This window comes from Papio anubis, chromosome 20 (genome assembly GCF_008728515.1).
Source record: "Papio anubis isolate 15944 chromosome 20, Panubis1.0, whole genome shotgun sequence".
In the NCBI taxonomy this organism is placed as follows: Eukaryota; Metazoa; Chordata; class Mammalia; order Primates; family Cercopithecidae; genus Papio; species Papio anubis.
This window is the reverse complement of record NC_044995.1, coordinates 47,581,288-47,789,718: the sequence shown is the minus strand read 5'-3', so window position 1 is coordinate 47,789,718 and position 208,431 is coordinate 47,581,288. Positions and strand designations below refer to the sequence as shown.

The 208,431-nt window shown below is 53.7% G+C and overlaps 5 protein-coding genes, 1 long non-coding RNA gene, 1 other non-coding gene and 2 pseudogenes across 14 annotated transcripts; 4 read left to right on the top strand and 5 right to left on the bottom strand.

Annotated features, from left to right (window-relative positions):
- Positions 1-9,545: 9,545 nt before the first annotated feature.
- ZFR2 (zinc finger RNA binding protein 2) lies at positions 9,546-76,761 on the bottom strand. 6 transcript variants are annotated; one of them, XM_031660117.1, is made up of 19 exons: positions 76,669-76,761; positions 39,385-39,595; positions 38,319-38,433; positions 36,331-36,549; positions 35,990-36,243; positions 32,558-32,740; positions 30,272-30,449; positions 28,408-28,565; positions 26,942-27,061; positions 26,212-26,351; positions 24,809-24,917; positions 23,679-23,869; positions 22,283-22,454; positions 20,094-20,232; positions 16,597-16,691; positions 16,097-16,192; positions 14,145-14,256; positions 12,993-13,090; positions 9,546-11,623 (listed from the first exon to the last, which is right to left on the bottom strand). In XM_031660117.1, the coding sequence occupies exons 1-19, from the start codon at positions 76,719-76,721 to the stop codon at positions 11,447-11,449; spliced, it is 2,820 nt and encodes a 939-aa protein (XP_031515977.1). In that variant the 5' UTR covers positions 76,722-76,761; the 3' UTR covers positions 9,546-11,446. The 6 variants fall into 6 exon arrangements, 5 of the variants coding, with proteins under 5 accessions (XP_031515977.1, XP_031515976.1, XP_031515972.1 ...); XM_031660116.1 differs by having other exon boundaries at positions 11,197-11,623; positions 16,597-16,694; XR_004180417.1 differs by having other exon boundaries at positions 11,597-11,623; positions 12,993-14,256; positions 16,597-16,694.
- Positions 74,290-75,788, bottom strand: LOC108583224. The gene is made up of 2 exons (XR_001897586.1): positions 75,710-75,788; positions 74,290-75,108 (listed from the first exon to the last, which is right to left on the bottom strand). It is a non-coding gene; the product is annotated as an uncharacterized LOC108583224 (long non-coding RNA).
- Positions 76,762-79,021: 2,260 nt separating the features above from the next.
- Positions 79,022-79,717, top strand: LOC108583165 (annotated as a pseudogene). Its single transcript, XR_004180211.1, has one exon. The product of XR_004180211.1 is annotated as a ferritin light chain pseudogene (transcript).
- Positions 79,718-82,951: 3,234 nt separating this feature from the next.
- On the top strand, positions 82,952-83,573 carry LOC108583166 (annotated as a pseudogene). The gene is made up of 2 exons (XR_004180217.1): positions 82,952-82,961; positions 83,201-83,573. The product of XR_004180217.1 is annotated as a 60S ribosomal protein L35a pseudogene (transcript).
- A 4,423-nt stretch (positions 83,574-87,996) lies between these two features.
- ATCAY (ATCAY kinesin light chain interacting caytaxin) lies at positions 87,997-128,407 on the top strand. Its single transcript, XM_031660111.1, has 13 exons — positions 87,997-88,571; positions 93,334-93,451; positions 108,281-108,339; positions 109,440-109,661; positions 110,748-110,933; positions 111,302-111,404; positions 112,838-112,969; positions 114,152-114,238; positions 117,963-118,061; positions 120,496-120,531; positions 121,552-121,623; positions 123,199-123,231; positions 127,843-128,407. The coding sequence occupies exons 2-13, from the start codon at positions 93,375-93,377 to the stop codon at positions 127,850-127,852; spliced, it is 1,116 nt and encodes a 371-aa protein (XP_031515971.1). The 5' UTR covers positions 87,997-88,571; positions 93,334-93,374; the 3' UTR covers positions 127,853-128,407.
- Positions 128,408-138,362: 9,955 nt separating this feature from the next.
- On the top strand, positions 138,363-147,096 carry NMRK2 (nicotinamide riboside kinase 2). The gene is made up of 7 exons (XM_009193163.3): positions 138,363-138,602; positions 142,801-142,891; positions 143,473-143,521; positions 143,786-143,942; positions 145,078-145,149; positions 146,158-146,264; positions 146,762-147,096. The coding sequence occupies exons 1-7, from the start codon at positions 138,577-138,579 to the stop codon at positions 146,950-146,952; spliced, it is 693 nt and encodes a 230-aa protein (XP_009191427.1). The 5' UTR covers positions 138,363-138,576; the 3' UTR covers positions 146,953-147,096.
- Positions 147,097-164,278: 17,182 nt separating this feature from the next.
- Positions 164,279-182,819, bottom strand: DAPK3 (death associated protein kinase 3). Its single transcript, XM_031660110.1, is given in 10 exon segments — positions 164,279-165,448; positions 165,871-165,916; positions 166,816-166,968; positions 168,279-168,305; positions 168,531-168,579; positions 168,900-169,079; positions 169,853-169,922; positions 169,924-170,173; positions 181,349-181,504; positions 182,691-182,819. Coding segments are annotated over 9 exon segments (1,374 nt in total). The 5' UTR covers positions 181,411-181,504; positions 182,691-182,819; the 3' UTR covers positions 164,279-164,911.
- Positions 182,820-186,663: 3,844 nt separating this feature from the next.
- EEF2 (eukaryotic translation elongation factor 2) lies at positions 186,664-196,199 on the bottom strand. Its single transcript, XM_003914670.3, has 15 exons — positions 196,071-196,199; positions 194,793-195,007; positions 193,742-193,923; positions 193,439-193,650; positions 192,884-193,062; positions 192,568-192,673; positions 191,968-192,081; positions 191,475-191,613; positions 191,155-191,350; positions 190,446-190,704; positions 189,913-190,020; positions 188,395-188,748; positions 188,004-188,186; positions 187,791-187,923; positions 186,664-187,337 (listed from the first exon to the last, which is right to left on the bottom strand). Exons 1-15 carry the CDS (start codon positions 196,071-196,073, stop codon positions 187,144-187,146), a joined length of 2,577 nt encoding a protein of 858 aa, XP_003914719.1. The 5' UTR covers positions 196,074-196,199; the 3' UTR covers positions 186,664-187,143.
- On the bottom strand, positions 193,148-193,213 carry LOC116271779. Its single transcript, XR_004180529.1, has one exon. It is a non-coding gene; the product is annotated as a small nucleolar RNA SNORD37 (small nucleolar RNA).
- Positions 196,200-208,431: the final 12,232 nt, after the last annotated feature.

Sequence of the window (208,431 nt, the reverse complement as noted above, 5' to 3'; positions counted from 1 at the left end):
GACGGGGTTTCACCGTGTTAGCCAGGATGGTCTCGATCTCCTGACCTCGTGATCCGCCCGTCTCGGCCTCCCAAAGTGCTGGGATTACAGGCTTGAGCCACCGCGCCCGGCCACAGTCTTTATTTTCTTATAAGTAGGTGCTTTTCTTTTTCTTTGAGATGGAGTCTTGCTCTGTCACACAGGCTGGAGTGCAGTGGCGCGATCTCGGCTCACTGCAACCTCCGCCTCCCGGGTTCACGCCATTCTCCTGCCTCAGCCTCCCGAGTAGCTGGGACTACAGGTGCCCGCCACCGCGCCTGGCTAATTTTTTGTATTTTTAGTAGAGACGGGGTTTCACCGTGGTCTCGATCTCCTGACCTTGTGATCCGCCCGCCTCGGCCTCCCAAAGTGCTGGGATTACAGGCGTGAGCCACCGCGCCCGGCCCTGGTGCTTTTATTTTTTAATGGAGCCTCCCTGTGTCGCCCAGGCTGGAGTGCACAGGCGTGATCTTGGCTCACTGCATCCTCTGCCTCCCGGGTTCAAGCTATTCTCCTGCCTCAGCCTCTTGAGTAGCTGGGATTACAGGCACGTGCCATCACACCCGGCTAATTTTTGTATTTTTAGTAGAGACAAGGTTTCACCATGTTGGCCAGGCTGGTCTTGAACTCCTGACCTCAAGTGATCTGCTCGTCTTGGCCTCCCAAAGTGCTGAGATTACACGCGTGAGCCACTGGCTGTATTTTTCAATCTGTTAAATTAAACCTGCTGATACTCATGGCCTGTAATAAGCTCTCAAGAAGTGTTTAAAAAAATAAAACTCTACCGCTTCTCGGCCTTTTGCCTAAGATCAAGTGTAAAAATAAAACCCAAAATATATAAATAAAGCTCCTCAACTCAGCGATGAGTCCCTCAAGGGTAAGTATATTCTTGTTGGTATGAATAGCAGCTGATATTTACAGGGTGTTTTACTGTGTGCTGAAGACAAAGCAATACAATGTGCCACTCCTCAGGGGTTGCTGTTGCTGTTTTCAAGCATTTGCCTCCATATTTCAAAATAATGTGTTTTTTTGTTTTTTTTTTTTTGAGACGGAGTCTTGCTCTGTCGCCCAGGCGGGAGTGCAGTGGCTGGATCTCAGCTCACTGCAAGCTCCGCCTCCCGGGTTTACGCCATTCTCCTGCCTCAGCCTCCCGACTAGCCGGGCGAGGTGGCGGGCGCCTGTAGTCCCAGCTACTCGGGAGGCTAGTTTTTTGTATTTTTTAGTAGAGACGGGGTTTCACCGTGTTAGCCAGGATGGTCTCGATCTCCTGACCTCGTGATCCGCCCGTCTCGGCCTCCCAAAGTGCTGGGATTACAGGCTTGAGCCACCGCGCCCGGCCAAAATAATGTGTTTTACACATCCCTTGATTTATCAGTTGGATGTTGTCCATTGACTTCCTATTCCTGAAGGTCAAAATTTAGCTCTCTTAGGCATTCTGCGCCCCCAATAGTTAAATCACAATTTTTGCTTAAATGAAAATTCAGTGCTTATACTATATATTAATATAAATATTATTGACAGTGGAGCAATGTATACTAAGAACATTATTTTCTGGGACCTGCTTTTTTATTTCCCTGGAGTTAGTCATCACCTTGGTTTTATGTGTCTGTGACACTTTCCTTCCCCCAGCCTCTCCACCAGAACTGGCGTCTCCACTCAGGACTGGTTGCTCCTACTGCCCAGCTGTGATCCTGGCCCCTCTCTTCTTCAGCACAAGGGGATTCTTGGGATGTAGCTCCTGTTTCTTGGGCGTGGGTCTTCCTGTTTCTTGGTTTGGTCCCTTGTTTTAGGAATGGGCACCTCCTAGGGTTTCCAGAGAAAGTGTTTTCCTCCTACTCTCCTGGGTAATTAGTGGTTTGGCTGACAGTATTGTGGGTGGATAATTTTCTTTTGCCCCATGTTTTCCAGCTTCTAGTCTCGGGCAGCTGAATGATCAGAAGTTGTCCTGTTTCCTCATCCTTTGCCTGTCCCATGGCTATTCTCTCTCTCTTTCTCTCTCTCTCTCTGGAAGCTTGTAGAATCTTCTTGTTCCCTACATCCTGCACTTTCACAGTGGTGGGTTTGGTGTGGGTCTATTTTCAACTATTGTGCTGAGTACTTTGTGGGCTTTTCATGTGTTCTCTTCCTGGGAAACTTTCTTGAATGATATCATTGGTGATTTCTTCCACTTTGGTTTCTCTGGTGTCTTTGTGAAACATGTTATTGTCATAGGGTGGACTTCTTGGACTGATCTTCTCATTTTCTTGCCTACCTTCCTCCCATCCCCCGACTTTCTACTTTTTCTTCCAACCCCTTCTATTGACATTTTAATTTTGACTATTACCTTTTTTTTTTTTTTTTGAGACAGGGTCTCACTCTGTTGCTCAGGCTGGAGTGCAGTGGTGCAATCACAGCCCACTGTAGCCTTGACCTCCAGGGCTCAAGCGATCCTCCTGCCTCAGCCTCCCAAGTAGCTGGGACTACACATGCCTGCCACCATGCTGGCTAATATTTTTTTTTTTTTTTTTTGAGACGGAGTCTCGCTCTGTCGCCCAGGCTGGAGTGCAGTGGCCGGATCTCAGCTCACTACAAGCTCCGCCTCCCGGGTTCACGCCATTCTCCTGCCTCAGCCTCCCGAGTAGCTGGGACTACAGGCGCCCGCCACCTTGCCCGGCTAGTTTTTTTTTTTTTTGTATTTTATAGTAGAGACGGGGTTTCACCAGGTTAGCCAGGATGGTCTCGATCTCATGACCTTGTGATCCACCCGTCTCGGCCTCCCAAAGTGCTGGGATTACAGGTGTGAGCCACCACGCCCGGCCTAATATTTTTTATTTTTAGTTTCAATGTGTTTCCCAGGCTGGTCTCAGACTCCTGAACTCAAGCAATCTGCCTGCCTTAACCTCTCAGAGTGTTGGGATTACAGGCATGCACCACCATACCCAGTGACTATCAGAGTTTTCATTTCCAAGAGCTCTTTCTGGTCCTTTTATCATTCCTCTTGAAAAGACAAACTTGGCCGGGTGTGGTGGCTCATGGAGATCAGGAGTTTGAGACCAGCCTGGGCAACATAGTGAGACACCCGCCCCCAATCTCCAAATAATATGTAAATAAATAAAATAATTTCTCAGCCACATGTGGTGTCTCACGCCTGTAATCCCAGCTACTCGGGAGGCTAAGGCAGGAGAATAGCTTGAACTTGGGAGGTGGAGGTTGCAGTGAGCCACGATCACATCACGGTACTCCAGCCTGGGCGACAGAGGGAGACTCCATCTCAAAAATAAAAATAATAATAAATAAATAAATAAATAAATACAGGCAAACTTATACTTGTTTCCTGGCTGTTATATCCTCTATGATCTCTCTGAGGATAAGATGCATATAGGTTTTGTTTTTTTCTGTTCTGTGTTTTTTTTTTTTTTTTTTTTTTGAGACTCAGTGTCTCTCTGTCTCCCCCGGTGTAGTGCAGTGGCCAGATCTCTGCCCACTGCAAGCTCTGCCTCCCGGGTTTACGCCATTCTCCTGCCTCGGCCTCCCGAGTAGCTGGGACTACAGGCACCCGCCACCTCGCCCGGCTGGTTTTTCGTATTTTTTAGTAGAGACGGGGTTTCACCGTGTTAGCCAGGATGGTCTCGATCTCCTGACCTCGTGATCCGCCCGTCTCGGCCTCCCAAAGTGCTGGGATTACAGGCTTGAGCCACCGCGCCCGGCCTCTGTTCTGTGTTTTAATCAGGAACGTAAGGATTTTTCTAGAACTGTTTTCTTCTACCCTCTTTGTCTCTCCTTCAAGTTACTTTTACTTTTCTTTTCTCTTTGTGGGTTTTGTTCTCTCTGTTGACTAACAATTATGACAGAGGGCTACAGAGCTCACGGAAGCCTCCTCACCACGGGGCGGCTTCACTGTGGGGTGGTTGGCGGGTTGGGGGTGGTCACTGGGCGGGAATCCCAAAATGTTAGCAGCATCTGGAAGGCTTTTCTCATAGCCTGGCATCCAGCGTTCTAGAAGCCACAAGAGGGTACGCATCTGGGGTCACTATTTTATGTGTGACTTTAATGGCCTGGGTTTTTTGTTTGTTTTTGTTTTTTTGCAATGGCACGGTGTTGGTTCACTGCAATCTCTGCTTCCCAGGTTCAAGTGATTCTCCCGCCTCAGCCTCTCAAGTGGCTGGGATTACAGGCATGTGCCACCAAGCCCGGCTAAGGTTTTTTTTTTTTGGTGGAGATGGAATTTCACCATGTTGGTCAGGCTGGTCTTGAACTCCTGACCTCAGGTGATGCCCCTGCCTCAGCCTCCCAAAGTGCTGGGATTACAGGCGTGAGCCACTGTGCCCGGCCTGGTTTTTTTTAAAGACAGGGTCTCACTCTGTCGTACAGGATGGAGTGCAGTGGCATGATCATGGCTCACTGCAGCCTCGACCTCCAGGGCTCAAGTGATCCTCCTGCCTCAGCCTCTCAAGCAGCTGGGACTACAGGCATGCATTGTCATATCTGGCTTTTTTTTTGTTTTGTTTTGTTTTTTGTTTTTTAGAGATGGTGTCTTGCTGTGTTGCCCAGGCTGGTCTCAAACTCCTGGGCTCAAGTGATCCTCCCGCCTCAGTCTCCCGAAGTGCTGGGATTACAGGCATGAGCCACTGCACTTTGCCTTAATGGCCCATTTGCACAGCCCCTCATCCCTTCCCTCCATGGAGCCTGGGTCCCTGTGCCTGAACCTTTCTGTGCAGCCTGCATTTTAAAATGCATTTTCTTACTGAATTCTCACAGCTCCCTGCACGGTTGGTGCTACCAGTTTGTCCCCAGTTTTATGGAAGCTTAAGACGGTAACATGAGCTGTCCCCGCGCTCCATAGCTGATAAGTTAAAGGACCACGCTGTGACTAAAGCCCGGAGCCCAGAGTCCCCCTCACTGCGTGAAGTGACGGCTTCTGGCTCATCCTTGGCTTCCCCAAGGAAGGCGGTGAGTGTTTGTTGATTGTCTACGGAATAAATGTCAACATCCTCAACGGGAGAAATGGAGAAACCACATGAATGGTGGCCCAGCACACATCACAGGCGTTCAACTCACATACGGAATGAATGAGCAGCTGAAAGAACAGGAGTTGAGGCCAGGCGCGGCGGCTCATGCCTGTAATCTCAGCACTTTGGGAGGCTGAGGCAGGCAGATCACCTGGGGTCAGGAGTTGAGGACAGCCTGGGCAACACAGTGAAACCCCGTCTCTACTAAAATACAAAAAAATTAGGTGGGCGTGGTGGCAGATGCCTGTGGTCCCAGCTACTTGGGAGGCTGAGACAGGAGAATCACTTGAACCCAGGAGGCGGAGGTTGCAGTGAGCTGAGATCATACCATTGCACTTGAGCCTGGGTGACAGAGCGAGACCTTGTCTCAAAGAAAAATAAAATGTGTCTTGTAAGGTCATGAGAAGAATTAAGTTAGATCATAAGCACACAGTAAACAGGTGATGAATCAATGTCGTTATGATACCCAGTGAAGAAAAGCAGGAAGCAAGATGGTATAAATGATCCACCCATAAACAACCAGGCATTAAAGAATAGAAAGCGGGATGGCTGGGCGCGGTGGCTCAGGCCTGTAATCCCAGCATTTTGGGAGGCCGACGCGGGTGAATCGCCTGAGGTCAGGAGTTCGAGACCAGCCTGACCAATTTGGTGAAACCCCATCTCTACTAAAAATGCAAAAATTAGCCGGGCGTGGTTGCACACGTCTGTAATCCCAGCTACTCAGGAGACTGAGTCCAGGAGACTCACCTGAACCCGGGAGGCAGAGGTTGTGGTGAGCCGAGATTGCACCATTGCACTCCAGCCTGGGCAACAGGAGCAAAACTCCGTCTCCAGGGAAAAAAAAAAAAAAAAAAAAAAAGGAAAGCGGAAGGGAAATGGAGTGTTCACAGTGGCTGATTGTTTTGTGATGGTTTTGTTTTCCTTCTTCCATTTGTCTGGATTGTCCAAGTTTTTCATAATGGGAAAAACCCAATTCACAGTAAAAACATTTATGTGGAAAAAATACATGTAACATTAAATTTGCCATCATCATTTTTTATTTCATTATTATTATTATTATTATTATTTTTTTTTTTTTTTTTTTTTTTTTTTTTGAGACGGAGTCTCATGTCGCCAGGCTGGAGTGCAGTGGCAGGATCTCAGCTGCAGCTCAAGCGCCTCCCGGGTTCTGCCCATTCTCGGCCTCAGCCTCTCCCGAGGAAGTAGCTGGGACTACAGGCTGCCACCTACCTTCAGTTGTACTGTGTGCTGGTAGAGGCGGCGGGGTTTCACCGTGTTAGCCAGGATGGACTCGATCTTTCCTGACCTGGTGATCCGCCCATCACTGAAGCCTCCCAAGTCTAGGATTACAGGCTTGAGCTACAGCCCGGCCCTATTTTATTATTTTTTATTTATTTTAAGCTGGAGTCTTGCTCTCATCCAGGCTGGAGTGCAGTGGCACCATCTCGGCTCACTGCAACCTTGGTCTCTGGGTTCAAGCGATTCTCCTGCCTCAGCCTCCCGAGTAGTTGGGATTATAGGCGTGCGCCACCACACCCAGCTAATTTTTGTATTTTTAGTAGAGACGGGGTTTCAAACTCCTGACCTCAGGTGATCCGCCTGCCTCAGCCTCTCAAAGTGCTGCGATGACAGGCGTAAGCCATCGCACCTGGCTGATGCTACCTAATGCATTTCATGTGCAAAACTTGGGAGGGACCATTTTCCACCCAGGGTGGCTTCTCCACCTTAATTAAGACCTTAAGTGGGTCTTAATCCGATCACCCGAAACATCTTCTCTGTCCCAGAAGCTAAACCAGGGAGGCATCCCGGGACAAGACGGGCACCAATCTTTTCCCAAACGCCCCCTGAGCCTGGCCAGGGAGATGCTGCCTGCAAGGCTGAGTGTGACTGGGCCGGGGGACTCAGGGCATCTTAGCGGCCGCCTCTCCGTCCTGTCCTGTCCCTGACCTTGCAGATGCAGGTGACAGCCTGCCCTTCCGTTTTTGTCTCTCCAGCCCCGCCTGCCGGATTGGGTTCCAGCCCTGCCCACACGCCCGGTATCATCCCGCCCACACTCACCGATGTCGCCTAGCAACCCGGCTCGCCGCCAGCATCCGCAGCCCAGGTCCCCGCGCTCCAGTGCTCTGGCGGGGAGGGAGGGAGGGGTTGCCTCTCCAGCCCCCTGCAGCCCGGTGTCTTCCCGCCACCCGCAGGCCTGCTCCGGGGACCGCGGCCCAGTGGGACGAGGGCTGGGCAGGACGGGTCAGGAGCGACTGCTTTTCAGGCCCGTGGGCTCCGTAGCCCAGACGGTCCCTCCATCTGCACCCAATCCTTTTGCTAACCAACTGCTTGATTTTGCTGTCGCGCCGCCTAAACTTGGTTTTTTGGAGTTGCTAGGAGGGCCGACTTAACTCTTTGTCAGCGGGGCTGGTTTTCAACCACCTGGTGGTGGGAATCCTGTTTGGCTTTCCTGGGAGCCGGGGATGGGAACGGGAACTGTGGGTGGGAGGCTTCTGAGAGCCGCCTCTCCCCGGGCGTAAGGGAGGAAGCAGGCTGCAGGTAAGGCCTGGGGTTCACAGCAGGGGACGAGATGCCTCCCACCAGGGGCTACTGTGACCGCCAGGCCTGCCAGGGCGTGCCCCTTCCCCTGTCCCTTCCCTCTGTCCCCACAGCCTTAGCTGGAGTCTCTCTCCGGTAATGAGATGGAGACAAATTTGAGACAGAGTCTCACTGTGTTGCCCAGGCTGGAGTGCAGCGGTGCGATCTCAGCTCACCACAACTTCTGCCTCCCGGGTTCAAGCGATTCTCCTGCCTCAGCTTCCAAGTAGCTGGAATTACAGGCGCCCACCACCATGCCCAGCTAATTTTTGATATTTTTAGTAGAGACAGGGTTTCACCATGTTGGCCAGGCTGGTCTCAAACTCCTGACCTCAAGTGATCCTCCCGCCTCGTCCTCCCAAAGTGCTGGGATTACAGGCACAAGCCACTGCTCCCGGCTGACAAATGGTGTTCTCTTAACCACCAGAAAGAGACACGTCTTTTGGTGTCAGAGCGTGGCTCTAAGCACTGAGGTTGACTCAGTTGCTAGTGTCCACCTGGCCTGCCCGAGATCTGGGAATACAATGACGATCCAAGATCTGGGAATACAATGACGATCCAATTGGTGGTAACAGGCTTCCTGACAGGCAGAGAGTTCACATTCTAAAGGGGAAGACACATACCAAATCGTTTCAAAGATGCATGGTTTAAACTCAAGGAATAGGCCAGGCACGGTGGCTCACGCCCTGTAATCCCAGCACTTTGGGAGGCTGAGGCAGGCAGATCACCTGAGGTCAGGAGTTTGAGACCAGTCTGGCCAACATAGTGAAACTCTGTCTCTACTAAAAATACAAAAAATTAGCTGGGCGTGGTGATGCAGGCCTGTAGTCCCAGCTACTCGGGAGGCTGAGGTGGGAGGATTGCTGGAACTCAGGAGGCGGAGGTTGCAGTGAGCTGAGATCGAGCTGCTGCACTCCAGCCTGGGTGACAGAGTGAGACCCTGTCTCAAAAAAAAAAAAAAAAAAAAAAAAGTGGAACTGGAATTGACAAGATATCCTCCTCATGGATTGGCCGGGAGCACAGAGGAATCCGGGAGGGCTCCCTGGTGGTGGTGCCTGTCATCTTGGGCCCTGAGTAAATGGCCATGCTGCTGCCGCGATGCTGATGAAGAGAGGGGCTGTGTGTGGACGGAGTGTGTAGGAAGGGAGGTGAAGTTCCCAAGAAATTTGGAATAGAGTGGAAAGCAGGAGAGAGGGTGTGAGGTGGAAGAGGCCAGTGGCCGAGAGGCAGCCTGCCCTCCGGGGAGGCTAAACCAGCAATTCCTGTTGCTGACAGATAATCCCTACTGGAAGGGGACCCCTCGGTGGCTCCCCACCCCCTTCCTTTGGTCTAGGCATGAAACAGCAGTCCCTCCACACCCAGCCCCTGCCACTCCCATCCCGCCGCCCCCACCCTGCATCTGCCTCCTCCCCACTCTGCTCCCCACCTGCCCCGACAAACACTGCCAGGGAAGTCCTGTGGGCCGGAAGCTGTCACGAAACTCTTCCACTGTGACCAGGCCTTAGCATCTGAACACCCTCCGCCTGCCTTCTGAGGGTTTGGGAACGTGGCGGGGGAAGTACTCTGTGGGCAGAGACATCTCTTCCAAACTCAGCGTAGTTACCTCCTCCTCCAGGAAGCCCTCGGGGAGCCTCCGGAGCATCTCACTGTGTGTCTCTAGGATGGGGCCAGGGGAACCCTCAAGGACCGAGGCAGAGAGCTGGGTTATGGGAGACGTTGGGACGGGTGATTCTCAGCCGGTGTGTCTGTGTTCCCAGGGGACCCTTGTGAGGGGACAGCCTGAGGATGCCCATGCCTTGGGGAGCAGCCACTGAGCAGTGCCAGCCCCTTGGGCCCCTCCCAGTCCACATTCAGGCTGCAGTTTCTGGGAGACCCCCACCCAGGACCCTGAGAAGGAGGTGAAGAGGCCAGCATTTGGGGTCACCTACATCCCACGGGAAGGACGGCATGGCTCACACGGAAGACAAATGATTTCCTTTATTTCCCCCGCCTCCCAGTTTCCAGGTAGCTCTACAAAGACATTGAGACAGAGCCACACGCAGGCTGTCCTTCAAACACGGAGAAACAAAACCAAGCCAGTGGCTGGAGCCCACATATGCCCAAAGGTGGACTCTTCTCATTCAATGCCACTGGGCAGCTGGCCATAAAAACTGACCAAGCGGGAGGTTTGAACAGGTTGGGGTGGGGGCTCAGAAGGGGGTGCCCTCACATCCGTCAGTGCCAGGAGGCGCCTGCCCACCATGGCCAGCATCCATAGGACGGCGGCACCTCCCCGGGTCCCCCAGGCACGGGTCCTGGGCCCTGCTCCCACAAGGGGGTATTTGGGGACCCCCTGCCTCAGGGCCAGCCGAGGCGTACATCAGGGAGGGAGGGAGGAAGGATGAAAGCTAAACTCCAGGCCTCAGCGACACATGGCAGAGCAGGTTTTCTCTGTGAAAGGCACTCAGTGGTACAGGGCTCAGGGCAGGTGGGGGTGCCTCTGGGCTCCAGGTCTGACTGTCGGGCACAGCTGTTCCGGGGGGAGGCCCAGCCAGGATCCTCATCGCCCGTTGGCTGTGTCCACCTGGCCCTGTGGCCCTCCCAACAGGGGACAAGCCTGGTTCAGGCCCTGCTGACACCCCGGTTGTGGAAGTGTCTGTTTGGAGCAGGCTGGGCTGGGGACGCGGGGATGCCAGCTGGGTGCTCCCCTGGGCTTGTCCTGCACACGTGGTAGGGCCCCAGAACAGGGCCTGATTTCAAATCCATGCCGCAGAGGCATCCAAAGAAAGTTTGTTTGTTTGTTTGAGACAGGGTCTCGCTCTGTAACCCAGGCTGGAGTTCAGTAGTGCAATCTCGACCCACTGCAACCTCGACCTCCTGGGCTCAAGGGATCCTACAGCCTCAGCCTCCTGAGTAGCTGGGACTACAGGCTTGGGCCACCACATCTGGCTAATTGTTTGTAAAGATGGGGTGTCACCATATTGCCCAGACTGATCTCAAACTCCTCGGCTCAAGCGATCCACCAAGCTTGGCCTCCCGAAGTGCTGGGATTGTAGGCATGTGCCACCACGCCCGGCCCAAAGGAGGTATTTTAAATTCACCCCTTCCTAAACCAGGTGAGGTTAGAGTCAGCAAGAAACTCCCCAGGTTAGAATCTGCTTGCTGTACTGCTGGCCCACCTGGCCGTGGGGGACCAGGCCCTCCAGGACGGGGTGCTGCTCCCGGGGCTGGATGGGCTCATTTCTCTAACAATTTAAGCACAAATGTTAAAAAAAATTTCTTTTAAGTGACAAGGTCTTCTTCTGTTCCCCAGGCTGGAGTGCCATGGCGCAATCACAGCTCACTGCCCTCCTGGCCTCAAGGAATCCTCCAGACTCAGCCTCCCTACTAAGTAGCTGGGACTACAGGTACACACCAACACTCCAGGCTAATCTGTGTGTGTTTTTTTTTTTTTTTTTTTTTTTTTACTAGAGACAGGGTTTCGCCATGTTGGCCAGGCTGGTCTTGAACTCCTGACCTCAGGTGATCTGCCCACCTCGGCCTCTCAAAGTGCTGGGATTACAGGCATGAATCACTGCGCCTGGCCACCAACCACGCCAAGCTGATTTTTAAAAATATTTTGGAGACATGGGGGTCTCACTCTGTCATCTAGGCTGGCCTTGAACTCTCAGGCTCAAGCAACTCAGCCTCCCAAAGTGCTAGGATTAAAGGCATGAGCCATGGTGCCCGGCCTGAAGCACAAGTGTTTTAAAAGAAACCTACAGAGCGTTACTCAAAAGGAAAAGACCGTCGTCCAACGTCAGGGATGATGCTGCCATTGGTCAGTGGGCACACGTCCAGCAGTGCAGGGATGCGAAGGCCCGCAGGCTGGGGAGGCAGGTGGCTCACACGAGCCCCTCTCCATCCCGCTGGCCCCGCTTCTTCTCCCCTGGGCCCTCCTCGGCCTCGCCAGGTCCCCGCTGCCTCTTCCGGAAGCGGGCCCCAAGCCGGTGTCTGGGTGGCAGGAGATCCATGCCCAGGACCTTGTGGGTCTGCCGGAAGGCCAGCATTCTCAGGGCGTGCTGCGGGGCACATACAGCCCATCAGGACCCCCGCCCACCCTGCTCCCCGAGTGCTGAGGACACAGAGGGGCTGGCATCTGTAGCCACTAGCAGATGGGCCAGGCCTATCCTGTGTCCCTCGAGACACTCCCCCTACCTTTTTTTTTGGAGACAGAGTTTGCTCTGTTACCCAGGCTGGAGTTCAGTGGCGCAATCTCAGCTCACTGCAACCTCCGCCTCCCGGGTTCAAGTGATTCTCCTGCCTCAGCCTCCCAAGTAGGTGGGATTACAGGCATGTGCCACCACATCTGGCTAATTTTGTATTTTTAGTAGAGACAGGGTTTCACTATGTTGGCCAGGCTGGTCTCGAACTCCTGACCTTGTGATCCGCCCGCCTCGGCCTCCCAAAGTGCTAGGATGACAGGTGCGAGCCACCCGGTCTGGCCGACACGGCTTCTTACGACTGCTGAGCTTGGGCCACCGCAGGGCCTGAGGAATTTTCACTTGGTGCTAGCTGACTGCAAGAACTGTCCCAGGAGGCCCCCCACTCCACTGACCGCCAGCTCTTTCCACCTCACTGCAGGACCCCACATCCCGCACCGCGAGTCATTTCACTGATCCCTTTAAAAGCAAAATTCAGAAACGTCAGACCCGCTGTGGTTGGGTTTTCGTGCTGCTGGGAGATTTTTCTTTTTTTTTTTTTTTTTTTTTTTTTTTTTTTTTTTTTTTTTGAGACGGAGTCTTGCGCTGTGTCACCCAGGCTGGAGTGCAGTGGCACGATCTCGGCTCACTGCAAGCTCCGCCTCCCAGGTTCACGCCATTCTCCTGCCTCAGCCTCCGAGTAGCTGGGACTACAGGCGCCCGCCACCACGCCCGGCTAGTTTTTTGTATTTTTAGTAGAGACGGGGTTTCACCATGTTAGCCAGGATGGTCTCGATCTCCTGACCTCGTGATCCACCCGCCTCGGCCTCCCAAAGTGCTGGGATTACAGGCTTGAGCCACCGCGCCCGGCCGAGATTTTTCTTATAAACAAATTTGCAAACAAGGAAACCACAGGTGAGGGCTGGACAGGCCGAGCCGCTGGCTACAGCTGGGCTTCTAGGACCATGGTCAGCGATGTGGAGGGAGGACAGTCCCTGCCCGTGAGACTTGAGGTCTGGGCCTCGTTGCAGTGGTGGCTTTGGCTCTGAGCTGCCAGCCCCATGCCACCATGCCAGGCTGGCCCTGTCCCCATGCACGGTCCTGCCACCTACAGGCCACCCTCCTGTTCCTGTACATCTCAGTGGGAGGGAGAGAAGGTGGAACCTGGGCCATTTCGGGGAACACTGCACAGCTGCAAGCTGGAGCTGGGACCTGGGTGTCACCCCTGCCGTGGACTTGGCCCTCCTACCTGGGCGCTGGCGGTCACGTCTTCCCGCTCTTGGAGGGTCATGGGCTCGAGGGCGTCTGTCTGGTCTCTCTCGCAGGGATCCTGGAGTCCGGGCCCATCTTTGTGAGGGGGAGTGGGAACAGCAAAGGCGGCGAGAATGCCCTCGTGAAAGACGGTGACAGGGCCGTCCCTCGACACCATGGGGCCCCAGGGGCCCGTGCAGAGGGCTATACTTGCAGCCTCTGACCCTCAGGCCTCTCTCAGCAGGTCAGGGTTTCACCCGGGCTCATGGGGGAGTCCTCCCAGCCCCTCAAAGCCCGTTGGGCTGCCAGCACCTCCTGGGCTTTGTGTGTGTGTGTGTGTGCACCCGTGCATATGCACATGTATCCTGATGTGTGTGTCCATGTGGGCCCATGTGCGCCCATGTGCCCATGCGTGTCCATCTGTGCACGTGTGTGCCCATGGGTGTATGTGCATGTGTGCCCGTGTGTGCACTCATCTGTGTGCATGCATGTCCGTGTGTCTGTGCATGCATTCATGTCTGTGTGTGCCCGTGTGTGCAAGTATGTCCATGCATGCCTGTATGTGCACTCATGTCCGTGCGTGTGCGTGTGTGTGTGCGTACCCACACGTGTGCTTTACATAATGGCTCAGGCAACGGGCCCAAAGCTTTAGGCTCCCTTTTCACTTGATATCCTATGTCACTAAAAATGACTCAAAAACACCCTTTTCCGTATCTGACCGCCACCTCTCACACGAGTGTGTCCTGCCGCGTTCTCTTCCCTCTGCTGGTGTAGAATGCACTGTGCTGGGCAACTCTGCGCCCCCTGTCATCTGAGCTCCTGGCTGTTCCCTCTGGATAATCTTTGGAGGACAGGCGCCGGGGTGGCTCTGTGCCGCCGCCGGCGGGCGTGGCCACTAGATAACATAACCGTTGTCTCCTGGGTGGAGGCTGAGACCTCCCTTCGGGGACCTGTGTGTCTGTGCCCTGCGTGCAGGGTGGTGTCCTCCATGGCCGTGGCCCTGTCTGCCTTCCTGCTGGGAGCATGTGTGTGTCGTGGGCCGCTCTCGTGCCTGGGCTGGACACTTCCTCTGTGTCTGTGACCCCAGCTGTTTGTACCACGGCCATGGGTTTGCTGCCCACCTTCTGGGCCCTCTGGCCCGGCGACTGACCTGTCAGGAGCGTCCCGGTGGCCACGCACTCCAGGACTCGCCTGACCGCGTCCCCAGGGCCCAGGGGCCCCGCCGCACTGCTCACAGCCTTCTCCACCAGCAGCTCCATGGCCTGGTGGGGACAGAAGTGGCTGCTGTGCTTTTGGGGGGTGCTGCAGCCCCTGTCTGCCCGGGAGGTCCTGGGGTCCCTGGGATAGGAGGCCCCCTCAGCTCTTTCTCTAACTCCCACCACCCACTGAACTTCCTTGAGGAGACTGGCCATTAAGTGTCTGCCACCTCCTGGCCTCCCAGCCCACCGGGCTGGTTTCTTTCTTTTTTTTTTTTTTTTGAGAGCAGAGTCTTGCTCTGTCGCCCAGGCTGGAGTGCAGTGGCGCAGTCTCGGCTCACTGCAAGCTCCAGCCTCCCAGGTTCAGGTGATTCTCCTGCCTCAGCCTCCCATATGGGCTGGTTTCTCCATCCCTCCAAGTTTCAGTTTCTCCAGTTGGTCCACAGTAACATCACACACACCAGTGTCACGTGCACTGTCTGCCGCGTGGAGCCCGCCTCAGCTGAGGGGAAGGAGCCGCCCTACCCCACCAGCTCCCGTGTAGCCCAGCTCCCAGGCAGGAGGGATGGGGAGCCAATGCTGGCCTCCCGCGGCACTGTGTGGCGCCTCTTCCAGCCACAGCGAGCAGGTCAGGAACACAGGTTTTCTCCACGTCGGGACAGCCGCCCGCTGGTCACCCAGCACGGAGCTGGCTGCTGTGACCTCCTCCCAGCAGTGGAGAAGACGTTTCCCCCAAACAATGGGTGTGAAAGGCCGGGTGTGGTGGCTCACACCTGTCATCCCAGCACTTTGGGAGGCCGGTGGTGGATCCGAGGTCAGGAGATCGAGACCATCACAGCTAACCACGGTGGTCAGAAACCCGTCTCTACTAAAATACAAAAATTAGCGGTAGTGGGCGGGCACCTGTAGTCCCAGCTACTGGGAGGCTGAGTAGGAGGAATGGCATGAACCCAGGAGGCGGAGCTTACAGTGAGCGAGATCCATCCTGCACTCCAGCCTGGGCGGCAGAACCAGACTCTGTCTCAAAAATGACTACAAAATAAAAATTAAAAGAGACTTAATCTCTGCCGACAAACCACAGCCTCTGCACCCGCTGCATTCTGGGCGCTGGGCGGGGTGGAGTGTGGATAAGAAGAACCGCGGGCAGTGCGGGGACCTGACAAGACATCACTCCAGTGTGGCATGGGGGGACACCACTGCAGCGTGGCATGGGGGACACCACTCAGTGTGGGGATGGGGACACCACTCCAGCGTGGGATGGGGGCACCACTGCAGCACAGGATGGGGGACACCACTGCAGGTGGGATGGGGGACACCCACAGGGCAGGGGAGGAGGCTGGGTGTGGCTGGCTGGCTTGTGGCTGGTGGAGAAGGTCTGGGGACTGGATGGGTTCCTGGGAACCTCTGTGGGGGCATGGGCTTGGGGCCTGCTCCGCAGACCTTGTGTGTGGGGGGTTCTGCTGCTTCTTCTCCCTCCTCTTTCTACCAGGATAGGCGGGGGGTGGTGTTAGAGCCACAGGGGGTCTCCTCTCCAAAGCAGGTGGGTCTGGGCTGGGTCACCCAGAGGCTGGTGTGCAGCCAGGATGGGGAGTCCAGCTTCCGCCCCTCTGCCTGGGCCCCTCTGCCCTGGTGCCACGAAGTCGGGCAGACACCGCACATTTCCCTGGCCGGTGCCGCATTTTCATGCGAGGTTCTGGGTTTTGAATAATGGTAGTCAAATGAGGCTGTGGAGAGGGCCGTCTCCCCCGCCCAGGGGACCTCAGGGACTCCCACGGCCTCTCTTGAGTGCTACGTCTCCCGCCGGCTCCCTCACGGGAAAGGGTTTGTCTCTCGACCTGGGCCTGTCACGGCCACGGAGCCCCTCGGGGGTCCCAGTGGAGGGCTGGGCTGCCAGGCACTGCCTTACCCAGGCTGGCAGGGCTGCCCAGGTGGGCACACGCCGGCAGAGGTCCCTCAGGACCCTGATGACGATCACGCATGGCTGCAGGCTGCTGGCTCGAGCCTTCGGGGGAGAAGCACACGGTTCACTTTCGGGGGCTCACACGGCCACATGGTGTGGCGTCGTGAGCATGAACCCCGGGGAGGACAATGGGGAGCCCTGGCGACCTCTAAGGTGGCAAGTGGAAGCAGAGTCCACTTCCAGATGAGTCCGGTGCCACCAGGCCATTGAGTGGCCACGGGACGGCAGCGTCCCCACCCCCAGGACAGCACCCACTCCTTCCACGTTTCCTGACCTCATCAGCCAGGAGCCAGCGTTGGTTGTCAGCCAGGAAGCTGATGGAGGGCGTCCTGGTCTGCGCTGGGAGCCCATGAAGCTGAGGCGGCCACGCCGGCTCAGGCTGGTGCCTCTGAGACACGTTCCTCAAAGTCACCCCTCTCCCCCTGCTCCACCCCTGCCCCCCTGACCTGAAACCACCGGGCATGACGGAGGGCGGCCAGGGACTCGAGGCACTTCTCGGAGCTCAGGACATCACCTGGGTCAGCCTGAGGCTTCTCCACGCCTTCTAGAAGAAAAACCTCAAGGTGTGCGGGGAAGGCACCTTATCCCGCTCTGCTGCCGACGGGGTGAGGGGCTTGGTTTGGGTCCCTCAATCCTTTCTTTTTTGAGACAGAGTCTCACTCTGTCACCCAGGCTGGAGTGCAGTGGCACGATCTTGGCTCACTGCAACCTCCATTTCCTGGGTTCAAGTGATTCTCCTGCCTCAGCCTCCCAAGTAGCTGAGATTACAGGTGCCCGCCACCACATCTGGCTAATTGTTACATTTTTAGTAGAAACGGGGTTTCACCATGTTGGCCAGGCTGGTCTTGAACTCTTGACCTCAGGTGATCCTCCCACCTCGGCCTTCCAGAGTGCTGGGATTACAGGCGTGAGCCACCACGCCTGGTCTCAATCCTTTAGGCCTCGTTTTATCCATCTGGGGAATGAGGGTTCCTCCCAGATTGTCCTGCTAAGACACAGTGAGGACCAGACAAACCGTTCCTGGAAAAGTCATCATCTGGGAAGTTCTGAGCTTACCTACTGCTACTGAGGGATTTCAGCCCTGACGCTCTCGCTTAGCCGATGAGGGTGAAGATGGGAAACTAGGAATTAAGCCAGATTTCTAGAAACTTCCACATGCATCATGAAAAGGGAGAAAGTGGGTCAGATTTCAACACGTCCTGTTGTTGACGACAATGGCCCCAGAGTCTGGGAGAGATGTGGGTCCCTTTTCCGTCCCGGGTTATTATTTTCCTTCAAGAATATTTTTCTCGGTTGGGCGCGGTGGCTCACACCTGTAATCCCAGCACTTTGGGTGGCCAAGGTGGGCGGATCATGAGGTCAGGAGTTCAAGACCAGCCTGGTCAACATATCGAAACCCTGTCTCTACTAAAAATACAAAGATTAGCTGGGCATGGTGGTGCACGCCTGTAATCCCAGCTCCTCGGGAGGCTGAGGCAGGAGAATTGCTTGGTCTCGGGAGGTGGAAGTTGCAGTGAGCCAATATCGTGCCACTGCACTCCAGCCTGTGCGACAGAGTGAGACTGTATCTCAAAAAAGATAAAAAAAGAAAAAAAAAGAATATTTTTCTCAACTGGAAAACAGTGGTTCATTCCTGGAATCCCAAGCACTTTGGGAGGCTGAGGCAAGAGGATTGTTTGAGCCCAGGAGTTTGAGATCAGCCTGGGCGACATGGCGAGACCCTGTCTCCACAAAAAATAAAATTAGCCGGGCATGATGGCACACACCTGTGGTCCCAGCCAATGGGGAGGCTGAGGCGGGAGGACTGCTGGAGCCCGGGAGGTCGAGGCTGCAGTGAGCTATGACTGCACCACTGCGCTCCAGCCTGGACTACAGTGACACACCAAAAACCAAAACAGGATATTTTTCTTATTTCATTACATACAACACTGTGGGAGGGCCTGGTTCATTTAGGTTAGGGGATGGTGCCCAGGTTTCCCACTGGTTCACAACCATCCCCGCTGATCTGTCAGGGAAATGACTCCTTTGGGGCAGAGAGGGAAATGGCAGAGGTATATATGAGGAACGGTTTTGTTTTTTTTTTTTTTTTTTGATGGAGTCTTGCTCTGTCTCCCAGGCTAGAGTGCAGTGGCGCAATCTTGGCTCACTGCAACCTCCGCCTCTTGGGTTCAAGCAATTCTGCCTCAACCTCCTGAGTAGCTGAGACTACAGGCATGTGCTACCATGCCCAGCTAATTTTTGTAATTTTAGTAGTGATAAGGTTTCACCATGTTGGTCAGGCTGGTCTCGAACCCCTGACCTCAGGTGATCTGCCAGCGTCGGCCTCCCAAAGTGCTGGGATTACAGGTGTGAGCCACTGAGCCTGGCCAAATTTTCTTTTTTTAGAGATGGGGTCTCACTACGTTGCCCAGGCTGGTCTCAAATTTCTGGGCTCAAGCGATCCTCCCACTTCGACCTCCAAAAGTGCTGGGATTAGAGAGGTGGGCTGCTGTGCCTGACCTAGAAAGGGAGTTTTAGAAGCTCACCTCCCACCCACCACGCTGGGCCTGGGGAGGGGAAGTGGGGGCAGGAAAAGGCCGACAGGAAGTGCAGTTTCCTGGGGGGTGGCTCACGGGTCTTCGGTCGCTGATCAGTCCTCACAGGATTTCCGCTCACTTCATCACCCACCCAAGCCAGGAAAGAGCCGCTGTCTAGTGGCCGCCAACCCTTAACCCGCCCCCACCACGGCGCCACTCCCCAGCCTCCTCCGCATTTGTGTCAGAGCCTTCGGCTAGCGCTGAAAGGCACTGTCTTCCCCACACTGTACGTTTTTAGATGACTATTTGCGAGGACCAATCGTGGCTTTCCATTTAATGATTCAAAGGCTCTTCTTAAAAAAAAAAAAACAAAAAAAAAAAACTGAAGCTTTAAAAAACAAATTGGGCCGGGCGTGGTGGCTGACGCCTGTAATCCCAGCACTTTAGGAGGCTGAGGTGGGCAGATCACCTGAGGTCAGGAGTTCGAGACCAACCTGGCCAACCTGGTGAAACCCCATCTCTACTAAAAATACAAAAAAATTAACTGGGTGTGGTGGCGCACACCGGTAGTCCTAGCTACTCGAGGGCTGAGGCAGGAGAGTCGCTGGAACCCAGGTGGCGGAGGTTGAAGTGAGCCGAGATCGCGCCACTGCACTCCAGCCTGGGCGACAGAGCAAGACTCTGTTTCAAAAAACAAACCAACAAAAAATACCAAATCGATGGGAAAGAGAAACCTCAGTAGGTCATGGCCCTCGGTTATGACCAAAAAAGATTATAAAGGGGGTGAAAGATGATAGAGTTTGGAAAACTGCCCTAGAGACTGTTCTGGAAGATTCCACAGCTGGCTGAGACTTCGGGAGCAAAGACGTGCAGTGTGTTACCAATGGCTGCCTCCGCTGTGGCTGCTGGCCAAGACCCTCGCTGCCCCCAGCCTGGCGAGCCCCTCACTCATCCTCCCAGGCCTGGCAGGTCTGGCTTTAAGCCCCCCGATCCCCCAGGTTCCTAATCAGTGGTACTGGGACCACGGTGACTGACGGACAGAGTCAAACTGAGCTTCTACTGTGACCCGGGGGAAATGGCTCAGACCTGTCTATTGCCGCTGGGGCTGGTGTCGCCAGGGCCGGAGAAGCAGGTGCCAGCCCTGGGTCAGGGCAAGAGAGGGGACACGGTGTCACTTGCCCGAGCACGGCCCCTGCAGCCAGGCTCTAAGCCCGTCTGACGCTGTCACCGACTCGCCTCCTCTGCTGCCCGGAGACCCAGCTCTTGTGTGACCCATGGAATCCTCGGGGGGACACCAGTGCTGGAGTGTGGCTGCTGTGGCATTTCCTGCTCAGCGCAGAGGCGGACACTGCCCCAGGCCTGGGTGTGGGGAGCGCCCTCGGGAAGCGTGTGGGGGACAGTGGTTGGAAGGAAGGGCTGGGCCGCACCTGGGTCTGTGGAGGGGTCCTCTCGCATCAGGGGTGAGGTGATGGATACGGTGACCTGCATCCTGGGCTCCTCGCAGGAGGAGATGACAATGTTGGCTTCAGGGTCAGAGGAGACCTCATACTCATCCTCGGTCACCATCTGGGAGGGATAAATACAACACAAGGCCACCTTACTGCAGCCCAGATTCATGTGTAAATCAGCCAGGACGTGGTTGGTGTGTGTAAGTTAATCCTGTCGGGTCTCCCACACTTGCTGCCTGGGTGCCAGGCCCTGTGCCCTGTGTCTGAAACCTCCAAGTGACCAAGACACAGCTGCAGACCTCCAGGAGCACACACATGTAGAGATATGTACAGACAACAGACCCTGTGATATAAGGAGCCTCCATATGTAAAGAACACCTATAATTCAATAACAAGAAGATCAGCAATCCAATAAAAAATTGGTGAGTGAAGGAACAGATACTTGGCAGAAAAAGAAACACAAATGGCCCTTTTTACACAATGACACACATTACCCCATAGTCAGGGAGGAGTAAATTAAAACTAATGAGATGCCACCATCTCCTGTCGGAAGGACATAGTTCAAGAGGTCTGTGTCACAGTCTGCTCTTCCTGTCCATGGTCATCACCCTCCATGCGGCCTGTGCTCACACCTGAGCCTGGCCTCCCACCTGAAACCCACCTCTCTCCCCTCTCTCCCTGATCTTCCATCCCTTCCCTTCTCAGGGCCTCCCTGCTGCAAGTCAGCCCCCAGGGGCTCTGTTGACATGACTGGGGTGGAGGCTGCCAGCTTCCCCATAGCCTTAGCCATTCTCATGGTACTCAGTTATTGTCTCTGCCACCGGGCTGCAAGTCTTCCAGAAAGCAGGGGCTGTATCTGTCACGCTGTAGCCACTGACATGTTGTAGGTGTGCAGGAAATGTGAGACGCCATCATGGAAGTCAGAGCATGTCACTCCCCTGCTCAAAACCCTCCCGCCTCCCCACTTCCCTGAGAATGCAATCCTAGCTCCTGGTATGGCCTTCAGGCCCAGCTTGATCCAGGCGCCCCCTCATTCCCTCATGCCCACCCCTCCTTGCTCTGGGCCTCCTGCTTTTGGCCTCTGCAGGTGCTGGTCCTTCTATGGGGAACACTGTCTCCCTGACCAGGCGCTGCCCATCCCCTGGGCATCCAGTGTCCACTGGAAAAGTCAAAGGAGTAAGGCTGAGTTATCCCAGGGATGGTGACAGACGCTCAGGAAGAAGGAATGACTCTGGGGACTAATTTTTCATTTTTCTTTCTTTTCTTTCTTTCTTTCTTTCTTTTTTTTTTTGAGACAGAGTCTTACTCTGTGGCCCAGGCTAGAGTGCAGTGGCACGATCTCTGCTCACTGCAACCTCTGCCTCCAGGGCTCAAATGGTTCCCCTGCCTCAGCCTCCTGAGTAGCTGGGATTACAGGTGCCCACTACCATGCCCGGCTAATTTTTCTATTTTCAGTAGAGACACGGTTTTACTATGATGGCCAGGTTGGTCTTGAACTCCTGACCTCAGGTGATCCAACCGCCTCAGCCTCCCAAAGTGTTGGGATTACAGGCATGAACCACCATTCCCAGCCCGATTTTTCTTTTTAAACCTAAGATGATCAATTTAAATCCTCCAGTGTGAGAAGAGTATATGAAAATTCTCTAGAGGAAAAAGTTCAGTTGACATCTCACAGCCCTAAAATTGAAATTGGGTTTTTGCCTTTTCTTACGGCTTCCTAGTCATCATCGCTGCAAATGTTTTCTGTGCAGCTTTAATCATCATTTACTTTTTTTTTTTTTGAGACGGAGTCTCGCTCTGTCGCCCAGGCTGCAGTGCAGCAGCGCAATCTCAACTCAGTACAACCTCCGCCTCCTGGGTTCAAGTGATTCTCTCACTTCAGCCTCCCACGTAGCTGGGATTACAGGCATGAGCCACCAGGCCTGGCTAATTTCTGTATTTTTAGTAGAGATGGGGTTTCACCATGTTGGGCAGGCTGGTTTCAAACTCCTGACTTCAAGTGATCCACCCCCCTCAGCCTCCCAAAGTGCTGGGATTCTGGATGTGAGCCGCTGTGCCTGGCTTAATGCTTCTTGTATCTTAAAGTCGTTTAGTAACAGAGGTTCACTGCGGGGAGAGGGCTGGCAGCCAGATGCCTGGAGCAGCGATGGGCGGGGTCCTGACCTTACCTGGAGCTGCCGGGGCAGCTGCTGGGCGATCCTCCGCAGCAGGCTGTGCGTGGGCTTCTTGGAACAGAGCAGAGCGAGGCGCACGTTCCTGTCCCCACGCAGGAGGAGGCCTTTCGCCAGGATGCCCACCCGCATGACGCCTTTCAGGACCCGAGCCGGGGGGGCAACGCTGCTGTGGGGACAAAGCCACAGACGTGAGCCGTCAGTGGAGAGACGCGGGGTACCCCAGCTGCCTCGCTCCTGAGCGACAGGGACCCTGCCATTTGCAGAGCCCCTCTGTGCCTCGGCATCCTCATCCATGAAATGGGACCAGGCGACTCTGTGGGAGGCGCTTGCGGGATGAAATGAGACACCGTGAGATCCATCTTGGTGGTGCTGTCACCGGGCATGCGTCGGAGTAGCCGGGACGAGTGGCCAAACCCACGTTTTCCTTCCCCATGAGCAAACGCTAAGCCCCAGGCCCGCCCTGTGAGGTCTGATGGCTCCAGCGTTCACGGACTCTGTCACCCTGTTGTTTCGGCTCCACATGGTTCAAGAGAGGACAGAAAGCAAGGCTGCATTCTGCCTTTGCTTCACGGGGGTTAAGAAAATTCACAAACCTAGACCGGGCGCGGTGGCTCAAGCCTGTAATCCCAGCACTTTGGGAGGCCGAGACGGGCAGATCACGAGGTCAGGAGATCGAGACCATCCTGGCTAACACGGTGAAACCCCATCTCTACTAAAAAATATTTTTAAAAAACTAGCCGGGCGTGGTGGCGGGCGCCTGTAGTCCCAGCTACTCAGGAGGCTGAGGCAGGAGAATGGCGTAAGCCTGGGAGGTGGAGGTTGCAGTGAGCTGAGATCCGGCCACTGCACTCCAGCCTGGGCGACAGAGCGAGACTCTGTCTCAAAAAAAAAAAAAAAAAAAAAAAAAAAAGCAACAACATGGCAATTACTTAGACGACGTAGGGACCTTCTCGCTTCCTAAGAGTCACAGGGGTTTGGAGCTGATTCACACGGGTGCTCAGTGACACAAACCACTCTGATTACTCAACTACTCCCCAAGGCGGAGAAGTCTGTTCAGAATCACGCTTAGCTTCCTTCTGCCGATGAGGAAACTGAGGTTTACAGAGACTGTCAGTCCCTCATGAACGACGTTTTTAGATGCGCCTTCAACAGCAAAAGGGAACGCAGAGGCATTAGAACCGCATGGACCACCCGCTGCAAACCAGCCTCGTTTGGTGCCAAGAAGCTCTGAGACCTGGGGAACTTCCCCCTCCCAGGGCTGGAAAGCTGCCGCGGGCCACCGAGGGCTGAGGGCCCATCAGAGCTGGGGGTTCCTGCAGGGTCTCGTCCCGAGGAGCTGACCTCTGTCCTGGCTGAGAGCTGGGCCCCGGGGAAGGGGATCTCCAATGACCTGCGCTTGCCGCCCTCTTCCTCTCCGCTGCCCTGGTCCTCCTCGGCCAGCGTGTCAGACACCAGCTTGAGGGCCCGCTCGGCGTGGGACACGGCCCTCTGCACGGCGAGGAGCTCCTGCTCCGTGGGGTAGATGGTGGCGTGCTTGCACATGACGTGCCGGTCGTCGCTGGATGCCGGCCGCCGCCCGGGCTGTGGGGAGAGGCCGCACGTGTCAAGGCTGGGCTGTGGGGTCCCTTGGGGAGTGCTGGACAGGCGGGCAGGTGGGGGCAGGTGGCCGTGGCCAGCCGGGTTACCAGGCAGCAGCACAGCCAGGTGAGAATCCAGTACACACAGAGAGCCCCGGGGTGGGGAACAGGGAAGTGCCTGGGGCTGCCCCTGATGGCTGCAGGAAGCTTGGGTCTGAGCGAAGGAATAGGGGGGAACCTCCGCCACCTTTGGCCATACTTTTAAATTTCCAGACCAGAGGCTTTTGAGTCAGCCTGGAAACCCCTTTCTCACAGCAAGGTGCAAATCTGAGGTTCTCATTGAGGCTGGGCGCGGTGGCTCATGCCTATAATCCTAGCACTTAGGGAGGCTGAGGATCACCTGAGGCCAGGAGTTCCAGACCAGCCTGGGCAACATGGTGAAACCCCATCTCTACTAAAAATACAAGAGAGCCCGGCATAGTGGCAGGCGCCCACAGTCCCAGTTACTTGGGAGGCTGAGGCATGAGAATTGCTTAAACCCAGGAGGCAGAGGTTGTAGTGAGCCAAGATTGCACCACTACACTCCAGCCTGGGTGACAAGTGAGACTCTGTCTCAAAAAAAGAGGTTCCCATTGAACCTGGACACTCGGGCCGCGGGGACAGGTTCCTCTGAGAAGAGACAGTAGTAGCCACAGAGGCACGAGGCTCCCCAAGGGAGGCGACCACCCGGGGCTCCAGGAAGCAGAAGGGTTCTCTGTGGCCCAACGGTAGGGGCTGGGGCGCTGGGGCTCCCATCTGTGGAGTGAGGGGGTCCGGGCCGTGGAGCCCCATCCCCTGAGTACTATATGGGAGTGTGGGGAGGTCAGGTCCTCCTAAGGAGGTGTCCGCTGCCCCGGGGGGTGTGAGGTTGCCCACATTTGCACACACAGGAAGCTGTACCTACCTGGAGTTGGGCGCTGGTAGGTGGCTCCGGCCTGCCCATGAGCAGAGAGTGGGCCCAGTCGGATGGTGCGTGGGGCGGCATGTCCTGGGAAGGCTCCTCCTCCAGCCGCCTGCAGGACCGAGACAGGACAGAGCATGGTCAGGCCAGCAGCGGCCCTGAGCTGGGGGCACATCAGAGACGCTGGGGCCTCATGCTCCCAGCAAGGAAGGCAGGGCCGAAGCTTTTGCTGGGGCTCCGCTGCACTGCATGGGCGCCTGCAGTATGCACAGAAGACTGAGGCTGGGAAGGCTGGTGTTGGGGGGAACGAAACACCCCTTAGGCAAAAGAGGCCCAGCCTGGGCAGCCGCAGCCTTCAGGAAGTCCTGGTCCCCTTCCCAATGCAGACCTGCTGCTGCTGGACACACCAGAATCAGATGTTACATCAGAAAATGCTCTGGGATGGACACAGGGGACTCCAGAGGTCAGGGACACTGGGACACCGGGGGTTAAGGGGACACAGGAGACACTGGGGATGAGGGGACACTAGGAGATCAGGGGGACACAGGGGACTCCAGGGATCAAGGGGACTCAGGGGATACCAAGGGTCAGGAGACACAGAGACACCAGGGGACACAGGGACACCAGAGTCAGGGGACACCAGGGTTCAGGGAACGCAGGGGCATCAGGGGTCAGGGGGTCACAGGGCACACCAGGGGTCAGGGGGACACCAGGGGTCAGGAAAACACAGGGGACTCCAGGGGTCAGGGGTCACAAGGCACACCAGAGGTCGGGGATACAGGGGACACAAAGGTCAGGGGACACAGAGGATGCCAGGGGGCAAGGGGACCCAGGGGACACTGGGGGTAAGGGGTCACAGAGGACACCAGGGGTCGGGGGACCCAGGGGACACCGGGGGTCAGGGAGACACAGGGGACACCGGGGGTAAGGAGTCACAGGGGACACTAGGGGTCAGGGTACACAGGGACACCAGGGGTCAGGGGACCCGGGGCCACCAGGGGTAAGGGGACACAGAGGACACCAGGGGTAAGGGGTCACAGAGGACACGAGGTGTCAGGGTACATAGGGACACTAGGAGTCAGGGGACACAGGGGTCGGGGGACACAGGTCACCAGGTGCCTCTAGAGCCGTGCGGTCCAGTGAGTTGGCAGGCAGTGTCCCTGCGTCTGCAGAGGCGCCTGGCACCCACATGTCAGGTCTGCACACCACTGTGCCTTTGCCTGTCTGCTCTGGAACCCTCTCTCGCTCCCACACCAGGACGTGCCCACTGCCTGGGCACCCGACTCCCCCCACTGCCTGAGAGCTCACACGGGGGATCCCCATAATCTGCAGCGGCGGGCGTCTGGTTCCACGCTGGACCTGCCCTCCCTCAGCAGGCCCCCTTGCCAAGACCCGCAGCCGGGCACCTCCTCTCCACGTGCCAGCGCCGCAGTTGCTCCAGCCGCTCCTCCGCCAGGTGCCGCTGCTTCCTCATCCGCTCCTCCAGGAGCTTCCGAGCCCGGCTGCTGGGCTCCGTGGCAATGGGAAGGTCTGGGTTCACTTTCTTCTGGAAAGGAGAGGCAAGGCTCTGAGAGTAGGGACCTTGCCTTAGACAGGGATGCCGGGAGGGTCTTGGGGTGCAGGGAGAGGCCCAGAGACTAGAACTGTTGGGCTGAAATCTCCCAAAGCCTTTTTTTTTTTTTTTTGGAGACGGAGTCTGGCTCTTGTCTCCCAGGCCCACGTGCCGTGGTGTGGTCTTGGCTCATTACAACCTCCGCCTCCCAGGTTCACGCCATTCTCCTGCCTCAGCCTCCTGAGTAGCTGGGATAACAGGTGCGTGCCACCACATCTGGCTAATGTTTGTATTTTTAGTAAAGATGTCACTATGTTGGCCAGGCTGATCTCTAACTCCTGACCTCAAATGATCCGCCCACCTTGGCCTCCCAAAGTTCTGGGATGACAGGTGTGCGCCACCGCACCCGACCCAAGATACACTGTTGAGACGTGGAGCAAGACTTTGAAAACACAGAAAATCACCCCACCCTCTTAAGTTCATGGGATCACACGGGCAGAAGAGGCCCGACCAGAGGCCTCCCAGCGCCGGCCAGGGCCGAGCACACCCCGGACGGGTGTCGGGGCTCCCCCTGCTGGACGCACCCGGTACTGCAGCCGGTGCCGCCGTCCCCTCACGTGCAGGTCCTTGGCGTTAAGGTCGTTGAAACTGCACTCACACAGCTTACACTGGAAGCGAAGCACTCGCCCTTCCTCGCTGCACACCTGAGACACAAAACAGCCGCACGCACACCAGGCACGAGGCCGGGGGGATGTGAGATGCTACCAACGCCAGGTCGCTGCGGAGCCTTCCTCCTTGCTGGTCATTTTATGTATGTATGTATTTTCAGAGACAGGGTCTTGCTGTGTTACCCAGGCTGGACGGTAGTGGCTCCATCTCGGCTCACTGCAGCCTCAAACTCCTGGGCTCAAGCGATCCTCCCACCTCAGCCTCCCGAGTAGCTGGGACCACAGGCATGCACCACCATGGGAGACGGGAGGATTGCTTGAGCCCAAGAGTTCAAGACCAGCCTGGTCAACATAGTGAGACCCCATCTCTACAAAAAAATAATAATAAAAATAAAAAAATTAGCTGGGAGTGGTGGCTCACGCCTGTAGTCCCAGCTACTCAGGAGACTGAGGTGGGAGGATTGATTGAGCTCAGAAGTTTGAGGTTGTAGTGAGCCATGATGGCACCACTGCACTCCAGCCTCAGTGACAGAGCAAGACCCTATCTCTTAAAGAATCCCAGGCCTTTGGCCGGGCGCGGTGGCTCAAGCCTGTAATCCCAGCACTTTGGGAGGCCGAGACGGGCGGATCATGAGGTCAGGAGATCGAGACCATCTTGGCTAACACAGTGAAACCCCGTCTCTACTAAAAAATACAAAAAACTAGCCGGGCGAGGTGGCGGGCGCCTGTAGTCCCAGCTACTCAGGAGGCTGAGGCAGGAGAATGGCGCAAACCCGGGAGGCGGAGCTTGCAGTGAGCAGAGATCCAGCCACTGCACTCCAGCCCGGGCGACAGCGCGAGACTCCGTCTCAAAAAAAAAAAAAAAAAAAAAAAAAAAAGAATCCCAGGCCTGCAGTCAAGGCAGAGGAAACCCAGCCCCGCCTCTTTGGCACGCGCAAGGCCAACCAGGGTCTGAACTGCCGCTGGCCCGGGAACTGGCAGACCTGGCCCGGGAGCTTGGCTCCACTGCTCACTAGCCTGGCTTTGGCAAGTCCCAAGATCCCCCAGGCCCAGGAAAGGAGCTGGATGGAAGGGCCTCCAACCTCCCGGGGAGCTTTCTACCGCCCGGAGCCCTTCCACCTTCCAGACAGATTCCCTGTTGGGAATGCCTCGGCCTGTCTCTGGCCCTCACGAGGCCATATTCATTTCCTGTTGGTATCCGAAATCTGGCACCCAAAGTGTCAAGCAGGTCTTGAACGGGGTTTGGTCTATGGAGGTCTGGCCTGTGCAGCTCGGGAACGGGGATGGGTCTGTAAATCCCACTGGGAGAAGCCGGGTGACGTCTCGAAGCCTGACCCATGGGAAAGTCCTTCCCTGACCAGGGCTTGACAGCCTCGGCTTACCTCCTCCACATATTCTGGGCCCACTGGCTGCGCATCAGAGCAGCCCAGGGGAGCTTCCTCCGAGCCTCCTTGGGCGGGTGCTCCAGGACCCTCTGATTTGGGTTGGGCTGTTCTCCCCCTCTGGGGTCGGCAGCCTGCTATCTGCAGCTCAGGAGGCCCTGAGGAGAAAAACCATGTCACTGACACCCTGTTCCAGGAGAAAGCACTGTGGCTGCGAACCAGCCAGGTGGCATGGGGTAGAGAGCCACCCAGACCCCAGGCGCTGCCTCCTGTGATGTCGGGGGGAATGGCCCCGGGCAGCGACCTCGCTCTCCCTTTCATGCCTGCGTGTGACCCAGCCAAGAAACCGAGGCCAGTTTCAATCCGTCAGTGGGGACGTCCTGGATTTAGGTCCTCGCTTGAGGAACCCACCGACAGCACAAAATCCACAGTTAATAGACGATGAAGTATCAGGCGGACCAAGGCTCATACTTAACCTACCCCCGTTAGGCAAAATTATGGAGCCTCGGGTGAGACAAGTATCTTTGTTATCAGAATGACTTGATGGTTTGATCTTCAAAATCATGTTGCTATTCAAGAACCAAGGCTGCTGAGGTTAAAAACAGAATGCGGCTCCCTCAGCCCCTGCCCACGCACAGCACGGTGGTCCAGGGCAGAGACTCTTAGACAGACCCGGGTTCCAACTCCACCTCCATCGTTTACGGCTTTTCCATCTACACATTGGGACTGGTGACAACATTGTCTTAAATGGGTTGTGGGCTGGGCACAGTGGCTCATGCCTGTAAACCCAGGGCTGTGGGAGGCCGAGGCGGGAGGATCGCTTAAGCCTAGGAGTTTCTGACCAGCCTGGGCAACATAGCAGAACTCCATCGCTACAAAACAAAACAAAACAAAACAAAAAAAAAATATATATATATATATATATATATATATACACACACACACAAAAAGTAGTGGGATGTGGTGGTGCACACCTGTAGTCCTAGCTACTCAGGAGGCTGAGCTGGGAGGATCGCTTGAGCCCAGGAGGTGGAGGCTGCAGTGAGCTATGATCGCACCTCTGCACTGCAGCCTGGGTGACCCAGTGAGACTGTCTCAGAAACAAAACAAACCACGGAAAAAAGAGTTGTCATGGAGGTAAAGTGAAGCAATGCACACAAAGCAGTGAGCGGATGCCTGGCATTTAATCCTGGTTAACGCGGGCCACCTCTGACAGCTGGGGCTTTGCACGCAGGGAAGGTAGGGTCACAGGCAGAGGGGCGCAAGGATTCCACCTTCATTTTGTGGTACCCACATAACTCTGGTTCTGAGCCCAGTTTGTTCACTGTGACCACCAGGGTGCACAGGGGAGCAGAGTCGAGGTGGCAGCCCAGGGAACCCGCTAGGTGCAGGGCGAGGGCTTCCAGTGAACCCCAGCACCCAGCACCAGCCCAAATTCTGCTGGAAGAGGCCGGGCACGGTGGCTTATGCCTGTGATCCCAGCACTTTGGGAGGCCGAGGATAGTGGATCACTTGAGATCAGGAGTTCGAGACCAGCCTGGCCAACATGGTGAGACCCTGTCTCTACGAAAAATACAAAAATTTGCCGGGTGTGGTGGGGGGCGCCTGTAGTCCCAGCTACTTGGGAGGCTGAGGCAGAAGAATCGCTTGAACCCGGGAGGCAGAGGTTGCAGCGAGCTGAGATGGCACCACCGCACTCCAGCCTGGATGACAGAGCGAGGCTCCATCTCAAACCAAACCCCACACCACCCCCCGGAGGACGTGACGAAAACCAACTGGATGGTCGATTTTCTCACGAAATGTTCACTGGGCAGGGTGGCCAGGGCTCCCGTGGGTACGCGAACACGCACGCAGACACACATACCCTGGCATGAGGCCTTCAAGGCCACGGGTCTCTTGGTCAGTGCTGGCCTGCTCGGGGCACACACGCTGGGGCCAGTGGCAGATGTGGGCTTGGCCTCCACCCCGGGGGTGCTCTCTGCGGCCGGTGCAGGCTCCAGGGTGGGAATGGGCTTCCCCAGTTTGGTGTGCAGCTTGAAGACCTGCAACAGACAGAGCCGGGCTCCTGTGTGAGGGCCGCTCCCAGCCTGATGGCCTTTTCAAGAGGCAGGAAGCGCCTCCACGGGCGGGCAGCGGGAGTGTGGGTGGGCAGCGGGAGTGCGGGCGGGCAGCGGGAGTGCGGGCGGGCAGCGGGAGTGTGGGTGGGCTGGTCCCGGGGACCCCGCCTCTTCTCTCCTCCTGCGCTCTGGATATCACCCACTCCAGAAGGCCCTTCCCAGGTGGCCTCCTGCCTTGCACACGTGCTTGTGAGTCCTCTAGCGCGGTGACACTCCTCTGACATGTGAGCACGTGGCTCACCGGCTCACGTGGACGCTCTTCCTCCTCTTCCACCACGTGGGCTGCCAGATGGGGCGTCTCAACCTCCCAAGCCCCATCCTAGTGCCCCCGACTGCCCGGGACTCAGCATGTGTGGACGGATGGTGGGTGTGCATGTGTCCCTGGACGGACACCCACGTTCTGCACGCGCGTGTGCACGTGGTCACGTCCGTATTCTGGCCATGCCCTATTCTCAGCCCCTCCGGATGCAAGGCGCTTCTGGCAAAGGTGTCGTGTGCACAGGGCCGCGGTGTGTGCTGGGGACCATCTCAGACACATTTGCCAGCTCCGAGTCTCTGACACGCGCTGCACAAGACCTGCCCTGTAACCCCCGACCCCACAATGGGGGCAGGGCCTGCCTAACCCCCAGACCAAGCCCCAGCCTGTGGGGGTGATGCCTGCAGCTCTGCCCCACCGGCCCCTAGCTCTCCGGTCCCCAGGCCAGTGAGTCTCCTTCCCCCGTTTCTCTGCCCCCCTCCTTCCCTCCTCCATGCCTCCCTGCGCATTCCTCTTTCCCCTGTGGGTTCACACAGGCCCTCAGCAAGCTGTCCTGAGCCGAGCCAGGGAATGAGGCCCTGGATGAGCCTTCAGGCAGCTGAGGGAAAGAAGCCAGGTCCTCGGCCAGGCCTCCCAGGGTGGCTCAGCCTGACAGCCCGGGCTACAGCACAAGCCAGCTGTTCCCCTCCCTGCCCTCAGGTGGGGACTCCGTCCCCTCCCAGCCGAATTTGACATAATCCAGGCCTTTTTTCTTTTTTTTTGAGACCGAGCCTTGCTCTGTCACACAGGCTGGAGTGCAGTGGTGAGATCTCAGCTCACTGCAACCTCCACCTACCGGGTTCAAGCAATTCTCCTGCCTCAGCCTCCTGAATAGCTGAGGTTACAGGCGTGCACCCCCATGCCCAGCTAATTTTTGTATTTTTTAGTAGAGACAGGGTTTCACCATGTTGGCCAGGCTGGTCTCAGACTCCCGACCTCACGTGACCCACTCGCCTCGGCCTCCCAAAGTGCTGGGATTACAGGCATGAGCCACCGTGCCCGGCCTAACCCAGGCCTTTTAAGGCCACAGGAGAACAGTGATTATTACAGCAGCGAGTGTGAAGAGCAAGACCCCAAAGGGAACACAGCGTCGGATCTCATCACAAGGCAAGCCCTGTCCGTCGCCACGCCTGAATGCCAAGCTTTCTTGGAAGTCTGGGTGTGAGTGTCTCGGCCACTTCATGTTTTTGTGCAATGAGGAGGAACCCCTTTTATAAGTCAAAAGGAGTCCAGGTGCAGTGGCTCACACCTGTAATCCCAGCACTTTGGGGGGCTGAGGCAGACGGATCACTTGAGCTCAAGAGTTCCAGACCAGCCTGGCCAACAAGGTAAAACCCCGTCTCTACTAAAAATACAAAAATTAGCCAGGTGCGGCGGTGGGTGCCTGTAATCCCAGCTACTCGAGGGGCTGAGGCATGAGAATTGCTTGAACCCAGGAAGCAGAGTTTGCAGTGAGCCGAGGTCACACCACTGCACTCCAGCCTGGGGGACAGAGTGAGATTTTGTCTCATTTAGAAAACACAATAAAATGAAAAATAAGATAAAATGACTGGAAAGGAGTTTGGATCCTTGAAGATGAGGACGCATGGGCCTGGGCAGCCGGCCCTTGGGCGCGCTCCACTTGGGGAAGCTTCTCCGGGCTCCCTCTGATCTCAACAGGCATCTCTGTGGGTCCTAAGTGCTGACCTGGGGGCCTCCTCCCCAGGGGTGGCAGAGCCTGGGATGGGTGGGGCCGTACCTTCTGGTGCTTGGCTCCCCGGATGTGGGCCGTGTAGGCGTCTGCCCCAGTGCAGGACACGGCGCACAGGTCACAATGTAGCTGCGCCTGCACCCCGCGCGGGCTCCCGTTGGGCTGCACGCCTGTCTTCTGGGCCGCCTCCTTCTTTCTGTGCTTCTGCCCTCCCAGATGTTCCCGGTAGGTCTGCAGCAAGGGGTGAGAGGCAGCGTGAGTGGGGGTTTGCACACTGGCCACGACCCCTCCCCTGCAGGCCCCCAGCTTAGCACGCAGGAACTCGGTGGTAACAGACGCCCACTGTCCCCAGCCCTCCATCCCCTGGTGCCACGGAGGTTCAAGTGTCCCTTTATTCTTCTTATTTTTATTTTTTATTTTTTGAGACAGTCTCGCTCTGTTGCCCAGGCTGGTGTGCAGTGGCGCAATCTCAGCTCACTGCAACCTCCGCCTCCTGGGTTCAAGTGATTCTCCGTCCTCAGCCTCCCAAGTAGGTGGGACTACAGGCGTGTGCCACCACACCCAGCTAATTTTTGTATTTTTAGTAGAGACGGGGTTTCACTATGTTGGCCAAGCTGGTCTTGAACTCCTGACCTCAAGTATCCACCTGCTTTGGCCCCCCAAAGTGCTGGGATGACAGGAGCACACCACCACGCCCAGCCTATCTTCTTACTATAGACTTCTCGAATTTTTTTTTTTTTTTTTTTTTTTTTTTGAGACAAGGTTATGCCCTGTCACCCAGGCTGGAGTGCAGTGGCGCTATCTCAGCTCAGTGCAACCTCTACCTCCTGGGTTCAAGCGGTTCTCCTGCCTCAGCCTCCCAAGTAGCTGGGACTACAGGTGCCCGCCACCACGCCTGGCTAATTCAAGCGTCCCTTCATGAAGCCCACGTAACAAACCCACAGGCTCAGACTGCTAGACATAAGGCTTCTCCCTTCTTCTGAAACTCAAGGAGTTTCTTAGGAAAGCATGCTCCACGCATCACGCGTTCCTTTCAGGGGCTGCTGTATACAGAAAATTCTGACTTTGCAGAATTCAACCTCGGAAACCAAGCAAGGGCACCTGCTGCCCGAAGGACAGTCATGTACACTTCCGTCTTAGGAAACTGCTAATAGACACAGGGGCTCCACCCGGGGGAAGCTACCGTGAGTCACAGGCCTACGCATCCAGTACTCCTGGGCCCAAAATAGCTGATTGCATCTGGGGAAGCGACAGCCAAGCCCTCAGGCGGAATCCTGGGTGTGCTGCTTAAAATCCGGAAACGAAGCCCACCACAGACAAGACGTGGCAGGTGGGCCACGAAACCCAGACGCCCTGACAATGCCAAGAATGAACGTTCTGCAGACTGAAAAGTGCCCCTGAAAATACTGGGGCACACTGGACACTGCCCCCTCCCCTGCAGGCCACCGGCTTAGCGCTTAGGAACTCAGTGACATCGTCTGGTTTTAGGGAAGAAAAATAGGATGTGGGAGAGGCACACATTTTACTGTATGTATGCTCTCTAGAACTTGGGAATCTTTTTTTTTTTTTTTTTTTTTTTTTTTTGAGCCAGTCTCGCTCTGTCACTTAAGGCTGGAGTACAGTGGCGGGATCTCAGCTCACTGCAAGCTCACGCCTTCGGGTTCCGCCATTCTCCTGCCTCAGCCTCCCGAGTAGCTGGGACTACAGGTGCCGCCACCTCGCCCGAGCTAGTTTTGGTATTTTTTAGTAGAGATGGGGTTTCACCGTGTTAGCCAGGATGGTCTGATCTCCCTGACCTCGTGATCCAGCCCATCGGCCTCCCAAAGATGCTGGGATTACAGGCTTGAGCCACCGCGCCCGGCCTAGGAATCTTTTTTTTTTAGATGGAATCTCACTGTCGCCCAGGTTGGAATGCAGTGGGGCAATCTCAGCTCACTGCAACCTCCGCCTCCCAGGTTCACGCCATTCTCCTGCCTCAGCCTCCCAAGTAGCTGGGACTACAGGCGCCCGCCACCGTGCCCGGCTAATTTTTGTATTTCAGTCGAGACGGGTTTTCACCATGTTGGCCAGGCTGGTGTCGAACTCCTGATCTCAGGCAATCCTCCTGCCTCAGCCTTGCAAAGTGCTGGGATTACAGGCACGAGCCGCCGCGTCCGGCCAATAGGCTGTCTGTGCGCACTTTTGGCGTATTCTGGAATAACTAGCCACATGGGCTTCAACACATCTTGGTTTGATTTCTGCCTGGGTCACTAAAACTGACTCTGAGTTCCTCAAAGTACTGACCCTTTCTGAACCTCTGGGATTTTGTCTGCCACACAGAGATGGTAGCCACAAGGCAGATATAAGGATTAAATAACCCACATGGGCCTGGTGCAGGGACTCAGCTTGTCATCCTGGCACTATGCGAGGCTGAGGCAGGAGGATTCCTTGAGGTTAGGAGTTCGAGACCAGCCTGGGCAACATAGTGAGACCCCATCTCTACTGAAAATAAAAATAATTAACTGGGCATGGTGGTTCGTACCTGTCTCAGCTACTTGGAAGGCTGAGAGGAGGACCTGAACTCAGGAGGTGGAGGCTGTAGTGAGCTCTGATTGCACCACTGCACTCTAGCCTCAGCAACAGAGCGAGACCCCCTGTCTCCAAAAAAAAAAAAAACCACACACACACACAAAAACAAACACCTCAAACTTGTATCCCAGCACTCTGCAAAGAAGGCCAGGGTCTCTCCTAGCATGAGATGCAGTGGAGAGCTGCCGGGGCAAAGCGCCTGAGACAGGGAAAGGGTGATCTGTGGCAGGAGGGGTCCCGAGCAGGGCCGGGCTCCCCATCCCCAGCTGGGTTGGGGGTCCTGATAGGGTGTCCTGAGCCATCTCACACCTCTCCAGAGACTCCGCGGTCTCTCGCGGTCCAGAGCTTGCTTTCAGAGCATTCAAAACAAAAGATCAGGGTGTGTGTTTTGCAAAGATAGAGCTCTAGGGTCTGATTATCTTTCCAGGAAACGAGCCCACGATCTCTGTGGGGTGATCTGCAAGCTTTAAAACCTCAAGCGCGTTTGTTTGGTAGAGTCTTTCACGTGTGTCCCAGACAAACACTGCCACACACAAGCACACGTGCACCCACACACAGGCGCAGGCACACACATACACACGCAGGCACACACGCGCACACATGCACGCACACATACACGCACACTCCCGTTTGCACACACATAGGCACACATATACACAAGCATAAACACACACACACTTGCACACACGCACACATACGCACCCTTGCACTCACAGACGCACACATACGCACCCTTGCACTCACACACGCACACACACACAAGCGCTTGCACACACAGGCACATGCATACACCATGCAAGTTTAACACTGGACCTTTTTTCAGCAGGCAGCGACCCTGACCCCCGGGCGCCCAAATTCGGGTTCAGACCTTAGGAACAGAGAGGTCCCGCCCACGGCGGGAGGGCGACTGACCTGGGGGCCCGCGCAGCTGATCTTGCAGATGTCGCAGTAGTGAAGCTGGAGCTGCCTGGGCCCGGCCTTGGGTCTCGGCAGTTTGCTGGGAAGCGGCGGCTTCGAGTCGGCCCTGGGGCTGCTTCCAGAGCCTGCGGGCGTGGGCGGCGGGGGCAGCTGCTGCAGGGGTCCCGGGGGAGGCGGGGGCTGCGCTGGAGGATAGAAAGGGCTGGCGGCGGAGTACACCGATGCGTCATAGCTCGGGTAGCTTGGTGCTAAGGAGGAGAGAAAACAGTGAGTCGGGGGGGAGATGAAGCGGAGGCCGACGGACCGACCGCCTGGGCAAGGAACGCTGGTCTTACCCGTATAGGCGGTGCAGGTGGGATCGTAGGAGGGCGCGGGGTAGGAGGTCACGATGGACACCGAGGACTCGGGCTGGACGCCTGTCGCCGTGGGGTAGGTGTATCCCGAGGACAGGGCGCTGGCTGGCTGTCCGGCCTCCACTCTGGGCGCCTGTTGTGGGGGCTGAGCGCAGCTGTGACCGCCATGGGGGCTGGGCTGCCTGCAGGCCTCTTGGGTCCCTAGGGGACAGGCACAGGCCCTCTGCAGAGCCAGCCCCCACCCCACTGCCCCTCACCTGCGGATGGACCCCGGGCTCAACTGGCTGGAAACGCTAGATGCTTAAGCCGGGACCAGAGGTCAGAGCCTAGGGCCAGGTCCGGGCAGGGACTAGCGGGTGACCTTGTTCCCACCTCTCCTTTCTAGAGCCCAGCTTCTCCCTCCTGCCGTGGGGGAGGAGGGCTCCTCCATGTCTCCGGCTCCTTCACCCACAGAGCTCACCTCCTGCCACCCGGGGAAAGCTTCCTTGGAAAAAATGTTAGCTGCATTTTAGGTTCTCACTTTCCCTCATTCATAGGCCCACACCTGGCAGAGATCCCAGGGCCCATCTGAGCAGCCAGCCCTGAGGCTCACCTGCAAATCTAGGATGTTTTTATTATTATTATTATTATTATTATTATTATTATTATTGAGACAGAGTCTCGCTGTCGCCCAGGCTGGAGTGCAGTGGCGCGATCTTGGCTTACTGCAACCTCTGCTTCCCAGGTTCAAGTAATTCTCCTGCCTCAGCCTCCCGAATAGCTGGGATTACAAGCATGCGCCACCACGCCCGGCTAATTTTTCTATTTTTAGTACAGACGGGGGTTTCACCATGTTGGCCAGGATGGTCTTGATCACTTGACCTTGTGATCTGCCCACCTCAGCCTCCCAAAGTGCTGGGATTACAGGTGTGAGCCACTAGCCTTTATTTTGTTTTTTTTTTTTTTAGAGACAGGGTCTCGCTCTGCTGTCCAGGCTGGAGTGCAGTGGTGCAATCACAGCTCACTGCAGCTTAGTTCCTGGGCTCAGGCGAACCTCCTATCTCAGCCTCCTGGGTAGCTGGGACTATATGTGCACACCACCATGCCTAGCTAACTGTTTTGCATTTTTTGTAGAGACAGGGTCTTACTATGTTGCCCAGGCTGGTCTCGAACTCCTAGGCTCAAGCAATTCTCGCACCTTGTTTGGGCCTCCTAAAGTGTTGGGATTACAGGCATGAACTACCTTGCGCCACCTCTAGGATGGTTGAGATGTAACTTTCACCAGTGCAGTGGCTCACACCTGTAATCCCAGCACTTTGGGAGGCTGAGGCAGGCAGATCACCTGAGGTCAGGAGTTCAATACCAGCCTAACATGGTGAAACCCTGTTTCTACTAAAAATACAAAAAATTAGCCAGGCATGGTGACGCGCACCTCTAGTCCCAGCTACTTGGGAGGCTGAGGCAGGAGGATCGTTTGAACCCGGGAGGCGGAGGGTGCAGTGAGCTGAGATCACACCCCTCTACTCCAGCCTGGGCAATAGACGACACTCCATCTCAAAAAAAAAAAAAAAAAAAAAAGAAAGAAAGAAAAGATATAACTTTCAGGCTGGGCATGGTGGCTCATGCCTGTAATCCCAGCACTTTGGGAGGCCAAGGCGGGGGGATCACGAGGTCAGGAGATCGAGACTATCCTGGCTAATACTGTGAAACCCCATCTCTACTAAAAATACAAAAAATTAGCCGGGCATGGTTGCGGGCACCTGTAGTCCCAGCTACTTGGGAGATTGAGGCAGGAGAATGACATGAACCCGATAGGCGGAGATTGCAGTGAGCCGAGATTGCGCCACTGCACTCCAGCCTGGGCAACAGAGCAAGACTCTGTCTCAAAAAAAAAAAAAAAAAAAAAAAAAAAAGATGTAACTTTCCCAAGGTTTTCCTGTGCTTCAGGGAATGTCTCCTCGTCCGCAGCCCCGACCCTGCAGATGGCTCACCTGGCTGGCAGGAGTCTGTGGCTGTCATGCGCCCAGGCTGGAGGGCAGGAGGCTGGAAGTACGGCCTGTCCTCGTAGCTCCTGGCAGCCACCGACTGTCCGTAGCTGTAACTGTCCTATGTGGGGGTTTCCGCAGGAGAGCAGCTCAGGTGGCAGGTGCAACGCGCCCTGGCCACACTGCACTCTGCATTTAGTCCTTCCCGCAGCGCTGGCTCCTAAGCATCTGCCCAAGACCAGGCCCTGGCCCAGGGGCAGGGGGCAGGGGATGTGGCTGACACAGCAGCTCTCATGGAGCTGACACTGATTTCCAAGAGTCCGACTGCGATTTACAAGAGGACGCTGGGTGTGGCAGGAGAGGGTGGGTTTGCAGGGAGAAGCCCCCGAGGCCTTAGCAAGGAAACGGAGAGGGAGGAAGAGGGTGGGGTCAGGTGGGTGCTGAGCTCGGGTGACAGGTGGCCTCTGATGCCGTTGACCGACACGACCTGGGGACGAGGTGCAGGCGGCAGGGCTGGGGAGTTGGAGCATGGTCATGGGGGACATCTTTGCGTCATCAAGTGGGAACACAGTGGCTGGGTCTGCAGCCTGAGTGCCTTGGTTGGGAAGGTGGGATTGTCACCACCCAGCTGTGCCCCACATGCCACAGACACCCTCTTAGAAAGGCAGGAACCCAGAGCGTGGGGAAGAGGGGGTGAGTCCTGGTCTCTCTGGGGCCAGGAGACTGAGGCCATCTGTCCTGGCCAGGGAGGGGTCCTCCAACCCAGGTGACCCTTGTCCTCCTTCATAGTCACTGCTGAGGCTGGGACAAAGCTCTGTGCTGTCACTGTCCCCACTGCCCTGATGTGGAGGTATGCATGCGGCCTGTCCCCGAGAGCAGTGGATTCTTTTGGAAGCGACTCTGCCCTGATTTCTCCCCACCGCAGGTCCATAATGCCAGCAGAAGGGTCCCGAAGGAAGGATCACGGTTAAGAGGCCTGGGAGAAGGAGTAGCTGCGGGGAGCCCACCGCTCTCACCCACGCAGGGCGATCTACGTTTCCCGGCAATGCTGGTCAAAGAAAGGACTGGATACCTGGTAGGTAGCCATGGTGGTGGTCGTGGGGACGGGCTCCTGGGGTCGGCTGCCGTAGGTGAACTCCTGGCTGGAGTGGGGCTGGTATCCACTGTACCCTGCTGGGGCAGCTGGGGGAAAGGCCGGGTTTGCGGCGGGGTCCATCCCAGGAGTGGGCTGTGCAGTATAGCTGGCCCCCGTGGTGAGCAGGGGAAGAGTTGGAGTCTGGGCGCTAGAACCACAAACACACACACAAGCCCCACGGGTTAGAGCGAGTTCTAACCCTACCGGACCTGAGCTGCCCTGCTTGGTGGAGACCCTCCTAGGAGCCCAGGCACAGCTGGAAGCACTTTCCACAAATTAACACCATCTCACAACAATGCTGTAATGCTGGGACTATCACTGCACCCAATTTACAGATGAAGAAACCGAGGCACTGTCAGTGGCAGAGGTGGGACTCAAACCCATCTGAGTTCCGCTTTGTAGATGATCTACTTATGTGGCAGGGCTTTTTCTCCATGTCAAGATTCTTCAAAGAAAACTGAACTTTTTTTTTTTGGAGACAGAGTCTTGCTCTGTCACCCAGGCTGGAGTGCAGTGGCGCGATCTTGGTTCACTGCAAGCTCCGCCTTCCGGGTTCAAGCGATTCTCCTGCCTCAGCCTCCTGAGTAGCTGGGGCTACAGGTACCCACCACCACACTCAGCTAATTTTTTTTTTTATATATTTTTAGTAGAGACAAGGTTTCACCATGTTAACCAGGATGGTCTCAATCTCCTGATCTTGTGATCTGCCCACCTCAGCATTCCAAAATGCTGAGATTACAGGAGTGAGCCACTGCGCCCAGCCAGAAAATTGAACTTTAACAGTATAGTGTCTGGCCGGGTGTGGTGGCTCACGCCTGTAATCCCAGTACCTTGGGAGGCTGAGGTGGGAGGATCGCTTGAGCTCAGGAGTTTGAGACCAGCCTGGATAACATAGCGAGATGTTGTCTCTTCTAAAATAAAAAAATAAATAAATAAAAAAATTAGCGAATGTGATGCTACATGCCTGTAGTGCCAGCTAGTCAGGAGGCTGAGGTGGGAGGATGGTTTGAGCCCAGGAAGTAGAGGCTGCAGTGAGCTATGATCTTTCTACTGCACTCCAGCCTGAGCAACAGAGTAACACTCTGTCTCAAAACATACCAAACAAAACACAGTACAGCTGTCCCTCGGTATCTGCAAGGGTTGAGTTTCAGGACCCCCTCAGATGTCATGGATGCTTGAGTCCCTGACATAAAATGATACAGTGTTTGCATATAACCTAAACATACCATCCCATATACTGTAGATCATCTCTGGATTACTTATAATCCCTAATACAACGTAAGCACTATGCTAATGGCTGTTACACTGCATTGTTTAGGGAACAATGAGAAGGAAAAACCCCATACAAGTTCAGTACAGATGCATTATTTTTCCAAATATTTTCCATCCTTGGCTGGTTGAATCCATGGATGCAGTGCCCATGAATGCGGAGGGTAAACTGTATTTTCTCTTAAAAAAAAAAATTTTTTTTGAGACAAGGTCTTGCTCTGTCACCCAGGCTGAAGTTCAGTGCTGCGATCGTAGCCCACTGCAGCCTCAACTTCCCAAGCTCAAGCAACCCTGCCTCAGCCTCTGAGTAGCTGGGAACACAAGTGTGCAACCATGCCCAGCTAATTCTTTAAAAAAGTGTTGGTAGAGGTGGGGGTCTCACTATGTTGCCCAGGCTCTGACTATATATATATATTTTAACAGAAGAAGTCAGTCCACCTGATTATTAAAATAATTAGCACTCAACTAAAAAGTCTTCGCTAAAAAGAATGAGTGTTTGTAGGGTTTGCACAGTGCCGAGGCCTTTGTCCACATGGCCTCATTCACGCTTCAGAGGAGGTGCGGCACCATTGCTCCCCACGATCTAGATGAGAAAACCTCCAAGGAAGATCAGGGGCTCACGTCAAGTGCAGGGGCGGGTTCAGAGCCAGATCTTTCTGACCCCAGTGCCCCTTGCTTGGCTAAATATCAGCCACCCAGTAGACAGTTCCGGAGTCTAAAAGCCCATTTGCCAGGGAAAAGTATCAGTAAAGATTTTAGCCCAATACCACTATGGATGTGTATTAAAAAGTGAACCTCCAACCCCATAGGGGAAGGAGCAAGGTGTGAGGGTCATTTTGGGGAAAATGGATTAGAGGGCAAAGAGGCTCCACACCACCCAGCCCCCAACCGGGCCCTGCCGTAGACTCCTGCCAGCCTCCATGCCACCATGACTGTGGACACTCATCCACAGCGTCAGGCCTGGGGACAAGGAGACATTCCCCGCAGCACAGGACAACCTCATGAAAGTTGCAGCTTTTTTTATTTTTTGAGACAGAGTCTCACTCTGTCGCCCAGGTTGGAGTATAGTGGCACAATTTAGACTCACTGCAACCTTTGCCTCCCGGGTTCAAGCATTCATTCCTCTAGCATTTTCACACACTTGTCCTGAGCCCCATGCTGGACACTCATGAACACCATGACTGTGGACACCTGATGGACACCATGACTATGACACCCGATGAACACCATGACCGTGACACTCGATGAACACTGTGACTGTGACACTCAATAAACACTGTGACTGTGACATTTGGTGAACACTGACTGTGGAACTTGATGAACTCCATGACTATGGGACACTCAATGGACACCTTGACTGTGACACTCAAACACCATTACTATGGACACTCATGAACACCATGACTGTGACACTTGATGAACACCATGACTGTGACATTTGAACGCTATGACTACAGACACCTGGTGAACACCATAACTGTGACACACAATGAACATGACTATGACACTTGATGAACACTATGACTGTGACACTCAATGGACACCATGACTGTGACACACGATGAATGTGACTGTGACACATGATGAACACCATGACTGTGACACTCGAACACGATGACTACACGATGAACTGTGTGAACACTCGATGAACACTGTGACTGTGATACTCGATGAACACCATGACTGTGATATGCAATGGACACCATGACTGTGACACTCAATGAACACGGTGACTACGGACACTCAAACACTGTGACTGTGACACTTGATGAACACCATGACTGTGACACACGATGAACACCATGACTGTGACACTTGAACACGATGACTATGGACACTCGATGAACACTGTGACTGTGATAATGAACACCATGACTGTGATATGCAATGGACACCATGACTGTGACACTCGATGGACACCGTTAACTGTTACAGTCGATGAACACCATGACTGTGACACTCGATGAACACAGTGACTGTGACACTTGATGAACACCATGACTATGGACACTCAATGATCATGACAATACATTAGATGAACACCATGACTACTGACATTCGATGAACACTGTGACTACAGACACCTGACGGACACTATGACAGTGGCAGTACTCCTGTCCCCACACTCCCATAGGTGGCAGTGAAAAAAACAGAACTACAGAGTGAGTGCTACCTAGGCTGCACTGAGCACCGATGGATGAGCCAAAGAGAGGAAGGTGGAAGTTTCCATGCAGGAGCTGGGGCAGAGTAGAGCAGGGCTGGCCTCAGTTGTACAGCCCTTGCTGGAGACCACCCCAGCCCCTCACCCTCCTCCCTCCTCACCAGCATCTCTTTGTCCTCCTGGCAGCCGGAGAGGGGTCCTCTCAAGGTACAGCCCTAACCATGCCATGTCCTCCTCAAAGCCCTCCCAAGGTCCTGCCACAGCCACACCCCACCGACCCCATCCCCCCCGTCTATGGCTCCCCTCCCCGCTGCCTGCAGGTGACTGCTCAGTGACAGCCTGGGGACGAACCCTCCTGGAGCCCCTGTGGCCTGATGCTGATCACCCTCCGTCCCCTGGTCCTGCTTTCTTCTTCTTCTTCCTCCACCACCCGGGATACACTGCATGTCTGCTCACAGGCCGTCTCCTCCCTGGCCCTGACGCCCGGGGATGCAGGACCAGCTGCAATTGCCCAGCTGTCTCCTGGGGCTGTGGCATGTGGCACGTAGCAGGGGCTCTGTGCACATCTAGGGAGGGCAGGTGCATGTGCCGAATGGTGCTTGTGTTCGGGAGGGCTCTGTCAACCACCTCAGCCTGTTTCTCCAGATTCTCCTGAAGGACCAGAAATCGGCAGCTCTACATAAGGATGGACACGTCCCCTGGGACCGCACACGCTCTGATCTGCACCATCGTGCAGTGTTTTCATCTCTCCCAGGAAAAGCAGAAGCCCCCTATCCATTGTGAAGAAACATTCAGATTCCGCAGATCGGCCATTGTGAGATTTGTGTTTCTCTTCTGGAAGTCTCAGAGACTTTACTGGCCAAAAAGTCGATTAGGAACGTGGTCCAGGCCGGGCACATGGCTCACGCCTGTCATCCCAGTACTTTGGGAGGCCAAAGCAGGCAGATTACCTGAGGTCAGGAGTTCCAGACCAGCCTGGCCAACATGGTGAAACGTCGTCTCTATTAAAAATACAAAAATTAGCCCAGCGTGGTGGCGGGTGCCTGTAGTCCCAGCTACTCGGGAGGCTGAGGCATGGGAATCGCTGGAACCCAGGAGGCGGAGGCTGCAGTGAGCTGAGATCACTCCATTCCACTCCAGCCTGGGTGACAGAGCAGGATTCCGTCTCAAAAAAAAAAAAAATGATCAGTAGCTCTCTTAACCTCCTTGGGGTTGAGACTTCTTTTTTATGACAAAATATTTCAAACATAGAACCACCGAACAAACGCACATCACTGAGATGGGTAAGTGTTAATGTTTGGCTGTATTTGTGTCAGAGCTTATTGCTTAAATAAATAGAACTGAAGCCCCACCTGGATCCTATTCCTCTCTCTTCCTTCCTAGGGTTGGCGGCTGTCTTTTGTCCAGTCATGATTCTTAGACTTTTACTACATATGTATGAAGGTTTTGTTTGTTTGTTTGTTTAAGGGACGGCAGGGCTCGCTTTGTTGCCCAGGCTGGATGGAGCGCAATGGTGCAATCATGATTTACTGCAGCCTCTAACTCCTGGGCTCCATTTGAATCTTTTTTTCTTTTTTTTTTTAGATGGAGTCTCGCTCTGTCACCCAGGCTGGAGTGCAGTGGCCGGATCTCAGCTCACTGCAAGTTCCGCCTCCTGGGTTTACGCCATTCTCCTGCCTCAGCCTCCCGAGTAGCTGGAATTACAGGCGTCCGCCACCACGCCCGGCTAATTTTTGTCTTTTTAGTAGAGACGGGGTTTCACCGAGTCAGCCAGGATGGTCTCGATCTCCTGACCTCGTGATCAACCCGTCTCGGCCTCCCAAAGTGCCGGGATTACAGGATTACAGTTGAGCCACCGCACCCAGCCCCGTGTGAATCTTTATACAACACGGTGTTGTGCTTTTCAGTAACGTGTGCAAAATTATGTTCTTATTGTGCATCTCACACTGCAACTTGCTTCTCCAATGCCCGGCAAACCTTGTCTGAAATGTACTGATACGAGTCCACACGGTTCACTCATTTTAACTCCTTCTTCCCTACGCTGTCCTCCTACCTGGACAAAGGGTCCTCTGCCCAGGCTCTGCATCTCAGAGTTTCATCACCCAGTACAGAAGCACCAGCCACATGTGGCTGAGCACTTTTGTTTGCTTGTTTTATTTTACTTTTTTTTTTTTTTCTTTTGAGCAGAGTCTTGCTCTGTCGCCCGGGCTGGAATGAAATGGTGCCATCTTGGCTCACTGCAACCTCTGCCCCTCAGGTTCAAGCAATTCTCCCACCTCAGCCTCCCAAGTAGCTGGGATTATAGTTACCTACCATCATGCCTGGCTAATTTTTGTATTTTTGTAGAGATGAGGTTTCACCATGTTGGCCAGGCTGGTCTTGAACTCCCAACCTCAGGTGATCCACCCATCTCAGCCTCCCAAAGTGTTGGGATTACAGGCATGAGCCACTGCACCTGGCCTGATTGTTTTAGATATGAGGTCTTGCTCTGTCACTCAGGCTGGAGTACAGTGACATGATCATAGCTCACTGCAGTCTTGAACTCCCGGGCTCAAGTGATCCTCCTGCCTCAGCCTCCCAAGAAGCTGGGACCACAGGCATGCACCATTACACAAGGCTAATCTAGAATCATCTCATGACCCAGCAATTCCACTCCAAGGTTCTTACTCAAAGGAAAAGAAAGCAGAGACTCAAGTAGGTATTTTACACCAATGTTCACAGCAGCACTATCTGCAGTGGCTAAAAGATGGGAGAAACCCAAGCATCCATCAGTGGATAAGTGGGCCGGGCGTGGCAGCTCACACCTGTGATCCCAGCACTTTGGGAGGCCAAGGCGGGCAGATCACAAGGTCAGGAGATCGAGACCATCCTGACTAACACGGTGAAACCCTGTCTCTACTAAAAATACAAAAAGAAATTAGCCGGGCATGGTGGCGGCTGCCTGTAGTCCCAGCTACTCAGGAGGCTAAGGCGGGAGAATGGCGTGAACCCGGGAGGCGGAGCTTGCAGTGAGCCAAGATCGCGCCACTGCACTCCGGCCTGGGCGACAGAGTGAGACTCCATCTCAAAAAAAGAGAAAAAGAAAAAAAAGAAAACAAGTCCTGACATAGGCTACAGGGTAGATGAACCGTAAGGACGTCATGCTCAGTGAGAGAAGCCAGGCACAGAAGGACAAATCCTGTGTGGTTACACTCCTAGGAGGTCCCTAGAGTTGTCAGATTCACAGAGACAGAAAGTAGGATGGGGGGTGCCCAGGGCTGGGGAGGGGAAGGGAAGGGAAGTGAATGTTTCATGGGGACCGAGCTTCAGTTTGGGAAGATGAGAAAGTTCTGGAGATGGATGGTGGTGACGGCTGCCCAACCATGTGAATGTGCTTAATGCCACTGAACTGTGCACTTATTAATAAAATGGTAAAACTCGTCAATTTTATGTTATCTAGATTTTATCATAATAAAAATCAAAGAAACCTCATATCCATTACCAATCACTTCCCCTCTTCACCCATCTATCTTGCCTTTGAATGTTAATGGAAATTTCTGAATATTATAGGAAAGTAACTTTTTAAAAAAACACACAAATGAAGTTAAATGTTCAATGTTTTACTTTTTTTTTTTTTTTAAATGGAGTCTCGCTCTGTCACCCACACTGGAGTGCAGTGGTGCAATCTCGGCTCACTGCAACCTCCGCCTCCCGGGTTCAAGTGATTCCCCTGTCTCAGCTTCCGGAGTAGCTGGGATGACAGGCACCCGCCACCACACCTGTCTAATTTTTGTATTTTTGGTGGAGATGGGGTTTCCACCATGTTGGCCAGGCTGGTCTCGAACTCCTGACCTCAAGTGATCCACCCGCCTTGGCCTCTCAAAGTGCTGGGATCACAGGTGTGAGCCGCCACGCCCGGCCCAATGTTTTATGTTTAAATTGCATTTATGATGGAGACATATGGAATTTTTGCACACTTGTGGTTGAATGGCATCTTGTGGTTGAATCCTTCAGATGAGTCTTTCTCAATTGGGGTTCCAGCAGAGAACGAGGCCCGGCACCCTGAGGCCTCCACGGAGGAAGGAATTCCCTGGAATGGAGCTCCCTGTGGTCCACCCGCCGGGAGACTCAGTCTTTACAGTCAGCGTCTGTGCTCTGCAGCTTCGAGGCAGAGCCCTGGTTGGGAGAGGGGGCTGCAGAGTTGGGCCAGGTGGCCATGGCCAAGTACCATGGGCTGGGCGGCTTCAGCAACAGAGACATTGATTCTCTCACAGTTCTGGAGCCTGGATGTCCTCGATCGAGGTGTCGGCAGGGCCAGTCCCTCTGTGGCTTGCAGACGGCGGTCTCTGCCCTGTGTCCGTATGTGGTTGTCCCTCTGTGCGTGTCTGTGTGCTAATCTTTTCTTACAGGGATCCCCGTCAGATTGGATTAGGGCCCATTCTGCATTAGGCTAAATTGATTAAGTTGAATTCATTTCAACTTAATTCCCTCTTCAAAGACCCTGGCTCTCCCACTGCACCCTAGACTGGGCAACATAGTGAGACCGTGTCTCTACAAGAGAAAGTTTTTTATTACAAAAGTATAAAGGGGGGCCAGTCATGGTGGCTCACACCTGTAATCCCAGCACTTTAGGAGGCCGAGGCAGGAAGATGGCTTGAGCCCAGGAGTTTGAGGCCAGCCTGGGCAATATAGTGCTACCCTATCTCTATTAAAGAAGAAAAGTTAAAAAAAAAAAGAAGGCCGGGCGCGGTGGCTCAAGCCTGTAATCCCAGCACTTTGGGAGGCCGAGACGGGCGGATCACGAGGTCAGGAGATCGAGACCATCCTGGCTAACACGGTGAAACTCCGTCTCTACTAAAAATACAAAAAACTAGCCGGGCGAGGTGGCGGGCGCCTGTAGTCCCAGCTACTCGGGAGGCTGAGGCAGGAGAATGGCGTAAACCCAGGAGGCGGAGCTTGCAGTGAGCTGAGATCCGGCCACTGCACTCCAGCCTGGGCGACAGAGCGAGACTCCGTCTCAAAAAAAAAGAAAAAAAAAAAAAAAAGAAAAAAGAAAAAAAAAAAAGTAAAACTGCAACATGGTCCCTACAAGGTCACACCTTTGTAATCCCAGCACTTTGGGAGGCTGACGCAGGAGGAGTGCTTGAGCCCAGGAGTTTGAGACCAGCCTGGGCAACATGACAAAACCCCATCTTTACAAAAAAAAAAAAAATTTAGCCAGGCGTGGTGGTGTGCACCTGTAGTTCCAGGTACTACAGGTACAGGAGGCTGAGGCAGGAGGACCACTTGAGCCCAGGAGGTCAAGGCTGTAGTAAGCCATGATCACACCACTGCACTCCAGCCCGGGAAACAGAGCGAGATCCTGTCTCAAAAAAAGAAAAGAAGAAAACTAAAAATAAGTCAAGACCCTGTCTCCAAATCCAGGCACATTCAGAGGTGCTGAGGGTTAGGACTTCAACACAGGAATGTGTGGGAGAAGGGAGTGGATTCAGCCCCTAATGGCTGCTTCAGGTCCTTTCCATAACACACTCAAATGATATGGAAATCTTTTTCTTTCTTTCTTTCTGAGATGGAGTCTTACTCTGTCGGCCAGGCTGGCGTGCATTGGCGTGATCTTGGCTCACCGCAACCTCCGTCTCCCGGCCAAGTTCAGGTGATTCTCCTGCCTCAGCCTCCCAAGTAGCTGGGACTAAAGGCATGTGCCACTATGCCTGGCTACTTTTTAGTAAAGACGGAGTTTTGCCATGTTGGCCAGGCTGGTCTTGAACTCCTGACCTCAGGTGATCCACCCAACTGGGAGGCCTCAGGTGAGCCTCCCAAAGTGCTGGTATTACAGGCGTGAGCCACCGCGCCTGGCCTATAAGGAAATCTTAATTACACAAACATCATTCATGCTGAAATTAAGGCACAGAAAATAAATGTTATGGAACATATAATCATTTACGGATGAGTTTGTTTTCATTTTGTTTAAGACATCCAAACATCACCAGCCCAAGGACAGAATGCCCAGATATGCACAAAAATACTGTCGCCCCTGAATGTCCGTGGGAGATGAGTTCCAGGACTCCCCAGTGGGTGCCAAAATCTTCAGATGCTCAAGACCCTGATATAGAAAGGTGTAGGCCGGGCGCGGTGGCTCAAGCCTGTAATCCCAGCACTTTGGGAGGCCGAGACGGGCGGATCACAAGGTCAGGAGATCGAGACCATCCTGGCTAACACAGTGAAACCCCGTCTCTACTAAAAAATGCAAAAAAACTAGCCGGGCGGATTGGCAGGCGCCTGTAGTCCCAGCTACTCGGGAGGCTGAGGTAGGAGAATGGCGTAAACCTGGGAGGCGGAGCTTGCAGTGAGCTGAGATCCGGCCACTGCACCCCAGCCTGGGCGACAGAGCAAGACTCCATCTCAAAAAAAAAAAAAAAAAAAGAAAGGTGTAGCGGCCGGGTGTGGTGGCTCGCACCTATAATCCCAGCACTTTGGGAGGCCAAGGCCGGTGGATCACCTGAGGTCGGGAGTTTGAGACCAGCCTGACCAACATGGTGAAGCCCCATCTCTACTAAAATAGATAAACACAAGATACAAAAAGGTGTAGAATTTGCACATAGCTTCCTGTATACATTAAATCATCTCTAGATTACTTGCCACCTAACGCAGTGCCTGCACATTACTTCATTTGTCTGGATTCAACATGGTACTTGGCATGTGGCAAATTCAAGTTTTGCTTTTTGAAACTTTGTGGAGTTTTTCCAAGTATTTTAGTTTATTTTATATTTCTAGAGACAGGTTCTCACCCCAGACACCCAGCTAGAGGGCAGCAGCATGATCATAGCTCACTGCAGCCTCAAATTGCTGGGCTCAAGCAATCCTCCCATCTGAGCCTCCTGAGTAGTTGAGGCTATAGGGACATGCGACCATGTCCGGCAGATTTTTAAAAAATTTTTAGTAGAGACAAAGTCTTGCTCTTTTGCCTAGGTTGGTCTCAAACTCCTGGGCTCAGGTGATCCTCCCACCTCCGCCTCTCCAGTAGCTGCAACTACAGGTGTGCACCCATACCTGACCATTTTTCCATATATATATATGAGACAGAGTCTCCCTCTGTCGCCCAGGCTGGAGTGCAATGGCATGATTTCGGCTCACTGCAACCTCCGCCTCCCGGGTTCAAGCGATTTTCCTTCCTCAAGTAGCTGGGATTACAGGTCCCCGCCACCATGCCCAGCCTAATTTTTGTATTTTTAGTAGAGATAGGGTTTCACCATGTTGGCCAGGTTGTTCTTGAACGCCTGACCTTAGTGATCCACCCGCCTCAGCCTCCCACAGTGCTGATTACAGGCGTGAGCCACCGCGCCCGGCCCGTTTTTCCAAATATTTTTGTTCGGCAGTTGGTTGAATCCACAGATGCGGAACCCATGGTCAGGGAGGGCTGGCTAATTAAATCCAGTCATCTTTGATGTTCTGCTGACTCGAAAAACCACAGCACCACAGTTTTTGTATATGTTGTTAGAAAGGTGTGTTTGTCATGGTGAGCGGGACAGAACATACTGTATTTAACTTTAGCCAGCTTGGTTGATAATGTTAAAATATGTAGACATATGGTAGGCAGGCTTCCAAATCTGTACTTCTGCCCTGGGCCTCCCAAATGTAAAGACTGATTAGTTACATACGCAGAACACGCATCTAAAAAAAAAAACAGTTTACTTGTTTGAAACTGTCACGATTCATTCACCTTTTTCCTATTTTCCTTACTACATAAGCGGAATGTGCTTCCAAAAGAAGAATAATTGTTTACTTGTTTGAAAATATCACAATTCATTCACCTGTTTTCCTTAATCATGTATGCAGAATATGCTTCTAAAAAAGACTCTTCACTTGTCTGAAAATATCACAATTCATTCACCTGTTTTCCTTAATTACATAAGCAGAATAGGCTTCTATAGAAAAGACTGTTTACTTTGAAAATATCATGATTCATTCACCTATTATCCTATTGGTGGACATTGATACTATGTATTATTTATCTCCTGCCTAGTGCTAGACTAACCCCACAGAACAACATGGCTTTAAACACTGTGTCTGTGGATCAGGAATTTGGGACTGGCTCCTCGGGGTTCTGGCTTGGGGTCTTTTATGAGGTTGCCAATAAGAAAGAGGTCAGCGGTGGGCAGCAGGATCTGCTTCCAAGATGCCTTCCTCCCAGGGTTGGCAAGTTGGTGCCGATTGTTGGTGGCAGTCCTTGTTCCTCCCATGCGGGCCTTTCCTCGCGTGGATTGAGTGTCCTCACAACATGGCGGCCGGCTTCCCCCAGAGCAAGGGATATGAGGGAGAGCAGGGGAGAGGGAGGCACACACACCAGGTGGAAGTTGTCCTTGTTAAGATGCAGCTTCAGGAATCATTTCATAGAGACGGGGGCAGGGGAGTGGCTCACACCTGTAATCCCAACTACTCGGGAGGTGGAGGCGGGAGGATCACTTAAGCCTAGGGGTTCTAGACTAGCCTGGCCAACACAGTGAAAGCCTATCTCTACTAAAAACACAAAAATTAGCCCAGTGTGGTGGCGCATGCCTGTAATCCCAGCTACTCGGGAGGCTGAGGCAGGAGAATCACTTGAACCCGGGAGGTGGAGGTTGCAGGGAGCTGAGATTGCACTACTGCACTCCAGCCTGGGCGACAGAGCGAGACTCCTTCTTAAAAAAAAAAAAAAAAAAAGTATTTTTCGAAAATAAAAAAAAATGTGTAAAAAGGAATCATCTAGCATAATTTCTGCCACATTCCATTAATTAGAAGCGAATCACTGGATCCAACCTGCACACATGGTGAGAGGCTCTGGCCACACCCTTTGAAGGAAGGCATAGGGAGCAATTTGCAGACGTATTTCTAGACCACCTCACATTGCTTCCAAACTTTCGCCATTAAAGCAATGCTCCAAGGTTTACTCTCAAGTGGCTTCTTGTCCTGCCTGAGCCCTACACCACCCACAAGCCACTAAGAGTCAATGGCAAAGAGGCCGGGAGAGCTGATTTAGAATCATCAGGATCTACTCCTGGAGCTGGGACCACCCTCTCCTGAGACACCCAGGAGAGGGGCGGAGTCCAAACCAAGCTGGCCAGGAGAAAGGATGGGATGGAGACTGGAAGGACACCCACAGGCCCTCTCTTTGGTTTCGTACGATATACAAGGCTCAACAAGAGGGTATGATCGGCCCAAGCTACAGTGCAGGGGCAGGGAAATCCAAGTACGATCGCGGCTCTAGAGCCCTTTGGGCTGAGACCTGCTGCCTCTTTTGTATAAAAAGCTTTCATGGCCGGGCACAGTGGCTCATGCCTGTAATCCCAGTATTCTGGGAGGCCGAGGCAGGCGAATCACCTGAGGTCAGGAGTTCGAGACCAGCCTGGCTAACATGGTGAAACCCCATCTCTACTAAAAATGCAAAAATTAGCCAGGCGTGGTGGCAGGCACCTGTAATCCCAGCTACTTGGGAGGCTGAGGCAGGAGGATCACTTGAATCGGGGAGGTGGAGGTTGCAGTGACCTGAGACTGTGCCATTGCACTCCAACCTGGGCAATAAGAGTAAAACTCTGTCTGAAAAAAAAGCTTTCATGGCCAGGTGTGTTGTCTCACGCCTGTAATCCCAGTATTTTTGGAGGCCAAGATGGGAGGATCGCTTGAGCCCAGGAGTTTGAGACCAGCCTGGGCAACACAGCAAGACCTCATCTCTACAAAATAGAAAAATTAGTCAGGCATGGTGGTGCATGCCTGCAGTCCCAGCTCTTCAGGAGGCTGAGGCAGGAGGATTTCTTGAGCCCAGTAGGTTGAGATCGCGCCACTGCACTCCAGCCTGGGCCACAGAGCAAGACCCCATCTCTTAAAAACACAAAAGCGTTAGGCCGGGCACGGTGGCTCACGCCTGTAATCCCACCACTTTGGGAGGCCAAGGCAGGCAGATCACGAGGTCACGAGGTCAGGAGATCGAGACCATCCTGGCTAACACAGTGAAACCTTGTCTCTACTAAAAATACAAAAAAATTAGCCAGGTGTGGTGGTGGGCGCCTGTAGTCCCAGCTACCCGGGAGACTGAGGCAGGAGAACGGCGTGAACCCGGGAGGCGGAGCTTGCAGTGAGCCGAGATCGTGCCACTGAACTCCAGCCTGGGTGACAGAGCGAGACTCCATCTCAAAAACAAAACAAAACAAAACAAAAACCCACAAAGCATTCAGTACTAGGTAGTAAATCGTGAGTAGCTTTCTGGGGAGGAAGCTCCATTCTTCTCTGGCTTCCCTGGGTCCTGAGACCTTGCCCCTCCAAGCCGGAGGCCCAGGCGTGCCAAGCAGCACCAGCAGAGGGCTGTGGGGGCAAGTGAACCTCAGGTGGAAGGCTGAGCGGAGTCCTTCAGCCCAGGACCGCAAGGAAGGAGCGGGAACCTGTGGAGCTTTCTCTGCCTGCTCCCGCTGTGCCTCCGCACACAGCTTTGTCTCCACCTGGTGGACGCCCCACGTAAGAGGACAGTGGAGGTGGCTGGTTGGCGAACTGGCTCCATGGCGGAGATCAGACAGCCCATGTAGCAGAAGGCAGAGTTTTCCAACTCAGGCACTGCAGACATTTGGGACAACATTGTTCTCTGGGGTGGGTCCTGCAGGGTGCTGAGCAGCGTCCCCAGCCTCCACCCACTTCATGCCAGGAGCTCCCCCAAGTCGTGACAATGACAAATGTTCCCAGACACTGCCCAGTTAAGAACCGATGGTCTAGGACAAGCTCGATGCCAGGGCGTAGCCTTGTGCAGGTGGACAGGGCCGAAGGCTGCTTCCTGCCTGGTCCAGCCCCTACCCTGGAAGGATCCCCAGGACGTTGTGGGCTGGCCTCTGACTTGGAGTCAGGCTTGAGTCAGCACCATGAAGACAGTGAATGAAAAAGAACACGCTCTTCTTGTAGACAACCCTGAACAGCAACGCTCAGGCCTGCTACAGTTTGGAATCCACTGAGCCAGGGTGCAGGGAGGACAGAAGCATGACCAGCGTGCAGATGGCTGGACATCCGCTGGCTGAGGGTGGGTCTCAGCATCCCTGCTGGCCTGCAGGGCAACTCCCACTGGATTCAGTGTTACACCCTGTGAACGTCACAGCTGTGAGCAGACTGAGGACCTGTGAGGGCTACAGGGTCAGGGTGACGTCAGCCGAGATACCCTTGACCTCGCTGGAGGTCACCGCCCTGTCCCACCACTCTGTCGTCTTACGCCGGGAATGGAGCGCCTCTCCTGCATAGACAGCAGAGATGCAGCGGGGAGAGGCAGGGAGACCCAGGCACTCTCTGGGAGAAGGAAGGGCATGCCAATCAAGCCTGAAGACCCAGGAGGCTCCCCCAGAGGCTGGAAAAAGGCCTCGGACCCTGGGAAGGGTACTTGGAATTTCAAAGAGGAGGGGCTCAATGGAGTGTGCTGAGAGGAGCCGCGGGGAGAAATGGGAGGGCGGTGGGCCACTCGTCCCGGGTGCTGAGGGACAGAGGCTATGGGAGTGAGGGGTGGCAGGAGGCAGCTCAGCGCTCTCCACTGCCAGGCAGAACCTGAGTTTTATCCTCAGCCACGAGGAGTCACCTGGACATCTCATGACAAACTTTGGCCTGACTTATCTCCCCACTCCCCCACTTTTTTTTTTTTGAGACGGAGTCTCGCTTGTACAGCCTAGCTGGAGTGCAGTGAGCTGTCTGCTCATCAAAGTCTCACTGGTTTGTTTCAGGCTCAGCCTCCTCGAGTAGCTGGGACTACGGGCGCCTGCCACCGGCCTCGCTAATTTTTTGTATCTTTAGTAGAGACGGGTTTCACGTGTTAGCCAGGATGGTCTCGATCTCCTGACCTCGTGATCCACCCACCTCGGCCTCCCAAAGTGCTGGGATTACAGGCTTGAGCCACCGCGCCCGGCCCCCCGACTCCCAATTCTTATGTTGAAGCCCTAACCCCCATTTGACTGTATCTGGAGATTAGGTCTTCAGGGAGGGAATGAAGGTTATATGACGTCATCAGGTGGGACTGATCTGAATAGAACCGGGGTCCTTACAAGAAAAGGAAGAGGCCAGGCACAGTGGCTCACGCCTCTAATCCCAGCACTTTGGGAGGCTGAGGCAGAAGGATCACTTGAGCCCAGGAGTTCGACACCAGCCTGGGCAACATACTGAGATCCCATCTCTACAGAAAAACAACAACAAAAACAAAGAGGCCGGGCGCGGTGGCTCAAGCCTGTAATCCCAGCACTTTGGGAGGCCGAGACGGGCGGATCACATGGTCAGGAGATCGAGACCATCCTGGCTAACACGGTGAAACCCCGTCTCTACTAAAAATACAAAAAACTAGCCGGGCGTGGTGGCGGGCGCCTGTAGTCCCAGTTACTTGGGAGGCTGAGGCAGGATAATGGTGTGAACCCGGGAGGTGGAGCTTGCAGTGAGCTGAGATCACGCCACTGCACTCCAGCCTGGGCAACAGAGCAAGACTCCATTTCAAAAAAAAAAAAAAAAATGTGCTCATGGATACTTGGGAGGCTGAGGTGGGAGGCTCGATTAAGCCCAGGAGATTGAGGCTGCAGTGAGCTGTGACCTCACCACTGCACTCCAACCTGCATGACAGGGCAGTCTCTTTAAAAAAACAAACAAAAAAAAAAAAAAAAAAGAAGGGAAAGAGACACCAGGGGTGCACATGGACAGAGAAGAAGCCACAGGAGGACACTGTGAGGAGGTGGCCATCTGCAAGCCAAGGAGAGAGGCCTCACCAGAAACCACCCCCTGCTTGCACCTTGATCTCACACTTCTGGCCTCCAGAACAGGGAGAAAATAAATCTTGTTTAAGTCCCAGTCTGTGGTATTGTTAGGGCAGCCCTAGCCAACCAAGACAGATGGTGATGGTTAGAGAGGGGAGCAGTTAGAGGGAAGGCTGGTTAAGGACACAAGACACACAGGGGCCAGAACTAGAGGGGCTAATGGACAGGAGGACAGAACACATGTGCCATCATGTCACCTGCAGGAAAGCACAGTCAAAGCCAGCTCTCAGCAGTGTAGGGCTTTACAAACACCTAAAACAGGGCCTAGGAACAGCCAAGGGTAATACGTGTCTGGTGACTGTGACCAACACAGTGACCATGACTCAGGAAGGGAACACTTGGCCTGCCTCAAGTCATTGCTTGTGACCCCAGAAGCCACCAACACATGTGCATGCACACACTGCTGGTTATATTCCACTAAGCACGCTTACACGAGGAAGTGGAGCATGGGGTTTGTCTCCAATGGGGCAGCCCGCATTTTCATGGGTCTCACACCCACTCTCAGGGGAGACCATGGCCTGGCAGAGCCCAGAATTTAAGGGAGGAAGGGAGGGACAGAAGAGTTTTTAAGATGGAGTCAGCCATGTGTGGCCAAATCTGGCCTGCCTGTTTTTGTACAGTGGCAAGCTAAGAATGGTTTTTATACTTTTAAGTGACTGGAAAAAGTTAAAGGGGTAATAATATTTCATGGCATGTGAAATATTACATGAAATTCACATTTCAGTATCCAAAAAAAATAAAGTTTTATTGGCACACAGCCAAGCCCATCGGATGACGCATTGTCCATGGCTCATCTTGCAATACAATGGCAGGGTTCACTAACGTGACAGACATGGTGTGGCTCACAAAGCCAAAGATATTCACTATGTGGCCCTTTACAGAAAAGGCCCGCTGACCTCTCACTCAAAGCAATGATCATTTATGTCACTTGTGATTCTGCAGGCGGGGCTCAGCTGGGCAGCTCTCCTGGCCAGGCACGGCTCAGCTGGGTGGCTCTTCTAGCCAGGCATGGCTCAGCCGGGTGACTCTCCTGGCTGAGGTGGGGCTCAGCTCGGTGACTCTCCTGGCTGAGGCGGGGCTCAGCTGGGTGGCTCTCCTGGCTGAGGCGGGGTTCAACTGGGTGGCAATCTTGGTGGAGGTGGGGCTCAGTTGGGTGGCTCTCCTGGCCAGCTGGGCGGCAATCCTGGTGGAGGTGGGCCTCAGCTGGGCAGCTCTCCTGACCATGGCTGGGCTTCTCTGCCCCTGGAGGGCAGCTACCTGTTGGATGGGGCACTGTGGTTCTTCTTCTCCTTGTATCTCCTCCTCCAGCAGGCCAGCCTTGGGTCCTTCACCACGCAGGGTCCCACAAGATGGAGCAGATGCAGGCAAGGTTTCTTCAGCTTGGGCTCAGGGCAGTCACAGCGTCACTTCCACTGCAGCCTGTCCAAGGCAGGGCACAAGGAAGCCCAGATGCAAGGGCCAGGGGAGCGGTCTCCACTTCTGGACTGGAAGAGTAGCAAGGACACAGTGGGAAGAGCATGGATATAAGGGGGGATGAAGGATGAGGGCATTTTGGCAACAATCTACCACATCGTGGTTTCAGGAGCAGAGCCAGCAAAAACACAGCTCCTGGGAAGAACACCCCACAGCATAACTCATACAGACACCAAAACCCAGGCAGCCCAGGGCAGCGGTTCTCAGAGAGGGTAGATTTTGCCCCCAGGAGACACTGAGTGATGTCTGAGGACATTCGTGGTTGTCACCATTTGGGGGAGCTCCTGGCATGGAGTGGGTGGAGGCCAGGGATACTGCTAAGCACCCTGCGGTGCCAAGAATGACTCCACTGCAGAGAATAATCCAGCCCCAAATGTCAAAAGTGCTGCTGTTGGCCAGGTGCAGTGGCTCGCACCTGTAATCCCAGCACTTTGGGAGGATCACTTGAGCCCAGGAGTTGGAGACCAGCCTGGGCAATACGGTGAGACCCCATCTCTTAAAAACTGCTGCTGTTGAGAAGCTCAGATCTGAGAAGGACAGGCTAGGGTCCCTGGGGCTGGGGACTAGGGATTAGAACCTAGCTCTGCAGATGGTCGGCAGCCAATACTGCTGCTTCTGCCAGGTCTCAGGTGTGACAGGGCGAGGCCCACAGCCCTCCCCAGGTTCCCAGGGTGGGTGGTCACGCTGATCCCCCCTTGCCTTCTCACAATTTAGAGTCAGAGGAAAGCTGTGGCCTCCCGCCCTGCCTTGATCCCCTGAAAATGACAGAAACAGATGTGCCTGTAGTTACCTTACGTTTCCCAGACCCCGGGTTAAGAATCCCTGCTGTCACAGGTGGATCAAAAGGCATTTGTTAAGGTTAAATGGAAAATTTTAGGTTATATATATTTTGCCATCAAAAGAAAAAAAAAAGACACTCCAGCACACGTTGCATGGATGAACCTTGAGGACATCACACTCCGTGAGAGAAGCTGGACACAGTATGTGATTCCATTTCTATAGAATGTCCAGGAGAGGCCAATCCACAGAGGCAGGAAAGGGATTTGTGGGTGCCAGACCCTGAAGGAGGGGGTGAAAGTAATGGTTAATGGAGATGGAATTTCCTTTTGGGCTGAAGAGAATGTTCTGGAATTTGAGGTAACGGTCACACAGTTCTGTTAATATACTAAAAACCAGGCTGGGTGCGGTGGCTCACGTCTGTTAACACCAGCACTTTGGGAGGCTGAGGCCGGAGGATAGCTTGAGCCCAGGAGCACAGTTCAAGACCAGCCTGGGCAACACAGTGAGACCCCGCTCCTACAAAGTCTCTACAAACTACAAAAATTGGCCAGGCACAGTGGTGTGCACCTGTAGTCCCAGTTACCTGGGAGGTGGAGGTGGGAGGATTGTTTAAGCCCTGGAGTTTCAGGCTGCAGTGAGCTTTGATTGTACCACTGCACTCCAGCCTGGGCAACAGAGTGAGACCCTGTTTCAAAAAAAAAAAAAAAAACACTGTGCTCTGAGGCACAGTAGCCCACACCTGTGATCCCAGCACTTTGGGAGGCCGAGGTGGGCGGATCACTTGAGGTCAGGGTTCAAGACCAGCCTGGCCAACATGGTGAAACCCCATCTCTACTAAAAATACAAAAAAATTAGCCAGGTGTGGTAGGTAGCAGGCTTGTACCCCCGGCTGCTCCGGAGGCTGAGGTAGGAGAATTGCTTGAACCTAGGAGGCGGAGGTTGCAGTGAGCTGAGATCGCACCACTGTACTCCAGGCTCGGTGACAGAGTGAGACTCTGTCTAAAAAAAAAAAAAAAAAAAAAAAGTCTCGTTCTTTCTAGCCTTTTCTAGCAACTACCACATAACGGGAGCTTCAAAGCCATCTGCAGAGTCTGATTCAGAGACACCTGTGGTAGCTGAGACCAGCGATCACGTGAACACACCAACTCCAGACCAAAACCTAAAGTCTATTATTCCAAAAATGGTCAGAGCTCAGATTCCTACATCCCAGAGAGAAACCACTCAGGGGCTGACATAGATGACACTAGACAGTTAGGGCAGGGGTCCTGATGTAGAGCCAGTGCCCGTAAACTCTGCAATAAACTCACAGTACAGGAAGCAGCCCTTTTAAATTCTTGCAGAGCAAAAGAGCTGGGCAGAAAACAAGAGCTCTGCTAAACTACATCATGAAGAGGGCTTTTGTTTTTGTTTCTGTTTTCAGGGTCTCGCTCTGTCCCCCTGGCTGGAGTGCAGTGATGCAACCACAGCTCACTGCAGCCTCCAACTCCTGGGCTCAAGTGATCCACCTCAGCCTCCCAAGTAGCTGGGACGACAGGTGTGCACCGCCACAACCAGATGATTTTTCAATTTTTTGTAAAGTCAGGGCCTTGCTTTGTTGCCCAGGTTGGTCTTGAACTCCTGGCCTCAAGCAATCTTCCTGCCTCAGCCTCCCAAAGTGCTGGGATTACAGGTGTGAGCCACTGCGCCTGGCTAATTTTTTAAATTTTTGGTAGAGATGGGGTCTCACTATGTTGCCCAGACTGGTCTCGAACTCCTGGGCTCAAGCCATCCTCCTGTCTTGACCTCCCAAAGTGCTGGGATTACCGGCATAAGCCAATGTGCCCAGCCAAGTTTTTTTTTTTTTTTTTAATGTGAATTTTTTACTTCTACTTGAAATTCCAACTTAGCATGAAAAATCATTTGCATTTTCAGAACAAAGGAGGCCATCTTCTGGCTAAGCTGAAAAAAAAAAAAAAGTCATTATAGGCCTGAGGCACCATTTTAAACATGATGTTGCTTTTTCGGGTTGCACTATGAGGAATTCTGTGTGTACAAAATACCTCAACAGAAAGTGAAAGCAGCCCTGGGCGGTCCGGGGGCAAATTCATTGAGTCACTGGATAAATACTTCCTGGGTGCTTCTGGGGGCCGGCTGCTGTCACGGGCGCTGTCACAGCAGCGGGGAATAACCAAAGTCCTGTCCTCCAGGAGGGCGCTGCGCGATAGTCCACGGAGACACGGGGTAAGCAAAATAACTCAACACGATCTGATGGTTCTCATGCCGTTGGGAAGAATACGGCAGGCGGTGAGAGCAGGGGATTGCACTTTCTCACGGGCTGGTCATGGCCAGCCTGGTGGGTGAGGAGGAGGGTGAGACACAAAGCTGGGGAAACAGGAAAGCGCATTTGAGCAGAGGGAACTGCATGGGAAGGGCCTGAGGGTAGAATGCCCAGAATCTGGAATGGTCCAGAAGGCAGTGCGACTACAGCGGAAGGAATGAAGGGAGATGGGGTCACAGAATAAAGGGGGTGGAACAGGGGGTAGAGGACACCATGATGGACGTCACAGGCCATCGCAGGGCAGAGAATAAAGGGGGTGGAACAGGGGACAGGGGACACCGTGATGGATGTCACAGGCCATCGCAGGGGCTCCGGCTTGTCCTGAGACCCCACGGGGGTTTCCAGCGGAGGAGGGACACGGGCTACGTTGTGATGGGGCCTCTTTGGCGCTGTGCGCGGATGGAAATGGGGGCGAGAGCAGAAGGAATCGTGCAGGTCCAAAATACAGACGAGGCAGGCTGGCGCGCAGTGGAGGTGGTGCGCGTGCAGGGGCGTGCGCTCAAGGTCAGAAGAAGGAGAGGAGACCGGGCTGGCTCCCCAGTTTGGGATCCGCACGAAGGACTGCAGGCAGCCCTGCCTGCCATGGGGAAGTCAGCAGGATGAAGGGGTTTTGGAGAAGCGCGCAGGTGTTTGGACTTGGATATCATCAATCTTTGAGATGCCAGTCAGACATCCACAGAGCGTGCTGCACGGGCCGCTGTATGCAGGGGACAAGACTAGAGCTCCAGGGAGAGGCCTGAGCCGGAGTCAGAAACTGGTTGTCATCGATAGATAATATTTTTTAAAGATTGAGATAAGTCCACACTGTAACATCCCCGCTTTAAAGTGCACCGTTCGGTGGAATCTAGCACATTTACAAGGCTGTGCAAACATCCCTTCTACCTAATTTCAGAACGTTTCCACCACCCCAAAAAGAAACCCATCCACTTCAGCATTCTCTCCATCCCTCCCCAGCCCCCAGAACCACTAATCCATGTCCTGTCTCTGTGGATTTGCCTGTTCTGGAAATTTCATAGGAAAGAATCATGCACTATACAGCCTTTTGTTTTATTTATATTTTAGAGGCAGGGTCTTGCATCTCAGGCCATCTGTGTGGCTGCAACAGAAGACCCCAGCCTGGGTGATGTACAGAGAGCAGTATTTCATTTTCTCATAGTTCCACAGGCTGGGAAGTCCAAGATCAAGGCGCTGGCACCTGGTGTCTGGTGAGGGCCTTCCTCCTGCATCCTCACATGACAAAAGAGCAAGTGAACCAGCCAGCCTCCCCCTGCCCTGCGTGATGCCCCTTCATGAGGGCCCAGATCCCATTCACAAGGAGCCCTCATGGCCTAACCACATCTCTTTTTTCAGGTAGTGTTTTGCTCTGTCTCCCAGGCTGGAATGCAGTGACATGATCATAGCTTACTGCAGCCTTGACCTCCTAGGCTCAAGTGATCCTCCTGCCTTGGCTTCTCAAAGCGCTAGGATTACAGGTGTGAGCCACTGGTCCAGCCCCAAGCACGCCTCTTAATGGCCACATCTCTTAATACTGAATTTTGGAGGGGACACAAACCACAGGTGCCAGGTGACCAGAGACCACTCCTGTAGCCTGAAGTCCCCTGGAATGAGCTAGCCAATCCCCAGGTGTGCCCTGCCCCACCATGCCTGGAAACTCCAATAAAGGCCATGGCCTCAGCCTGGCCTTACTACTGCTCCTGCCCAACCCGTGTTCCCCCCGTGTGGTGTGGCGAGGCCCTTCTCCCGCAGCAAGCATCGGTGATAAATTCCTCTTTCAACAGCACGGGCCTCCTGTGTCACCACTTAGTCACTCCATAAATGACAACCCCATGGTTACCAAATGAGCCATTCTCCAAGAACAAGAAGGTGAAGGAGAGAGGCTGAGGGTGTGAGGGATCATGGGCAGGGACTGGGAGGACACCCATAAAAACTGGCGCCGACTGGCTGGCTTCCAGACCTGGCTCTGCCCACTACAGGGCTCCGAGTCCTTTATTCTTTCTTAGACTCAGTTTACTCACCTGTAAAATGGGAACACCTAATTTGCTATGGGGATGGTGTGATGATTAAACAAGAAGTCATAGGCTACGGGGCCACCATGTGGCAGGAGCTTAGGATGTAGCCCAGGGTGGCCAGAATTTCCTTTTTTTTTTTTTTTTGGAGACAGAGTCTTGCTCTGTCGCCCAGGCTGGAGTGCAACGGCACCATCTCAGTTCACTGCAACCTCCACCTCCCCGGTTCAAGAGATTCTCCTGCCTCAGCCTCCCTAGTAGCTGGGAATACAGGCACCTGCCACTACACCCAGTTAATTTTGTATTTTTAGTGGAGACAGGGTTTCACCATGTTGGTCAGGCTGGGTCAAACTCCTCACCTCAGGTGATCTGTCCACCTCGGCCTTCCAAAATGCTGGGATTACAGGCAGGAGTCACTGTGCCTGGCCCCAGAGTTTCCAATTTTAAGTGATGCTAGGAACCAGAGGTTTTGTGAAATCTTTTTTTTTTTTTTTTTTTTTTCTTTTTTAAGACAGAGTCTCACTCTGTTGCCCAGGCTGGAGTGCAGTGGCATGATCTTGACTCACTGCAACCTCTGCTCCCGGGCTCAGGTGATTCTCCTGCCTCAGTCTCCCAAGTAGCTGGGACTATAGGTGCACCCCATCATGCCCAGCCGAAATCTCCCACTTTTAAATGCTGGCAACTAATTCAAATAAAGCAAGCAGAAAGCTGACTGCACAGGGGTGAGAACCAAACATGGCTTGCAGGCTGTCAATTTTCAAAGTCTGACCCAGACTGAGGAGGTGAGAGTGAGAGTTGAGAAACAGGTATAAAAAGTCACAACTTTGGGAGGCCGAGGTGGGCGGATCACAAGTCAGGAGATCGAGACCATCCTGGCTAACACGGTGAAACCCCATCTCTACCGAAAATACAAAAAATTAGGCCGGGCGCAGTGGCTCAAGCCTGTAATCCCAGCACTTTGGGAGGCCGAGACAGGTGGATCACGAGGTCAGGAGATTGAGACCATCCTGGCTAACACGGTGAAACCCCGTCTCTACTAAAAAAATACAAAAAACTAGCCAGGCGAGGTGGCGGGCACCTGTAGTCCCAGCTACTCGGGAGGCTGAGGCAAGAGAATGGCGTAAACTCGGGAGGCGGAGCTTGCAGTGAGCTGAGATCTGGCCACTGTACTCCAGCCTGGGCGACAGAGCAAGACTCCATCTCAAAAAAAAAAAAAAAAAAAGAAGTCACAAACCGGCCAGGCGCAGTGCCTCACACCTGTGATCCTAGCACTTTGGGAGGCTGAGGTGGGCGGATCACTTGAGGTCAGGAATTCGAGACCAATCTGGTCAACATAGCAAGCCCTCATCTCTACTGAAAATACAAAAATTAGCTGGGCACAGTGGCTCACACCTGTAATCCCAGCACTTTGGGAGGCCGAGGCAGGAGGATCATTGGAGATCAGTTCAAGACCAGCCTGGCCAACATGGCGTATACAAAAAAAAAAAAAAAAAAAAGCCAGGCATGGTGGTGCATGCCTGTAATCCCAGCTACTCAGGAGGCTGAGGTACGAGAATCGCTTGAACCCAGGAGGCACAGGTTGCAGTGAGCCAGGATTGCGCCACTGCACTCCAGCCTGGGCAACGAAGTGAGACCCTTTCTCAAAAAAAAAAAAAAAAAAAGTCATGAATTTACTCTCAGTAAAGCCTGCCCATAACCCATGAGCCCAGGCTGTCTGCTGCTGCTGCTGCTGTTCGGAGTCACCTTTTCCTGGAAGGAAGTGTGCCACTGTACCACGCCAGAGATGGCTGCCGTCTCCATGACAACAAGCACGCGCTGGTGCTGTCTGCCTGGGAGGGGAGAACAGCGCGGGCGGGAAATGGAGAGCCTGGGCTAACCTGGGCTTACAAACTATGGTGACAAACGTCTACAAGTCCTGCCTGGCACTCCCACCTTCAGGCCCCAGGCTAATGTCTTTTGATGGCTTTTTGGTCAGAGAGTTTGTTTTGGGAAGTCAAGCTTTTTCAGGTACATCCTTCTAAGCTGAATTTTGGGATGCAAAGCTGGCGAGCCCCACTGATCTCATTTTGTTCATGTGGCCGCCAAGCTCAAGGGGACGTCGAGGCCTAGGGGATGGAATGGACCCATCTGAGCCACCCACGTCCCCTGGCCTAGAGCTCTTTCCGTGGGGCCATGCTCTCGTTTGCTCCGAAGGAACGGAGTAGGCTTGGATGTGGTCCACACTTCAGACGGACACGGGTGGGATCTGCAGGTAGAGGCAGGTGGCGAAATGTCCTAGGGACAGCCAGGAAGATGGGTCATTCTCTCTCTGTGTATAATGATTTCTACTGAACACTGCATTGAATAACTCAATGGGAACACACACACACAAAACCCAAAAAACATTTAGAGTCCAAGGAAAAACTCAAGTGGAAATAAAGATTTTCCTAGAATCACAGGCTGAGAAATGTCATCGTTCGTTCTTTCTAAAAACAAGGACTTGGCCAGGCGCACCTATAATCCCAGTGTTCTGGGAGGCCAAGGCAAGAGGATCACCTGAGGTCAGGAGTTCAAGACCAGTCTGGCCAACATGGTGAAACACTGTCTCTACTAAAAATACAAAAATCAGCCAGGCACGGTGGTGGGTGCCTGTAATCCCAGCTACTCGGGAGGCTGAGGCATGGGAATCACTTGAACTCGGGAGGCGGAGGTTGCAGTGAGCCGAGATCACGCCACTGCACTCCAGCCTGGGCGACAGAGTGAGACTTCGTCTCAAAAAAAAAAAAAAGCCACATAATTAAAAATAAGGACTCTTTCTTCCCGAACACAGCTCATCACCTATTTCTCTATCACCCCCATGGCAGACGGAGATGAAGGCTGAGGTCACCCAGCTGGAAGCGGAAATATCATAGGCCCTGTGTTGGTTAATACTGAGTGTCAACTTGATTGGACTGAGGGATGCAAAGTATTGTCCTGGGTGTGTCTGTGAGGGGGCTGCCAAAGGAGAGTCACATTTGAGTCAGTGGACAGGGAGAGGCAGCCCCGCCCTCACTCTGGGTGGCCACCATCTAATCAGCTGCCAGTGCGGCCAGGATAAAAGCAGGCAGAGGAACGTGGAAGGACTGGACTGGCTGAGTCTTCTGGCCTTCCTCTTTCTCCCGTGCTGGGTGCTTCCTGCCCTCGAACATCAGACTCCAAGTTCCTCAGTTTTTGGACTCTTGGGCTTACACCAGCAGCTGGCCAGGGACTCTCGGGCCTCCGGTCACAGACTGAAGGCTGCTCTGTTGGCTTCCCGATTTTTGAGGTTTGGGGACTCGGACTGACCCACCCCTGGCGTCCTTGCTCCTCAGCCTGCAGACGGCCTAGCTGGGACTTTACCTTGTGACCGTGCGAATCACTTCTCCTGGATAAGCTCCCTTTCATGGAGACCTGTATCCTGTGATTCCTGTCCCTCTAGAGACCCTGACTCATCCAGCCACCGACTTCCGTGACCCTGGAGAACACCCGCACTCCAGCGTTCTGGCCTTGGCGCACCCAGGTGGAGGGCGCAGTGCCTCAGGGGCCAGAGCGACAACGTGCCCTGCCACACCAGATGCTGATGCGCCCAGTCAAGTCCTTCATCAGGGAGACTATTTTCAAGTCTGTTTTACTGGCAGTAAGATGATGTTTCAATTGCTGTGTGTACACACACCACACACACACCCCCCCCAGAATTTCATTTTTTGGCACTTCTGTTCACAAGGGTTTTATATTCAAAATGCATCTTACACATTCATACCCATAACAGTCCTGATTTTGTAACCAGTTTTTTTCTTTCTCTTTTTTCTGACCATGAAACCCTTAGGTGCAGTCTCCACGTAAAATACCCATTTCAGATCCAGAAACCCCCAAGATGTCCCAACGTGTCAGAAAGGAGTTCTGTTAACTCAATCCTTGGGAAGATACCAAAAGGACTTCTTTGCTTTTTGAGTCAGGGTCTTGCTCTGTCTCCCAGGCTGGAGAGCAGCAGCACAATCATAGCTCCCTGTGGCCTCAAACTCCTGGGTTCAAGTGACGCTCCCGCCTCATCCTCCCGAGCAGCTGGAACTACAGGTGTGCACCACCATGCTTGGCTGATTTTTTTTTTTTTTTTTTTTTTAAGAGATGAGGGTCTCACTATGTTGCTCAGGCTGGTCGCAAACTCCAGGGCTCAAGCAATCCTCCTGCCTTGGCCTCCCAAAATGCTGGGATAACAGGCGTGAGCCACTGCACCCAGTCCGAAAGGATTTTATTATCCCAGGCTCACTTTCAAACCGTCTTCTTTTGAATGGAGTCAAGAAGCCAGCTCCAAACCGGGACCCACCTGGTTCCTCAGGACGGAGCCACCATAGGGCGTCAGGTTCTTGAGGTGGGAACTGGATTCCAGAGCCTGGGCGTCGAGTTTCCCGAGCCTCAGGGGCGAGCCAGGCTGTGCAGCAGTGGGACTGATGGGCTTGTCCTCTGCTCTGAGAAGGAACATGGTCCCATGTGGAGGCGGCTGCGTGGTGAGCCCCACCAGGCAGGTGCTTGAGAACACCATCCTGACGATACCATGCCAATCACGCTAGAGAAAGCATTAGCTACGTGCCGTCCCAGAAGCAGCAGCGGCTCACTATAGCAACACCTTTTTACTCTTGTGCACCAAACTGGCCCACATCTCAGGAACAAGGAGGGGTCGTCTCCTGTTCCAGCCCTCTCCTGCTGCTTTAAGAAACCGAACGGCCTGCAGAGCCCCGTCTGTGCTGGCTCATGAGCCACTCATGTCAAGGGCAGGACAAGATGGCAAATCCCAGGTTCTCATGAGCAACTACAACCGGCCTCGAACCACCAACCTGGACTCAACCAACGACTCAAAACAACAGACACCACTGGCTCTTTATACATCCACGGCCAAACGACACTTAAAACAATAGACACTCCTGGCTCTTTAGACAACCACAGCCCAGCGACACTCAAAACAACAGACATCCCCAGCTCTTTATACATCCATGGCAAGGGCCTGGGGACATTACAGGTCACTCTGCTCCCGAGGGACAGAGCTCACCACAGACTTCACCTCCTGAAGCAGGACTGGCCTTCCCAGATCCACAGTGACGCAGAATCAGAGCCATGCCGCCTCTCCACTCTCCACCAACCGCGACAAGTAAATGACTTGCCGTAGGTCCATTTAAAAAGGCAAATGGAACTTACCTTAGGGGAGAAAAACCTGCCCAAAGCAACATATCCGCCAAAAAAAGAAGTGTCATTCCCCAAAATATTTACAAATTAACTTTCTAGCTAAAAGAAATCTGGCAACTTTAAAATTAAAGTTGAGCCGGGCACGGTGGCTCAAGCCTGTAATCCTAGCACTTTGGGAGGCCGAGACGGGCGGATCACGAGGTCAGGAGATCGAGACCATCCTGGCTAACACGGTGAAACCCCGTCTCTACTAAAAAATACAAAAAACTAGCCGGGCGAGGTGGCGGGTGCCTGTAGTCCCAGCTACTTGGGAGGCTGAGGCAGGAGAATGGCGTAAACCCGAAAGGCGGAGCTTGCAGTGAGCTGAGATCCGGCCACTGCACTCCAGCCTGGGCGACAGAGCAAGACTCCGTCTCAAAAAATAAATAAATAAATAAATAAATAAATAAATAAAATAAAATAAAATTAAATTAAATTAAAGTTGAACAGAGCACGGTGGCTCACCTGTAATCCCAGCACTTTGGGAGGCCGATGCAGGTGGATGACTTAAGCTCAGAAGTTTGAGACCAGCCTGGCCAATGGCAAAACCCCGTCTCTACAAAAAATTCATTTAGCCTGGTGTGGTGGTGTGTACCTGAAATCCCAACTACTTAGGAGGCCAAGGAGGGAGGACTGCTTGAGGCCAGGAGGTTGAGGCTGCATTAAGTTATGATCGCACCACTGTGCTCCAGCCTGGGTGACACAGTGAGACCCTACCTCAAAAAATAACTGAAATAGGGCTGGGCACGGTGGCTCACGCCTGTAAGCCCAGCACTTTGGGAGGCTGAGGCAGGCAGATCACCTGAGATCAGGGGTTTGAGACCAGCCTGGCCAACATCGTGAAACCTTCTCTCTACTAAAATACAAAAATTAGCCGGGTCTGGTGGCATGCGCCTGTAATCCCAGCTACTGGGGAGGCTGTTTGATTGCCTGAACTCGTGAGCCAAATGTTGCAGTGAGCCAAGATCGCGCCACTGCACTCCAGCCTGGGCAACAGAGTGAGACCCTGTCTAAATAATAATAATAATAAAATACAAAGAGTATGAACACAAGGTTTACAAGTCCCCTTTCTAAGTGTTTTCCTTATTTTTCTAGGGCTGCCTATTTATCTTGATCAGGGCCTTTGTCCCATGACCCCCAGAGCCCCAGGAAAGAACACCGATATTCATTACACTCACGTGAAAAGACTGTTTTCCAGGGCCATTCGAAAATGCTTTTAAATCTGATGTATTTGTTCTGATCATTCTAAATACACATGTTGGTAGACCCAGACAAGAGACAAATACAAAATAAAACTATTAAAAATCCAGAAACAGGCCGGGCGCGGTGGCTCAAGCCTGTAATCCCAGCACTTTGGGAGGCCGAGATGGGCGGATCACGAGGTCAGGAGTTCGAGACCATCCTGGCTAACACGGTGAAACCCCGTCTCTACTGAAAAATACAAAAAACTAGCCGGGCGAGGTGGTGGGCGCCTCCAGTCCCAGCTACTTGGGAGGCTGAGGCAGGGGAATGGAGTAAAAAGTCTCCTAGGAATTTACTTCTGCCCCAATGTGTATGAGCCAATTTTCGGTTCTTTTTTTTATTTTCTATTTTCTTTTTTGAGGCGGAGTCTCGCTCTGCCGCCCAGGCTGGAGTGCAGTGGCCAGATCTCAGCTCACTGCAAGCTCCGCCTCCTGGGTTCACGCCATTCTCCTGCCTCCGCCTCCTGAGTAGCTGGGACTACAGGCGCCGCCACCTCACCCGGCTAGTTTTTCGTATTTTTTACTAGAGACGGGGTTTCACCGTGTTAGCCAGGATGGTTTCGATCTCCTGACCTCGTGATCCGCCCGTCTCGGCCTCCCAAAGTGCTGGGATTACAGGCTTGAGCCACCGCGCCCGGCCTGGTTCTTTTTTTTATTTTGAGATGGAGTCTCACTCGGTTGTCCAGGCTGGAGTGCAATGGCACAATCTCAGCTCACTGCAACCTCCGCCTCCCAGGTTCAAGCGATTCTCTTGCCTCAGCCTCCCAAGTAGCTGGGATTACAGGTACCCACCACCACACCCAGGTAATTTTTGTATTTTCAGTAGAGATGGGGTTTCACCACGTTGGCCAGGCTGGTCTGGAACTCTTGAGCTCAGGTGATCTGCCTGCCTCAGCCTCCCCAAATGCTGGGATTACAAGTGTGAGCCACCACACCTGGCCTAACTTTTGGTTCTAAAACAAGATGAAAAAACAAAATCCACACTTCAAAAATATTCAATCTACCTAATTTCTTGTATAGGAGCTCAGACCCCAAGTCCTATTATTTGAAAAGGTTTCCAAAAAATATACTTCAATCCAAGTTTTTACCTGCAGCCAGCAGCTGCCTCTCCGATTCTCTTCTAAGGAGTTCAGCCTCTAACTCAGATTCTCTTCTGAGGAGTTCGGCATCTAACTCGTATCTCAGCCTTGCTGAGAAGGGCTTGAAAAAGACCACAGCGGCACTGGAAGGGGCAAGCCCCCCTCGCTCCTGCAGGGTCGTGCGCCCTGAAAGAACAGGTGCAGCGGAGGCGCAGTGACTGATTAGGATGTGCAAACAGCTTGAAGGGTCCACGGTCTCACTTTCCTGGGGCTTTCTGGACCTAGTGGTAGGAGTCCATTCAGGGGCATGCGCCCTGGCCCCCATGGTGGCGACATCGGATTCTCCAGGGCAGCCTGTGCTCCCTGGACCTAAGCTCAAAGGGACGGGGCTGGCCTTGGCGGGTGGGGTTTCCACTGGAAGGACCTGGAGGCCTGCAGGAGGGTGAACGTGGCGTCTGGGCTGGGTATGACCAGGTTGGCTTCCTTCTGAAGCCAGTCGCAGCCACACCTGGCAGACAGGGGCTCCCATCGGAGGTATCAGCAGGTTCTGTCACTGGCACTGGGCTGCCAAGCTGCTCCCACGGTCAGCATGGGCTCCGGGTCTTTCTCAAGCTACCTGCTGCCCGGGAGACATTTCTGAGAGAGATGGGTTGGGTCACCATTACTTTCCCAGTGACACGGGGCCATGTGCTATCTCAATGTCCCCACTGCGGGGAGGGGCTCTTGTTTTTTTGTTTTTTTTAGACAGGGTGTCGCACTGTCGCCCAGGCTGGAGTGCAGTGGTGCGATCATAGCTCAATGCAGCCTCAACTTCCTGGCCTCAAGCAATCCTCCCTCCTTAGCCTCCCAAAGTGCTGGGACTACAGGTGTGCACTGCCACGCCTGGCCATGTCTTTTTTAATGTTTGAAGGATGTAGCCCTAAACTACTATCTGACCGGGCCCGAACTAGCAGGGCAGGGTGCAGGTGACAGCGTAAAGGATGGCAATAACACAGTCTACCACAGGTGCCACTGCTAAGCTGACGTGGTCAGGGCTGGGTTCGACACCATGGCTGCCTCTCTAGGCTCCGGCAGCCCTGACTGTGAGTGAGGCACTGGCCTGGGCTGATTCCTAGCCGAGGCGACCACTGGGCCCCCACATCAGTCCAGTGACTTCCCCCAAGCCTCAGTTTCCTTATCAGCAAAATGGGCTTCACAACACCGATCCCAAGGATCACGGGAGGGCTCAGTCAGTATCAGGTGCCCGGGACTCACCTCACACGGAGAATCAATAACCAGCAGCGAGCATCCTGCCCATGACTAATAGAGTGTGATGGCATTCCAACCCTGCCTCCCACTTCCTGAAGTTCTCCAGGGGAAGGAGTCCAGCTTATAATGTATGCTAACAGTGTCAGAATTTAATTGCAGGGAGGAAGTGCCTGTAATCCCGGCACTTTAGGAGGGAAAGGCGGGAGGTCCCTTCAGGCCGGTTCAAGACCAGCCTGGGCAAAATAGCAAGACCCTATCTACAAAAATAAAAATCGCCAGGCATGGTGGTGTGCACCTGTAGTCCCAGCCACTCCAGGAAGCTGAGGTGGGAAAACTGCCTGAGCCCAGAAGTTACAGGCTGGAGTGAGCCGAGCCTGTGCTACTGCACTCCAGCCTGGGCAACAGAGTGAGACCCTGTCTCACAAACAAACAGACAAACAAACAGACAGACAGAGATTCTCTGGACAGGACATCAAGAATTACACCAAAAGCCAGTAGTCCTCTAACTTAGATTTAACAAGAATGCAAAGGCACAGCTAGCCGACTGTGTAATACTGGTGGAACTATGACAAAACCGCTAAACGAAGAGAAAGGTAACGGCAGAGGCCGCCGGCCGTCACCTCCCACCACTCTGCAATTCTTTTTTTTTTTTTTTTTTTTTTTTTTGACAGAGTCTCCCACTCTGTCACCCAGGCTGGAGTGCAGTGGTGCAATCTTGGCTCACGACGACCTCCGCCTCTCAGGTTCAAGCGATTCTCCTGCCTCAGCCTCCCGAGTAGCTGGGATTACAAGTGCCTACCACTACATCTGGCTAATTTTTTGTATTTTTAGTAGAAACGGGGTTTCAACATGTTGGTCAGGCTGGTCTCGAACTCCTGACCTCAGGTGATCCGCCCGCCTCAGGCTCCCCAAGTGCTGGGATTACAAGTGTGAGCCACCGCGCCCGGCCTGAGCTCAGTGCTAATTAAAAGCGCTGCTGCATTCAGTTTTCCACATGGGATTAATGTTTCATTCTGAATACTTGCAGCACTAATTCAACTTCTAAAAAAACTATGAGATTCATAAGATCATATAAAATAAAATAAAGATAATCAACTTCATCAACAGGTAACTGTAAACTTTTCTCATGCCTTCAAGAGTGAATGTGCATCCCATTCTCACTGACCAACAACTAAGCAGCTCAGATACCAACCCTATTTATGGATGAAAATGTCAAGGAAATTCCTACCCAGGGCTATGATTATCATTTTTTGTTCATTTGTTTTAGAGACAGTGTCTTGCTCTGTTGCCCAGGCTGAAGACCGGTGTCACAATCCCAACTCACTATAGCCTCAAACTCCTGAGCTCAGGTGATCCTCTTCCCTCTGCCTCCCAAGCAGCTGGGGACTATAGGTGCACACCACCACATCTAGCTAATTGTTAATTTTTTTATAGAGATGGGGGGAAAGGTCTCATCATTTTGCCCAGGCTAATCTCAAACTCCTGGGCTCAAGGTGGAGTGAGGTGGCGCAATCTCGGCTCACCGCAAGCTCCGCCTCCCGGGTTCACGCCATTCTCCTGCCTCAGCCTCCCGAGTAACTGGGACTACAGGCGCCCACCACCATGCCCAGCCAATTTTCTGTATTTTTAGTAGAGACGGGGTTTCACCATGCTGGCCGGGCTGGTCTTGAACTCCTGACCTCATGATTCGCCCGCCTCGGCCTCCCAAAGTGCTGGGATTACAGCATGAGCCACCGCACCCTGCCTGGTTATCAATTTTATAAGCTAAGAAAACCTACCCAGCCAGGCGCGGTGGCTCACGCCTGTAATCTCAACACTTTGGGAGGCCGAGGCGGGCAGATCACAAGGTCAGGAGATCAAGATCACGGTGAAACCCCATCTCTACTAAAAATCAAAAAATTAGCCGGGCACAGTGGCGGGTGCCTGTAGTCCCAGCTACGCAGGAGGCTGAGGCAGGAGAATGGCGTGAACCCGGGAGGCGGAGCTTCCAGTGAGCCGAGATCACACCACTGCATTCCAGCCTGGGCGACAGAGCAAGACTCCACCTCAAAAAAAAAAAAAAAAAAAAAAAAAGGAACACCTACCCAAAACTCCTAAAAAATAAATTGCCGTCTTTGTTTTGGCAATTCTTGAAACAGGCTTTTGTAAATACTGCTGTCCAAATGCTGCCATAAAATTGGTACACAAAATCTGTTATCTGATCAGTTTTCTCATGGCAGGTTATATAAAACATAGGTACTTTTTTGTTTGTTTGAGACAGTCTCACCCTGTCGCCCAGGCTGGAGTGCAGTGACGCAATGATCTCAGCTCACAGCAACCTCCACCTCCCAGGTTCAAGCGATTCTTCTGCCTTAGCCTCCCAAGTAGCTGGGATTACAGGCGTGCGACAACATGCCTGGCTAATTTTTGTATTTTTAGGAGAGACAGGGTTTCACCATGTTGGCCAGGCTGGTCTCGAATGCCTGACCTCAAGCGATCCGCCTGCCTCAGCCTCCCAAAGTGCTGGGTTTACAGTCATGAGTCACCACGCCCGGCCAAAACTTATATACTTTAAAAGCAGCCAATGTTTCTAAACAAAAGTCATTTCCTGCAAGAAAGAATGTCTAGTTAACCTAAAGTCATTCAAATAATGCATATCATCTTGTTTCAAGGTTTTATGAGACTGAAATGCATTTTGCTATGATTCCAGTGTTATTCTGAGTTTTAGTTCATAGCTTACTCTTTTCTTTTTTTTTTTTTTTTTTTTGAGACGGAGTCTCGCGCTGTGTCACCCAGGCTGGAGTGCAGTGGCGCGATCTCGGCTCACTGCAAGCTCCGCCTCCCAGGTTCACGCCATTCTCCTGCCTCAGCCTCCGAGTAGCTGGGACTACAGGCGCCCGCCACCACGCCCGGCTAGTTTTTTGTATTTTTAGTAGAGACGGGGTTTCACCATGTTAGCCAGGATGGTCTCGATCTCCTGACCTCATGATCCACCCGCCTCGGCCTCCCAAAGTGCTGGGATTACAGGCTTGAGCCACCGCGCCCGGCCAGCTTACTCTTTTCTTAAGGAAGAACACATTTTCCCTGGAGCAATTCAAGGAGGGACTAACTCAACAACTCAACACCGGGTTCGTGGCAGTTTCACACCCTTGGTTATGTGTGTACTATATCACCTAAGCCATCAGAACACAGAAGGCAGCTGCACTAAAACGCTAAAATGTATAAGCACATTAATTCAAATCAAGACAGAAGCGGCTACTGAAGTTTAGCAATTACCTATTTGAACAACATAAACATTCAGTTTCTCCTGTGGAAGGTAATTTTAATAGCAAGCATAATATTCAAGTGATTTTCCACGTCTGATGGAAGAATGCGATGGAGAAAGAAAGAAGAGGAAGAGAAAAGAAGGAAGAGCTAGCAGGCAGAGGGGTGGAATGTGTCCAGAAGTTTCTACCAGCCTGGAGTGCTAGCTGAGTCAAGCCGCTTTAACTGAGCACCGGCCAGCGAAACACCACTGAGGATGAAGAAAGCCAAAGAGAAGATCAAATAAAAATTAAACGTTCCGTTCTGGGAAATCAGCAGGTCATAGATTCTTTCCCTAATAGGAAATCCATTACTAGCCAAGTACTCCATCGGAGAAACCCCTCCAAGCGCAGGAAACAGGTGCACTCCTCATTCCCACAGCCCTAGTTTCCAAGCCCTGGGTGGTTTCTCTTTGTGAATCCACTGGAAAGGGCACAGCAATATCACAGCCACTGGTGGAAGGATGGGCACTGCCGCTCCACCGCGGGAGGCTGAAACACCAGCCTAGATCTCTCTTCCACGTGCTGAAATGGAGTAGGAACACCGCGGGGGAGCAAAGACCCCAGAGCTCAGCAGAGGCCCCTCTATGAGGTGCCCAAGGGGTGGTTTGTATCTGTGGGGGCTCAGCAGGGGCTGTGACCCACAAGGTTATAGCAAGCTAACAGCTGGAAACCAACACAAGGGTGACACGCGGAAATCATCAACTGTTGTGGGGGGATCTGCCCCCTCCAGAGATGCCAGCCCTGGCTTTCAGACTGGGACTCTAGTCTTGGGGGCAGACGGAAGAGCTGAAGATAGCAGAGATGTTCCGAGGAGCAGGCCTGGGAGAAGAGTGTAGAGTGTGTGTTTGTACATTCAGGGTACAAACTTACCCTGTGTCCCTACCCACTGAGCCCTCCTGCCCCTGGCCAGTTCCCAGTGTGTCCCCATCCCCTGCCATCTCTCCTCCAGGATCCTTTCTCTCTCTCCCCTCCCAAACAACTAGATATGTAAGACCTAGAAAAGGATCATAAATACCCAAACACTCAGTGCCCTTTCTCCCGCCTCACTGTCCCAGAAGGGTCCCAGTTCCCTGGAAACCCAGGTGCCCACCCTCTTATTTGACCTCAGGACCTCCTCCCACATCTTACTGGCTTCCCGCCAAGTCTCTGTCCCCCTTCCCCAATCAGGCCTCAGTTCCCCACACCAACCTCTGTTTCTGCCCCTGCCTGGGGTACCCTCCCAGGTCTCTGCCTTCTCCCCTACCCCCATCATCAGGGTCAGTGAACCCTACAATCGAATGTGGCTGCCCCCTGCCCAGCCGGGAACCCTCCCAGGTCTCTGCCTTCTCCTCCTCCAGCAATTGGGGGTTAACACCCCTCTGCCCTTCCCCTCCTCCTGCCCAGCCGGACACCCTCCCAGGTCTGTATTCTCTTTCCCTACCAGCAATCAGGGGTCAGCTCCGCTCTAGCCCTCCTCTGTTCAGTCAGGCACCCTCCCAGGTTTCTGTCTTCTCTCTTACCCCCATCAGCGGCCAGTTCACCCTCGACTGTGGCTTCCTCCTGCCCAGCTGGGAATCCTCGCTGATCTGTTTTCTCCTCCCCTACCAATAATCGGGGGTCAGCTCCCCTCTGTCCATCCCCCTGCCCCGCCAGGCACCCTCCCAGGTCTGTGTCTTCTCCTACCCCGGCAATCGGGGGTCAATGCCCCTCTGCCCTTCCCCTCCTCCTGCCCAGCCAGACACCCTCCTAGGTCTGTGTCTTCTCTTCCCCTACCAGCAATTAGGGGTCAGCTAAGCTCTTGCCCTCCTCCTGGCCCGGCCAGGCACAATCCCAGGTGTCTGTCTTCTCTTCCCCTACCAGCAATCAGGGGTCAGCTCCTCTCTGCCCATCCCCACCCCCTCCCCGGCCAGGCACCTCCCAGGTCTCCTCTCTGCATTGGGTCAATTCCCGTCCCCTCCCCCTCCTCTACTCTGTCCCCCCCCCCACGCCCCCCGGCCAGTCACCCTCCCGGGTCTGTTCCCCCTCGCTGCCCTCCTCGGGGCGTCCCCATCAGGAGCTGACCCCCCCACCCCGCAGAGGCCCAGGCCCAGGCCCCCTCCCACTTCAGAAGCCCCCCCCCCCCGCTCCCGCGGATAGACACCGTCGGCTGCAGAGACGTCTCAGCCGGAGCCCCGGAGCCCGCGTCCCGCCCGGTGCCGAACCTGAGGCAGCCCCGCCGGCTCCTCCCGGCGCCGCGGCTCTCCACAGGCCGGGGGTCCAGGTTGGGGCTGGGGCTGGGGCCGGGACTGGGGCTGGGGCCTGGCCCGGGCCAGGTGCGCGGGACGGGAGGAGGGGCAGGCGGGGTCCTGGCCAGGCTGCAGGAGCCGGGACTGGCAGGGGCCGGCGCGGCGGAGCTGTTACCTGTACTGCAGGTCGCTGCCCTGCGCGAAGCCGAAGTAGTGACTTGCCGCCATCTTGGCGTCTTCCCCGAGCCCAGCGTGCCCCCTGACGTCACCTGCCGCGCCCCCGAGCCGCGTGCCGCTCGCGCCCAGCCACGCGCCCCAAGCCCCGCCCCCTGCGCGAAGCCCGCACCTTCTCGCTTCCTTCTCTTAGGCTGGGGAGACACCGCCTCGTGACCGGCCCGGCCTCGAGGCCCCGCCTCCTACGCAGAGCCCCGCCCTCCTCTTAACTACCTAAAGGTGGAGGTCTCTGCTCAAGCCCCGCCCATGCTAGAAGCCCCTCTTCTTTCTTGGAGACCCACATTCCCTTTAACCACTCACATATGGAGGTATCTGATCAAGTCCTGCCCATGCTACAAGTCCTGCCTCTTACTCAAAGCCCTGCCTTCCGTTTACTCACTCATAGGTGGTCTCTGCTCAACCCCTACCCATGCCACAAGCCCCGCCTTTTTCTTGGAGCTCTGCCTTCCCTTTAACCACTCAGATGTGGAGGTCTCTGCTCCAGCCCCATCCCTGCCACAAGCTCCGCCTCTTTCTCGAAGCCCCGCCTTCCCTTTACCCACTCAATTATGGTCTCTGCACAAACCCTGCCTCTGTTTCTGAGCCCCACCTTCCCTTTAACCACTCAGATGTGGGCCGGGTGCGGTGGCTCAAGCCTATAATCCCAGCACTTTGGGAGGCCGAGATGGGCGGATCACGAGGTCAGGAGATCGAGACCATCCTGGCTAACACGGTGAAACCCCGTCTCTACTAAAAAAATACCAAAAAAACTAGCTGGGCGTGGTGGCGGGCGCCTGTAGTCCCAGCTACTCGGCAGGCTGAGGCAGGAGAATGGTGTAAACCCGGGAGGCGGAGCTTGCAGCGAGCTGAGATCCGGCCACTGCACTCCAGCCCGGGCGACAGAGCGAGACTCTGTCTCAAAAAAAAAAAACCACTCAGATGTAGAGGTCTCTGCTCCAGCCCCACCCATGCCACAAGCCCCACCACCACAGCCAGCTAGTTTTTTAATTTTTTGCATCTAGCCTCAGAATGATTCTTCAGGTGGCTCCCATGGTCTCTGCCTCCTGTGTTCACAACTGGATATAAATAAATGATAGGCCAGGCACCGTGGCTCACATCTGTAATCCCAACATTTTAAGAGGCTGAAGCAGGAGGATCTTGAGTCTTAGGAGTTTGAGACTAGCCTGGGCAACATAGCAAGATCCCATCTTTACAATTTTTTTTTTTTTAATTAGCTGGACATGATGGTACATGCCTGTGGTCCCAGCTATTCAGGAGGCTAAGGTAGGAGGATCACTTGAGCCTGGGCGGTCAAGGCTGCAGTGAGTTGTGACTGTACCACTGCACTCCAGAGTGAGACCTTGTCTCAAAAAAGAGAAAAGAAAGGGCTGGGCTTGGTGGCTCACGCCTGTAATCCCAGCACTTTGGGAAGCCAAGGTGGGCAGATCACCTGAGGTCAGGAATTCAAGACCAGCCTGGCCAACATGGTAAAACCCTGTGCCTACTAAAAATACAAAAAAAAAAAAAAGGCCGGGCGCGGTGGCTCACGCCTGTAATCCCAGCACTTTGGGAGGCCGAGGCGGGCGGATCACAAGGTCAGGAGATCGAGACCACGGTGAAACCCCGTCTCTACTAAAAATACAAAAAATTAGCCGGGCGCGGTTGTGGGCGCCTGTAGTCCCAGCTACTCGGGAGGCTGAGGCAGGAGAATGGCGTGAACCCGGGAGGCGGAGCTTGCAGTGAGCCGAGATCGCGCCACTGCACTCCAGCCTGGGCGACAGAGCGAGACTCTGTCTCAAAAACAAAAAAGACAAAAAAAGTTAGCCAGGCCTGGTGGTGCACACCTGTAATCCCAGCTACTTGGGAGGCCAAGGCAGGAGAATCACCTGAACCTGGGAGTCAGGATGCAGTGAGCCGAGATCACACCACTGTTCTCCAGCCTGGGCAACAGAGCAATACACTGTCTCCAAAAAAAAAAAAAAAAAGGAAAAGAGAGGAGAGGGGAAGGAAGGGAGAGGAGAGGGAAAGGACAGGAGGAGAGGAGAGGGAAGGGGAGGGGAGGGGCAGGGAGGGAGGGGAAAGAAAAGAAAAGAAAAAAGAGAGAAAGAATTGAATGAATAAATAAATAAATGGAGGCAAACAGACAAATGTCTTACGTAGAAGAATTCCTAATTTGTGTAGCTACACTGCCCTTAAGGAGATAGAGGGTAACTCTACACCTCTTGAGTGTGGGCTGTGCATAGTGACTTCCTTCCCAAGAGTGCAGCGTGGAAGGAGGGGGAGGGAGAGTCACTTGACAATATTGAAACCTGACAAGCAGCCGAGCGTTTGGCGGTCCCGCAGATCTGTCTCTTGCTTCAACAGTGTTTGGACGGAACAGATCCGGGAACTCTCTTCCAGCCTCCGACCACCCTCCGATTTCCTCTCTACTTCCAACCTCCAGGACCATCTTCTCAGTCCTCTCCTGCTTCTCGGACCAGTCAACACCGTTTCTGTGGTTAGCTCCTTCTTGCCGACCAACCGTGTGCTCCCAGATTCGTCAGAATTATTCCACCGCCTGGTCAATTTGCACCTGCGGGCCTCCTACACCTCCTCCCTCCGCACTTCTATTTCCACCACCATGATGTGGCTCCGGAAGGCAGGGGACACTTCTTCCATGAATTGGCCAAGGAGAAGCGCAAGGGCGTTGAGCGCCTCCTGAAGATGCAAAACCAGCGTGGTGGCCCTGCTCTCTTCCAGGACTTCCAGAAGCCAGGTCAAGATGAGTGGGGTAAAACCCTGGAAGCCATGGAAGCCGCCATGGCCCCGGGAATGGCATGGCAACCAGGGTCTTTTGGATCTTCATGCCCTGGGTTCTGCCCCCACAGACCCTCATCTCTGTGACGTCCTGGAGAGTCACTTCCTAGATGAGGAAGTGGGCCGCGCGCGGTGGCTCACACGTGTAATCCCCCCACTTTGGGAGGCCGAGGCGGGCGGATCACCCTAGGTCAGGAGTTTGAGACCAGCCTGGCCGACATGTCAAAACCCCAACTCTACTAAAAATACAAACATTAGCCAGGCGTCGTGGCGCACGCCTGTAATCCCGGCTACTCAGGAGGCTGAGGCATGAGAATCGCTTGAACCCTAGAGGCAGGGGTTGCAGTGAGCCGAGATCACGCTACTGCACTCCAGCCTGGGGAATAGAGTGGGGGGTCTTTGAACGCTAGACTCCAAAAAGCATCATAAAAAAATGAAGAAGAAGAAGGTGGGCGACCCCCTGACCAGCCTCCGCAGGCTGGCCGGCCCGGAGGCTGGGCTGCATATCTCTTCGAAAGGCTCACTCTCTTTTTTTTTTTTTTGAGACGGAGTCTTGCTCTGTTGCCCAGGCTGGGGTGCAGTGGCCGGATCTCAGCTCACTGCAAGCTCCGCCTCCCGGGTTTACGCCATTCTCCTACCTCAGCCTCCCGAGTAGCTGGGACTACAGGCGCCCGCCAACCCGCCCGGCTAGTTTTTTTGCATTTTTTAGTAGAGACGGGGTTTCACTGTGTTAGCCAGGATGGTCTTGATCTCCTGACATTGTGATCCGCCCGTCTCGGCCTCCCAAAGTGCTGGGATTACAGGCTTGAGCCACCGCGCCCGGCCAAGGCTCACTCTCAAACACGACTAGGAACCTACTGAGCCCAGCAACTTCTGAAGGGCCCCTCGTAAAGTAACAGGGCTTCTGCCTAAGCCTTTCCCTCAAGCCACTAGGCAGTTTTTTTGTTTATTTGTTTGTTTGTTTGTTTTGTTTTGTTTTGAGATGGAATCTTGCTCTGTCGCCCAGGCTGGAGTGCAATAGCACAATCTCAGCTCACTGCAACCTCCGCCTCCCAGGCTTTGGCGATCCTCCGACCTCAGCCTCCCGAGTAGCTGGGATTATAAACGCACGCCAGCACACCCGGCTAATTTTTGCATTTTTAGTAGAGACGGGGTTTCACCATGTTGGCCAGGCTGGTGTCAAACTCCTGAGCTCAGGTGATCCACCCGCCTCCATCTTCCAAAGTGCTGAGATTATAGGCGTGAGCCACCGCGCCCGGCCCAGTCTATGGTACTTTGTTGTAGCACCCTGAACAGACTAAGATGCCCACTTTGAACACTAGACTCCAAAAAGTATCATCGTGGGCTTCTGTTAGATGGGCGTGGTAGCAGGTGCCTCAGGAAGTTGAGGCGGGAGGATCACTTGAACCCAGGAGGCAGAGGTTGCAGTGAGCCAAGATCACACCATTGCACTCCAGCCTGGGTGACAGAGCCAAACCCCCTGTCTCCAAAAACAAAAACAAAAACAAAACAAACAAACAATAAAAAACACATAAAAGGGGTCGGGCGCCTGCCTGTAATCCCAGCACTTTGGGAGGCTGAGGTGGGTGGATCACCTGAGGTCACGAGTTCAAGACCAGCCTGGTCAGCATGGTGAAACCCTGTCTCTATTAAAAAATACAAAAATTAGCCAGGCGAGGTGGTGGGTGACTGTAGTTCCAGCTACTCAGGAGGCCAAGGCAGGAGAATTGCTTGAACCTGGGAGGCAGATGTTGCAGTGAGCTGAGATCGTGCCATTGCACTCCAGCCCAGGTGAGAGAGTGAGACTCGGTCTCAAAACAAAACGAAACAAACAAAAAGGAAGTCTTGGGTCTTGGGCATCTATGAACTTTTGCTTTGTTGAAGTCTTTCAAATCAGTTGGCTTTTTGACAATGGAGTATTACGAGAGCATTAAAGTAAGAAGAGCATTCAGCAGGTACAGGACTACTAATTCTTGGACAGGCTCCATGGAGAGCCCAGGGTGCTGCGGGAAGCCACATTTGGTGATTTAGCGGATGGCACTCTTCCATCTGTATCTCCATGACCATGTGTGGCCACCAGGAATGGTCTGGTGGGTCTGGCCAATGCAGCTCCCCCTGCCATGCCCTGGCTAAAGTTCAACAAGGTAATTAATTGCACATGGCCTCTCTCCAAGTCCCTGCCATTCTAATTAGGTAACGAAGGCTGCATCTCTTTACAAAGGATCTGTTGTAGTGTTTTCTCGGGCTTGCATTTTTTCTCTTATGTACTACAAGGATTGTGCTAAATGCTTTCCATGCAAAATGTAATCTAGTTCCCATAATAGCCTTCAGAAGGCAGTGGCTCATACCTGTAATCCCAGCACTTTGGGAGGCCGAGGTCGGGAGTTCGAGACCAGCCTGGCTAACATGGTGAAACCCATCTCTACTAAAAATACAAAAAAATTAGCTGGGCATGGTGGTAGGTGCCTATAATCCCAGCTGCTCAGGAGGCTGAGGCAGGCGAACCGCTTCAATCCAGAGGGCGGAGGTTGCAGTGAGCTGAGATCAAGCCACTGCACTCCAACCTGGGTGAAAGAGTGAAACTCTGTCTCAAAAAACAAAACAAAACAAAAGAAACAAAAAAACAGCTTTCAGAAGTAGAAACGGGCCAGGCATAGTGGCTCACAGCAGTAACCCCAGCTACTTCGGAGGCCAAGGCAGGAGGATCGCTTGAGCCCAGGAGTTTGAGACCAGTCTGGGCAACACAGGGAGACCCCATCTCTACAAAAAATACAAAAGTTAGCCAGGTGTGGTGGCGTGTGCCTGTAGTCCCAGCCACTTAGGAGTTTTTTTTTTTGAGATGGAGTCTCACTCTGTCGTCCAGGCTGGAGTGCAGTGGCGCGATCTCAGCTCACTCCCAGGCGCAAGTGATTCTCCTGCCTCAGCTTCCCAAGTAGCTGGGACCACAGGCGCGTGCCAGCATACCCAGCTAATTTTTGTATTTTTAGTAGAGATGGGGTTTCACCATGTTGACCAGGCTGGTCTCGAACTTCTGACCTCCTGACCACCCACTTTGGCCTCCCAAAGTGCTGAGATTATAGGCGTGAGCCACCCCGCCCGGCCTGTATCAGGCATTCTTTGAGGGCAGAATTTTTCCTGCTCAGTACTGTGGACATTGGGACCAGATTGTTCTGTGGATTGGGGCCTTCCTGGGCACTGCAGGGTGCTGAGCAGCGTCCCTGGCCTCCACCCACTCCATAACAGCAGTATCCCCCAGTCGCAACAATCACAAATGTCCCCAGAAATCGCCCGGTGTCTGCTGGGGGCAGGATCAATCCCCCCGCTCCCGCCAGGTGAGAGCCACAGGTCTAGAGGTTAAAGATACAAAATTGTGGATCTCTCATCTCACATGAAGCTTACATTACAGGTGACAAAGGGACAGATAAACAAAAACATATGCAAAGCAACACATGGTGCCAAGTACTGTATATGTTTGCTATAATTTTATTGAAGATTTTTGTGGCTAGGCACTGTGGCTCACACCTGCAATCACAGAACTTTGGGAGGCCAAGATAGGAGGCTTAGTTGGGCCTGGGAGTTTAAGAGTAGCATAAGCAACATAGGGAGAATCCATCTCGAAACAAGGAAGGAAGGAAGGAAGGAAGGAAGGAAGGAAGGAAGGAAGGAAGGAGACCTGTTGGGAACGGGACTTCCAAAAGGAACTATATCTGGAAGCCTGTGGTCCAAGGCCATTTTTGCCGGCTATAAGCGAGGTCTCCAAAACCAAAGGGACACACAGCTCTTCTTAAAATTGAAGGTGTTTATGCCCGAGATGAAACAGAATTCTATTTGGGCAAGAGATGCGCTTATGGATACAAAGCAAAGAACAACACAGTGACTCCTGGCGGCAAACCAAATAAAACCAGAGTCATCTGGGGAAAGGTAACTCGGGCCCATGGAAACAGTGGCATGGTTCGTGCCAAATTCCGAAGCAATCTTCCTGCTAAGGCCATTGGACACAGAGTCCGAGTGATGCTGTACCCCTCAAGGATTTAAACTAATGAAAAATCAATAAATAAACGTGGATTTGTGCTCTTGTAAAAAGAAAGAAAGAAAGAAAGAAAGAAAGAAAGAAAGAAAGAAAGAAAGAAAGAAAGAGGGAGGGAGGGAGGGAGGGAGAGAGAGAGAAAGAAAGAAAGAAGAAAGAAAGAAAGAAGAAAAGAAAGAAGAAAAGAAAAGAAAGAAAAGAAAAGAAAATTAGCTGGGTATGGTGGTGTGCGCCTGTGGTCCCAGCTACATGGGAGGCTGAGGTGGGAGGATCACTTAAACCCCAGAGGTTGAGGCTCCAGTGAGCTGGGATTGTACCACTGCACTCCAGTCTGGGCAACAAAGCAAGACCTTGTCTCAAACAAACAAACAGACAAACAAAAACAAAAACAAAAATGAAAACTAAGGCCAGCTTCAGTGGTTCATGCTTGTAATCACAGCATTTTGGGAGGCCAAGGTGGGAGGATTGCTTGAGGCCAAGAGTTTTGAGACCAGCCTGGGCAACATCGTGAGACCCTATCTTAAAAACAAAGTAAAAAACAAGTCTGGAAACATCACAAACTCCACCCATAAGATGGGCTGGTTGAAGAAACTGTAGAATTTAGTATATGCAGCTGTAAAACAGAATCAAGATTAGCTTTAGATGCTGGTTGAAGTGATCTCCAGGATGTATTAATAACTAGGTAAAGAAAAGTGTGTAGCGTGTGAGTATGCGCAGGTGGGTGGCTGTGGGGCTATATGTGGGCATTGTTATAAAAGTATTATTTATATAGTATATATATAGTTATGTTAAAAGAATGAAAAGAAAGAGCCAAGACTGCAGATTTTATATATATATAAATGTTTGTGGGTTTTTTTGTTCTTTTGTTTTTTGTTTTTTTTAGATTGAGACAGAGTCTTGCTTTGTCACCCAGACTGGAGTGCAGTAGCACAATCTCGGCTCACTGCAACCTCTGCCTCCTGGGTTTAAGTGATTCTCCTGCCTCAGCCTCCCAAGTAGCTGGGATTACAGGGACCACCACCCCGCCTAGCTAATTTTTGTATTTTTAGTAGAGACGCGGTTTCGCCGTGTTGGCCAGGCTGGTCTCAAACTGCCGGCCTCAAGCGATCCACCCGCCTCAGCTTCCGAAAGTGCTGGGATTACAGGTGTGAGTCACTGCACCCAGCCCACAAGAACATTTTCTACGTGCTCACCTTCAGAAAAGTTTCGAGATCTTACAAAATCTAGCCCTTTTGTGCCTTTCCAAACTAGTTCCTCAGGGATGGCCAGCACAATAATGGCTCCTAAAGATATCCACACCCACTGGGTGTGGTACGTATGCCTGGGCAAAATATCAAGACCCATCTCTACAAAAATTTTAAAAATTAACCAGGCGTGATGGCATACACCTGTAGTCCCAACTACCAGGGAGGCTGAGATAGGAGGATCGCTTGAGCCCAGGAGGTTGAGGCTGCAGTAAGCCATGATTACACTCCTGTATTCCAGCCTGGGCTACAGAGCAAGACCCTGTCTCAAAACAATTAAACTAAATTAAAATTTTTCCATTTTTAAATTAAATGAAAACAGACAGGGTCAGGTGCAGTGGCTCACACCTGTAATCCTAGCACTTTGGGAGACCAAGGTAGGCATATCACCTGAGGTCAGGAGTTCGAGACCAGGCTGGCCAACATGGTGAAACCCCATTTCTACTAAAAATACAAAAATTAGCCTGGCGTAGTGGTGGGTGCCTGTAATCCCAGCTACTCGGGAGACTGAGGCGGAAGAATCGCTTGAACCCGGGAGGCGAAGGTTGCAGTGAGCCGAGATTGCACCACTGTACTCCAGCCTGGGTGATAGAGCCAGACTCTGTCTCAAAGGGAAAAAAAAAAAAAAAAACAGACAGGGAACCGAGCTCAGGTCACACGCTGTGGCTTCTTGGTGTTGGCTCTAGCACCATGGACAGCTCCCATGGCCTTGGTGGACTAGGGAGGAGCTGTGGCTCTTTAAATGCCAGTCTGGGCAGGCCTGTCTGTCCAGAAAACGCCTCCCTCCCTCTTTTTTATTCCTCTAACTCCACTCACTCCTCAGCGGTCTCACTCATACAGTCACCTTCCCTGTGCCCCACCAGGAAACCTCCCCAAGGGTCCCCCAACCTGCACCACTCCAAAGATGTCTCTAGATGGGCCCAGACTCTTGTCCACCTGTTTCTCTCAACTGAATGGGAATTCTTTTGTTTTGTTTTGTTTTTTGAGATGGAGTCTCACTCTGTCACCCCACCTGGAGTGCTGTGGCTTGATCTGGGCTCACTGCAACCTCCACCTACCGGGTTCAAGCGATTCTCCTGCCTCAGTCTCTCAAGTAGCTGGAATTACAGGTGCCCACCACCACGTCCAACCAAGTTTTGTATTTTTAGTAGAGACAGGGTTTCAGCAGGTTGTCCAGGCTGGTCTCAAACTCCCAATGTCAAGTTATCCGCCCACCTTGGCCTCCCAAAATGCTGGGATTACAGGTGTGAGTGGCCTCCCAAAGTGCTGGGATTACCTGCCTGGCCTCAACTGAATGGGCATTCTAAGAGAATTCCCAATCCTGCACACAAAAACAGCATGAATTAACTGTCTTAGGGAAGCTGCGCCTTTGCCGGCCGTGAGCTGAGAAGAAGCAGATACCTCAGAGGGAAGGCGCACAGGCGGGTGATGACAAGAGGGGCCACAGCCGCAGCCCCGCGCAGGGGAGCCCATCACTAACTCCGCACCCCACCCATGCACAAAAGAGGTAGCAGGCACTTGCAACCTTCCTCAGAGGCAGAATCCACCCCTACCAGCATCCTCTTCCACCGATGCTCTGGAGGCCTGGGGAGCCTGAGAGATGCCCGCTGCACCCGGGCAGGGCTTGCCTTTGTTTGCCAGTAAGGAGAGGACCATGAGTAATGGGAATTACTCACATCTTGTGCCCAGTGCCCAGCACAGGGACTAACCGAATCCACCCCTCAGTTAACACAAGTGTCTCTTACAAGACCTCCGCTTTCTCCAGCCAGGAGATGTGAAGCCCAGCTGTGTGCCAAAGTCTCTGGGGTCTCTGTTTCCCCATCTGGGCTTTCTGCCTCTGCTGTGGGCAGGTTGCCTTCATGCCTTGGAGGGGTGCAGACCCCCATGCAGTGGGTGAGGCTGACAGCCTAGGTGGGGTGTCATTGAATGTCATGAAGGGAGCCAGCCTTCATGCACTCTGCCTGTGTTTCCTGAACAGCTTTGCACCAGGAGTTGCTACTTTGTGCGGAGTATGTGCGGTGAATAAGACCAACTGAGCCTCTGCTCTTCGAAAATGTATATTCTGGCCAGGCGCGGTGGCTCACGCCTGTAATCCCAACCGTTTGGGAGGCCGAGGTGGGCAGATCACCTGAGGTCAGGAGTTCAAGACCAGCCTGGCCAACATGGTGAAACCCCATCTCTGCTAAAAATACAAAAATTAGCCAGGCGTGGTGGTGTGCACCTGTAATCCCAGCTACTTTGGAGGCTGAGGCAGGAGAATCACTTGAACCTGGGAGTCAGAGGTTGCCGTGACCCGAGGTCATACCACTGTACTCCAGCCTGGGCAACAGAGCAAAACAAACACATAGAGAGCTTTTCTTGTGCCCCAGCACTGTGTTTAGTGCTGTCTATGCATTATCTCATAATGTGAAAAAGCCATAGCGGCTCCATTTCACAGATGAGGAAAACTGAGACCCGCAGGTAAGATCACTCACGTCCACTGGTCCACCAGCTGGAGAGTGGCTGGGCTAGAGTTCAAACTCACTTTCAGTCTGACTGCAGGGCCTGCACTCTCCACCCTACCATCTTCACTGTCTCCTTGAATTCCTCCAGGGCGAGGTCACACCGGTGCACAACTGCAGGGGGCGCCGTTCCCACAGCAGCCCTGCAGAGCGAGTGTGCCTGATAAACTTCTGCCTCCCCTGCACCCAGCCCTGTTTAGGGCATGAGGCTCCATCAACTGTAAATGACCATCTAATAGACCCACAACATGGTGACCTGGGCACAGTCATTTCTTTCTTTCTTTCTTTCTTTTTTTCTTTCTTTCTTTTTTTTTTTTTTGAGACAGAGTCTCCCTCTGCCTCCCAGGCTGGAGTGCAGTGGCGCCATCTCGGCTCACTGCAACCTCCGCCTCCCGGGTTCAAGTGATTCTCCTGCCTCAGCCTCCCGAGTAGCTGGAATTACAGGCGTCCGCCACCACGCCCGGCTAATTTTTGTCTTTTTAGTAGAGACGGGGTTTCACCACGTTGGCCAGGCTGGTATCGAACTCCTGTCCTCAGGTGATCCTCCCTCCTCGGCCTCCCAAAGTGCTGGGATTACAGACGTGAGCCATGGCACCCGACCTGGGGACAGTCATTTCTTTGCCTGCAAAGACTTTTTGGGGGGATGCCACCCCTCACCCCTGCTCCCTTTGCAAGGAGAAGTGCCCAGAGGACCTTCCTCAGCCCTCCCCACCCCTGTTCTCTAAGGAATGAGGCCATCTCGCCATTTATTTATTTATTTGTCCGTTGTTTTGTTTTTAAATCTGTGATGCGCCATCAGAAAATGATTTCTGCCTCTGCCCCTGGCGTGGCTTTCGGAGATGCTTGTCTGTCAGCCAATGGAGAGGACCGGATTCTGGCAGGGGGCTGTGCCTTTCGGTCAGGCCGCCACCCCCCACCCCCTCCTCCCTGCACACAAAAGCAGCATAAATTAACTGTCTTCGGGAAGCCGAGCCTCTGCCAGCCGTGAGCTGGGAAGAAGCAGCTACCTCCGAGGCAGGGCGCGCAGGCGGGTGGCGATGAGAGCGGGCGCAGCCGCAGCCCCGCGAGGGGGAGCCTACCGCTAACCCTGCACCCCACCCACCCCTGCACAAAAGAGCTGGCGGGCGCTGGCCACGTAGCCCTGGGTGACCTTCCTCGGATGCAGAAGCCGTCCCTGCGAGCATCCTCTTCCTCCCAGGCTCTGAAGGCCTGGGGAGCGTGAGCGATGCCCAGCTGCACCCGGGCAGGGCTCGCCTTTGTTTGCCAGTAAGGAGGAGAGGCTGTCTCAGCTGCAGAGGTGAGTGCGCGCATCTCCCCTTCGCCCAGGATAAACCGTCTCCCTGGAAGGTTTATCCGGCAGCCTTTTGCCGCCTCTAAATCCCTTTCCAGCAGATGGGGCGGGTGGGAGCAGAGAGCCACGGTCTTGTGACTCCGTGAAGGCCCTCACATCCGTGTTGCTGGTAGCAGGGAAAACCGTTCCCCGAGCTGCGCCCGGCAACACAGTTTACCTTCCGCGCGCACCGTTCCCCTGGAAGGCAGATAAGTGCACCATTTTCAGGACACGCTGAGAGCTTGGGCGGATGAAAACCTCGGCTTCTCTCTGGGACGCTGAAATAGACCCATCCTAGCCCTGTGTATTTCCTATTTATAACGCTGGGAAGGCCACCAGCTGCCGATTTGGGAAAAAAAAAAAAAAATTAAGTATGTCGATAATGGCTTGCCTGTGGGGTGGGGAGGAAGGGGGTGGTTTATGGTTTAAGACACAGATGCCTCCTCCTTATCGGAACTCGTATGTGATTTGCTAGTAATCAGACTTCAGGGCTCAAATGAGCGCTTCACTCTGGTTCCTTGATGTCACTGTCTTCCTTTGGCCGTCCCCAAATGCGAAGCCAGGATCTGAGTGCAGGAGTGTCCGGGGCCCACTGAGGACCCACCACACCCCATCCTTAGAAGACTGTGGAGTCAACGCCTGTGGCCGCAGCTGGCAGGGGGTGGGGGTCGGGGGCGGGGCTGGGGGAAGTGTTCCTGGGGGCTGAGGTCACACCCAGCTCTGTATAAGGAAGGCAGAGGCGAAGACCCCCTTCCTCCGGAAAGCAAACGCGTTTCTACTGCCGAGGAGAACTTACCGTCGCGGGAAGGGCCTGGCTGGCAGCTGCCACCCCCGCCCCTCACCCCATAGCATCCAGGAGGGATTTTTTTTTTTTTTTTTTCCATGCTGCGTGTTACTGTCCCTCCTCCAAGAATGAATGACGACATTGAGGACAGAGAATCGAGTGAGAAACGCTCACCCTGTACGGGGGAGGGTCTAGTTTTAGCCGTCCCCTCCCCCACTTCCTCATCTGACTGAGGCTGCCTCTGGGTCCTTCCTGTAATCCACCGTCCCCGAGGTAAAGCCGGTATCTAAGGCTGGGGGGCTGCAGGTAACCTACTCCGCAGAGAGGCAGTCAGGACGCCATGCGAGTTGGGGGCCTTAGATGCTTTATGTATTTGTTTTTTTGAGACAGGGTCTTGCTATCTTGCCCCGGCTGGTCTTGACCTCCTGTGCGCAAGCGATCCTCCCGAAGTGCTGGGATTACACGTGTGAGCCACTGCGCCCAGCCAGATGCTTTATTTATTTATTTATTTTTTTGAAATAGGGTCTCTGTTGCTCAGGCTGGAATGCAGCAACACGATCAAAGCTCACTGCAGCCTCGACCTCCTGGGCTCAAGCAGTCCTCTCATCTCAGCCTCCTGAATAGCTAGGACCTCAGGCACCAGGCACCCAGCACCATGTTTGGTTTTTGTATTATTATTTTTTTTTTTAGAGATGGAGTCTTGCTATGTTGCCCAGGCTGGTCTTGACCATCTGGGCTGAAGCAATCCTCCTATCTTAGCCTCCTAAAGTGCTAGGGATTACAGGTGTGAGCCACTGCACCAGCCATATGCCTTATTTTATTTTATTGTTTGAAATAGAACCTTGCTCTGTTGCTCAGGCTGGAATGCAGCAGCACGATCAAAGCTCACTGCAGCCTTGACCTCCTGGGCTCAAGCAGTCCTCTCACCTCAGCCTCCTGAATAGCTAGGAGCTCAGGCACCAGGCACCCGGCACCATGTTTGGTTAATTTTTGTACTTATTTTTTTTTAGAGATGGGGTCTTGCTATGTTGCCCAGGCTGGTCTTGACCTTCTGGGCTCACACAATCCCCCTATCTCAGCCTCCCAAAGTGCTGGAGATTACAGGTGTGAGCCACTGCACCCGCCAGATGCCTTATATTTTATTTTATTATTTTATTTTTTGAAATAGAACCTCACTCTGTTGCTCAGGCTGGAATGCAGTGGCATGATCATACCTCACTGCAGCCTCGACCTCCTGGGCTCCAGCAATCCTCCCACCTCAGCCTCCTGAATAGCTGGGACCTCAGGCACCCACCATCATGCTTGGTTAGTTTTTGTAAATTTTTGGAGAGATGGGGTCTTGCTATGTTGCCCAGGCTGGTCTTGAACCCCTGATCTCAAGCGATCTGCCCAAAGTGCTGAGATTCCAGGCATGCACCACTGCACCCAGCCCCCAGATTATTTAAAAAGTGGATCTAGCAGCCAGGTGCAATGGCTCATGCCTGTAATCCCAGCACTTTGGGAGGCAGGCGGATCACTAGGTCAGGAGTTCGAGACCTGCCTGGCCAATATAGTGAAATCCTGCCTCTACTAAAAATACAAAAATTAGCTGGGCATGGTGGCACGCACCTGTAGTCCCAGCTACTCAGGAGGCGGAGGTTGCAGTGAGCCGAGATCGCACCACTGCACTCCAGCCTGGGTGACAGAGCGAGACTCCGTCTCAAAAAAAAAAAAAAGTGTATCTTGCTACTCAGGAACTGTTGAGAGGACACACGGAGGTAATGGAGTGTACCATGCTCTGTAATGACTGCCGGACACGGGCCTGAAATCCTTTTGCAAACACGGGAATGCACACAGAAATGACTATTGCCTGTAAGACGAGATTTCTCCACCTTGGATCTATGGATATTTGGGGCCCAGTCATTCTTGGTCATGGGAGGCCATCCTGGGCACTGTAGGGTACTGAGCAGCACCCCTGGCCTGCCCTAGGGGGCACTCCTTTCCCTCAGTTGTGAGAAAAGTGCCTCTAGATGATGCCAAGTGTCCCCTTGCAGGAGGGGTGGCAGAATTGCCCACAGGTGCAAAGCACTGGTTTCAAAGCACAAAACAGATGGGGTTGGTTGAGTCATAAAATGCCGGTATGTTATATCCAAAAGGTATCATAGAAGTCATCTCTAATTCAACTCTTGTTCACAGAAGGGGAAACTGAGACCCAGAGAGGGAGATGATCTGAGAGTCCATCATGCCCCAGAGCAGACCAGAACTCAGTCTCACCTGGCAGCTCTGATCCTGGCCCCCACCTAGACTGCTTCCCCCTGCCCAGTGAGCTCCTTAGAACAAGAAAAACAATACTGCTGTGGGCAGTGGGGTGGTGCAGTGGCTCACGCCTGTAATCCCAGTGCTTTGGGAGGCTGAGGTAGGAGGATCACCTGAGCCCATAAGTTCAAGACCAGCCTGGGTGACATAGCAAGATCAGAAAAATTAGCCAGACATGGTGGCACATGCCCATGGTCTCAGCTACTTGGGAGGCTAAGGCAGGAGGATCGCTTGATCCCAGGAGTTGGAGGCTGTAGTGAGCCGGGATCACACCACTGCACTCCAGCCTGGGTGACAGAGCAAGACCCCGTCTCTAAATAAATAAATAAATAAAGTGACATTTTGTGGTTAGTAAAGATGAGGGTCTCCTTTCTAACCCCAGTCTCTTTCCACACTGTGAGCCCTGGGATCAGAAGGTCACTTGGACTTGCTTGAGGGAGGACAGAGGGGCAGGACAGGTAGCCTGGTAGAGATGGCAGATAGTGATGGGTTAAGCCTAATGGATTCTCTTTGAACTTGGCATTCCCAGCAGGGCAGCTGAAGTATATCAGCCATTCACACTTTAGTATGAATGATGGTTCGGATTTCTTGCTTTCTAGTTGAGGTCCAAGGTACAAGAGGGAGGATAAGTCTATTTGGGTCATGGCTTACCCTGGAGAAGGTGGATTTCAGAGTTCCCAAGGGAGCAGGACTTGTATCCGAAGGCTCAGCCTCTCGCCCACGTTCAAACTCTGAACCCCACTGTGCATCCTAAGCTTTCTGTGCCTCCGTTTTCTCATCTGTAAAACAGGGGAACCTCATGGGACTGGGTGATGGTTCAATAAGAAGTGTTGGCCGGGCGCAGTGGTTCACCCTTGTAATATCAGCGCTTTGGGAGGCCGAGGCAGGAGGATTGCTTGAGCCCAAGAGTTTGAGACCAGCCTGGGCAACATAGCAAGACCCAATCTCTTAAAAAATATTTTAAAAAATTGCCCAGGCATGGTGGTACACACCTGTGGTCATAGCCACTGGTGGGGGGGCTGAGGCAGGAGGATTGCTTAAGCCGAGGAGTTCAAGGCTGCCATGAGCTATGATTGTGCCCCTGCACTCCAGCCCAGGCAACAGAGCAAGATCATGTTTAAAAAAAAAAAAAAGAGCCAGGCTCAGTGGCTCACCGCTGTAATCCCAGCACTTTGGGAGGCTGAGACGGGCAGACCACTTGAGCTCAGGAGTTTGAGACCAGCCTGGCCAACATAGTGAAACCCCGTCTCTATTAAAAATACAAAATTTAGCTGGGCATGATGGCTCACGCCTGTGATCCCAGCACTTTGGGAGGCGAAGGCAGGAGGATCACCTGAGGACAGGAGTTCGAGACCAGCCTGGCCAACATGGCGAAACCCTGTCTCTGCAAAAATACAAGAATTAATCAGGCATGGTAGCAGGTGCCTGTAATCCCAGCTACTTGGGAGGCTGAAGCGGGAGAATCACTTGAGCCCAGAAGGTGGAGGTTGCAATAAGCTGAGATTGCACCATTGCACTCCAGCCTGGGCAACAGAGCAAGACTCTGTCTCAAGAAGAAGGAGAAGGGAGGGAGAGGGGGAGGGGGGAAGAGCTGCATGGGGTAGGGCACTGTCATTAGGATTATTGTCCAGTAAAACCCATTCTTTTCAGGGGTCACCCCTGCTTCAAGCCGGTGCCTCTTTCTGGCTCCTATGGGGACCACAGAAGCCACGCTCCGGATGGAAAACGTGGACGTGAAGGACGAATGGCAGGACGAAGACCTTCCCAGGTAGGACTTCCACACCCCTGAGTCAGCCGTCGGGGGAACAGGTGTCTCTCCCAGGTGGGACGCAGGAGCCAGGCCGTCTCTAAATGGGAACGGCCCGGGGCTGGCCTGGTTCCATCTCTGCGTCTTCATCTCCCGCACACTCTGGGAGGGCTGAGGCCCTGTGTGTGAGTGTTCTCTGTGGCTTCACAGTGGGGTAGTCCAGGCCAGGCACATAATGGGTATTTGCTCATTCATTTAAGATTCATTTCTGGCCGGGCGCGGTGGCTCAAGCCTGTAATCCCAGCACTTTGGGAGGCTGAGACGGGTGGATCACGAGGTCAGGAGATCGAGACCATCCTGGCTAACACGGTGAAACCCCGTCTCTACTAAGAAATACAAAAAACTAGCCGGGCGAGGTGGCGGGCGCCTGTAGCCCCAGCTACTCGGGAGGCTGAGGCCGGAGAATGGCGTGAACCCGGGAGGCGGAGCTTGCAGTGAGCTGAGATCCGGCCACTGCACTCTAGCCTGGGCTACAGAGCAAGACCCGGATCCAAAAAAAAAGAAAAAAAAAAGATTCATTTCTGTCCTCCCTGCCCCAAGGCTCCAAAGGAGCCCCCAACCCTACACCATTTTAAGAGTTCTTAACATTCTGGCCGGGTGCAGTAGCTCACGCCTGTAATCCCAACACTTTGGGAGGCCGAGGCGGGTGGATCACTTGAGGTCAGGAGTTCGAGACCAGCCCAGCCAACATGGCAAAATCACGCCTCTACTAAAACTACAAAAATTAGCTGGGCATACCGGGAGTGGTGGCTCACGCCTGTAATCCTAGCACTTTGGGAGGCCGAGGTGGGAGGATCACAAGGTCAGGAGATTGAGACCATCCTGGCTAACACGTTGAAACCCCATCTCTACTAAAAATACAAAAATTAGCCGGGCCTGGTGGTGGGCGCCTGTAGTCCCAGCTACTCCAGAGGCTGAGGTGGGAGAATGGTATGAACCCGGGAGGCGGAGCTTGCAGTGAGCCGAGATCTCGCCACTGCACTCCAGCCTGGGCGACAGAGCGAGACTCCATCTCTTAAAAAAAAGAAAAAAAAATAGCTGGACATGGTGGCACGCGCCTGTAATTCCAGGTCGAGGCAACATGGTGATTTATTAGCAGCCTTTAGGAGACACCTAACTCCCCTAACATGCTGAATTTTTTTTTTTTTTTTTTTTTTTGAGTCTCGCTCTGTCCCACAGGCTGGAGTGCAGTGGCGCGATCTTAGATCACTGCAACCTCCACCTCCTGGGTCCAAGTGCTTTTCCTGCCTCATCCTTCCCCGGGTAGCTGGGATTATAGGCACCTGCCACCACACCTAGCTGATTTTTGTATTTTTAGTGTAAATAAATAGTAGAGACTGGGTTTCACCATTGTTGGCCAGGCTGGTCCTGAACTCCCAAAGTGCTGGGATTCCAGGTGAGAGCCACCAAGCCCGGCCCCTATGCTGAACGTTTTGCAGAGATATCTTGTCTACACTCTGTTTCCCCACCACAAGGAGCCCCGCAAGAGCACAGGTCTTTGTTTAGCTCACTGCTGTATCCCAACATAAGGATAGTGCCTGACATACAGTCGGCGCTTAACAAATATTGGGTGACAGGTGCTGGTCACTAGTCAGAATAAGAAATCACAGGGGCTGGGTGCGGTGGCTCACGCCTATGATCCCAGCACTTACAGAGGCTGAGGCTGGGGAAATGCTTGAGCTCAAGAGTTTGAAACCAGCCTGGGCAAGTTAGTGAGACCCCATTTCTACTAAAAAAAAAAAAAATAGCTGGGCATGGTGGTATGCACCTACAGTCTCAGCTACTTGGAAGGCTGAGGCAGGAGGATCACTTGAGCCCAGAAGGCGGAGGTTGCAGTGAGCCATGATTGCACCACTGCACTCCAGTTTGGGTGACAGAGCGAGTCTCTGTTTATTTATTTTATTATTTATTTATTATTATTATTTTTTGAGACGGAGTCTTGCTCTGTCGCCCAGGCTGGAGTGCAGTGGCGTGATCTCTGCTTGCTGCAAGCTCTGCCTCCCGGGTTCACGACCTTCTCCTGCCTCAGCCTCCCAAGTAGCTGGGACTACAGGCGCCCGCCACCACGCCTGCCTAACTTTTTTGTATTTTTAGTAGAGAGGAGGTTTCACCGTGTTAGCCAGGATGGTCTCGATCTCCTGACCTCGTCATCCACCCACCTTGGCCTCCCAAAGTGCTGGGATTACAGGCGTGAGCCACCACGTCCAGCCGCCTATCTCTATCTAAAAAGAAAGAAAGAAAAAAAAAAAAGGCCAGTCGCAGTGACTCAGGCCTGTAATCCTAGCACTTTGGAAGGCCGAGGTGGGCAGATCACAAGGTCAGGAGTTTGAGACCAGCCTGGCCAACATAGTGAAACCCTGTCTCTACTAAAAATAAAAAAATAATAAAAAATTAGCTGGGCATGATGGCAGGCGCCTGTAATCCCAGGTACTCAGGAGGCTGAGGCAGGAGAATCACTTGAACCCGGGAGGAGGAGGTTGCAGTGAGCCGAGATGTACCACTGCATTCCAGCCCAGGTGACAGTGCGAGACTCTGTCTCAAAAAAAAAAAAAACAAAAAAACAAAAAAACTACATGGAAAGGAAGCTGTGCGAATTTGCTGTTGAGATGTGTGACTCTGATTTGCTGGCTAGAGATAGCCGCTCATCCCTCTTTCCTTTCAGAGCCAGGAATTCATCCATCCCCCAGACACAATGCCTGCGGGTCAGTTATAGAAACTACTGGGTGAGGTTCAGTCAAAAAAACCAGGTGTGTTCCACCTGAAAAAGAGAATTTGAAAAGAATCTCCAGGCCGCCCGCAGTGGCTCACGTCTGCAGTCCCAGCAGTTTGGGAGGCCGAGGCGGGCAAATCACTTGAGGTGAGGAGTTCGTGGCCAGCCTGGACAAAATGGCGAAACCCCATCTCTACTAAAAATACAAAAATTAGTTGGGCGTGGTGGCAGGCACCTGTAATCCCAGCTACTCAGGAGGCTGAGGCAGGAGAACCGCTCGAACTCGGGAGGCGGAAGTTGCAGTCAGCCAAGATCATGCCACTGTACTCCAGCCTGGGCAGTGGACTGACTGAGACTGTCTCAAAAAAAAAAAAAAAAGAATCTCCAGTTCCAGAGAAATCTCAATCTGAGAAGGTTCCGGAGGGTGGGACGAGGCCGAAAGAACGAACTTAAAAGAGAAAGGGGTTTGAAGGAGATACAGAAGAATGCCTCGAAGCAGTCGGTCTCCGTCAAAATGAGTCAGGCTGGTGTGGGAGGCCGAGAGCTTCCTTCCCATTCACGTCCAAGCAGAAGGAGGACTGTTGAAGATGGCACCTTCATATTCAAGAACTTCAGCCCTCTCCTGAATCCAGTCATTGCCAAGCCTCTAAGGCCCATGCACCTGTGTGTGTTTCTTTGTAGCAAGAGGTCCCTGTTCTCAGAATAGCCGACAATCACGACTGGGAGTGGAGGCTGACATCTGTAATCCCAGCTCTTTGGGAGGTCAAGGTGGGAGGATCCCTTGAGCCCAGGAGTTCAAGATTAGCCTGGGCAATATAGCAAGACCCCATCTCTTAACAAAAACAAGCAAAAACTGGCCGGGCCTGGTGGCTCACACCTGTAATCCCAGCACTTTGGGAGGCCGAGGCGGGCAGATCACCTGAGGTCAGGAGTTCGAGACCAGCCTGACCAACATGGAGAAATCCCGTCTCTACTAAAAATACAAAATTAACCAGGCCTGGTGGCCCACGCCTGTAATCCCAGCTACTCGGGAGGCTAAGGCAGGAGAATCGCTTGAACCCGGGAGGTGGAGGTTACAGTGAGACAAGATCGCACCACTGAACTCCAGCCTGGGCGAGAAAGTGAGACTCCATCTCGAAATAAATAAATAAATAAATAAAATAGGAAATGAAAAAAAATTAGTCAGGTATGCTGGCTTGCACCTGCTACTCAGGAGGCTGAGGCAGGAGGATCATTTGGACATGGGAGGCAGAGGTTGCAGTGAGCCAAGATCGCACCACTGAACTCCAGCCTGGGCGACAGAGTGAGACTCTGACTCAAAATAAATAAATAAAATAAAATAAAATAGGCCGGGCGCGGTGGCTCAAGCCTGTAATCCCAGCACTTTGGGAGGCCGAGACGGGTGGATCACGAGGTCAGGAGATCGAGACCATCCTGGCTAACACGGTGAAACCCCGTCTCTACTAAGAAATACAAAAAAAAAAAACTAGCCGGGCGAGGTGGCAGGCGCCTGTAGTCCCAGCTACTCGGGAGGCTGAGGCCGGAGAATGGCGTGAACCCAGGAGGCGGAGCTTGCAGTGAGCTGAGATCCGGCCACTGCACTCCAGCCAGGAAAACAGAGCAAAATAAAATAAAATAAAATAAAATAAAATAAAATAAAATAAAATAAAATAAAAATAGTCAGGTATGCTGGTGTGCACCTGTAGTTCCAGCTTCTCAGGAGGCTGAAGCAGGAGGATTGTTTGGACCTGGGAGATTGCAGCAATGAGCTATGATCACACCACGGCACTGCAGCCTGGACAACAGAGCAAGACTGCATCTCTAAGAAAAATAATGAAAATTTTAAAATAATGTCATTTCAAGCAGCACAGCATAAACAAAGGCACATAAGCTTTGGGATTGGACGCCCATGGTTCAAATCCCAATTCCCCAGCAAGTTTGCTCTGCCATCTGGGCTACCTCTTTGGGTGTCTCAGTGCCTCTGTTTTCTGATCTGTAAAATGGGACAATAATCTCCCGCACACCAGGTGGTTGTGGAATTTCGATGAAACAGCCGACATGGGCTGTGCAAATGACGAAGGCAGCACAAATAAATAATCATCTCCAGTGTTACTATTATTATTAGCTCCCTTTCCCCCTACTGATGTTTTTTTCTTTTTTTTTTTTTTTTTTTTTTTTTGAGACAGAGTCTCACTCTGTCACCCAGGCTGGAGTGCAGTGTGCGATCTCAGCTCACTGCAACCTCCGCCTCCCGGGTTCAAGTGATTCTCCTGCCTCAGCCTCCCAAGTAGCTGGATTACAGGCACCCGCCACCACGCCTAGCTCATTTTTGTATTTTTAGTAGAGACGAGGGCTCACCATGTTGGCCAGGCTGGTCTCGAACTCTCAACCTCAGGTGATCTGCCCACCTCAGCCTCTCAAAGTGCTGGGATTACAGGCATGAGCCATTGGGCCCAGCTCCACTGATAATTTTTTTTTTTTTTTTTTTTGAGAGAGTCTTGCTCTGTCACCTAGACTGGAGTGCAGTGGCACAATCTCGGCTCACTGCAACCTCCACCTCCCGGGTTCAAGCAATTCTCCCACCTCAGCCTCCCGAGTAGCTGGGATTACAGGCACCCACCACCACACCCAGCTAATTTTGTATTTTTGGTAGAGACGGAGTTTCAACATGTTGGCCAGGCTGGTCTCGAACTCGCAACCTCAAGTGATCTGCCTGCCTCGGTCTCCCAAAGTGCTGGGATTACAGGCGCGAGCCACCCCACCCGGCCTCCACAGATAAGTTTAAAAGCTCTCGTCTCACCCAAGCCTTCTTGAGACAAAGACCGAGGCTGAGCGCAGCTGCAAATGTGAGCTGGAGGCCGTCTGGAAGGGGTGAGGCCAGCGGGAGCAGGAGGAGGGAGTGCTTCTGGTGGATTTCTTACACCTGCAAGGCTGCTCGACCCCCCCCCCCTCCCCGCCCACCGCTGCAGCAGCTCTGCGTTTGCAGGACAGCGGCCTCGCTGTGCCAGCCTGGGCCCCACAAGCTACGCCTTTGCCAACAGAGCAATTCCTCCACGAGGCCTCTGTCTTCCTCGTCTCCGGAGGGACTGAGTGCAGCTCCTCGGTGCAGGTCCAGCTGCGGCCACACATAACCACCTCTGTCTGCTGCAAAACAGCTCACAATTCTATTTCTTCCAGCCCAGCCATCCCCTCCCCTGGGGACTGCAGAAGTGGTCTTTGTACTTCCCCTAAGGATGTCAGACAGAGCTCTGCATGGCCTCTGTCCTTCAAGCCCTTTTTTTTTTTTTTTTTTTTGAGACAGAGTCTCACTCCATCACCCAGGCTGGAGAGCAGTGGTGCAGTCTCGGCTCACTGCAACCTTCGCTTCCCGGTTTCAAGCAATTCTCATGCCTCAGCCTCCCAAGTAGCTGGGATTACAGGTACGCACCACCACGCCTGACTCATTTTTGTATTTTCGTTAGAGACAGGGTTTCACCATGCTGGTCAGGCTGGTCTTGAACTCCTTACCTCAAGTGATTTGCCTGCCTCAGCCTCCCAAAGTGCTGGGATTACAAGTGTGAGCCACTGCGCCCGGCCTCCTTCTAGCATTTTCCTTCACTCTTACCCTTCTGCAGCCTGCTACGGAGCTAGCGCTGAAGGCAGCCCAGAGATTGCTTGCTGCCTTGATCTCTCCATTCATTCATTCTGATGCTATGCGCCGACTGTATACCAGTCCCTTATAGCCTCACAACCCAATGCAAGGTGGCAGCTGGGTTCATGGTGCTTCTGACCAGATCAGGGAGGGAAGGGGAGCTGTGATTCCTGGCTGCGAAGGGTGAGGAGGGATGAGCCGGGGAAGGAGGTGGGGCGTAGGGGCCCTGCATTCCAAGCAGAGAGGACAGCATGTGCAAAGGCCCTGGGCTCAGTGGAAGCAGGTTGACGAACTGAAGAAGGCTGTGTGGGGAAACTGAGGACTGGGGGAGGAGCTTGCCCAGGGCATCATAGCCGAGGAGGGTCAGGTACAGTGTGAGTTGCCTCACAGCTCCCTCTGCTCTTTTCCCCTCACAACTGAGTGGCTGCCAGTTTTGTTTGCTTGCTTGTAACTTTTTGTTTTTCGTTTTGGGTTTTTGGGGGGGTTTATTTGTTTATTTATTTGAGACAGAATCTCGCTGCAACGCCCAGGCTGGAGTGCAATGACATGACCTCGGCTCGCTGCAACCTCCACTTTCCAAGTTCAAGCGATTCTCCTGCCTCAGCCTCCCGAGTAGCTGGGATTACAGGCACCCACCACCATGCCCAGCTAATTTTTGTATTTTTAACAGAGATAGGGTTTCACCACATTGGTCAGGTTGGTCTCGAACTCCTGACTTCAAGTGATCCACCCGCCTCAGCTTCCCAAAGTGCTGTGATTACAGGTATGAGTCACCATGCCTGGCTGCTTGTAACTTTTTAATTTTTTTTTTTCGAGACAGGGTCTTGCTCTGTCACCCAGGCTGGAGTGCAGTGATGTAATCATAGCTCACTATAGCCTCCATGTCCCAGGCTGAGGCGTTCCTCCCACTGAAGCCTCCTGAATATCTGGGACCACAGGCATATGCCACCACACCCAGCTATTTTTTATTTTCTGTAGAGATGGGGTCTCACTGTGCTGGTCTCAAACTCCTGGGTTCAAATGATCCTCTCACCTTGGCCTCCCAAAATGCTGGGATTACAGGCATGAGCCCCTGTGCCTGGCCTGTTTTGAAATACTTCCAAACTTGGAAAAAAATTACAACAATGATATAAAGAATATCTGCGGCCGGGCGCGGTGGCTCACGCCTGTAATCCCAGCACTTTGGGAGGCTGAGACGGGCGGATCACAAGGTCAGGAGGTCGAGACCATCCTGGCTAATACAGTGAAACCCCGTCTCTACTAAAAAATACAAAAAACTAGCCGGGCGAGGTGGCGGGCGCCTGTAGTCCCAGCTACTCGGGAGGCTGAGGCAGGAGAATGGCATAAACCCGGGAGGCAGAGCTTGCAGTGAGCTGAGATCCGGCCACTGCACTCCAGCCTGGGCGACAGAGCAAGACTCCGTCTCAAAAAAAAAAAAAAAAAAAAAAAAAAAAAAAAAAAAAAGAATATCTGCACACCTTTAGAAGGATTATATAATTGTTAACATTTTACTCCTTTTATATCAAAGTCAGCCCTTGGGGCTGGGCACAGTGACTCACATCTGTAATCCCAGCACTTTGGGAGACCAAGGCAGGCGGATCACCTGAGGTCGGGAGTTCGAGACCAGCCTAGCCAACATGGTGCAACCCCGTCTCTACTAAAAATACAAAAATCAGCTGGGTGTGGTGGCGGGCGCCTGTAATCCCAGCTACTGGGGAGGCTGAGGCAGGTGAATCGCTGAACTCGGGAGGCGGAGGTTGCAGTGAGCTGAGATTGTGCTGCTGCACTCCAGCCTGGGTGACAGAGCAAGACTCTATCTCCAAAAAAAAAAAAAAAAAGTATCCTCAATTGTCCCAATAATGTCCCATGTCCCTGTTTAGCTAATGCCCCATTCCAAACCCCAGATCCAAGACCCAGTCTGGGACCACTCATTGCATCAGATTGAGCATATTGGGTTGTGTGTCTACTGGGGCGTGCGTCTCACCAGGCACTGGGACTTAAACTTATCTCTTCTGGGGGAACACCATCCAACCCACCTCAGCAGGACGAAGCCACCCTGTGCATCTTGCATATGGTGGGACCCCCACATTCTTTTTTTTTTTTTTGGAGACAGAGTCTTGCTGTCGCCCAGGCTGGAGTGCAATGGCACAATCTCAGCTCACTGCAACCTCCACCTCCCCGGATCAAGCAATTCTCCTGCCTCAGCCTCCCGAGTAGCTGGGATGACAGGCACGCACCACCACGCCTGGCTAATTTTAGTATTTTTAGTAGAGACGGGGTTTCGCCATGTTGGCCAGGCTGGTCTCGATCGCTTTACCTCGTGATCCGCCCGCCTCGGCCCCCCAAAGTGCTGGGATTACAGGTGTGAGCCACCGCGCCCGGCTGGGACCTCCACTTTTTACCTGGGTTGCCCATCACAGACTTTGAGCCGACTCTGCAGAGGGCTAAGTGGATATATTATACCCGTGGGCCATGGAGGGGATCTCCAGGTCTGGAGAGTCTGAGGTTTTCCTGGAGCTTGTGGAAGTAACAGGATCTCACCTGATCTTGGAAACTGCAGCTCCATGAACAAGCGGGGAGAGCTTGCTCCACCCATGTTTGGAGGCAGCCGGTCCTCCTTCAGGGAGCCTGGAGCCCTGCCAGGTCGGCTTCTCCAGTTCCGCGTGATCTTAAACCTTTCCTGAACATCCACTGCAATGGGCGGCTCAGCCTCAGGACCTCATCCCATCCCTGCCACACCGCCTCCCCCTGGCCCTCCCTCCCTCCTTTTTTTTTTTTTTTTTTTTTGAGACGGAGTCTCGCTCTGTCGCCCAGGCTAGAGTGCAGTGGCCGGATCTCAGCTCACTGCAAGCTCCGCCTCCCGGGTTTACGCCATTCTCCTGCCTCAGCCTCCCGAGTAGCTGGGACTACAGGCGCCCGCCACCTCGCCCGGCTAGTTTTTTGTATTTTTTAGTAGAGACGGGGTTTCACTGTGTTAGCCAGGATGGTCTCGATCTCCTGCCCTCGTGATCCGCCCGTCTCGGCCTCCCAAAGTGCTGGGATTACAGGCTTGAGCCACCGCGCCCGGCCCTCCCTCCCTCCTTACCCTCCATCCTCCAACCACTCCCTCCTCCCCCACTGCTCTCTCTGCGCCAGGCATCCTGGGTCTGCTTTCTGATGTGCCCTTGAACTTGGCAAGCTTATTCCGGTCCCAGAGCCTGGACCTCTGCACTGCCTTCCATCTGGAGTGCTCTTGCCTGGTCTCTGCAGGATGCCAACGTCATGCTTAAAAGTCTACACTTAAAAGTCACTTCCAGACAGGCACAGTGGCTCACTCCGGTAATCCCAGCGCTTTGGGAGGTGGAGGCGGGAGGATCACTTGAGCCCAGGAGTTCAAGATCAGCCTGCAAGACCCCATCTGCAGAAAAATATAAAAAGTATGTTTTTTATTATATTAGCTGGGTGGCTGGGCGCGGTGGCTCACACCTGTAATCCCAGCACTTTGGGAGGCGGAGGCGTGCGGATCACAAGGTCAGGAGATTGAGACCATCATAGCTAACACGGTGAAACCCCGTCTCTCCTAAAAATACAAAAAGTCACCCGGGCGTGGCGGCAGGCGCCTGTAGTCCTAGCTACTTGGGAGGCTGAGGCAGGAGAATGGCGTGAACCCAGGGGGCGGAGCTTGCAGTGAGCCAAGATCATGCCACTGCACTCCAGCCTGAGCGACAGAGCGAGACTCCGTCTCAAAAAATAAATAACTAAAATAAAATTTTTAAAAATTAAAAATTGCCGGGCACGGTGGCTCACACCTGTAATCCCAGCACATTGGGAAGCCGAGACGGGCAGATCACGAGGTCAGGAGATTGAGACCATCCTGGCTAACAGGGTGAAACCCCGTCTCTACTAAAAACTAGAAAAAATTAGCCGGGTGTGGTGGCGGGCACCTGTGGTCCCAGCTACTCGGGAGGCTGAGGCATAATGGTGTGAACCCGGGAGGTGGAGCTTGTAGTGAGCTGAGATCCGGCCACTGCACTCCAGCCTCGGCAACAGAGTGAGACTCCGTCTCAAAAAAAATAAATAAATAAAATAAAAATTGATCGTTTTAAAGCTCATGATTCAGTGGCAAAGTCCATTCATAATGTTCTGCAACCCCACATCTATCTAATTTGAAGACATTTTCATCACCGTGAGAGGAAATCCTACTCCGTTAAGTCAACCCCCATTTTCATCCCTCTCCCCCAACCCCTGGTGACCACATATCTATGTCCTGTGAAAATTTACGTGTTCTAAACATCTCTCTCCTTTTTTTTTTCCTTTTCTTTTTTGAGCAGGGTGTCATTCTTTCACCTAGGTGGAGTGCAGTGGTACAATCATAGCTCACTGCAGCCTTGACCTCCCAAGTTTGAGCAATCCTCCTGCCTCAGCCTCCTGAGTACTTGGAACTAGACATGTACCACCACACCCAGCTAATTGTTTTGTATTTTTAGTAGAGACGGGCTTTCGTCATGTTGCCCAGACTGGTCTCAAACTCCTGGGCTCAATGAACCTGCCCGCCTCAGCCTTTCAAAGTGCTGGGATTACAGGCATGAGCCACCACACCCAGCCAACATTTCATGTAATTGGAATCACACACTGTGTGGCCTTTTGTGTCTGGCATCTCTCACTGAGCATGATGTCTTCAAGGTGCATCCATGCTGTGGTCTGTGTCAGAGCCTCGTTCATTTTCAGGGCTAAATAGTATTCCATTGAATGGATATACCACATTTGTTGATTCAGTCAGCTGTTAATGGACTGGTTGTTTGTTTGTTTTTGAGATGGAGTCTCACTGTGTCCCCAGCCTGGAGTGTAGTGGTGCGATTTCGGCTCACTGCAAACTTCGCCTCCTGGGTTCAAGCGATTCTCTTGCCTCAGCCTCCCGAGTAGCTAGGATTATAGGCATGCGCCACCACGTCCAGCTAATTTTTGTATTTTTAGTAGAGACAGGTTTCACCATGTTGGCCAGGATGATCTCGATCTCTTGACCTCATGATCTGCCCACCTCGGCCTCCCAAAGCGCCGGGATGACAGGCGTGAGCTACTGCGCCTGGCCGTCAATGGACTCTTGAATTGTTTCCACTTTTTGGTTTTTATGAATTATGCTCCTATGAACATTCAAGTATGAGTTTTCGTGTGAACAGATGTTTTCATTTCCTTTGGGAATCCGCTCCATTTTGATCTTTGCCATGAACAGGAGGAGGGTGACATCTGATTCCTCCTTTACCTCCAAGCCCCGTAGATGCACTGGAGACGCAGTGGTTACACAAAAACATTTGATGAATGGAGAAAAGAGAGAGGGAGGAAAAGAGAGAGGGAAAAAAACATTTGATGCATGGGTGAATGGGCAAAAGAGAGGGAGGGAAAGGGAGAGGGAAAAAGCGTAAATAGGTTTATGCCCCAAAAAGGTTACCAGCTCGCGCCCTAAGTGGAACAGAAATGAGGGGAATAAATCTTTTTTTTTTTTGAGACAGAGTCTCACTTTGTTGCCCAGGTTGGAGTGCGATGGCGCAATCTCGGCTCACTGCAACCTCCACCTTCAGGGTTCAAACGACTCTCATGCCTTAGCCTCCCAAGTGGCTGAGACTGCAAGCACGCACCACCACGCCCAGATTTTTGTATTTTTTAGTAGAGACTGGGTTTCACCATTTTGGCCAGGCTGGTCTTGAACTCCTGACCTCAGGTGATCTGCCCGCCTCAGCCTCCCAAAGTGCCAGGATTACAGACATGAGCTACCAGGCCCGGCCAATAAATCATTTTTTTAAAGGAAAGGAACATGCATTCCACCGCCCTTCCTGTCTAAACAGCTTGCCTTGCAGCTGAGCCAGGAATGTTGAGTTACAGAGATGAATTAAGCTGTAGCCTGGCTTTCCTGAGTCAGCACGCCCTGCCGCTAGGACCTCTGGCAGCCCCGTACAAAATGTCCTGCCCGGAATGGAATATTTCCCAGGGTAGCCAAAGAGCCAGAGCTCCTGGGTCAAACTCGGGCGGCAAGGGCTGTGGCTTCAAGAAGTGGTCCGGGGCCAGGTGCGGTGGCTCACGCCTGTGATCCCAGCATTTCCGTCTCATTAAAAAAAAGAAAAAGTTGCCAAGTTAATACAGAGAATTCCTGCAGACTGGGCACCTGGTTTCTCCCATAATTAACATCTTATATTAGCTGTGTATATTTTATATTTGTCACAACTGATGAATCAATATTGATACTATTGGTTATTGATAACCAACACTGATCAATAACGATATTGATCCATGTTGGTTATTAGTTGCCAAAGTCCACGCTTTTTTAGATTTTCATAGTTTTTCCTAATGTCCCGTTTTTGCTTTTTTCTTTTCTTTCTTTCTTTTTTTTTTTCTTTTAAGAGACAGGGTGTCACTCTGTCATCCAGGCTGGAGTGCAATGGTGTGATCATACCTCACTGCAGCCTCCGTCTCCCGGGCTAAAGCAGTCCTCCCACCTCAGCCTCCAGCGTAGCTGGGACTACAGGCACCACCATGTCCAGCTAATCTTTGTATTTTTTGTAGAGACGGAGTTTTGCCACGTTGCCCAGGCTGGCCTACTGTCCTTTTCCTTCTGCCCCACAACCCCATCCAGGATCCCAGATGACATTTAGTTATCACATCTCCTGACACTCCTCTGGACTGTGACGGTCTCCCTGTCTTTCTTGTTTTGATGCCCTTGATAGTTTTGTTTCTTTGCTTGTTTGTTTTGAGATGTAATCTGGCTCTGTCACCCAGTCTGGAGTACAGTGGCACGATCTCGGCTCACTGCAACCTCCGCCTCCTGGGTTCAAGCAATTCTCCTGCCTCAGCCTCCTGAGTAGCTGGGATTACAGGTGTCCTCCACCATGCCTGGCTAATTTTTGTATTTTTAGTAGAGACGGGGTTTCACCATGTTGTCCAGGATGGTCTCGAACTCCTGAGCTCAAGTGATCCTCCCACCTCAGCCTCCCAAAGTGCTGGGATTACAGGCGTGAGTCACTGCACCCGGCCCATCCTGTATTTTTTGGAATGACATCACTACACACAGCCTACAGAGAGTTATCCTTCATATTCTTCTGTTTTTTTTTGAGATGGGGTCTTGCTCTGTCGCCCAGGCTGGAGTGCAGTGGCACAATCTCGGCTCACTGCAAGCTCCGCCTGCCGGGTTCACGCCATTCTCCTGCCTCAGCCTCCCAAGTAGCTGGGACTACAGGCACCGCCACCAGGCCTGGCTAATTTTTTGTATTTTTAGTAGAGACGGGGTTTCACCGTGTTAGCCAGGATGGTCTCAATCTCCTGACCTTGTGATCTGCCTACCTCGGCCTCCCAAAGTGCTGGGATTACAGGCGTGAGCCACCCACCATGCCCAGCCTATCCCTCGTCTTCTTGAGGGCAGATCTGTACATAAACTATTTTCAATTCTTCTGCACAAGAAATGTGTCTCTTCTCTGCTGTTTATTTGTTCAGTGACTTATTTATATTCGTATGGACTCAGACATTTATTTCCTATCTTGGGTTATAATTCAATATTGCATTATTTATTTGGCTGCACAAACTGGTTCAGCATTGACACAGAGATCTCTTCTGGTTGACTCAGGTTTTTGTGGGTTTTTTATTTATTTATTTTTAACACTTTTTGCTGCCTTTGAGAGTCAACAGCTCATCAGAGACCAAATCCCGCAGGGTTGCCCTAGAGAGAATTCAACTTCTTAACATATTTCCAAGTTTTTGAAGTCATGTGCTGCTGGGGAAAACCTTCATTCTCCTCAAGCCATCCAAAAATCTCCAAAAATCTTAATATTAATTTGATGATTAAAAGGAGCCCTTCAGTCCTGACGCATTATAATTTTCTTCCTCTGCTAAAGAAAAAACATGCTGGCCGGGCGCAGTGGCCATCACGCCTGTAATCCCAGCACTTTGAGGCCGAGGTGGGCGAACCACAAGGTCATGAGTTCGAGACCAGTTTGGCCAATATGATGAAACTCCGTCCCTACTAAAAATACAAGAACGTGCTGCTTGTGGTGGCTCACGCCCATAATCCCAGCACTTTGGGAGGCCAAGGTGGGAAGATGGCTTGAACCCAGGAGTTCAAGAGCAGCGTGGGAAACATAGCAAGATCCCATCTCTACAAAAAACTACAAAATTAGCTAGCCATGGTGGTGTGTGCCTGCAGTCTCAGCTACTCAGGAGGCTGAGGCAGGAGGATCTCTTGAGCATAGGAAGTTGAGGCTGTAGTGAGCCATGATCACGCTACTGCACTCCAGCCTGGGTGACAGAGTGAGGCTCTGTCTCCAAAAAAAATGTATATATTTAAGTCCAGTGATTCTCTGGAACTAACTGCATTTTGCTTTTGTTCTTGTCTGACTTGCCTGGCTGGACCTGTCTGGGCGACTCCACTGTCCTCTGCCTGAATCTCTGGTGCCCGGCGACTGATGCCCATTCCTGGATGGGTCTGTAGGCCGCTCCCAGAAGAGACGGGGGTGGAATTGCTTGGCAGCCCGGTAGAAGACACATCCTGTAAGTTTCCACGTCCGCAGAAGGGCAGAAATGGGCTCAGTGCTTCCGGGTTTCAGCCCTGCCTGGGGCTGTAACTGTAGAAATGTCACAGGCCACACCGTGGGCAGAATGTTCCGTCCTGGGGTCTACGTGGAAGTGGCTGTGGTGGGTGAGAGACACAGTGGATGATGGCGCTGTCATGAAGCCAGCACGCTGTGTTGCTGTGTGTCCCTGTGCTAGTCACTCAGCTTCTCTGTGCCTCCAATGCCTCATCTACTAAATGTAGGTAGTGAGCTTCTCGCAGAGGGGGCATGTAAGGATTAAATGAGGTGATGCCAAGCGCCCTGGAGGCACAAAGTCAGCACAGCCAAGGGCACCCTGGGAGGCTCTGCTATCCAGAGCTCTAAACATATACATTTTAATGTATAATACATTATATCGGACCCAAATATATACATTTTTTAGGAGACCGGGTCATAACTCTGTCATCCAGGCTGGAGTGCAGTGGCGTGATCCTTCATTTATTTATTTATTTATTTATTTATTTATTTTTGAGATAGAGTTTCGCTCTGTCACCCAGGCTGGAGTGCAATGGTATGATCTCGGCTCACTGTAACCTCTGCCTCCTGGGCTCAAGTGATTCTCCTGCCTCAGCCTCCCAAGTAGCTAGGATTACAGGTGCCCACCACCACGACTGGCTAATTTTTGTATTTTTAGTAGAGACGGGGTTTCGTCATGTTGGCCAGGCTGGTCTCAAACTCCTGACCTCAGGTGATCCGCCCGCCTTGGCCTCCCAAAGTCCTGGGATTACAGGCGTGAGCCACCGCAGCCAGGCCAAAGTCAGGCTTTGAACTCATGTCTACCCAATGTCCAAGCATCCATCTTTAATCTCTGAGGCAAGTGCCCCGCCCCGCCCACAGGACAGTGGTTATAACATTCACCCCGTCAGGATGATGCCTGCTTAATTCTGCCCGCCCCCAACAATGGCATGGACACAGAAGGGAGCCTACCCTCTCTTCCCCATTCCTGTATGATAAAACAGCTTCCACCAGGTAGGAAAACGGGGAGGAGGTAAAAGAGAGAAAGCAAAGATTTTTTCCGTGTTTCTCATTTCCCTGCAGCTCCTCCCAACACACTAAACTTCAACGGAGCGCATCATAAGAGGAAGACGCTGGTGGCCCCAGATATCAACATTTCTCTGGATCAGAGTGAGGGATCCCTGCTGTCCGATGACTTCTTGGATACCCCTGATGACCTGGATATTAACGTGGATGACATTGAGACCCCCGATGAGACTGACTCGCTGGAGTTCCTGGGGAATGGCAATGAACTGGAGTGGGAAGGTAAAGTTCGGGGTTTCTCTGGGGCCTGCTGGAGGGCCCCCACCTTTCTGTCTCTGGATTCCTATAGGCTCAGAGAGTCACAAGTGGGGCAGGGGCTCTAAGCTGTCTATCCTTAAATCCAGGAGATCAAGGCTGCAGTGAGACGTGATCATGCCACTGCACTACAGCCTGGACAACAGAATGGGATCCTGTCTTAAAAATAAAATTTTTGCCAGGCGCGGTGGCTCACACCTGTAATCCCAGCACTTTGGGAGGCCGAGGCGGGCGGCTCACGAGGTCAGGAGATCGACCTCGTGATCACCGTGGCTAACACAGTGACACACTGTCTCTACTAAAAATACAAAAAATTAGCCGGGCATGGTGGTGGGCGCCTGCAGTCCCAGCTACTCAGGAGGCTGAGGCAGGAGAATGGCGTGAACCCGGGAGGCGGAGCTTGCAGTGAGCCGAGATCACGCCACTGCAGTCCAGCCTGGGCGAAAGAGCAAGACTCCGTCTCAAAAAAAAAAAAAAAGAATTCAGGACAATGCAGTGTCTCATGCCTGTAATCCCAGAGCTTCGGGAGGCCAGGGTAGGAGGATCGCTTAAGGCCAGGAGTTTGAGACCAGCCTGGGCAACATATCGAAACCCTATCTCTACAAAAATACAAAAATTAGCTGGGTGTGGTGGTGCCCAACTGTAGTCCCAGGTATCTGGGAGGCTGAGGCATGAGGACCGCTCTCTGTGTGCCAGGCTCCTGGGAGAGTAAAACCCAGACACGCATGTCCTGAGTGCCCTCGTGGTGTGATGAAGCAGATGCGTTCACCAGCTCTGAGAAGCTCCAGGACACAGGTCCTTAACCAACAGAGCACCCTGGGAGGCCAGCAAAGGGAATGTCCAGAAAGGCTTCCTGGAGGAGGCGGCATTTGAGCCAGGCCTTGAAGCGGGAGTGGGAGAGGAAAATGGGTCAGCAGGGCAGCCAGGCGGGGAGAAGAGAAGGACGTGTGGGTCCCGGCAGCAAGGGACACGGGAGAGGGGAAGGAAGGCTGAGCGGGAGGGCGGGAGGTATCTGGACTCGCATCCATGCGACTCTTCCCCTCCTGCTTCTAGATGACACACCCGTGGCCACCGCCAAGAACATGCCTGGGGACAGCGCGGATCTATTTGGGGACGGCACGACGGAGGACGGCGGTGCTGCCAACGGGCGCCTGTGGCGGACGGTGATCATCGGGGAGCAAGAACACCGCATAGACCTGCACATGATCCGGCCTTACATGAAAGTGGTCACCCACGGAGGTGAGACCCGCCCCTCGGCGCCCCCTTGGGGCTCCAGCCTGGCCCGCGGGGCAACAGGAGGCTCGTCAGTGCCCCTCTCTGAACCTCAGTCTCTTTGTCTGATGCACTGGGATGTTAAGCCGTCAACTCGCTTGGGGTGGACGGACTGTGGGCAAGGTGTGCATGGCCAGGCAGGCGCAGTGAGGGCTCCTGATGGTCACTGTCACTCCCCAACAAAGGCAGAGACTGGCTGAGGGGTCACTGGCTGCTGTGGCTCAGCACCTTGCCCTCCCGAGCGTGTGGGCACCAGGACGTGGTGGGTGGTGCGCAGGAGGCAGCTCAGGGCTGGGAGAGGAGTCTGACGTTGCCGACCGGCTGCCTTTCCGCAGGATACTATGGCGAAGGCCTCAACGCCATCATCGTCTTCGCAGCCTGCTTCCTTCCAGACAGCAGCCTCCCCGACTACCACTACATCATGGAGAACCTCTTCCTGTGAGTCCCCGCCCGCGTGGGCAGCCTCGGGCCAGCTCTGACGCCTCTCTGGACGCAGGGGCACCAGGCTGCAAGGATTGTATTGTGGGCCTAGGAAGCCTGCCTGGCACCAAGGAAGGGCGTGGCGGCCACAGACCTTGATCTGAGTCCCTGCTGGCCCTGAGGCTCACAGTGGCTTTCCTTCTGGGCCACCCTGTTCTCCTCACCGTCCTCCTCCTCTTCCTCCTCACCGTCCTCCTCCTCTTCCTCCTCCTCCCCTTCTTCCTTCCCCCCCCCTTTCTCCTCCTCCTCCTCCCCCTCCCTCCCTCTCCTCCTCTTCCTTTTCCTCCTCCCTTCCTCTTTCTTCTTTTCTCCTCTTCCTCCTTTTCGTCCTCTTGTCTATCATTTACTGAGCAGTTACTCTGTGGCAGCCGTGGGCTAAGGGCTTCCCATCTGCTAACACATCCCACCCTGACCACAGCCCTGTAAGGCAGACGCCATTGCCTCCCATTCTACGGGTGAGCACCTGAGCACAGAAAGGTTGAGTCACTTGCCCAAAGACACACAGGTGTCATTTTATTATGACAGATACAAGCAATACACACACAGCACCTGATAGCTGATATGAAGAGCTCATCAATCATGACAACTCTTATCATTGTTATAAGATTTCCATCTTCAAGCCGGGCACAAGGCCTCACGTCTGTAATCCCAACACTTTGGGAAGCTGAGGTGGGAGGATCGCTTGAGTCCAGGAATTTGAGACCAACCTGGCCAACATGGTGAAACCCCATCTCTACTAAAAATACAAAAATTAGCCGGGCATATTAGCGGGCGCCTGTGGTCCCAGCTACTCGGGAGGCCGAGGCAGGAGAATCGTTTGAACCCGGGGGGTGGAGGTTGCAGTGAGCCAAGATGGCACCACTGCATTCCAGCCTGGGTGACAGTACCAGACTCTGTCTCAAAAAAAAAGCAAAACAAAACAAAACAAAGCAAGGTCTAGAGACCAGCCTGGCCAACATAGTGAAACCCTGTCTCTACTAAAAATACAACAACTTAGCTGGGCTTGGTGGCAGGTGCCTTTAATCCCAGCTACTAGGGAGGCTGCGGCAGGAGAATCGCTTGAACCCGGGAAGCGGAGGTTGCAGTGAGCCAAGATCGCACCACTGCTCTCCAGCCTGGGCGACAAGAACGAAACTCCGTCTCAAAAAAAAAACAAGACTCAATAAAAGGGTAACTGCCCTAGGAGGCTGCCCGCTGACACTCATGTGGAGTGTGCTGGGATCATCCACGTCCGCTCCCACCCTGCAGTCCGCCAGGACAGCAGACAACACCTGGACCAGTGCAGCCGGCCTAGCCAGGGCAGGGGTGGAGGCAGGCGGGGTCGGCACCACAGGTGTCCTGACGCTGGACCCCTCCATGTTGGGTCCCTGCCTTCTGTGCCCCATGAGCAGGTACGTCATCAGCAGCTTAGAGCTCCTGGTGGCTGAGGACTACATGATCGTGTACCTGAACGGCGCCACGCCCCGGCGAAGGATGCCGGGGATCGGCTGGCTGAAGAAGTGCTACCAGATGATCGATCGGAGGTGAGGTGGGGATGCCTCAGGAAGAACAGCGGGGGCATGAAAATCACACAGGGGGATGGCCTTGGTGGCTCACACCTGGAATCCCAGCATTTCGAGAGGCTGAGGTGGGAGGGTCCCTTGAGCCCAGGAGTTTGAGACGAGCCTGGGCAACACAGCAAAACCCTGTCTCTACAGAAACAGTTATAGGCTGGGCGAGGGGGCTCACACCTGTAATCCCAGCACTTTGGGAAGCCAAGGTGGGTGGATCACCTGAGGTCAGGAGTTCAAGACCAGCCTGGCCAACATATAGTGAAATCCCATCTCTACTAAAAAAATTCAAAAATTAGCTGGGCGTGGTGATGAACACCTGTAGTCCCAGCTGCTTGGGAACGTGAGGCAGGAGAATCACTTGAACCCAAGAGACAGAGTTTGCAGTGAGCCAAGATCATGCCACTGCGCTCCAGCCTGGGCGACAGAGCAAGTCTCTGTCCCCATGAAACAGTCACTCCCAATTCCTTCTCCCCAGGCCCTGGCACCCCCCATCCTACATTCTGTCTCTGTGAATCTGATGACTCTAGGGACCTCCTAGGACTGGAATCACACAAGATTTGTCCTTTTGTATCTGGCTTTCCTCACTGAGTGTGACGTCCTCAGGGTGCATCCACACTGTAGGCTGTGTCAGAGCCTCCTTCCTTTTCATGGCTGCATAATATTCCATTGCATGGACATACCACATTTGGTTTGTCCATTCCATTCATCTTGATGGGCAAGGGCTGCTTCCACCCCGGGTTATCGTAAATAGCCTCAGAGTGACATTAAAATTGAGCCAGCAAATCCGTCCTTGCACCCAGGGTGGTGGAGGGAGGCTCCAAGGACAGGCTGGTCCCTCCTAGGGCATTAGGTGGTGAAAATACAATCTTGGCTGCTCAAATAACTGCCAACCTGGTTCACCTGCTCTGCACCACGAGGTCTCTATCTACCTCATCCACCTTAGGGTCTTAGGGACTCAAAGGGTGTGTCTTTATCCCACCATGGGACCCCCATGTCTTGGATGGGGGCAGGGATTTGACAGGTACCTGGAGACCACATGTGAAATGAGCAAAGTGACAAATGCTTGCCTGTGGCTCTCCCGTCCCACCCAACTCCTCCCTCCCCAGGGCTCGCCCCAGGAGCCCATCTTGCTTCCTTTGCGGCCCCACACAGATTGCGGAAAAACCTGAAGTCCTTGATCATCGTCCACCCCTCGTGGTTCATTCGGACTGTGCTGGCCATCTCTCGCCCTTTCATCAGGTGAGATGAGGAGGCTACAACCGGAGTCTGGTAGCCTGAGAGTGTGTGTGTGTGTGTGTGTGTGTATGCATGCATTTGTGTGTGCATCTGTGTGTGCACATGTGTACGTGTGTGTGCATCCATGTGTGTGTTTGATCTGCATGTTCCAGCTTCTCTATGATGAATACATATTATTGCTTTAAAAAGTTTTAAATTGCACACAGCCAGGCACTGTGGCTCACACCTGTAATCCCAGCTACTCAGAAGGCTGAGGTGGGAGGATCGTTTGAGGCCAGCCTGAGCAACATAGCAAAACCCCCATCTCTACAAAAAATACAAAAATTAGCAGGACATGGTGGTGTGCACCTGTAGTTTCAGCTACTTGGGAGGCTCATGTGGGAGGATGGCTTGAGCCCAGGAGGTCAAGGCTGCAATGAGCCGTGATCAAGCCACTGTACTCCAGCCTGAGTGACCGAGTGAGACCCTGTCTCAAAAGAAAATCAGCCATGCATGGCATCACACGCCTGTAGTCCCAGCTACTCAGGAGGCTGAGGCAGGAGGATCACTTGAGCCCAGGAGGTAGAGGCTGCAGTGAGCTATGATTGCTGCACTGCACTCCAGCCTGGGAGACAGAGCAAAACCCTGTCTCTAAAAATAAAAAATATATATGCATAAATAAATAATATGATTAATTAACAACAAATTTAAAATGTAAAACTACATATATTCTATAATATATATCATAGTTACTACGTTAAGCATAGAGTAAAACAGATCAAGTGAAATAAAATTAGGCATGTTAAATGCCTTATTCAATCCAATAAAATGTCATGCAAATTTAATTTAATCTGATGCAAAACACTGAATTGAATAAAGATTCCTAATGTTCATGTTCCCAGTTACAAATCTGGGATGAGTGAAAGAGACGAGGGCTTCACTCTCCCTTGAACAACAGGACACATTCACAGCAGGCACGATTTTCAAGGCAGACTCTTTGAACATGCTGTTTTCAAGGACTGCTAAGTACCCTGAAGGGGTTTATTTACATATTAGCAAAATGAGATGAGGAATACACTAATTATGGATCATTTGCGCTAATAATGAATCACGCAGGCAAAATGGCAAACACGCATTTCAGTCTAAGAGAATTGCACTTCCTCCTCTATATTCCAGAATTCAGTAACATAGATTGCCTTTGCCTTTAATGTAGATATTGGGTTGGTGCAAAAATAATGGGAGTTCTTGCCACACTTTTCATTACAAAAACTACAATCACTCTTGCACCAACCCAATAATTCTATTCTTCACAGGGCGCCATGGCTCACGCCTATAATTCCAACACTTTGGAAGGTCAAAATGAGAGAATCGCTTGAGCCCGGGAGTTCGAGACCAGCCTGGGCAACATAGCAATACCCTGTCTCTACAAAAAAAAATTTTTTTTTAATACGGCCGGGTGTGGTGACTCAGGCCTGTAATCCTAGCATTTTGGGAGGCTGAGGCAGGTGGATCACTTGAGGTCAGGAGTTCCAGACCAGCCTGGCCAACACAGCAAAACCCCATCTCTACTAAAAATGACAAAAATTAGGGGTGGCTCACGCCTGTAGTCCTAGCTACTCGGGAGGCTGAGGCACAAGAATTGCTTGAGCCTGGGAGACAGAGGTTGCAGTGAGCCGAGATCGGGCCACTGCACTCCAGTCTAGGTAACAGAGCAAGACTCTGTCTCCAAAATAAATAAATAAATAAATAATAAAAGAATTAAATTCTATCACTTTTGGTTTATTTGGCCATGGAGAATGTTGAAGATGTAATTTTTGACTCTACAAAGCAGGAAGGAGATGTAAGCTATCCCCATTTAAAAGCCAACGAGACTGGAGGCTGATTATGGGCTCCTATACAACCCTGAGGTTTCATGATTATATAAATGAAAAGGAAATTTCTATTTGTGCCACGATGATCTAAACATTCGGCATGTGGCCGGGCGCGGTGGCTCAGCCTGTAATCCCAGCACTTTGGGAGGCCAAGATGGGTGGATCACCTGAGGTCAGGAGTTCGAGACCAGCCTGGCCAACATGGTGAAACCCCATCTCTACTAAAAATACAAAAATCAGCCAGGCGTGGTGGCGCATGCCTGTAATCCCAGCTACTCGGGAGGCTGAGGCAGGAGAATCGCTTGAACCCTGGAGGCAGAGGTTACAGTGAGTTGAGATTGCGCCATTGCACTCCAGCCTGGGCGACAGGATAAGACTCTGTCTCAAAAATAAATAAATAAATAAATTAAATAAATCTTTTTTTTTTTTTTTTGAGACGGAGTCTCGCGCTGTGTCACCCAGGCTGGAGTGCAGTGGCGCGTTCTCGGCTCACTGCAAGCTCCGCCTCCCAGGTTCAGGCCATTCTCCTGCCTCAGCCTCTGAGTAGCTGGGACTACAGGCGCCCGCCACCACGCCCGGCTAGTTTTTTTGTATTTTTAGTAGAGACGGGGTTTCACCATGTTAGCCAGGATGGTCTCGATCTCCTGACCTCGTGATCCGCCCGCCTCGGCCTCCCAAAGTGCTGGGATTACAGGCTTGAGCCACCGCGCCCGGCCTTAAATAAATCTTTAACCTCTAAAAATACACATAAAACACCGGGCACGGTGGCTCACACCTCTAATCTCAGCACTTTGAGAGGCTAAGGCAGGAGGATCGCTTGAGGCCAGGAGTTGAAGACGAGTCTGGGCAACAGAGCGAGACCTCCATCTCTACAAAAAAAATTTTTTCTAATTAGCCAGGCCTGGTGACACGCACCTGTGATCCCAGCTACTCAGAGACTGAGGGAGGAGGATCACTTGAGCCCAGGAGGCCGAGACTGCAGTGAGCCATGATTGCACCACTGCACTCCAACCTGGGTGACAGAGTGAGACTCTATCTCTAAAAAAAAAAAAAGAATACCATGACGTGCTGGTGACGAAACGCCACGTGGCAGGCACCAGATGGCCAGAGTTCAGGGCTGGACAGGAAAGAACCATTCATCCCTAAAGAACAGAGAATTGGGCCAGGCGGGGTGGCTCATGACTGCACTTTGGGAGGTATAAGCGGGCAGATCATGTGAGGTCAGGAGTTGGAGACCAGCCTGGCCAACATGATGAAACCCCATCTCCACTAAAAATACAATATTAGCCGGGAGTGGTGGTGTATGCCTGTAGTCCCAGCTACTCGGGAGGCTGAGGCAGGGAAAATCGCTTGAACCGTGAGCCGAGATCGCACCACTGCACTCCAGCCTGGGTGACAGAACGAGACTCTGTCTCAAGGAAAAAAACAAAAAACAAAAAAACAAGAATCAATTGGCAGCCCCACATGCCCCCTTCTTGTGCCCAATTGAGTGTTGGCTGTGCCGTCCTGTGCAGTGACATGGAGGGAAAGCATTCTTGGGGAAAAGTAACACAGACGAGCAACTTTTAGATGATGGTAAAACAGCCTGTAGAGCCTAAGACCATCTCCCCGCCTCCTGACTTCCTTCCAACAAGATCCTCATTGCAAGAACCCATGTCGAGTGCATGGCCCTGCTTGCAAGGGCCTCGGGGCAGACCCGGGGTCTCCACCCCATACATGGGGTGCAGGAGAATTAAGGCTGTCATCGGGCGCAAGGGAGGTATCGTCATCTGCCCTGGTCCTGTGGGCATCCCTGTCGCCACGGCTCTGTCTGGACCTAGGTAACCCCCACCCCACGGGTTGCATTTCAGACCTCTCTCTCCTTCTCCCCTTGCCAGCGTCAAGTTCATCAACAAGATCCAGTACGTGCACAGCTTGGAAGACCTGGAGCAACTCATCCCCATGGAACACGTCCAGATCCCAGACTGCGTCCTGCAGTAAGTGGCCCCACAGTCCTCCCCGCCGTATTAGTCCATTTTCGTGCTGCTGATAAAGACCTACCTGAGACAGGGCAATTTACAAAAGAGGTTTAAGGGGCCGGGCGCGGTGGCTCACGCCTGTAATCCCAGCACTCTGGGAGGCCGAGACGGGCGGATCACAAGGTCAGGAGATGGAGACCATCCTGGCTAACACGGTGAAACCCCTCCGTCTCTACTAAAAATACCAAAAAATTAGCCGGGCGAGGTGGCGGCGCCTGTAGTTCCAGCTACTCGGGAGGCTGAGGCAGGAGAATGGCGTGAACCCGGGAGGCGGAGCTTGCAGTGAGCCGAGATCCGGCCACTGCACTCCAGCTTGGGCGACAGAGCGAGACTCCGTCTCAAAAAAATAAATTAATTTAAAAAAGAGGTTTAAGGTAACGGACTCACAGTTCCATACGGCTTGGGGTAGCCGTGGCTCCCAGTCATGGTAAAAGGCGCGTATCTCCCATGGCGGCAGACAAGAGAAGGCAGTTTGTGCAGGGAAATTCCCCTTTATAAAGCCTTCAGATCTCGTGAGATTTACTCACTATCACGAGAATAGCACAGGAAAGACCTGCCCCCGTGATTCAGTGACCTCCCACCAGGTCCCTCCCACAACACGAGGGAATTATGGGAGCTACAATTCAAGATGAGGTTCAGGTGGAGAGACCAGGCAAGGTGGCTCACGCCTGTAATCCCAGCACCTTGAGAGTCTGAGACGGGCAGATCACCTGAGGTCAGGAGTTCGAGAGTAGCCTGGCCAAGATGGTGAAACCCCGTCTCTCCTAAAAATACAAAAATTAGCCAAGTGTGGTGGCGCACACCTGTAATCCCAGCTACTCAGGAGGCTGAGACAGGACAATCGCTTGAACCCGGGAGGCAGAGGTTGCGGTGAGCCAGTATCACACCATTGCATTCCAACCTGGGTAACAAGAGTGAAACTCCATCTCAAAAAAAAAAAAAAAGATTTGGGTGGAGATACAGTTAAACAATACCACTCCAACACCCCCCTACTGGATCCTGCTGGCTACCAGCAGCTAGCAATGAGGGGAAACACAGACTTGGAATGGGGGGACTAGAACCCACCAATTTGTTTCCTGGAGCCCCTCAGGGACCTGGAGCTTGGGGAAGGGATGGGCAGTATCAAGTCCCGCTCTTTTTTCACTGAACGTTGCATCATCAATACCTCCTCTAGGTTCATGCTGCAAAAATCTCCTTAAACATACATTTTTTTTTATTGTGGTAAAATACACGTAACATTGAACTTGCCATCTTAGCCATTTCTTTTTTTATTTTAATTTTATTTATTTATTTATTTATTTGAGAAGGAGTTTTGCTTTTGTTGCCCAGGCTGGAGTGCAATGGTGCCATCTCGGCTCACCACGACCTCTACCTCCCAGGTTCAAGCAATTCTCCTGCCTCAACCTCCCAAGTGGCTGGGATTATAGGCATGCACCACCATGCCCGGCTATTTTTTATTTTTATTTTTTGTATTTTTAGTAAAGACAGGGTTTCTCCATGTTCGCCAGGCTGGTCTTGAACTCCTGACCTCAGGTGATCTGCCCACCTCAGCCTCCCAAAGTGCTGGGATTACAGGCATGAGCCACTATGCCCGGCCTGTTTTTGTTGTTGCTTGTTTGTTTTGAGACGGAGTCTCGCTCTGTCACCCAGGCTGGAGTGCAATGGCGCAGTCTCGGCTCACCATGTCCTCTGGCTTCTAGGTTCAAGCAATTCTTGTGCCTCAGCCTCCCAAGTAGCTGGGATTACAGGCGCCTGCCACCATGCCCAGCTAATTTTTGTATTTTTAGTAGAGATAAGGTTTCACCATGTTGGTCACGCTGGTCTCAAACTCCTGAGCTCAGATGATCCACCCGCCTCAGCCTCCCAAAGTGCTGGGATTACAGGAGTAAGGCACCGTGCCCGGCCAACACATAAACATTTATAATAAAAAATGCACCTATGGGCCAGGTGCAGTGGCTCATGCCTGTAATCCCAGCACTTTGGGAGGCCGAGGTGGGTGGATCACAAGGTCAGGAGTTTGAGACCAGCCAGGCCAACATAGTCAAACCCCATCCCTACTAAAAATACAAAAAATTAGCTGGGCATGGTAGCAGGTGCCTGTAGTCCCAGCTACTTGGGAGGCTCAGGCAGGAGAATCACCCAAACCGAGGAGGTGGAGGTTGCAGTGAGCCAAATCGCGCCACTGCATTCCAGTCTGGGCGACAGTGCAAGACTCCATCTCAAAAAAAAAAAAAAAAAGAAGAAGAAGAAGAAGAAAATAAAAAAGAAGAAGAAGAAAAGAAAGAAAAAAGAGAGCTTGTTTCTCTGCTTGAAAAGGAAAAGGAATTCCCCCAGAAAGTGTATCTCAGGGGAAAAAGGAAGGTCGTCTCTGACATATTTTTCTTTCTTTCAGATATGAAGAGGAAAGACTGAAGGCCAGGAGGGAGAGGTGTGTGCAGAGTGGCGTCTGCTGGGGCTGGGTCGGGGCAGTGGGGGGCTGAGCTGGACTCTCAGTTAGGAAAACCCAGTGACTTCCAGGCAGCAGGGACCGTTGTCCTGTGCAGGGCTTAAGATGCTACCCCTCTGGCAAGGACGTTAAACTCAGACCTGGGTTCAAATCCTGGCTCCCGCATTTAGCTGCAAGGTTACATTAAGCAAGTAAAATGCTAACAACCACCTTGGAGGTTATTGTGCAAGATGAGGGACCCTTGGCAAAAAAAGGTTGAGCACAGACTTCACCCTCCATAAAGCATAAAAGTCAGGACGGGCTTAGTGGCTCACCCAGCCCTTTGGGAGGCTGTAATCCCAGCACTTTGGGAGGCTGAGGCAGGAGGATCATGTGAGGGCAGGAGTTGGAGACCAGCCTGGGCAACATGGAATAACCCCATCTCTACCAAAAATACAAAAATTAGCCAGGCGTGGTGGTGCGTGCCTGAAATCCAAGCTACTTGGGAGGCTGAGACAGGAGAAGAACTTGAACCCGGCGGCGGAGGTTGCAGTAAGCCGAGATCGTGCCATGGCACTCCAGCATGGGTGACAGAGCAAGACTCTGTCTCAAAAAAAATAAATAAATAAAAATTAGCCAGGTGTGGTGGCATGCGCCTGTAGTTCAGCTACTTGTAGGAAGACTGAATTGGGAGGACTGCTTGAGCCCAGGAAGTGGAGGCTGCAGTGAGCCATGATTGTACCATTGCACTACAGCCTGGGCAACAGAGCAAGACCCTGTTTCAAAGCAAAAAAAACCGGCCTTTATCATGCTAGATCCGATGTCAGCTTTGAGGGAAAACAGAGGCAAATAAGACAGAGTCTTGGTCCCAGAAGTTTTCTCAAATAGCAAAGGTGGGGAACGTCTCACTGGTTTGGAAAACAGGTCCCAGGGACAGGAAAATCAGAGAGGCCAGTACTAGCCGAGAGCCCCTTGGCCTGGCCAGGCTGGTCACCCTCATCACCTCGTTCTCTCTGTCTACAGCGCGAGGCCCCAGCCGGAGTTTGTGATGCCCAGATCTGAAGAGAAGCCAGAGGTGGCACCAGTGGAAAACAGGTAGGTGTGCAGGGGACTATGGGCAGAGAGCTGACAGTCACGGGAGCCTGCCTAGTCCCTTGGGGGAGGCTAAGTAGGAGGCGGGTCCTTGTTCAGGGACAGAAAATGCAACTAAGTGGCTGGGCGTGGTGGCTCACGCCTGTAATCCCAGCACTTTGGAAGGCCAAGGCAGGCGGATCACATGAGGTCAGGAGTTCGAGACCAGCCTGACCAGCATGGTGAAACCTCATCTCTACTAAACATACAAAAATTAGCTGGGTGTGGTGGTGGGTGTCTGTAATCCCAGCTACTTGGGAGGCTGAGGCAGGAGATTCATTTGAACCCAGGAGACAGAGGTTGCAGTGAGCCGAGATAGCACCACTGCACTCAGTGACAAAGTGAGACTCCATCTCAAAAAAATAAATAAGGCCGGGCGTAGTGGCTCAAGCCTGTAATCCCAGCACTTTGGGAGGCCGAGTCGGGCAGATCATGAGATCAGGCAATTGAGACCATCCTGGCTAACACGGTGAAACCCCGTCTCTACTAAAAAATATAAAAAACTAGCCGGGCGAGGTGGCGGACGCCTGTAGTCCCAGCTACTTGGGAGGCTGAGGCAGGAGAATGGCATAAACACGGGAGGCGGAGCTTGCAGTGAGCTGAGATCCGGCCACTGCACTCCAGCCTGGGCAACAGAGTGAGACTCCGTCTCAAAAAAAATAAAATAAATATAATTAATTAATTAATTAATTAAAAATAAAAATTATCAGGCGGGCGCAGTGGCTCATGCCTGTAATCCCAGTATTTTGGGAGGCCGAGGCGGGAGGATCACAAGGTCAAGAGATCGAGACCATCCTGGCTAACACGGTGAAACCCCATCTCTTCTAAAAATACAAAAATTAGCTGGGTGTGGTGGCTCGTGCCTATGGTCCCAGCTACCCGGAAGGCTGAGGCAGGAGAATCACTTGAACCCGGGAGGCGGAGCTTGCAGTGAGCCTAGATCACACCACTGCACTCCAGCCTGGCGACAGAGCAAGACTCCGTCTCATAAATAAATAAACAAAAAAATATCGAGGTGTGGTGATGTACACCTATAGTCCCAGCTACTCAGAAGGGTGAGGCAGGCAGATGGCTAGAGCCCAGGAGTTCAAGGCTACAGCAAGCTATGATTGCACTCCAGCCTGGGCAACATCACAAGACCCTGTATCTCTTTTTTTTCTTTTTTTTGAGACAGATTTTCACTCTTGTTGCCCAGGGGCTGGAGTACAATGGTGTGATCTCGGCTTACTGCAACCTCCGCCTCCTGGGTTCAAGTGATTCTCCTGCCTCAGCCTCCCGAGTAGCCGAGATTACAGGCACCCGCCACCATGCCCAGCTACTTTTTGTATTTTTAGTAGAGACAGGGTTTTACCATGTTGTCCAGGCTGATGTCGAACTCCTGACCTCAAGTGATCTGCCCGCCTCAGCCTCCCAAAGTGCTGGGATTACAGATATGAGCCACTGCACCCAGCCAAGACCCTGTTATCTTAAAAAAAAAAAAAAAAAAAAAATCAAGTTAAAAAAAATGGAAAATGCCCAGTCTCCGTCTCTTCTCCACAGGTCTGCTCCAGTCACAGAAGATCAGGAAACAAGGTGGGTGTCACGCACGGTGGTCTTCGTGCTGTTTTCAGAACGTCCTGCATGGACCTGTATTAGTCAGGGTTCTCTAGAGGGACAGAAAATCGAATCAGCTGCCAGTGAATATAAAGCAGGCAGGGAGCCTAATCCCAGGAAAACTGCCCCATGACTTATTGGGAGTGGGGGATACGGCACCGGGGAGGCAGGGAGGTAGTGGTTCCCTTAACCAGTCAGGCCGTCCTTGCACAACTCCAGGGGGCGCCATTACCCAGACCAGGATGCAAATGATGCCCCAGAGTTATGCAGTGGAGCGGCTCTCAAGGAAAAACCCACACAGAGCCAGGCTCCCTGAAGCCCAGGATATGATGCCACAAAAGGGCAGACGGTCCACACTGTGCCTCCGATTCTCCACTTGGTTCTGAATGCCAAGAAAAGCCTCCCTGTGGCCAGGCACAGTGGCTCACACCTGTAATCCCAGCACTTTGGGAGGCCGAGGCAGGCAGATCATTTGAGATCAGGAGTTCAAGACCAGCCTGGGCAAGATGGCAAGACCCCGTCCCTACAAAAAATACAAAAATTAGCCAGGTGAGCCAAGATCGTACCACTGCACTCCACAGCCTGGGCAATAGAGCTAGACTTTGCCTCAAAAAAGTAAAAAAAAAAAAAAAAAAAAAAAGGAAAGAAAAGAAAGCCTCCCTGTGTGTTAGTTTCCAAGACCCTCAGATGCAATGGTTTGCCAGAAGGACTCACAGAGCTCAGTAAAGCTGTCATACTCACGGTTATGGTTTATCACAGTGGAATGGTTTATTACAGTACAGTTAAAAATCAGCAAAAAGCCGGGCATGGTGGCTCATGCCTGTAATCCCAGCACTTTGGGAGGCTAAGGCAAGTGGATCACTTGAAATCAGGGGTTCAAGACCAGCCTGGCCAAACGGGGTAAAACCCCATCTCTACTAAAAATACAAAATTAGCTGGGCGTGGTGGCACACACCTGGAGTCCCAGCTACTCAGGAGGCTGAGGCAAAAGAATCGCTTGAACCTGGGAGGCAGAGGTTGCAGTGAGCTGAGATTGCACCATTGCATTCCAGCCTGGGCAACAGAGCGAGACTCCATTTCAAAAAAAAAATATATCAACAAAAGGAAGAGGTGCATAGGGCAGGATCCAGGAGAGATCGGGTGGAAGCCTCCAAGTGTCCTCTCCCAGTGGGGTTGTGTGGACATCCTTTATTTCTCCCAGCAGGGATGTGTGGCAAAACACACAAAGTGCTGCCAATTAGAGAAGCTGACCCAAGCCTTAGTGGCCAGGGTGTTCATTAAGAGTCAACTACATACACCTGGCTGATTTCTGCATGGCTGTTCTTAGCCTCCAGCCCCTGCACAGATCGAGCTGATGCCACATGGCCCAAGTTCCCACCCTAAGTCACGTTGTGAGTGTATTAGTCTGTTCTCATGCTGCTATGAAGAAATACCTGAGACTAGGTAATTTATAAAGAAAAGAGGTGACCGGGCGCGGTGGCTCAAGCCTGTAATCCCAGCACTTTGGGAGGCCGAGGCGGGTGGATCACGAGGTCAGGAGATCGAGACCATCCTGGCTAACATGGTGAAACCCCGTCTCTACTAAAAATACAAAAAACTAGCCGGGCGTGGTGGCGGGCGCCTGTAGTCCCAGCTACTCGGAGGCTGAGGCAGGAGAATGGCGTGAACCTGGGAGGCGGAGCTTGCAGTGAGCCGAGATCACGCCACTGCACTCCAGCCTGGGTGACACAGCGCGAGACTCCGTCTCAAAAAAAAAAAAAAAAAAAAAAAAAAAAAGAAAAGAGGTATAATTAACTCACAGTTCTGCATGCCTGGGGAGGCCCCAGGAAATTTACAATCCTGGTGGAAGGCACCTCTTCACTGCACAGCAGGAGAGAGAAGTGCTGAGCAAAGGGGGAAAGACCCTTATGAAACCATCAGATCTTGTGAGAACTCACTATCACGAGAATAGCATGGGGGTAACCGCCCCCATGGCTCAGTTACCTCCCACTGAGTACCTCCCACCACAAGTGGGGTTACAGGAACTACAATTCAAGATGAGATTTGGGTGAGGACACAGCCCAACCATATCAGTTAGCATAGACTATCTGGCATGACCCACAGAGACACTCCAGGCAGGATGCTCCAAGAGTTTAGAGGTTACTCCCAGGAGCCAGGGAAGGACCAAACTTTTCTTTAAAATGTGTGGGATTTATCCTTGATCATACAGTTGTTTTTTGTTGTTGTTGTTTTTGTTGTTGTTGTTTTTGAGACGGAGTCTCGCTCTATCACCCAGGCTGGAGTGCAGTCGCGCGATCTCGGCTCACTGCAAGCTCTGCCTTCCAGGTTCACTCCATTCTCCTGCCTCAGCCTCCTGAGTAACTGGGACCTGGGACTACAGGCATCCGCCACCATACCCAGCTAATTTTTTATATTTTTTAGTAGAGACGGAGTTTCACCATGTTAGCCAGGATGATCTCCATCTCCTGACCTCTTCATGATCCGCCCACCTCGGCCTCCCAAAGTGCTGGGATTACAGGCATGAGCCACTGTGCTCAGCCAACCACACAGTTTTATACAAATCTATAAATCTCGGCCGGGCGCGGTGGCTCAAGCCTGTAATCCCAGCACTCAGGGAGGGGCGAGAGGCAGGCGGATCTGGCGGGTCAGGAAGTCAAGACCATCCTGGCTAACCCAGTGAAACCCGTCTCTACTAAAAATACAAAAAGCAGCGGTGGCGAGCGCCTGTAGTCCCAGGAGGCTGAGGCAGGGAAAACTAAACCGAAGGCGGAGCTTGCGGTGGCTTGAATCCAGCCACTGTGTCTCCAGTTTAGGCTGACAGAGTAGCTCCATCTCAAAAAAATCAAATCTATAAATCTCTATGCCTTACTATCCATGTGACCCAGGAAGCTCCAAGCTAAGAAATAAACATCATAAAGGACCTTAGAACAGTGCTGCTTCAGGGGCACTGAGTAAAATCAAGTTCTCAATGCATTTCTGAAAAGACCACCTCAACCCAAGCTCTCTGGAGATGAGTTCACATATACAGACAGGAAGCACAAGGAAATCATCCACCATGAGCAAAAGACAGCAGAGAAAACAAACAGAAGAATTAGATCCTGTCTGGAGATCCTTAGGTAGAGAAGATATAATAAGCATGTTTTAAAAGATTAAAAACACAAAAGAAGGAATTTTAAGAAGCAATAGATGGGCCGGGCGTGGTGGCTCAAGCCTGTAATCCCAGCACTTTGGGAGGCCGAGACGGGCGGATCACGCAGATCACAAGGTCACAAGATCAAGACCATCCTGGCTAACACAGTGAAACCCCGTCTCTACTAAAAAATACAAAAAACTAGCCAGGCAAGGTGGCGGGTGCCTGTAGTCTCAGCTACTCGGGAGGCTGAGGCAGGAGAATGGCGTGAATCCGGGAGGCGGAGCTTGCAGTGAGCTGAGATCCGGCCACTGCACTCCAGCCTGGGGGACAGAGCGAGACTCCGTCTCAAAAAAAAAAAGAAGCAATAGATGAATGGATGAATGGATAGGTGGATGGATGGATGGATGGATGAGTGGACAGATGGATAAATGGATGCATGAGTGGGTGAATGGAAGGATAGATGGATGATGATGGATAGATGAATGAATGAGTGAATGGATGGGAGGATAGATGGATGATTAGATGGATGGATGGATGGGTGGAGGTTGATTCTGTGGATGGATGGGTGGATGAATGGATGGGTGGAGGGATGGAAAGATGGATTGATGGATACATGGATGGGTAGGCAGATGGATGAGTAAATGGGTAGATGAATGGTTGGTTGGATGAATGGTTGGGTAGATGAATGGGTGGGTGGGTGGATGGATGGATGGATGGATAGTTGGATGGGTGAGTGGGTGGGTGGATGGATGACTGAGTGGCTGCATGGGTGGGCAGATAGATGAATGGATGGGTGGGTGAGTATGGATGGATGGATGGATGCATGCATGGATGGATAGATGTGTGGGTGAACGGGTGAATGGACGGATGAGTGAGTGGCTGGATGGGTGGGCAGATGGATGAATGGATGGGTGGGTGAGTGTGTGGATAGATGGATGGATGGATGGATGGATGGATGGATGGATGATGGATGGATGGATAGATGTGTGGGTGAATGGGTGAATGGACGGATGAGTGAGTGGAGTTAGCTGGATGGGTGGGCAGATGGATGAATGGATGGGTGGGTGAGTGTGTGGATGGGTGGATGGATGGATGGACGGATGGATGGATGGATAGGTGGATGGATGGATGGATGGATGGATGGATGTGTGGGTGGTTGTATGGTTGGTTGGATGGATGAGTGCATGGGTAGGTGGGTTGAAACCTCCCTCCAGGCTGATTGAGGGTGCCAGTCTCCAGGGCCTGTTCTGCTGAGGTGCCAGGAAGGAGGCCCTCAGAGCCACACTTAGAAAGTGCATGGCAGGAGCCAGGCCCTGAAGGGCATGTGCCACTCTTGCTGCTGGGAGCTCACCCATGCCGGGTGGGGTCATTCTTTTGGATTACATACATGTGGAAGAGAGCACTTTGCACTTTTAACATTAACAGTAATAACTTGGCCTGTGTCTTTCCCTCCCTAGCATGTCCTGAGGCGACGTGAGCATAACGAAGGACATGAAAGAAGATTCCAGATGCCAGGAAACCTCTGTCAGACGCCCACTGGCCCCAGATCTCATCCTGCCTCATCCTGAGTCCCAGTCTTCCAAGGGTGCCAGCCCCTCCGATCATCTCTGAAACCCAGCATCCTTTTCAGCTGCTTGAAAACATTGTATTTTTTTTTAACGATGCAGTATTCGTGCGTTCCAGAAAAGGGCCCAGCTCTGAGCCCCTCACCCTTCCACACTCACAAACTCTCAGCCGAGGAAGGCAAGAAGCGCAGGGGGTGGCCCGTGTGGCGTCGGTGGCCTCCGCTTCTGCTCGCAGCCGCCGTGGTCAGAGCTGGATACAAGATTCAAGACCCTTCTCTTGCTTGTCACCCGCTCTGGGTTGGAGCCACAGATGCCCACCACCACCCCGGCTGGGTCTGCGTCCTTTCCTGTGCCTTTCCCCCCAGAACGTGGCCCCAGACCTAGAAGCTCAACCCCCCAGGAGGGCCACGTCCTGAGGTACCTCCTGGCCTCCGACCTTACGTCCAAAATTCACACCCGTGGTTTTTCATTTGACCCGCCCCCTTCTCGCTCATAATGACACCCAGCTCCTTTGAGAGGATCAGAGCCCATTGCACAAGAAGAGCTGCTACCAACTATCCTTGTCCTCTGATAGCAAAACGACACCCCGGTAATCTAGAACATTCTCAAGCCCCTTTAACTCAGATGCCAAGCCACAGGGCAAACCCAGTCAATACCTCCCACCAAGGAATGAGATATGTGGACCTCACTGCTCCCCCAACCCGGCATCAGGCTGGGACACGCCAATGCTGTTCCGGGTTGGAACAGCAGAGGCTCAGAAGCTGGCTCTGAAATAGACCTAGCAAAAGGAAGATACAGGGTATCCAGTGGGTTCTTGTTCGGGAGGCAAATTTCCCTTGGAAAAAGAAGACAGACTTTTCTAATGTGGTCCAAATGCCGGTCACTGGTCAGATGGACTCTAGAAGCAGTGAGCTCTCTGTCTCTGGAAGCATTTAAGAAAAGGCTAGGCCGGGCACGATGACTCACGCCTGTAATCCTGGCACTTTGGGAGGCCGAGGTGGGCGGATCCCCTGAAGTCAAGAGTTCGAGACCAGCCTGGCCAACATGGTGAAACCTCATCTCTACTAAAAATACAAAAATTAGCCAGGCATGGTGGCAGGTGTCTGTAATCTCAGCTACTTGGGAGGCTAAGGCACGAGAATCACTTAAACCTGAGAGGCAGAGGTTGCAGTGAGCCAAGATCGTGCCACTGCACTCCAGCCTGGGTGACAGAGCAAGACTCTGTCTCAAAAAAAAAAAAAAAAACTAGTCAGGGCACAGTGGCTCATGCCTGTAATCTCAGCACTCTGGGAGGCTGAAGTGGATGGATCACCTGAGGTCAGGAGTTCGAGACCAGTCTGGTCAACATGGGGAAACCCCGTCTCTAAAAAAAAAAAAAACAAAAATTAGCCAGGCATGATGGTGCACGCCTGTAATCCCAGCTACTCGGGAGGCTGAGGCAGGAGAATTGTTTGAACCCGGGAGGCGGAGGTTGCAGTGAGCCGAGATCACGCTGCTGCACTCCAGCCTGGGCAAGAAGAGCAAAACCCTGTCTCAAAATAAAAGCAAAGAATGGACAGTGTTTGCAGAGTTGCTCATGAAGTTCCCTCTAATCGTAAATGTCTTCATGTCTATCAACCTGAGCAGACGACGAGTAGAGCGGGCACATTCTCCAGGCCCTTCTTCCTGGCTCTGTGGTTGGCCTCTCAGCAAGTGCTGTCCAGGCTGGGCCAACCAGACCCACAATTGACTGAGCCTCAGTGAAAGCGTCCAGTGCATCTCGACCTGAGACAGCAAGGAAGTGCATTTTGGGTTATTCCAACAACGATGGCAGGGAACTGGTGGTACTTAGTGCTGAGGGGCAGCGGTACAGAAAAATTTGCCTTGTGGGATGGGGTCCTGCGCAAGTCCCGCCCCCAAAAGCCAGCAGCTTCTGCCCTGAGGAAGGTGGGGTTTCTGAGCGGGCTTAGGCCTGCTGGTTCCCATGGAGCCCCCGGCTGTGATGGGACACCTCTGGGTCTCAGCATTGCCCTGGGGAGGCTGGGACATTTAGGGACGTGGTAGGGTTTTAACATTTGTTTCCCAAATGTCAAATCTCGGCCGGGCGCAGGGGCTCACACCTGTCATCCGAGCACTTTGGGAGGCCGAGGTGGGTGGATCATTTGAGGTCAGGAGTTTGAGACCAGCCTGGCCAACATGGTGAAACCCCGTCTCTACTAAAAACACAAAAATTAGCCAGGCGTGGTGGCACATGCCTGCAATCCCAGCTACTTGGGAGGCTGAGGCAGGAGAATGGCTTGAACCTGGTAGGTGGAGGTTGCAGTGAGCTGAGATCGAGCCACTGCACTCCAGCCTGGGCGACAGAACAAGATTCCATCTCAAAAACAAAAAAAGAAAAAGAAAAAGAAAAAAAAATCGTGTCCTGGAACCAGCTGTGTCACGTGGAGCCTGAGAAGCAGAGGCTGATGAATGGGCCTCTCCCCACTGCTCTCCAGCAGACCCTGCTGCCCTGGGCCTGCCTCTCCCCTGCGCCTGCTCAGGGCGCCTCCTTTTATAAAAGGTGTTCTGAGAATCTGCCCAAGTTCCAGGCTCTGGAGCCGGCCCTGCAGAACTGAGATCCGTGCGTGGTTCAGAAGGTCCCAAACTCAGCCAGGTGCGGTGGCTCACATCCGTTACCCAGCAGTTTGGGAGACCAGCCTGGGCAGTAGAGCAAGACCCCATGGCTACAAAAAAAAAGAAAAAAAATCAAAATTAGCTGGACATGTTGGAGTGCACCTGTCATCCCAGCTACTTGGGAGGCTAAGGCGGGAGGATTGCTTGAGCACAGGAGGTGGAGGCTGCAGTGAGCCGAGATCGAGTCACTGCACTCCAGCATGGGTGACAGAGCGAGACCCTGTCCCGAATTCCCACCCCAGTGAATGGTGCCACTGCCAAAGCCAACACAAGATAACAGAAGTGGCCGGGCATCGTGGCTCACGCCTATAATCCCAGCACTTTGGGAGACCAACACAAGCAGATCACCTGAGGTCAGGAGTTCGAGACCAGCTTGGCCAACATGGTGAAACCCCGTCTCTCCTAAATATACAAAAATTAGCTGGGTGTAGTGGTGGGTGCCTGTAATCCCAGCTACTCGGGAGGCTGAGGCAGGAGAATCGCTGGAACCCGGGAGGCGGAGCTTGCAGTGAGCCCAGATTGTGCCACTGTATTCCAGCCTAGGAGACAGAGCGAGACTCTGACTCAAAAAAAAAGACAGAAGCCTGCTTATCAGACTGCCCTGAGGAGAGAGGCTCCAGTAGAGAGATGCCAGCCGGGCCCAGCTGCCACGATGTGTCCCCGGTGACCAAAGGCACGTGGCTCCAGCATGAATCGTTCTAACCCGACAGTGACAAGAACTCCTGGGCCTTAATCTTCATGGAAGACTGTGGGGTGGAGGGGGGCCGCTTCCAAGTCACAGACAGGAGACGGGGACAGGAAAGAACTCGTTCCACCCAATCGGACACCGAATAATTGAGTGTCTACAGCAGCAGCCAAGTGACAAGTGAGGCTGGACCTGACCCAGAAGGTGCCTGCCGGCTGAACATTCTGCACCCACCAGAACCTCCGGGGGGTACCGCCCGTCATGCCGTGGTTCACCCACGCCCCTTTGGATCACCAGCAGTCACAGACAACAGGCAGGCGAAACTGAAGACCCCAACTCAGCCCCAGCGGACCCTCCCGAGCAAAAGAGACCCCCGGCGAGGCCAGCTGTCGGCAGGCATGCCGAGGTGGAACAGCCGGGCCCGCCGTTCCCAGCTGGGCTGCAAACTGCACCACCCACAGATGGGCTTTGAGATGGATTGGTATCAGGGTGGGGGGTGTGGTTTTGGCCAAAATGCGATGGACCCCTACCCCTCCTCGTAAAAGGACGCTGGGTTTCCCTCTGGTGACACGTGGGATGCGTCAATCATAAGCCCTCCCCCAAAGTCCTGGCCAGCACGCCCATCCTTCGAACGATAAGTTTTGCAGTTTTTCAGAACAGAAATGATCATTATGATTGATGATGGTCGTGAGGTTAAGGCGTCGTCTCCGTGAGCTTTGGGGGGATTTTTATGTGGAATAAAGAAATTATCACTGAGAAGGGAGGTTTGTTCCTTTTCAATACTAGAAACAGGCAGGGCCCGGTGGCTCACGCCTGTAATCCCAGCACATTGGGAAGCGGAGGCAGGAGGATCACCTGAGGTCAGGAGTTCCAGACCAGCCTGGTCAACATGGTGAAACACTCGTCTCTACCAAAAATACAAAAATTAGCCAGTCGCGGTGGCGGGCGCCTGTAGTCCAAGCTACTCGGGAGGCTGAGGCAGGAGAATCACCTGAACCCAGGAGGCAGAGGCTGCAGTGAGCTGAGATCACGCCACTGCACTCCAGCCTGGGCGACAGAGTGAGACTCGGTCTCAAAATAATAATAATAATAATAATAATGATAGCCGCTGCCAACCTAGTACAGTTGCCATGTTACTGAGAGGGAAACTGAGGCACAGAGCAATGACATGGCTCCCCCAGGGTCACACGGGCAGTAAGTGAGGGTTCTGACGCCTGATCCTGAGCCCTATAGCTACAGTCACCCCATCCCACAGCTGGGGGGACCTGTGGCCCTCTGACGGCTGCGGAGAACTGGGGGACTGTGCTTCTTTTTTTTTTTTTTTTTTTTTTTTTTTGAGACGGGGGCTTGTTCTGCCGCCCAGGCTGGAGTGCAGTGGCCCGATCTCAGCTCACTGCAAGCTCCGCCTCCCGGGTTCACGCCATTCTCCTGCCTCAGCCTCCCGAGTAGCTGGGACTACAGGCGCCCGCCACCTCGCCCGGCTAGTTTTTTTTGTATTTTTAGTAGAGACGGGGTTTCACCGTGTTAGCCAGGATGGTCTCGATCTCCTGACCTCGTGATCCACCCGTCTCGGCCTCCCAAAGTGCTGGGATTACAGGCTTGAGCCACCGCGCCCGGCGGGACTGTGCTTCTTGAAGGGTTGGAATTGGACCTCCAACTCCAGGTGCAAGAGGAGTTGCACCGTCGTCCATGCCTGGGACTTTGGGACCTGCTGGTGACACAGACATCAAGGTGAGTATGACACGGCCGCCGTGCAATGTCCCCACTGGGTGGACGGAGAGAACTGGCAGGTGTGAGGCCACCTGGCCATATCACCCTCTGTCCTGTGACGTCAGACCAGGGGCCCTTCCTGGAGGGGCTGGCTTGGGAGAGGTGCTTATGTCAGCAGGTGCCGTTTAGGGGAAAAGGTGGGGTCTTCGTGGGTGGATGGAGGGGATAAAGAGGGTGGAGCTGGTGCTGGGATCCTGGGGAGCCACTCCCAGTTTGGAGGTGACAGCCCCCTCCTTTATCCCACTGCACGGAGTCTCTGATTACCCTGAGAGGTTTCTTGAACATTTCACTCACGGCCAGGCTCGGTGGCTCACGCCTGTAATCCCAGCACTTTGGAAGGCCGAGGCAGGTGGATCACTTGAGGTCAGGAGTTTGAGGCCAGCCTGGACAGCGTGGCGAAACCCCATCTCTACTAAAAATACTAAAATTAGCCGGGCGTGGTGGTGCGTGTCTATAATCCCAGCTACTCAGGAGGCTGAGCCAGGAGAATCGCTTGAACCCGGGGGGGCGGAGGTTTCAGTGAGCAGAGATCGTGCCACTGCACTCCAGCCTGGGCAACAGAGACTCCCAACCCCCCACCAAAAAAACAGAGAAGGAAACCTCACTCCTTCATGCATTTCGGGGCACGGGGGGTCCAGTCCCTCACGCCACTCCCAGCCCAAGGGGCGGGCTCAACCCAGGGACATGGGGCCTTCCTGGGAACCAGGAGGAAGGGACCTTTCTGATCAGAGAACCAACACACAAGCAGCTGTCAGCCAAGCCAGCAGGAGGAGGGGTGTCCCCGGCAGAGTGACCCATGGGGACCAAGGCCTGGGGCAGGCAGAGCTGTGGCAGCCAGAGAGGGGTCCGAGGGCAGGATCAGCTGTCACCAGTGTTTCAGAAAAACCCAGGACTAAATTAAAGCCTTCATCGTTTGGTCACTTTCTTTTTATTATCATTACTACTTTTTTTTTTTTTTTTTTTTTGAGTCTCACTCTGTCGCCCAGGCTGGAGTGCAGTAGCACAATTTCAGCTCATTGCAACCTCTGCCTCCTAGGTTCAAGCAATTCTCTTGCCTCAGCCTCCCAAGTAGCTGGGATTACAGATGCCTGCCACCATGCCTGGCTAATTTTTGTACTAAGTAGAGACAGGGTTTCGCCATGTTGGCCAGGCTGGTCTCGAACTCCTGTCCTCAAATGGTTCTCCCACTTTGGCTTCCCAAAGTGCTAGGATTAGAGGTGTGAGCTATTGTGCCCAGCATTTTTTTTTTTTTAAATCAGGGTTTTCCTCTGTTGCCCAGGCTAGAGTGAAGTGGTGCAATCACAGCTCGCCGCAGCCTCGACCTCCTGGGCTCAAGGGATGGATCCTCCTGCCTCAGCCTCCCAAGTAGCTGGTACTACAGAAGCACACCACCACACCCAGCTAATAGTTTTTATTTTTGGATGGAGACGGTGGGGGGCAAGGAGGCGGAGGTCTCACAAGGTTGCCCAGACTGGTCTTGAACTCCTGCTCCTGGTCTCAAGCGATCCTCTCACCTTGGCCTCCTAAAGTGTTGGGATTACAGTAGTGAGCCACGGCAAACACTTTTTTAATAAATCAAGGTGAGAGTCACTTAACATAAAATTCATCTTTTTTTTTTTTTTTTTTTTTTTTTGAGAGACAGAGTCTCTGTCACCCAAGCTGGAGTGCAGTGGCGCGATCTCAGCTCACTGCAAGCTCCGCCTCCCAGGTTCATGCCTTTCTCCTGCCTCAGCCTCCCGAGTAGTTGGGACTACAGGCGCCCACCTGCCTTAATAATTTTTTTTTTTTTGTATTTCAGCAGAACAGGGTTTCACAGTGTTAGCCAGGATGGTCTCCACCTCCTGACCTGCGTGATCTCTGCCCACCTCGGCCTCCCAAGATGCTGGGATTACAGGCACACCCAGCCAAAATTAACCATTTTTTTTTTTTTTTAAGGCCAGTCTGGCTCTGTCGCCCGGGCTGGAGGTGCAGTGGCGGATCTCAGCTCACTGCAAGCTCCGCCTCGGGTTTCATGTTCTCCTGCCTGAGCCTCCCGAGTAGCTGGGACTACAGAGGCGCCTGCCACCTACGCCCGGCTAGTTTTTTGTATTTTTTTAGTAGAGACGGGGTTTCACCGTGTTCGCCAGGATGGTCTCGATCTCCTGACCTCGTGATCCGCCCGTCTCGGCCTCCCAAAGTGCTGGGATTACAGGCGTGAGCCACCGCGCCCGGCCACATTAACCATTTTTAAGAGCACATTCTGCAGTACTCAGTACCTTCACAATGTTTTGCAAATACCGCCTCTATCAAATTCCAGAACATTCCATTACCCCAAAAGCAAATCCGTCCCCAGCAGCCACAGTCATCCCCACCCACCTCCCCCAGCCCCTGGCACCCACGCCTCCCCTTCCTGTCCCTGTGGATTGGCGTGTCCTGGGCACTTCATGTAAATGGGATCACGCGCCGTATGGCAGTGACGTTGCTAATCAATACCCTGGGATCTGAGATTGCTTGGGGACTGGCAGGCATTTGTAGCTCCTGTGACACCTCCCTCTCCTTACTGCCGGGGTGGGCTGCCACAGGGAGGCCTCCCAGAGGTGCCCTGCCAGGGCCTTTATCTGGGCATGTCACTGTCACCTGAGGCCCCAGGCCACATGACCCACCAACAGGCTGCCAGGAACTGCTTGCCACCGAAACTGGGCCAGAGGTGAAGCCCAGGAGCCGGGCTTTCCTGGGTGTCTATCTGAGCACCTGGAGGAGCTCAGGCCACAAACACAGCCACCCTGCCACACTGCCACAGATCCTGTGGCTGAGGGACTGGTTTTCTGAGCTTTCCTCATGAATACCCCAAGATTTCCAGTCCATTTTGCAAGAGCTCTTGAAGCCCAGGCTCACAATTTTGTTAAAAGGACTCATAAAATACATCACTGGTCGAGCATGGTGCCTTAAGGCTGTCATTCCAACACTTTGGGAGGCTGAGGAGGAAGGATCACTTGAGGCCAGGAGTTCGAGACAGGCCTAGGTAATGTTACAAGATCTCATCTCTTAAAAATTCTCTCTCTCTGTGGTGTATTGATCTCTTACTGCATACAGGCATACATACCTGGCCGTCCTGTCACCCCACCTTCCTAGTTACTTCCCATCCTCTGATCACCCCCTGCTCCTGGGCTACAATTCCCCACTTTTCCTTGCATTGGTGGAAGGGGAGAAGATTGAATCCAATCTCCCTCCCATACTACAAAGCCCCATGGTAGTAGTCCCCCACCCCCCTCAATAAAGTCAGCCTTACTATTTTAAGAAGCATCAGAGGCCGGGCGCGGTGGCTCACGCCTGTAATCCCAGCACTTTGGGAGGCTAAGACGGGCAGATCATGAGGTCAGGAGATCGAGACCATCCTGGCTAACACGGTGAAACCCCGTCTCTACTAAAAATACAAAAAAAATTAGCTGGGCGTGGTGAAGGGCGCCTGTAGTCCCAGCTACTCAGGAGGCTGAGGCAGGAGAATGGCGTGAACCTGGGAGGAGGAGCTTGCAGTGAGCCGAGATCGCACCACTGCACTTCAGCCTGGGCGACAGAGCAAGACTCTGTCTCAAAAAAAAAAAAAAAAAAAAAAAGAAGCATCAGAAAAATTATTTTCTGGCTGGGAGAGGCGTCCCATGCCTATAATCCCAGCACTTTGGGAGGCCGAGGCGGAGGAATCATCACTTGAGGCCAGGAGTTCAAGACCAACCTGGGCAACACAGCAAGACCCCATCTCTACAAAAAATTTAAACGTTAGGTGTGGTGGTGCGAACCAGTCGTCTCAGCTGCTCGGGAGGCTGAAGCAGAAAGATCGCTCCAGTCTGAGAGGTTGAGGCTGCAGTGAGCCGTGATCACATCACCACACTCCAGCCTGGGCCACAGAGTGAGACCCTGTCTCAAAAAATTAAAAAATGTAGGCCGGACTTGGTGGCTCACACCTGCAATCCCAGCACTTTGGGAGGCCTGAGGCAGGCGGATCAACTGAGGTCAGGAGATCGAGACCATCCTGGCTAACACAGTGAAACCCCGTCTCTACTAAAGAATACAAAAAATTAGCCGGGCGTAGTGTCGAGCGCCTATAGTCCCAGCTACTCGGGAGGCTGAGGCAGGAGAATGGCGTGAACCCAGGAGGTGGAGCTTGCAGTGAGCCGAGATCGCGCCACTGCAGTCCAGCCTGGGCGACAGAGCGAGACTCTGTCTCAAAGAAAATAAATAAAAAAATAAAAATAAAAAAATAAATTTGAGATGGAGTTTTGTCCTGTCACCCGGGCTGGAGTGCAGTTGTGCCATCTCGGTTCACTGTAACCTCTGCCTCCCGGGTTCAAACAATTCTCCTGCCTCAACCTCCCGAGTAGCTAGGATTATAGGCGTGCACCACCACACCCAGATAATTTTTGTATTTTTAGTAGAGACAGGGTTTCACCATGTTGGCCAGGCTGATCTCGAACTCCTGACCTCAGTTGATCCGCCTGCCTCAGGCCTCCCAAAGTGCTGGGATTACAGGCGTGAGTCACTGTGCACGGCCTAATTTTTTTTTGTACTTTTAGTAGAAACGGGGTTTCACCATGTTGGCCAGGCTGGTCTCGAACTCGTGACCTCGTGATCTGCCCGCCTCGGCCTCCCAAAGTGCTGGGATTCCAGGCGCCCGGCCCCATCTCAAATTAAAAAAAAAAAAAAAAAAAAAAAATTAAAACATTAAATAAGAGAATGCTTTTTCCCTTTATCTGTAGAAGAGAGGAGCAACAGAATGTCATTCCTCCCCATTACCCCCCTCCCCGCCCCGCCGGCCCCCAGTCAAAGGACTCCAGCCCACACGGCAGGCGCTGGATGAATGGTGCCTGGTGTCACGCTGAGATCTTGTGGCTGGGCGCCTCCGCCCCCGGTCACCAGGGCAAGGCTATCTCGTGATTCACTGCTAAGGATCTGAAGCCCACCTTGGCCTTGACCTCGTTGGAAAAGGAGGCTCCCCACAGGGCCCCGGCTTCCAGGGCTGCTGTGCGGGCGGGGGTGGGTGAGTTCGCTTCCTTGACGCCCGGAGAACCAGTCTTAATGTCAGGGTCAGGCCACAGGACACACAGAGTGGGATATTTTTAGGGAGAGAAAAGTGTGGGGTTGCTCATCTGAGCTCTCTGGCCAGGAGGAGGGAAGGGGGTGGAGGTGCAGAGGAGGGAGGAGGGAGGAAGAAGGGGAGGGGAGGGGAGAGGAGGGGAGGGGAGGAGGGAGTGGAGAGAGGGCAGGGAGGTGGGAGGAGGGAAGAGGCAGCCCCCTGCCCGGCCAGCTCGTGACTAATTTAGGCAAAAGGCAGCCTGAAGCTATTTCCATTCGGCCGCGGGAACAGGTGCCGGCGCCTCCGCCCCACCCCCACGGGCCACCTCCCCCGGGGCGGCCTCCAGGCTGCCGAGACCTATAAAGGCTCCGTGTTTTCTCAATGAAGCCGGGACGCGCTCCGGAGCGCACTGCGTGGTCGCGCCCTGCCCGGGCTGCCTTGGAAGTCGTCCCCGCCGCCCCTCCGCGCCGGCATGAAGCTCATCGTGGGCATCGGAGGGTGAGCGCCAGGGGACCTGGCGGGCGGCCCTGCGGAGCAGAGCCCCCTGTGCGCGCAGAGGGGGAGGCCCGGGAATGAATGGAGGGATGCCCGGCGCCTGAGGTCGCCGACCCGCCGCCTGAGGTCTGCGTGCAGGGAGGATTTTCTGCTCTGGGGGTCTCGGTGTCCCCAGTGGGGAGGGGGGCTGGACACTGAGCCCCGTATTTCGTTTTTTAAATGGAAATGATTCCCGCCACCTTCCAATTATACTCAGCATGAAAAAAAAAAAAAAAAAAAAAGACCAGGCATGGTGGCTCAGGCCTGGAATCCCAGCACTTTGGGAGGCTGAGGTGGGTGGATCACCTGAGGTCAGGAATTTGAGACCAGCCTGGCCAACATGGTGAAACCTCGTCTCTACTACAAATACAAAACTTAGCCAGGCACAGTGGTGCACACCTGTAATCCCAGTTACTGGGGAGGCTGAGGTGAGAGAATTGCTTGAATCCGGGAGATGGAGGTTGCAGTGAGGCGAGATAATGCCACTTCGCTCCAGCCTGGGCGACAGAGTGAGACTGCGTCTCAAAAAAAATCGGTAGGAATAGAAAATCAACTAAAGCTCCGGTGAACCCTGCTCCGGCCTCGGGGCTGTCCTGGCTAAATCGGGGACTGACACGCAGCCAGGTGGGGCGGGGTCCTCAAAGCGTCATTCCACATGACTGTGCCTTTGGAGCCTCTCTCAGGTGACCTCAGGCTAGAGGAGATTAAAACGCTCTGTAACCTGCAGGGCTGGTTTTGTGGTGCTCATACCCCCACCTTGGAAGGGACTGGAGCTTGGTCTGATGCTGGCCAGCCTCCCTCTTGAATTTCCTATTTTTTGCTTTTGGAGTGTTGTTTTTTTTTTTTTTTTTTTTGGTGGGGGGGTTGTTGTTGCTGCTGTTGTTTGAGACAGAGTCTCGCTCTGTTCGCCCAGGCTGGAGTGCAGTGGCGTGATGTCGGCTCACTGCAACCTCCGCCTCCCGGGTTCAAGCGATTCTCCTGCCTCAGCCTCCCGAGTAGCTGGGATTACAGGCGTTCACCACACACCTGTCTAAATTTTGTGTTTTTAGTAGAGATGGGGTTTCACCATGTTGGCCAGGCTGGTCTCAAACTCCTGACCTCAAGTGATCCAACCCTCTTGGCCTCCCAAGGTGCTGGGATTACAGGCATGAGCCACTGTGCCCAGCCCCTAATATTTTTCAAATAAGAGGCCTTGAATTTTCATTTTGCACTCAGCAAAATTAAATGCAAATGTCACAGCCCACCAGGGGCACAAGTTAACTTGGATTCATGTGAAGCACTTTCTTTTTATTAATTTTTATTTAAAAAATTATTAATACCTCGAGACCATCCTGGCTAACGCGGTGAAACCCCGTCTCTTCTAAAAATACAAAAAATTAGCCGGGCGTGGTGGGAGGCGCCTGTAGTCCCAGCTACTCGGGAGGCTGAGGCAGGAGAATGGCGTGAACCCGGGAGGCGGAGCTTGCAGTGAGCTGAGATCCCGCCACTGCACTCCAGCCTGGGCGACAGAGCGAGACTCCGTCTCAAAAATAAATAAATAAATAAAATAAATTATTAATACCTGGGGGCTTCCATTTTAAAAATTGGTTTTTAAATTTTATAATAGAGATGGGAGTCTCACTATGTTACCCAGGCTGGTCTGAAACTCCCGGCATCAAGTAATCCTCCAGCCTCAGCCTCCTGTACAACTGGGACTACAGGTGAACACTACTATGCCTAAATAATTTTTTAATTTTTTGTAGAGACAGGGTCTTGCTGTGTTGCCCAGGCTGGTCTCAAACTCCTGGGCTCAAGCAATCATCCTGCCTCAGCTTCCCGAAGTTCTAGGATTACAGGCAGGAGTCACCACACCTGACCAACATCAGGCATTTTTCTTTTTCTTTTCCTTTTTTTTTTTTTTTGAGACAAAATCTTGCTCTGTCACCCAGGCTGGAGTAGAGTGGCACGATATCAGCTCACTGCAACCTCTGACTCCCAAGTTCAAGTGATTCTCCTGCCTCAGCCTCCCCAGTAGCTTGGATTGCAGGTACCCACCACCACACCTGGATAATTTTTGTATTTTTACCAGAGACAGGGCTTCACCAGGTTGGCCAGGCTGATCTCGAACTCCTGACCTCAGGTAATCTGCCTGCCTCAGCCTCCCAAAGTGCTGAGATTACAGGCATGACCCACCGCACCTTCCTAAAATTGTTTATGTTATTTATTTATTTAAAGACAGGGTTTCACTCTCACCCAGGCTGGACTACAGTGGGGTGATCACAGCTCACTGCAGCCTCGAACTCCCAGGCTCAGGCGATCCTCCCATCTTAACCTCTGGAGTAACTAGGACTATAGGCATGCACCACCACAACTGGCTAGTTTTTAATTTTTTGTAAAGGTGGAGTCTTACTATGTTGCCCAGCCTAGTCCTGAACTCAAGCGATCCTCCTGCCTCGGCCTCCCAAAGTGCTGGCATTAGAGGTGTAAGTCACTGTGCTGTTTTATTTTTTTTCAAGCCCTGCTGAGACTAAATCAGGCATGGACCTCAGTTTCCTTATCTGTAAAGATAGGTGGGCTGGGCCCAGTGGTTCACACCTGTAATCTCAGCACTTTGGGAGGCCAAGGCGGGTGGATCATCTGAGGTTAGGAGTTCGAGACCAGCCTGGCCGACATGGCAAAACCCCATCTCTACTAAAAACACAAAAATTAGCTGGGTGTGGTGGCGCATGCCTGCAATCCCAGCTACTTGGGAGGCTGAGGCAGGAGAATCTCTTGAACCCAGGAGGCAGAAGTTGCAGTGAGCTGAGATCGCATCATTGCACTCCAGCCTGGGTGACACAGTGAGACGCTGACTCAAAAAAAAAAAAAAAAAAATAGGTGAATGGTCCCCCCTCCTGTGTTTTGGTAAGGATGACATGAGCCCACACATCAGAGGAGGACACAGAATATTCTGGGTGCACGCCACGTCTGTGTACATTAGCGTTTGTGTGTTTGTGCTTTCTGCCTCTTTTTTTTGCCCAGAAAGCCTCCGTGAACACAAATGTCCTGTCTTCACTACAGTTTTACAGTTTTGTGTTTTATATTTAAGTCTAATCCTAGGACTGGGTGTGGTGGCTCACACCTATAATCCCAGCACTTTGGGAGGCAGAGGTGGGAGGATCACTTGAGCCCAGGAGTTTGAGACCAGCCTGGGCAACATGGCAAGACCCCATCTCCACAAAGAATAAAAAATTCCCCGGGTGTGGTGGCAGGCGCCTGTAGTCCCAGCTACTAGGGAGGCTGAGATGGGAGGATCACCTGAGCCCAGAAGTTCAAGGCTGCAGTGAGCTACAATGGTGCCACTGCACTCCAGCCTGGACAACAGAGTGAAACTCTGTCTCTAAAAAAATAATAGAAAAAGAAAAAAAAGAAAAATTGCCAGGCATGGTGGCTCATGCCTATAATCCCAGCACTTTGGGAGGCTGAGGATGGCGGATCTCCTGAGGTCGGGAGTTTGAGACCAGCCTGGCCAACATAGTGAAACCCCATCTTGCTGGGTGCAGTGGCTCACACCTGTAATTCCAACACTTTGGGAGGCCAAGGCGGGCAGATCACCTGAGGTTAGGAGTTCGAGACTAGCCTGGCCAACATGACAAAACCCCGTCTCTACTAAAAACACAAAAATTGGCTGGGTGTGGTGGTACACGCCTGTAATCCCAGCTACTTGGGAGGCTGAGGCAAAATAATTGCTTGAACCTAGGAGACAGAGGTTGCAGTGAGCTGAGATCATACCACTGTACTCCGGCCTTGGCAACAGAGTAAGACTCCGTCTCGGGGAAAAAAAAAAAAGAAAGAAAGAAACCCCGTCTCTGCTAAAAATACAAAAATTAGCCAGGTGTGGCAACGTGCACCTGCAGTCCCAGCTACTTGGGAGGCTGAGGCAAGAGAATTGCTTGAACCTGGGAGGCGGAGGTTGCAATGAGCTGAGATCACACCACTGCACTCCAGCCTGGGCAACAGAGCGAGACATGGTCTCAAAAAAAAAAAAAAAAAGATAAAGATAAATCCTGGGAGCTCATTTGCAGGAAGACCCTGAGACTTGGACAGGCCCCGGGGAGCCCAGGCTATACCTCAGGCCCCTTTCTGAGCACCCTGACCTTCTAGGGGGTGCCCAGGCAGTCTCACGCACACGCTGTCTCCCCAGCATGACCAACAGCGGCAAGACCACGCTGACCAACAGCCTGCTCAGAGCCCTGCCCAACTGCTGCGTAATCCACCAGGATGACTTCTTCAAGGTGCCCGCCCTCGCCCAGGGAGGTGGAGCCGGGAGGGGACACAGGGCGGGCAGCTAGGCCCCGGCCAGCCCCGCCCTCCGCTGCCCAGTGCCCATGTGGGCTGGGCACCGGCTCTGCTCCCTGCCTGACCCCTTCCGGGGTCTCTGGGATAAACTGGGCCAGGAGAGCTAGGGATGGGTGTCGTGTTCCCATTTCCTGAGCACCTGTTTCGTACCCAGCCCATTCTCACTGGACATCCCTACAGTGGGGACCCCGATTAGACGGACGGGAAAATCACCATTCCTCAACAGGACCAGCCGGCTGTGGCTTTCTGGGCAAACACCCTTTATCCCTCCCCATTTCCCCTTTCCCATCTGCAAAATGGCCTCTGAGCCCAGCTCGCTGCGTGGGTGGGGGTGAGGGCTAATGAGGTGATTGATGGTCTGGGGAGAATCTGAGGGTCAGCCAGAGCCCCCACCCTCAGGGACCTCGGACCCTGTCAGCAGCAGCTCCAGCGAGGGACCCCGTAAGACTCCATCACCCAGGGCAGGGGTGAGGCAGGACCGGGCACTGGGCCCGAGATTCAGGCTCCTCTGTTTCAGCCCCAAGACCAAATAGCAGTTGGGGAAGATGGCTTCAAACAGTGGGACGGTAAGGACAATGGCAGCCCCTGCATCACCTCCAAGCCCCACTGTCTCCCGGGGTTCGCCTTCCTGCAATGTCTGCTCTCCATCCACTGTCTCCCGGGTCCGCCCTCCCGCAATGCCTGCTCCCGTCCACTGTCCCCCGGGGTCCGCCCTCCTGCAATGCCTGCTCCCGTCCATTGTCCCCCGGGGTCCGCCCTCCCGCAATGCCTGCTCCCGTCCACTGTCCCCCGGGTCCGCCCTCCTGCAATGCCAGCTCCCCTGTCCCCAGTGCTGGAGTCCCTGGACATGGAGGCCATGCTGGACACCGTGCAGGCCTGGCTGAGCAGCCCACAGAAGTTTGCCCGCGCCCACGGAGTCAGCGTCCAGCCAGAGGCCTCGGACACCCACATCCTCCTCCTGGAAGGCTTCCTGCTCTACAGCTACAAGTGAGCATCTGCAGGCTCTGGCCCCAGGCATGGCCCTCCCTGGGCGGGTATAGCCATCTCTTGTTTGTTTGTTTGTTTGTTTGTTTGTTTGAAACAGAGTTTTGCTCTTGTTGCCCAGGCTGGAGTGCAGTGGTGAGATCTTGGCTCACTGCAACCTCCACCTCCCAGTCCAAGCAATTTTCCTGCCTCAGCCTCCCAAGTATCTGGGATTACAGGCCTGCGCCACCACACCTGGCTAATTTTTGTATTTTTAGTAGAGATGGGGTTTCACCCTGTTGGACCAGGCTGTTCTCAAACTCCTGACCTCAAGCCATCCACCTGCCTCGGCCTCCAAAAGTACCGGGATTACAGGCGTGAGCCACCGTGCCTGGCTCACATCTCGATTTTAATAGGCAGGAGACCCAGAAGCAGAGCCACCACGAGAAGTCAGGAGTTGGGGGCACAGCTGGGATCAACCCAAGCCTGGAGCCTGGCGTGGTGGCTCACGCCTGTAATGCCAGCACTTTGGGAGGCCAAGGTGGATCGATCACCTGAGGTCAGGAGTTCTAGACCAGCCTGGTCAACATGGTGAAACCCCGTCTCTACTAAAAATACAAAAAATTAGCTGGGCGTGGTGGCGGGCGCCTGTAATCCCAGCTACCCAGGAGGCTGAGGCAAGAGAATCGCTTGAACCCGGGAGGTGGAGGTTGCAGTGAGCTGAGACAGCGCCACTGCACTCCAGCCTGGGTGACAGAGAGACACTCCGTCTCAAAAACAAAGTTAAATTAAAAAACTCAAGTCTGCGGTAAACAGCCACCCTTCTTGGGGAAACTGAGTCTTTCTTCTGGAACCTCAGCCTTCTCGGGCAGACCAGTAACCTAGGCTGCGCCCTCCAACCTCACTGTGTGGCCCTGAGCAAGACATTCTGTCTCTGTGTGCCCGTCCAAGTTGGAGAAGAGGCATGATTCAATTTTGTGGGGGGCAGCTGCAGGGATGTTGGTCAATTCAGCTTCCCTCCCTGACCCCTTAACTCACTGGCCCAGACCACCCCTTGCCCTCGCCACCCTCTGAGAGCCAAGGCTAGGGGGCTGGATATTTTGACCGCAGTTGAAGGAAAGCTCACAGGTGCTGACCGTGTCTCCCCCGCCCCTCCCAGGCCCCTGGTGGACTTGTACAGCCGCCGGTACTTCCTGACCGTCCCATATGAAGAGTGCAAGTGGAGGAGAAGGTGCGCTTGGTGTCTGGGGTGTGGTGGGCTCCCGAGAGCCCTGTCTTGAATTCCCAGGTGGACCAGCAGTAACTTAGAAAATGCCACTAGGGGCCGGACGCCGTAGCTCCAGACTGTAATCTCAGCACTTCCAGGGGCCGAGGCTGGCGGATCACCTGAGGTCAGGAGTTCGAGACCAGCCTGGCCAACATGGTGAAACCCTGTCTCTACTAAAAATACAAAAATTAGCTGGGCGTGGTGGCACACACCTGTAATCCCAGCTACTTGGGAGACTTGGGAGGCTGAGGCAGGAGAATCGCTTGAACCCGGGAGGCAGAGCTGAGATTGGGTCACTGCACTTCAGCCTGGGTAGCAGAGGGAGACTCTGTCTCAAAAAAAAAAAAGGGGGCGGCCGGGCACGATGGCTCACGCCTGTAATCCCAGCACTTTGGGAGGCCGAGGTGGGCGGATCACCTGAAGTCAGGAGTTCGAGACTAGCCTGGCCAACATAGTGAAACCCCGTCTCTACTAAAAATTTAAAAATTAGCCCGGCATATTGGCAGGCGCCTGTAATCCCACCTACTCGGGAGGCTGAGGCAAGAGGATGGCTTGAACCCACGAGGCGGAGGTTGCAGTAAGCCAAGATCAGGCTACTGCACTCCAGCCTGGGCAACAGAACGAGACTCTGTCTCAAAAAGAAAAAAAAAAAGAAGAAAACACCACTGGACACAGGCCACATCCCAAAGCCACAGGCACCGGGCACTTAGCTGGCTGGAGCTCTGTGCCAGGCACCCAGAGCCCGAGGCCTGAATAGCACGGCCCACCCCAACCCTGTCCAGGGCATTTCCTGGGCCCGTAGGGGGAACATGCTGGAGGTTGGAGCCTGCAGCCCAGGACTTCTGACCGAGGGTCCCCTTGCTCAGAGGTTCTGTCCCTGACTGTGACAGCTTTCAGGTCCCCCCCCCCGGGGATATAATCTTGGCATCACCCTTCTGTGCTCTAAGCCATCCTTGCCTTCTCCCTCTACAGTACCCGCAACTACACCGTCCCTGATCCCCCCGGCCTCTTCGACGGCCACGTGTGGCCCATGTACCAGAAGTATAGGCAGGAGATGGAGGCCAACGGTGTGGAAGTGGGTAAGCCCCTGAGCATGACCAGGCCTTGCCCTGGGGAGGACCCTGAGCCCAGTCCCTCTCCATCTTTTTTTTTCCAAGACAGGGTCTCGTTCCGTCACCCAGGCTGGAGTGCAGTGGCGCGATCTTGGCTCATTGCAACCTCCGCCTCCCAGGTTCAAGCCATTCTCCTGCCTCAGCCTCCCACATAGCTGGGATTACAGGTGTGCACCACCACGCCCAGCTAATTTTTGTATTTTTAGTAGACATGGGTTTCGCCATGTTGGCCAGGCTGGTCTTGAACCCCTGACCTCGTGATCTGCCTGCCTTGGCCTCCCAAAGTGCTAGGATTATAGGTGTGAGCCGCCGCGCCCGGTCCCCTCTTGCTGTTGGTCCAGGAAACAGACTCCAGCAGCCTGACTCTGCAGGTCTCCTTGCTCCCGACCCAGCTGTGCACTCCTCCCCCTGTGCTCTGGCCCCCTTCCTCCTGGCGGCCCTGACCGCGGCCTTTCTGATTTCAGTCTACCTAGACGGCACGAAGTCCCGAGAGGAGCTCTTCCGTGAGGTCCTGGAAGATATTCAGAACTCGCTGCTGAACTGCTCCCAGGAATCAGCCCCCTCCTCGGCTCGCCCAGCCAGGCCACAGGGACCCGGACGCGGATGCGGCCACAGAACGGCCAGGCCTGCGGCGTCCCAGCCGGACATTGTGTGACTGTTTCCCTAAGCGGGAGGTCTGTACGTTGGAGAATGGAGGCCCCACTCCCAGTTGGGTGTCCCAGAGCTCAGGGACTGAGCCCCAAGACGCCTCTGTAACCTCGCTGCAGCTTAAATATTAAACTGGGTCCTGTTTTTTTAACCGTTGGTGTCTACTGTGTTCTGTTTAAGATCCTGTCAGGCCAGGTGCGGTGATTCATGCCTGTAATCCCAGCACTTTGGGTGGCCGAAGCGGGCAGATTACCTGAGGTCAGGAGTTCGAGACCAGCCTGGCCAAAAGGGCGAAACCCTGTCACTACTGAAAATATAAAAATCAGCCAGGCATAGTGGCGCATGCCTGTAATCCCAGCTACTTGGAGGGCCAAGGCAGGAGAATCGCTTGAACCCAGGAGTTTGAAACCAGCCTGGGCAACATACTGAGACCCCCGTTTCTGTTTTTGTTTTTATTTATTTATTTATTTTTGAGACGGAGTCTCGCTCTGTCGCCCAGGCTAGAGTGAAGTGGCACGAATCTTGGCAGTAAGCCAAGATCGCGCAACTGCACTCCAGCTGGGTGACAGAGCGAGAGCTGTCTCAGAAAAAAAATTTAAAATTAGCTGGACATGGTGGTATACCTGTGTAGCCCCAGCTACACAGGAGGCTGAGACAGGAGGATTGCCTCAGCCCAAGAGGTTGAGGCTACAGTGAGCTATGATCGGGCCACTGCACTCCAGCCTAGGTGACAAAGTGAGACCCTGTCTCAAAAAAAATTTTTTTCTCAATGTCTATAAATAAAGTTTTATTGGCACCTGGCCCCTGCCATTTGCATGTGTCAGCCCTGTGGCTGCTTTAGTACTACAATAGCACGTTGAGTCACCCCGACAGAGGAGGTCTGTCTGCAAAGCCTGCAAAGCCAAAAATATTTACTATCTGCCCCTCTGTGCAAAACGTGTGCTGAACAGTGTGGTGTACGGCAGGTCGAGTCCAGGGCCACAGGGAAGGTCTGAGGTCTGTGTGCTGGAGGGGAGGCAGGAGCGGACATGGAATGAGAGGATGACGTGGAAGAGGTGGCTTGCCAAGGCTTGTCCTTCACCATAAGCACGGAGTGTGGTAAGGATGATCTGCCGGTCACTGCGCCCAAAATAGTCCAGAACAGGACACAGACGTAAGAGAGAGAGGTGGCTCCAGGACAGCAGAAGCCCTGCCTGGCAGCCCAGACACCTTGGGCATTATTGTTTAAAAAAAAGAGCCGGGCGCGGTGGCTCACGCCTGTAATCCCAGCACTTTGGGAGGCCAAGGTGGGCGGATCACAAGGTCAGGAGATCGAGACCACGGTGAAACCCCGTCTCTACTAAAAATACAAAAAATTAGCCGGGCGCGGTTGTGGGCGCCTGTAGTCCCAGCTACTCGGGAGGCTGAGGCAGGAGAATGGCGTGAACCCGGGAGGCGGAGCTTGCAGTGAGCCGAGATCGTGCCACTGCACTCCAGCCTGGGCGACAGAGCGAGACTCCGTCTCAAAAAAAAAAAAAAAAAAAAAAAAAAAGAAAGGTTCATGCCTGTAATCCCAGCACTCTGGGAGGTTGAGGTGGGAGGATCACTTGAGCCCTGGAGTTCCAGACCAGCCTGGGCAACATAGTGAGACCCCCGTCTCTACAAAAAATGATAAAATATTAGCCGGGCATGGTAGCTCATGCCCGTAATCCCAGCACTTTGGGAGGCCGAGGCAGGTGGATTGCTTGAGCCCAGGAGTTTGAAACCAGCCTGGGCAACATACCGAGACCCCGTTTCTGTTTTTGTTTTTATTTATTTATTTATTTTTGAGACGGAGTCTCGCTCTGTCGCCCAGGCTAGAGTGAAGTGGCACGATCTCGGCTCACTGCAAGCTCCACTTCCCAGGTTCAAGCGATTCTCCTGCCTCAGCCTCCCAAGCAGCTGAGATCACAGGCATGCACCACCATGCCCAGCTAATTTTTTTATTTTTAGTAAAGACGGGATTTCGCCATGTTGACCAGGCTGGTCTCGAACTCCTGATTTTAGGTGATTCACCCGCCTAGGCCTCCCAAAGTGCTGGGATTACAGGCATGAGCCACCATGCCCAGCTGTGAGACCCTGTTTCTGCAAAAAATTAGCCAGGCATGATGGCACACGTCTGTAGTACCAGACACTTGGGAGGCTGAGGTGTGAGGATCCCTTGAGCCCAGGAAGTTGATGCTGCAATGAGTTATGATTGCATGACTGCACTCCAGGCTGGGCAACAGGGCAAGACCCTATCTCCAAAAACAAAAAAACAAAAAACAACAACAAAAAAACCCAACAACAACAACAAAAAAAAAAAAAAAAAAACAAGAAGGGGAACAGTAGCCATAGGGTAACCAAGGTAACCAACTGAAAAACGGAAGATGATAAGGGTTGGCGAGGATGTGGAGAGAGCAAAACCCTTGTGCTCTGCAGTGGGAAATGGAACACGGTGAGCATGGGGAGAAACAGTCTGGCCATTTCTCAGAATTAAACATGGAATTATAGGCAGAGCCCGGTGACTCATGCCTGTAATCCCAGCACTTTGGGAGGCTGAGGCAGGTGAATCACCTGAGGTCAGGAGTTCGAGGCCAGCCTGGCCAATATGGAGAAACCCCATCTTTACTAAAAACACAAAATTAGCCGGGCGTAGTGGCGCATGCCTGTCATCCCAGCTACTCAGGAGGCTGAGGCAGGAGAATCGCTTGAACCCGGCAGGCGGAGGTTGTGGTGAGCGGAGATTGCGCCACTGCCCTCCAGCCTGGGCAACAAGAGAAACCCTCCACAAAAAAAAAAAAAAAAAAGGCCGGGCGCGGTGGCTCAAGCCTGTAATCCCAGCACTTTGGGAGGCTGAGACGGGTGAATCATGAGGTCAGGAGATTCAGACCATCCTGGCTAACACGGTGAAACCCCGTCTCTACTAAAAAATACAAAAAAAATTAGCCGGGCGCGGTGGCGGCGCCTGTAGTCCCAGCTACTCGGGAGGCTGAGGCAGGAGAATGGCGTAAACCCGGGAGGCGGAGCTTGCAGTGAGCTGAGATCCAGCCACTGCACTCCAGCCTGGGGCACAGAGCGAGACTCCGTCTCAAAAAAAAAAAAACAAAACAAAACCTGGAATTACCGTAGGGACCAGCAATCCTGCTCCTGGGCAAGGCCCCAAGGAACTCACAGCAGGGACCCAAAGAGGTCCTTGCACAGCCACGTTCATGGGAGCATGACTCACAACAGCCAAAATGCACAGGCAACTCAAGTGTCCATGGACGGAGCAATGAATGAACACAAGGTACTCCATCCACACAATGGACTACTACCCAGCCATGAAAAGGAAGGGAATCTGGATACAGGGTACAACAGCATGACCCTTGAAGATGTCACACTCGTGAAATAAGCCAAGGTCAGCCATAGTGACTCACGCCTGTAATTCCAACACTTTGGGAGGCAGAGAGGGGTGGATCACCTGACATCAGGAGTTCAAGACCGGCCTGGCCAACATGGCGAAACCCCATCTCTACTAAAAATATAAAAATTAGGCCGGGCGCGGTGGCTCAAGCCTGTAATCCCAGCACTTTGGGAGGCCGAGACGGGCGGATCACGAGGTCAGGAGATCGAGACCATCCTGGCTAACACGGTGAAACCCCGTCTCTACTAAAAATACAAAAAACTAGCCAGGCGAGGTGGCGAGCGCCTGTAGTCCCAGCTACTTGGGAGGCTGAGGCGGGAGAATGGCGTGAACCCGGGAGGCGGAGCTTGCAGTGAGCTGAGATCACACCACTGCACTCCAGCCTGGGCGACAGAGCGAGACTCCGTCTCAAAAAAAAAAAAAAAAATTAGCCGGGCATGGTGGTGGCACGCCTGTAGTCCCAGCTACTTTAGAGGCTGAGGCAGGAGAATTGCTTGAACCCGGGAAGTAAAGGTTGCAGTGACCCGAGATCGTGCCATTGCACTCCAGCCTGGGCAACAGAGCAAGACTCCATCTCAAAACAAGAGAGAGAGAGAGAGAGAAAGAGGGAAAGAGAGAGAGAAAAGAGAGACAGAGAGAAAGCAAACAAGCAAGGAGGCAGGCTGGGAGTAGTCGCTCACACCTGTGCATCCCAGAACTTTGGGAGGCTGAGACAGGAGGGACCAAGGAGTTTGAGGTCAGCCTGGACAACATAGCAAGACCCTGTCTCTACTTTAAAAAAAAAAATTGGGGGGCCAGAGCAGTGGCTCATGCCTATAATCCCAGCACTTCGAGAAGCCAAGGCAGGAGGATCGCTTGAGCCCAGGAGTTTGAGACCAGACTAAGCAACATAGTAAGACCCTGTTTCTTTTTTTAATTTAAAATTTTATTCTTGGCCGGGCACAGCGGCTCATGCCTGTAATCTCAGCACTTTGGGAGACCGAGGCGGCCAAATCGCTTGAGGTCAGGAGTTTGAGATCAGCCTGGCCAACATGGCGAAACCCCATCTCTGCTAAAAATACAAAAATTAGCCGGGTGTGGTGGGGGCACCTGTAATTCCAGCTACTTGGGAGGCTGAGGCAGGAGAATCGCTTGAACCTGGGAGGCAGAAGTCGCAGTGAGCCAAGATTGCGCCATTGCACTCCAGCTGGGGTGACAGAGAGTCCGTCTCAAAAAAAAAAAATTAAAATTAAAATTAAATTTAAATTTAAAAAGTAAAATAAAATATTTTATGGCCAGGCATGGTGGCTCACACCTGTAATCCCAGCACTTTGGGGGGCCGAGGCAGGCAGATCATGAGGTCAGGAGTTTGAGACCAGCCTGGCCAACATGGTGAAATCCCGTCTCCACTAAAAATACAAAAATTAACTGGGCATGGTGGCACACGCCTGTAATCCCAGCTACTTGGGAGGCTGAAGCAGGAGACTAGCTTGAACCAGGGAGGCAGAGGTTGCTGTGAGTTGAGATCACACCACTGCACTCCAGCCTGGGTGACAGAGCAAGACTCTATCTCAGGGGGGAAAAAAAAGTAATAATTAAGATGGCAAATTTTGCTCTGTGTGTTTTGCTAAAAGTTAAAAAAATAGGAACAGGAGGCCGGGCGCAGTGGCTCATGCCTGTAATCCCAGCACTTTGGGAGGCTGAGGCGGGTGGATCACGAGGTCAAGAGATCAAGACCATCCTGGCTAACACAGTGAAACCCTGCCTGTACTAAAAATACAAAAAGTTAGCCGGGCGTGGTGGGGGGCGCCTGAAGTCCCAGCTACTCGGGAGGCTGAGGCAGGAGAATGGCGTGAACCTGGGAGGCGGCGCTTGCAGTGAGCCGAGATCACGCCACTGCACTCCAGCCTGGGCGACAGAGGAGACTCCGTCTCAAAAAAAAGAAAAAAAATAGGAACAGGAGCACTAGGGTAGCTGGCTCATCCCAGTTTGCCCAGAACTTTCCCGGTGTTAGCACTCAAAGTTCTGTGTTCCTGGGAGAAATAGGAGGATTCGTCACTCTTATGGGGGCCAACCAGCTCATTCAGATCATTCCATGACCCCATTCCTATAGGGCTCAGAGAGGGAAAGAAACTTGCCCAAGGTCACTCAGCAGAGCTGAATTTTTTTTTTTTTTTTTTTTTTTTTTTTGAGACGGAGTCTCGCTCCTCAGGAATCCTTGTTCCACCAGAGGAGACACCTCCTGCTCCTGTGTGGGACCCCCCTCCACCACCTCCAACTTCCTGGAATCCCCTCTGGGTCCCACCAATCCTCCAGGGCTTTCTGGTCCCCTCAGCAGAGGCCCCAGCCCCCAGCAACCACCCCATTGGCTGGATCCTTCTAAAGTCCCTCATTCTCCTCCTGCACTCACGATGGGGCCACAGACACCCCCACACACAAGTTTGTGTATTTACTTTCTTTCTTTCTTTTGAGAGAGTCTTGCTCTGTCGTCCAAGCTGGAGTACAGTGGCACAATCTCGGCTCCCTGCCTGTAACCTCTGCCTCCCGGGTTCAAGTGATTCTCCTGCCTCAGCCTCCCGAGTAGCTGGGATCACAGCCGTGCACCACCACGTCCGGCTAATTTTTGTATTTTTTAGTAGAGATGGGGGCTTCACCATGCTGGCCAGGCTGGTCTCAAACTCCTGATCTCAGGTGATCCTGCCTCGGCCTCCCAAAGTGTTAGGATTACAGGCGTGAGCCACCGCAGCTGGCCTGTATTTACTTTACAAGTCCCACTTATTTTATTTATTTATTTATTTATGTTTATTTTTTTGAGATGGAGTCTCACTCTGTCGCCCAGACTGGAGTGCTGTGGCAGGATCTTGGCTCACTGCAAGCTCTGCCTCCCGGGTTCATGCCATTCTCCTGCCTCAGCCTCCCGAGTAGCTGGGACTACAGGCGCCCGCCACCACGCCGGGCTAATTTTTTGTATTTTTAGTAGAGATAGGGTTTCACCCTGTTGGCCATGATGGTCTCGATCTCCTGACCTCATGATGCGCCTGCCTCGGCCTCCCAAAGTGCTGGGATTACAGGCTTGAGCTACCGCGCCCGGCCTGTTTTATTGATTTTTAACTAAATGCCTCTGAAGAGGAAACTTTCTGACATGACATGAGGAAACCTGGATTTTCTGACACATGTTAAAATAAACACAGAGGAGCTCGGTGGCTCATGCCTGGAATCCCAACAATTTGGGAGGTCGAGGCTGGAGGATCACTTGAGCCCAGGAGTTCAAGACCAGCCTGGGCAACATAGCAAGACCCTGTCTCTACAAAAAATATTAAAAATCAGCTGGGCGGCCGGGCGCGGTGGCTCAAGCCTGTAATCCCAGCACTTTGGGAGGCCGAGACGGGCGGATCACGAGGTCAGGAGATCAAGACCATCCTGGCTAACACAGTGAAACCCCGTCTCTACTAAAAAATACAAAAAACTAGCCGGGCAAGGTGGCGGGCGCCTGTAGTCCCAGCTACTCGGGAGGCTGAGGCAGGAGAATGGCGTGAATCCGGGAGGCGGAGCTTGCAGTGAGCTGAGATCCGGCCACTGCACTCCAGCCTGGGCGACAGAGCGAGACTCCGTCTAAAAAAAAAAAAAAATCAGCTGGGCTTGGGGGTGCACGCCTGTGGTCCCAGCTACTGGGGAAGCTGAGGTGTGAGGATTTCTTGAGCACAGGAGGTGGAGGCTTCAGTGAGCTATGATCACGCCACTGCACTCCCGCCTGGGCGACAGAGCAAGACCCTGTCTCAAAAACAACGCAAAGGCTGGGCGCGGTGGCTCACGCCTGTAATCCCAGCACTTTGGGAGGCCGAGGCGGGCAGATCACAAGGTCAGGAGATTGAGACCACGGTGAAACCCCGTCTCTATTAAAAATACAAAAAATTAGCCGGGCGCAGTGGCGGGCGCCTATAGTCCCAGCTACTCGGGAGGCTGAGGCAGGAGAATGGCGTGAACCCGGGAGGCGGAGCTTGCAGTGAGCCGAGATTGCGCCACTGCACTCCAGCCTGGGGCACAGAGCGAGACTTTGTCTCAAAAAAAAAAAAAAAACAATGCAAAAAGCCACAGAACTTGTATCACCTAAAATCATCCTTGCCTTCACCTTCCTGAAATGCTCCCGGCCAAGAGCAATCTCAGGCCAGTGGCTCTCAGCTGGGGGTGATTCTGCACCCCCAACCAGGGGACACTGGACAATGTCTGGAGACATTTGTGGTCCTCATGCCCTGGGAAGGTGTGAGTGGAGACCAGGGATGCTGCTCAACCCCTACAGTGCCCAGGACGGCCCCACCCAGAGAACAGTCCAACCCCAAATATATACAGTGCCCCAGGGAAAAAAACTATTCTAAGAGCAGAGAATGGACTCCAATCCTACCCTGGGCCGGGCGTGGTGGCTCACACCTGTCAACTCAGCACTTTGGGAGGCCGAGGCAGGCAGATCACTTGAGGTCAGGAGCTCGAGACCAGCCGGGCCAACATGGTGAAACCCTGTCTCTACTAAAAATACAAAAATTAGCCGGGCGTGGTGGTGGGTGTCTGTAATCCCAGGTACTCAGGAGGCTGAGCAGGAGAATCACTTGAACCTGGGAGGAAGAGGTTGTGGTGAGCCAAGATCGCACCGCTGCATTCCAGCCTGGGCAACAGAGCCAGACTCTGCCTCAAAAAAAAAAAAAAAAAAAAAAAAATCTTGCCCCGCTCCCTTAAGGTACCCATCGTGGGCCCAGGAAGGGACTGAGAGTCCAGGGCGGGCACCAGCCCTCACACACAGGCCCCCGTGCTGTCCCGTGGCTGATACTTCTCTGGGCCAAGTCATTTCTGGGGTGTGAGGAACTTGGCTGAGGGAAGCCTAGCTCTGGTGAAAGTCCCCTGCCTGGGGGCCTTCCTCCTTGACCCCTGCAGGACCCCGGGTGACAGGCAGCGCACGGAGTCTGCGGAGGGCAGAGGACCTCGTTGGAAGCTGGCCTTCTGAGCTCCCATGTGAGGGTGGGAGTCTCAGGCCCACACTGGGGAACTTGGTTCAGGGCTCCTGAGGGCTCTCCCTGTGAGGGGCTGCGGAGGGGTGTCTCAGGGTCCCCGGGGTCTGGGGCAGACAGGCAGGACCCCGCTGTGCCCCTGACTCAGTGGCTTCTCCAGCTGGGAAGGCAATCTTTGGGGGGTTTTTTTTGAGGCAGGGTCTCACTCTGTCACCCAGGCTGGAGTGCAGTGGCACCATCGTGGCTCACGGCAACCTCAACCTCTTGAGCTCAAGCGATCCTCCTGCTTCAGCCTCCCAAGTAGCTGGGACTACAGGGCGTGCCACCACGCCCAGCTAGTTTTTTTATTTTATGTAGAGACAGGATCTACGTTTCCGAGGCTGGTCTCCTGGGCTCAAGGGAGACTCCCACCTCAGCCTCTCAAAGTGCTGGGATTACAGGTATGAACCACCTGGGTCATTAGGAAGCCAGTCTGCAGCCCCCTCCCTGTCTGGGAGGCGCTGGAGGGTGTGTGCGCAGACAGATGGACAGTCCCTTCATGGAGAACCGCAATGCGCTGCCCTGCACTGCCCGCTCCCCGGGACCGCCCAGTCCTCGGACTTTGCCCTCGGGCCCTTCCCCAGAAGTCCTGCCCGCCACGGGAAGAGAGAGGCTGAGACCCACCCCGATGGAAGCAGAGAGGCCCTGGAAGGTGGGGGAATGCGCCTTCGGTGCCGGCCTCCCCCCAACTCTATTTCAGGCACCCCCACCCCACTCCCAGCATCTGCCACTCACATCAGGTAGCAGTCAGCCGGCCTCTTAATCAGCAGTTACTCTGTTGGCACCGCCCCTGCCCCCCACCCCAGGGCCCTACCAGAGCCAAAGCTGTCCCTTCCAAGGCTTGGGCGCCCCGGACTCCCCGCTGCCAGAGCCTTAAGGGGGTGTCCTTGGGGCCAGCTGGGTGCCCAGCCAGGGCCTGGGGGAGAAGCAGGCTGAAGGGCCCAGGCAGGATCCACCCTGCACATTCTGGGGGAGCTGCGGGCTCCCGAGAATTGGCCTTGTCTCCTCTCTGCCCCCATTAAGCTTCTGCAGCATTCAACGAGGTGGAGAAAGTGCTGAGCTTCAGGGAGGACCACGGCCCAGCCCCCTCCAAGGTAGGGGAGGGGGTGACAAGGTGGGGGTCCGGCCGGCTCTCCAAGCAGGGAGCCCGTGAGGTGCAGTCAATCCAAACAGGGCTCATTGAAGACACGGCCTGTAAGTTCTCCCCTAAAGGGTCCCTGAAACTATGAAATCCCAGAGAGGGGCAGGAGACCCCGGGATGGCCAGGGGCGGGGGTGGGGACGAGACCGGAAGGAGGGAGCCCCCACCTCCGTCCTCACCATTCGCCTTCCCCACTGAGGGAGCCACGGCCGTGGCCACATCATCGCAAGACACACATGCATTGTTGGGGTCGCCCGGCCTGCGGCGGGATCCCCGGCTCCGTCCCCTCTTAGATAAGGAGAAGCAGTGAGCAGGCCCAGCCTCCAAACAGCTCAGCCACTGCCACCGCTGCCGCCTCCTTCTCCTCCTCCTCCTCCTCCCCACAGCCATCTTCCCTGCTCCTTAGGCAGGGACAGGCCTGGGCTGTCCTGGAGGCCACCAAACCGCCTGGGACAAGTAGGTACCACCCCGGATCTGTGCTTCGGACGTCCTTTGAGGGGGATCTCGTTTCACCACTGTTCTGTGTCTGACTTCTGGCCGCCGAACGGGGGCCCGTGTTCTGCACGAGGCTGACCAGGGGGACGGGGGGCGGGAAGAGATGGTTTTGGTACTTACTTTTCTTTTTGTCTCACAACAGGGGGGTTAAGGTTCTCGGGGGCTGAAGGAGCCGCTTGGGGCTGGCAGGCCTGGCTTTATAGCGGCCGTCACCCCGGACCTGGGCAAAGGCGCTGTGGTTATTAATAGTGACTGCAGCTTCATGCCCGTATATGGTCAAGGCCACGGCAGCTGCGGGCTCTGCCGGACTCAGGCCTCCTCCCAACACCTGCTCCGGGCCCTGACCTGGAGGCGCCGGGCAGCACTCGCCCCATCCAATGTGACTTGGCAATGACCATGTCGGAGACCCTAGAATCAAACAAGACTCACAGTTGGGGGCCCTCCAGAGGGTGCCGGGTCCCGCTGCACCCCTTCCTTCCGCCCTCACCACCGTCTTGGGAGGCACATGGAATCCCTGTCCCTGGGGAGGGGGAAATGGCAGAGAGAGAGGCAGCACTGTTTACCAGGAGCGCAGCCAGGATGTGCTTCAGCCCAGGACACATTTTTGCAGACGGTGTGTAACTAAATCCAGGCTGCGGCCTGAGGCCTCAAATGGGTGTTCTGTGTCCTGTGCTGCCTTTACTCAGCCTGGGGAAACCGGGAGGACCCATGGCCTCCTCCGCTCCTGCAGGTGCGTCCCCTAGACAAAGAGCTCTCCTTCCTCAGAGGGGGCTGGGCGGGGTCCTGCTTCTCCTTTAGTAGCTAGTTTCTGTCCCTTGCCAGCCCTGGAACTCTTCTCTTTTCCTCTTCTCCGCTTCTCTTCTTTTTTTTTTGAGACAGAGTCTCACTCTGTTGCCTAGGCTGGAGTGCAGCGGCACAACCTCGGCTCACTACAACCTCTGCTTCCTGGGTTTCGAACGATTCTCCTACCTCAGCCTTCCGAGGAGCTGGGACTACAGGTGCCCACCACCATACCTGGCTAATTTTTTGTATTTTTAGTAGAGACAGGGTTTCACCCTGTTAGCCAGGACGGTCTCGATCTCCTGACCTTGTGATCTGCCCGCCTCGGCCTCCCAATGTGCTAGGATTACAGGCATGAGCCACCGCGTCCAGCCTCTTTCTTTTTTTTTGAAATGGAGTCTCGCTCTGTCGCCCAGACTGGAGTGCGGTGGTGCAACCTCGGCTCACTACAACCTCCGCCTCCTGGGTTCAAGTGATTCTCCTGTCTCAGCCTCTGGAGTTGCCGGGATTATAGGCGCCCATCACCACACCTGGCTAATTTTTTGTATTTTTATTAGAGACAAGAGTTTTACCATGTTGGTCAGGCTGGTCTCGAACTCCTGACCTCAGGTGATCCACCCGCCTTGGCCTCCCAAACTGCCAGTTCTGTTAATTTTTTTTTATTTTACTTTATATGAGACAGAGTTTCGCTCCTGTTGCCCAGGCTGTAGTGCAGTGGCACGATTGCAGCTCACCACAACCTCCACTTCCTGGGTTCAAGCAATTCTCCTGCCTCAGCCTCCCGAGTAGCTGGGGTTACAGGCACACGCCACCATGTCCGACTAAATTTTATATTTTTAGTAGAGACGGGTTTTCTCCATGTTGGTCAGGCTGGTCTCGAACTCCCAACCTCAGGTGATCCGCCCACCTCAGCCTCCCAAAGTGCTGGGATTACAAGCGTGAGGCACTGTGCCCAGTCTTTTTTTTCCTTTTCTTCCTCCCCTCCCTTGCCCTCTCCTCCCCTCTCTTCCCCTCACCTCCCCTCTTTTCTTTCTTTTTTCTTTTCTTTTCTGACAGAGTCTCACTCTGTCACCCAGGCTGGAGTGCAGTGACATAATCACAGGTCACTGCAGCCTTGACCTCCTGGGCTCAAGCGATCCTCCTGCCTCAGCCTCCCTGGTAGCTGGGATTGCAGGCATGAGCCACCATGCCCAGCTAATGTTCTAATTTTTTTGTAGACACAGGGTCTCCCCAGGTTGCCCAGTCTGGTCTGCAACTCCTGGGCTCAAGCAATCCTCCCGCCTCAGCCTCCCACAGTGCCGAGATGACAGGCATGAGCCACTGCACTCGGCCTGAAATTTTCTCAACAAGCCGGTGGCCTCTTCTCCAGGGAACCGGAGGCCGCCTCACACTCTGCGAAGCCTGCCTCCCATGGTCCCGGGCTGTGTACTGTGTTCCTGAGCACAGCCCAGGGTTGGGGGGCCCTGCCTGGTGTGGGGCGTCCCCTCCCCCACGCTGTCTATCTCATCTGTCCAGCACCTGAGGTCCTGTGTTCCACCAGGCCCATGACCTTTCTCTGATGCCCCAGGGTTGAGTCACGGCCAAGCTGAGGCCTGAACCCAGCTTGCCTTGTCCTGGAGGGCGCACCTGGCCCTGCTCCGAGCTGCTGAGGGTGTCGGGGGGGGGCCCGGGGGGACACAGGTGACAACCCCACCCAGGACGCAGGCAGCTGCAGTCATCGCTGGATGCACAGGGATGGGCACCAGGCAAGAAACACACCAAGCTCTCACTGGCTGTCCCTGGCGCTGAGCCCCATTCCAGGGATGTCTTTCAAAACTTGCTCCCACTGGCCAGACACGGTGGCTCACGCCTGTAATCCCAACACCTCAGGAAGCCGAGGCGGGCGGATCACCTGAGGTCAGGAGTTCGAGACCAGCCTGGCCAACATGGTGAAACCCTGTCTCTACTAAAAATACAAAAATTAGCCAGGCGTGGTGGCGGGCGCCTGTAATCCCAGCACTACTTGGGAGGCTGAGGCAGGAGAATCGTTCTGTCTCAAAAAAAAAAAAAGAAAACTTGCTCCCACCAGACGGACCCCCAGCCCCCTACTCCTCTCTCTGCCTCACTCCGTCCCAGACACTCCTTGGCTACTGGCATGACCAAGAGGCCGTCTACCCATACACGAAGCCTCCTGGCAGGGCCTCCAGCTGCCACCTCTCCTGAAAGCAGAACTCGACAGGCCAGATTCTGCAGGGGCGGCGAGATCACGGCTCACCCCAGGGCTGGCCACGGGTGTTTTCTTGACCTGGAAATCAAACCAGTGACCGTCCCGACTGTGGTAGCTGAGGGCTGGAAACCGCCAGGGACCAGCCAATGCCAGCTATAGTCACGGGGCAGGTCACGATACACCCATGTCAGCCAGGCACCACGCTACTCAAGAGGCTCTCTCAGAGCTCCAGAGGTCAGGAGGCCTGAAGGAAGGCGTCAGCAGAGCCAGGCTCCGTCAGACAGCTGCAGGAAAGGATCCTTCCTGCCTCTCCACATTCCAGTGGTGGCCAGAAGGCCTTGACTCCTTGGCTGCATCGCTCCAATCTCTGCCTCCATTTTCTTTTGTTTTTTTTTTTTTTTTTGTGAGACAGAGTCTCGCTCTGTCACCCAGGCTGGAGTGCAGTGGCACAATCTCAGCTCACTGCAAGCTCCACCTCCCGGGTTCACGCCATTCTCCTGCCTCAGCCTCCCGAGTAGCTGGGACTACAGGCGCCCGCCTCCACCCCCGGCTAATTTTGTGTGTTTTTAGTAGAGACAGGGTTTCACTATGTTGGCCAGGCTGGTCTCGAACTCCTGACCTCAGGTGATCCGCCCGCCTCGGCCTCCCAAAGTGCTGGGATTACAGGTGTGAGCCACTGCCCCTGGCCTGCTGTGTGTACTTTAACCACAATAAAAACATACTTGAAGCTGGACATGGTGGCTTATGCCTGTAATCCCAGCACTTTGGGAGGTGGAGGCGAGAGGATCACTTGAGCCCAGGAATTTGAGACCAGCCTGGGAAACATAGTGAGACACTGTCTCAACAAATAACAATAATAATAATAGTAATAATAATACATCTAGTACATCCAATCTGGTTAATCGTCACAGCATTCAGCACTTCCTACCAGATCCCCTAGGGTTCCTCATCCCCTGGTGCACAAAGCATCAAGCCCTGGCCTCTTGGAGGCCTCTGGGATCCCACCGGAGGCCGGGACCATCACCCCCTCAGCCGTCAGAAGACCAGGGGGCCCCTCCGGTCAGACAAGGAAACTGAGGTCCGTGGAAGCGCAGCAGGGCCCCAAACTCACACTCCCAGCCCTTTTCCTGGAACTAGCAGAACGTGAACCCTGCTGGGGTGGGGGGGCAGACCAACCACACCAGGAGACCAGGACCCCTGGGGGCTCCCATTGCTAGGAGCATGCGACCACACCCTGGCCCAGCCTCCCTCAGCGGGGTGACCCTGAGCCCCTGGCCCCGTCTCTGGCCTTCCTCTGGGCATCTGAGATGGAGCTTGAGTAAGAACCCTCGCCTCAGCCTCCCAAAGTGCTAGGATTACAGGCATGAGCCACCGCACCCGGTGCTGTGTGTGTGTGTGTGTGTGTGTGTGTTTGAGACAGGGTCTTGCTTTGCTGCCCAGGCTGGAGTCCAGTGGTAAAATCATGGCTCACTGCAGCCTGAACCTCCTGGGCTCAAGTGTTCCGCCTCCCTCAGCCTCCCCAGAGGCTGGGACCACAGGTATGGGCCACCACATTAAGCTAATTTTCTCATTTTTCGTAGAAGCAGGGGTCTCACTGTGTTGCCCAGGTTTGTCTCAAACTCCTGGACTCAACAATCCTCCTGCCTCAGTCTCCAAAAGTGCTGGGATTACAGGCCTGAGCCACTGAGTTGGGCCACATTCCTGGAACTTTCTCACCTTCCCAAACTGAAACTCTGTCCCCTGAAACACTCTCCACCCACCTCCCCAGCCCGACACCCCCCCATCCTTTCTGCCTCTGTGACTCTGACGGCTCTAGGGACCTCCTAGGAGTGGAATCAGTGTTCGTCCTTTTGTGCCAGGCTTCTCAGTGAGCGTGACATCCTCAAGGTGCATCCATGCTGTGGTCCCTGTCAGGGTTCCCTTTTTTCAGGCTGAGTCATGTTCCATCACAGAAGGGACCCTCCGTTTCTCCATTGATCTGTGGATGGGCGCCTGGGTTCCCTCCATCCTTTGGCTGTCGAGTCGTGCTGCTGTGAACATGGGTGTGCAAATGCCTGCCTGAGCCACGGGTACTTAAATCCCTCAGCTGGTCCGTCCACACTTGGCTGCCCGGCCCAGCATCATCCTGGACCTCCCAGGCAGAGTCCAGTTGCAGGGATGGGGCGCTGGACCGGTCGGCCTCCTCAGTGCCACCTGGTGGCTGTGTCCCACAAGGTTCCTCCGTGGCCAGGTTGCAGTTCCCAGTGGCTCTGTGGCACGTGACCGCTGGGAGTTCTAAGGCATCCTTTCTGCCTACGGGGCCGGATGAGATGGGCAGGAAGAGGAAGGCACACGTGATCCACTGACTTAACATGCTCACAGCTGGCACCAGGAGACACACTGTGCTTTTTTTTTTTTTGAGACGGACTCTCGCTCTGTCACCAGGCTGGAGTGCAGAGATGCTATCTCGGCTCACTGCAAGCTCCGCTTCCCGGGTTCGCACCATTCTCCTGCCTCAGCCTCCGGAGTAGCTGGGACTACAGGTGCCCGCCACCACGCCTGGCTAGTTTTTTTACTTTTAGTACAGACGAGGTTTCACCATGTTAGCCAGGATGGTCTCCATCTCCTGACCTCGTGATCCGCCCACCTCGGCCTCCCAAAGTGCTGGGGTTACAGGCGTGAGCCACCATGCCTGGTGCACTGTGCATTTCTTTATGAGACAAGGTGTTGCTCTGTCACCGAGGCTGGAGTACAGTGGCGGGACCATAGCTCACTGCAGCCTCCGCCTCCAGAGCTCAAGTGATCCTCCTGTCTCAGCCTCCTGAGTACTGGGGACCACAAGCAGCCCCACGATGCCGGGTTCACATACAATTTTTGTGTGGATGTGCATGTTCCTGCCTCTGTGAATATACTAAAACCACTGAATTGTACACTTAAAAAAGACTTTAGGGTGTGTGAATCATAGCTCAATGAAAAAAAATAAAGTAAAAAAAAATGGCCAGATGCAGTGACTCACGCCTCTAATCCCAGCACTTTGGGAGCCCAAGGAGGGCGGATCACTCGAGGTCAGGAGTTCGAGACCAGCCTGGCCAACAAGGTGAAACCCCATCTCTATTAAAAATACAAAAATTACAGCTGGGCATGGTGGCTTACGCCTGGAATCCCAGCACTTTGGGAGGCCGAGGTGGACAGATCACCTGAGGTCAGGAGTTCGTGACTAGCCTGGCCAACATGGTAAAACTCTGCCTCTACTAAAAATACAAAATTAGCCCAGCGTGGTGGCGCATGCCTGTAATCCCAGCTACTTGGACGGCTGGGGCAGGAGAACCACCTGAACCTGGGAGGCGGAGGTTGCAGTGAGCTAAGATCGTGCCACTGCACTCCAGCCTGGGCAACAAGAGCAAAAACTCCAACTCAAACAAAAACAAAAGACAAAAATCAGCCACCTGTGGTGATGCACGCCTGTAATCCCAGCCACTTGGGAGGCTGAGGCAGGAGACCCACTTGCATCCAGGAGGCGGAGGTTACAGTGAGCCGAGATCGCACCACTGCACTCCAGCGGGCAACAGGGCAGGACTCCATCTCAAAAAAAAAAAAAAAAAACAAAACCTCCTCAGGAAGGCCGAGCAGGGTGGGGCCCTCTCTGAAACCACGTGGGAGTGAGACCCAGCGGCTGTGCTGAGCCTGCTCCGCCGGCCTGTGGCTCCAGGCGGGGCAGGGGCTCCCACGTGGGACGCAGCAGCATCCAGTAAGGCGCAAAAGGACAAGAAATGGGCCGGGCGCGGTGGCTCAAGCCTGTAATCCCAGCACTTTGGGAGGCCGAGGCGGGTGGATCACGAGGTCAGGAGATCGAGACCATCCTGGCTAACACGGTGAAACCCCGTCTCTACTAAAAATACAAAAAATTAGCCGGGTGTGGTGGTGCGCACCTGTAGTCCCAGCTACTTGGAGGCTGAGGCAGGAGAATGGCGTGAACCTGGGAGGCGGAGCTTGCAGTGAGCCGAGATCGCGCCACTGCACTCCAGCCTGGGTGACACAGCGCGAGACTCCGTCTCAAAAAAAAAAAAAAAAAAAGGACAAGAAATGACTGGGACCCACCTCGGCGGCCCAGAGCTTCCATCTCACTGCAATCCAAACACCCAGGGGCGCCAGAGACCAAGATGCGGCAGCTCCCACCCAACTTTGTCCCCTTCTTCCCGAGGAGCACAGCGGCAGGCAGGGAACACAGACAAACATGAAAGCCTCGGAGGGCACATCCCCGGAGGCCAAGGGCTGGTTATCCCCTGCCAAGGTCTGAAGCGCACAACACGCTGCGTATGTGGAAGCCGGTGTTTTATTTCTCTTGGCTGCAGAGGGCCGCTCTTGTCTAGGCCTGCACACGCGCCACGACGGGGCTCGCGGAGGAGTCCGCAACAGAGGACCCCACATCCAGGGAACGGGCTTCGGCAAGGAGGGCACATGGTAGAAGACCCCACCAAGCCCGGCGCCACCCAGAAGCGTGGGGACTGCCTGTCCGCCGTCCACCCCACCCTCCCCGTCCCACGACCTCCTCCTGGGCCAGTGGCAGCAGCGGGCAGCACCCCGCCAAACTGCCCACAAACCCTCCCCCAGGCCTGGGCCTGGGCCAGGGCTGCATTCGGACGGCCGCTGTGCCTCGGTAGCCAGTCCCATCCTGGGTCCCAACCCTCACAGCGCCAGAGGCCACGCTGCCTGGAGGGTCCCAGCGTCATTGATGATGCAGGAGCGAAGGTGAAGGCCGGCTTGGAGGCTGTCCAGAGAAGCAGCCCCGTCCCACACCCACCCTTGCCCTCCAGCTCTTCCCACTCCGCCTCCAGCCTGGGGGCGGTGTACAAGGGCTGGAACGGGACAGGAGGAGCAGCGTCCAAGTAAGCGCCCCCACCGAAGGCCGAGCTCCAGCTGTCCTGGGGCCTGGCCCATCCCAGTGCGCCTAGCGCAGCCCGCACTCCACGCCCTGAAGCTTCTCCTGCTCCAGAGCGCGCACCAGGTCCTGTACGAAGCGCATCTCGGAGGCCACCTGCTTGGCCAGCGCCTCGTAGCGGTTCTCCAGGCGGCTGAAGCGGCGCTTGAGGCCGCTGGTCCCCAGCAGCGCGCCCTTGGCCTCCTCCTGCGCCTGCCGCTTGAGTGCCTCGGTCTTGAGCAGCTCCTGCCGCAGCCGCCGCAGGTCCTGGCCCAGGCTGTCGCTCTCCTCGCGGTACCAGGCCTCCTTCTCCTCGTAGATGGCGGCCAGCGCCTCCACGTCCTCATGGCAGAGCCGCCGGCTGCGCTCCAGCTCGCGCAGGCCCTCCTCGGCCGCCGCCACCTCCTCCAGCACCTTGGAGAAGCGCTCGAAGTTGGCGTAGCTGTTGTTGGGCGGCATGCTGGAGTGCGACTTGATGGTGTACTCCTTCAGACGCGTGGTCTTCAGGCGCCGCCGCTCGGGCTTGCGGCCGCTGTCCTCGCCACGCACGTTCCGCCGCCGGATGGCCTAGGAGGGAGGGAGGCCTGAGCGGGGTCCCCGCGACGCCACCTAGCCCTGCCAGCCCCCGCCTGCCAGTGTGAACTGAGGTTCAGGGGCTCATCCGGCAGCCGAGTCAACGCCTCATGACAGAGACTGCCCGGCCCAACGCAAAGCCGAAAGTGCTCCCTCGAGAAAAACGTTGGGGCCCTGGCCCTGGCAGTCTCAGCCCTCCTGGACACACACCAGCCGAGGACGCCACCAGGTCTGTCGGGTGCCACATGTCCCACGCCCAGGACCCGACCCCCACCACCCAGGCCCACTTCTCTGGGGACCCTTCCCAGCCACTGGGGTTTGTCACATCCACAAGCCTTAAATGCTGAAGGCCATCCGGACCCCAGTGAGAAGGCCAAGGCGGGAAGCCCAGGGAACTTCCCCCCCCCCACACTTACCTTAATCCAGGAATGTTCCAGGCTCTGGGCAATGGTCATTCTCCGCCTGGAAGACCCCTGCCCTGGTTAGTTACACCTGCACCATCTGTCCCGTCCTCCCGCGGATGACTGACTCCCAGGACCCCCAAAAGCCCTAAAGTCACCCCCCAGCCTCTGTTCAGCCAACCACAGGAGCTGAACAAGGGGACTTCAGGGAGCGCGGTTTTCTGGGGGACGGTGGAGAGAGCTGAGACTTCAGGCTGGAGGAGCAAACCCAGGTGCCCGAGAGACAGGCTGGGTGGCCGGGGAGGCCCAGCAGGTCTGGGGGTCTGGGCACGCCCAGGGAGGCCCGGAGAGGTCAGGGGAGGCCTGGGAAGGCCCTATGAGTGAGGGCTCAGCACTGCCGGGATTCTAAATGTTTACAGGAAAACAAGTCACCTGGAATTTTACATAGAACCTTATTTTACACACTGGCAACTAAAAGTTTGTTAAAAACACGGCAAGCAGCCAGTGTGTCACACCTGCAATTCCAGCACTTTGGGAGGCCAAGGCGGGCAAATCACTGGAGGTCAGGAGCTCAAGACCAGCCTGAGCAACACGGTGAAGCTCTGTCTCTACTAAAAATACAAAAATTAGCCAGGTGTGGTGGCGGGCGCCTGTAATCCCAGCTACTCAGGAGGCTGACATGGGAGAATATCCTGAACCCGGGAGGCGGAGGCTACAGTGAGCCGAGATCACACCACTGCACTCCAGCCTGGGTGACAGAGCGAGACTCTGTCTCAAGAAAAAACCATGGCAATGGCCAACCTGGCCCATCAGTTTCCTCTCTCCAGCCCAAGAGGGAAGCAATGTCCGATCGCCAGCCACAGGGAGGTGGCGCTGGGAGGAGAGTCCCCTGCAGCTTCCATGGGTGGAGTGGGCCCATGTCCCATGTCCCACCCCGTGCCCTCTGCCGGCCCCTCATACTTGGGATCTTTGACGAGCAGCCGGCGAATGAAGTCCTTGGCCAGCTCACTGGTGTTGCTGAAGTACTCCTCGTCAAAGTCATAGTTCACGGCTGAGATGTTGGTGAGCGTCTCCTGCTTGGTCTCGCCCAGGAACGGGGATGCACCGCTCAGGCTGCGAGATGGGCATGGGGTTCAGTGGGGTCCTGGGCTCCCACCACGACCATGCCGCCTCCCCGGCTGCCCCCAGCTCTGTCCTGCCCACAACAGGCAGAGCACAGACGACAGGCTGACGGCAGGTGCCTGGGCCACTCACACTCCTGAGCCCCTAGAATCTTCCCGCAACGATCCCAGCCACCACCCAATAGGCATTCAAAATCCACCCCCACACCCCGCCACTGACAGCAGCAGCAATGAACGGGCAGGGTCTCTTTGGAGATTCAAAGTATCTGTGCAGACGCAGGACCCGAAAGACCCCAGTCCTCAGGAACGCCGAGGGGAGGAGGGCAACTGCAGTGGGGAGCCCAAGCCGATAACACCTTAACCAAGGGATCAAGGTCAACAGCCCGGCAGCAAGAGGCCCTGACAGCGTCTGCCTCCCAGCCTGATGCTGGGCAACAAGAGCAAAACTCCACCTCAAAAAAAAAGAAAAAAGAAAAACAATTAGCCAGCCAGGCGCCATGGCTCACACCTGTGATCCCAGCACTTTGGGAGGCCGAGGCGGGCAGATCACCTGAGGTCAGGAGTTCCAAACCAGCCTTGACCAACATGGTGAAACCCTGTCTCTACTAAAAATACAAAAATTAGCTGGGTGTGGTGGTGGGCGCCTGTAATCCCAGCTACTCGAGAGACTGAGGCAGGAGAATCACTTGAACCCGGGAGGCGGGGGTTGCAGTCCACAGCCGAGATCGCACCACTGCCCTCTAGCCTGTACACCAAGAGCGAAACTCTGTTAAAATAAATAAATAAATAAAAGCCGAGCGTGGTTGTGTGCACATGTAGTCCCACGTACTCAGGAGGCTGAGGTGGGAGGATTGCTTAAGCCTGGGAGGTGCAGGCTGCAGTGAGCTAAGACAGCACTCCAGCCTGGGCAACAGCTAAGACCCCGTCTCAACAAATAAAAATAATAAACAACGGCAGGCCCATGTGTGGCCCAGGGAGGAGTCAAAACCCAGCCTGGGGCCAGGTCCCTTCCTTGCACTTTGAGGAGGCTGGGCTCCCTAGCAGCTGCAGGAACAGGAGCATATACACCCCCGAACCTGCGGCCTGCTCAGGTGCTCTGTGAGCGTCCTGCCTTCAGAATTCTTCAGAAGCCTCTGGAACAGCAGCCACAGAGAATCACTCATCCGTTCACCCGGTATACCCTGAGCACCCGTGATGGGTCACAGCCAGGCTGGGGAACGCCGGCATCCGCATGAAACACACGGAGCCCGGGACCCATGCCAGCTGTGCTGCACAGCTGAGGGGCCCCCGCCAGGTACTCACAGGATGTAGGTGATGACGCCGATGCTCCTGGGGACAGACAAGAGGAAGCGGTCAGCGCAGTGTGGGGCCGCCTCCCCTCCCAGTGCAGGGCCCCGCCCGCCCTCCTAGGACCAGGGCGTCCAGAGCCCCTGCTCTAGGGTGACAGTCCCCCCATACTCGAGCAGTAGCAAGGCCCTGCTTCATCCCCAGCTGCAGCGCTGGCCTGTGCTCCAGGACAGCAGGGAGGCCTGGGGGAGGGGGCGGCACACTCACCACATGTCTGCCTCCAGGCCCAGCGGCTCATAGTTCACAATCTCTGGGGCTGCAGAACAGGGAGATGTGGATCAGGCACTGGGGACACACTGGCCAAGGAAGAGGCTCACAACACAGGCACGGGGTCAAGGCTCAACACATCACAGCCCTTGGGGCATGAATGCGGCAGAGCTGGCCCTCAGGGCCTGACGGTAGGACGGCTGGGCTGCACCAAACGGAGGCCCTGACCTCCTGCAATGCCGGGCCCAAGAGGGACAGCCTCAGGGCTATGGAAGCGGCAGCTGGCGCCGGGCATGACCCACCCCATGCCCAGCAGGCAGCCCCAGACCACCCTCCCCAGGCTGGGCTGCCCACTGGGCAGGGCCTCACCCACAAACTCCGGGGTGCCGAAGATGTTCTTGAACTCATTCCCCGCCTCGATCTTGTGCGCGATGCCGAAGTCGATGAGCTTGATGCGTGGGCTGGGCACGTTCTTGTCCAGCAGCATGATGTTTTCCGGCTGGGGCGGAGTATGATTATCTCGACCCTTTACTCTGATTGCCTCGACCTCTTAGATTTCGATTACATCTCGATTGCCTCGACCCTTTTACTCTTTGATTGCCTTCGACTTTATCTTTCGATTGCCTCGACCTACTCGAGTTTCTTTACCTTCGATTGCTTCCTTTTGACCTCTTTGTGACTTTTGATATTCCTTTGACTTTAATTCTTTTATTGCCTCGACTTAATTCTTTCGATTGTCGGACCTTTATCTCTCGAGGACTTTCACTTTATTTCCCGCGATGACCCTTTTTTGATATTTTGATTTTATTTTTGATTGTTTCTTTTGACTTTATTTTTGATATTTTGAGACTTTATTTTGATTGTTTTACTTTACTTGATGTTTCGGATCTTATTTTGATGTTTTGACTTAATTTCGAGTTTCGATGATTTCGGATTGCTTCCGACTTTATTTCGTTTTGATTTTATTTCCGGATGTTTTATTTTTATTTCGATAAGTTTTCATTCTATTTCTCTCGAGTTTCGATTAATTTTGATTGTTTCTTTTCTTTACTTTATTTCCGGATTTTACTTTGATGTTTTCGACTTCTTATTTTATTGTTTTAATTTGACCCCCACGCTCCCCACCTCACCCCCACGCCCCCACAACCTCACCCCCATGCACCCCCTCACCCCCCATGCTCCCAAGCTCCCCCCCACCCTCACCCCCACACGCAAGAGGTGCTCTCCAGGCTCTTCTCCCTCGCTTCCCCACACACTGGCCGGACACCACGGGCTCACTCCCTTCAGGCCGCGCGAATGCTTTGGGAGTGCAGGTAGTGGACTGGCCCAGATCTGCTTGAGGAACTGAGTGGCCTCGTCCTCCGTGAGCTGACCTTCTCCTCGGGCCAGGAAGCTCAAAGAGTTCCCCGCCAGAGACCAGCTCCAGGATGAGGACCACGTCCGTCTTGTTCTCGAAGATGTCGTGCAGGGTGATGATGTTGGGGTGCCGGATCTCCCGCAGGATGTTCACCTCCCGCTCAATCTCCTCCCGGCTCACCCCGCGCCGGCTGGATGACAGGCGTCGCTTCTTGATGAACTTGGTCACAGACTCCTTGCCCACAGGCTCCTTCTGCCGGCACTTCCGCACGATCGCAAACTGGCCGCTGGAGGAAGGGGAGTGAGTGAGTGGGGGTGGCTGGCTCCCCGCCACCTCCACCTGCTCCTCTAGGCGCAGCCCTGCACCAGGCACATCAAAAGACATGAGCCAGTCGCTGCAGGGGAGCAGACTCCACGCCTTCTCAGAGAGCAATTCCCCAGAGTCCCGCACCATCAGACGCAGCGTTCCCACCCATCCCAGGGCTATGCCCAGTAGGTGTGCGGAGGCGAGTGCAGAGCCAGCACTCACCATATGGCACCAGCATATTATTGAAAAGTGAAAGAACGAAGAGTTCAATGCATATCAAGAGGGAACTGAGGGGGGGCCAGTCACGGTGGCTCAGGCCTGTCGTCCCAGCACTTTGGGAGTTCCAGGCGGGCCGATGACTTGAGCTCAGGAGTTCAAGACCAGCCTGGCCAACATGGTGAAACCCCGCCTCTACCAAAAATACAAAAAATTAGCTGGGCTTGGTGGCGGGTGCCTGTAATCCCAGCTACTCAGGAGGCTGAGGCAGGAGAATCGCGAACCCAGGAGGCAGAGGTTGCAGTGAGCTGAGATCGCACCACTGCACTCCAGCCTGGGCAACAGAGCAAGACCCTGTCTCAAAGAAATAAAAATAAATTTAAAAAATAGAGAACTGTTTTCAGGTGCAGGGCTCACAATCCTGCACTTACTCTCACTTTGGGAGGCTGATGAGGGAGGATAGCTTGAGCCTAGGAGTTTGAGACCAGCCTGGGCAACACAGTGAGACCCCATCTCTACACAAAAAGAAATACTCAAAATAAAGGCAAGGTCACAGTGGCTCAAGCCTGTAATCCCAGCACTTGGGAGGCTGAGACTTGGTGGATCACGAGGTCAGGAGATTGAGACCATCCTGGCTAACACAGTGTCCCCATCTCATTTGGAAAAAAAAAAAAACACAGAAAACTAGCTGGTGAGGTGGCGACATGCCTCTGTAGTCCCAGCTACTCGGAGAGGTTGAGGAGAATGGCGTGAACTCGGAGGTGCATGGAGCTTGGTGAGCTGAGATCTGGCCACTGCACTCCAGCCTGGGCGACAGAGTGAGACTCCGTGTCAAAAAACAAAAATAATAAAAATAAATTTTTAAAAAATAAGCAAGCAAAGTACCAGGCACAGTGGCTCATGCTTGTAATCCCAACACTTTGGGAGGTCAAGACGGGCGGATCACTTGAGGACAGGAGTTCAAGACCAGCCTGGCCAACATGGTGAAACCCTGTCTCTACTATAAAAATACAAAATTAGCCAGGCATGGTGGTGGGTGCCTGTAGTCCCAGTGACTTGGGAAGCTGAGATAGGAGAATTGCTTGAACCCAGGAGGCGGAGGTTACAGTGAGCTGAGATCATGCCATCGCATTCCAGATTGGGCAACAGAGCGAGAGTCTGTCTCAAAAAAACAAACAAAGAGTCAGGTGTGTGGTGCACCTGCAGTCCCAGCTGCTCGGCAGGCTGAGACAGAAGCACTTGAGCCCAGGAATTCAAGGCTGCAGTGAGCTGTGATCGCACCACCACCCTTCAGCTTGGGCGACAGAGTGCTTAATTTCTGACCAATAACAAAAAAAAAGGCACTCATTTCCAGACAAATAACTGAAAAGAAATAAACGGCAACTGGGAGAGATTTGGATTAATTCAGGGAATTTTACCCAGTCACAAGAAAGAATAGGCCAGCTCTTTACGTGTGGACAAGAAGAGACCTTCGGACGTCACCCACTCCGTGAGGCGGAGAACACGGTCTTTTTCGTCAGAAAGGTACCAAGGCTACACAGCAGCCTGTCCACATGGAGTCCCCAGGAGAGGTTAAAGAGACGTGTGCACAGAGGAAGGGTTTGCTTTTTATTTGTTGCAGTTCCATCCTGACCAAACTAGTCACCGCAGAATTCATTTCACCATTTTAAGTAAAATCGCCCACTGACTTGAAGAGCTCCCTACTCAGTGCAGAAGGAAAGAAACCGCGTAATTCACCGAGACAAGAGACCAGAGTGAGGATGTGGGGCCGGAGCCACACGCGCCCGGGTGGAGCTGTGGAAACAGCCTGGCTTCGGAGAAGCTTCAACCGCGAGGAGTTTCCATGTAACCCACAATTCCACTCGGGATCTCTCCCACAAAGCCTTACACACGTCCGTGTGGTAGCTGCAGGAGCTCACCTTGCTACCGCCCTTGGTGGAAACAGCTCAGCCCGTCAGGCAGTCCCAGCACAGGGTGGCCCATCCACACACCGGAGCCCGAGCCAGCGACGAACAGGAACAAGCCCCGCGGCCGGGCCACAGCTTTACAACATGGGAGAGGAACTGCTTGAGGACATCCGCTGAACACAAAGCCTAAGCCCTGCTCCAGGCTGGAGTCGCTGCCATGGGCTGAAGTGGGCCTCTTCCGGGCCTCCATTGGCATGGAGACCACAGATAAACAATGTGTGCTCACTGCACCTCCGAGGTTAAGGTCAGGAGGTGTGCTGAAGTGGCAACTCCCCATGGCCGGGCCACCAGGGACATGCTCTGCACACCGCGGGGTGGGGGCAGGGCATTAGAGGTGGGGAGGTGCCCAGTGTGCAGTCATGGGGGAGACTAAGGCATAGCAGCCCTTCAGGGGCATGTCCCGCGTGCTAGCCCTGGGACCTGCCAAGATGGCGTCTTAACAGCAGAAGGGGCTCGGCAGACGGGATGAGGTTGAGGATCTGGAGACGGGAGAGCATCCTGGGTAATCCGGCGCCCAGTGTCCTCGTAGCATCCTGCATTGAGATGAGGGGAGTCAGAGAGACTGGAAGAGGCTGCGCTGTGGCTGTGAAGAGGCCCGAGAAGGAGTCCCGAGAGCCAAACCCCGGGTGCCTCCTAGACTCTGGGAAGGGAGGAACACTTGTCCCCTGGAGCCTCCAGGAGGGCCCAGCCCTGTGGGTCCTGGTGACCGGAACCTGAGGAAGCCACCATAGTCATCCAGAGGCGCTCACTTGTAAGGGTTTATTGCAAGCGGCCGCAGCCTCCACATGAAGCAGCCAAAGGGATGGAGGAAGCGGGGCTGATCCGGTCCAGACTCGGCCCACCCGGCCCAGGCTGCCTGCAACACGACGTCCCCTGCATACATTCTGCTCCCACCCTGGCGCCGTCCTTGCTGTAACACTCCCTGCACCTGGAGCTCCTTCCTCCTTCCCCTCTGCCTGCACCCACCAGGCTGACGGTAATACTTCCACCTCCTATCGCAGGAGGACTCCCACGGCCACAGCATCCAAATCCAGCGGTACCTCGCTGCGTTGTGAACTGGAATATCTGTGTTGGGCCTCTTTTTATTTATTTATTCATTTATTTATTTTGAGACAGAGTCTCACTCTGTTTAGCTGGGCAGGAAGCGATCTCGCTCACTGCAAACTCCTGCCTCTGAGTTCAAGTGATTCTCCTGCCTCAGCCTCTCAAGTAGCTGATTACAGGCACGCACTCACCACTGCTAATTTTTATATTTTAGTGCATGGGTTTCACCAGGTTGCCCAGGCTGGTCTCAAACTCCTGACCTCAAGTGATCTGCCTGTCTTGACCCCCCAAAGTGCTGGGATTACAGGCATAAGCCACCACGCCTGGCCGGGTTGCCTCCTTTTTAAACACGCAGATTTTATCCCTCTAGTGTTATTCCAACCTGAACTAAAAAATAAAGAGGAGGCTGGGTGCAGAGGCTTATGCCTGTAATCCAAACACTTTGGGAGGCTGAGATGGGAGGATCACTTGAGGTCAGGAGTTCGAGTCCAGACTGGGTGTACACAGCAGACCCCCATCTCTACAAACACACTAGCACAGCCACACAGGCTAAAGAAGGCGGTCCATGCTCCTTCACCCCCAGTGAGTCGGCTCAGCAGCAGCCTGTGGTCCTAAGGTGAGTGGACGTGGCTCTGCTTTGCTCCCAGCCCTGTTAACAGTGGTGATTTCCAACAGCTAGTCCAAAGTCAATCAACACTAAAAGTCGGGAGACACGAAGTACTGCTCAGAACGGAATCCCAGCTCACTCATGCCTCTGAACCTGAGGGCTTATCACAGTCACCCACGTAAGAACCCCAGGCTGAGAATATGGGGGAGGCCAGCCTCTGGGCCACCAGGTCCACACTTCCTCCCTACCCCCGGCTGATCCAGTCTACGCTTCCTCCCCTACTACAGGGCGGATCCGGTCCACACTGCCTCCCCACCCACGGCAGATCCAGTCTACACTGCCTCCCCGACTGCAGGGCACATCCAGTCCACACTGCCCCCCCACCCAGGGCGGATCCAGTTCACACCGTCTCCCTGACTGTAAGGCGGATCCAGTCCACACTGCCTCCCCACCCAGGGCTGATCTGGTCCATGCTTCCTCGCCACCCAGGACAGATCCAGTCCACGCTTCCTCCCCACCCAGGACAGATCCAGTCCACACTGCCTCCCCACCCACGGCAGATCCAGTCTACACTGCCTCCCCGACTGCAGGGTAGATCCGGTCCACACTGCCCCCCAACCCAGGGCGGATCCAGTTCACACTGTCTCCCCGACTGTGAGGCGGATCCGGTCCACACTGCCTCCCCACCCAGGGGGCTGATTCAAGAGCAAGCCTGCACCCAGGGCGATCCAGTCCACACTTCCTCCCCACTACGGGGAGGATCCAGTCCATGCTTCCTCCCTACCCAGGGCTGATCCGGTCCACGCCCTCCCCACCCAGGGCCACCCGGGTCCACGCTTCCTCCCCACCCAGGGAGATCCAGTCCACGCTTCCTCCCCACTGCAGGGAGGATCCAGTCCATGCTTCCTCCCTACCCAGGACGGATCCAGTCCACGCTTCCTCCCCACTGCAGGGCATAGCCGGTCCATGCTTCCTCCCCACCCGGGGCTGATCCGGTCCACGCTTCCTCCCCACCCGGGGCTGATCGGGTCCACGCTTCCTCCCCACCCGGGGCTGATCCGGTCCATGCTTCCTCCCCCACTGCAGGGCTGATCCTGGTCCATCATTTCCTCCCCACCCGGGCCGACCCGGGTCCACGCCCCTCCCCCACGCCGATCCCCGGCCCACGCCCCTCACCCGCTGACCGGGTCCACGCTTCCTCCCCACCCGGGGCTGATCCGAACCATGCCTCCTCCCCCACTGCAGGCTGATCCGGGTCCACGCTTTCCTCCCCACCTGCTGATCTGGCCACGCTTCCTCCCCCACGGGCTGATCTGGACCACGCCCCACCTGCTGGATCTGGTTCACTTCTCACCTGCTGATCTGGTCTACTGCTTCTTCCCCACCTGGGCTGATCCGGGTCTCACGCCTCCATTTCACCCGGGGCTGATCACTGAGGGTCTGAGCAGGCCGTCCTTGGTGCTTCCATCCATCTCCTAGCACCCTACAAAGTGGGCCAGACCCACCTTGAGACAGGGTCTGGGCCGGCCGTGGCTCGAAGCCTGTAATCCCAGCATCTTTAGAGGCCGAGACGGGCGGGATCACTTGGTGTGGTCAGGAGATCGGTTCATCCTGGCTAACACGGTGAAACTGCCTCTACTAAAAATACAAAAAAACTAGCGGGCGAGGTGGCGGCTCTGTAGTCCCAGCTGCTACTCGGGAGGCTGGAGGCAGGAGAATGGCGTGAAACTCCAGGAGGCATGGAGCTTGCAGTGAGCTGGAGATCCCGCCACTGCACTCCAGCCTGGGCGACAGAGCCAGACCTCGGGCTCTCAAAAAAAAAAAAAAAAAAAAAAAAAAAAAAAAAAAAAAAAAAAAGAGACAGGGTCTGGTTCTGTTGCTCAGGCTGGAGTGCAGTAGTTCATTCATGGCTCACTGCAGCCTCGACCTCCTGGGCTCGGGCAATCCTCCTGCCTTGGCCTCTCAAGCAGCTTGGACTATAGGCACACACCACCACACCCAGTTAATTTTTTTTTTCTTTTTGTAAAGATGAGGTCTCACTCTGTTGCCCACGCTGGTCTCTAACTCCTGGGCTCAAGCGATCCCTCCCAAGTAGGCGGGACTACAGGCACATGCTGCCACACCTAATTTATTCATTCTATTTTTTGTAGAGACAAGATCTTGCTGTATTGCCCAGGCTGGTTTGGAACTCCTGACCTCAGGAGATCCTCCCACTCCACCCCCCCAAAATGTTGGCATTACAGGTGGAGCCACTGCACCTGGCCACTATTCGCATTTTAAAGAAACTGAGGCTGAGAAAAGGAAAGCAACTAGCCCGAGGACATGCAGTCAGCCAGCGGCGGGAGGATTCAAACCTTCAAAACAGGTGCTGCAGGCTCCAGAGCCCAGGTGCTCTCACAGGAAGCGGGCACCTGGGGCTGGGCACCGGACTTCTGCCTGCCCAGCTCCCAGCTCCACCCGGTCTCCTAACAGACCCAGCTGTCCCAGGGCAGCCTTCAGCGCTCACTCTCAGTCCGTGGGACTCAGTGGTCCAGGAAAGGGGTGGAAAGGGACATGACTGGACCTGGGCAAACAGAAAACCACACCCTCCAGCCCAAAGAGACCGATCCAGTCCACACGGCTCGGAACGCCTGCCCGGAAGAGAGCCTCTCTCTCTCCCTCTGCTGGGCTGGGATTCGGGCTCGCGGCAGGGGCCACCATGTAGAACGCTGCCTAAGAACAGACCAGGCCAGGAGAGGGGAGCCACCAGGCACTGCGGGTGGCACGTAAGCCCTGTCACTCACTCTGCCAGGGCGCCTCCTCCACGCTGGAGTGGACCTCGGCCCGGGGGACACAGGGCACCGCACACACCAGCACCCAGGCACACCTGCGGCCGCCGCACACCTGGACTCCCCGGTTCCGTAAACCACGCCTTTCCCTGTGGATTTCAGGTTCTGCCACTGAGTCCTCCTACAGCAACACCAGACCACAGCCGCCCACCTCCAACAGCTCCCGGGCTCACTGGCCACAGACGGACTTGCTCCATAGAGGCAAGGCCACCGGCATGCTCTCAGTTCCTCTACAGGTGGAACTCTACAGGTGCTTGATCTCCCCAACCAGGAAAGAAACTCCGAGAGCCGAGCTCACCTGCTTCGCTTCTCTGTAACTTCCCTGGCCCCCAGCGCAGGTGGGGGACACAGCAAGCCCTCCTCAATCATGGTCTCAGGTATCACTCCCAAACCACTTCCTAAGTGCCTGCCACAACCCAGACACAGCCCAAGCGTGGCCTACACACTGACGATTTCTACTGATAGGGTTTGTGATGTTTAAAAATGTGGGCTGGGAAGCCGGGCACGATGGCTCACGCCTGAAATCCCAGTACTTTGGGAGGCAAAAGCGGGCAGATCACAAGGTCAGGAGTTCGAGACCAGCCTGGCCAACATAGTGAAAGCCCTGTCTCTACTAAAAATACAAAAAAATTAGCCAGGCGTGCTGGAGGGTGTCTATAATCCTAGCTACTCGGGAGGCTGAGGCAAGGAGAATCGCTTGAACCCGGGAGATGGAAGTTGCAGTGAGCTGAGATCGCGCCATTGCACTCCAGTCCGGGCAACACTGCAAGACTCCGTCTCAAAAAAAAAAACAAAAATAGTGTGGGCTGGGGCCAGGAACAGTGGCTCATGCCTGTAATCCCAGCACTTTGGGAGGCAGAGGCAGGCAGATCATTTGAGGTCAGGAGTTCGCGATCAGCCTGGCCAACATGGCAAAACAAACCCCGTCTCTACCAAAAATACAAAAATTGACCAGGCATGGTGGCAGGCGCCTGTAATTCCAGCTACTTGGAAGGCTGAAGCACAAGAATTGCTTGAACCTGGGAGGCGGAGGTTGCAGTGAGCCAAGATCGAGTCACTGCACTCCAGCCTGAGCAACAGAGCCAGATTCCGACTCAATTAAAAAAAAAAAAATGTGGGCTAGGCAAAGTAGCTCACACCTATAATCCCAGCACTTTGGGAGGCCGAGGTGGGTGGATCAAACTCCTGAGGTCAGGAATTCGAGACAAGCCTGGCCAACACGGTGAAACCCCCTCTGCACAAAAAATACAAAAAAATTAGCCAGGCATGGCATGGTGGCGGGAGCCTGTAGTCCCGGCTACAGCTACTTAGGGGGATGAGGTAGGATAATTGCTTGAACCCGTGAGGTCGAGGCTGCAATAAGCAGAGATCTCACCACTATACTCCAGCCTGGGTGACAAAGTGAAACCCTGTCTCAAAAAAAAAAAAAAAAAATTAAAATTCCAAACCATTCCTAGCTTGCAGACCATATAAAATCAAGTGTCAGGGAAAAAGAAATGTTTGCCCTGGTTGGGTCTGGCCCACGGGCTGCAGTGCGCTGACTCCTGAGTAAATGAATCAGGACAGCAGACAGGAGGGTGCACAGGCAGTCTGTGCTTGCAATTTAAAAAAATTAGGCTGGGCGTGGTGGCTCACGCCTATAATCCCAGCACTTTGGGAGGCCAAAATGGGAAGATCACTTGAGGTCAGGAGTTCAAAACCAGCCTGGCCAATATGTTGAAACCGCGTCTCTAATAAAAATACAAAAAAATTGGCCGGGCGTGTTGGCAAGCGCCTGTAGTTCCAGCTACTCAGGAGGTTAGGGCATGAGAATCGCTTGAACCCCAGAAGCAGAGGTTGCAATGAGCTGAGATCACACCATTGCACTCCAGCCTGGGCAACAGAGCAAGACTCCGTCTCAAAAAGGCCAGTGCCAGGCAGCTCAAGCTGTAATCCCCTCTCTCCCAGCAGCACTTTGGGAGGCCAAGGCGGAAGTGATCCACCCGAGGAATCAGGAGAGAAGCTGAGACCATCACAGCTAACAAGGTGAAACCAAATCTCTACTAAAAAATACAAAACTGGCAGGAAAAGGAGTGGCAGGTGCCATAATTCCAGCACTCAAGAAGCACAAAGCAGGGAAAATGGTGTAAACCGGGGAGGCAAGGCTTTGAGCTGAGATCCCATCACTGCCTCCAGCCTGGAGTGACCAAGCGGAACTCCATCTCAAAAAAAAAAAAAAAAAAAATTACAGCACGTTATGCCGCATTCTGGGCCTTCACCTTGCACTTCGTGTGTCTCTGAGAATGTTTCAGACCACTACGTGAAGCAGTGCCGTCAGAACAGCAGACACTGGCCACCCAGAGCTGTCAAACCCGTGAGGTGTGGCCAGTCCTGGGAAGAACTGTGATATGAAATACACACCAGACGTCCAAGTCTTCAGAGCAAAAACAGAAGGCTAAATATATTTTTTTAAATTATGTATTTCTGTTTGTTTGAGAGACAGGGTCAACTTATGTTACCCAGGCTAGTCTTATAAGTCCTGGGCTCAAGCGATCCTCCCGCTCTGGCCTCCCAAAGCACTAGGATTACAGACGGAAGCCACCATACCGGCCCTGCCTGGTTCTTTTTAAGAGCTGCATCCTATTCCAGCCCTGATGCAGTGGTTTGGGGGGCCATTTAAGAGGCTGTTGTTCCCAGCAGGGCGCAGTGGCTTATGCCTGTAATCCCAGCACTTTGGGAGGCCAAAGCAGGCGAATCACCTGAGGTCAGGAGTTGGAGACCAGTCTGGCCAACATGATGAAACCCCGTCTCCACTAAAAATACAAAAACTAGCTGGGGGTGGTGGCAGGCGCCTATAATGCCAGCTACTTAGGAGGCTGAGGCTGGAGAATACCTGGAACCCAGGAGGCCGAGGTTGCAGTGAGCTGATATCTCATCACTGCACTCCAGCCTGGGCAACAGAATGAAACAGTGTCAACGAAAAAAAAAAAAAAAGGCCAGGCGCAGCGGCTCACACCTGTAATGCCAACACTTTGGGAGGGCAAGGCGGGCGCATCATGAGGTCAGGAGATCGAGACCATCCTGGTTAACACGGTGAAACCCTATCTCTACTAAAAACACAAAAAAATTAGCCGGGCATGGTGGCAGGCGCTTGTAGTCCCATGCTGCTGGGGAGGGTGAGGCAGGAGAATGGCGTGAACTCAGGAGGCGGAGCTTGCAGTGAGCCGAGATCGTGCCACTGCACGCCAGCCTGGGTGATAGAGCCAGACTCCGTCTCAAAAAAAAAAAAAAAAAAGGCTGTTGTCCTGGTAAACGTTGTTCTAGCAACTACCCCAGTCTTAAGTCATTCCATCCATGTATTTACATTTTTCCAATGAATTACTTCCTAGAGGTGAAATCAGCAGGTTAAAAGAAATAGACATAATCAATTTGGCTGAATTTTGCTGACTTTTGCCAAATGACCCCTGGCAGGAGGTCCTAACACATTTTCAACACTGAAGCAGAAGTAGTCACTATGGGAGGAGGGGGCGTGCCTTCTCTGCCACTAACGGAGGAAATTCCTGAAGGAGGGACCTCAGGATCCCAAAAGGGCCGCAGCACTCTCCCTGGCCTGACACAGAGCTCAGTTATTTACATTCCCTTCTGGTGACATCATGGGGCGGCTCCAGGGAGGCTGGCCAGCAACAAACTCACCAAATAAGGTTGGAGGCTCTACAAAAGGAGGCAGGGCCTAGTGGTGTCTGGCTGGTCTGGAAGGGGCGGGGTCTCAGGGGACCCTCCAAGCTCCAGACAGGCAGGAAATCGGCTGCCTCCCTGGAAGAGGAAACCTCTGCTTTTTCCCACAAGAATGTTAAACAATTGACAGAGGTGTGGGCGCAGCTGGGAGACACGCCCCTCCCTCCCCCTCCTTTAAATATCCAAGAGCTAGGAAAAAACTCAAGGGCCTCCCACAAAAGAGGATTCACACAGGGAGAACTTTTTTTTTTTTTTTTTTTTTTTAAATAAATGGGGTTTTACTGTGTTGCCCAGGCCGCAGTGCGGTGGCACAATCATAGCTCACTGCAGCCTCCGACTCCTGGGCTCAAGCCATCCTCCTGTCTCAGGCTTCCCTAGTAGCTGGAACTACAGGCATGAGCTACCACACCTGGCTAATTTTTTTCATTTTTATTTTTTGTAGAGATGGAGTCTTGCTATGTTGCCCAGGCAGAAGACACACCTTTCAAAAACAAAAGCAGCTGGCATCTGTTGCTCTGGTGCTCCATGCCAGGCACGGTATTGGCTGCTGTAAAGACTCAATTACTTTCCTCCCCACAGGAAACTGACGATTCACAAGCAGGAATTCACAGCCAGGGCTGTCTGACTCCACGGCCCAAATTTGTTCCACCAGCACAGGGTACTGACTCATTCCTTCTCAGGATACAGGATAAAGAACAGGAAGGAGACTTGCTGTTCAGAAAACCGCACAGCGCCTCCCTCCTATCCCTGGAGCCCAGCCGCGGGGGCGGACGGCTCACCTGCCCAGCTCCTCCCCCATCTCATAATGGTCCTCCACGTCCTCCTGCCTGAACGTGGACATGGCGGCCGGTCTGCCTTCCAGCAGCTTCCACTCCAGGGAAAGTGCAGTCACCGCAGCCTGGAGATAGGACCTCAGGAGTCCCCTAATGGTGATCCTGGAGGAGACAGGGAAAGAGAGAAGTGAGGAACTGAGACATCACCCTTTTCTCCTAATGGACAGACCTGCCTACCAAACACAAGCCTCCCACCTCTCCACTCTGAAGCTCCAGACTCCTCATAGAGGTGCTGTGTTTAGTGGGCTGGGTCCTGTCATGTCACCTCTTTTAAAGCCCCATAACCACTCAAAAGGTTAGTAACAGCCCCACTGGGCCACCTTCACCCCACAAAACTCTCCAGACACATAATTCTGACTTCCCTGACGCTGCCGGGGCCTTTCTTTGCCTCTCCTAGACTTCTCCCAACCTGCTCAGCCAAAATCCCCCACCATTCCCGCACGTTCCCCACGCTCTCCTCAACCTCAAATCCCAGGGCTACCTTACTCCCTGGCCAATGTCTTAACGAAGTTCTCAAGTCTACTTCTTTTTGTTGTTGTTGTTTTGAGAAGGAGTCTCGCTCCGTCGCCCAGGCTGGAGTGCAGTGGTGCAATCGTGTCTCACTGCAGCCTGGAACTCCACGGCTCAAGCGATCGTCCCACCTCGGCCTCCCAAAGTGCTGCCATTCTGGTCAAAATTCCCAAGTTAAGTTACTACCTTAACCCCTCCCTTGTCCTTGCCCTCGGTAGGTCTCTTAAGAACCTCATCGATGGAACACCCCCGCCCACCCCTAACCATCTCTGACTCCCTCCAATTCTGAATTTTCCAGGAACTGGACGACGCCTTCCACGCTCCTGCAAGCCCACTTTGCCTCCCTCCGGCGCTGACCTCCACCGTCCTCGCAAGATTAACCTCTTCCTCCCCGCTTCATGTATCAAAGTCCCCCAACCGCAGTCTCCCCTACCCCCCAAAACGGGCCTCCAAAAAGGACACCATCTGAGTGTCCTCCACCGTCCTCCACCCCCTCTCGCCCCAAATCTCCGCACAAGCCCCTAGGCAGACCCCAATGGCTACCTTTGCAGAACCGCCCCCAAGGCCTTCCCCATCCCTAAGGTTCCGCTCCAGCATCCCTGGTGCCGCCACGCCCCTCGCAGGCCCGGCCGAGCCCCTTCCCCGGCCCAGTCAACCAGATGGGTCCCCAAACCTACCAGCCCCTCAGGTTCTCTCCCTCCCTCGTCCTTCGCGGGCCCCCGGAGCGCCGCCCCGAACCCACCCAGCCCTTCAGTCTCGGCCCGAGTCAGCTCCTCACCCTCCGTCGTCCGGAGTCCACGGCCGGCACCGCCTCGCTGGCCACCGCCGCCTCCTCCAGAAGCCCCGCGCCCCGGCGCCGCGACGCGCCTGCGTCGACGTCACCACACCCGCCAGTGCCCGCCCCCGGGAAGCAGATCCCGCCGCCTACTGGCCGGTCCTCCCGCCGCCTATTGGCCAATCCGCCCGCCGCTCGCGCCGCACCTCAACGCCCCGCCCCCAGCTGCCTTTTCGGCCCCTGCACCCGGATGCAGCCTCGCCATTGGCTGAGGACTCGCCTTCCCTGATTTGATTGGCTGCAGTCGACGCTGGTCAGCGGACGGAAAAAAGGCCGAATTCTGGCCCCTTGATCGCCCCGCCCGCCTCTCCTCTGACCCTGGTGCTGAAGCTAGAGAAGTGAAGCTGAAGCCCTGCATCCCGCTTCTTGCCTTCCCAGAGCACCGGATGCGCGAATGGATGGTTCACCTGTGGCTGAGCGCGCATGGCAGCTCCTGGAGTGGACCCCGGGAATGCTTGAGGCCCTATGTGGCGGTTTCCTCCTCTGAAAACTGTTACCCACATTCTAAATACTTAAAATGCAAATGAGGCCAATCCGGGGTTGTCATTCACAGGGCTCCTGTTCGTCTCAAAATAGAGGATAACAGGCCGCGCCGTGGCTCACGCCTGTAATCCCAGCACTTTCCAGCACTTTGGGAGGCCGAGAGAGGCGGATCACGAGGTCAGGAGATCGAGACCATCTTGGCTAATACGGTGAAACCCCGTCTCTACTAAAAATACAAAAAAATATTAGCCAGGCGTGGTGGCGGGCGCCTGTAGTCCCAGCTACTTGGGAGGCTGAGGCAGGAGAATGGCGTGAACCCGGGAGGCGGAGCTTGCAGTGAGCCGAGATCGAGCCACTGCACTCCAGCCTGGGCGACACAGCGCGAGACTCCGTCTCAAAAAAAAAAAAAAGAGGATAACAGCAAGCATTGTATTGAGACTTAGTATGTGCCAACTGACAACACTGGGAGGTAACAATTTTTTGAGACAGAGTGTCACTCTGTCACCCAGGCAAGAGTGCAGTGGAGGTATCCGGCTCACTGCAACCTCCACCGCCCGCGTTCAAACGATTCCCATGCCTCAGCCTCCCAAGTAGCTGGGATTACAGGTGCCCATCACCAAGCCCGGCTAGTTATCCTATTCTTAGTAGAGACGGGCTTTCACCATGTCACCCAGGCTGGTCTCTCCTGAGCTCAAGCAAACCTTGATCTCTGTGATCCGCCCGCCTCGGTCTCCCAAAATGCTGGGATTACAGGTGTGAGCCACAAGCCGGCCTTTACATTTTTTATTCACGTTTTCAACATATAATGGGTTGGTCAGGTGTGGTGGCTCGCACCCATAATCCCACTTTGAGAAGTCGAGGCCAGTGGATCACGAGGTCAGATGGAGATCATCCTGGCTAACATGGTGAAACCGTCTCCACTAAAAAATACAAAAATTAGCCAGGTGTGGTGGCGAGCACCTGTAGTCCCAGCTACTCGGGAGGCTGAGGCTGGAGAATGGCATGAACCCGGGAGGCGGAGCTTGAAGTGAGCTGACATCGTGCCACTGCACTCCAGCCTGCGCAACAAAGACTCTATCTCAAAAAAAATTTTTTTTAAAGTTCAGCTTCCACATACCACCTTAACTTTTGTACTATTAAAAAAGAACAGAGGCTGGGCGTGGTAGCTCACACCTGTAATCCCAGCACTTCGGGAGGCTGAGGCAGGAGGATCATGAGGTCAGATCGAGACCATCCTGGCTAACACAGTGAAACCCCGTCTCTACTAAAAATACAAAAAATTAGCCAGGTGTGGTGGCGGGCACCTGTAGTCCCAACTACTCGGGAGGCTGAGGCAGGAGAATGGCGTGAACCCGGGAGGCGGAGCTTGCAGTGAGCTGAGACCACACCACTACACTCCATACTGGGCGACCAGTGAGACTCCATATCAAAAATAAAAATAAAGAATAGGCCAAGCGCAATAGCTCACGCCTGTAATCCCAGTACTTTGGGAAGCTGAGGTGGGTAGATCACGACGTCAGGAGATCGAGACCATCCTGGCTAACATGGTGAAACCCTGTCTCTACTAAAAACTACAACAAAAATTAGCCGGGTGTGGTGGTGTGCACCTGTAGTCCCAGCTACTCAGGAGGCTGAGGCAGGAGAATGGCGTGAATCCAAGAGGCAGAGCTTGTAGTGAGCAGAGATCGCACCACTGCACTCCAGCCTGGGGGACAGAGCGAAACTCCGTCTCAAAAAAAAAAAAAAAAAAACCAGAACAGGACCCGGTATGGTGGCTCACACCTATAACCCCAGCACTTCGGGAGGCTGAGGCCGCTGCTCTCTTGCAGTCGAGTTTGAGACCATCCTGGCCAACAGTGAAACCCCATCTCAACTAAAAATACAAAAATTAGCCAGACATGGCAACAAGGCACCTGTAATTCCAGCTACTCGGGAGGCTGAAGCCCAAGAATTACTTGAACCCTTGAACCCGGAGGTGAAGGCTATAGCAAGCAGAGATGATGCCACTGCAGTTCAGCCTGGGCGACAGAGCGAGACTCACTCTCAAAACACAGTAATCCAAGCCGCCTACAATTTCCCTGACTGCTGGGAAACATAGTTCAGTTACAGCCCAAATTCAACAGCCAAGCCAAACCTCAGGCATACCTACATGTGGGCAAAGCCTCAGCTGAGGCTTGGCCTTGGCAGTGCAGGGCCAGAGTGCCCCCCGCTTTGCCAGGAACCCCACAGTGCTACTTCACAGTCCCCACCTGCCTTCCTGAGGACACAGAAACACGCAGAAAATGATCATGTTAACCTTCTTACCAGCATTGACAAGATTAGGCCTCCTCACATCTTTGGCACCATTTAGAGAACAAATGAGGTGTGGTGGCTCACACCTGAGATCCCAGCACTTTGGGAGGCTGAGGCAGGAGGACTGCTTGAGTCCAGGAGGGAGACCAGCCTGGGCAACATGCCACAGTGGCTCACACCTGTAATTCCCAGCACTTTGGGAGGCCGAGGCAGGCAGATCACTTGAGGTCAGGAGTTCAAGACCAATCAGGCCACAGCAAAATTCTCAAATAAAAATTAGCTGGGCATGGTGGCACATGCCTGGAGTCCCAGTTACTTGGCAGTTTGAGGCAGGAGAGTCCAGGAGGTGGAGGATGCAGTGAGCTGATTGCACTACACCCATCTGGAAAACAGCAAGACTCTGCCTCTGAAACATTGTTTAAAAGGCCGGGCACAGTGGCTCACGCCTATAATTGGCCAAGGCCTGTAAAAGGCCAAGGCAGGCAGATCACAAGATCAAGAGATCGAGACCATTCTGGACAACGTGGTGAAACCCCCGTCCCTACTAAAAACACAAAAATTAGCTGGGCGTAGTGGTACACGCCTGTAATCCCAGCTACTCAGGAGCCCGAGGCAGGAGAACTGCTTGAACCCAGGAGGTGTAGGTTGCAGTAAGCAGATGGTAACATTCCACTCCAGCCTAGGAAACAGAGACTCCATCTCACAAAGTTTCAAAGCAAGCAAATGGATTTCTAGCAAACTAGTCAGGACTGGGATGACCATAGAAAATCCTGATGGTGGATAGAACACGTGAGCTTGTTGTCAGCAATTCAGAGGGTTGCTGAAGTCTGCAAAGTTCAATCCGGTGCCCCTCACTCCACAGGGCCATCCAAATGCATTCAAAGTGACATCTTATAATTTAATTCTTTGCCATGCTAATTCCCTGAGCACTTCAAATGCTCAGCAGACCCATGCAGCTGGTAGCTGCTTCTCTGACACAGGGGTAGGGCATTCCAACCATTCCAGAATGTTCCACCTAACACACCGAGGGAGCCCCAAACTGCACCTAACTAGGGCCCGGGTCGCCTTCTAGGCTCTGGTGAGCCCGGTACTGGGCAGCCCTGCTCCCCTAGGAAGACATGGTGAAAAACGCAGAACGGAGTCACCACCATATCAAATTTATTATTCCAATGGCACTAGTACAGCTGGAGGTGCTCATGGTGACACCGCACAGGACTTCCTGCCTGCTAGAAATCATCTACCCGCTTGTTCCTTTCCCCTTTCCGGGGCAAAAGCCACTACGGGCCATTTACCCAAATAAACCTCTTAATGCGTTTGTTAAAATTTGTTTGGACATCTGAGTTTCCCTCTGAAGAAATGGAAAAAGTGTTGGGTGTCCCATCCCACCTCCCCCTCCCCGACCAGCCCAGTAAAAGTCCCTGCTAAGAGGGCGTGTCTGCTGCCTCTGGACTCTGGAAATAAATATCGAAAGAAACGGCATCAAGTGTTAAGGTTGAGTGATGGCACGCAGCGGGCCCCGGAAACCTCTCAGGGGAGCGTCGCTGTGTCGGGACAGTCTCCAGGACATGGTGCTGTGGATGCTGCGAGTCCCCAGGGCAGCAGGTGCTGCAGGAAGGGCCGCCTACAATTTGTCCAGGAAGTTGTCCAGGGCCGGGATGCCTTCCTTCAGGCCCTTGCGTTTGCGGGTCTCAGCCACCACCTGGCTGGGGCGGCTGCTGTTGTCAAAGGGGTCTCCGGGCAAGATCTGCCAGTGGTCGAACACACACTGGGGGAAGGCCTGGCCGCCCGTGTTGGACCTCAGGTCAGCGGTGAAGCCTGCAGAGGGAAGCGAAAGGCTCACTGGGCTGCCAGGAAGGTGGCAGGACGGAGGAAAGTCCTGTCGGGAGCTCAGGCTAGTTCCTCAGCCCAAGTCACCCTGCAGACCAGACACTCGGCCTGCTGCCCAGCACTCCACCAAGGGCCTGCTCAAAGGCCTCAGTCCCTGCTCGTTCGGGATGACTCTGTGCTATAGCTCAGCTACTCTACTGGCCCGAGGCCTAAGCCTTCAGAGCTCCAGGCCCAGAGCCCTTCTCACACTGGGAATAGGAGAGTCCCTCCCCTGTGAATTCAGTGATTTGGGGTCACAAGCAGTCAGAAGCTGGGCCACCTGCTAAGTCCATCACCTGCTCCCATCAGGACACCTCCTTTAACACCCTGCTAAACTTACTGGGCTTCTGGCCCCCAAACTAACCTGTCGGGCTCTGCAGGCCACGCTGGGTAAACACTCACCAAAGGACTCGTTGACAGGCAAGTAGGCCTTGACGACAAACATGGGGGTGCCGGCCACTTGGGACTCCTCAAACACGTGGCCCCGCTTCCTGTTCAAAACTCCGTAGATGCCACCGACCACTTGCTCTGGACACTACCAGAAGGGAAAGAGAAGCTGTCAGCGGCTGCTGGGCAGGACGGTGGCAGGGTCAGCGGCAGGCAGGCAGACCTCACCTGGATCTCCACAAGGTAGATGGGCTCCATGAGGCGCGGCTGGGCGGTCAGCACGCTGGCGTAGAGGCAGCGCCGCGCTGTGGGGATGATCTGGCCGCCCCCGCGGTGGATGGCGTCAGCATGCAGAGTCACGTCGTGGACGTCGAAGCGCACACCCCGCATGTTCTCCTCACACAGCGCACCCTGAGGGAGGGGGAGAGCTGCTGTCAAGGGCCGAATGCATCTCGGCTGCTTGCCTTCCACCTGCCAAGTCCTGCAGGTCTCCACCAGGGGGACCTGGGGCCTTGCCCGCCTTGGCCCCATTAGGGTCCCTGACTCAGCAGGCAGGATCATAAGGTCCCTCTAGAGCCTGGAAATGGGTGTGGTCTGCATGTGCTGAGCTGTGTCTCACCTCCTTGGTGGCCCACTGGAAGCCGGCCACCACACTGTCCTTGATCTCGTTGAGGTACTGCACGCCCTTGGTGATGTCGGTGAGGATGTTGGGGCCGGTGCCGTCGGGCCCAAAGCACCAGATCTTGCGGGCCTCGGCCACGTCCCACTCGTACTTCTCGGCCAGGTAGCGTGCCCGCTGCTTGAGCTCCTGGCGGGCAGACACCTCGCCTTTATCGATGTCCTCGGCCAGGCCATCAGGGAAGGGCCGCGCCTTCATGTACAGTCGGTTGTGCTTGTTGGGGGACTTGGAGAGGCAGAGCACGTTTGACTCTTCACTGACTGTCTCGCGGTACGAGACGACCGGGTCAGATTTCTGCAGAAAGACGAGGAAGGTCACACACTTGCCTGTCGGAAGAAGGGACCTTACACGCAGAGGCATCCTTAAACGCTTTTCCCAGTAAGGCAGACCTAATACAGTCTGGCAGAGCCACATCAATTAGAACCAAGTGGAATCAGCATTGCACCACCAAGGACATCTCACTCCCCGCAAGGACAAGCAGCAGGGGCTCCACTGAGCTCTCCAGCACAGAAACCACAGGCTTGCAGCATTTTAAGCATTAACAGGAAAGAAACAAGGTCTGGAGCAGGCCTGGCCCGATCCCACCGGAGCATCTGTGTTTGTGGACAAACAACAGCAAGATGAGCTGTCTCTGAGTTAACTCAAAAAATAGCCCTGGAGGCTGGGCACGGTGGCTCACACTTGTACTCCCAGCACTTTGGGAGGCCAAGGCGGGTGGAACAAGAGATCAGGAAATCAAGATCATCCTGGCTAATGCGGTGAAACCCAGTCTCTACTAAAAATACAAAAAATTTGCCAGGCATGGTGGGCACCTGTAGTCCCAGCTACTTGGGAGGCTGAGGCAGGAGAATCACTTGAACCCGGGAGGCAGAGCTTGCAGTGAGCTGAGATAGCGCCACTGCACTCCAGCCTGGACAACAGAGCGAAACTTTGTCTCAAAAAAAAGAAAAAAAAAATAGCCCGAGTCAGGCACAATGGTTCACACCTGTAATCCCAGCACTTTGGGAGGCCAAGGTGGGGGAATCACGAGGTCAGGAGATTGAGACCATCCTGGATAACACAGTGAAACCCCGTCTCTACTAAAAATACAAAAAAAAAAATTAACCAGGCGTGGTAGCACGCGCCGCCTATAGTCCCAGTGACTCAGAAAGCTAAGTGAGGCAGGAGAGTGGCGTGAACCCAGGAGGTGGAGGTTCCAGTGAGCTGAGATCACGCCACTGCACTCCAGCCTGGATGACACATCGAGATTCTACCTCCAAAACAAAACAAACACAAAACAGCCCCACATGTCTGGAGAAGACCCTAAAGAGGAGACTTGAGAAACCTAAAATGCTGAGATCAAGGCCAAGATCGAGTCTAGGCGCCTGAACGGAGCCCACTTGGGCTCAGCTTTAAAACAGAGGGCAGGAGTCGGTGCCTGGGGAGGGGCATGGGGACGGCTGGTCACTGGCGCCTCACCTTGATGGGGATGCAGGCATGGTCCTCCTCCAGGTCCTTCAGGCAGATCTCCAGGTGCAGCTCACCGGCGCCCGCGATGATGTGCTCTCCCGACTCCTCGATGATGCACTGAAAGGGACGCGAGTTAGCACCAAAGGGGCAGTGGGCTTGGAACAGGTGGGACACCAGGCTACCAGCTTCCATTTAGCTAGGGAGAAGCTGGACCCCACCAGGACAAGATTTCAGGGGAAGGTGCCAGGAGCCTGGGACCAGCACAAACTCCTGAAGAAATGTTAGGCCCACAAGCTACGGTGAACATGCGCAGGGCAGCCTAGGAGAGGGTGGGGGCCGCCTGGGCGGGAGTCCCCGTTTACACAACTTCCATCTTGGAGGTGTGAGCCCCACGGAAGCAGGGGTTTTTCCCGCAGCTGGGAACCCCTCCTTTCATGACATGTCACCCCAATCTGACAACCACAGCAACCCACACAGCCACAGCTGAGGCCACAAGCCGCCCCCCACAGTGACTGCTCCCAGCAGGTACACTCCGCGCCCACCTGCACCATGGGGTCGGACTTGGCCAGCCGCTTCAGCCCCTCCACCAGCTTGGGTAGGTCAGCCGGGTTCTTGGCCTCCACGGCCACTCTGACAACAGGGCTGACGCTGAACTTCATCACCCGCATGTTGTGTGCATGCTCGAAGGTGGTGATGGTGCCTGTCTTCACCAGGAACTGGTCCACACCCACCAGGCCCACAATGTTCCCACAAGGCACGTCCTCAATGGGCTCCACATAGCGGCCCATCATCAAGATTGTTCTGGAGAAAGCAAAAGGTGGCAGCAAGCCGCAGGGATGATTCTGCTGGATCCTAGGCTAGGGCAGGTCCCTCCCAGGGTTGGCAGCCCTCCTGCCTGGTCCCAGGGCAGGCTGGGGGCTTCCGCAAGTCCCTGACTGCTGTGTGGGGGCTGCCAGGAAACATACCCTCTTCGGAGTCACTGCCCTCCCCCTGGGTATGGGTCAAGACTGTCACCACCCACCTGGAGCCCAGGGATACAGATGAGCGGGGATCTGCTGCGCCCTGGGACTTGTGGCTTCTCCAGGAACACCCTCACTGGATTCTCAGGATAAAAGCTGTGGCTGGCACTAATATCACCCTACACTCCCTCTACGCTCCTCACTTCTAGCTCCTGACCGAGGCGCCAAAGACCTGGAGCAGGGCAGGGCCCACAGCAGTGCCGAGGGGCCTGGCCATCACCCAGTGGCTCACCTCTGGATTGGCTTCAGGTAGAGGTCCTCCTTCTTCCCGGGGGTGTAGTTGGGCCCCATAATCCTGACCTTCAGGCCGGTGGAGACCAGGCCCGAGAAGACCCGTCCAAAGGCGTAGAACCGACCTTTGTCAGAGGTTGGCACCATTTTGGAAATATACATCATAAGGGGGCCTTTGGGGTCACAGCTTTTAATGCCTGGGGGACAGAGAAAACCCGCAAGCTTTATTCCAGTGCAGCTCAGCCTTCTGGAACCCTGCAACCCGCAACCTCAGGAAGTCCTCCAGCTGCAACTCTGGACCCGACCACCAGGACCACGTACCCATGGCAGCCTCGTCGTCCGGGGGCCCCTCGTACAGGAGCTCGCAGCGGTACTTTTGGGCCGTCACAGGGGAGGGCAGATGGATGGTGATCATCTGCAACAAGGCGTCTCCGGCAGGCAGCCAGCGGCGCATCACAGCCTGCAGAGGCGGAGGGTGGCGCATCAGACACCTGGGGAGCCCAGGAAGGCCCTATACACCCTTCCTCTCTTGAAGCCAAGGAAGCCAAAGTCACGAGTCATGTTCTCCAAAGCACGGCCCCTTTTGGAAGGCGGCAAAGGCCGCGCACACTCCTGCCAAGGCCCTTGTCCACACCTGTCCCAGATGGGGCTAGCTGCTAGGATGTGTCTCCAGCAACACCTGAAGACTAAATCGAGAGGGACGGCAGCTGTCCCTGCACAGCTGCGGACCTCAGCCCCCAGGGCCTGGGCTGTCAAAGCATCCAGAAGCCGCAGCCTGCATTCCCCCCACCCGCGGGCTGGGCCCAGGCCGCACCTTCAGCAGGGGTTTGCCTTCTTTGTCCTTGTCCTCACTGTCCAGTTTGATGTCCAGTTTCTCTATCAGTTTTGCTGTCTCCTCTTTCTTGAAATTCATGATGGCATCAAACACCTAAATTCACCACGAGGAGACAGGAAAGCCCATTTGGGAACGGCAGGAGGAAGCCTGGCGCTTCCTGCTCGGGAGACTAATGTCAGCGCAGGGGGACGAAATGCGGAGCAGGAGCAGGCCTGGCCTGCCTACCAGGGGCCCAGCCGAGCGAATGGGGAGCTGGAGAAAGCCTCGAGATAAGAGCAGAGAAAAAGCCCACTCTGACTCATAGACAAGAGCACGAGTTCTGACTTACAAGCACTGAATGGCCACCTGTAGCCAAAACCGCAAGTTACCCAAACCCCTCCTTGCAAGGGAGGTCCCAAGGCTCTGGCTGTGTAGTCCAGGCCTTAAGAGAAGAACCCTGACTCCACCCCAGTTAGGAGCTGCGCCTCCTCCCACCTTGCACCTGCCCCACAGGGAGATGGGCCCAATCAGCTGACAAGCAACCAGCCAGAACCAGCAGGACCAGGGGCCAATAGGCCCGGCGCAGCCCTCACTCCTCACCTTGAAGATGGGGTCCAGGATCAACTGGCAGAAGGTGCGTGGCAGCTTCTTCCCATCGGGGCTGGTGGCTGACTTGCTGAACTTGCCGTTGGCTGGGTCAAAGTACCTGGCAGGGAGACACAAAGCCAAATCAAGTTAGGGCCTCCAAGGCATGCGGCGGGGGGGGCGGGGGGATCACCAAGGGGACGTGCTTGGGCCAGACTCTCTGGGGTGACTGGTGGGCTTGAGCCGTGCTGTGAATATGGCACCACAACCCTGGGCGCTGCCACTCCCCCCAGGTGTCAGGAACCCCCCAACCATACCCCGCAGGGCTCACCTGTCACCCCACAGCTTCTTCATCATGTCCTCCACTTTTTTGGCCCGCTCGGCAGGCCCCAACTGGCCCTCCCCTTTGGCAGCAAACTTGGCCACGTACATCTCCGCAAACTGCTTCAGGGTGAAGGCCCACCCATGGAGACCAGACCCGAAGCCCACGGTACCGAGGACAGGATCGATCTGGAAGTATGAGAAATGGGAAGCGACTGTGAGGAGGGCCCCTGGGCAGAGCCTGCAGTTGCGGACTGGGTGCCTCAGGCATGGGCCTCAGACGCTGGATTTCTTCAGTAGACATCAGGTCAAAGTGAAGAAATGATCAGTCATCACGAACAACGGGGCCGGCCCCTCCACCACCTACGACACCGTTCCTTGCGCTCTTCCAGCTGCCCAAAGATCAAGGGCTGGGTCAAGGTTGAGAACATTCCAGCCCCCTTCTCTGTCACCCCAACATTCCTGGTAAAACACACCTCCAGTCCCCTCAGCTCAACTCCGCTCCCCACCAGCTCCTGTGGTGCCCACTGCGGCGGGCACACCACCCAGCCAGGGAGGGCCGTACCATGATGTTGCCCATGGGGCCGCTCTCGCCCTCGCCGTAGGTGGAGATGATGACATTCACGTTCTCCACAATGCGCTGGAAGGTCTGGTAGAGCTCCTCGGGCTCCAGCTGCAGCTCCAGCAGGGCACGGTCCATCTTGTTCATCATCAGCACAGGCTTGATGCGCTCCGCAATGGCCTGCCGCAGCACTGTCTCCGTCTGCACACACACGCCTAGAGATGCAGGGCACGGGGCGGTGCTGTCATCCTCAAACAGGGAATGCCCCAGGTTCTAGGCCCTGCCTCAGGGGGACCCGCTGCTTACCTGACACGCAGTCCACCACAACCAATGCACCATCAGTGACTCGGAGGGCAGCGGTCACCTCCGAGGAGAAGTCGACGTGCCCGGGGGAGTCGATGAGGTTAATAAGGAAGCCGGCGCCGTCCTTGCTCTGCTTGATGAAGTTCAAGTCATTCTCCGAGAGCTCGTAGAAGAGGGAGATGGCACTGATGGAGGGAGGGATCCATCAGGGGGACAGGATGCACACACCTGGCCCAGGGAGGCTGGGATGCTGTCAGAAGCCAGGCTGCTCCTCCCTCCATGACTCATCCCTTGAGAGGCTCCCACAAGACCCAACCCACCCTTGTCCTTTGCCTCCACAATACTCTGTCCGAGCCAAGCCCCCCACGACAGGGAACTCCTGGTACCAGTCCCACAGCCAGCTACTCAGAGCCCTCCTGACCAGACACTCTGCCCCACCGACTTGGTCCCCCCAAGACTCATCACACCTGACTCAAAGTAGCAATGAAAAGACCCAGCAGGACAGCAAAAGCCTTCAGAGACTCTGACCCCTCCCTCCTCACTTCTGCCCCTGCTCCAGTGGAAATGAAGAGCTTTAGCCAGAGACCCTCACTATGGTGCCAACCCAGGACAAAAGGCATTTAGGATCACTGTGCTCTGCGCTCACGTTTTAGACTCTCACCCCACTCACATCAGGGGCCAGAAACTGTCACGGAATGAACGCCATCCAGTGCAACACAAGAGCTTCCCGCATCCTGAGTGCCAGGAACACCCCCCCTTCCAGGTGTGACAGCAAAATCCCTCCAGATATTGTAGGAGTGGCAGCAAGTCCCCCAGAGAAAGGGAACCACTGAGTGAAGCCCCTCCTCAAGAAAATCTTCCAACTCGCAGTACCCCCAATCCCTGTGACTCTTGATCCCGTCTCGCTGGACTGAACCTCACTCATTCTCCCATGAATTAAGAAACCAGGAGAAAGAGACGTTGCCTAGTCTCTCCCCGCCCACCCTGGCCCAGTGGCCTCCAGCTGCCAGGCCAGCACCTCCCTGCCTGGGTACAGAGGGCACGGGGAGCTCACGTTGACTTGATGGTGATGCAACGCTCCTGCTCATCCTTCCGGGTGTCAGTGAAGCGTGTCTCCCCGGCCCGGGCCGAGGCGATGATGCCCGCCTTGCACACCAGGGAGTCTGTCAGCGTGGACTTGCCGTGGTCCACGTGGGCGATGACAGACATGTTTCGGATGTTGGCCTTCTTGTCCATGATGGCTCGGATCTGGTCTACCGTGAAGTTCACCTGGGCAAGAGGGGGAGGCTCAGACCAGCTCGAGATTTCCAGGAACACGGCTTGGCATGGAGCGTTCGGTCCAAACGAACCAGCATGCCCAAGGCCAGGAGGGGACTGGTGTTGGGGTACCCGAAGCCCACCCAATCCTGCCAGCCTAACACGCCTTGAGAACTACCCCACAATCTCCAAGGATCCACTGTCAACAGATGTCATCCAGAACGGACAACCCAGAAATAAAAGCGCTCAGAAATAAAACTCAGTGGCAACAGATTTCCTTGATACCAAATACAAACACTAACTTAGTATTAAACACTAAATACAAATACCAAATACAAAAACTAAAGAGTTATTAGAGGCCAAACACGTAAGGGATGAACCTTCTCCCAAAGCCCCTTCCACGTTGTCATCGGGCCACCCAGGCTTCCCCGACCAAAAACTTTCACAATAAAATGCAAGGTCACCCCTCGGCAAGAGGGATCACACAAGGCCACCCACCCCAGGAGATAATGGGGAGCCGGAACGGCCCTAACAGCCACAAGCCTACACCTCGTGTTTCAAAACGAGTCTTTGCACATTTCGGAGTCACAAGGACAAGCGCCTAGGGCCGACAGTTAACAGCATCAGGAGAAGATATTTGGGAGGAAAAGGGGAACCTTTAAAGTGTCGCTTTGCTTGTTCTGCCATTTCCCTGCCGCCCCTAGTCCCCCGGCAGAAAATCGATCTCAAACTCGCGGCCCGCGAGTTACATAAGGCGCCTCCCCGTCTCCCCGCTTCCACCGCGGTGCCCGCCATTACAACGCCTGCCACATCATCATACCCCACCCCCATCCTCCCTAACACCCCGGCTCCAGCCAGGTCTGGGCAAGGTTACGACGCCCCCGGAAGCGAAGAAGGGGCTCCGTGAACAGTGCGGCGCACAGACATGGCGGCGACCGCTGCCCCAGCCCCGGCTCCTCCGGCTCTGCCGCCGCTACGTCTCCTCCCGGCACGGGCGGCCCCAGCGTCTAGGCAGCGTCGGCCCCGCGGAGGTCCCGCCGCCGTTCCGGGACACCAGCGAGGCAGGGTTACTCACCATGGTGGCGGATGGCGGTGGATTCTCCCAGGTAGAACCGAATGAAGCGAGTCGCGCCGAGGATGGCGACGACGACGGCGGAAGAGAACGCTGACGTCAACACTCAGCACTTTATAGGCAGACGCCGGTTGGGCGGGTCATGTGACTGCGCTGCGGAGGCGGGGCGAAGCGACGCCGCGCAAGCGCACGGAGGCGTTCCCGCACAACTCCCCCGTTAACCCGTTCGGCGCTAGCGAGGCTGCTTTAGGATACAGTCTGGGCGTCTCGGGGATGGTGGTCGCCCTCGGTGTGCAGTGTTCAGGTGCACAAAGAGCGCCGTTTTAGCTGAGAATAAGAACCATAGCAACGATATTAGCTTACAAAATGTCCAGCACTTCTATTAAAGCCACATTACAAGGTGAATAGAGTCTGTGAATTTTACCCAAGTCAATTTCCCGGTTTGGGCGTTGTTATGTAAGCCCATATCCCTGGGAGAAGCAGAGGGGAAAAGGACACTCGCGACCACTATACTGTTTTTCAACTCCTTACCTGCAATTATTTCAAAATAAAAAGATTTATAAGAAGCAGGCATCGGAATCACTGATCCCACAAATGCATACTGAGCATCTATGCACCAGGCATTGTTAGAGGTTTTGTAGATACAGAAGTGGACAAAACACCTTGCTAGCTTGACCACACTGCGTGCACTTCTACTACTAGGATTTCTCTTTGCCTCAGTTTCCTCGTCTGTAAATCGGAGGTGATCAATACCACTTTATTGTTTGGGGTAGGCTAAAACGAACTAAAGACATCTAAAAGAATTAGCACCGTGCCTGATACCCAACGCTCAATAAACGCTATGTATTTTAATTAGCTAAGATTGCTATTAATAAAACATTTATTTCAGGACTGGTTTGCCATGTCCCAGGCACCCGGCTAAGCGCTTTACTGGCACAATTTCATTTTCTAGTTCATTTCCTCTCCAGGGGGAGGCGCAGGAAGACTGTTTAGCATTTGTGTCCTAATCTGACCCTAAGAAACAGTTGAATGTGTTTCATAGCTCATGAATTGGCATTCAATTGAGTATCTCTATTCCTTATGAAGAGCCCAGCCCGCTGTTTAGCACATAGTAGGTACTCAGTATTTCTTGCATGAATGATGTTCTCGCAGTGCAAATGAACCCCCTGCGGCATGTCTTTCCCTAAACTCACTTTGTGAAACAGAAGAGCCACTGCAGTGCTTTTCCTGGGCTGGGAGAGGGGGAGGTGTGGATCCACAAAAAGCAATGCAAATTCCAGCCTGGACTCTAAAATAAAGCTGTACACTCCTCCCCCTCACAAATGCTTCGGGCACTTTGCTTTACAAAGCGCTGTCTCAACCTTGGTTTTCATTTAATGGATGATTGCTCTTGCTATCACCATTTAACCCGATGGAAAACGGAAAGTATCTTCTGAAAGAATTGAGGCTCCGAAAGGCAGATGGCATGGCAGGGAGCAGATGTGAGCGCCCGGGGTCCCTAACCACCTACACCTGTGCCTGTGACACGTTTAATGTTAAGTTACAAGTCAAGCGCATGCGCCATTTGGGGGCTGAGTTTTGAGCAGAGAGGTATTCCGTTTCTCGTTCTTAATAATAAAATTCTTCAAAATCTTTAAATGCACTAAGCACCTACTACGTGTTGGATTCCCTATTGGGCGCTTCGCAGCCGTTTTTTCCTTGCAAGGTGGGGGCATTTCAGAGATGTAATGGAAAGGTTTTCATTGAAAGAGGGGTTAGGCGAGAGGCGGAGGTTGCAGTTAGCCGAGATCGCGCCACTGCACTCCAGCCTGGCGACAGAGCGAGACTCCGTCTCAAAAAAATTAAAAAATTAAAAAGGGGTTAGGCTGGGTGCAGTGGCTCACGCCTGTAATCCCAGAACTTTGGGAGGCCAAGGCAGGCAGATCACCTGAGGTTGGGAGTTCGAGACCAGCCTACTCAACATGGAGAAACCCCGTCTTTACTAAAAATAAAATAAAAAAAAAAAATTAGCCGGGCGTGGTGGTGAACGCCTGAAATCCCAGCTACTTAGGAGGCTGAGTCAGGAGAACCGCTTGAACCCGAGAGGCGGAGGTTGCAGTGAGCCGAGATCAGGCCACTGCACTCCTGCCTGGGTGACAGAGCCAGACTCTGTCTTAAAAAAAAAAAAAAGGGTGGGGGGGCTGTTCACATCTATCCCGGAACTTAATAAAAGAGGGGTTGAATTTGTTCTCAAGTGCACGGATTGCTTATTGAAAAAGTCTAATATCATGTAATTTAAAGAAGTAGGGGGAGAGCTTAAGGGAAAAAGGGGTATTTTCAACCCCACAGCTGCAGGGATGGAGCCAGGTGTTGGCAGGGAAGGATCTCTCCCACTGTCATCCCCACATCCACGAATAGCAGAATCCTGGAGTACCACAAGCAGCCACAACCAGGTCAGCTGTCATAAGTACAATAATAAATACAGGCTGCGTTTAAAGGGTGGGGACCAAGAAAAAAATTCACCTCTGCAGAGAAGCTCCGTTGAGCATGCGCCTGCTGCGGCGCCAGGAGGGCTCAGAGACCGCACTAGCGGCCCCTGCTGACCGACAGTCGCCAGTGCAGGCCTCTCCACACTGCCTTTTTTTTTTTTTTTTTTTTTTTTTTGAGACCTAGTCTCGCTCTGTTGCTAGGCTGGAGTGCAGTGATGCGCTCTTGGCTCACTGCAACCTCTGCCTCACAGGTTCAAGCGATTCACCTACCTCAGCCTCCCGAATAGCTGGGATTGCAGGTGCGCGTCACCAAGCCCGGCTGATTTTTTGTATTTTTAGTAGAGACGGACGGGGTTTCACCATGTTGGCCGGGTTGGTCTTGAACCCCTGACCTCGTGATCCGCCCGCCTCGGCCTCCCAAAGCGCTGGTATTACCCGCGTGAGCCACCGCGCCCGGCCAACACTGCCTTTTAACGGTTTATTGAGCGTTTACTAGGACTTGACCTTGACCTCACGGTCCTTTAAATCAAATACTCCTCCTAACCTACCCACACCCTGGGCTTTGGGGGGGCTCCTTTACGCCTGAGAAAATAGAGACTCAGAGAAGTTAAGCCATTTACCCACGTTCACAGAGCTAGTAAAGGCGCAGCCAAATCCGACTCAAGGAGTGGTTTAATTGGGAAGGAGCCCGGCCCTGCGACTGTTGCCCAGATGCATTTCAGATTTGGAAAACGGACTGGGCATGGTGGCTCATGCCTGTAATCCCAGCACTTTGGGAGGCAGAGGCGGGTGGATCACCTGAGGTTAGGAGTTCGAGACCAGCCTGGCCAACATGGCAAAACCCCATAATACAAAAATTAGCCAGCCGTGGTGGTGGGCACCTGTAATCCCAGCTACTCGGGAGGCTGAGGCAAGAGAATCGCTTGAACCGGGGAGGTGGAGGTTGCAGTGAGCCAAGATCAGGTCACTGCACTCCAGCCTGGGTGACAGAGTGAGACTGTCAAAAAAAAAAAAAAAAAGGGGGGAGGGGGAACAAAGCCAGATGTGCTGAGTTTACACTCGGCTTCTTCCCTCTCTGGCTGTGTGACCTTGGGCAAGTTACTCAACCTCTCTGAGCCGTGGGTGCTGCATGTAATATATTGAATCATAATAGAATCGGTTTTATAAGGCTCTCGTGAGATTTAAAGAAATGAATAGAAATAGGTTAGACATGGTGGCTCACACCTGTAATCCCAACAATTTGGGAGATCGAAGTGGGAGGATTGCTTGAGCCCAGGAGTTTGACCCCAGCCTGGGCAACATAAGGAGACCCCCATCTCCATTAAAATAATAATAATGTAATAATAACAAGCCGGGCGTGGTGGCGTGTGCCTGTAATCCCAGTTACTCAGGAGGCTGAGGCAGGAGAATTGCTTGAACCTGGGAGGCAGAGGCTGCCATGAGCCAAGATCTCACCACTGCACTCCAGCCTGGGCAACGGAGCGAGATTCTGTCTCAAAATAAATAAATACATAAATGAGCTTGGCATGGTGGCATATGCCTGTGGGCTGAGGTGGGATCATTGCTTAAGCCCAGGAGTTTGAACTGCCGATCATATGATTTCACTACTGCACTCAACCTGGGGGACACAGCAAGACTCTGTCACACACAGATTAAATAAATATAAATAAAGCACCTAATATTACCAGTACTTGGTATAAGATGAAATCCATATTAGAGTTGACTCTGGCGGGTGAAAGTGGTGGCTCCATGTAATCAGAACTTTGGGAGGCGAGGCGGGCGGATCATGAGCTCAGGAGGTCGAGACCCTCATGGCAACAGGGTGAAACCCTGTCTCTACTAAAATACAAAAAAGATTAGCTGGGTGTGGTGTAATCCCAGCTGCCGGGAGGCTGAGGCACGAGAATCCCTTGAACCTAGGAGGTGGAAGTTTGCAGTGAGCTGGAGATTGCACCACTGCACTCCAGCCTGGAGTGACAGGCGAGACCGTCTCAAAAAAAAAAAAAAAAAGAAGTGGATTTTCTCTTTTTGGATGATTGACAAATGGGTTCAGGGAAGCCTGGTGAGTTTCGTAGTAAGAACAGGCACAGTGGCTCGTGTCTGTAATCCCAGCACTTTGGGAGGCAGGGTGGGTGGAGTCACTTGAGGTCAGGGTTGGGAGACCAGCCTGGCCAACATGATGAAACCCCAACTCTACTAAAAATACAAAATTAGCCAGCCCGTGGTGGGGGGGCACCTGTAATCCCAGCTACTCGGGGGAGGCTGGGCAAAGAAGGCCGCTTGAACTGGGGAGGTGGAGGTTGCAGTGAGCCAAGATCAGGTCACTGCACTCCAGCCTGGGTGACAGAGTGAGGATTGTCAAAAAAAAAAAAAAAAAAGTGGGGGGAACAAAGCCAGATGTGCTGAGTTTACACTCGGCTTCTTCCCTCTCTGGCTGTGTGACCTTAGGCAAGTTACTCAACCTCTCTGAGCCGTGGGTGCTGCATGTAATATATTGAATCATAATAGAATCGGTTTTATAAGGCTCTCGTGAGATTTAAAGAAATGAATAGAAATAGGTTAGACATGGTGGCTCACACCTGTAATCCCAACAATTTGGGAGGTCGAAGTGGGAGGATTGCTTGAGCCCAGGAGTTTGACCCCAGCCTGGGCAACATAAGGAGACTCCCATCTCCATTAAAATAATAATAATAATAATAATAACAAGCCGGGCGTGGTGGCGTGTGCCTGTAATCCCAGTTATAGGGAGGCTGGGGGCACGAGTGCTTGAACCTGGGAGGCAGAGGCTGCCATGAGTAGGGAGTCTCACCACTGCACTCCAGCCTGGGCAACGGAGCAAGATTCTGTCTCAAAATAAATAAATACATAAATGAGCTTGGCTTGGTGGCATATGCCTGTGGGCTGAGGTGGGATCATTGCTTAAGCCCAGGAGTTTCAGGCTGCCGTCAGCTATGATTTCACTACTGCACTCCAGCCTGGGGGACACAGCAAGACTCTGTCACACACACAGACAAATAAATATAAATAAAGCACCTAGTATTACCAGTACTTGGTATAAGATAATCCATATTAAGAGTTGACTCTGGCCGGGTGTGGTGGTTCACGCCTGTAATCCCAGAACTTTAGGAGCCCGGCCGGGCCAGGATCATGAGCTCAAGAGGCCGAGGTGGGCGGATCATGAGCTCAGGAGATCATGAGCTCAGGAGACCCTCATGGCCAACACAGTGAAACCCTGTCTCTACTAAAAATACAAAAAGATTAGCTGGGTGTGGTGTAATCCCAGCTACTCGGGAGGCTGAGGCACGAGAATCCCTTGAACCTAGGAGGTGGAGGTTGCAGTGAGCTGAGATTGCACCACTGCACTCCAGCCTGGGTGACAGAGCGAGACACCGTCTCAAAAAAAAAAAAAAAAAAGTGGATTTTCTCTTTTGGATGATTAAACAAATGGGTTCAGGGAGGCCTGGTGAGTCTGCGTAGTAAGAACAGGCACAGTGGCTCGTGTCTGTAATCCCAGCACTTTGGGAGGCAGAGGTGGGTGAGTCACTGGAGGTCAGGAGTTGGAGACCAGCCTGGCCAACATGATGAAACCCCAACTCTACTAAAAATACAAAAATTAGCCAGGCGTGGTGGCGGGCGCCTCCTGTGGTCCTAATTACTCAGGAGGCTGAGGCAGGAGAAACACTTGAACTCAGGAGGCTGAGGTTACAGTGGGCAGAGATCACGACACTGCACTCCAGCCTGGGTGATAGTGGGAGACTCCATACCCCCAAAAAAAGAAAAAAGGAAAAAGGCCGAACGCAATGGCTCGCGCCTGTAATCCCAGAACTTTGGGAGGACAAGGCGGGCAGATCACCTAAGGTCAGGAGTTCGAGACCAGCCTGGCCAACATGGTGAAACCCTGTCTCTACTAAAAACACAAAAATTAGCTGGGCCTGGTGGTACGTGCCTGTAATTCCAGCTACTCGGGAGGCTGAGACACGAGAATCGCTTGAACCCGGGAGGCAGAGATTGCAGTGAGCCGAGATTGCGCCATTACACTCCAGCCTGCGCAACAAGAGCAAAACTCCATTTCAAAAAGAAAAGAAAGAAAGAACAGAAGCTCCAAGCAAAGGCTGGTACTTCTGACCACAGAGCTATGCAGAGTCTTTATGGTGAATATGGATTTATACAGCCCCAGATTACTGAGGCTTAAACTGAGGGTCTCGGTATGGGTCTGTCCAGACTCCCCGTTCTGCTGAGGACCCCAGTGCAACCTTAGGGACGTGCATTAGAGCCTTCAGCTACCTGTTTTTCATTTCTTTGTTTTTTTGGCTGCCCTGGGGGCCTCTGGGCTAGGGGACTTTCCACTGGGCCACACCCACATTGCCCGCAAACACAAGCATCAGTTTTTCCCCTGGTTTTCAACTTCTCCCAAAACCCAGTTCCTAACATTCCTCAGACCCTGGCACTCGTGTGTCCAGCAACCATGGGACCCAGCTTTAAAAGAAACAGAGAGAAATCCCTGCCCTCAGGAGATGGTGGGCTGGAGAGAAAATAGCCAATCAAATATCTGCACAAATGGAAGCTCTCAAATTGCACTAGGAGGGCGAGGGAGACTGAGTAAAGACACGGCATAAGAGAGGAGGGTAGGCCAGGCATGGTGGCTCATGCCTGTAATCCCAGAACTTTGGGAGGCGGAGGCAGGATATTCACTTGAGGTCAGGAGTTCGAGACCAGCCTGGCCAACATGGCGAAAACATACTTCTACTAAAAATACAAAAATTAGCCGGGTGTGGTGGTGCACGGCTGTAGTCCCAGTTAGTCGGGAGGCTGAGGCAGGAGAATCGCTTGAACCCGGGAAGCAGAGGTTGCAGTGAGCTGAGATTGAGCTACTGTACTCCAGTCTGGGCGACAGAGTGAGACTTCCTCTCAAAAAAAAAAAAAAAAAGAAAAAACAAAAACAGGAGAGGATTGAGATCTAGCATGGGGAATCAGGGAGGGCATCATGGAGGAGGTGTTTTCTTGTTTGTTTGTTTTTAAGCCGGAGTCTTGCTCTCTCGCCCAGGCTGGAGTGCAGTGGTGCAATCTTGGCTCACTGCAACCTCCACCTCCTGGGTTCAAGCAATTCTCCTGCCCCAGCCTCCCGAGTAGCTGGGATTACAGGTGTACGCCACCACGCACAGCAAATTTTTGTATTTTTAGTAGAGACGGGGTTTTGCCATGTTGGCCAGGCTGGTCTTGAACTCCTGAACTCAGGTAATCTGCCCTCCTTGGCCTTCCAAAGTGTTGGGATTACAGGCATGACCCATGGTACCCAGCATTTTTTTTTCTTTACACGTAGTTTAGCTTTTGTTGCCCAGGCCGGAGTGCAGTGGCGCAACCTCGGCTCACTGCCATCTCCGCCTCCCGGGTTCCGAGCGATTCTCCTGCCTCAGACTCCCGAGTAGCCGGGATGATAGGCATGCGCCACCACGCCCGGCTAATTTTGTATTTTTAGTAGAGACGGGGTTTTCCATGTTGGTCAGGCTGGTCTCGAACTCCCGACCTCAGGTGATCCATCGCCTCGACCTCTCAAAGTGCTGGGATTACAGGCCTGAGCTACCGCGTCCGGCCAGAGGAGGTAATTTTTAAGCTGTTACCTGAAAGAAGAAAAAAAGCTAATTAAGCAAAAGTACAGCGGGGAACCCAGGGTGAAAGAACAACACAGGTGCAAATCCCTGGGGGTGGGAGGCAGGGTTAAGAAGTTGCACAGAGGCCAAAAAAAAAAAAACAGCTGGGCATGGTAGTGGGCACCTGTAGTCCCAGCTACTCAGGAGGCTGAGGCAGAAGAATGGTGTGAACCTGGGAGGCGGAGGTTGCAGTGAGCTGAGATCCGGCCACCGTACTCCAGCCTAGGTGATAGAGCGAGACTCTGTCTCAAAAAAAAAAAAAAAAAAAAGTTGCACAGAGGCCGGTGCGGTGGCTCATGCCTATAATCCCAGCACTTTGGGACGCCAAGGCAGACAGATCACTTGTGGTCGGGAGTTGGGAGACCACACTAGCCAACATAGCAAGACCCTGTCTCCACTAAAAGTACAAAAATTAGCTGGGCTTGGTGGCGGGCATCTGTAATCCCAGCTACTCGGAAGGCTGAGGCAGGAGAACTGCTTGAACCCGGGAGGTGGGGGTTGCAGTGAGTCGAGATCTTGCCACTGCACTCCAGCCTGAGTGACAGAGGGAGAATCTGTCTCAGAAAAAAAACAGAAGTTGCACAGGGCCGACGTAGTGGCTCACGCCTGTGATCCCAGCAGGTTGGGAGCCCAAGGCAGGAGGATCGCTTGAGCCCAGGAGTACCAGGCTGCAGAGAGCTATGATCGTGCCACTGCACTGCAGCCTGGGCAGCAGAGCAAGACTCCCACCCACCACAACATTGTCTCTTGAAAAATAATAATAGGCCGGGCACAGTGCCTCATGCCTGTAATCCCAGCACTTTGGGAGGCTGAAGCAGGCAGATCACGAGGTCTGGAGTTCAACACCAGCCTGGCCAACAGGGTGAAACTCCGTTTCTACTAAAAATATAACAATATATTGCTTCAAGCCAGGGGGCAGAGGTTGCAGTAAGCCGAGCTCGTGTCACTGCACTCCAGCCTGGTCGACAGAGTAAGACTCCGTCTCGGAAAAAAATATGTATATTATAATAATAATAAAATTAGGCCAGGCTTGGTGACTCACGTATGTAATCCCAGCACTTTGAGAAGCCAAGGCAGGTGGATCACTTGAGGCCAGGAGTTCGTGACCAGCCTGGCCAACGCAGTAAAACTGTCTCTACTAAAAATACAAAAAATTAGTTGGGTGTGGTGGTGTGCGCGTGTAGTCCCAGCTAGTTGGCAGGCTGAGATGGGAGGATAGATCCCTTGAACCCAACAGATGGAGGTTGCAGTGAGCTGACATTACACCACTGCACTCCAGCCTGAGAGACGGAGACTCTGTCTCAAAAAATAATATTAAAATAAAGTGTAACCTATATACAGAAAGAACATGAATCGAATGTATAAAGCCTCGTGATTTTCACAAACTGAAAACACTCCAACACCCAGCACCAAGATCAAAAAAACATACAACATGATCAGGCCCCAGAAACACGCTCTTCCCTGCCAAGGATAACCACCCTATCTCCTGATACAGATTGTTTTGTGTGGCCTATTTTTGAGCTTCTCACACCTTGACAGTGCAGCACGGCGTCTTCTGGATCTAGCCTCTTCTTGCACTCAACATTACCTAGAAGAATTCGTCCACTTTGTAGGTCACTGGCATTTGTGCATCCTCAATGCTGTATTCTCTTTTTTTGAGGCCGAGTCTCACTCTGTGTCCCAGGTTGGAGTGCAATGGCGCAAGCTCAGCTCACTGCAACCTCCGCCTTCTGGGCTCAAGCGATTCTCCTGCCTCAGCCTCCCAAGTAGCTGGAACTAAAGGCATGCGCCATCATGCCCGGCTAATTTCTGTATTTTTAGTAGAGATGGGGTTTCACCATGTTTCCCAGGCTGGTCTTGAACTCCTGGCCTCCAGTGATTTGTCTGCCTCTGCTTCCCAAAGTGCTAGGATTACAGGCATGAGCCACCGCGCCCAGCCGCCCCAGGGGATTTCCTTTTCCCGCAAGATGTTGCCCAGGCTGGTCTGGAACCATAGGCTCAACTGATTCCCCGCCTCAGACTCCTGAGCACCTGGTGTTACAGGCAGGAACCCGTGCACCTGACTAACCTCCTGTGTGGGTTCTGCTCCAAGGGGACACTTAGCAACCTCTGGGGATATGCATGGTTCTCATGACTTGGGGTGCTCCCGGCATAGAGTGGGTGGGGGCCAGGGATGCCGCTCATTGCCCTGACGGCCCCACCCTAGAGAAGGATCTGGCCCCAAATGTTGATGATGTTGAGGTTGCAATTGAAATCCTGCCTCAATTATTTGGAAAAAACATTAAGACACAAAAAAAAAAACTCCCGATGGGGTGAACAGCATATATCAGGGAGACCACAGCTCCCGGGATTCTCCTCCTCTCTCCCTCCCCACTCAGGGTGTGGATTTCAATGTGTGTGGCCTCCTGGGACCTCAGCAGGGCAGAGGATCAAGAGACACAAGAGTCTCTTGGAGGTCCGTGGAATCTCCTAACCCAGGGGGTCTCAGCCAAGGTCGATCCTGCCTCCCCAGGGCACAATGGCAACATCTGGGGACACTTGTGCTTGCCTTGGCAGAGTGGGTGCTGTTCAGCACCCTGCTTTGGACAGCCCCACCCAAGAGAATTATCTAGCCCAATTGTCAATAGTTCTGTGCTTTAGAAGTGCTGGATATAATTGTTTAAAATTATGAAGCCGGGCGCGGTGGCTCACGCCTGTAAAGCCAGCACTTTGAGAGGCCAAAGCGGGTGGATCACGAGGCCAGGAGATCGAGACTATCCTGGCTAACACGGTGAAACCCCATCTCTACTAAAAATACAAAAAAAAAAAATTAGCTGGGCATGGTGGCGGCACCTGTAGTCCCAGCTACTCAGGAGGCTGAGGCAGGAGAATGGCGTCAACCTGGGAGGCGGAGCTTGCAGTGAGCTGAGATCACCCCACTGCACTCCCGCCTGGGTGAGAGCGAGACTCCATCTCAAAAAATAAATAAATAAATAAAATAAAATAAAATAAAATGAAATAAAATATAATAAAATAAAATAATGAAACGCAGAAACTATTTCAGAGTTGCTACGCAGGTTGTAGTCACTCATTCCACACATACTTACAGAGCACTTTATATCTGCCAGACATTAACTGAGGGACTGGGGACACAGACCTGGTGGGGCTGGCATTCTAGTGGTGACAGCAGGGAGGTGATGGAGCAGGTTGTGCACAGCCTTGTGGGCCTCAGCAAAGACTGGAGCTTTTATCTGCAGGAAGGTGGGAGCCATAGAGGGCAGTGGGCAGAGGAGGGACAGGGTTTGACTCAGGTGCTCACACACGCCCTCTGGTGGCTGCTGTAGGGAGAACAGACTGTAGGTGGGAAGGGCAGGAGGCTGAGATCAGCGGAAACAAAGCGGCAGGTTCTCCCAGCTAAGGGTACCTTAGGGCAGTGGAAACCCAACGTGTGAGCAGCTTGCACCCGGGCCCTTTGCACTGCCCCATGGGACTTGGAAGACTTGGGGAACAGATGTCAACATGATATTCATTTGGCCTGCTGTGGTGTGAGTTTGTTTGTTGAGACAGTCTCGCTCTGTCGCCAGGCTGGAGTGCAGTGGCACAATCTCGGCTCACTGCAACTTCTGCCTCCTGGTTCAAGTGATTCTCCTGCCTCAGCCTCCTGAGTAGCTGGGATTACAGGCCCACGCCACTATGCCCAGCTAATTTTTGGATTTTTAGCAGAGACCAGGTTTCACCATGTTGGCCAGGATGGTCTCGATCTCTTGACCTTGTGATCCACCCGCCTTGGCCTCCCAAAGTGCTGACATTACAGGTATGAGCCACTGCACCTGGCCCTTTTTTTTATTTCCATAGGTTTTGGGGACACAGGTGGTATTTGGTTACATGAGTAAGTTCTTTTTTTTTTTTTTTTTTTTTTTTTTTTTTTTGAGACAGAGTCTCATCTGGCCCAGGCTAGATTGCAGTGGGCCCTTGATCTACGGCTCACTGCAAGCTCCACCTCCCAGGTTCCATGTTCTCCTGCCTCAGCCTCCAGTGTAGCTGGGACTACAGCAGGTGCCCTCCCACCAGCCAGCTAACTTTTTTTGTATTTTTAGAGACAAGGGGTTTCACTGTGAAATTTGTAGGATAGTCTCACGATCTCCTGACCTCGTGATCCTGCCATCTCGGCCTCAGTGCTGGGACGTGGAGCATGGCCAGCCCTACATGGTACTGAGAATTTTTTTTTTTTTTTTTTTTTTTTTTTTTTTTTTTTTTTTTGGGAGCCCG

Coding starts and splice junctions, on each gene's coding strand:
- EEF2 (XM_003914670.3), bottom strand. Junction 192,082..192,567: donor TCCTGGACCCCATCTTCAAG/GTGAGGAGTGAG, acceptor TGGTGAATTTAG/GTGTTTGATGCCATCATGAA. Junction 190,021..190,445: donor AGTCCGACCCCATGGTGCAG/GTGGGCGCGGAG, acceptor CGTCCCTTTCAG/TGCATCATCGAGGAGTCGGG.
- ATCAY (XM_031660111.1), top strand. CDS start 93,375: ATGGGGACCACAGAAGCCACGCTCCGGATGGAAAACGTGGACGTGAAG. Junction 110,934..111,301: donor GAAAGTGGTCACCCACGGAG/GTGAGACCCGCC, acceptor GCCTTTCCGCAG/GATACTATGGCGAAGGCCTC. Junction 114,239..117,962: donor ATCTCTCGCCCTTTCATCAG/GTGAGATGAGGA, acceptor TCCCCTTGCCAG/CGTCAAGTTCATCAACAAGA.
- ZFR2 (XM_031660112.1), bottom strand. CDS start 76,721: ATGGCGGCAAGTCACTACTTCGGCTTCGCGCAGGGCAGCGACCTGCAG. Junction 22,455..23,678: donor GAAGAGGGCGGCAAGCGCAG/GTCATTGGAGAT, acceptor TTGTCCCCACAG/CAGCGTTGCCCCCCCGGCTC. Junction 14,257..16,096: donor GGGCAGCCCTGCCAGCCTGG/GTAAGGCAGTGC, acceptor TGTCCCCACCAG/GCCATGGAGCTGCTGGTGGA.
- NMRK2 (XM_009193163.3), top strand. CDS start 138,577: ATGAAGCTCATCGTGGGCATCGGAGG. Junction 143,943..145,077: donor TTCCTGCTCTACAGCTACAA/GTGAGCATCTGC, acceptor CGCCCCTCCCAG/GCCCCTGGTGGACTTGTACA. Junction 146,265..146,761: donor GGCCAACGGTGTGGAAGTGG/GTAAGCCCCTGA, acceptor TTCTGATTTCAG/TCTACCTAGACGGCACGAAG.